The 288,358-nt window shown below is 42.8% G+C and overlaps 4 protein-coding genes, 1 long non-coding RNA gene and 2 other non-coding genes across 21 annotated transcripts in view; 2 read left to right on the top strand and 5 right to left on the bottom strand.

Moving 5' to 3' along the window:
* Mtmr14 (myotubularin related protein 14) overlaps positions 1-6,787 on the bottom strand; it is a 42,768-nt gene extending 35,981 nt beyond the window's left edge. For 4 of the 6 annotated variants that reach the window (XM_032905958.1, XM_032905959.1, XM_032905957.1 and 1 more), the window contains exons 1-2: positions 6,510-6,787; positions 4,189-4,337 (exon numbers count right to left, since the gene is read on the bottom strand). In XM_032905958.1, the coding sequence (XP_032761849.1) occupies positions 4,189-4,337; positions 6,510-6,665 (305 nt within the window). In that variant the 5' untranslated portion in view covers positions 6,666-6,787. The other 2 variants (XM_032905962.1, XM_032905961.1) reach the window with 2 other exon arrangements.
* Positions 6,788-41,040: 34,253 nt separating this feature from the next.
* Positions 41,041-66,015, top strand: Lhfpl4 (LHFPL tetraspan subfamily member 4). The gene is made up of 4 exons (XM_032905965.1): positions 41,041-41,168; positions 42,058-42,544; positions 59,655-59,891; positions 64,004-66,015. Exons 2-4 carry the CDS (start codon positions 42,139-42,141, stop codon positions 64,102-64,104), a joined length of 744 nt encoding a protein of 247 aa, XP_032761856.1. The 5' UTR covers positions 41,041-41,168; positions 42,058-42,138; the 3' UTR covers positions 64,105-66,015.
* Positions 66,016-70,373: 4,358 nt separating this feature from the next.
* LOC116904648 lies at positions 70,374-70,482 on the bottom strand. Its single transcript, XR_004388351.1, has one exon. It is a non-coding gene; the product is annotated as a U6 spliceosomal RNA (small nuclear RNA).
* A 15,137-nt stretch (positions 70,483-85,619) lies between these two features.
* On the bottom strand, positions 85,620-164,240 carry Setd5 (SET domain containing 5). Of its 8 annotated transcripts, none has more exons than XM_032905969.1 (24): positions 163,902-164,239; positions 131,678-131,864; positions 130,656-130,880; positions 127,101-127,293; positions 126,727-126,832; positions 126,192-126,343; positions 125,796-125,854; positions 125,292-125,470; positions 122,086-122,328; positions 121,479-121,627; positions 121,033-121,150; positions 120,258-120,367; positions 119,533-119,779; positions 118,865-118,948; positions 117,524-117,781; positions 116,007-116,327; positions 115,358-115,600; positions 109,136-109,265; positions 98,894-99,141; positions 94,369-94,839; positions 90,621-90,919; positions 89,179-89,312; positions 88,677-88,765; positions 85,620-88,212 (listed from the first exon to the last, which is right to left on the bottom strand). In XM_032905969.1, the coding sequence occupies exons 4-24, from the start codon at positions 127,190-127,192 to the stop codon at positions 87,604-87,606; spliced, it is 4,341 nt and encodes a 1,446-aa protein (XP_032761860.1). In that variant the 5' UTR covers positions 127,193-127,293; positions 130,656-130,880; positions 131,678-131,864; positions 163,902-164,239; the 3' UTR covers positions 85,620-87,603. The 8 variants fall into 8 exon arrangements, with proteins under 8 accessions (XP_032761860.1, XP_032761857.1, XP_032761864.1 ...); XM_032905966.1 differs by having other exon boundaries at positions 126,192-126,400; XM_032905973.1 differs by lacking the exons at positions 127,101-127,293; positions 130,656-130,880 and adding an exon at positions 126,047-126,087.
* A 600-nt stretch (positions 164,241-164,840) lies between these two features.
* On the top strand, positions 164,841-170,911 carry LOC116903428. The gene is made up of 2 exons (XR_004388276.1): positions 164,841-166,532; positions 169,866-170,911. It is a non-coding gene; the product is annotated as an uncharacterized LOC116903428 (long non-coding RNA).
* Positions 170,912-171,258: 347 nt separating this feature from the next.
* Positions 171,259-196,564, bottom strand: Thumpd3 (THUMP domain containing 3). 3 transcript variants are annotated; one of them, XM_032905977.1, is made up of 10 exons: positions 196,452-196,541; positions 195,149-195,435; positions 193,511-193,588; positions 184,457-184,933; positions 181,525-181,655; positions 178,339-178,408; positions 175,656-175,771; positions 174,308-174,418; positions 173,838-173,917; positions 171,259-173,503 (listed from the first exon to the last, which is right to left on the bottom strand). In XM_032905977.1, exons 2-10 carry the CDS (start codon positions 195,401-195,403, stop codon positions 173,328-173,330), a joined length of 1,494 nt encoding a protein of 497 aa, XP_032761868.1. In that variant the 5' UTR covers positions 195,404-195,435; positions 196,452-196,541; the 3' UTR covers positions 171,259-173,327. The 3 variants fall into 3 exon arrangements, with proteins under 3 accessions (XP_032761868.1, XP_032761867.1, XP_032761866.1); XM_032905976.1 differs by having other exon boundaries at positions 171,630-173,503; positions 173,794-173,917; positions 196,486-196,564; XM_032905975.1 differs by having other exon boundaries at positions 171,630-173,503; positions 173,794-173,917; positions 196,452-196,540.
* LOC116904821 lies at positions 180,836-180,942 on the bottom strand. Its single transcript, XR_004388472.1, has one exon. It is a non-coding gene; the product is annotated as a U6 spliceosomal RNA (small nuclear RNA).
* Positions 196,565-288,358: the final 91,794 nt, after the last annotated feature.

Below are 288,358 nucleotides of genomic sequence, written 5' to 3' on the forward strand. Positions count from 1 at the left end.
TTTGTTTGCTTGATTTGTTTTTAATTGCTGGGTGTTTGTTTCTTTGGTTTTTCACAACAAGGTCTCTCTGTGTAGCCCTGGCTGTCCTGGAACTCAGTAGACCAGGTTGGCCTCAAACTCAAGAGATCCACCTGCCTCTACCTCTCAAGTGTTGGGATTAAAGGCATGTACTGCCACTGCCGCCTCTGCCACTGCCGCCGCCAGCGCCACCCACCTACCAGGCGTGCTTATTTTTTTTTTAAAGCCTTTAAAAAAGATTCTATTTGTATTGGGAGGAAGGGAGGAGGAGGAGGAATGAACACGGAGGCATACATCATGGTGCGTGGTGGTCAAAGGACAACTGAGGACCTAATGCCTTGTCTGTAAGGACGGATCTCTCATTTTTGCCACCATGCTGCATGATCGAGCTTCTGGTGAATCCTGTCTTCACTCCATCTTGTCACTGGAGCTCTGGGGTTACAGATGTTGAGTGCTCACCCCCACCTCACTTCTTACCATGGGTTCAGGTGGTCAGGACTGCTGTTCACCTGCTCAGACATCTCACCAGCTCTGGATTTTTTTTTTTTTTTTTTTTTTTTTGGTAGTGGTGGGGGGAATTGGGGGGGGGGAGACCATTTCACACTCTGGCCCAGGCTGGCCTGGAACTCACAACAAGCCTGTCTCAGTCTCCGGGGTGAGTTACTAACCCGCCAATACTTTCCCCTTGCTCAGGCTCTTTGAAGACTGCCAGTGCTTAGTTACACCCACCAGGACTTCACCACTGGGACTTCACCTGGGAGATGCTTGGGGTCCACCACACAGAGGCAGCTCAGCAAACATTCAGAGCAAACCCTCTGGCCCTCCTCAACAGAATAGGGGAGGTTTCTTATAAGACCAAGCCACTTTCTGAATTGAGTTACATCCTGTTTAACTCAGTCTAAATCATGTCTCACGAACACTTAGGCATGCAGTCATATTTCTTCCTATCCAACTATACCCAAATTCTTTTCCTTTCAACAAATACTCATTGTCAACTAATGTCACTTCAGTATAATATAATGACCACGCAAGAAGTGAAAACTTACTACTAACTCTAAAGCAGGGCATGCAGACACCTCCCTGAGATTCTAGCTATGTTAAGGCAAGAGGAGTCTGAGTGTAAGGTCAGCCTAAAAAACTCAGCCAAGATCCCCTCTCAAAAAGAAAAAGGGAGAGCCTAGTGGTGGTGGTGCATGCCTTTAATCTCAGCACTTGGGAGGCAGAGGCAGGAAGATCTATTAATTTGAGGCCAACCTTGTCTACAGAGAGTTCTAGGACAGCCAGGGCTGTACAGAAAAACCCTGTCTGGGAAAAAAAAAAGAAAAAAGGAAGCGGGGGAGGGGGGGGAGAGAATATGCACTGCTCTTCATGAGGACGTAAATTCTGCTCCTAACATACATAAGGTAGCATTGTGTTCTTTTCCTGGAGAGTGAGACCCTCATGGACAAGGTAACAGTAAAGAAAAGGCAGACAAGTGGACAGGGGAATCATTCTGCTTACTGGCTCTTTGGTAAAGGGAAATTGCCTCTCTGGGCTTCAACTTTTTTCTCTGCAGAATACAGGTGATACTATATTTTTCATAGGTGACATGCAGGTAAGTTTGTGAAGTCCTAACTCATGACAATCGGAGAGCAATCAATTAATCACTCCTCTTCCCCCTCAACACAGGGTCTCATAGTCCAGGCTTGTATCAGACTTATCCTTGTAGCTAAGAATGATGTAGTCAGTTCTCTCCTGGGATGGCAAGCATGTACCTCAATGGCCAGTTTACAGAGTGCTAAGGACTTAACCCAGGAGCTTCATATATGCTAAAAACAAGTACTCTAGCAATGAGCTATTATCAACCCCTAGAAATTCTTCTCTTTAATGCTAGAATGAATAAACACTAAACATGTTTCTTTCAGGACAAGCAACCAACCATAACTGAGAGCATATTAGAGAGTCCTGAATCTTGGCCCCACCTCTGAGGTAGTGAATCAGATTCTGTAGTAACAAGATCCCTTGGTGGTTCACTCACACGAATGCTATCAGAGGGTAGAGGTTAAGTGCCACACAGCACTCATGAGAATAAAAAGGGGGTATGGGGTTTGGTAAGACATGGTGGACACTTCTAACTACCTCTTGGGTTATGTAAGCAGAAGGTTCATGAGTTCAAGGCCAGCCTTAGTAACATGGATGACAATATTGGTAGCAAGCGACAGAGAGAGAGCAAGTGAGAGATGGCTACAGGCTGACTGACTGACTGTAGCTTACAGGACTATAAAAGGCTAAGTTTCCCTACCATTGGAAGGGAAGTTAGAGAAGAACTAAGGAAGGTAATGAAGCAAAGCCCTTCAGCCCTAGAAATGCCTGGGGAAGATGTGATAGCATTCTGGGATCTTCACAGAAAGTAATCTACTAATTTTTTTCAAGAGATGAGCACTCTTCTAGATATCCCTTCACACATAAGAAATAAAGGCTTCAGTCTTAAACGCCTCTGACCACGCTGTTCATCTACTTATAAACATCTCTCTCCACATCTGGCTATAGAATATAAGGAATCTAAGGAGGTCTGAGAGTGCAGAATGTGGAAACTGCTTTGGAAGGTCCAAGAGGGGATCCTGGAGTCTATCATCTTCTGTTGTGCACACGTGTTACTGATGAAACGCACTACACCCATGCACATTCCACAAGTCCACACTCCTTGGCAAATCAATGCTACACTGAGTTGAGCATGGTGGTTCACATCTGTAATCTCAGCACACAGGAAGCTGAGGTGAGTTGATAAAGCCAGTCAGAACTACAACGTGAAACCTTGTCTCAAAGCAAACAAAAAAACAAAAACAAACCAAATATGAGGAAGCAAGGAAAGGGAAAGAAGAAAAGTGTGAAGGGAATGAGGAGAAAGAAGTAAACAGCAGGGCAAAGAAAGGAAAGAAAAAGCCTATTCAAAAGTCGTCCCTGAGAACTTTGGGGAAACACTGATGCACAGGCCCTCTTGGCAGGAAGCCATGATTCCCCACCAGGGATCAACCATCCTCTAGGTCTGCCTACAGCAGCACTTCTCAACTCTTTCCACACACATGAATTACTTAGGCATCTTATGCTGAGCTTTTGATCCATAGCTCTAAAGCCCAGGAGCCCACACTTCCCCCAATGTCTTGGGAGACAATGGCTTTGCTTTGGGCAGTAGGAGCTTACCCACTACCCTCACTTACAGGACGAAGATTATATAGCAGCTCCTGGAACATCCTAAAGACTGACAGAAAGCAGGGACCTTAAGGGAAGAACTAGGAACAATCACGGGGCCTCAGATTTGTGAATTATTCATGCCAAAGAACCGCAACCTTTACTACCTGATGAGATATTCCTGTATCATGCGTTTCAAGTCTGCCCTGCTATGAACTGTTACTTTATGTGGAGCACTAAAGCCTGGGTCACACGTCAGTGTACATGGTAGCTCTTATTTTTAATTCTTACAACAAACACATCAGGCTTGCATTACCACAATTTATCATCAGGAACTGCACAAGCCACTTTTCTAGAATTTTAATTAGTCCTTGCCAACCTTAATTATGAGGAGGCCAGGAACTACCAAAGAAAAATTAAAGACAAAGAATGAGTGAATAACTTGCCTAGCTTTAGTTACAGAGTCAGAAAATGGACAAGCAGGTTCTGAAGAGATACACATGGGAAACATTCCTAAGCCTGTATTGAAAGCTGGGCATGGTGGCTCAGCCCGTAACTCAGCACACAGGCAGCGGAGGCAGGAGCAGCAGAAGTTAAAGATCATTCATTCTCTGGTCACGCAGTGAGCACATGGCCAACTCAGGCTACAGGCTACCCTACCTCAATAAAATGCAGTCTATCTTGATATGTCATCATTCCTTCTAAGTACACCTACTAAAGACAAACGAGATGGCACTGAAGTCGTTCCGAGAGTGGAAGTATGTCTGTTGACTTAGGTCAACAAAGTCAGACAGACAGCCGGAAGAGCTCCAGGGCTGGGACTCCCCACTTCTCATCTTAAGTTGTACCACTTGGCCAATCAAAGTCAACCCTTAAGTAAATAAAGATGCCAGGAACTAGCCCCACCTGGGGAAAGTGAGCATGCCCTGCCCAGGTTCCTGACCCTGGGGATGAGCCTCTGAGGTCTACCGGACATGCACACTACAGTCACAGGATGCTCACGTGTCTTTCTCTTTCTCAGAACTCTCATACTCCAGGAATACGATGTGGCGGGGGTAGTGGCCGCAGATATCACCATTCACATTTGGAATCACGCTGAAACAGTAGTCACGGCCAAATAGCTCCAGACATCTCTTCTCAATGAGTTCAACCTGCATAGAGAAGGAGACTTGAGCCTGAAAAGAATTCTTGGGTCCTGAGGTCGTGAGCCATTAAGTGGCCCATGATACGAAGAGGCCACTGGGAGTAAGTGACATTATCACTCAAGGCTGGGAGGAGACATGATGCTGGGCCACAGGCTCGTCCATGTTAACTCACATGTGGTAAGCTTCAGACGGTACCTAAACCCAACATCCACGATGCACGTAAGACTGTGTGTAGTCAGTGTGGAAACATTCTACCATCCATGGGATGAAAGACTGTTTGTGGATGTGGTGGTACATACATGTACCCCAGCTGAAGGCAGAAACAGTAGGGTTAAGAATTCACAGCTAGGCTGGGCTACATAGTAAAACCTTGTCCCAAAAACCAAAGCAACAGTAACTCTTGCTCTAGGTTACCACTGTAGCATTAACACATCATGTTCCTTTAACACCAGATGACTTTTTCCTGTTCTACAGCCCCAGACTCGTATTTGAAGGTCCAGTCAGCTGGCAGGATGGCGCACAACTACAATCCTAGTATGTGGGATGTTAAGGCAAGAGGATGAGGAGTTCTAAGCCAGTCTGGAGATATATATATCAAGATCATGTCTCAACAATTCCTACAAAAAGAAGCTCTAGTCAGCAAAATCAGTAAAAGCTGCAGACAGCTGTCTCTTTACATACCATCTGCTTATAAAACTGAAGGCAAGGCTCCCTCTAAAATTAATCCTTTTGTTCACAGTTCAGTGAAAAGCCCACTGGAAGAAAAGCTTATACCCTGTACCACATGAAGGACTTGCAAGGGATCATGAAGCCTGGAGCAGTATTAAGACTGATTGTGGTGAAAGCAAGGTTTAACTTGTAAAACTCTAATCTTCACAGACATTAAGAGGGAAGTGAGATCCATCAAAATCACATACACCTCCCATAACCACTCAAGAGATTCCCCTTGAAGTCAAGCATGGTAGCTCACAGGTGTATGTAGTACTTAGGAGGCTAAGGCAGGAGGATTATTAGTTACAACTCATCCTGGGATAATGACTGTGAGGCCAAGCCAGAGCCACAGACAAAAGACCATGCTTCAAAACACAAGATTGGTGATGTATGTCAGCTGGTAGAATGCTTGCCTGGCATGCATAAAAACCTGTGTTCAGTCTCCAGTACTATATAAACCAAGCATGAGGGTAAACACCTGTAACCCCATCCCCTAGAAGTGGAGACAGGAGGATCAGAAGTGTATGACTGGCCTTGTTTGGATAAGTTAACAAATTTCTGCCTCCCCAGAAATTGTGATTAAAGAGAATCTAAGTCCAGAAATCTTTGTGTTTAACAAGAGCTCCAAATGATGCTAAGGATAATCTGAAAGGTACTTGGTTATCTGGTGTGGTAACACCACATCATTACTGATCTGTCTTAAGTTACCTCAGAGATTAATAGAAGATGCTCCCCTATAGCATGTCCCAGCCCCTAGGTAACCTCTGGGGCAAAGCCAGTTTCATAGCCCAGTATAGGTAAAGCTGTCACACTGGGAAGAGAAAAAGGTAGGGTCTACCAGTGCTGGGGTGAGTATGCTTCACCAGAAGCTTTCTTCTCAGGCCTGGTGATTAGGGCAGAGGGAAATTCCCGGGGTGGGGGGACAATGACAGAGACTTCTTTCTGATAAAAAGGAACAGAAAGGAGTGTGGGTTGTCTTATTGCTCTACAGGAAAGGAAAGGGAAGGGCCTAAGTCATGCTGGCACCTTATATGGAGGTGTCACACTCCGCTGTTCTCTGGGCTCCATAATGCCACATTACTCCAGGCACCTACTCTGATCTTGAGGGGTTTGCCTTTTTTTTTTTTTTTTTTTAACCTGTTGGTAACACCTCCTAGGCTTACGAAGAGTAGTAGTCTTCTCTAGTTCCTATTGTCTAACCTTTGCACCTGGCCCACAACTCCGACCCTTGACCTCCAAACCCCTTGTCTAAAACACCCCCCACCCCCAAACCCACAAAGAGCCTGGGTCCTCCTCTTTGATGTTAAGCTGGATCCTTACTCTCCAAGTCCACATCCTGGATAAGTTCCTCTCCTGTGCCTTCACAAGGAGGTCTCCTTCCAGCTCTCCTCCCATCCCTAATCACAGTCTTCCCTCAGTAACTCAGGCCAGGGACCAGTTCCAGGTCGTTGCACCTCTGGGGCTCACCTTAGAGCCGCTCTTCCCGCCGCTGTCCTTGGCACGGTACTGAGTCCGGGAGAACTCCTCCAGCAGCTCCCAGAGCCCCGGCTCCTGAGGCGGCGGGCTGCCTGAAGAGGCAGTGGAACCCGCCGAGGCGGCGGCGGCGGCCCGAGCACCCGCCATGCACAGCCTCGAGTCCCCTCAGGGCGCCTTCACCCAACCCATGGCACCTGAAGCTTGGACTCCGGCTCTAAAACCTCCTGAACCGACTCAGCCGCCGCCTTCTTCTTCCACTTCCGGCCCCGCCCCACCTCTCCGGATGTTTACTCCTGCCGCGGCCAATCAGAGACTGGAGTTCGTGCCCGGCCCACAAGTCCCCGGCCCACCCCTGACGCGGAGGGATCCAAATGGCCTCACGGCGGGGGCCGCGCTCCGCCCAAGGGGTTTCCCCGGGGGAAGCCGGGCTAAACCACTGCGGCTGCGGGAGGGGGAACGGCAGGAACCATTGGAGCGAGGAGAGAGGAAGGAACCGCCAGAGGCCCGAGTTAGTGCTCACAACCAGAAGAGCTGCAAGAATTAAAACTGCGTTTCAAACAGCACTTTTCTTCCTCTGCTGTTATGGACGTCCCTGCCAGTATAGCGTGGCCCATCATCCTATTTATTGAGGAAGGTGTTTGAAAAAATGCCTTCTTTTTAAAAAAATTTTTAAAAGGATTTTCTAACAGGTGCCAGTAGGCAAACGCTGGAGGATGAAGCATGAGAATCAGGCTTTTGAGACTAGCCTAGACCACACCTTAAAAATTTTTTCAAATGTTTACAAAAATGTAGATAATAGAATAATGTTCTTTCATTTTTCTATTAGCTGCTTTCATCATTAATCAACACATGCTGATCTCCTGCTCAATGTTTCCCTGTCTAGGGAATTATATTTTATTTGTGTATTGGGCTGTTGTTTGTTTTGTTTGTTGTGGGAAATTATTTGTGATATAGCCAAGGCTAGCCTTGAACTCCTGACTCACCTGCCTCCACTTTCCCTGTGTGGAGAATCTCAAATGTCAGTACAAACCCCCTAGAAGGGTTAGTCTCAGAAGATAATGTGTGCTGTCTGCCTCCAAGTATCACTGTTTGGAGAGAAGGGGTCAAGGCCTTCTCAATATTGTATATCTGAGGTAGAATTGCCCACATGGCCATCAGTCAGTTGGTTAAGCTATAACTTATGTTCTAAGAAAACACTCAAAACAAAACTAATGCTATACTAAGTTAGCATTGTATCTTAATTAAATATTCATTTTCTTAGATTTGCAAAGAAATCTAAGCGACACAAACCACAACCCCCGCTGATCGTCAGTCACTCCTCATGTTCAACTAGGTGATCTTTGTCCTGAGTTCTAATACTGTAAATTAGTTTTCCCTTTTGAGCAGGATGGTCAAACAGAATCGAAATATGCATTTTTAATATTGTTTAGTCTAAACTGTGATGATTATTCTTTCTTACCAACTTGGGAAAGGGATCTTCAATTGAGTAATGGCCTCCACCAGACTGGCCTCTGGGCATGTCCGTGGGGCATTTTCTTGATTGCTAATTGATGCAGAGGGAGGTCTCAACTTTGGAGAGGTGGCCTGGGTTGTGGATGAAAGCTGGCTGAGCAAGCCACAGGGAACAAGCTGGTAAGCAGTGTTTCTTTCTCCACGGCCTCTCCTTCAGTTCCTGCCTGCAGGTTCCTGTCTTGCCTGATGGTCCTCAATCATGGGTTGTGACATGACAGTGTGAGCCCGGTAAACATCTTCTCAGGTTGCTTTGTTATTTTATTTTTTTTTTTTTTTATTTTTTTTTTTAAGATTTATTTATTATATATAAGCACACCGTAGCTGTCTAAAAGCATTTTTTTTTTTTTTTTTTTTTTTTTTTGGTTCTTTTTTTTCGGATCTGGGGACCGTACCCAGGGCCTTGCGCTTCCTAGGCAAGCGCCTACCACTGAGCTAAACCCAGCCCCTGCTTTGCTTTTTTATCATAGCGACAAAAGTAGAACACACATAATGTCTTGACGACTTTCCTAGCCGGTCACAATGGACTTTCCTACACCTGTGATTGCGGCCTTCAGAAAGCTGAGGCAAAAGATAAAGGACCAGCTACACTACTAATGTAACACTCACTCTCAAAAAATCTGTTGCTATGAGTTATTTTGTAGATATTTTTGGTAAATACACACCCGTGTGTGTGTGTGTGTGTGTGTGTGCATGTGACTGTGTGCATGACTGTGTGTGTGTGCGTGTGTGCATGCGTGTGTGTGTGTGTGTGTGTGTGTGTGTGTGTGTGTATAATGCTATCTTACCAGCCCTACTAATTGGGCTTTTAAAAAAAAAAAACTACCATCTTCCCTCCCACCCTTATTCCATTCCACAGGGTCTTATGTAGCCCAGGATGGCCCCAAGGTCCCTGTGAAGCTGAGGATCACCCTACACGTCTCTGCCTCTACCTCTTGAGTAGATACAACGTGTACTAACATGCCTAGTTTAGCAGTGCTGGAGAACTTTGCGACTCAAACCTAAGGCTTGAGTAAGATAGGCAAACATTCTACCATCTGAGCTCCACACAGCTCCTCTTTTAATTTTGGTAACAGAATCTCACTATATTACCAAGACTGGCAATAGACTCTGGGGCTCCAAGAATCTTCCTGCCTCGGTCTCTAGGTAAGAATAGAATCTGGCCAAAAATCAAGCTTATCAGGTTGAAATATAGAATACATACTTATGAATACACACCCACTTTAGTTGTGACTGTTGACAAAGTATAAAATCCTCATTCAGAGATGCTGAGCGTTTATGTCACCCCAGAAAGCACCCTAATCCTCTGCCGGTTGGCCTCACTCAGCCCCACCTCCAGAAGGCCACTGATTCGCTTTCTGTCACTAGACGTTCCTATAAATGGAATCAGACAACGTGTCCTCTCCTGCATCTGGCTTCTTGGGCAGAGTTAATTTTGGTTTTAATTTGCATATCCCTGATTAATGAAGCTGATCACCTTTTCCATATTTATTGCTGATTTGAATATTCTCTCTTGGGTGCTTGTAAACATCTTTTGCCCATTTTTCTTTCCTCCTCCCCTCCCCTCTTCATTTTGCTTTCTTTGGGGATCATGGGCATAGACTCGCTATGCATCCCCAGGCTGGCCTGGAATTCACTGTGTAGTCCTGGACAGGAAATGCCTCTCTCTCCAGCATTCAGGAGGTTGAGGCAAGGGCTCGAGACGTAAGGCCTGCCTGGGATACCCAGTGAGTTCCAGGCTAGCATTCAGGTGCCACCATGTCTAATTCCCCACTATTTTCAAAAATTGACTTAAAAGTATTTTTGAAATGGGGTTTCATGTATATGAAACTTGATAATCTTGAACTCCTGGTCTTCTGGCCTCTGCTTCCTGAGAGCTGGGATTGCATGCTCTGTTCTGCAATGCTGGGAGGGAGCCGAGAGCGTCCTGCAAGCTAAGCAAAGACTACACCAACTGAGCTACATCTCAGCCCCTGAAGGTTTGCACTTAGTGTAAATTAGAAGTAAAGGAATTCTCTTTTTCTTTTCTATATCTCTGTCTGTCTGTCTGTCTGTCTATTTATCTATCAGTCTGTCTTTTGACAAGGTGTACTACTATTCCTGTGCCCATGACATTTCCTAATCTCTGTCTATCTCAACTGCTGCAAATTGTAAAAATCTGTCCCAGACCCGGTTCTTTTTATAGCTAGGTCTGAGCAGCTCAACAAGCCCTTTTATTTTAGAGGTGCCTTAATATGAAAGGTTTTACTATAACATGTTTTGAAGAATACCTAATAGATTCAAAGAAACTTACTGAAAAAGCATCCCTTTTGTTGTAAGTCAGGGATGGCCTGTTTTTAAAATGATCACATGTGGACATCAATGTCTTTGCATAGACCCTTTCTTCCCAGTAAGATTCAAACAAGGAAAAGTGCATCGTCTCACATATAGTTCCACCCCTTGAGAGACTGAAGCAGTAGGATTGTCCTCAGTTTGACTCCAGCCTGGGCTACAGAAGAGGATTCTCTTAAAACAAAACTAAATTCAAATAAGTATTTGCTTTCTGGCCTCAGCCTATGGTATCAGGCACCATATTGATACCCAGCAAGAGCCAGCCTAACATTCACAAATTCCTTTTAAGGGATGGATGATAGCAGCTGACAAAGATGCTGTACCTGGAAGCACAGACAAGAATATTATGGCCTTCAAGCCTGGAGCACCTTGCAGTCTTGGCTACATTAACGAATGGTTAATCTCAGGTAGTTCTACTGGTACCCACCCAATGAGAGTGGCCAGCACCTCTGAGACTGCATCTGCTACTCTGCCCTGAAGCCATTCTAAGATTGACAGGTCTTGCCCAAAGGGTTGGAGAACCAGTGACCTTCAGGGCTTACAAGAGGGAGAAACTATAGAAATCTATTGAGGGGGCGCTGTGTCCCTAGGGCTGACAAGAAAGCTAAGGCTGTTTAGAAGTACATCTGACATGGATACCAAAGTTAGAGAGGATCTTTTTTTTTTTTGATTAATAAACCTGTGTCTAGGAAAACGTTATTGATTTCTGTTGTTGTTTTTGAAACATGGTCTTACTCTGTATAGTTCAGGTTGGTCTTAGTCTTGATTCTACTGCCTTAGCTTCTCAAGATCTGGGATTACAGGTAAGCCACCGATGATTTTTCCTCTCAAAAAAATGTTTTAGCACAAAGCTTAAACAAAAGGTAACAATAAAACCCAGGGATGAGTGTGATGTGTGCACCTGTAATACAGGTGTAATACAGGTGGTGTAATACAGGTGTGCACCTGTGATCCCATCACTCAAGACACTGAGGAGGAAGGATTGAGAGTTTCAGGCTAGTTTTAGCTACATAGCAAATTAGTATATGGAAAAATAAAATATCCAAACTGTTCAAACTTGCATTCGAGAGTCTCCCAAATTTCGAACTCCATTTCCAAACATTCTCCTTTTCTTTCAGTTTTGGGTGTTTTTGTTTGCTTTGCTTTGTTGTTTGTTTTGAGACAGTCTCCTGTACTCCAGGTTAGACTCAACTCCCTAAGTAGCCAACAATAGGTAACCTTGAACTTCTGTCCCTTCCACCTTTACCTCCTGAGTGCTGGAGTTCCAGGCCTGCACTATCATGATTTTAAGAGGGGATCAAGCCCAGGGTTCTGTGCATGCAAGGCAGAAACCTGCCAGACGAACCACACTCATTACCTCCTTTTGTTCCCTCCCTTCCTGTGTGAATGTGACTTCTGTGACCTTACTTTGCCATTTCTCTATTCTTTGTAGAGTCCATAAAGCAAATATTTTCTCTAAAGGGGCAGCACATGGGCGAGTGCCCTAGGCCAGGATTAGGCATCCGTTGGCTGTCGTTGAGATGTTGATCTCAAGACTCAGGTGCCCTTAGTCTGATTCAGTCCTTTCCATGCTCGCCACTATTAGCTCACTGTGGCTAATATAAGAGTCAAAAAAAACAAACCCAAAACAGATCCATTTTTCCCATTAATTTAGTTATGTGTGTGCCCTGGTGCATGTGGAAGACAGAGGACAACTTTATTGAAATTGATTTTCTCCTTCCACTATGTGGGTCCTTGGGTCAACCTCAGGACAGCAGGCTTGGTGGCAAGCTGTCCTGGAACTCACTATGTAAACCAGGCTGGCCTCAAACTCACAGAGCTCTTCCTACCTCTGCCTCCCCAGTGCTAAGATTAAAGGCATGGGTCACCACGTGGTGAATGTATTTTTTTAAAAAGTCAAAATGGTTGCAGACTGGTCAACATGATTAGAGATTTTACTGACAGAGGTAAACTGCTACACAGACATCATCTGGGGAACTGAGTTCACCAGAAGGAACAGAGGAAACCAGACTGAATCTGAGACTGTCTTACAAGGTTTGAGAAGTACTAGATTTTCAGTTTGCCTCTTGACATAATCATTCCGATGGACTTTTAAAATTTACAACCACCATGCTACAAACACCCTGGCCAGCAGATCTGCGTGGGGCAAGGGGGAAGAAGTTCAGTTAACATGATTCGGTAGCTGGTGCTGGCTCAAGCTTCTAGAGTCTGACCCCAGGCTGTTAATTTAGGCCTATTTAAGTAGCATAATTTAGGAGAAAACTTCCTGGTGATAATTAACTCGATCTTGTGTGTATAACAGAGTTTAAGACATAACTACATTGAAACTCTTTGTAAACGTCCATGTGACCTCTTCCGTAAAGATGGGTTCTATTGACTGAGAAACAATGCTCAAGATAAGGGTCTAGGGAGAATGACTGAGGTAAACACAAAAGTCTGTGGGAGTCAGGTGTGGCCTGGCCCTGCAGGTGGCACAGAGATCCTGAGGCTGTTAACCACATGCATTTCCGGCCTCCTGGGAAGAAAACAGGTTATATGTGTGTTTTGAAGAGACAACCCTCGGTATTTAACATTCCTAGTTTCCCTAGCACTCAATCTGCAAGCACAAGGATCCAGCGCTCTCTGTACCAGGTGTGGGTCAGATTTAGAATACTAGATTTGCCTCAGTCTCCTCCAACTGCCTCCAAGGTGCCAAGCATTTGAAGTAGCCGCTTCTCGTTATAGGACTCCAAGATCAAGTCCAAGGTGGGATCACTGCTTCCGCGTGGCTGAGCCTGCATTTTCCAAGTTGCCAGTCTATTCTCCACCTGCATCAAACTGTCTCTGTTGTTATCTAACCCTTGTTTATGTTATCTTGTGTGTTTATCGGCTTTTTTCTCAAGAGTTATTTTATTTCCAGTGACGTGTCTGTGTATGTCTCTGTGTGTGTGTGTGTGTGTGTGTGTGTACACATGAGTGTACTGTGCGTGGGGGCCAGCAGAGGGCGCTGGATCCCCCAGAGCTGAGTTACAGGTGGTTGTGCGGCCATGACATCGGTGCTGGGAACCAAACTTAGGTCCTCTGCAAGAGCAGTAAATGCTCTTAACTGCTGAGCCATCATCCTGGTCCAATAGCTGCCATCAATACATCTTACTCCTTGAGAGGTCACAAAATCGTGACATTCTAATCATGTTTGTATATTTATTAGCAGGATTTAACTTTAAAGGCAACACTGGGCAGGGGTAGGAGGAGGCAGTGAGATGGGTCAGTGGTAAAAGTGCTTGCTGGGAGAGCTGGGCTATCAACTACTTAATCCCTGAAACCCAAGCAAAGATGGATGGAGAGGAGAGAACCATCTCCACAAAATTGTTCTCTTACCTCCACACATGAACCGGGGTACATGTATACATGCACACACACACACACACACACACACACACACACTCACCATTGAAAACCCAACTTCTTACCAACTATTTGACCATTCTGAAATATGTAGGATAATTAAAACAAGATAAAAACTTGACATCTCCCCCTTTATTTACCTGGGTTTTGTTTGTTTTTGCAGTATGGTTGCCCAGTCTTATTGTATCTTGTTAGGCCACGTTCAGAGGATATCCCTGGGAGGTCTGCTCTTTGGGTTTTGTTTGTTTGTTTGTTTTTAAGGTAAACAGAGGAAGAGTTGATCTGAGGAAGAAGGCAGGGGAAGAGGGACTAGGAGGAGTGGAGGGGAACCTGTAGTAGGGATGTAATGTGTAAGAGAAGAAGAGTTAAACAATAAATAAATAGGAGCTGGAGAGATGGCTCAGTGGTTAAGAACATCGACTGCTCTTCCAGAGGTCCTGAGTTCATATCCCAGCAACCACATGGTGGCTCACAACCATCTGTAATGAGATCAGATGCCCTCTTCTGGTATGTCTGGAGACAGCTACAGTATATACATACATACATACATACATACATACATACATACACACACACACACACATACATATATATATATGTATATGAATGTCTTTTAAAAAATAGATGAACAGGGTTTGGGGATTTAGCTCAGTGGTAGAACGCTTGCCTAGCAAGTGAAAGGCCCTGGGTTCGGTCCCCAGCTCTGAAAAAAAGAAAAAAGAAAAAAAAAAAGAGACTGTCTTATTTAATGGTCGATGTGGGATGGCCTAGCCCACTGTGGGGAGCCCTTTAATAATATTATATGGAAAGCTGCTACTATAGGAGAAATATATAGTTTAAGTGGAGTTACCCTATAATGGGGGATAATGCCTCCCCCTCATGCCATTGGCTATCAAATAAAATGCCCAGTGCTAAGTATGGGTTTTGAGTTATTTGTCAGTCCCATTGACCCCCTGTAAATTGTGTTTAAATGTAATTTAATAACTTTAATAGTTATTAACATGACCCAGCCAGTCCCCCATTAATCGAGGGAGAGTCCTAAGGATTTTTTTAAAGGTCAGCTTTAGTACAATTACTAAGCAAATTACCCCTAATCTATTTTCTATATGTGAAACTGTTAATTCCTCAGGTGTGCTCCCCAATACTTGCTGTTTGAGTCTCTGCTTGTGTTATTTCTGCCCCACCAGTCTATCCTTCAGGGGCATTTTACTCATGTGCTCCTGGACCATCATGAAGACCTCCTGCTCTGTCTTTCTCCTTCTCCCTCCTCTTTCTTCCTCCTCTTTCTCATTCTCTTCTTTCTTCTCATGATCTCTACCTAGGGACCCCAGCCTGAAGCCCTGCCTACCTCTATTCTCCCCAGTAAATGGCTGTAGCCACTTTTATTCCCCCAATAGCTTTAAATTGGGGAGCAAGGTTTACATAACAAAGGCAGATGTAAGAGAGAACTTGTTCCTCTGGAAGGAACCAGATCTTGGGGTTCCAAATTTGGCATTTGTATACACAGTGCCAGACCAACCCCCAGTGTTATAGGCTATTGCCATTGCTTTCCAGAATTTGCTGGGGCGACCCTATTGTTTAAGACATGCCCTACATCTGAGTCACAAGACATGGTGGAGCCTGTCAAGTCCCACCTGGAAGCTCATTTCTGACCAGGTTTCATAGTTGTGGTGGTTTGAATACAAAATGGCCCATAGGCTCCTAGGGATTGGAACTATTAGGTAATGCTGCCTTGTTGGGGTTGGTGTGGCCTTGTTAGAGGAAGTGTGTCACTGAGGGTGAGCTTCGAGACTTCAAGTGTTCAAGCCAGGCCCGGCGTGACTCTTTCTGCTGCCTGCCAATCCAGATGTAGAGCTCTCAGCTCGTTCTCCACCAGCATGTCTGTCTCTATGTCACCACACTCTCCGTCATGATGACAGTGGACTAAACCTCTGAACCTACTAGTCAGCCTCAGTTAAATGTTTTCCCTTATAAGACTTGTTAAGGTCATTGGTGCAATAGAAACCCTAAACATGGCAATAGCTGGAAAGTTCTATGAATGCTACAGGGAGAAAAAAAGCTGTCCTCAGTCTTACCCAGTTGTGAGTCCTGCAGGCTATAATGACTGGCTTGGCAACATGTACCCACCGGTGCAATAGTGGTGGGAATGTTATGGAAACAACCAATCACTTCCTAATTGGGTTTAAAGCTCACTTTAAGATGGACCTTACATATGGTACCGTTAACCGGACTAAAGACTCTTGTCTGACTAGGTCATAGCCCTGGTGGAGAATTTGGCATAGTAACAAGCTTTCCCCAGTGTTTTATCTTTATAATTATAGATTAGTGTATCTCTCACTCCACATCGTAGAAGCCATTTTTAGAGAGACCCATAACCAGTCAACGTGCAGAGAGTAAAATACCATGGAGCACTTGGCTCTAAATGGGACACCAGGATCACAGTCCCTCTCCACAAGGTTCAGGGATCGTGTTAGAATGAGGAGCGGGAAGACAGCAAGAACCAGAATACATGGCTATCTGCAGCAAAACAGTGTTTTCTGGACATGGAAGTGCAGTTGCACACGTGAACTCACTGTGTCTAGATACAAGACCTGTACAAGATCAAGCCAGCCAAAAATCTCAGCACAGATAGGAGAGGGAATTGTCCTCAAGTCCCATCCCTATCTGATAGCTAATGGGAGAGAGATGCCCAGTTTTCTTCAGGGATGTGGTTCCTGAGAGGCTATCCATGATCCAATGGAAGCTTCCACATTCATGCACCCTGAGCAACTCAATGGGTATTAAATAAAGACAGGGAGGTGTTGCTGGGCAGTGGTGGTGCCCGCCTGTGCACTTGGGAGGCAGAGGCAGGCGGAGCTCTGTGAGTTTAAGGGCAGCTTGGTTTATAGTGCGAGTTCTAGGACAGCCAGGGCTACAAAATAAAATAAAGCGGAGAGCTCATGAGGTTTGGAGGGAGATGTGTGGGGTAGGAGAGAGAGTGGAAGGGTGGAGACAGTGACAGTTTAATCTAAACATGTTATGTGTATATATGAATATTAAGTAAAATAGTTCCTTACAAAAGCAACCAAAACAAAACAGGCACGTCAGGTCTCAAGTGCAGAACTCTCATTGCTTCTGGCCCTGTGGTAGGGCAATGCACTGTGGTGGGAGCACATGGCAGGAACCCTTACCTCCTGAAGGCAGAGTAGAGAGAAGAGACCAGCAGTCCACTGGTCCCTTTAAGGACCTACCCTCGATGATGTATGACCTGAAGCTAACCTTTTCATTGCTTTTCTCTAACCTTTTCATTGCTTCTTCTAGTGCAAGCTGAAGACCAAGCCTTTCACAATTAACCACTGGGGGAAATGTACCCAGGCCACAGCAAATGGGGACATTCAGCTCCCTGAGGAGCTGGGCTGTCTTCTCCCAGGCCTTAGTCCTCCTTGGTGACTCTTCACTCAATCCCATGCTACACATGTCCTATGTCCCTCTCTTGTTTCCTAAGTTCTTTAGTTTATACAGTTTTTGAGATAGAGTCTTCCTGTGTCGCCCTGGCTGGCTTGAAACTTGCCATGTAGACCAGGCTTAAACTCACAGGTATCCACCTGCCTCTGCCTCTGCCTCCCCAGTGCAGGCGTCACCCCCCTGTATCGTAGCCCAGGCTGGCCTTCTACTTAACACAATCCTCCTGTCTCTGTGACCTGTGCAAACCACACAGGGATGTACCATAACACCTAGCATTATTTACATTTTTAAAGAAACAAATAAGTTCATTTATTTATCGACAGTGGTTCATGTATCCCAGGCAACGTCAACATACTATGGAGCTGAGAAGTCCCTGATCCTCCTGTCTCTACCTTCTAAGTCCTTGGTTACAGAAGTCGCCACTCTGTGGGGTTTTTGACTCTTTGCTTCCTTGTTTGGTAGGGTCTTGCTAGACAGTTCAAGCTAGCCCGGAACCTGTGGTCTTCCCACCGCAGCCCCCTGACAGCAGGAATTGCAGGTGTGCTGTCCCGCCCAACTGCTCTGGGTCTCACTTCCCACTTGCTCAGGGTGAAAGGCTCCCAGCACATTACTAAAGCATGTCCCTGACTGAAGGCTGCACTTGGGCCTGCTCTGGAACCCAGATGGACCAACACGGGAGCGGGAGGGAGGAAGTGGAAGGGGACGGATGCTCACGATCCCTTCCACCATGAAACAGCAAGTCCAAGAAACAATGGGCTGAAGCGAGGCCGTGAACTGAAACCTCCGAATTAGTCAGAAGAAAATCTTCCAATTTAAGTTGTTTTCTTGAGCGTTTTGTCCCAAAGACAAATGTCTGACAGTTACCTTGGGTGTAAACAGAGACACAACCCATTGGAAACCACTTAAATGTGCCTGTCTTGGGACAGGAGAGATAGCTTTGGCGAAGAGCACAGGCTTCTCTTACAGACATCCAAGTTTGGTACCCAGCACCATCTGGTAGTTTGCAAATACCAGTGCTGGGGAATCTTAAAACTTCCCATGCAGGTCGCACCTGGCTGTCTCATTTTTTTAATGTTATGCATTGGTTTTTTTGCCTGCTTGTAGACCCCTGGAGGCAGTGTGGGTGCTGGGGGATTTAACTTTGACTTAACCACAGGTCCATCCCTTATTACATTTTTATTTATTTACACTGCCATGTTCAAGTGTGTTTTGCCATAGTAAGGATGTACAGGGCAAAAGATATCTGTCTTCCCACGTATGAATCCAGGGGACGGACCTCACAGCACCTTTACATAATGAACCATCTTGCCAACACTAAACACTTGCTCTTTTTTTTTTTTAAGATAGGGTCTCACACAGCCAAAGATGACAGCTCTTCCTGCCTCTGCTCACAGGGTGCTATGTCATGGGACCTTGATACAGTGCCAGTGAAACATTACTTTGTACAGGCAAGATGCTACTAAAATGAGTCCAATCTTCACGTGGTTGTGTTTGAAGGTGTAGATAAGCATTATGTTTTGGACAGTTAGAATTTGGGTCGTGCATTTTTAAAGAAACAAATATGGTGAGTTCAGTTCAAGGCCAGCCTCAGCTTCTTGAATTTATTTATCGACAGTGGTTCTGATGTATCCCATGTAGCTGAACGCCCTCCCTCCTTTCATGTGTCAAAAGAACAATGTTGTGGAATCACACCTTTTTAGACGGGCTTCAGGGTTTGTCAGGCTTGAGGAGCTCCTCCTGAGAAGGTCCCTCAGGATCCTGAGGACCCCTTTAAAGTCAGTTATTTATGTTTTACCATGTTGTAAGTCCTTGTGTTACAGAAGTAGGATGTCCTGAACTGGAGTTGCAGATGTTGTACACGGGGGGTTTTCGCAAGAACAGCAACTCAACTTTGCCTTCTCTCTTCCTCCTCCTGTTTTTTGTTTAGACTGTAGGGTGGCCTTGCAAAACTAGACAGTCTTAAATCTAGGAAGATTACCATGTAGCCCTGAACAGAAAACAGACTTGTGGTCTGCCTTTGGGGGCTTTTAAAACATTCCCAACTTGATAAGAGGACAACTGAATGCTGGCATTGCTGGTGGTTTCTTAATGAACCGACTAATTAATTAATCAAGCATGTATGGAGGGCTAATATGTATCAAAGGTTTTGGAAGGGCCAGAAGCCTGAGTTATCCAGGGTTGGGAGATCCCCTTGGCTGTTCCTTAACTGAGCAAATGTCCAGGGGGGGAAAATGCTGAGGAAGAGATCCTGATGTGGGAATTTGGGTCTCAACCACAGAAAATTGACCCACTTGCTCTCTTAGGGGTGAAAGGCGTCTTCAATTTAATGTTGCTAAATGGCATTACTAAAGCATGTCCCTGACCTGAAGGAAATTAGGCTGCACAGGTCCTGGGACTGAGATGCTTTGAGAGGAGGCACAGACATCAAGAACCCAGATGATACCAAAAAAACAGACAAACAACAGTAGGAACGGAGGAAAGGAAAGACAGGAAGTAGAAAAGGGCCCGTGCTGGTCTGCCCTGCTTGGATGACCCACATTGAAAGGATCCCTTCCACACATGAAACAGCAAGATCATAAATAAATAAAGAAAGTTTTCCTTCTCTCCAATGGAGTTGGGAAGACAGTCAGCCAAGCTGAACTGACTGAATGAATGAACCTCCGAATTGGATGTGGGAGGCACACCTGTAAACTCCACCTGTAAACTCAGCACCTGGGAGGCCGGGTCAGGAAGATGGCCACATGTTAGAGGCTGGACAGTCTAGAGTTCTGTGAAATGTGGTCAGGACCATAGATGCCCAGATTAAACAGTTTTTTGATTCACATTCCAGAACTGTTTGAAAAGTTATCACCAAATATTCAAATACAAGATTTTTGGTTAGCTTCCAGGCTAGTTACCAAAGCTGAGGAAAAAGACCTCGCCCAAATGTTGGCATTATATGCCACAGCCATCCAGTGCTAGGCTTTGGTTTTGCTGGATTCTCACCCGCTGCCCAGGACTAGGAGATGATCCATCTCAAGGCTGTCCTCCTGCCTCACCTCCTGAGGGAGAGCATTACAGGTTCAAGCTACCACGCTTGGTTCTAAAAGCTTAGTTTCAGTCCTTATCTGTCATTTCTGCACTCTTGAGAGAGTCTTTATCTCTTCCCACAGAGACTGAGAAATGCCCCCTCTCCTTCCCAGTGACTCTTGGAGCTCTACTATAACCAGCTCTCAAGACTTCAGAGAAACTTAGAAAAGATTTCCCTTATTGACATAGAGACTTGACAATAAATATTACAAACATATGGACTGGGGGGTGCAGGATGATAGGGCAGCCTGGATTGGTAAGCAACCAAATTTCTTACATTTTTGACATCACTGTTGAGTCACAGACATATAAGCAGAGAGTCACAAATCTTTGCTGCCCAGGCAGAGGCAAAGAGAGTCAGAGTGCATTACACCCCAAAAGGATAAATATTCCCAGAACTCATCACACCTCAAATGGATAAACATTCCAACAAAGAAATAATGCAAAGCATCATCCTAGGGCTGGGTGAGATGCTGTGCGCCTTAATCCCAGCCCTCGAGAGCCTTGAGCAGAAGGATCAGAAGTCCCTTGTCAGTCGGGGATTAAGACCTTGTCATAAGAAACAAAACAAAAACTGTTCCAGACCTTTGAGGACAATTCTTCTAGAGAAAATGTGCAGCGTCCTGTGGATCTGTGATCCAAGGCAAAATGAACGCCTGAGAGGGGTTCCGTGAAAGTTTTTTGAGTCCACATGGAAATGAACCATTTTTGGACAGATCTAACATATTACAAATATGCATTTTTTTAATCCAAAGTAGGAAAAATTTCAAATCTGAAAGACACAGTGAGTTCAATCCTCCCGCCTCAGATCCTGAGTGCTGGGAATGGGTATGCACCATTCCTGATCATGTCAAACTGTTTAGAAAACACTGTAAAGATGACACAGTTTGCTGCAGATTTTTAGCCATGTATGGCCCCTACACCATCCATAGCTCCAGTTCCAGGGAGTCTGAAGTCGTCTTCTGGCTTCCACAGACACCAGGCACACCTGTGCTATACAGACATCCATTCAGACAAAAACACCTCATTCTTAACTATTTTCTAGGCTGGAGGCAGATTGTCATGTTTATCTCACCTGGAACTGTAGACGAAATGAGGACATTTTAGAAGACTTTAGCTGAGGCTGCAGGCAGTTGCAGCTTAAAGAATATGAGTGGAGGGATGACTGGAAGGGATGGACAAAGGCTTTCAGCAGGTCCAACTCAGGAAACCTGCAACCCCTGATACTCTTATTGCCAACCGGAGAAATGACCAAAGAAAGCTCAGGAATCAGTAAGTATCTCTCAACCATAGCTTTAAATGTCAATAAAGAAATATCTACTAGCTGACCGAATATAAAGTCTAAATCCAGCTGGGCCTGGTGTCTGGAAAGGTCATCCAGATTAAAAATTGAAAAAATTCAAATTAAACCCTACCGTAGACTAAATGGATTTAACGGAGATGTATGAAATATTCCCGGGACTGGCAAGATGGCTCAGTGGGTAACGTGCTGGCTACGTACGCCCGGAGAGCTGAACCTGGTCCCTGGAGGTCCCTGGAGGCTGCAGAAAGGTGGAAAGAGAAAGCAGAAGCCGTTTCCCGACCTCTGCATGGTCCCTGTGGCATACATGCTCCCACATACATAGCACACACACCACAGCAAGATACAGATAGACCAGCAACACGGCTCGGTATATAAAGGCTCTTCCTGTAGAAACCCGGTGACCTGAGTTTGATCATGGGAGCCCACATAAATAAAAATGAGAGAACAGAAATTGCTCTATGATGTCTGCATGTTCTCTCTCTCTCTCTCTCTCTCTCTCTCACACACACACACACATTCTTTCTCTCTCACGCACACTAAATAAATTAATTAAAAATTTAAATTAAAAACATTCTTTCCGGCAAATATAGAATACACATTCTTCTCGGTAGCCCCTGGAACCCTTTCTTAGACAGGAAGCATTCTAGGATATAGCTCGGGTGTGAACAAGTAGAAAAGAATCAAAATCTTTTATTGCATATCAGACCACAGTACAATAAAGCTAGAAATTAATAGTGAGAAACTCCACAAACAAATGGACGTGGAGTAATGCACTCTTAATGGCCATTGGATCATGGAAGAAACAAGTGTGAAGAAATTTAACCCTTTTAATGAGGAACTATTAACTGATTATGGGCTCTGGAGGAGGGGGAGATGGATTTCTTTAAGAGTGTAGCCCCTGCATTAATCCTCAAGAGACCCCAGGGAGGCCCCAGGGAGGTTAGAGGTCTGGTGGGGTGGGGAGTGGGGCGTGGGGCGTGGGGGGTGAGGACATCCTCGTGGAGACAGGGGGCAAGGAGGAGGTATGGGATGTGGAACAGTCAGAGTGTGGACTGGGAGGGGAATAAAATCTGGAGTGTATAGAAAAAGATTAAATAAAAAGAATAAAAAAAAAGAGTAGCCACTGCTAACAGTTTGACCACACTGGTTGTCCCACACCGATGAGTATACAGACAGCACAAATTACCAAAATAAAGTAAAACGAGGACTTGGAGTTGGGAGAGTCGTGGGGGGCCTAGGAAGAATGAGGAGAAGGAGTGGGGAGGAAGTATGATCAAAACACACAGTATGCAGTTCTCAAAGAATTAATACTATTCTTCATGGAAATGGAAGTATGGCGTCCTGAGCCTTGGGCAGCTAAGTTGGTGGTAAGAGGAAGTGATAGCTGGGAGCTCTTCCACTAAAAAGTCCAAAAGAGCTCACAGAACCAGTGTGATGAGACACCTCAAGGTCCTCCACAATCAAGAGCAAGGCACACACCTTAACCCCAGCACTCAGGAGGCAGAGGAAGGAAGAACTCCGTGAGTTCAAAGCCAGACTAGTCTACATTGTGAGTTCCAGAACGGCCGGGCTATGTACAGAGACTCTGTCTCAAAAACAACAAAGCCCCTCCCAACACCCCCTACACCGCCAGAACATTTAGGGGCCATACACACTTTCAGCAGAGTATCAGGACACAAAATCAACATTCGAAAACTAGTAGCTAGGGCTGGCAAGGTGACTCCGTGGTTAGGAGCCTTGGCCGCTATGCTCAGGCCCAGGCTCTGTCCTCAGTACCCACACATTAGCTCACAGCCATCTCTAGCTCCAGTTCTAGAGGATCTGCTGCCCTCATCTGGCCTCCTCAGGAACTGCATGCACGTGAAGCACACGCACGCCTGTACTTATGCACGCCTTCAGGGAAAACGCCTGTACTTATAAAATTAAACAAAAAATAAATAATTTTTTAAACAAAAAAGAAAAAACAATATCTCTTCTTGCCAAGAAAGAAATCAGGGGACGATTAGAAGTTCAAGATCAGCCACAGGACCCAGCCTTAAAAAAAAAAAAAAAAAAGAAAAAAAGAAAAGAAAAGCAAAGCAAAAGGGAACTGGAGTGATATCGTAAGTGGTTAAGAGTACTTACTGGCTGCTCTTCCAGAGGGCCCAGGTTTGGTTCCCAGCACTCACGTGGTAGTGTCTGTAGCCCCAGTTCCAGTCTATTCGATGCCTTCTTCTGGTCTCTGAGAGCACGTAGTACACAGACATATGTGCCTGCAGAGTCTCAAACACAGAAAATAAGAATAAATAAGTCTTAAAAACAAACAGAAGAAAGGGGATAATATTTTTGTTTTAGCTCATCCAGTTCTTATAACTCATTGGTCTGAGTGATTTATAAATAAAAGACATTTATTTCTCATTATGTTGGAAGCCGGAACATGCAAGCCATCAGGAGATCTGGTGGGGGCTTGCTGTCTGGTCTATAGATGGCACCTTGTTGCTTTGTCTTCGTGAGGTAGAAGGGACCAAGGGGCTCCCTCTGGATCATTTACTATAAAACCAGCCCTATTGTTTGTGTGAAGTCCTCACAAGTCAGTCAGTTCCCAAAGGCCTCAACTCTTTATGTGTTTGCAGGACACTGGTCTTACTACATAGCCATGGCTGGAACTCACTGTATAGACCAGGTAGCCTTGAACACACAGATATCTGCCTGCCTCTGCCTCTGCCTCTGCCTCTGCCTCTGCCTCTGCCTCTGCCTCTGCCTCTGCCTCTGCCTCTGCCTCTGCCTCTGCCTCTGCCTCTGCCTCTGCCTCCTGCCTCTGCCTCTGCCTCTGCCTCTGCCTCTGCCTCTGCCTCTGCCTCTGCCTCTGCCTCTGCCTCTGCCTGACATGTTGGTGTTTAAAGGCATATGGAACACACCTGAGTATGTTGAGATTTTTTTTAAAATATCATCATTGTAGGAAAACAGTCAGACTCAAGCAAGATCTATGGAGTTTGTCACAGGGATGCATAGTGGGGTCAGTGTTAGGAATACAAACCGTGTAATTCATCATACCTAATGGAGAAAATGTATGGCTCTCTCAAGACTCTCCATAACAACATCGCTTACAAAGCTCACAGGACGTTAGAAACAGAGGAACACTCCCAACAAGATAACTGTCGTTAGGAAGGAATAAAATCTTACATCTAACCTACTTCTTTGTGGTTATGTACATGCTAGGCACAGTTCTACCAATGCCATCACACTTAATGGCAAAATACTGAAAAATCTGAGCCAGATATGGTGTAATTCTAGCATTTGTGAGGCCAAGGCTATGGGAAATAAGTTTGAGGCTAGCCTGGGCTCTATATCCTGATAGTGTTTCAAAACCAAAGCAAATACCCTGGACAATGCAGACATCTGCTTTCTCCACTCTTACTCAGCATTATAATGGAACATTTAAATCTCTCCCCCAGGGTCAGCATGATGGCTCTGTGGGTAAAGGAGCTTGCTGTATAAGCCTGAGGACCTGAGTTCAATTCCCTGAAGTCACATAAAGTTGGAATGACAGAGTAGGCTCCACAAAGAAGTCCTTTGACTTCTCCACATGTGCTGTGAGAAGCAAGTGCACTTATGTGCACACACACTTCATCCTAGAGCTCCAGGCTGGAGCAGGAGGGTATTGAGTGTGAGGGCTACCTGGGCTGCACAGCAAATCCCTGCCACAAATAAACAAAGGAAATGAAAAAATAATGGTAATAATAGTTTAAAAACCCAACGACTTCTCCAAAACAAACAACAAACACACTCGAACTTGAAATAATATACAAAACCCTACTAGATTTACTAAGTCATTTTACGAGGTCACAGGATACACAGCCAATTTAATACAATGCATTTGGGGTTGGGGATTTAGCTCAGTGGTAGAGCGCTTGCCTAGCAAGCGCAAGGCCCTGGGTTCGGTCCCCAGCTCCGAAAAAAAAAAAATGCATTTATTACACTCAATGCACAATTGGAAATCACCGAGCACAGTGTAGTACCACTTGCAATATTGCAAAACAAAGCCATGGAGCAGATGTGACTGTCATAAACACTGGCAAGGTTGGTGTTTGGAAGAACAAAACACAGATCAGAGAAATCACAGCAGACGAAGACTGTGAGAGATGAGTGTGCTTATGGATTAGAAGACTCGATACTGTTAAGTAAGGCAGGAGCCACCCCTGAATGTGATCTATAGATTAAGCGCAAGCCATTCGGAAATCCACTAGGAATGCTGGGAGAAACCAGTGAGTTGATTTCTCAGAATTATGTAGGGAAGAGAACCAAAACAACTTTAAATTTTCATTACGTTAAAGAGTGTGTGTGTGTGTGTGTGTGTGTGTGTGTGTGTGTGTGTGTGTGTGTGTGTGTACTCATAGCATCCATGGAGAAGTCAGAGGACACCTTCTTGCAGGAGTTCGTTTTTCACCGTATGGGTCCTGGGGATTGCTCTCAGGTTGGCAGACTGTAAGAACCTTTACCCATTCCTCTGGCCCCAAAATGAGTTTTTAAAGAAACAGATTTAGAGAAGCCAGGCTTCCTGATATCAAGTCTCACTGCAGAACCACACTGGTCAAGGGGGAGTGACATCGGGAAAGTATGAATCAAGTTGATCACCACAAGGGAAGCAAGGTGGCTGATGGCCGCATTCCCAGCACAGCAGAGGTGGACCCGGAGAGATCACTACAAGTTTGAGGCCAGCACGCTCTACACATTGAGTTCAGCCAGGCAGGACTACCCATGAGATCTGAAACAAAACAGCAAACGAATTCATCAATGGGACAAAATAGCTTACAGATAAAGATTCAAATATATGAGAAAAATTATGTTGATTTAATTTTGTTGTCTGTGTATTAAGACAGGGGTATCACTGTAAGATCCACACTGGCCTGGAATGGTTGCAGCCCCTAGGTTGGCCTGTAACTGGGGGTAGTAATCCTTCTGTTTTTCTGGAGATTATAGGTGTTAGCCAACACATCCAACTGCGTTTCTTTCTTTTTTTTTTTTCTTTCAGTTTTGTGTGTTTTTGTTACAGTCTTTTTGAAACAGGACCTCATATAGCCCAGGCTATACTCCAACTCTCAATGTAACTGAGAGTCGAGAAACCCCTGATCTTCCCTTTTCACTTCTTAATTGCTGGGATTACAGGTGTGAACCTTTGCGCCTGGCTCAAAAAAGGTTTAAAAAAAATCTTTATTTTGAACTAATTTATATATAATAAAGTTCACGGAAGTAAAATACACAATGGAATGTTTTTACGTTCGCATAGTTGTACAACTGTCCCCAGGTTAGCATACTTCCAACACCCGAAAAAGAAGCCATGTGGCCACCAGCAGGCCACTCCTCTCTCCCACCTCATCCCCAGGTAACCACTCACCCACTTCCTGTCTCTGGAGAGTCTCTCAGCTTGACGCATCATCACGGAAGTGGGGTCCCAGAACGCTGTCTTTTGTGACTGGTTTCTGTCCCTTAGCTCACTGCTCTCACAATCCCTCCATTTCAGAGTGTAGTAACATTTTGCTCCTTTTTATCGTTTGAATATTGTTCTCTTGAGTGACTACATACACTATATTTTACGGGTCTGGTTTCCAGTTGGTGGACATTTATTTTTTCCACTTTAGAAATATCATGAATAGGGGGCTGGAGAGATGGCTCAGTGGTTAAGAGCACTGACTGCTCTTCCAGAGGACCTGAGTTCAATTCCCAGCAACCACATGGTGGCTCACAGCCATCTCTAATGAAATCTGATGCCCTCTTCTGGTGTGTCTGAAGACAGCAACAATGTACTCACATAAATAAAATAAATAAATCTTTTTTTTTTTTTTTTTTCCGGAGCTGGGGACCGAACCCAGGGCCTTGCGCTTCCTAGGCAAGCGCTCTACCACTGAGCTAAATCCCCAACCCTAAATAAATCTTAAAAAAAAAAAGAAATATCATGAATAGTGCTGTATAGATTATTATATGAGTTGGGGTAGACATTTTTTTCTAAGAAAAGTTTCTTTCCTATTTGTGGTCACATGTGCGCGTGCACACCCCCGTCTGTCATGTGTGCCCTACACATTCGAGTCCTGTAGAGGGGAGAAGAGAGCCAGATCCCCGGAAGCTAGGGTTGCAGGTGGTTGTGAGCTGCCCGGTGTGGGTGCTGGAAACCTGACTCGGGTCCCCTTCAGAAGCAGGAAGTGCTCGTTAAGAACAGGGCTGCCTCTTCAGACCCAGGGCTGCCTCTTCAGACCCAGGGATTTATTCACTTTGGAGTCTGGGCCTCACTCTGCTCCCTAGGCTTCCTCAAACTTGAAGTCCTGCCTCTACCCGTCATATGCTGGGATCACAGGTGCATACCACCACACATAGCTTTTTTATTTTTGACAAAGGTATAATGACTATCCAAAAAAAAAAACGATTGTCTTTCTTGTCTTTCTAACAAACTGTCCACAGTCACCACATACGCAAAAGCAAAGGGATGAATATCGAGGGGCTGGGGGAAAGCTCAGTTGGCCGAGTGCTTGTCTGCCATTCCTGAAGCCCTGGGTTCAAGCCCCAGTACCGCATAAACAGGATGGTGGTGCGCTGCTCTAATTCAAGCACACAGGGAGGTGGACACAGGAGGATCAGAATTCAAGATCACTGTGAACTTCATCATAAGAAAAAATTAATCGGGGTTGGGGATTTAGCTCAGTGGTAGAGCGCTTGCCTAGCAAGCCAAGGCCCTGGGTTCGGTCCCCAGCTCCAGAAAAAAAAAAAAAAAAAAAAAAAGAAAAGAAAAAATTAACTCAATGTGTATTATGGAGGCTTAATGTACCGAGTAAAACATAAAATTTCTGGAAGAAAATGTAACATTGATCAGGCAAATTTTTCTTAAATATTGAGTCTGGATGGAAAGACACAAAAAACTGAGGGGACATGAGAGGGAAAAACTGCTCACTCTGGGGTTCTGCCTCACCGACCGAGTGAGATTCGAGAAACTAAAGCACAACTGACAACTCCAGGGTTAATGTCTGCTTTCCTAAGGACATCAACAAGAGTGTTCGAAACAACAGCTGGATTGTGCTTGCTTAGGGTCAGGATGTCTGTGCCCGTGAGCATCCCTAACTCTGGACAGCAAACCTTGAACCTCGAACCTCAGAAAACCACGCCACAACTTCACTAGACAGGAATTCTCTAGGAACAAGTGAGCCAGGTTATCTGCTTTTACCTAAAGCTTAACCTGGTTAGTAGTCAAACCCTGTTGAACAGTAAGTACATCCTTTGAATCCTCTGGTCAAGGTGATATAAAGCCACAAAATCATAAATATAAATATGTATGCATATATGTTAAAGACACAGGATAAAGATTCATTGGTGGGGCTCTGTCTTGAGAAGTCTACACTCATTTCTTGGATGTGTACTGCAATTTTTCTAAGCATGTCTGTCTCTGTCTTTGTGTCTCTGTGTCTCTCTGCCTCTGTGTCTCTGACTGACTCTGTCTCTGACTGTCTCTGTCTCTCTCTGTATCTATCTGTCTGTTTGTTTGTCTGTCTGTTTGTCTGTCTGTCTCTGCTTTCATTTTTCCCTTATCTAGTGAATGCACTGACTGTTTCACTCTGACTCATCCTAAAATTCTTTTGGGCAGCATTGCCAAGGGTCTGGATTACTTGAATGGAGGGCCTTAAGAAGGAAAAATCCCCAAGGCTGTCTGTGGCAAGATTCCTTACCATTACTGACAGATAGTATATACTTAAAAATGTAATCAGTAAAAAAAAATATGTCAAATGGGAATTCATCAAAAGAAAGAACTTTTGCCTTTTTTAAAAGACACTGCTAAGCTATAGAGCAGCTGATGGTTTACACACGCCTGTAATCCCCTACACTCAGGAAACTGAGGCAGGACCTTCAAGGTGGCCTGGGGTGAGACCCTGTCTTATATGACAAATGGGGCCAGCGAGACAGCTCCATGGGTAAAGACACTTGCCACATCAGTCTGATGATCTGAATTCGACCTCTAGGTTCCACAGTGGATGGAAAGAACTGAGTACTAAAGTTAACCTCTGACCTCTATGAGTGTACCCTGGTCCACACAGTCGATGATGATGATGATGATGATGATGGTGGTGGTGATGGTGGTGATGATGGTGGTGGTGGTGGGGGTGGTGATGGTGGTGATGATGGTGGTGGTGGTGGTGGTGATGGTGGTGATGATGGTGGTAATGATGGTGGCAGTGGTGGTGGTGATAGTCAATTAAAGCAAAATGACAAAAAGGAGATTGAAAAGATGAGTCACCAGTTGGGAAGCAATATTTACTACGTAAATGTAACGGAGAGGTTCCAACATTTCACACTAAGGGCATGTTGGTAAAGTAGAGCCCTGAGTTAAAGTTCCAGTGTCCATGCTTAAGAAACCAGGCATGCAGTCAGTCCTGCAGATCCAAAGCTGCAGGATCACCATGACACAGGCAATGGCGAGGTATCACAGAGGAGTCCCGGAGAGGATCCAGTATTGATAGTGTAGCAGAAGCAGAGGCCTTGAACCAGACTAACAATTCATTCCAATGAACATTTGCAAGTAAAGATGTGTGTACTGTGGGACACACTGGGACACATTACAGCTTCCATAGCAAGATTTTGGGGGAGGGGGTTGTAAGTGTGGAGGGCAGATACAAAGGGATGGGGAGATGAGTGGAATTGAGGTGCGTGATGTGAAATTCACAAAAATTTAAAAGTTAAAAGAAAAAAAAAGGGAAAAGAAGCAGGGTAAGGTAATGCGTGTTTGTAAACCCAGCCCTGGGGGTAGACACCCACAGATCCCTGGGGCAGATCCTTGGCTGGCCAGCCTAGACTTCTTGGTGAGTCTCGGGTCCCAGGGAAAGACCGTCTCAATACACAAAGCAGACAACGCATACAGAATGACACTGAAGCTCGACTTATAAGAGAAGGAGAGGGGAGAGAGTTAGGTCAGACATGGTGCTGTAGCTTTAATGCCAGCACTTTAGAGACAGGCAGCTGGATCTTAGTGATTTTTGAGGTCAGCCTGTTTTACATAGTTAGCTCCAGGCTAATCAGTGAGATTTTTGTCTCATAAACAAAAAAACAAAAAAAGGAAAGGAGATTCCATTTCTAAATTGAAACCATAGTAGAATACACACTCAAAACCAAAGTGAAAAAAAAAAAAAAAAAACACCCTTAACTGTGCCTGTAACTCTAGCTCTTGGGATAGTGGAGGCTAAAGAATCAGGGGTTCAAAGTCATCCTCTGCTAAATACAACGCTCAAGACTATTCTGAGCTACATGAAACCTTGTCTCAAAATCCTTCAGAAACCAATCAACCAACCAGCCAGCCAGCCAATCAAACAAGTATCCTCATGTACACACACACACACACACACACACACACACACACACACACACACACACACACACATACACACACAAACCAATGAAGATGTGGAACAACTAGAACTTTCTGTTTCTGGTGGGGATACAAAATTGTATATCGATTGATTGATAGATGGATTGATCAAGACAGGGTCTTGCTATGTAGCCAAAGTTGACCTCAGACTCGTGATATAGCCCAGGCTGGCCTCAAATTCTGTCAATACTCCTATGGTGATGGTCAGATTGTTTACACTAAAAACAGCCCAAATATCCCTCAAACGGAGCATGGAGAAATAAACGAATCCATCCAAACAGTGCATCACTCATCTGCAGTCAAAATGGACCAACCACCCATGCACTCAGCAGTGTTGAACTGCAAGATTCCCAGTGACTCCACAAGGTACAGACTGGCATTTGCTAAGTATGTGACATTGTTTAAAGGGAACAATTAGGGCTGGAGGGATGGCTCAGTGGTTAAGAAAACTTGCTGATCTTCCAGAGGAACTGAGTTCAATCCCCAGCACCCACGTGGTGGCTCACAGCTGTCTGTAACTTTAATCTTAGGGTGTCTGGCACCCTCTTCTGATCTCTGTAGGCTCATGCACACATGTGGTGCTCATAGACACGCTCAGGCACACATATCTACACATAAATATTAAAACAATAATAAAAGGCAAAACTCTAAGAGCCACAGAGACAGTTGAGCAGATGACCTGAGTCCAACCCTCAGTGCCCACATGGTGTAGGCAACAACTGACAGCTGGATGCTGTCCACATATGCAGCACGTCTCTGGCAGCACTACTACAAATAAATAAATGTAGTAAAAAATAAAAGACAAAACACACCAAAGAGGAAAAAAACAAATAAATGGCTGCCTGGGGCTCAAAGTGAGATGAAGATCCAACATGGAAGGGACAGAAGGGAATTCTGGGAGCAGTGGAAATGTTGTCTATGAGAGTGGTTACACAGCTGCATGTTTTTGTCACTACTGAAAGACGTGTGTGTTAAGTACCTAACTCTTAATAAACTTGGATTTAAAATATTGTGCTTAAAGGGCCTTAGATAGAAACACAACTAAAAAAATACACAAACGACCATAACAATGGCATAGTGTGTTCTAAGCTAAAACCCTCTCCACTGTTTCTGTGTAGGTGGAGTAGAGACAGCCTAGTTTATTTTAGCTATTCTGTTAACGATGCATGTTTTAAAATGTAAGGATAAACAAAAAAGGGTAGAGATAAAATAAAGGCATCTCTTGCTCACCACCACCAATCTGCTATAGAAATCGAAACAGAGGGAAGCAGGGTTCTCACTGTCTCTGTTTTTGAGACAGAGTCACATACAATCCAGGCTGGTCTCAAATTTGCTGAAGCTGGTGTTGAATTTCTCATCTTCTTCCCAAGTGCTGGGATGGCAGTTGTGTTTGACCATGGGTGGGGAGTTCCCATTGATTTTGTTATTGTTTTGTTTGAGACAGGTTCTTGCTTTATATCCCAGACTGTTTTGAAACCCCATGACAAACTTTAATCCATATTTTTTTAAAAAGAAAAACAACAAAGTGAAACGCATTGACATCAAAAACCAATTTCCTAAAACACAAACAAAATACAATTCAACATCAGTATCTATGTGACAATTTAAAAAGTGTTTAAGTTTCTTAACTCAAAACAGTTTGGTACTGGCATAGGATGAACACAGATACAAAAGCAAGTAGGCCTTGAAGTTGGGATCCAGGTTGTGTTCCAACCTATGATGTGTAAGATGTTCCTCCTAGGGTTAAAACATTCCACCTTGCAGGAAGCTCCTTGAACTGGAAGCTAAACAACACAAAACAACTTCAGGAAGTCCCTGAAACTGAACAGGTTCACCACACCCCTCTCTGACTGAGTAAGCAATAAAAGCTGATCCCTCTCAGATGAAAGGGAGCTGGGCTGCAAGGAGACTCTTAGTCTGAGCTGCCAATACGACTCAGACAAGCTGGGCTACAATGAAAGCTCTGAACCCCAACAGCTCCCTGGAGGGGCAGAAAACAGCTTAGTTGGCTGGAAGAGGTTTAGACAAACTGAGACATCCCAGAAGGACACTCTCCAAACTGCTAAGGTGTCTGCAGTGTGCTTCCGGTTTCCCAGCTTTCTGAGTTGTCACTAGTGCTGGGGTGGGCTTTGATGATGTGGCTGTCTTTTAGTCATTTTTGCTGCATCAAGTAACCCCTTATCTATATTCCTATAACTAACCCCAATAAAATCCACTGGTTCACTGGGGTGGACTTTGATGGCATCTGTACTTTGGTCAGTAGTGGGCTCACTATCTGGGGTGAGCACATGCGTGTCTTGTGTCTCTCCAGGGAATGTTTTGTCCACAACAAAATGCTAAGTCATTGCTGTAAGTTATTGTCCCATATGTTTAGTTTGTTTTTGAGACAGGGGCTACCATGTATCCTGGATGGCCTGAAACTCACTATGTATACCACGCTGACCTTAACTCATAGAGATTCACCTGCCTCTGCCTCCCTAGTCCTGAGATTAAAAAGGTTGTGCCAACACCTGGCTTCCCATTCCTTTCTGACTTGAGACAAAAAACTTGCTGAGTTACCCAGGCTGGTCTTGAACTTGTGATCCTCTTACCTCAGCCTTAAATAGCCAGTCTGCATGGTATAGCAGGCCTAGTAAATCAGATGACTTGTAACAAGATGCTAAAACCTCTGGAGAAAGGAAAGGCTTAGTTTAAAGTTGTTAGAAAATCTAGATCTCTGAAAAGATTGAAGCCGGGTGGGCCCTCGCTTTATACTATTCTGTTATTTACGTTCATCTTAGCCAGAGGCCAGGAAGCGATTGCTGCTTATTTTTTAGTGAAACTTTAAAAAAAAAAGATTTGTTTTCATTTTTCTTCTCATTTCTTCTTTTTCTGTTAAATGTAAGTACACTGTCACTGTCTTCAGACACACCAGAAGAGGGCATCAGATCCCATTACAGATGGTTGTGAGTCACCATGTGGTTGCTGGGATTTGAACTCAGGATCTCTGGAAGAGCGGTCAGTGCTCTTAACCACAGAGCCATCTCTCCAGCCCTCATTTTATCTTAGACTATCTTATTACTTTATCTAATCTTAAAGTGGTATTTTAGGGGCTTGGGAGATGTATCTCAGGGCCTCACTATGCTCACCACTGTGCTACACCTAGCCAACACTAGACTTGATTTCATCATTTCTGTCTTCTCAACTCTGGTAAAAAGTCTAGGTGATATGAAATCCTGTTTATTTGATTTTAGTTTTTAGTGTGTGTGTGTGTGTGTGTGTGTGTGTGTGTGAGAGAGAGAGAGAGAGAGAGAGAGAGAGAGAGAGAGAGAGAGAGAGAGAGAGAGCTCAGAGGCCAGAAGAGGACATCAGATCCTCTGGAGCTAGAATTACAGGTAAGCTGCCCTCTGTGGGTTCTGGGAACTGAACTTGGATCCTCTGTGTCTTTTTTTTTTTTCCTTTTCTTTTTTTTTCAGAGCTGATGACCGAACCCAGGGCCTTGTGCTCGCTAGGCAAGCGCTCTACCGCTAAGCTAAATCCCCAATGGATCCTCTGTGTCTTAATTAGGATTATTATTGCTGTGATGAAACACCATGACCAAAAGCGACTCCGGGAGGAAAGGGTTTATTTGGCTTACTCTGTGACATCACTGTTCATCAATGTGGTGATATGAATAAGAATCTCCCTCATAGCATACATTTGAAAACTTAGTCACCAGAAGATACCACTATTCAAAAGGATTAGGAGGTGTGGTCTTGTTGGAGGAAGTGTGTCACTGGGGGTCGGGGGAGGGCTTTGAGGTTTCAAAAGCCCATGCCAAACCCAGAGTCTCTCCCTTCCTCTCCCCTTTCCTCTCCTCCTCCCTCTTCCTCTCCTATGGTATGGATCAGGATGTAGCTCTCAGCCATTTCTCCAATGCTTACTTGCATGCTGCCATGCTCTCCCTTATAATGATATTGGACTAATCTCTAAACTGTAATCAAGCCTCCAATGACATGTTTTCTTTTATAAGAGTTGCCTTGGTCATGGTGTCTCTTCAACAATAAAACAGTGACTAAGACAATCATTGAAGGAAATCTGGACAGTAACTCAAGCAGGACAGGAACCTAGAGGCAGGAACTGCTAAAGAGGCCATGGAAGAATGCTGCTTACTAGCTTGCTCTTCTAGGCTTACTCAGTCTGCTTTCTTATAGAACTCAGGACCATAAGCCCAGGGATGGGCTAAGCCTTCCCATATCAATCACTAGTTAATCACTGATTAAGAAAATGTTCTACAGGCTGACACTCAGCCTGGTCTTATGGAGGCATTTTCTCTATTGAGGTTCCCTCTTCTCAGATGACTCTAGCTGTGTCAAGTTGACATAGATCCAGCCAGCACACTCTGTTACAGCAGAATATATTCTTAACCATGGAGCCATCTCTTCTGCCTCTTGTTTATTTTATTTCATAAATGTATGTGATGGTTTGAATGATAATGGCTCCCAGGGATTCATATGGTTTGAATGCTTGGTCTCCAGTTAGTGGAACTGTTTGGGAAGGATTAGGGGGTGTGGCCTTATTGGAGGAGTTGTAGCCTTGTTGGAGAAGGTATGTCAGTAAAGGTGTGCTTTTCTCTTTCTCTCTGCCTGCTGCCTGCAGATGAGCGTGTAAAGCTCTCAGCTACTGCTCCAGCACCATAGCTGTGTGCTTCCTGCCATGGTGATCACTGAAACTTCTAAACTGTAAGCAAACCGACTAAATGCTCCTCATGCTCAGTGAATCGTAAAGACAATGCTATTAGTCAGGGTTCTCCAGAGAAACAGAATTGATGGAATAATTCTCTATATTAAAGGGGGATTTATTAGATTGCCTTACTGTTTGGGTAGTTCATCAATGGCTGCCTTCGCCAGACAGGTTAACATCACAATAGCTGTCAGTCTTTGAGGCTGGATGCCTTAGCATTCCCAATTTGGTATTGACAATGGAGGGTGACTGGAGAGCCACTGGTCTTCAGTTTCTCATAGAAGATTGAAGAAGCTTGGCTCTGATGTCAGTGATGGCGGCAGTGGCAGCAGCAGTGTAGATGAACGCTATATCAATGGAAAAATCAAGTAGGCAAAAAGCAAATGCTTTTCTTCCTCTGACCTCAGCATCTAAGGTTGGCACCATGAGGTGCCTTCCACATTCGGATAGCTCGTCCCACTTCCAGTGATCTGGTCAAGCAAAGTCCTTACAGATTCCAGAGACGTGTCTCTTGGTCAATTCCAGATGCAGGCAAGCTGATCACCAAGACCAGCAATCAAAGATGCCCCACCTCCTGTTTTCCTTCCTCTCTTCTTTATGTTTGTGTGCTTTAAGATAAATTCTCACTATGTGGCTCAGGCTGTCTTCAAACATAGCTATTCTCCTGTCTTAATCTCCCAAGTGCTGGGATCATAGGTGTGCACCACCAGCCAAGGCTGGAATTTTTAAAAACTAATTTATACTGTGGTCTTGGCCAGTCACCTGTTAGGTCTTTTAATTTGCCTGTGTATATTTATTTAATTTTGAGATAAGGTCTCAACGTGTAGTTTCAGAGCCACTATGTAGGCCAAGCTGGCCTTAAACTTACAGAACATTTACCTGCCTCTGCCTTCCAAGTGCTGGGATTAAAGGCTATGCCACTATGCTCACCTAGATTGTGTGTCTTAGCAGAAATCAACTTTCTTGCAGTTTCCTGAGGCCTCTCTGCTTAGCCTTTTTGCTATGTCCTCACGTGCTGGTCTCTTGGTCTAAGTCAGTGGTTTTCAGCCTGTGAATAATGACCCCTTTGCCAAATGACCGTTTCACAGTGGCCACCTAAGACCATCTGCAGGTCAAATATTTATATTACGATTCACAACAATAACACAATTACAGTATGAAGCAGCAATGAAAATAATGTTATGGTTGGGCATCACCACAACATGAGGAACTGCATTAAAGGGTTGAAGCATAAGGAAGGTTGGTCTAAGTTCTGTCTGTGTCCTAACTTTTTTTGTAAGGATGCCAGTCACCAGATGTCCATACCGTGTAACTCATTTTCCCATGTCTCCTCAAGCCCTGTCTGCAACTATAGTTACATGGTCAAGAGTTAGAACTTTAACATAGGGGCAGTGTGACAGAATTCAGCTCATTACGCGATGTCAAGGGCTTATTATAGGCATTAAATGGAACAGTACCAGTAAAGGGTGGGGGACCTGGGTGGTAATAAGTCTAAGTGTGCACTTAGACAGGATACAGAGCTTTCTTGGCTGGGATAGTGACTGGGTGAATCTGGGGACCTTCTGTTCTAGGTACTTCTCCACCCTGGTCCTTGCCTTATGGTCTCTTGACTTGATCTTTTTCTTTCCTCATTCCTTTGTGTGTGTGTGCATGTGTGTGTGCGTGTGTGCGTGTGTGTGTGTGTGTGTGTGCGTGTGCGTGTGCGTGTGCGTGTGTGTGTGTGTGTGGTGTGTATGTGGTATGTGTGTGTGTGTGGTTTGTATGGATTGGCTCGTTACGTAGTTCAAGATAAACCTGACCTCCTGATCTTTCTGCCTTCATCTCCCAAGTGCTAGGGTTAAACGCATGTACCCTGATACTTAGTGGGCACATTCCTGGCTTCTCTGCCTCCTGCTGCTGCTGCTGCTGCTGCTGCTTGCTGTCTGCCTTTGCAACCCCCCCATCCTCCTGCTTGCCCCTCGTGGTAATAAATCTCCTTTATGTTGAGAATTTGGTGTCTGCGTGTGTTCCTCCATTACAGAGGGAACCCAGGGTCTCATGAACACCAGGAAAACACTCCACTGAACCACACCCACAGCCTTATAAACAGTGAGGCTCCTGTCATATTGCTGGTGACGTTATCTTCCTCCTACCCCAGCCTCTGGAGCACTGGCATTGCAGGTACACACCACCATATTCTTTCCATCCTTGTTCTTTCTTGGTCCCCATGAGATGCTCTTCCGTGAAGGGATCTCGCGGTAATTCTCTGCAACTGCTCTAAGTTCGCCCTTTACGATGGGACACATCCTGTCCCGTGCCCTTACAGCTCAGCAAAGTGCATCTCCAAGGCTCCTGCTGTATCTCTTCTTTGGAGATGTCATTTATTATTAAAATTTAATGATAATCACTTGTATTTATAGCCCTTTTCCCATTTACAAAGCTCTTTTCTATCCATTATCTCTTTTAATCCTCCCAGCATCTGTGAGGAGGAGGAAGTGTGTTTTTCTCTACTTTACAAATGAAGAAAATAAGACTCTCAAGAGTAACATCAGAACTTGGTGGGCTGAGGCAGGGGGATTGCTATAGTTGGAGACCTGCCAGGACTGCCTAGTAAAACCCAGACTAACAGCAACAGCAGCAGCAGCAGCAGCAGCAGCAGCAGCAGCAGCAGCAGCAGCAGCAGCAGCAGCAAAAAGTCATGGCATTTGTGAGGCAGGAGGATCCCATCGAGTTCAATACCAACCTGGGAAATGTAGTGTTTATTTTCTGAGCCACACAGATCATATGTGGCAGAATTTGGCCTCACATTCTGGCCTTTTGGTTTTGAGTAGCTCATGTATTAGATATTCTTCTATTAAAAACATCAAACAAAAGCCCACTGAAGCTGGTTAATGCATGCCTGCAATCCCAGCACTTGGAAGGTGGAGGCAGGAGGATCAGAAGTCTGAAGTCATCTTCAGTTACATCTTGAGTTCGATGCCAGCCTGGGTTACAGGAAACCCTGTCTCAGCAAATAATTAAATCAATATATAAGCTCCTGCTATCTCTTTTGGAGGAATGCAGATGAATTATTTAAGACTGTTTAGATTGGAAACAACAACAGAACATAAGAGAAATTGGCTTCAGCACAAACCAAATTTACTGGCTTGCCCCAGGATTAACCTGGGAGCTGGGTGAGAATGACTCTATGGGACCAAAGCACCACTGTCAAAGAAGTGTGGACAGAACTTCACAGAGAGCTCTGCTCTACAGGGAGAAACCACGACCCAGCCCTGCATGAACTCAGGGAACCTTTCGATGTCCTTTGGTTCTGGATGGCTCAGCTTGGCTCAGTGGGCTAGGAGGAGAATAATTAAAGACAAAGTGGGGAACAGAGCAGGGAGTAGCTTGGAAAGCACTCAAACCGGGAGCATCTGCAGCAGGACCCCTCTGTCCTCTCCTTCCTACATCCTCCCTCTCCTCTTGACTCCAGTACCCCTCGTGGAAGTGCCACACTTCAGGGGCCTCATCCCTGCTTATTAGATGGGCGAGTAAGTTCATGACAGGTTGACGGGGCAGTGCTCTCCTTCCATGGCACGTCAGTGTTCTTCCTAGGTTTGTATTCCCATCTGTAAAGTGGGAAGAGAGACTGAAGGAGATTCCTTGCCCTGCCCCTCCCGCTCATGCTTCTAGGACCACAGGATCCTCTGCAGGTGGAAAGGAAGGATCCTTCAAAGAGCGGAAAGAGAAACCAAACTCATGCCTGTACTCTGGCCCTAGGGACGGTGAATCCACATGGACCTGAATCATTCTCTTTCTATATAATTTGGGATTCAAAACACCTCTTTCTTATAAAGACATTAGGGCTAGAGAGATGGCTCAGTGGTTAAACTGCTCTTCCAGAGGTCCTGAGTTCAAATCCCAGCAACCACATGATGGCTCACAACCATCTGTAATGAGAGCTGGTACTCTCTTCTGTTGTGTCTGAAGACAGCTACACTGTATTTATATATAATAAATAAATAAACCTTATAAAGACATTAAACAACAACAACCCCACCCTGTTACCACCGTTTCTTAAAAGTTGAAAATGCTGGTGTGGCATGTAGCTCTGTTAGTAGAAAGCTCTCCTAGTTTGATCTCCAGCACTGCACAGAGCAAGCGTGTTGGTGAACACCTGCGATTTCAGCTCTTGAAAGTGGAAGCAGGAGGATTCCTGCATGTTCAAGGCTAACCTGCTCTAACATAGTGAGTTCCAGGCCAGCTAGAACTACTTAGCAAGGCCCTGTGTGAACGCACTCTCCCCAAAATGAGGCAGACTTTTACAAAATATATAATCAGAAAAAAAAAAACAAAAACCAAAAATAACCCCCCCCGCCCCACAAAGACCAAAAGAACAGTCCCTTATCCTACTGGAAAAAGACATTTAAAAATATCACATGGATTTTAGAATATAGATATGAATTTCAACAAACGCACTTCTGTGTGTGGTCCAGTTTTGGGATCTAGTGTGGGTGCATTGTGTGCACGCATGCGCGCGCGCGCGCACGCGCAAACACACACACCCCTATAAAATGGGGCATACTTTGTCCACTTTACAGATGAGGAAACAGGTCCAGATAGCTCAAGTTCAAGGTTAGTGTTAGTTTGTCTGGGTTTCAAAGGCTAAGAAAAGACATGAGTCAAGCTGCCTCCCAAGAGTGTCCCCGGGGGCGTTCTTTGGCCTAATCACCACCCTTGACTTTGAAGCTTTGTTGTTTAGATCTTTGAGATTTGCAAACATCATGGCTTGCACGGGTTTGGGCACGGGGTGGGGGGCATGTAAAGAGAAAAAAACCAACTTGTCAGCCCCTTTCCCTCCTGTTTTTGGTTCTCAGTCTGGGTCTTGTTCCCTGGCCCGATCTCCTTGTGCTGTGGGCCAAGGAATCCCCAAGGCTGGCGTGGGGTGTTAACAGTTTAGGAGTTTCCCTCTCCCAGGGGGGTGTTGACAGTTTCCTAGGAGACTCTGGAAACCTTCAAAGCCTCTAAGACGCAAAGGCGTGGAAGCAGAATGGAGAGACTGGAGGCATTGTCATAGATGGTAGGTGGTAATCTGGAATCAAGAGATTGAGTTCAACGCCTATCAAATAATACTCGTTTGATCCCTTCCCCCATTTCCACGGGCTTTGTGGGGGAGCTGGAACCCCACAACTCAGGCTGGTGAAAAGGAGTCCCAGTAGTCAGGAGGCCTGAAGTTGGGGCTGAGGTAGGGGCTGTGGCTCTGGCTGAGGGACCTCAGGGTCACCGTGCCTGACTGTACCTCTGGCTGTCAGGACCTGGAGGGTCCCTTCCCCTCCTCCTCCCCCTTCCATTCCCCTCAGTTCTTTACGCCGGCGCGGGAACGCGCCCGAGCCGCGCCGCGCCAGTGCACGGGAGCGCGCGCCTCGGCGCGGGAGCGCGTCCGGGGAGAGCCGGAGCAAGATGGAGGCCGCGCAGAGGACGCCGCCTGGGCCACGGCAACCGCTGTCAGGAGCATCGAGCCCCGGAGCTTGAGCCCTGCCGGTCCCGGATCAGCCGCCCCGACTCGGCCCAGGTTGGTCTTCCCGCATCCCTTCTCCGCGGCCGCAGCCTCAGCGCGCGTCCGGCCTGGGCGCGGGGCAGCCACCCCCAAGCTTTGGCCCTACCCGGGGCCCAAGCCGCTCCCCCGCGCCCCGCACGGCCCCTGCCCACTGCCCGCCCCTCCAGGCCCAGACTGCCCGCTGGCCTCGATCGCCTGTTCCCTTGGCCTGGAAAGCCACTCTTCCCAGCCCTGGCCCGCCAATCCTACACAACCCCCAACCCCCATCAGCCGACATTCAGCACCGGCTTCTAAGGAGCACCCCCAATCCCCGCCACGAGTGTAGACCCTGCAGTGTCAGCCCCCGATTCCACACTAGCCTCATCTTGATTCTAATACTTAACCCTGGGTACCAGCTCCTGTCTCCTGCCTGGCCCTACTGTAACCTTCCTCATGCCCTCAGTACCAGCCCCTGACAACCTCCTCTTCCTTATAGAGAAGCATCTATCCGCGTCGAGATCCCCTTTAGACACCCAGTCCCAGACCCTCTACCCCTAATAACAGCTCCAATATGCCCTTCCCAGTTCCCTCTATTTCGTGTCTGTTAATGCTTCAGTATTGATCTCCATCTTTCATTACATGTCCCCTTCTTAATCCAGCACCAGTTCCCAAGCCCCCTCTTGAACTCCCCCACGAGCACTTTCTGGGACCCCCCTACTTCCAGCTCCCATGTCCTCATCCCAGCCCCCCCAACTTTATCATGACTCCTTCTCAGACCCCCCAATAGGAGGCCTTTAAGTCGCCGCCCCAACACTGTCATGACCCCCTCCTAGCTCCCCAGTCAGCCCCCAGGTCCCCAGCTCCGCCTCAGGCCCCGCCCTTGTGAGTTCCTTGACTCAGGGCTGCTTCTCGCGTGCGTCCCCAGCTCCCGCCCCGCATCCCGGTGGTCAGTCCTGGGCCGGCGGCCCCCTGTCAGCCGCCGCCGCCGGCCCCGCCCCCGGGCACCATGCTGCCCTCGCAGGAGGCCTCCAAGCTCTACCATGAGCACTACATGCGGAACTCGCGGGCTATCGGCGTGCTGTGGGCCATCTTCACCATCTGCTTCGCCATCATCAACGTGGTGGTCTTCATCCAGCCCTACTGGGTAGGCGACAGCGTGAGCACTCCCAAGCCTGGCTACTTCGGCCTCTTCCACTACTGCGTGGGCAGCGGGCTAGCGGGCCGCGAGCTCACCTGCCGGGGTTCTTTCACCGACTTCAGCACCATCCCGTCCAGCGCCTTCAAGGCGGCCGCCTTCTTCGTGTTGCTTTCCATGGTGCTGATTCTCGGCTGCATCACCTGCTTCGCTCTTTTCTTCTTCTGCAACACCGCCACTGTCTACAAGATCTGCGCCTGGATGCAGCTCCTGGCAGGTAGGGGAGGAGTGGGCTCAGGACCCTCAGCAAAGACGCTAGAGATCTTTCTTGGAAGAGTCAGAGCTAGATCCCTCTTCTCTGTGCTGAGACACTCACTTCCTGGCCAGCCCTCAGCAGCTATTGGGGAGAACATTCAACAACATAGAGCCACCTCTTAGGGCAGGGGACAATCCTTAGAATTGGCATTTGGGTCCGTCATCTTGGAAGTGCAGGGTCATCTGATGGATTAGCATTATGCTCGTGTTTTGGGGTGGGGTGGGGTCTCTGTTTGCTGCCTCTGAAGAGGACAATTTTTTTCCTGAGTGAGGGCATACTATAAGTGTGATCAATTCCTGTTATGCTGAGGGAGGGTGTGTGTGTGATGCAGAAATCGGGGACTTGACAGGTTTGTCTTGGACCTTGAGCTCACTGACATTATTGACTCTTTTGAGGTTTAGTTTCTCATCTGTAAAATAATGCAGAGGAGAAACCCTGTCTTGAGAGTGGTGAGGCTAACTGTGGTGTTGGTACTGGGAAGATGTGTGTGGAAAGCTTGCAACATAAGCGTCTGAAAAGAAGGTTTCCATCCTTTCAAATGTACCCCTGACCCTTATTCAGGAAGGGTTCCGTGCCACAGTCAATGGCGATGAGTCCTTAGAAACCTCCAAACGGTGTGGCTGGGATGGTCATCTTCCCCTAAGGCTCAGGGACAGGCCTTTTGGGAATGAGAAATGCTGAGACAGTTTCCCCTGATCCATTACAGCCCTGTGTCCCCACCCACTCTTCGATCGCAGTCACATTTTGAAAACTCAGCAACCTGGGCATTTGCCTAATTGCAGGAAAGGAAGAGAGAGTTAGGCAGGGCAAAGTGAAGCCTGGGGATTGCAGGGTGGAGAAGATGGGTAGAGGATAGGGGAATGTTTAAAGCCTTCCAAGGCTGGGAAAGAAAAGAGAAGGCTTGATAGTGTGCATTAGAGATGCTTTGCAGTAAGCACTTCCGGTCATTCAACAAGTGTTCAGCCTTCCAAAGGGGGCCCCCAAAGGAAAGGTGATTTTCAAGCAATCCCAATGCAGGGAGTCTTGTAGGGGCTTGGCTCTGTGTGCTCACCTGAGCCTCTCCATTGGAAAGAGATCTCCATCTTTTCAAGGAAGAATGACTGTTTTTCTAAAGGGCTGGAAGTCACTCAAGGTCAACACAGTAGTGATCAAACTAAGACTGGTCACTTGGGCTGAAGGCCAGGTGTGGAGTCAAGCCCGGGAAGCTAGTTTGCTTCTTCAAGTGGACTCTTACAAATGTAGGGAGGAATTTCTGTCCTGCCAGGGCATGTCCAAGGTCTGAAGATGGCTGATCGGAAGAAGGTAGTGAATATTCAGATATGGACATTGTTCTTTTCAAAAAGATTTCTTTTTATTTTTAATTATGTGTATATGTGTGGGGTAGTGATAAGGTACTTTCAAAGGCAGTTGAGTGTGGAGGCCAGAAGAGGGCCTTGGATCCTATGGAGCAGGAGTTACAAGTAGTTGTTAGGTGCCTGATATGAGTCCTGGGAACTGTGTTCGGGTCCTCTGTAAGAGCAGCTAGCATTCTTAAGCGTGGAGCGGTCTCTCCAGCCCTCAGATGTGGACTTGTCCTAATGGGACTCTTTAAGAACCATTGAAAAGAACAGAGAAAGAGAAATGGAGTGGGGATATTGTTCCGCGTTTTCCAGTGGTGCGCAGAGGTGACGCCGTGTGTTTCCTTTGTATTCTGTCCTGAAGGCAAGCTGGAAAGATATATGCTCATCTCGAAACCCAACTCATCAACTTTTATTTGGACCATGTGGATGGGGTGCTGACTGCTTGGCCCCCCAAGTCTCTGTAATCCGTGTGAGATTTCATCTTGGGATTTGATGGGCAGTCCAACGGTGCAGTCATTGAAATTCAGCAATCTTGGCGATCACCACCTTTACACTCCACCTTCATTTCCCCCTGTTTCAGAGAGGCAATTGGCCACAGACACGCGAAAGACTTACTCAAAGCCACCCCAGTATCTAGGGAATAAATTCAGTCTATGGTCAGGTTTTGCTGGTGGTTGCTTGTTTGGTTGGTTGGTCGTTTGGTTTTGGCTTCCTGGTTCAAAACCTCTTCCTTTCCTAAGGACTGAAGGAGGCAGTTGGCAGAGGTGATTGCATTTTCCTCAGAGATTTCTGGGTTCTCTAGATAAGTGACTGATACACATTGTTTAACCAAGTGGCATTAGGACACGGGCCAGCTTTGGACTGCAAGGCATGGGTTAAAAATGTCTCAACTTACAGTCTTTTCACTTGTTCATGCCGTTTACTTGGATCTTCATGTGTGCATGTGAGTGTGTGTGTGTGTGAGTGTGTGTGTGTGTGTGTGAGTGTGTGTGCGTGTGAGTGTGTGTGTGTGTGTGTGTGTGTGTGGTGTGTGTGGTGTGTGAGTAAGAGGTGTGTGTGTGGTGTGTGTGTGTGTGTGGTGTGTGTGTGGTGTGTATGTGGTGTGTGTGGTGTGTGTGTGGTGTGTGTGTGAGGTGTGTGTGGTGTGTATGAGTTTGTGTGGTGTGTGTGTGTGGTGTGTGTGGTGTGTGGTGGTGTGTGTGTGGGTGTGTGTGTGGGGAATGTGAGGTGTGTGTGAGGTGTGTGGGTGTGTGTGATGTGTGTGGGTGTGTGAGTGTGTGTGTGGTGTGTGGTGGGTGTGTATGTGGTGTGTGTGTGGTGTGTGTGTGTGTGTGTGTGAGAGGTGTGTGTGGGTGTGTGTGGTGTGTGTGTGTTGGGTGTGTGTGGGTGGTGTGTGTGTGGTGTGTGTGTGTGGGGAATGTGAGGTGTGTGTGGGTGTGGTGTGTGTGTGTGTGCATGTGTGTGGAGTGTGTGTTTGTGAGTGTGTGTGTGTGTGTGGGTTTTGGTGGTGTTATGTGTGTGTTGTGTGTGTGTGTGCTTAGGTGTGGGGAGTGTGTGTGTATGTGTGTGTGTTGTGTGCTCGCGTGTGTGGCGTGTGTGGAGTGTGTGTGCTCATGTGTGTGGAGTGTGTGTGTGTTTATGCTGTGCTGCATGCATGGAAGTCAGAAGACAGCCTGCAGGAGTTGGTTCTCTTTTCCCATCTCATGAGGCAACAGTTGGTTGGGCTTTGCGTTTTACGGTCTGGTGGCAAGTGCTTTTATCCATTGAGCCATCTTGCCGACCTCCCTCATGGTCTTAAATAAGGCTTTTCAGTTTTAATCCCAGTTCTTCTCATCTGGGGCTGAGGGACAGTCAGTTGATTGGGAGTGTATCTTTCAGCCTGTAGGACTCCTGCAAACAACTCTTTGTCTGAGATCACTATGCTCAGAAAATGAGCCATCACCCAAAGTGACAGCCTAGGATCAAATAGGAATTAGAGCACCTGTCACTTGGTTCTTGTTCCTCTGGACTCCCTCACCCCAAACATTTTGAAGAACATCTTCTCATTGGGAAACTACAGATCTCTCTCCCTCTCCCCCCCTCTCCCTCCCTCTCCCCACCTCTCCCTCTCTCCCTCTCTCCCCATCTCTCTGAAACAGGGCCTCACTACTTAGCCAAGACTCTCCTAGAACCAGGCTGGCCTCAAACTCACAGGCACCTGGTGTCATCTAGCCTCTCAAGTTCTTGGATAAAAGGTGTGAGCCACCATGCCTGGCTATGTTTTGTTCTTATTTCTTACCTATTCTGTTATCATCTTGTGTACAATGCTACAATGATGGGTGTCTTAGTCACTGTTCTAATGCTGTGAGAGACACCATGGTCGATGTAACTCTTCTAAAAGAAAGCATTTAATTGAGGGCTTGCTTACAGTTTCAGAGGTTAGTCCATTAGCATCACAGTGGGGAGCATGGTGGCACACATGACAGGTGTGACACTAGAGAATTGAGCACCACATCCTGATCTGTAGGCAGAAAGAGAGAGCCTGGCATGTACTTTTGAAAACTCAAAGCCCACTCCCAACAACACGCTTCCCTCAACAAGGCCGCACTTTCCAATCCTTCTAATCCTTTGAAATAGTATCACTCACCGGACTAAGCATTCAAATACAAGCGCCTATGGGGACCATTCTATTCACACCACCATAATGGGGTACACAGGCTATGCCTGACTGTGTCAGTGTTGCATTAATGAGTGAAAACCCAGACTTCCTCTTGGATTAGTTTGACTAAAGTTGAGTTCTTCACATCCCTCCCTGTCTCTTCTGTCTGTGGTTACTAGTCTCTAGTCTGCCTCTTGTGTGTCTGATCTGTCTGTCACTGTTGCCTGTGTTTGTCCTGTGTCTTGAATCTGTGCCTGTGTGTGTCCCTCACAAAGGGCTTTGCTCTATAGTTATTGAATAGCATGAAAAATATGGTATGGGGAGAATGAGAAATTCTTTATGGAAATCTTAACAGTGTTTTAGAAGGGAAGACCTCAGCTGCTTGAGAATAGCGCTAGATACTGCAAACTGATGTGATCAACCTATATTTACATGTGGCTTCCAACATCCGTGAGATATTTATTGTATAAATGTCAACTGTTGACTGCATTCAGCAAATGATTACCACAACACATACATATGTGTGCATGCATACAATATTCTGGGTAGTAGCATATAAGAGTATACAACTTAAGATTAAATCTATGTATATTAGCCTAGGTTATAACATCTGGTTGCATGGGAAATCCAAGATATAGTAAGATTGGTTAAATTGTTCTTTTTTTGAATAATTTATTTTACATTCCAGATTTTATTCCCCTCCCTGTCCACCCTCCGACTGTTCCACATCCCATACCTCCGCCCCTACTCCCGTTTCCACTAGGATGTCCCCACTCCCTTCCCTCCACCCGACCACACCTCTAAACTGCCTGGGCCCTTTAGTCTCTTGAGGGTGCATCCTCCCTGACCGAACTCAGACCCAGGAGTCCTCTGCTGTGTATGCGTTGGGGGCCTCATCTCAGCTGGTGTAGGCTGCCCGGTTGGTGATCCAGTGTCTGAGAGATCTCGGGGGTCCAGCTTAATTGAGTCTGCTGGTCTTCCTACAGGGTCGCCCTCCTCCTCAGCTCCCTCCAGCTTTTCCCTAATCTAACCAGAGGGGTCAGCAGCTTCTGTTCATTGGTTGGGTGCACGTATCTGCATCTGAGTCTTTCGGCTGCTTACATTGTTCTTTTAAAGGCAGTTTAACCATAAACCAGAGCGCACAGTTGGACAGCAGGTTAAGTACACAGTCTCAAATAATCTCAAGACATATTATTGGCTCAGCTGCAATAAAGTTTTGTCCTTTCGTGGTCCAGAGACACTTTCAGAAAAATGTACAACCACATCTGACACTGAGAATGTTAAGCCTATGACACGCAGTCCTTGCTCTTGGGAAGCTGACTTTCTACTTGGGTCTCGATATTGTCAGCAGCCCTGGAGTGCTGGGAAACAGAGACTCAGCTCAGGCCACCAGAATCAAATGAGATAAGCAGCACTGGGTTTATTGTCTCATGCGATTTGAGAGTCGGGAGTTTCTGACTTCATGGTGGCTCCAGATCTTTAGGTGACCACAGAGGGACCCGCCTCTATCCCTTGGTTGCGCTGGCTCATTTAAAAACCCATTACCTCTTCTTTTTCATTTTCAATTTTATTTATTTTTATTTTATGTGCATTGGTGTTTTGCCTGCGTGTATGTCTGTGTGAAGGAGTCAGAGCCCCCGGATACAGAGTTTGGAGCTGTAATATGGGTGCTGGGAATTGACCCCAGGTCCCCTGGAGGAGCAGCTAATGCTCCTAACCATTGAGCCGTCTCTTCAGCCCCTAGACCACTGCCTCTTAAAGGTGAAAAATAAAGTTACCAGTGGCTCCGACATAGCTTAAGCTTAGCAACGACTGTGGAAAATGAATGCCAACAGCCAATGTGGTGGCACACATCTTAAATCCCAGCACTGGGGAGAGAGATAAAGGCAGTAGGATCTCTGTGAGTTTGAGGCCATCTAGTCTACATAGTGAGTTCTAGGGCAGCCAGAGATACAAAGAGAAACCCTGTCTCAAACATACACACACGCATACACACACACACACACACACACACACACACACACACACACACACACACACAATGATGGCAGCTGAATCCTGTCAGCCCAACTCCTGCCGGGTAGCTGCCTCCTAATGAATCAGGGTGACTTTCTTTGTCCAAGAGCCAAATGTCCCTATCTCTGCAACATGGATCAATAGTGAGAAAGGCGAGTCCCCACAGAGACTGTAAAAGAGGGAGTAAGATGACCACAAACGGGTGTGCCCAACCCCTGGGGACTCTGATATGTTCTGAACTGCAAATGTAGATACGCAGTTGTCAAGGGTGGCTGTGGTTTCTCTGGGGATCAAGACTGGAGATGGTTGGCAGTGCAGGGTGTGGGCGAGCTCAGTCTGAACAGAGGAGCCACCTCTGACCTGTGTGTCGTATCTCTATCGGAGCAACAGATCCGAGACGGACGGATGAGGCCGCAGAGTGCCGGGCAGGGGAGTTTGGACTTGAATGAGTGCTTAGAAGTTACTGGGACTGTTACAACTGCTCAAAAAACCATTAGCTTTGAGTGGTAGCCCAGGACTGTGATCCCAGAACAGGGTCAGCCTCATCTACATAGTGACTTAGAAGCCAATAGGAGCTACACGAGATCTATCTCAAAAAGAAAAAAAAATGTTAGCATATCTAAGACTTCACCGAGGTAGTGACCTGTGTGCTAAAAAGCCGTCTGTCCCAGGTCATAGATGTGCTGGGTCATGGAACCATTATTGTGATTCAGTCCTCCTCCTGAATTCAGAGGACAACTTTATGGAGGATTCTCCTCCTATCCCTTTGTGCCTTCTGGAGACAGCTCAGCTCCCTAGGTTTCTCCCCCAAGTGATCTCCCCCAGCCGTCTCATCTCCCAGTTTCTATGTCTTCACACTGTTGCCCCACCCTTGTGTTGCAGCGACTTGTCCCACCTCACACGTCTAGTCCATAGGGGAAGCTGAGTCTTTGTGTGAGTACTAATGAGTCCAGAACCTTCTAAGGCTCAGCCGGAACAAGGGAGATGAATTCACAGTTGATGGGCGAGAACTGTAAGAGTCAGAAATGGGGCTGAGGATATATACCCGCAGGAAACATAGGAGACCCAAGCCGCAGCCTGGCTTGGGGCTGCGGGAGGAGCTAGCGTGTGGTGGCACAGGCCAGCACCCGACAGACCTGAGGCAAGAGGATGGTGAGTTGGAGGACAATTTGGGGTACACCATGGGACCCTATGTAAACGAAGCAGAAGAGCTGGGAATCTCTCTTCATCCCTGCCCATCTACCACGCACGAGGCCTTGGGCTCAACCCCCTGGTGCCTCAGAGATAATGAAATAGAAGAATGAGCCGATACGTCCCAGCTATGTGGTCTCAGACAAGTGGGTTTGCCTCTAAATCTGGATCCTCGTCTGCTTCCAAGGATGACAGAAAAGGTGGAACAATGGTTTCAAATGTGGCGCCCTGTGTGTGGTCGGCACTTGAGACAGTCTGAGGGAAGCCGTTTGTGAAGGCTTCGCTGCTGAGTTTGAACTCATTGCGATGACCACGAGACTTGAGCAGTCACCAGCCATCAGCAGAAGGGGAAGGCTGTTGGCTTGCCTCACTCCCTTATGAATGAAGGAGGATGCCCAGAGAGAAGGAACAGCTGAATGATCACACAGTGGGAACCTAGGCTTCTCTGTCCCCAGAAGGAAAAGGAGCCTGGCCCTGGTTCAGCCATTCGTGAGTGTGTGCCCGGGCCAGGCTTCACCTGGTGTGCAGAGACTGGCAGGAGAGGCAGAAGCTGAGTGCTAGCTTGTGCCATGCAGAGGCGAGCAGCTTCAAGCTGTGGCTATCACCAGGTCCTAGGCTGTGGGATCCGAGGTCACAGGAGTTGCCGTAACAGGAACTCAAGACATGCACTGGGTCCCTTTCCACCTCCTTTGGCTCAGGTTGCCTTTGGGAATGAATGATTTAATTATTTAGATAGGCTCTTGCTAGGGAGCCCCAGTTATAATTTAGCTCGCAGTGATCCTCCTACCTCAGCCTCTCTAGAGGTGGGAATACAGGTCCACATTATCCCATCTAGATAGGCTTTAGATTTTATTCATACAATTAAATTTAGCTGTTTAGTTACATTGAAAACATATTGATACACAAAATTTAGGAATCTTTAGTTACATTGCTAGCACATCTAGCATATGGGACTCCCTCCTCTCTCTCTCTCTCTCTCTCTCTCTCTCTCTCTCTCCTCCCTCTCCCTCTCCTCCCTCTTTCTCTTCCCTAATTTCCTTCATGCTCATCTCCCTCCCTCTCACACTGATCCTTTACTGAAGGCCTCCTCTGTACATCGCTCTGCTGGGCTCTGGGAATGCTGGGTACCAGACCTTGCTCAGCGTCTTAGAGCTCAAAATGAAAGGGGTCTCCTCCTATGGCACCCACATGAAGTGACTGGGTCACAGAGGTGCTCTAGGGTGCACAGCTAAGGACAGATGCACCTGCAGGCAGAATACTCATATAGGTTACATATGAAAATAAAACAATTCTTTTCGTTTTTAGAAAAGTAGAGTAGACATTCACCCTCTCCCAGCTTCCAACACTTACATGACCAGTGCTTTAGGAGCCTGCAGCCAGAGCTTGAGCTGATGTTGTTGCGATGTCTCCCCAACAGGGGGCGTTATTCTTTAAGAGGCCCTTAGGTATTTAAACTGCTCCGGGATTAGAGTAGTTGATGATGAGGAAGCACGTGGAATGGGAAGTAAGGGGAAGAGATGACAGCAAGAGGCTTTCAGAAAAATAACCCAGCCTTGTCCACTGCACCCCCAGCCCAGCTCTGACTGCTTCTCCCATGCCTAAGTAACACAATGGGAGCCTTGGGCTAGAAAGCTGCACTCAGAATACAGTAGGTGCCTAATAAGTGCCTATTGCTTTGTTGTCTTGGTTTTGGTACTTTTATTTTTGAGATACCATCTTACTATATAGGCCTTCTGAAGTGAACCTCGTGGCAACCCTCCTGTCTTAGCCTTTCAAGTGCTGGGAGTATAGGCACAAGCCACCATCTCCCCACAAGTGTCCCATTGAAAGCATAGGTGAAGGATGGTGTCTAGGTCCTTACTCTACCAGCCAGCTCCTTGGGAGGGAGCAGACACCTGGTGCTGAATTCTGATCAGCATAGTGGTTATGAGTTAGGGATGTTCCCATCGTTTCTGAGTTTCCTTTCATATACGATGAGCAGACTCACAGAGTCTGGGTTGGTTTGTACCAACCCAGGAATTTGCAATGAACAGAAGTTAATTTATTTATTTTGGTTTGTTCAGACAGACTTTTGCTATGTAATCCAGGCTGGCCTCAAACTCATGGATATCCTGTGTCTGCCTCCTGAGTTCTGAGATCATGGACATATTATGTTTGTATATCTTTATTTGTTCGTTTATTTACTTAGATCTCAGGTAGCCCAGGCTGGCCTCAAATTCACTGCATAGCTGAGGGTAGCTTTGAACTCCTGCTTTCCCCTCTTCTCCTCTCCAAGCACTACAGTTACAGGTGTGTGCTACCTTGTCTGGATAACAGGGTTCCCCTCCCCCTTGTTTTCCTGGTGATCATGGCTGTTCTGGTGAAGCCATTTGTGAAAGTGTGTATGTGTACGGTGTTAGAGATTGATCCGGAACCTCACCCATGCTAGGCAAGCATGTTCTACTACTGAGCTATGTGCCCTGCTGGTTAATGGTTCTCGAGGCTGGGCAGTGCAAGGCTGAGGAGCTGGCGATCTGGTAAGGGCTTGCATGCTGCTCGGTCACACTCAGAAGGCGTTACAGGGCTGGGAGCAGAGGGCACTGACTTCTGTGGGGATCTGCTTTTGGGGCAAGGGCCTGAGGCCTCTGAAAGGTGCCCCACCTCTTTCCACATTGCCGATCAATTTTAAAATCCATGAGTCTGGGAAACATGTTTAAACTGTAACGAATAGGAGTTGGAAGGTTGTTGTGGGCACTGGTTTAGGACGTGCTTGTGATTGTTAATAGTTGCTCTGTGACCCGTGGTCGAATCCTTTTGCCACCAAAGCTCTGTGCTAGAGAGGGAGAGGAAGTGAAAGGTTGGAGGAGGAGCTTTCCAATAACCTTCAGGGTCCAGCCTTGAAGCATAGCCCTTACTTACAGGCCTTGGCAATCACTTTTAGGAGTAGGAGTGAGCAGGGCCTGGCATGGGTTTACGAAGCTGGGAGGATGAACTATCTGAAGGCTTCCTAGGAGACAGGAGCTGAAAAACTGAAGTGAAAGCGAATGTCCAGAAGGCGGAAGGGAGAGGAACCCATTTGGGAGACCACTGGGTGTGTCTGTGGGCTGAGGCTAAGGCAGGTGCAAAGCTTTCTTTGTGGGTGGCCAAGCCTCTGAAGTAACATTCACAGAGGATACAAGAGGAGGGCTGTGTTTCTGGCGGAGAAAGATGAACTCCTCTCAGGGAAATGTTGGTTTATGGGGCCCTAGGAGATGCATAAGGGGGAGAATCCAATAATGGCTCCATGTTTGGGTCTGGAGTAAGTCAAAGCTGAAGACCCGAAGTATCATCGCGTGAGTCTCAGTGTGAACAGAATTGCCCAGGGACAAGGTGCGGAAGGAGAGGAACATCTCAGGACACCGACCACCACAGAGCAGGCAGCAGAGAAGCCAGGGAAGGAGGCTAAGTGAGCAATAGCGGGCAGGTAGCAAGTGGGAAGCTGAGGTAGGGGTACAGGAGGCTGTTCGTGAGGGCGGAGGCATCAGCGTTACCTGGGACGCGCCGAGAACACTGGGACTTGTCCGCGTCGGTGCCGTCGGTGCCCGTGTCAGTGATTGGGCCCTGGCCGGTGGATGCCTGGCAAGTGCCCCACCGCTGTGGATCTTCAATCCTGAAAAGCCTGCACTCCATGGAAGTGACCTTCAAAACAAAGAAGGAGGCTGGGCATTTGCCTGTTATCCTTACTACTCTGAGGTCTGAGACAGGAGGATCATGACTTCAAAATGAGGAGAAATAAAGGAAAAGCTGAAGGGAGTCTCTTTTTGGTAGACTTGCCTTATACTGAGGTGTGTGTGTGTGTGTGTGTGTGTGTGTGTGTGTGTGTGTGTGCGTGCGTGTGTGTGTGTGTGTGTGTGTGTGCGTGTGTGTGTGTGTGTGTGTGTGTGCATGTACACACACACAGGTGATAGGTGTCATCTTATTTTTTTATTTATTTTTTTTTTTGTGAGACCAGGTATCTCGTTGGGACTGGGGCTCTCCACTTAGTCTAGGCTAGCTCACCAGAGAGCCTCAGAGTCTCCCCTTCTGTTTCCCCAGCACTGGGACTCCAAGTACATCACTGCCAGACTCTTTAAAAGGTTCTCTTTTTTTGTTCTTTTATTTAAAAAAAAATAAATAGCAAGGGCACAGAGAGGAAAGTGGCAGACAGAGTAGGTATGAGTCTTGCAACCTCAGCAAGCACGCTGGGTGCCAGTGGCCTGAGTGTGCCAATTAAGACCATCATCAGAATGGGTGAAAACAACTGACTCACCTGTGCGCTGTCTGCTGAGAACCCACTTCAGCCCTAAAGAAACACGGGTCAGCAGTGAATATATGAGAACAGGCTTATATCTGCAGTAACAGCGGTGGGGAAGTGGAGGCAGGAGGATTAGGAGTTTAGGGTCCTCCTTGGCTACATAGTGAGTTTGAGGCCAGCCTATGCTACATGAGTGAGACCTTGTTTTAAAACAAGACAATGACCAGAAGAAAAGGAAAGAAGTCCAGCTGCCAGAAAGTCACTCCAAACACAGCCGACTCAGCAGGAGCATCGATCACTCCATCCAATAGCGGCTGGGGCCTAGTGTATTCGCCAGCCACAGGGAACACGTTTTCCTCAAGCTCACACGGAACAGTCACCATAGCAGCCCTCGTTGCGGACTCAGAGTCGTACTGTTACAGCTACAAAGCTAGAAACCACACTGCGTCTGCACTCAGAACAAAACCGACGTAAGCCAGAAGTAGCAGAAAGAGAGACGGAAGACTTGATCACATTCGGATACCAGAGAAATCTCGAATTTTTTTTAAAGATGGGGGAATCTTACTGTACAGTCCAGGCTAGCCTTCTAGAACTTGCTAAATAGACCAGGCTAGCCTGAAACTCACAGATGGCCATTTCTATCAAGGAACATGTAGATCGATACCAACAAACAAATCACAAGAGTATTTGTAATTACATGGAAACACAACAGGATTTGTGAGCAGAAGAGCTAATAGGGAAAGTTGTAGCACTGACTATAAACATTAGAAAAGAAACAAAGATCAGTCCATATTGCAGTGCTGGGGATTGAACCTAGGGACTTGCACTTGCTAAACGGCTCTACTCCTGAGCTTTGTGCATAGTCTCACATTTTGTTGTTGTTGTTTTTGTTCCTTTGCTTGTTTCATGGTTTTTCAAGTTTCTCTGTGTAGCCCTGGCTGTCCTGGAACTCATCCTGTAGATCAGGCTGTCGTCAAACTCAGAGATCCTCCTGCCTCTGCCTCCCCAGTGCTAGGATTAAAGGCATACGCCATTACTGCCCAGCTTAAAAAAATTTTAAGCCACTCATTCAAGCCTCTATATCAATAAACTAGAAACAGGAAATCAAATTGAATTAATGATATTTTAGGGTGTGGAAGTGCTGTGATTCATATGAGTTTCCTTGTAATAGATGTGTTCACACCTGTGTTGTAAAGACAGCTATGCGGTCAACCCATTGTATGTATTTTTCCTGTGCAAATACAGGGGAGAACTATGTACAAAAGCAGGGAGGAAGAGAGTAGGTTAGAGAGGAAAAAATTTCCAGCTTCTCTTGCACCTAGATGTGGCTTCAAGAAAACAGATATAAATAGATTTAGGGGTAAGCACGTTCAAAAGCGGGAACACAGTATTGATATTGGTTACCACTCGCCCACCTTGTAACCTTGAGAAGTAGATACCACAATTTTTAGGATCATAAAACAGAGTTTCAGAGAGGTGAAGGGACTTCCCCAGTGACATACAGTTGAAAGTTTGTTAATAAACAAAAATGGCCAAGTGGTGGTGGCATATGCCTTTTTTTTTAAAGATTTATTCATTTATTATATATAAGTACACTGTAGCTGTCTTCAGACACACCAGAAGAGGGCATCGGATCTCATTACAGATGGTTGTGAGCCACCATGTGGTTGCTGGGAATTGAACTCAGGACCTCTGGAAGAGTAGTCGGGTGCTCTTAACCACTGAGCCATCTCTCCAGCCCTGGCATATGTCTTTAATATAGGCATTTGGGAGGCGGAGGCAGGAGAATCTTTGTGAGTTTGAGGCCAGCCTGGTCTACAGAGCTAATTCCAGGATAGCCAGGGCTGCGTGCGTGCGCGCGCGCGCACGCACACACACACACACACACACACACACACACACACACACATCTTCAGTCTTGAAAAATCAATAAACAAATAGAAATGATTAAAATTAAAAGAAACATTATTACATCTATTAGAACTAGATTTGCATGCAATTGGAAAACCCTAAATAATTATGGTTTAGTAAGCTTAGCTTTTTAGTCTTTCTTTAGGAAGTTTTTTTATTTTTAAAAAAAATGTTTAAATTTAATTTTATATTTTTGAAGATTTATTTTTATTCATGTATGTGTGTGGTGTCCACAGAGACTAGAGGACAGCATCCAATCCATGAAGCCCCTGTGATCTAGTGGGTGGAGGCCAGGGATGAAGCTAAGCATCCAACAGCAGTCTGCAGGCTGAAGGTTGAGAACTCTTGCCACAGGCTTGCCCTGCATCTGCGTATCAGAGTCAGGAGCAGCTGAGGTTCCAACCAGCATCTGACTTCTGAAAGAGGCTCACAGTCCACAGACCTCAGTGACCTCATCCGGCAGGTGTGAGTGCTGAAGCCTGTCTTGTCTGTGGTATGCCATCCCCATACTTGAGACGCTTGGGTGAGGCCGACTTATTCTGGTCCCCTCTCTCCCTCCAGACCCAAGAAAACCCATCTCAGCCTGGCTTTTCTGGAGTGGTTTGGCCTCTGGTTCTCTCCCGTTTCTAGAGAAGTCCCTGAGGCCCCATAGCCATCATCTGGAGCTCTACAGAGCCAAGGAGGTAGGGAGGCTGTCTCAGCAGTCTCCACCTTCCCTGAGGCTTCTGTCTCTGCTCCCAGTCGATTTCCTTTGAGACAGCCCGTCACATACATGACAACCAGTGAGTGACTCGGTTTTTACGCCTCCTTTCATGCTGATGATAGACATCATGCCTGCTTCTGTCTGACGCACTGCTCCTGTGGGCCCAGTATGGGGTCAAGGATCCCAGAAATCTACTTGTGAGATGTTCAAGGGGAGAGGCAGAGACAGAGTCTGCAGACAGGCAGGCAGAGGCAGAGGCAGAGGGGCAGAGGGGCAGAGGGGCAGAGGGGCAGAGGGGCAGAGGGGCAGAGGCAGGCAGAGGGGCAGAGGGGCAGAGAGGCAGAGGGGCAGAGGGGCAGAGGCAGAGGCAGAGGCAGAGGCAGAGAGGCAGAGAGGGCAGAGGCAGAGGCAGAGGCAGAGGGAGAGGCAGAGGCAGAGGCAGAGGGAGAGGCAGAGGCAGAGGGAGAGGCAGAGGGAAGAGAGAGAGAGAGAGAGAGAGGAGAGGGGGAGAGAGAGAGAGAGAGAGAGAGAGAGAGAGAGAGAGAGAGAGAGAGAGAGAGAGAGCGCACTCGAAAGCATAATGAAGACAATCTTACTGAGGTCTCTACCCATGTTGGAAAGGCGGAGGAAGCTAGAGCTCCGGGATACAGGACTGGTTTCCATGGAGATGAGGAAGCACCAGGAGCGAGCGAAAGCAGACTGCAGTGAGGCCAGCCACTCTGGCACCTAGGGAGAGAAGGGCGGGGAAGTAACTGAAGGGATGGTGTGTTTGTCCCCTGCCAGCTCCTAATCCCACTGCTGCCTTTGACGGGAGATGAGGAGACAAATCAAGGGCATCTAGGGAGAAAGACATCCAAGTCTCCTCCTCCTTTCCTCCTCTTACTCCTCCCCTCTCCATGTCAATGACAGAGCGCCTTAAGGTTTAGTCCCATGCTTACCTTTTGCTTTCCACAATACCAAATTTAAATGCCTATGGGTACCTGAAGCTTCCAGGGTTAACCTCTGGCTCCTGTTCACCCCTCCCTGGGTGGGGTGGGGTGGGGGTTCTGCATTTGCTTCTCTATCTGTGCACCAAGGCACCTCTTCAGACTTTAATTCCCTAGCTCTCCGGGCTTGGTTCTGCTGCAAAGCTGGAGATCTCTTTTATGCCGACCATCACAATGGGGGTCCTGTCTCTGAGACAGGAGGCAGCCCTGGTAGAATGAGAGATTGATGGCAGTGCTGTTGGGGACATTACATCAGGCACGGAGGATGGGTGTGGGATGGAATCCAACTTGCAGAACTCTGGAGAGGGAGGAGGGGCTTAGGGAGCATTCTGGTACTGGAGATGGGGGAAGGAGTGTCAAACCCTCCCCCCTCTCCCGTTGTGGGGACTGGATGGGCCACATATAGTGAACAGAACAGAACAACCAAGCTAACGTCACCTACTATCCAGGTTAAGCTCTTGGGTCTGGAGGAGTCAAGGGCCACCCAGCCCAAAAAGCTCTGTGCAAGCTGCAGACCTAATTCTGGAGTGGGACTGGGGTGACCAAGTGTTTTCAGTTGCCTATTGAACCTGGTCCCTCCGATCGGCTTGCTATGGGGTTCTGTGTCACTCATAGACAACCGCGGTTACCAAAGGAATGAGATGATTGGTTCAGACTTGCCCCGCCCCCTCCCAGCCTAAGCTGCTGTTGGGAGAGTTTGGTAGTTTAACACAAGTGAGTAGATTGGATGAAGGAACTATTTTTGCAGGGCCATCCTGACCTGCCCTCTCTACCTTTTCCTATCTCACCTGAAACCTACTGAATTGTTTCCTTATTTGTGTAATTATTATTCTTGTTATGACTAAGGGTTTTATTTTGTTTGCTGTTTTTTTTTTTTTGAGATGGTGTCATGTTGGCTAAATTGGCTTTGTAACTGTGTAGATGAAGATGATCTTGATTTATTGTATTTTATGTGTATACATGTTTTTCCTGAGTGCGTGTATGTGTACCGTGTGTGTGCAGTTCCTACAGAGGCCAGAAGAGGGTGTTAGAACTCCTGGAACTGCTGTAATAGCCAGTTGTGAACTGCCTTGTGGGTGCTGGGAACTGAACCCAGATCCTCTGCAAGGTCAGCAACTGCTTGTTATGACTAGTTTTCTTTCTTTCTTTCTTTCTTTTTTTTCTGGATCTGGGGACCGAGTTATGACTAGTTTTGATATGAACAGTTAACATTACATGGAAGTTACTGTGCAAAACATTTTGAGGCCACCTGACATCTTTACAATAATTTGATAATACTCTTAACCACCCACATTTTACAGATTTGGAAACTGAGGCACAAAGATAAAGGAATTGAGGCTCACAAATCTAGCAGAGAGCTGGGCCAACATTTGAATCCTTAACCCTATACTGCGACCTTTCTCTCGCCTATGTAAGCTCAATGAGACACAGATCCAAGAGACTCCCTGAGCTCTGCTCTAGTGCTCGGCACACAGTAGGCCCTCAGCAAAGATTGAACAAGTTGGCACTTTGCTAAATGTCTCTAAAGCACCATGGCTCCCATTCTAAGAAAGCATAAGCCAGGCACCTCCCATCTCCCAGCCACAACTAGAGGTGGAGAATCTATGGGCTAGCCCTGCTCTCTTCCTCTGTTTGCCTAGCATCTTTGAATGAATGTGAAGTGTCAATGAACCCCTGTTGAATGAATAACAAAATTAAAACCAAAAACCAAAGACAAACTCATAAAAACTGAAGTGATGAGGACAGGGGAAAGTAAGAGGAACCAGAGACTGTCAGGGAGCGTGGCCTGGCATTGATATTTTCATATTCCCTTAAAGGCAGGGGGAATAAAGAGAGATCGAGGGTTCCAGTTTCTGCTTCTTTTGGGTCAACGTCTCTCTCCCAATGCAGTTACCACGCATTCAGATTGCTAGATGGGGCTGGGAGACTTCTCAGGACTCAGCCCCCACCCCACTCTCTCACTTCTAGGGAGTAATAATGCCTTCTCTTTCCTCCCAACTTGACCTCCGTGTGGGTCCGGCTCCCGATGCCCAGCCCTGTGCCTCGTCTTGGGCTGCATGATCTTCCCTGATGGCTGGGATGCTGAGACCATCCGGGACATGTGCGGGGCCAAGACGGGGAAGTACTCCCTGGGGGACTGTTCGGTGCGCTGGGCGTACATTCTGGCCATCATCGGCATCCTCAACGCGCTCATCCTGTCCTTCCTCGCCTTCGTGCTGGGCAACCGGCAGACGGACCTGCTGCAGGAGGAGCTCAAACAGGAGAACAAAGGCAAGTGTGTGGACCAGAGGGCAAGGCCTGCTGCGGGGCAGGGAAAGACTTCTGCAGATGAAATAAAAGGAGTGAAGCAAAAATTACACACAGGGAGCTGGAGCGATAACTTGGCTGTTCAGAGCACTGGCTGCTCTTCCGGAGGACCTGGGCTGATTCTCAACATACACACGAGGTCACAGGACCATCTTTAAGACTAGTTCTAGGGGATTGGACGTCGTCTTCTGGTCTCCCCTGGCACTGTACACACAGTGCACATAAATACACTCAAGCACCCATACACTTAAAATTTTAAAAAATGATTTTAAAAAGTTGTACACAGAGGCCATTAAGATGATTCAACAGTGGAAAGCATGGTACCAAGCTCGGTAATCGGTGATCGGAGTTTGATCCCCAAGACCCACATGGTGGAAGGAGACCCTGGAAAACTGTCCTCTGGCTTACACGTGCACGCACGCACACACGCATGCATGCATACACGCATGCATGCACGCACACACGCCGGGGTGGGAGGGAACAGAGAGACAGAGAGAGACAGAGAGGCTTGCATGCGCTCAGGCATGCACGCATGTGCACTGAGACCCTGAAAATAATTAGCGAACAGAGGCTGAGGTTCAAAGGTTGTGGGTTCTCACCATCCCATGCCCCACACTGTGAAGTGAGGGGATAGAGGTGACTGAGAAACAGCACGCAGAGAGAGAAGAGGCAAGTTCAGAAGTGACAGAGCAGTGTGTTTCTTAAGCTCCAAACCAAGCAGAACTAAGGGATGCATGGCTTTAAACAAAAATTTAAAACATGGAAATGGGACCTTATTCCATACCAGGCTGGCTTGAATTGACAGCGCTCCTCCTGCCTCAGCCTCCTACGTGTTTAGATTACGGGATAGAGCCACCATTCCCAGCACATTTTGTCGTTGTTTAGACAACATCTCACATACTCCGAGCTGGTGCTTAACTCATCAATATAACCAAAGATAATCTTACATTTCCTGTATATTCACACTTTCAAGTACTCAGGTTACCAACCTACACCAAACAACAGGTATATATATATATATATATATATATATATATATATATATATGTATATGTATATATGTATATATATAATTTGTTCTTAAATGATATATAATGCTCCTTTAAATATATAATATATTTACATATATTAAATTTATTTAATATCTACTTAATAATATATTTAAATTTTAACCAATGTATTTAAAATATATTAAAAACAAAGAAACAATGCAGCTGGAGTGAAAGCTCAGTAGTGAAAAGCACTTGTGGTTCTTCTAGAGGACCTAGGTTTGGTACCCAGCATTCAGGTTGAGCATCTCACAACTGCCTGTTGATGCTAGACCCTGGGGAGTCAAAGCCCTCTTCTGGCTTCCACAGGCATCTGTGTGAACATGCTAACACAGAGATACACATGAGTAAAAATCAATAATAATATATTTGAGAAAGAAATGATAAATACAGAAGTTAGGAGGGTGGCCCTCCGGGATGGGGTCTGCAGGGGCGGAATCTAAGGCACGAGACTGGGACTCGTAGCATATGCAAATATCAGCGGCTGCAGCTTTGAATGGTACCATTCACAAATTTATTACGCCCTGCTGTATAGCTGGTGTATTCCATATCACGTATATCAAGTAACAGTAAAATACAACAAAGAGATCATTTAGGGCCAATGACTTAGATAATCAAGATGGATTACAGGAGAGAGCCCCCATTCCCAACACACTTTGTTGGTTTTATCGTTGTTATAAAACCCTGATAACTGAGTTTGAGTTTGATGCCTAGACCCCTTTGTGGAAGGAGAGACCCAAACCCACAGCTGTACTCTGATCTCACACACCCTCACGCTCACACGCAAACATAAACAATACATTTCATTTAATTAAAAAAAACAGGGGTTGGGGATTTAGCTCAGTGGTAGAGCGCTTACCTAGCAAGCGCAAGGCCCTGGGTTCGGTCCCCAGCTCCGAAAAAAAAAAAAAACAATTTCGGTCACACATACCTGCATAATCCCTGTTTTCTCTCGCTGGCTTAGGAGGATTATGAGTTCAAGGCCAGCCTGAGCCACATAACAAGATCCTGTCTCAAAACAATAAGAAACGATTTACACAGAAAGCCCGAATCTCAGTGGTAACTGCGTTTAGCAGATTGGCACCCACACGCGTCATCTCACAGGTCAAATGGCAGATGATTTCATTCTCCTGTTAGGGAAGGTCTGAGGTTTCCTGATGTCGCTACAGTGAACGTCTTTCTTCTGCCTCCACACGCACATTCACAAGTTTATTTTGTTGGGAGGCTTCAGAAATAAAATATAATGACAGTGTCACATAATCTCCAAAGAGCTGAGGCCAAGCAGAGTCTCCTGACCCTGATGCCGGCCTACCCTTAGTGCTGAGAGAGGCATCATAGTGGATGTTTGTGCTGTATGGGCACACAGTGTCTCAGAGCAGTGGTTTCCATGGTTCAATCTGTTTAGCTTGTCCATTCCTTATAGTCATCTCTTAGGGTCTCTGTTCACCACACAATGGGCTTTAGTCCTAACATACGTAGCTGTGTATCTACTCGTCTGGCCAGAGACCTCAGTGTTGTCTTGAAGTCTTGGATGGTGAGCACAGATTAGAGTGGAAGAGAGTTAAGCCTAGAAATCACATGACCTCGAGTTTCAGTTTCCCATACTTCATAAAACCAGGGTGACGAGAATAGATGTCTCCCAGGGCTGTCACATTGAGGAGAAAGTTTGTGTACGCAAAGCGGCCAGAAGGGGCTGGCCCTTGGGGGATGCTCGAAGCTGTCAGTTCTCACAGGCCTCTGCAGGCAGGCATTATCTACAGATGATAAAAGGGAGGGCAGGGGAAGGTGCTCAGATGGAGGGAGAGCTTGCTCCAAGTTCTCTAAGTAGTGAAGTTAGGGATTGAATGCAGGTTCGAGTCCAGAATCAGGGTTCTACTCCACAGTCACACTACCTATCTCACAGTCCATCGAGGCCAGAGGTTTTCTGCCCCCTTTTATTACAGTCCTGGGACATTCCTCTGCTAATCTGACCTTAAAAGCTCCTACAGATCCCTCCCACCCTGTAGGTTCTTTGGTCTAGGTTTGAGGTCAGGACCTACCCCCTGGTGGCAACTTCCAGAAGTGCAAGGCTAAGCCTATGCAGGTTCTCTGCTGCTACTCTGGCAATGGGTGGGTAAAACTCTCAGTGGATGGGGTCATTCAGTGTCTTTCTCCTGTTTCCAGGTGGTTTCCTCACAAGTTCATCTACTTTAAAGACATGGCTCTGCTGTGTAGATAGGATACACTGGAACTCACTATGTAGCCCAGGCTGTCTCCAAACCTGTGACAAGCTTTCTGCCTCACGTAGCCTCTTGAATGTTAAGATTAAGATGGGAGCCAATTGGGGTTGGGGATTTAGCTCAGCGGTAGAGCGCTTGCCTAGCGAGCGCAAGGCCCTGGGTTCGGTCCCCAGCTCCGAAAAAAAACAAAAACAAAAACAAAAACAACAACAACAAAAAAGATGGGAGCCAATTTCCCCAGCTCACTGTTAAAATGATACGGGGGTGGGAGTACCATACCTGTAAGCTTGGTACTCTGAAGGCAAAGGCAGGAGAACCAGGAGATCAGGGCTGGCCTCCGCTATCTTGTAAGTTCAAAGCCAGTCTAGGTTACAAGAGACTTAAAAACAACCCCTCTGTGCCCCGCCCCCCCAAACCTACCCACACTAGTCTGGGACTCCAGCCATCTGCAGTCTTAACTGCTGTATGACGGTGGACAAGCCAAAGTACAAGCTAAACTAAGCCACTAGCATTTGCTGTGTGCCAAGTACTTATATGGCATCTCCTTTGACCCTTCAGAACGGCCCTGTGAAGTGGGAGATCGTCTTTAATTTACATGTGACAGCTCACAGGTTACATGGTGTGCTCAAGGCTGACCTGCCAGCTAACGACTTGGTTGTAGTCACTTCCTGTCCATTTCTGTCTCGGGGAGTGGCTGAGGGGGCAGCTGTGACCTCAGAGGCTCTAACGTGTTCTCTCTCTCTCTCTCTCTCTCTCTCTCTCTCTCTCTCTCTCTCTCTCTCCTTCCTTCCCTCCCTTCCTCCCACAGATTTTGTGGGCACTACAGTAAGTTCCGTGCTGCGGCCAGGAGGTGATGTCTCCGGTTGGGGAGTCCTACCATGCCCTGTTGCTCACACACAGGGACCCTGAAAGCCCGGGTTGTAGTTCCGGAGTTGGCCTGACCTCAGCATATCCTGTCTGCTGCCCTCTCATTCCTGCGTTCACGCTCCAGACCCACATCTTGAACCGACTGCACACGGACCTCCGGGCTCTGAAGAGAGGCAGGGGCTGGGTGGCAGCCTGGCAGAAGGCAGAGGCCCTTGAGATCCGGAGAGAGCCCGATTCTGGCCCTGCCTCCGTTGGACCTAGTGGAGCCTGGGTCGCCCTATCTGGTCCCGCGGTTTCCTTCCCTCCTGTGTAGACTAGCTGGAGGTCCCCGAGGAGACCCAGGGAAAGGAGGCTCTGCAGTGCAAGCTCCTTGGACCCCTTCAATCTGGAGGACTGGCTGCCGCGTCCTTGCCTGTCAGTCCTCATCTCCTAAAGAGACTTACTCAAGACACTGCCCCAGGAGGGCCAGACTCTTTCCTACTTTATTTTTATTTGCTGATGATGGTCCCACCACATCTGCCACAAAGCTCCAGGTGCCACCAGCCCCCCAATGGGGCCTCCTCTGCCTCCCTCCTTCAAGTCTGCACCCAGCTCTCAAAGGAATCTGAGCCGTGCTGAGGGAGAAAAGATAGGGTCTTCCTTCCCGCTGCTGGTAGTCCCTCATCACCTCAGAGTCTGAGGGGGAGACACGGGCTCTGAAGGCTGTGGGAGGAGGCAGCGGCTGGAGTTTGCCAACATCCCAGCCTGGGCTTGGCCTGGCCTCTTCCCTACAGGGATATCTCCTCAAGCCTGGCCTGTTTTGTACAGCATAGACTTCTCAGGCCCATTGTCAGGGTTGGTGGCTGTGGAGAGGGGGCACAGAGGTGGGGACTTAGGGGATAGCCCTCTCCTTCTCATGCTTCCTACACCCTGGACATCTGCCAAGGGCAGAGACTGTCTTGCGTCTTTGATACTTTTCTGCCTAACTTGAACTTGCAGATCACCTCTGAACAGGGTACCCTTGTCCCCACCCCAGGCCCTGTTACCCTGTCCCTGCCTCTTTCTCCTCTTTGCCCACTTCTCGCCTTGCGATAAGCCCAGGGTCTGCAACCTCATGGGCAGTGCTTGGAGCTGGTGTGGTGTGTGTGTGGTGTGTGTGTGTGTGTGTGTGTGTGTGTGTGTGTGTGTGTGTGTGTGTGACTGTGTGCATGACTGTGTGCGTGTGTGTGCGTGTGTGTGTGTATACATGTGTTAGGGAAGGGCAGATGAGAAGATAGATCTCTCTTCCTCTCCCGCTGTGGGGGGCTACTCCCTCCCCCTTAGCAGAGAGAAAATGAGGGAGATTCCAGGTGGTTTTTTTTTGTTGATGTTATTGTTGTTGTTTTTTTTATTTTGTTGTTGTAGTTTTTGACCCTCCTTGGTTACCTTATGGATCTGGTGGCAGAGCCATCTAATCATAGACAAGCCTTCAGTCCCCAGTGGAGGGGTGGCAGACTAGCTTCATCGCACACAACGTCTCCTAGGACACGGCCTGCTGCCTGGTCCTTGTGTCGAGGAATGTGTGCCTCATATAGGCTGTACAGGAGGCTTCTCACTTCCGTGTGTTACGTGGGCCTCAGCCAGAGTGGAAGAGTGGCTAGTCCATGAGCTTGCTGTCCTTGTGTTCATTTTCATAGAACTTGGAGCTGAGCTAGGATTCCTGAGCAAGACCCACGGCCTAAGGTTGCCCCAGCAGGGCCCTAACTGGAATCTGATGTTGGTTCCTGGCAGAATTCCTGACATTTGGAACTTTCCAGGTCCTATCTCCACATTTTCTCCTCTCTCCTCCCAAGCCTTGGCCACTGCCCTTGTATTCCCTAACCCTTGTCCCCACCTGGTCACTTCCTGGAGCCACAGTACTGGAGTCGTCTTCAGCAGGCAGCCAGGAGACTGGGAATGGGCAGGAGGGTAGGGAAACTTGTCTGAAGGAGAAGGGAGCAGGGACTCAGTTCCTCAGCTTCGAACCGGAGGAGAGGGTTCAGGTAGTGACAAAAGGAGCAGGAGTGGGTGAGTGACTGAGAACTGTGCAGGGGCAAAGCCGGAGAAGGAAAGATGAGACAGGAGACATGGAAAGGGAGGGATGGTGGGAAAGAGAGAGAGAGAGAGAGAGAGAGAGAGAGAGAGAGAGAGAGAGAGAGCGAGCAAGCAGTGATGGAGAAGGAGAAATGAAGAACTGGAATGGGGTTTTCATGCATGGGCAGCCTGGGAAGTGGGAAATGGAGGTGTAATTCACACTAAGCAAGAACAAAACAGAGAATAAGGAAGGTAGTGGGGGATGCGAAGAAATGCTGGGGTTTGGGGAGGGCAGCCATGTGTGTGCTTAGAGTCTGTTTTCCTAAGGGCAGCTGCTGCCTAAGGGGTCCCTTGTGCTTTGCCAGATGAGCTAGAATTGACCCCTTGGAGGCAGAGTGGCTGTAAGTCTGTGGCAGCTCTGATCCTTTGGAGAGGACTGTGTGTGTATAAGGGACCGGGCGGGCCAGGCTGTGTTAGAAGGGGGCTAATCAAGATGAGGAGGCAGAGAGACAGGAGTTCCTTTTGGGGAGTCGTCACCCAGTGTTCTTGCTGCCCTCCAGCCAACCAGTTGCTGCCCAGCGGTGCAGTGTGGAGTTTCAGGCTGGTGGGCTGAAGTCTGCAGTCTGCAGGAGCCCTAGGGTAGCGGGGTGGGGCGGGGGGGGAGAAGAGAGGTAGGGATGGGGACCAAAGTGTGCCTGGAAAACTTAGAAGAGTTAGGGATAGAGAAAATGAATGCTTCAGCCAAGAACTCAGGTGACGTTCCAACTGACCTCCTGGCAGATGACATGCTACAGTGAGGGCCAGTGAGCTGGCATTAGTCTTTGGGAAAGGATAGGTTGTGGAGATGAACATCTCCATTTCAGATCATCAACTAAGAGCTTCCTGACTGGGTGTCTGAAAATCCTCAGCCGTTTGTGACTGGATGGGGAGGCTGCTGTCTGCTGTTACTGGATTTCTTTGTTCCTGGTAGAGTAGAGGAAGCAGTTATAACTTCTGTGGGGTCCAGCCTCTGCTCCAGAGCACTGTTTAGATTAGTCCTAGGGGCTGTGGGAAGTAGAATGCGGCCCCCCCCCAAGGACCAGAGCTATGGAGAAAAGCCGCCCCGAGGGCAGGAGGATGTGGGGGAAGATTACATTCTTCTGGGGCCTGCAAGAGCCAAGATGGTGGCTTGCAGATGGGGCTGTAGGATAAGGACAGGAAGCTTCTACAAGTTGAGTCCCTCTTGAGCACAGAGGGGCTAGTCCTCCTCCAGCCTCTGGTATGAACCGAAAAGGGAAACCCTCTTCCTGGAAAGGGTGGACTCCTGGCACAAGAGGCTTCTCGGGGTCCTTGTCTGGCTCCGAGCTAGCTTTTGGGTGGAACAAGAGGTGAACAGGAGCCTGCAGCCCTCCCAGGACTCTGACTGGTCGTCCTCCAAGGACCTGTGCTGTGTGTTAGGGTAGTTCGGTGTTGTCTGCACCCCACTAGTTCTGTCTGAACGTGTCCTTGATGTTCACTGTCCAATTTGGTAACATTTCTTTTGGTCCCACCCCCTTCTGCTGCTGCTGGATTTGAGCTTCAGTGCAGGTGGAATGATGTTCAAATAAAGACACAATTTATATCACCCGTGCTGGCTGCTGCTCCTGAATCATGACCCAGGGCCTCATGGGTGGGATGCAGTCTAACCCTTCATGTGAATGGCTGTATATTCATGGAGCACTAATGTTCAGTGTGACTTAATGACAGTTTCTGTTACCATGGCATTAAGAAAATAAAACAAAACAAACAAAACAAAACAACAACAACAAACCTTTGGGCCTGGTGCTACATAGAGCTCAGAAGACTGAAGCAGGAGGATTGCAAATTCGTGGCCATACTAGACTACATGAAGAGATGTAGTCTCAAGAAAGAAAACGTGTCTGGGTATTCCCAAAGCATGACTGGCCCATGTTGCGAGCAGGAGCCGGAGTCCTGTCTGCATGTTCACTTACAGCACCATCTTTCCTCAAGCATTCTCACAGCCATGGTATTGGGACTGGAGGGATGGCTCAGCAGTGACAGACAAGGACCTGGGTTCAATTCCCAGCATCTTGGAGCATCTGCAACTCTAGTTCTAGGAGATCTGATAGCCTCCCTCTTCGTCTCCATGGGCACCAGGCATGTATGTAATATCAGCACATACATACATGCAGACAAAATGCCTTTGCACATAAAATACAAAAAAAAAAAAAAAAGGCCAGGCATGGTAGCACAGGCCTTTAATCCCAGTACTTAGGAGGGAGGAGCACGGTCTGTGAGTTTGGCAATAGCCTGGCCTATGTTTCCAGTTCCAGACCAGCCAGGGTTATATAGCGAGATTATGGTGTGAGAGGGAGAGAAAGAATGGGAGAGGGAGAGGGGGAGACCCAATAAATAAATTAATTAATTAAAAAAAAAAGTATCTCATCGCCTGAGGTGGCTGCTGGTGCTCCAGTCCCTTGGTCTATGAGCCATTTGAAGCCGCCTGGAAATGCCACAGAACTGAGTCACCTGGCACATGTGACTGAAAGAGGCTGGAAACATTAACTGTTGCCAACGCAAATGAAACCAGGGTTCTGTGACACGGCAAAAGGAGACACCAGCAGTCTGTGAACACTCTTGGTGACACAGTCTTGATTCCGCATACAGGACACTGACCATGGTCACAGTGCTCCACTCTTTTGTGAGGACTTGGGGCAGCCAGAATACCTCTTTCTAGAATAATACTTACACAAAGGGAAGAAAATCTAAGTCCACACTGAAGAGATGAGAATACCAACATTAACCACATTAAGTGGATGGTAAGGTGATTGGGGAACATGGGCAAGAGGCACAGTGACCAAATATTGCACACAAAGATTTGTCCTAAAAGTGCATCTGGATGTAGAGATGAACTGTCAAAATACACAGGCTGCTGACTTTTTGTCGGTGCTCTTAGGGGAGGGACCTAACATGGCTTCTGGTGGAATGTGTGCATCAGGATGAACGCTTACTGTGTGGGAACAAGAGACAGGCAGGCCACAATGGAAGAGAAACCACTTGAGCGACAGGTGAGTGCATTATATCCCTGGGAGACTGAAAGCAGTGTGGGGAAGGTGAAGCACAAAATGTGAGGTGTGGAAGGGTCAGGGATGAAGCTGGGGGTCAACAAAGGTCCGAAAAAGCTCAGAGTTAAGAGTAATGGAAGATTGCTTAATTATCTGGGGGAAGGTAGACCAGGGTCTACCCTGGCTGGCCTGAAACTTACTGTTTGGACCAGGTTAACTGGGAACCCAGAGGTCTGTTTGCCTCTGTCTCCCGAGTGTAGAAATTAAAGGTGTACATCACCACCTCTGACAGGAATTGTTTGTTTTTTTGAGACATGGTCCTGGTGTGTAGTTCTGGCTTGACTGAACTCAGAGCAATCTTCTGACCCGAGTTGGTGAGTGCTGGGAGCAGAGTCGAATGCCACTGTGTCCGTTACATTTCTCTCACTGTCATACCAGTGTGACCAAGGTAACTTGTAGAAGGAAGAGTTTATTTGAGGCTTCTGGCTCCAGAAGGTTGGAATACATGACGTCAGAGCAGGGCAGCTGGAGGAACCTGGAGCAGTCTCTAAGAGCTTAGAGCTTAGACTGCAAGCGGGACACAACACACTAGGAGTGACATGATTTTTTGGAAATCTTTAAACCCCCACCTCCAGTGACATAATCTGTCATCGAGGCCACAGCTCCTCCAAACAGGGACCAAGTATTCAAATACTGATGACTTAGAGGAGCTTACCCAAACCACCACAGCTGCCATGACATTCACGGAGGCATCTTAAACAGGGCTCACACTGTCAGGAAGATTACTTTGGTGTGGTGATAATGAATGGGGCCAAAGGCAATATTTTGGGAGGCTGGAGAGTTGATTCAGTGGTTAAGAGTACTGGGTGATTCTCCAGAGGACCCAGGTTCAATTCCCAGTACCCACATGGCGACTCATAACTGTCTATAATTCCAAATCCAGGGCATCTGACAAACTCAGACAGACATACATGCAGGCAAAACACAAATACACGTAAAAATAAATACAAATTTGAAAAAATAAAAATAATTAAAAAAAAAAAGGACAGTTTTTGGATTGAGAGATGGCTCTGTGGGTAAAAGTGTCTACTGTTAAGCCCAATGACCTGAGTTGGATCCCTAGGACTCATATAGCACAAGGAGAGAACCAACTCCCAAAGGTTGTAATGTGATCTTCACCTGTGTACCGACCGTGGCTATGCCCTCCCCTAGATATAGATAGATGTAAAAAAATTATAAAATATGGAATGCTTCACAAATTTGTGTGTCATACTTGCACAGATGTCATGCTGCTCTCTACATTGCTTCAAGTTTAGTAGATGTGCAGTCAAAGTTTGGATGACACAATTTAAAGAGGATAAGAGAGAGCTAGACACCTGGGGTTAAGTGAGGTCAAGGCAGTAGATCTGGGAGAGGGAGGGAGTTCATGCTCTGGAGTGGAGCTGAGGACACTTGGCAACTGGTTTTGAGATAAAAGATAACAGTGTCAGTGACATTGAGAAAGACAAGGAGTTTGAAAAAATTTTTTTTGAGGGACTAGAAAGATTTGCTAAGATGTCAGGAGACTTGTCTGATCAGTTGGTATGTGGGAGGCTCTCTTGACAGATCCGGGCCATGGGCAGCAGCACACAGGTCATAGTGGCAACCAGAGGTGTGGACGGGCCTACCCAAGGTGACTGAACAATGTAGAGAGAGCTGTCAGGGGAGGACAGAAGCCGCCTGGTGCAAAGACCGGTCAGAGGAAGAGATGCTCACAGAGAGAACAGAAGCATGCCAACTCATGAAGAACCCCAAGTGTGCTGCTGTGGAAACCAGAGATGAGCAGAGAGGTCCAGCATTAAGGGGCTGGTGACGAGACCACCAGTGAGTTGGTAGAAGCATTGGGGACAGTCAACGAGAGGTTTTTTTCAGGGCAAGAGCAGTTGGTGTTAGAGTGGAGATTATCCATCGCCTGGCAGAGAGGAAGAACTGAGTGCCGCGGGCTCCTTCATGTTCTGCTACATAGACCCATGACCCAGTCAGGGATGAGGACCAGCTTTTTACCAGGAGGATGCAACAGGGTCTCTAAATCTGTGGGTGTTTTCAAAGCTCACAGGGGTGAGGAGGACTGCGAAAGGGGCCAGCTCTGTAGGAGTGGAAGCCAGCCCAGAGTGCAGAGGTGGGAGTTGAGATGTCCTTTTGGTTAGAGTTGGAGCCCTGGCCTGATGAAGTCTATTTTCTTAGTGAAGCAAGAGGCCGGGATGCCAGTGGAGATTAGAAATGGATGCTCAAGTAGCTAAGTCTGAGTCAAGGTCTGGAAGGTGGCCATGGATCTGCCATAGTCCCAACTGACGGGAAGGAAGGCCGAGAAGGGAGCAGGTCTGCCCTGAGATCCGGAGTGGGTGTTAGACAAAGAGGGCCTGGAAAGAGGCTCATGGGAGGGGAAAATGGAGGAACGAAGGGATTAAACTCTCTCTCTCTCTCTCTCTCTTTCTCTCTCTCCTCCCCCCCCCATTTGTGTGTGTATGTGTTGTGTGTGTTGTAAGCTTTTTCAGGACAGGATTTCTGTCCTGTAACAGCCTTGGCAGTCCTGAACTTGCTCTGTAGACCAGGCTAGCCTAGAACTAACAGAGATCTGCCTGCCTCTGCCTCCTGAGTGTCTGGATTAAAGGTGTGCACCATCACCACCCGGGGACTGAGGTTTCTGTGAAACAGAAGGAAGGACAAGAAGATTGTGAGGACAGACCCCAGATGGTCATCGAATATTTCCAGGAAGACTTTGAGAGGAACCTGTAAACAGTTTCCCCCAGTTGGCCTGGAGGGCAAGGCACTACAAAGCAGTCTAAGGATGTGAAGGCTTGCTAGAGAATGAAAAAAAATAAGGTGATGAAAGGGTCTAGAGCAGGGATTCTCAACCTGTGGGTCAAGGACCCCTTTGAGCTAAAGGACTTTTTCACAGGGGTCACGTAAGACCTTTGGAAAGCACAAATATTTACCTTATGATTCATAACAGTAGCAAAATTACAGTTATGAAGTAGCAATAAAAATAATTTATCATGGAGGGGTCACTACAAATGAAATATTGCATTAAAGGGTCACACAGCACTAGGAAGGTTGAGAATCACTACGCTAAAGGAAGTAGTAAAAGACCCAGAGCCTCGGGAGGGAGGGTATTTTAATCTTGTGGACAAGATGCAACTGTCTGGGAAATTTAATGAGAGCCTGGACACAACCAGATGAGAGGGATTAAGTAGTTATTTAAATGGAACGTAAGGATGAGGTGGTGTGTGTCTTGCAATCCTATCTCTTCCCACAAGGGAGGTAGAGGCAGGAGAGTCATGAGTTCAAGGTCATCCTTGGCTAGGAGGAAGGATGAAGGAAGTAAGCCTCACCTACATGAGACCTACCCCTCCCTTCACACACACACACACACACACACACACACACACACACACACACACACACACACACACACACACACACACACACACACACACACACACACACACACACACACACACACACACACACACACACACACACACACACACACACACACACACACACACACACACACACACACACACACACACACACACACACCCACACACACACACCACACACACATGCTCACTCACACACACACACACACACACCACACACACGCACTCCACCCACCTACACACCCCCCACACACACATCCACACATACCCACACACACACACACACCCCACCCACACACACACACCACACACACCACACACACACACACCACACACACACAACACACACACACACACACACACACCACCCACCCACACACACACACACACACACACACACACACGAGCGTGCACACACATACATGCACGCACAGTCTTCAGTGGAACTGAGATCCTAATAAAGCCAATGGGTGAGATGAAGGGGGTAAGGTTTATCTATAAAGGAGAAGGGTGTTCTGAAAACATAGCAGAAAGGCCGTTGAGAGAGTGATACAGGAGAAGTGGCTGCAGGGCAAGAATGGTGTGGGGAGCCAAGATAAAAAGCACACATCCAGGGGATGGGGATTTAGCTCAGTGGTAGAGCACTTGCCTAGCAAGCGCAAGGCCCTGGGTTCGGTCCCCAGCTCCGAAAAAAAGAAAAAAAAAAAAGCACACATTCATTGAGGGAGGCCAATCCTGTGGCGAGACACATGAACTAGGGTAGGTTGATGTTGGCTGCTGGAGCCTTACCGGACAGATTCTGCCTGCAGGATTTACTGTGTGGACTGGAATGTCTTCAAATTCATTCACTCACTCAACAAAGCACTCAATGAACATTCACCCTGGTCAGGCACCTAGGCTATACCACTTGTGTGTTCATCAATCACCTCACACCAATTCCTAGTGCCCTGTCACTGATTAAGCATTACAAACGTACAAGTTAATGAGTTATAATAGACCCTTCAAAACACCATCAAAGAGAATCCCGTTAGACACCCCAGAAAAGGTTGGGTACAGATAACCACCAACTTCTTTGTGCTGTTCAAGAACGGCCTCAGCATTTTCTTCAGAGTGACTGTGGCTTGACTTGTACGGTAATCGCTTCCCCAGTATTTATGTTTCCTGTTTATGCTTCAACCGAAACTCTGAAAAATACAGCTTGTCCCTTTCAGAAATGAACTATCTTCCTCTACTTATGTGAGACCAAGTATCCAAAGTGGTCTTTGCCTGGCTTCCCTCCTGCTGGGTAATTCCTCTTATGTTTCAAAAAATATTGATAACGTGTGTTAATACCTTTGTGAGTTTCTGTGCACAAAATGTATGTAAGAGCACCAAGATGCTGGAAGAGGGCGTCAGATCCCCTGGGGCTGGAGTGACAGGCATTGAGACACCATGTGGGTGCTGGAACTGATTCCGGGTCCTTTGGAAGAGCAGTAAGTGCTCTGAATTGTTGGGCCATTTCTCCAGGCCTGATTTTTACTTTTGTCTGTCTGCTTGGTTGGTTGGTTGCTTGCTTTTTTGAAAAAGCCAGGTATGGCTATGGTGTTCTGGTTGGCCGAGAGCTCTCTGTGCAGATCAGGTAGGTGTATAATTGGCAGTGATTTTACTGCCTTTGCTTAACAACCGCTAAGATGATGGTGTTCAGTAGTATGCGAAGATTCTCTCTCTGGGTAGTTCGTTGGGTTTTCCCTTTTTTTTAAATTTTAGGCACATTGGTACCTGAACATCGATGCTTAGTCAAACTCAAACGTGTCATGTGTTTTACATTTTTTATTCTGTGTGTTTAGGTGTTTGGCTGCATGTATGTTTGTGTACCACGCGTATGTCTGGTGTCCACATAGGCCAGGACTTCAGATCCAGTGGAACTGGAGTTTACAGATGGTTGTGAGCCACAATGTGGTGCTGGGAATCAAACCCGGGTCCTCTGGGAGAGTAGCCAGTGCTCTCAACCATTGAGCCATCCCTCCAACTGCTGATATCGACATTTTAATGACTTCTCGATAGATTTTTTTTGAATCAAAAGATTATATAAATTCTGTTGTCAACATCTGCTGATACTTATTGCTAAGATCTTGAGTTCATCATGGGAATATTTCCATGAAGGAGAGCTTATACATTCTTGTAACTGCTGACATCTTCTGTACCAGTTTCAAAAACCTAAGGCTAGAAGATGATTAGAGATTACTCAGTGGTTAGAAGAGGACTAGAGGATCACTCAGTGGTTAGAAGAGGACTAGAGGGATTGCTCAGTGGTTAGAGGATGACTAGAGGGATGGCTCAGTGGTTAGAAGAGGACTAGAGGAATGGCTCAGTGGTTAGAAGAGGACTAGAGGGATTGCTCAGTGGTTAGAAGAGGACTAGAGGGATTGCTCAGTGGTTGAGAGTCCTCACTCACTACTACCGAAGGACTTGAGTTCAGTTCCTAGCTCCCACATGCCACCTCACAACTGTGGTTCTCAACCTTCCCAATGCTGAGACCCTTTAATAGTTTTTTTATGTTGTGGTGACACGTAATCCTAAAATTATTTCATTGCTACTTCATAACTATAATTTTGCTACTGTTACGAATCATAATGTAAGTATCTGATATGCAGGATATTGAATATATAATCTTCCAAAAGGCTCATGATCCACAGGTTGAGAACCTCTGGTCTACAGTCTAGGCTGGTCTCAAATTTAGTGATCCTCTTGTCTCAAGTGCTGGTGTAAGGAAGGCAGTCTGCCTCAGGATGTCCTGATATTGGTTTTCTGGGATTAAATCTACTAAGTATCTGTTCTAGTTTGCTTTCTGTTGCTGTGTTAAAACACCATGACCAAAGCAATGCAGGGGGAAAGGGTTTATTTCAACTTTTACTTTACAATTCATCACCTGGAGAAGCCAGGCAGGAACAGTAGCAGAGACCACACAGGAGTGCCACCGACTGGCTTACTTAGCTAGTTTCTGACATAGCTTAGGCCAGGGGACCTAGGTATGATATAGCTCTCAGTAGGTGGGCCCTCCTACATCAATCAGTATCTTAGTTAGGGTTTTATTGCTGTGAAGACACACCAAGGCAACTCTTATAAAGGAAAAACATTTTAATTGAGGCTGGCTTATAGTTCTAGAAGTTTAGTTCTTTATTATCATGGAGGGAAATGTTGCAGTGGTGCTAGAGAAGGTATATAGTTCTACATCTTGATCTGAAGGCAGGAGGGTGACTGAAACATTGGGTGTAGTTTGAGCATAGGAGACCTCAAAGTTCGTCCCCACAGTGACACACTTCCTCCAACAATGCCACATCTACTCTCACAAGGTCTTACCTCCTAATAGTGCCATTTCCTACAGGCCAAGCATTCAAGCACATGAATCCATGGGGGGCGGGCATACCTATTCAAATGACCACATTCCATTTCTTGGCCCACATAGGCTTGAAGCCATAACACAATGAAAAATTCATTTAGTCCAACATCAAAAGTTCCATAGACTCAACAATTTTTAAAGTCCAAAGTTCAAAGTCTATTTTAAGATTCATGCAATCTATTATCTGTTAAACAAATCTATTATCTATTAAACAAAAAAGAATAAGGAAATACTGGATCAAAGCAAGACTGAAAACTAGTTGGACAACTCCAAACTCTTCATCCACATCTGATGTCAAAATGTTCCTCAGCTCTCCAACTCCTTTCAGCTTTGTTGACTAAAACACACTTCATCTCGGGCTGGTTCCACTCCAGAGTTTTCCTCAGCAGGTATGCCATGGCTCTGGCATTTCTAACATCTTAGGGTCTCTGAGGCAGCTCAGGTTTAACTTTCACTTCATGCCATGGCCTCTCTAGGCTTCCATGCAGGGACACCCCTGCCATACAACTGGCTTCAGTAACTTTCCTTAGTTTTGCGCTGGCTGAGGCTGGAACATGGCCCCCTTGTTCAATTCCATCTTCACCAGATTTCTGGTTTCCTTCACTGCCAAAGGTTGGGTATTCTGGAACTTCCTCTGTAGACCAGGCTGACCTTGAACTCAACAGATCTGCACTCTGCCTCCTGAGTGCTGGGATTAAAAGTGTGCAGTATCACACCTGCACCTAACCTTTCTTCAATCCTTTGACACAGACTGGAAGTTTAGCTGGGTGGGGCTTGTCCTGGTCGCCACTCCCACATCTTTTCTTTAATCTACTTATCTCTTTGAACACAGGATTTAGCCACATTCTTCCTGATGCCTTTTTCATTATAGTCTTTATAAACATGACTGCTTATAACCACAGGCTGTTTTGAAATCTCTACTGCAAAGGTAAAGCAGCTACATTTTTCAACAAAATATCACAAGAATGATCTCTAGCCAACATAGTAAAATTCTTGTCCTCTGAAACTTGACTCAAGCCACACAGTTCAAATCACCCTCAGCATCATTGTTTTCTGTGTTCCTACTAGGATGGCTGGCTGAGCCTCACTTAAAACATTCAACTGCTTTTCTTCTTTCTTTTCTTCCTTAAAAGGATTTATTTTGTGTATGTGAGAACACTGTTGCTGTCTTCAAACACACCAGAACAGGGCATCAGATCCCATTACACATAGGGTTGTGAGCCACCATGTGGTTGCTGGGAATTGAACTCAGGACCTGTAAAAGAGCAGCCAATGTTCTTGACCACTGAACCACCTCTCCAACTCCTCAGCTGCTTTTTCTTAATTTCTTTCTTTCTTTTTTAAAGATTTATTTATTTATTATATATACAGTATTCTGCCGGAATACAAGCCCATATGCCAGAAGAGGGCACCAAGATCTCATTACAGGTGGTTGTGAGCTACCATGTGGTTGCTGGGAATTGAACTCAGGACCTTTTGAACAATAAGTGCTCTCAACCACTGAGCTATCTCTCCAGCCCTCAATTGCGTTTCTAATCCACAGTCCTGAAGTCTACATCCCTCAAAACGGAGGCATGGTCAAGCCTACCCTGGTATCAAATTGTCTTGTTTTGGGTTTTATTGCCACACCATGGCATGGCAACTCTATAAAGGAAGTATTTTAATTGGGGCTGGCTTATACTTTCAGAGGATTAGTCCATAACGATCATGGCGGGAAACATGATATCATGCAGGCAGATAATAGTGTTAGAGGAGTTGAGAGTTCTACATCCTGATCCAAAGGCAGGAGAAAAAGACAGTGTGCCACACTGGGTGTAGCTTGAGCATAGGAGACTAACAAAGCCCACCCCACAGCAACATACTTCTTTTAACAAGGCCACACCTACTCCAACAAGGCCATACCTCATAATAGCGCCACTCCCTAGGGGCCAAGCATTCAAACAGCTGAGTCATAGACACGGAGGCCATACCCATTCAAACCACCACTATCAGCCATCAAAGAAATGTCCAATAGACCATGCCCACAGGTCAGTCTGATGGTGGCAACTCCTCAGCTAAGGCTCCCTCTTCTCAGGTGACTCTAGTGTGTTAAGTTGACAAAAATTAATCACATATGTATTTTTTCCTAATTTGTAGCTTCAATTATCTTAGGACAGTTCTCTTCAATTGTAGCTTTTGTTGTTCTCGAGTCTCTTTGGTGCTTCTGTTCAAATGCCCAGGACACATACAATGGTATCTGTGCTAGCTATCTTTAGTACTGTCATTTAAACAAGCTTTATTTAAAGCAGTTTTAAATTCGTGGGGAAGATGATGGAAAATGGCCTTCATATTCCTAACCCAATGCAGAGCCATCCCCATCAGAGAGCTTCCTGAACAGATGTGGTGGTTGGAATATGCTTGGCTCAGGGAGTGGCCCTATTAGGAAGTGTGGCAATGTTGGAAGAAGTGTGTCACCGTTGGGGTGGGCTTTGGAGCTCTCATCCTATACTCAGGCTCTACCCATTTTGGAAGAAAGCTTGCTCCTAGCTGCCCTAGGATGCCAGTCTTTCCTGGCTGTCTTCGGATCAAAACGCAGAGCTCTCAGCTCCTTTTCCAGCACTATGTCTGCCTGTAGGCTGCCAGCCTTCCTGCCATGATGATAATGGACTAAACCTCTGAATTGTAAGCCAGCCTTGATTAAATGTTTGTCTTTATAAGGACTACTCAGCTCACGTGTTATGACTGATAAGCCTACACTAACCTTTCATTAGTACATGAAGTCAACAGTTCACGTTAGGACTTCACGTCTTACATCCCATGAATATTGAGAAAGGTGTGACACATATCCACGTGTGCATCAAACAAACAAACAAACAGTTTCACTTCCCCCAAACTACTCTCATCTCTCCCTGTCTCTCAAAACCTCATCTTTTCACTGCCAACGCACCTTTCCCAGAATATCATAGATGGAACCGTACACTGTAGCTTTTCAGATTAGCTTCTTTCACACAGTAAAATCCCAGCCCTTGGGAGCGGAAGCAGGTGGATCTCTGAGTTCAAGGCCAGCCTGCTCTACAGAATGAGTTCCAGGATATCCAGGGCTTTATAGAGAAACCTGTCTTGAAAAACAAACACATTTAAGGATCTTCTCTGCATATGACTTCTAACAGATCATGTCTTCTTCCTTGACCTTGAGGTATGATTAAGAAACTACATATTCTAAACATGTTTTACATACATATACAGTCTGAGAGTTAACACATTCATCACATTTCTTATTTATTTTTGTGGTGAGAACATTCTAGGTTCCCTCTCTAAAACAAATTCCAAGCCTCCATTTGTCTGCTGACCTCTGGCAACCACCCTTCTGCTTCTGACTTTGACTTTTAGACTCCACATGTAAGTGAATCATGCAATGCTTGTCTGTGGCTGGCTTTTTTCACTTAACATGCTGTTCTAATAGGTAGGATTTCCCATTTGAAAGACTGAACATTGCTATGATCCCTTTCCCTTTTGTATAGACCTTCACCTAGCCAACTTTATCTATTATGTTCTTTCTGATGCAAATGGAAATTTTATTTCTTCTGTGGGTTAAGTTACTGTGTAGAAATGTAACTTATGGGCTGGAAAGATGGCTCAGTGGTTAAGAGCACTGACTGTTCTTCCAGAGGTTCTGAGTTCAAATCCCAGCAAATCACAACCATCTATAATGGAATCTGATGCCCTCTTCTGGTGTGCCTGAGGACAGCAACAGTGTACTCATATAAATAAAATAATCTTAAAAGAAAACGTAACTTGTTTTTGTAAGTTGGCTTGTTTTTGTTTAGACAGGGTCTCATGTAGCCCAGGCTTGCCTCAAACTCGCTTTGTAGCTCAGGATCACTGTGAACTGTGGAACCTCCTGCTTCCCTCTCCCAATTTTTGGATCACAGGCTCATATAACTTCACCCAATTTGATTTTGTATCTTATTACTTCATTGTATTTATAAATCTTGACACCAGGCTGGAGAGATGGCTCAGGAGTTAAGAGCACTGACTGCTCTTCCAGAGGTCCTGAATTCAAATCCCAGAAACCACATGAGATCTGATGCCCTGCTCTAGTGTGTCTGAAGACAGCTACAGTGTACTTACATGTAATAAATAAATAAATCTTTAAAAAAGATTAAAAAAAAAAAACAAAAAACCCTGACACCATTTTGTTGAATCTTTAGGGGTTTCTGTATATAAGGTCAAATCACCCTCTCTGCACCAATATGTAGTCCAGGTTGGTCCACAACTCAAGATCCTTCTCCCTTAGCCTTCCAAGTGCTCAGATTATGAGTGTTTTTTGGTGTGTTTATGTTGAACATAACATAAACCCCACTTGATTGGGATGCATTATTATTCTACTAATATACTGAATCCAGCTTGCAAATGCCTCACTTGGTATGGGAAGATGATGCATTTTCCAGGAAATTGACATTATTACAAAGTAAATGCCCTCCAGAAACGAGCCTGTGTTAGCCTCCCTGGGATTTATTTTTATGTTTCTTAGTTATTCTGTATGTGCACAGTGGTACGTCACGGCTTTAGTTTCCAAGTCTCTCAGGATGTATGCTGAACACCTTTCCATACATGTTACTTGCCATGTGCATATACAGTGTCTGTTCTGATCTTTTGCCTGTTTTAGTTTTGTTTTTCGAGACAGGGTTTCTCTGTGTAGACCCAGCTGTCCTGGAACTCACTTCTTAGACCAGGCTGACCTCAAACCCAGTGATCTGCCTGTCTCTGCCTCCCCAAGTGCAGGAAATAAAGGTGTGCACCACCACTGCCTGGCTTATCTTTGCCTGTTTTTAAAGAGGGATGCTTTTTCCCTGTTTGGTTTAGGTTTCTTTGTTCATTTTGGATTAACGGCCCTTTATCAGATAGCTTTTGTAATTCTATTTTCCCATAGTTCCTTGACAATGTCTGCTTCAGAGAACATGTTTTGTGAAGTCCATCTTGACAGTCATTTTTTTCAGGGTTCACATCACTTACTGATTTAAAGCTACCTTTAGATCGGAGAGATGATTCAGTGGGTTTAGGCACTTGCTGCCTACTCTGATGATCTCAGGTCGATCCTGGGGATCCACACGGTGGAAGGAGGGAACCGACTTTTGCCAACTCATCTTCTGACCTCCACATGTGCACAGCGGACATACATGGACATACATGTGTGCACACACACAGCAGAGAGAAATGTGGAAAATAGCCACAGTTATGTAAGGTTTCCCGATCTCCTGTTTCCACCTCCGCAGTGTGAGCTTTGCAGGTGTGCGCCCCCATACCCAGCTCTCCTCTTTTTAGATGGATGCAGTTATCGCAGAACCATTTGGTGAGACGACTGCCTCTTCTTTGCTTTACATCTTTTTAAAGGTCAGACGAGCATACTCGTGATGACTTCTGGCTTCTGTCCTGTTCAGTGATCAATCTGCCAACTGTTTCATACTATCTCATACCAACGAACGCCATCATTTTTATAGGTGATAAAGTTAGGTTGTAGATGGCCAGAAATAACCTGCCGGAGCCTAACTTAGACTGCACTGATTAATCTATAGGATAGAAAAACTGCCATCTCCACCACACTCTGCCGCTCTACCACTGTACACAACACACCTCATCCCACCAGTACCTGAGTTCTTTGATTTCTTTACCTGTATCTTATGATCCCATGGATCTTCTATCTCCTAGTCGGACTTCTACCTACACATTTAATTTTATAAAAGAATGTAATTTAAGTGTATAGGTGATATTCTCCAAGACCTTCAGTGAAGTTCTTGAAGTTACAGATGATACTGGATATCCAGATGCTCCTCAAGTTAGGAGAGCTTAACTTAGGGCTTTAACTTCACAACATTAAACAACTATCCCATTCTTCATTTTCAGACAGCATTAAATTACACTAGGCAGGGGTTGGGGATTTAGCTCAGCGGTAGAGCGCTTGCTTAGCAAGCGCAAGGCCCTGGGTTCGGTCCCCAGCTCTGAAAAAAAGAAAAAAGAAAAAAAAATTACACTAGGCACCTGACACTTAAGGCTAATGTAAACATTCTGAGAAGGGCTATGGTAGGTTAGGGTGACCTATGATGATCATTTGGTTAAGGGTATTAATAACATTTGACTTACACTATTTTCAACTTATATGTATGGGAAATTTCCCTGCATGCTCTTTCTGTGTACTGCAGACTTGAAATACCCACAGAGGCCAGAAGAGGACGTCAGACTGCCTGGGAGTTACAAATGGTTATGTGTCACTGCCCAAGTGCTAAGAATTGAACTGGGGTCCCTTAGAAGAGAAGTGCTCTTAACCTCTGAGCTGTTACTCCTTTTAATAGAAGTTAAGTTTGCTTACACTTGGAGAAAGGAGGCATGATATGACAAGATTTCCTCTCAAATTTGGGGGTACTCTCCTTTTTGGAATGTGTGTAAAGAATTTATAAAATATACAGCCTGAAAATCTGAGTAGTGGGAAAGGCAGCAGCAGGGTGATTTCTAGTAACAGTTTGGGCTCACAGTTTCCACATTTTCCTTGGTAGCAGTAAAATTTCCAAAAAAAAGAGATGGATATTTCTAAATTTTAATTTAAAAATTAGAAATGTGGGTTGGGGATTTAGCTCAGTGGTAGAGCGCTTGCCTAGTGAGCACAAGGTCCTGGGTTCGGTCCCCAGTTCCGAAGAAACAAGAAAAAAACAAAACAAACAAAAAATTAGAAATGTGAATCCTCATTACATGTTACTAAAATGTCCATGATGACCGATGACATGGGCAGTAGGCTAGGCCAGTGTCAGGAATGTGTGGCTCCGCCATGAGACTAGCTTACACCATTAATATTGCTCAGCTTTGGGACTGGAGAGGTGGCTCAGCCAATAAGAGCCCGGGCTGCTCTTGAGGATCAGAGTTCAATTCCAAACACACACATGGTAGCTCACAACTGTCTGTAACTCCAGTTCTAAGTGATCCTGTCCTCTTTTGGTCAGCACACACAGAACAGGGACACACGCTCACACACGCATGCACAGATATTTAAAGCTCAGCTTCAACTTTTACCATGAGAAACAGGGCATCCGGTAACACAGCTGGCACTCGATAACAGCAGATACACCAATTGCCAATAAGAAGTTAACTGTTCTTCCTTCTGATTGTGCATACAGAAGGTAAGCTGTCAATGATTTAGTAAAAACACCTTTCATGTCTGTTAGGAAACACATTTATTCACAACAGAAGACATGAAGCATGCCTCAACATTGCATTTCAGGTCTCATTTTCACCTTCCAGGGTCTGGCCTGATTTTTTCACAAAATTATGATAAATGCTACAATGAACGCTTGTTTTAAAGAGAGAACAATAACTTATTTTCCTCTTCCCTGAGGCAGAATTAAGTGGTGGATTGTGACAGGTTATTTTATATATTCCTTGAACATCCACTCCAAGATACCCTAGGAATCCTTAGCTTCTAAGTACTTTAGAAACAATACGGTTACCATGTTTGAATATCTTACACATCAAAACACAGCTGGTTAGAGGCACTGAGTAAACTTCTGCCAATCAAATCCACTGCCAATTTCCTGCTGTGTAACTGCAATTTACACAGCAGTACCTGATTTCAGGTACTTCTTTATCTCTAGCACTGACAACTTAACAGGTGAGGGTTCTCTAGAGTATCAGGGTTATAGGATGAACCTCTTATAGAAAGAAAGGGAATTTATTAAAATGACTTACGGATAAAGTCCAGCTAACCAACAGAAAGTCCAAGAATCCAGTAGTTGCACACTCCACATGGCTGGATGTCTCAGCAGGTCTTCAGTGTACTCTGGACTCTTGAAGAAGTAGGCTCTAATGTCAGTCAAAGAATGGATCTGCTAGCAAGGCAAGGGCAAGTAGGCAAAGAACAAAGCTACCTTCTTCTATATCCTTACAAGCTTCTGGCAGAATGTGTTGCTCGTATTAAAGATTAAAGGTATGTCTTCCTGCCTTAAGTTCCAGATTGAAGACATGCCAATTAGAAGGTGTTCCTTCCTACCTCAAAGATCTGGATTAGAAGTAGATATTCCTTCTTCAAAATAAAAGCCTCTCACAAGTGTGCCCTCCAATTTTGGATTTAGATAATCCCAGATGTAGCTAGGCTGACAACCAAGACTAGCCATCACTACAGCCACTGCACTGTTCGCTCAGACAGCTGCTATTGTCTGGAAACTGTTTTCTCAGTCTATTACTTTTTCCCTTGACAGGATCAAGACAGTCTTAGCGAGTCACTGTAAGAAAACAACAACCAGTCTAACATACTGGTAGATCATGCCACTTCTCCCCACGGCTGGGAATATGGACCCTCATTTAGGGACCATAGGCTACAATCTACAAACCACATCTGATTTGCCACATACCTGTTTCTAGAAGTGCTGGTCACATACTGTTTACAGTTCCCAAGAGCTGAGTAAGGTAACAAATGCCACGGCTTCCCCCATCTGCTCTAGTCCACCAGTAACTGGACTTCCAGCCAGCCCCTTTGCAGCTCCATCTCAATTAACCTTTCCTGATGGAGCTTACACTTTCTGAAGGAAGTGGCATTACTAGAGTCCCCACTCCCCAGACAGTAAGGTCTCAAGTTTCAGTGTCAACTCCTTGGAGACTTTTCCTGACCTAACAAACAAGCATGGCCCTTTCAACCACAGTGACCTGTCCAGAAAACACTGACTGAGGTGGTTTCTAATGGGGAGAAAGTACATACCTTAAATCACCTAGTTTTTTTGGCTCTGTAGTATGATATTGTGGTTTACAAGTGTGTTGTAGGCCTCACAGATAGCTATCCCAGGACACATGTAGCACGCAGGGGCTTGGACGATCCTAGCTTTGTTAGCACCATCTAATAGCAGTCAGTAGCCAGAATGCTTTCCTTTCTTCTATTTGGCCTAATCACGGTCCTGACCAAGGTCACAGAGCTGCTTCCCAGCCAGTTTCACCTGGTATTATTGGCCTTGATACTTACCATTGAAGACAAGTGTTGTCTCTTTTTCATGCAGACTCAGTGTCAGGGGATTGCTTGTTTGTCCTGGGGTGCTTTTCCGAGGTATTTGGGGGTGCTTCAGTGTCTTGGGCTGCTGAGAGGCAGGTGACAAGTGGTGACAGTTGGCTTATTTAGACTGGGGTGTCCTCCAGTGATATGCACTTAGTTCCAAAGCTGCTGTTGGGGTTTGGAAAGAGTGGGTGCTTCCACCTAATGCTTTTGGTGTCACCATGGTAAAAACAAGTGTAATAAACTCGAAGTGTATATTAAAATTACACACTAGTGTTTCTCTCTCCCCTACACATAAGTTCTAGGAGAGAAAAGACCTTGCTTTGTTCAGACACATTTCCATTTTAATCAGCATGATATCCCTTTACCACGAATAATGGCTGGCATTGCCTTTAAATGAGAAACACCAATGTATAGCTGCTGAGTAAATTACAAACACCAGGACACTATTTCAAGTCAAGTCAGCTTCCAGAGGTGTGTTCTAACAGTGCAGGTTTGCATCAACACTGGCCTGGTGTCAATCACAATGGCCAGAGGAGGGAAGACAAGTCGGGATTTCTGGTCCCATTCTAGGCAGAACTCCACTAACAGCAACCCAGGACAAGGATCCACCCTGTCTTTGTAAAGCAGGGAAAGTGATGTTGCAGAACTGAACAAATACATTCTTAACATTATGATGATTATGGTTAAGAATTTTATTATCAAAATTATTACATCTCTTGTGAAAGTTCAAATGTTACAGCAAGGTGTAAACACTCCACTTGAGGAAGAAGCGATGCTCCTTCCCTTCCAAGAGCCCCCCTCCCCCCACCCTCCCCCCCAGAGGTCTGGTCTTGACAGCACCCTGCCCACACAGAGTGGCTGGGGTCTCTGCACGTGCCAGGCAGGGTGAGGGCCGCCTGCCCGCTGGCCTCTCCCTTTGGCTTTTAGCCAATGGGAGAATGCAAACCCCAGCCCAAATGGAGAGACATTTACATACGTTTTATATAATATACAAAGAAACCGGCATCCCAGGCAACATGATTTCCACTCCCAATGCTCTCCCAGACTGATGGGTTTGTAGGGAAAACAACAAAAGTACTATGCTGAAGGTTCAGCATTAAAAACAAATAAAAACAAATAAAACCAAAACAAAAAAAAAATTCTCCCCTCATTTGAGCAAACACCTGATTTCAATTTTGAAAAGTGAAATTTTGTAACAGTCACACACAAAGAGAGAAGACTGTGCATATGATAGTTGTAGGTCAGGGCAGAAAAGAAGGAGATGAAAGAATCTAGGGAATGGGAAGAAAACAATTAGAGGTAAGGAGGGAGACTCACAGTATATCTTGTCCAAAAGAAGTACGGTCCACTGCAGCACCAGGGATCACACTGTCATACACTCACTACCCTACCATGGTTATAGCTGAATACAAAATTAGATAAATAAAAACACGCCAGGTATTACAGTAAACAAGTGAAAGAAATAAGCTGGCAACCATATGGAATTTAAAAAGATTGTGTACCCCACCTGGGCTGGCTTCAGGGCTCCTCCAGGGGTGTACAACAGGCACAATGCACTGATGGGGAGAAGCCAGTCTGCTCTTTGTCTCTCATACAGAACAGTGTTAGGGGTATGGGTGACTTGTTAACTCTCTCACCTGCCCACTGTCATATAAGCATCCCCCATAGAAACGTGGGGCAGGCCCCACACACAATCACAGCCCTGTCGGTGCCACTCCGCAACCCTATCTGTCCCATTCTTACCCTGCAGTCATGAGTGCATGCTTTTCAGTCATGGAGGCCACCCTGCTCTTAGGACAGCAACTCCTGATTAACTGGGAATAGGAAAATTAAAATCCAAAGATTACCCAGACCACTGGATGCTTCCTAAAGTGGCCTGCCTCACTTCTCTACTTACTTCACAGGGTAATCACTAAGCTGTGAAACAACTTGGAAAGGAGGAGTGGATGGTAACAGCTGGAGCCCAGTCCATCCCAAATCTGCTCCCAAATACCCAGGAGCTCCTCCTCTCAGAGAGCCAGGCAAGCCTCAGTCAGAGTAGGCACCCAGCATTCCTCACCCTGCCCATTTCCTGGTGGCTATAAGACAAAGGTAGGGCACACTCCAGGTGGATACACCTTGACCATGCATCTGTTTTAGGAATGGTTGTCTCACAGTGGACATTTACATACCTACCTTTTTTTTTTCTTAAGTGCATAAAACCCTAACACTACTCGGATGGCTTGGGGCTTTAAGATTGGCTCTTCCCACTTTTTTCTTTTGAAAAGAAAAAAAAAATTATTATTTTTTTATTGAAAAAGATGTCCTTACTGCACAAGTGACTACAGGCTACAGGCAAGGATGGGAGACATAGGCTTCAACACAAGTCATTGCACTTAGAACCGTCGTTACTAACCGAAACACCATCTGCTTGTTAACAATGTACCCTTAACAGCAGGGAGAAACTTCTTCATAGTCTCTGCTTCAGACAAGATTTACATCTTTCTCCAAGGCCAGAGGCCAGTCATGACCACAAGTCTCATTTCTTGCTGACCAGACCCATTCCTCTGGCACCTTGTACCCCTCTTCCCCAGCAATATGCTCGGCCTTGATTCCAGAGGCAGCTGGAAGGAAGCAGCTATGGGCCCATTAAGTTCAGTTTGCCCATATCCAGAAGCCCTAGGAAAGTCCTGTCTGAGTCTTGACTCCTGACCCTTGCAATGGCTGGAGTCGGTACTGGTGTACACCCCCACTCCCACGATGTGGGTAGTGCTGTGAACTGGAAACCGCAGATACCCTGGAGGCCTGGTAGGCAGCTGACTGCCCAGCACTGGGCAGACTGATAGTCCGTAAGTCTGATGGCAATGACGACCTAGAGTTCTGAGGAAAGGAGGTGGAACTCAGAGTTCCTGTGCTGGACTGAGAAACCGAGTCTGAGGTCGGTGAGTCTGAGGGGCCCTGTGGGGTAGGGCTAGCAGCACTCGAAGAACAACTCCTCCTTGGAAGATTGCTGCCAGTGCTGTTTCCAGAATGCGGCTGGCTGCTGTAATACCCTGGAGTCCCCGTAAATGGGGCCAACGAGTCTGTAGACACAGGGTGGGCAGGGCTGGGGTAGGACGTGGAAGAGAGGGATGATTCCGAAGAACCATGAGAGGGAGGGTTTCCAGGTCTCAGTGCAGTAGTTCGATAACTGTATCCTGGAGATTGGGTGGGATGTCCTCTAAAGGGGGACGAACTCTGCTGAAGGAGGCTTTGTGATTCTGTCCTCGGACTGTCACACTGCAGGAGCTTAACAGAGTTGGGAGGAAAGCATAAGGAGGTTAATTCTTGTCCCTTCAATAACTTGAAGTGCTCGTAACATTCTACTTTGACTCTGAACATTAGCATGTATGTACTGTAACAGTAACATGGAGGACAGAGGATAACCAGTAGGAAAACATTCTTTCCTTCCACTGTGTGGGTTCTGGGGATTAAACTCAGGTCATCAGGCTTGATAGCAACTGCCTTTACTCACTGAGCCATCTCATTAGCCTGCTCCTCCCCCAAACATTTTAATGGGTGCCAGAAGCAGTACCAAATGGCAGTCTCTGATTAACGCATTTGCTTTACTGAGATCCCTGAGGTAAGCAGATGACTCACAGGGCTGCACTACGCACATGTTAGCAGCTGACAGTGTTATCACGACTAGGCAACACAGCATCTAAACTCCACAGGCACTTCTCTCTCTAGAGCCCAGAAGTTTCTTGACTTACCTGGTAGCTATATCTGGATGGGCTGTAAACAGTTGCTCCTTTAGAGAGTGCTGAGCTTAATGGCTCTGGGCCTTCTCCATCTGCAGAGTCTGGAAGGCATTATAAGAGTTAACTTGACTTCTTAGAATACATAGGAAATATATATCATTCAGTCAAATCATCAATACATGCTGATCTCTGTGAAAAAATGAGCGCAGCATGCCAGAAGGGCAAAGTAAGTGGTTAATTATGCGCTAAATTTTAAATGCCTCATCTTATTCTCGTCTCCTTCTTTCTCTTCATCCTTCATGAAGGTGGAGCTCCGCAACATTGGAGATGAGAGTTACAGAAAAGTATCCCTTGGGAAGAGAGCAGACAAAGAGCAAGCAATGCTAGATCTTGTGTATACTGTAGCCCAAAGAGTAACACTGAACTGGAAGCTAGCATAAAGCAGAACCCAAGTATGTCAGAAACTGATTCACTTTATCCCAACATTTGCTGTGAACTGCAGACCTTCACTCACCTGACTCTTTCTCTGTGATGTTGCTCTCCCACGTGGGAGATGGCTCTCCCTTTTGGGCAACTCTCACACTGCTTCGAAGAACCTTAGGGATGCTACCTCCTTCTCGGAGTCGTTCAACTGATGTAGGAACCATCCTGCAAAGGTACCAGAGTGTAAGTTTAAGCCACGGCAATAGAGGGCCAAGAGTCTGAAACAAATAACCATGATAAACATGGTGCAGCACAGACTCTTAAACCATCCTCACATTATTTTCTTCAGGACCTACTGAAAACAAGGCATTACCTCTGCTTCAAACTAGGTAATGTGTACAAGGAGGGGCAGTGAGAAAGCAATCTGGGAAAAGTAGAATAAAGATATTAACTTCTTTTAAACTCTCTTTGAATGTGAAATTCTTCCTCTGAAGATTTTTAGACTTTAGGATTTTTATATATGAGCCTACAATGGCCATTCTTTTTTTTTTTTTCCCCCCCGGAGCTGGGGACCGAACCCAGGGCCTTGCGCCTCCTAGGCAAGCGCTCTACCACTGAGCCAAATCCCCAACCCCCTAGGATTTTTAGAGATTAATAAATATAATACTTTGGGACCTGTGTCTTCTTCCCCAGGGTCACTGTAAGATCCCATGCTCGAGGATCCCTGGAGCTTACTGGCTCTGGATTAATCAATGAGCTCCAGGTTCAGTGAGAGATCCTGTCTCATAAAATAAGGTGGGCTTGAGGCTCCAAATGTATAGTTATCCCACCTCTGAAAAAAGAACAGAATGAGTGCTGTACCCCTAGCTGTGATACATATGTATAATCCTAGCACTCAGAAAGCAGAGGCAGGTGGATCAAAGAGTTCAAGGCCAGTTTGGGCTACAGAGACCTTGCTTCAAAAATTACAAAAGAAAAAACAAAGCAAAACCATCTCATTCAATCCTGAGAATTTGTCATGAATAGTGCTGATTTTTCCTATCTTCTAAACTAGACAAGTCTTTTCAGAGCATCTTGCTGCTCTGTATATACTAGCAGCATGGGACAGTTCCTTTTGAATTAGAGGAGCCTAGACTTGGCAAGATGGCTCAGTGGTAAAGGTCAAGTCTAAAGATCCGAGTTCAATCTCCAGAACCAACATAGTGGCAGGGAAGAACTGATTCCTTTGAGTGTTCTCAACCTCCATATGCATGTATGAGTGACCAAGGGCGGGGTGATGGTGGTGAGGCTAATTTGACTGGACTGTTTACTTACCTTTCATCTAAATTAAACAGCATATGGACACTCAAAACTTCACAGTTCAGTAAGACTCTGAAGGGTGAGAATGTGGTTTATACTAACTAGCTGAACAGGACAGATTGCCTGCCTGTCTCAGATAAGTGCTCCAGAAGTTTTAGGTAAAACTGGAAATGAATGTATAACTTCCTACCTGAATTTAATTATAAATTAAATTATAATTAAATATAAACTTACCATCTACTGCTGATGTTTTCTTGAGGTCTGCAGTGAGAGGAAGAAGTGCCCCTGGAATCTGATGGGCTTACCGCCTCCAAATGTGATGTAGAGGAATGAGACGGGGAAAACTTTTTGTGAGGGGATGAGGGGGTTCGGGCTGAGGATCCCTGCACACCATGGGCACCAGTGTCAGAAACAGAGTTACTGCTGCCTTGCCCAGCTCCTGAAGACTTGCTTTTGCTCTGTGAAGAGTCACTTCCCCCACCAGAATTCTCCTTAGCTTCTTGCTTCCTTTTGCGGTACTCTAGCAAGGACACCTAGATGGGAAAAACAAACAGTATCATTAGTGACTGGCTTACGACCAAAAGAAAAGATGGAGTCCAGGGTAAAGCAGTAGCAAGACATGCAAACAAAGCAGGCATTAACTATGACAACCTTTAATGTATTTTAAAACTCTCTGTCTGCGCATGCTGAATGCAGGTGCCTGAGTTGGAATACTCCCAGAGTTAGAGCTACAGGCAACTGTGAACCATCTGACGTGGGTATTGGGAACTGAACTCTGATCCTCTGTATCAGCAGTATGTCCTCTTAATTACTGAGGGGTCTTTCCAGTCCATATAGAACAACCTTTTTCAGGTATAAAAGGGATCTGAGCAGTGCTACAGACTTAAGCCAATCAGAAAGTAGTGAGGACAAAAGAATATTCTAAACATTATTTTTGAACAACGGTGCTCAAACAGAGTATATCATTTACTTTCTTCAGAGAAACTTGTGAGATTACTATGGGGGCATCTATAAGAAGTAGGGAAGAAAAACAGAATGCTTTTGTATCCTGTAAAAAAGTTCTTGTCCTTAGAAACACACTCCATCAAGAACAAACAAAAATAAACCATAATAAACAAGGTTCCACCAAGAAGAAAAAGCCAGTATTTCAGGGTTCTTCATAATATTCAAATTTTGAAGACATACAATGGGATTTAAGACTATCTGTATTACCCATAAGGGAATAGAGGTATTAAAGAACTAAAGAAAGAAGAAATTATTTTTGTTGATATACTTCAGCAACGCGTCTATAACCTGGAAATTTTTTCCCAATCCTCAAACCACCTTCTAATATATACTAATTTTTTTCCTGCTATCACAAAAGACCCTTTTCCTATCCATTCACTACTGTATTCTATTGCCAATTAAACCTATTGTAGAACCATGTTTTTTGGTTAATCTGTAGATTATATTATTCATTCCTTTTTGTGAGACAGGATCTTATTAGCTCAGGCAGGCATTGGACTTAGGATCTTCCTACCCCAGTCTCCCAGGTCCTGATATCACAGGTATATGATATCAGATATCTGCTTTAGCTAAAATTAGTTTTAATTAAAATTTAATTAAAAAACAAAACCCACTTATTAATTATTATATGTAGGTCAAAGGACAACCTGGGGAAATGGTGCTTCCCTCTTACTGTGTGTCTTTGGGATCAAACTCAGATTTCTCAGGCTTGAGAGTATGACCTTATTCACCCACATGTCTGTGCTTCCAGAGGGGGAAGAGGACATGGGCTGCCCCAGAGCTGGAGTTTTTGGTGTTTGTGAGCTGCCACACATAGGTGTTAGGCCATGGCAGAGCAGTACGTGCTCTTACATGCAGAGCATCTCTCCAGACATCCAGTCCTTAGCTTTTTTTTTGTTAACATTTAGTACAAAAATCTGGCATATCACAGGTGCCCAAATATTTTAGAAATATTTCAGAAACAAATTCTAACTTCAACAAATAAAACCAGAAATGAAAATTGTATTTGTCATGTTATGTATTTTCAGTTAGTAACTGTTCTCTTAATCACTGAGGGGTCTTTCCAGTTACTTTTCACATGTAAGGTTTTGAGCCCCCATCATCATCCCTATTGTGTGATAGTGTTTCCTTTCCTATCCAAGGTGCTTTTAATTTGTGCCTAAGTGTAAAATATCACAAAAACAGCAGTAAATAATTTTGTGTGTGCATTTTTACATATAATCTTGGAGAACTTAATAAACTTGGATAATGAACATTGTGCAATTGAAATAAAGTCACAAGCCTCTATTTCAATGAGTATATAGCTAGTTTCTCTGTGAAACTGTCAATACACAGTATACTCAGCCTTGGTAAGTCCTAACAATAAATACATCCAAGTCACTATGAATTGAACCCAAAATAGTCCCCAAACAATAATATGTAAGGGATGGGGGGGGGAGTAGAGGGAAGCAGCTGTTAGGTTTTGTGATTTTTAGAAGAGGCATTAGAAGAGGCATTACTTATAAGCCTCAGGCCATGACAAGCTCTCTAAGGCCTGATCTACCCCACTGCTCTCTGCACCTGCTTCCTGGTTCTCCCTGACATTCTAGCTGTAGTCAACTGTCAGTACCCATCTGCATCCCAGTGCAGTGTCACAGACTGACTGTACAGTAACATCTTCCTCTAGATCTGTTGGCTGATTCCTACTCACTGTTTGCAATGTGGTTAAACCTGCCTGCCACCTCTCAATTTCTTTCCCTCATATAAGCTAAATAAAAGACTTCCTGTTCATTCTTTAAACTATCCTTGTTAAGATGTGAACAACTCCTTTGGAGCAACTACCACTATTGTAATTCAGAATTTACTAATGGTATTTTCTAGTGATTCTGCTCTATTAGAGGCAATCTAATCTAGCATTTAATATTAACAACTAGATTGTGTAACCTGGAATTAGAATCAGGATAGTACCCTTGCTCCTTTGTTTATTTGCTGTTGTTCAACAAGTTATTTAACTAGCTTTAGTTTTCTCATGTGTAAGATGGGAAATCCCCTAATTGTACAACCACTGTGATTACAAAATTAATTACTGAAACAAAACATGGGTTCTTATGTGGCTTGTGTTGGCAGGCACCCATGAAGGCCAGAGAGGGTATCAGATGCCCTGGAGCTGGAGTTACAAGCAGTGGTAAACCACCTCACAGGTGCTGGAAACTCAACTTGAGTCTTTTGGAAGAACAGTACATGCTCTTAACTGCTGACCCAGCTCTTTAGCATCTGGCATAGAACTTCTCAATCCTCCTGTCTCAACTTCACAAATGGGTGCGGGGACTACAGATGTGAAGAACTACATCTGTCTGAGAAAATACATCTGATGGTCTTAAAGCTATGTCCAAACTGAGTTCTATGATTAACACAGCTTTCAGTATTCTTCCAGTGTGCTAGCCTTTCAGTTGCATACAACAGTTACGTAAAATTTGCTGTGTTTAAAAAGCCTGGGATGGCTTTAGTTTTCTGATCCCACTTGAACCTCCAGAATGCTAGGTTCATAGACATGTGCCCTAGGCCAGGTTGGATATTTGCTGTACTTATATTTGGGATGCTGGAGATGGAGACGGAGGTCTTACTCATGCTACACAAGTACTCTTTACTGACTACGCTTCAGTCCTGTTGGCTACTCACAACACTTACCAGTTATACTAATAGAGTCTATTCAATTGATAAAGGCTGTGGCTGCCAAGACCGATGACTTGAGTTCAATCCCAGGACCCACATGGTGGAAGCAAAGAATTGATTCCCACAAGTAATCTTCTGACTTCTATATATCTGCCTTTGGCATGGTCATGCCCCCCACTGCCATGAACCAAAGAAGTAAATGTAATTAAATAAAACTAATTTTCACAGGTCATAGCAAAGAGTAGGACAAGTGTTATGCACTGGGGTTTAGAAAGTTCTGAATTATCTGACTAATATTCTTTAAAAGAATAACATGAATACTTACCTTTTTCCTTTGTGGTGGGTTCTGAGGAGCAGATGGGACTCCTTCACAGGTCCTTTCACCACCAGGTGACATGGATCCCCGAGAGAGGTCTTTCATAAAGCCATGTTCATATCTGCTAGAAAAGCCTTCTGCAGGGGAACAATATCCTCCATCTAAATGTAAAGGCTTCCGGTCCCCCACCAAGGGAGACCCTCTATACAGTCCATCTGCTCGAGGCATAGCGTTCAAAGGGGAGTAGGCGTACATCAAATTGAACTCTGTCCTAAACGCCTGGTCTGAGTTTCTCAGCAAGGTCTGAGGACCATCTCCACTCCTGCTTGGGAAGCCAGCCTCGGAGGTGGGAGCAACGGAGGGATGAGAAGCCAGGTCAGGATGACTGCAGTTGAGCAGAGAGGGCCTATCACCACAGCTGTGAGTGCTGGAGTCTGGGTATCCCACTTTTGTCAAATCTAGGTCTTTTCGGTGACAAAGCTGAAAGAATAAAAATCAACAGAGATATGGGACGTGGTAGAAAGAAAAAGGGCATCAGGCAACTGTGCAAATATGGCTACTCTGTTCAGCCTCCATCAGGCTACTGGTCATCTGACAGCATACTTGGGGGCTCGTAGTGTAGCTAGGGGCATATCTTGAGTGCCAAGCATAAACGCTACAGAAAGGACTTAAGTTGCTGGCTTCTGATGTTTTATATTATTAAATTAGTGTCAATGGAAGGTGTGAGGGAAGATGGAGAAAAGCAGGAGGTAGTTGAACAGCAAAGCATTCTCGGTAGTAGTAGCATTAAAGGTTGCAACCAATCCATTTCTCATTCACTTTTACCTTGAATTATATTTCTCATGGAACTTTCTGTCCAATTCTTTCTGTCCTCTGCTATCTATCAATCTATCAAAGAACTGCTAAAGCCTACTGCTGAAAACCATGGCAAAGGCTGAAATGCACCAGTGATAATAAAGCCCACCTACTACTGCTTATCCATATCACTTAACACCAAGATTTCCTCTACTAACCAGACCAATTGCCTAAAAAGACAGTACCAGAAATCCAAGTATAATGTCAAGTATCAAAGCCTTTCTATATTAAATCTTTAGCAACCAAGGACAGAGCAATCTTTCCCAACAATAGACTCACAATACACAGGAAATCAACAGTAAACTAGTGGAATACAATCTTTTCAGTTCCATGATGATCTATAGAATATCCTACTAACTGAGAACTTGGTGATTCGTCAGGGAGTAGGGCCCTTATTATTTTAGATAGTGGGAATAAAGGTCAGTTAATTTCTAAAAGGTAGTATAGAGATTACAGGAAAAAAGCTCCATGTAGATTTAAAGGGTTAATAATTAATTACACTTGTCTAAAGCTTATAATAAAAGGTAACACTAAAATTTTGGATCTTTAAGGTAGGAGGGAGGAAATTACGGAAATTGATATCCTAAGAGGTACAAAAACTATAACCCAGTTTCTGTAGAAGAGAAGGCTTGCAACCTAGAGTTATAGGTTTAAGCTTCCTTACATATTTACACCCAACAAGGCACTCCAGAAGAAATGAAGGAAAGCCAAAGAGAGTTTGATTCCCTGAAGAATCTGCTCCTCTATCCCAAAGTCCAAACAGCTGGTCATATACAGAGCTGTCAGGTGAACCCCAATAATAAATGGCTAACATGATACTGAGACAGTGCCTACTAAAGTCCAGTTTCCTTGTTAGCAGGCAGATGTTATTCATTATGTTCTCTCATGCACACAGAATCTACATCCTTTGAAGATTCTCTTCTTTAATGAAAACTCTTCAGCCATTCCTTCCCCCAAATGATAACAAAAACAACCCCACAACATATACACAGATACTCAATTTCCCATGGTCCTGTTTTACATAAGATTTATTCCACTTGCTATGAATGAGTGGCAGCCCTCCAGCCCAGTACACCCATTCACTCAGATTCCCAGTCTCCACCACCCCCCGCCCCAATTCAGGAGCGGTCTCACGCACTCTCTCAGCTTGCATGTATGACTGAGATAGTATGGTAACTAGCTCAGGTGATAGGGACTTAGGCCTAAGTGCAGGGGAACCCTCAGGGGAAGATTACATTCTAGGATAGAAAAGCATCTTGTTATTTATCTTCTTTGAGTCAAGGAGCAAAATAGAAAGCAAAGGCAAGCAAGGCTGTTAGCCACACGTTTTAGGGAGGGGGTTGGGAGTGAGGGTGGTTAAGACTGCATAGGGTAAACATTTAACTGCAGAAAGCATATCCACAGACATAGTGATTAGCTAAATGCTTCTTGGTGTCCTGGAAAGGACTTAAGGAAAACTGGTTATGAAGTTTCATGCTGTAAGTTGAACACCTCAAGAAGAACTCAGCAAAGAGGTGAAATGTTAGTGTTAAACTTTTTTATATTTTAGAGGGCTTACAGTGTTTCTTACGGTGGGTGCATACCCTACTCCTTATTCTTCCTCACCTCATACTCCCTCTGATTATAGTCTTTCTTCATTCTCTTACTAGTTTCAGGCCTATCTAGAGGTATACCTGGGAACTAAGAGGAGAGAGATGGCCAGTTCCTCTCAAGTGACAGTTATTCACCTGCACACATCTAGCAGAGTTAAAATCTATTGTACTTTAGGAATCACAAAACAAACGAACAAAATAACCCCACAGCCTCCCACCCCACCACCATGCATATGTTTATTTCTTCTGTGATTTACACAGGACAGGACATTTAGCTGAGGCAATACCTCTCTAACACATGGGAACTGGAGAGTGAGCTCTTGATAAGATGGTGTGAAGGGCAACAAGAAAGTGATGATACCAGCTATGACAAGGACTCAGGGTACCAGGCACCAGGGAAAGGGAGGGCTCTCAATGTACAGACTATCAACAATTGTGGCCCAGAAAGCAAACATGGGTGGGCTATGTTATGATAGGATATATGGAGCTGTTTCAGCAAAACAAGGTTTGGACAGTAATGTTTTTCAATGGGGAGTGCTGGGTATACAAAACACTGAGCTCCTGTTTTCCATCTTCTAGATTCTTTCCCCTCATTGTCTTTGACTGTGTACTTCATCCCCTCAGTTCGAGTTTTTTCCTCTCCATTTGAAGCTGGTTTTACTTTTGACACTTTTTGATATTTCACTGTCACTTTATTTTTCAAAACATTTTTTTGAAATACTATTATTTACTTTAGGTGTATAGGCTGTCTACCTGCCTGTATGCTTGTGTATCACATGCACACAATGCCAGGAAAGGTCAGAAGAGGGCATTAAATCCCCAGAGACGGGAGTAACAGATAGCTGTGAGGAACCATGTGGGTGTTCTGAGAATTAAAAATTGGGTCCTCTGGAACAACAAACAGTGCTCTTTGACCCACTCAAGTCTGGTGCTGGCTATGGAACTCTGGTACTCTGCAAGAGCAGCATAAGCTCTTGACTATTCAGCTATCTTTAGCCCCTTGTTTTCATGTGTAGAAATTACATTCAGGCTTGGCAAGCAGTGCCTTTACTGCTGAGTTAGCCTGCCTCCTGGTATTTTAACATTATGCTTAGACTGAGAGTCACTAAACCCATGTTCTCTATCTTAAAATATCTTTTATTTACATGCCATTTATAGTTTTTAATAAAGAATCAAAAAGGACACAGAAATATGATAATTTACCTAGAAAAACCAAATGTAACCAGGATGACATTTTTCCACTCAAAGGTTTGCTCTTCAGTAAGTTAATACTGGACTGAGTTAGAAGTAGAGCAGCACATTTTTCTGCTTTTCAGGTGCTGCTAGTGCCTTTAGAACCCAGGTGTTGTTAATCCTTACACAGTCATAAAAGTCTTAAGAGAAGTGTGATCTGTTAGATATTCAACTTTATCAAAGTGAAAGTCAGAGGTTTAGTGGGTAGATCAGGTCCTCTTCCCCCACAAATATGCATTTAGTTAAAGCAACATGCAAACGAGTTTTAAAAACACATGCATTAAATTCACACCTGCTACTCGAACTTAAATATCGAAGTGGCTAAGTATAACAATTTTAGAAACAGCTAATACATATATTTCTAATGTAATCCAAACATTTAATGTGTGTTACCAGTCTCTAGTCTACCTCAGTCCTAATACATTATAACAGGGAGGGGGAAAAATCACCTGGAGTAGGAAAACAAAATGAGGAGCAGCAGCTGATGTGAGCCCACTGTGCAGTCTGAGCTCCCAGGCTTGTGAAATCAAGTGGTACCACAGGCACCCGAACACCTCTTTTGACCAACACAAATAATAAAGATAAAGATCCTGTATGCTTACTACCTATGATTGTGAGTGAAGGACAAAATGCAAAAAGAAAGCTGAAGAGAGCAGTATTGCTGCTGTTCTGGCAAGAACAGGGGCTGCCAAGACAAGAGGTTACCAGCTATCAGCCCACAGTGATTCTAGGTTAATGGGTTTTCATAGAGATGAAGGCAGACAGTTACAAACACCTGAAATGATATATTTGAAATGAAGAGGCATAAACAATGATTTTCATATCAATCACCCCAACAACAAAACCCCAATCACCTCAAACTGCAGAGGAGTGTTGGAACGACTAGCAGTAGTAAGAGATGTGATTGGTGAGAACATGAGGCTGTATCCATTTCGACACTCCTCTTCTCCTGGGTGAGTCTGGCCAGGTGTGGTCAGCTGGGGACTCTTTGAGCCTGAGCTGGGTGGGGGTGGTGTAACTGGAGACAGAGGCCGAAGCAACTTGGTGATATTCTGCTCCATCAGATAGCGAGACTTCCATTTCTTTAATGGGCTCAGTAAGTCTGTGAAACACAAAGCTTGAATGAGAGTTGAATCATATTGTACCGGAAGGCTAGGTAGCAAAGGCACTAACCTCTAACCTGCAATGGATCCTACACCTCACCCCTTTACATAATCTCTGCTAATTAAGTCAAAAGTCTAAATATACTTTTTTGGGGGTGGGAGTAGGCGTGGGGTTTTTGAGATAGGGTTTTGCTGTGTAGCCCTGGCTGTCCCGTAACTTGCTTTGTAGATCAGACTGGCCTCTAACTCAGAGATCCGCCAGCCTTTGCCTGGATTATAGGCATTTGTCGCTACTGTCTGGCTGCCTAAACAAACTTCTAAGCACTACCATGAATATAACTTATGAAACATTTCGTGTCCCAGAGAACCTCCACGTGAATACAGACAATTTTAATGGTCAATGCCAATGTCAATCTTTTGGAGTGAAATATAAGTTTTCTTCCACTGCATTTTAGAGAATCTTAAACTTGTGCTATGTTGTTAAACCCACTCTCTATTTACTTCTACACTATCACCTGCAAGGTTGCCATACTTATATTGTCTTTTCATATTTATGGATGTACTCTTGCAGCAGTTCTTACAGCAAGCACACCTGAGTAGGTGACACACATGATCTGGCATCCTTATCTAACTCCCAGTGTTCAAGTGCTGAACAAACACTAGGAGCTAGAAAAGAAAATGCTTTCTATTAAAAACTTTCCAACTATTTAAAAAAAAAAGTCCTTCTGATTAGGCTGACTGTATTCTTAGGTCCATTTAAAAAAGCAAGTTACTAAACTAAGTGACCATATTTTATGTACTGTCATTTTTTTAAGTGGACCTTCAAGATAAAACAAACCTAAGAGGAAAAAATATATTTTTGACTAAAAGTGAGCAGTTACAGTTAAAAAGATCATTTACTTAGTAGTATGTACTATATATGTATTACATGGCAAAGTTATCTATGTAAGGCTCATTACATATTCTCTTTTCAAAGAGCTTTGAGAAAACATGCAGAATGTTTAATATAGGCTTCTTATTGGTATGATTAAGCTTGATTATAACCCTACCACTTTTGAGGCAGAGACAAGATTATCTCAAATTCTAGACCAGCCTGAGATACATAGAGAGACCCTGCCTAAAAAAAAAAAAAAAAAAAAAAGTGGCTCAAGTAGTTACAAGGAAGAGGCCTTTTGAGATGCTCTGACAAGTAAAGGTGCTTGCTATGCAATCCTGGAGCCCACATGAAGGTAGAAGAAGATAACTGACTTCCAAAAGTTGTCTTCTGAAGTCTACATGCATAGCATGGCCCCTCAGGAATGATGATGAACACATAAATATCCTTCAAAGTAGGTAAAGTGAGATACAGTGTCAAAGGACTGTAGTGCTGTAGTGCTAGGGTGGCTGAAATAGAAGGACTGCTCAAGACCAAGAGCTGAAGGCAAGCCTGGGCCTGAACAACACTATGATTCCATTTCTTAGAAAATAAAACAAGAACATCACTGTTTAGGTGATGCTTACTAGGCCTTGTATGGTGTGCTTGCTATAAAAATCCAGCATCTGTTACTATCATCACCCTGAACAAAGATGAAGACTGATGCATATAGAGACACTAAGCACATGGTAGCACCTAGTCCATGGTCCCAGCCTCATATGGTGCCAGGGATCAAATTTGGGACATTCTATACCTTAGACAAGCACTTTTATCAATAGACTTTCATCTCTAGTCATTCTGTAAACAGTCTTAATAAGAGAATGTTAAATTGTAGCACCATGGCTTGGTGGAAACACTGATAATCATGATGAGGGATATGCTTGAGAAGATTCCTCTGGTGACAGTGTCAGTATATAACTACAAGTGCAAAACTACTGGGAGTTAGGAAAGTAGCCAATACAGAGGTGTGAGGTACTGAGTATGCTTAAATGGATAGAATTTTTTGTTTCTTAAGATTTTTCATTTCCCTATATTAAAAGAATACTTTTCCTCTTGGTCTTTATAGTATGTGTTGTTTTATCCTTTTTTAAACATGTTTAGGTACAAAAAAAAAAAAAAAAAACAAAACAAAAAACCAAACACCAAAACCATAAGCATGTAATTCAAGACTAATCTGCACAATAATTTTTAAGCATTTCTAAGGACTTCAAACCCAACCTTTAAGAACTCTGTACTGAGGGTTCAACAATGTAACTGCTAAATACATATTATGATGAGGATTACTGTAGGAAAATCAGGGGAAACCACTACACAAATGAATGTGATATATATTTGATGATACCCGACAAACATTTAAGATGCTACACTCAACAAGCCCAATGACTGCCTAAATTTGTAGGTCAGCAGTCTTTGCTATTTGTTTTCCTTTTTGTTGTATAGTTGTCAAATATGTATTAACACACACACACACACACACACACACACACACACACACACACACACACACACACACACTCACACACTCTCTCTCTATTTTTTATTTTTTTTTCTTTCTTCTTTTTTTCGGAGCTGGGGACCGAACCCAGGGCCTTGCACTTGAAGCGCTCTACCACTGAGCTAAATCCCCAACCCCTCTCTCTCTATTTTTTAAAACCCTGCTTCAACACTTCCCAAGATTATGCGAACATCTATGCATTTAAAGCCATACTACCCATTAATTAAAATGATTTTCCACAAACTTCTGTTAGTGAATAAAATTTTCTAAGTCTCTTTCTTTGGTGGTAGCATGTTTTAAAAATAGGGTCTTACTATTGTAAACGGAACTGACCTGAAGTGGCTGTGTAATTCAGACTGGCTTCAAACTAGTATCCTGTCTTTGCCTTCGGAAAGTTGAACTCATGCCTGATTTATGAATACCCTTTAAAAATGGGTATGTGACATTAATTTCACCAAAATTTAACCTGTGTTGTATCATTAAGTATTTTCCCTTACTGCAACTGTTAAGTCTAACTATGACAAAAAACTGTTCTCTACTTATTTGTTTTGTTTTTTTTTTTTTTTTTTGGTTGTTGTTTTCTTTTTTTGGGAGCTGGGGACCGAACCCAGGGCCTTGTGCTTGCTAGGCAAGCTCTACCACTGAGCTAAATCCCCAACCTACTTATTTGTTTTGTTATTTGTTAGGACAACTACAGGGCTTTCAGTGTCTTTTTTTTTTTTTAAAGAATGACTTGAAGGTGGGAGTTAAACAAGCTTGAGAACGTTGAGTTTGAATCACCAATACTCATATATGAAAGGCCAGATATAGCTGCATTTTTGCCTATAACTCTAGTGCCTGGGGTGGGCGATTGCTGGGTGCCAACCTAATGGAGGTTCAGTGAGACAGTGTTTCAAAAGAACAGCATGAAGAACAAAGCACCTGATCGTTTCCTCTGATCTGTGTGCACTCACACACCCACATTTATATATGCTCACTACCTCTGTATTTAGTGTGACTGATTTGCAATGTCCAGCTTACACTGTATCAGTATGCTGGTCTTTAGAGTTATAAAAATAAAGATGTAGGGGTTGGGGATTTGGCTCAGTGGTAGAGCGTTTACCTAGGAAGCACAAGGTCCTGGATTCAGTCCCCAGCCCCGGGGGGGGGGGGGAAGATGTGGACAGTAAAAAAATATAAATTGACCTTTTCAGTTTTTTCTTTCTGTAAAGTGGCTTTTCTAAGTGTTTCTCTGTGTAGCCTCGGTTATCCTGGAACTCACTTTGTAGACCAGGCTGGCTGCTGCCTCCCAAGTCCTAGGATTAAAAACCTGCACTACCACTGTTGGCTAGTTTGTTTTTAAAATTTACTGAGGCTGGAGAGATGGCAGTGGTTAAGAGCATTGTCTACTGTTACAGAAGAACCAGGTTCAGGTGCCAGCACCCACATGGCAGTCCAGAGTCAACTATAACTCCAGTTTTAGGAAATCTAATGCTCTTCTGAACAACATGGGTACCAAGAAAACACGTGGTACACATACATATGTATAGACAAAACACTCATATATAAAAATTGAATCTAAATTTTTTTTTATTGTTTTAATTTTTTTTAGTTGAATTAATCTAACTACAATTTTGCATTTCTATCCTTGAACTATGAAAATACTACCTACTGGTCTATCACTTTTAAGTTTATCAGTTAATTCCTATTTAGTTTTTAAAAGTATTTTTTTGTGTGTGCATGCATATGGATACATACAGGCTAAGTCATGTACTTGGAAGTCAAAGAACAACTTGGGGAGTTGATTTTCTCCTTCACCATGTGGGTCTCAAGGATTGAGCCCAGGGTGTAAGGCGTGGCAGCAGGCTCCCACTCACTTTTTTTTTTTTTTTGAGGGCTCACAATATAAAGCCCAGTCTGGTCTGTAAATCAGTGTTTGTATTTTGTGTTTGAGACAGGTCTCTAACTATGGCAATTCTCCTGCCAGTCTCCCAAGTTTTGGGACTGTATATACAAAGCACCAATACTATCTTCTTTGAGGGTTGAAGAGAGGGACAACCATACATGCTGGGTAAGCACTCTAACACTTAGCTATGTATCTTCTCTAATTTATACTTAAGGAAAAAAATGTGTGCATGTGCATGGCCATAGGATAACTTTTTGGAGTCGGTGCACTTCTTGTTGGAACAGGGCCTCTACTGCACAGTATATTCCAAGCTTGGCTTGCCCTATGTTCTTCTGGCATATTCACCTGTCTCCACAAACTCATCTTGCCACAGCAGTTCTCAGATTAGTTGCACTTCACTGCATCCTGCTTTTTACATGATTCTGGAATCTGAATTCAGGTCCTCAGGCTTCAGTAGCAAGCACTTTCACTCACTGAGCCATCGCCCTGATCCCCTAAATTATACTTAAACTCTTAAGGAAGAAGTACATACAATTAACTTTAGGGCATTGATTTCTACTCCACCTTTCCAGTAGCAAATACCAACTAGCCTTTTTCCTTTGAAAATCTTTTGCAATTGAACAACTCTAATCTTCCTTCACTGATTTAAAATGAATCACATTTTCCCCATTAGACTATTATTACACTTTTTTTTTTTGGTCCTTGTATATTTTAGTAAAATTCTACTGAGCTACAATGCCCTCTCCTAGCTTATTCCTCTTAGTTTTTAAAGATACAAGCCTTGTTTCTGAAAGTTATTCTATTTGCTGTACAATATGTAACCAACATTAACACATACACTTTTTGGTGAGACAGGGTCTTGCAATGCTGCCTAGGTTGACCTCAAACTTGTATTTTTCTTTCTCAGTCTCTCTAGTACTAGATTGTAGGCACACACTACATCTACCAATGTTGATATTTTGTCTTTTTAAAAACCTCTAAAATCAGAACTTTGTTGATATAATTGGGGGAGAGCACCCTCATGATTTCTTTCAGTTATTTAAGCTTTGATACCTTGCCCATATCTGAGAAACTTAAGGTTTCCAGTGTTCTCCACTTTTTATTACTATAGTAAATAGGACATATTTCTTCATTTGTCCATCTTAATGTTGTAATAAAATGTTTACATACTGGTCCCAGCCAATTTTCTCAGCTTTTCTAGGAATCTAACTGTATTAACTGCATATGATAACAGCCACCCCTCTTTACTAGTACTTATACCTCCTTTGCCTTTGGAAGAGAGAAATATGCTTATAGCTAAAAATTCTAGAATGTCAAAATAATAAAACAACTTGATAATTCACATATATATTTTAAAATTTGGTCGTGTGTACATGTGGGCAAATCTATGTGTGTGTAGGAGTGTATAGCTACATGTGGAAGCCAGAGGACATTAGATGTCTTCTGCTACTGCTTACACTTTGTACCTAAAACTCTCCTACTGATATGAACCTCACTGTTTTGGCTAGCCAGCAAGCTCTGGAAATCTACCTGTTTCTGCTCCCCAAATGTGGTAATTATAGGAATACGCATCCATGCCTGGTTTTTTATATGGATTCTAGGAATTTAATCTGTTCAAACATAAGAAACATAAGGCTTACATAGAAAGTATTCTTACGCACTGAGCCATCTTCGTAGCTTTGATAGATTCCTTCTGTACCCCTCTGAGACAGGGTTTCTATGTGTAGCCCTGGCTGTTCAAGAACTTGTTCTGGAACCCAGGTTGGCCTCTTTCTAGAGATCTGCCTGCCTCTGTCCTGTATGCTATGATTGAAGGCATATATGACCAAGCAAAGCTTGAGAGCTCATCTTAAAGATTAGTTTTTATAATGAATATAGCTGCAAATGTCTTAAGATAAATTCATTAAAAAATTATAAACATTTTATCATCAAATTCATGAGTGGCTATGTTACACTGCTCTCTCCATTTCAAATGTTAAAAAACAATTATCAAGCCGACTTTTCTGAGAGAATTGGTCACATATATTATCCTTTAGTTTCCTTGAAGTTTCAAGAAGATAAGTAAATCTAATTTACTCTCCTTTTTTGTGGTCTTAAATCAGTTTGATAAAACAAAGGTAAACTATTTAAAAAATTGTAGACCCAGAGATCAAACCAAGGGTTTTTCTCATGGTTGGCAAGTATTATCATTGAGCAACAACCTCAAATCAATAATGCAAATTAAAAGGGCCTATGAGATGACTCAGAAAGTGAAGACTTGCTGCAAAGGCTTAAGTTCAATCCTCAAGACCAACAAGTTCTGCCAGTTATCCTCTAAAACCTGCATGATTATCAAGTATATAAGTACGTGGGGAAGCACGTGTGTGCATGCACACACGTACACCAAGTCAGGGTAAACTATCAAGATCGTGTATATGAAACACAGATCAAATAACAATTTCTTATTACTCTTTCATCAGTTGGAGTTCTGGCTTTTAAAAAAAAGTCTATATAATTTGCAACTATTAGTAATTATAAATATTTTTGCACCTAAATATTTGGTTTCTATATCTTGTATAACATCTAGAATTAGTGAGCTCAGGATTATATTTTTAAAGCACATGATGACTCTGAATAGACAGTTGGAATATTGTTATATCGTTTTTTACTGAAAATGTTTTTCTTACTATATTAACTCAAACACAGCATGATCAGAGAAACAAGAGTTAATATTATTTGAATTAAGGTATTGGGTGGTGGCACATGCAGTCAGGAGAGTGAGGCAGGAAAAAGGCAAGCTTGAAGCCTGCCAGGATTACATAGTGAAACCCTACCTCAAAATATAAATACAAAACACACCCAAAATCACCAACCACCAAAACATAAAGAAATCTAAAAATTGTAAGAAAAAGTATTTGAGTTCACTTAGAATTTGCATCGGCAAAAACCCAATTACTTTACAATCTCCCAAGTAATTGAAAACTTTTCTTTTTAGAGCGATATAGCATGTCCCTATTTCAAAGCCTAGTCTAGCTGTTCTGTTCCATATTCTCATATGCCATGATAATTTAGCCACTAGTCCCACAGGAAACCTAAGGGTATATTTTCAGCAATGTACTTTATTATTCTCTTCCAAGTTTTATTTTAAAATTTTAGATAAACTTAGAATCAAAATTTTAAAGATGGCTCTAGGAAACCATAGGAAAGAATATGGATGTATACCAGTCATTCTTTCTATTACTGAACACAGAATTTCCTTTATGCTCAAACTTGCAAAGTACTTCTCAGTATCATAGTTTGTATCATGTATCCAAGTATGGCTATTCCCAGGTAGTTTCTTTGCTTTGTTAAATTTGAGGATGACAAAAACCTGTCTTCATTCATTTTCTTAACTATTTCTTAAGTATTTAAGGGGTATTTACTTCTTTTTTTTAAAGATTTATTTATTTATTATATATAAGTACACTGTAGTTGTCTTCAGACACACCAGAAGAGGGCATCGGATCTCTTTACAGATGGTTGTTGTGAGCCACCATGTGGTTGCTGGGAATTGAACTCAGGACCTCTGGAAGAGTAGTCGGGTACTCTTAACCGCTGAGCCACCTCTCCAGCCCGGGGTATTTACTTCTAACCAAGGATTTTATTTAACTGTTAGTTTTGAAATTTTCAGTTGATTATTAAGGTATTTCTAGGGATATATGCATGTTATTTACAAACGAACATCCCATCTCTTTGTCGTGACTTCTTATTTTTATTCAATTTTAGCTTTTAACAACCTTTGACATTTTCTTTTGAGATAGTCTTACTATACATTCCAGGCTGGCCTGAAAGCCAAGATTTTTCATCAGTCTTGATTACTGGTATTACACATTAAGTGCAATTACACCAGTGTAAGAATTTAACATTTTTAATCTAGGTGGTTCATTTGTGACAAGAAAGAGTATTTTATGAAGAATGACAGCAGTAATTAAGATTATGGATCTGCTATTGAACTAAGCACTTTGTAAAAATTATTTATTAGCCTTATGAAGCAGGCATTCTTATTGTCATTTTACAGATGAAATTCAGAGACATTTAGTAACATCACATAGTTTAAGGGAAGGAACTAGTCCTCAAATAAAGGTCTACTTGATTTTTTCCTACTGTATCAACATATCTCCTTTCTTCATCAACTTTCCTCCGTATTCTTGTAAACAAAACTTCTGAATCGCAACAAACTAATTCCCTATAATTCACACATTTATTTTAGTTGTGTGATGACTACTGATTGATTTCTTTATGTAATGCTTTTCTTCAGTTTATAGTGATGCTTAAGGGCAAGGTGTTTTCGGACAATGTTTCTCACTGCTTGCTAGAGAGAATAGAAATGTCATAAAGGTTGATGACTAACAGTGCTAGTTTAATTCCATTGAGGGTATGCAGTAATAAAGACAACTTCTGAGTGTGTGATAGCCAGGACATGTAGTCTGTTCTCCAAGGTCAACTACATACATGTGCAACACACCCACCAGCTAGAGGAAGGCACACATAATAGTCCAATTCAGCTACTCTAGTTACACTCTAAAAGCTGTCAGTAAGTTGACACAAAGGAAAGCTTCCTCAAAATTTTTATTAAACTAAACCTGAATGAATGTCTTATTAGGTGAACAGATTAAAATCGAGATGAAAGTAGAATTGTAATATAAAGCAATTACTTACAAAATTCTTTTAAATCCAACTTCATAATAATTACTCAGCAAGTCAACAAATGATGTTTTAAAAAACAAAAACAAAAACCTATAATCCTCTTACCACACAATGCAAAAAACCAAAGCAAAATGCTGAGGTATTACGTTAGCTGTAGCCTTAATGTGAGGTTTAGTAACTAATCTGTATAGGTAAATTTTTTATTGTTTCCTATTGAGACAGGGTCTTGCTTTTTACCCCACGCTGGCCTTGGACTTGAGCAATTCTTTTGTCTTATTTTGTCTTCCAAGTACTAGTATTCAAAATATCACCACACCTAGCTATAGCATTTCTGGATTACACAATATTCAGAAAATTGATCTGATTTTGAGTACCAGGGAGGATGTTTGATATCAGCCTAGATTAAACAGAAAAACACTGTCTAATAAGCAAACAAACAAATAGGAGATCATTAAGTCAATATACCAATGCTTTCAGCTACAAGCCTGCAATAGAACACTATAGAAGACAATGGATCAGATCCCTTTTTTTCAAAGTCATTTGGCTCATATCCTTATGATTTAAAGACATGTTTGAAATCTCAGAAGTTTTATAGTTCTGGTAGGCAAGTTCTTTTGAAAAAACAAAATAACAATTTCTCAATGATGCCATTATTTCCAGCCCCTTTAGTCCCACCCAACAAACCACTTAAAATTTCCATTTGCTCCCCCTGAACATTAGTGTTCCACCACTTTCTACTGTCTCCCCTTATAAATACAAATAAATATTTCCTAAACTTACTACGTTAAACGTATCTAACCTTTTTTATAACCATTTCTGTTGTTATCTGTATACTGTCTAGATCCTTCTTTGTCGTCCTGGGAAAACTGATCCCTGACTCGAGATCTTTCTCTTCCTCTGTAAAGACAGATGTAAATTAACTATTTAGAGAAAACACTATTTCTTTTTATATTAGAGAACCAACACTGAAAATTTTACTGTGAACCTCAAATGATGACTGTTCATGTCAAGTTTAGAAAAGGATCACATACATACCTGCATTATCTTTACAGATACTAGAAGAATTACTATTCTCATTACTTTGGTATAGGTGCTGTGTTCTAGTCTCTTGGGGCACAGATGATGTCTGAGTCATCCCTTCTTCCAGAGCTTGCTTTATCCAGCGCTATGAGGGGTGGGGAGGGAAGAGAAGAAAAGAAACCCAGAGAATTTTCAATAACCATTTAAAAGACACCTATTTTCAGTGTACTAACCATATCGTTACACATTAATTGGTGAGAAATACAATACAAATACATTCACACAGTTTCATAGTGGTTCTGGACAGGGAGGATCCTCTCCATGCAACCAAGGTGGGCTTTGGTTGCTCTTTCCTTTCTCTTAAATGAAGATTAATTTTGAAATAGTGTCATGTAACGTAGGCTGGCCTCAAACTTCCTAAGTAGCTAAAGATGACCTTTAACTCATGATGCTTCGGCTCCACCTTCTGTGCTAAGATTATAGGCTTCTACCACAATACTAAGTTTATGCATGTGGTAATAGGGATTGGATCAAGGGAGACACTCTACACCAAGTTACAGTCCCCACAATCAAGTCAGTTTTTTCTACTAGGCAAAACTCTCACAGCTGTGGGTTCCTATCAACCAATAAAAAAAAGTATTTATTCAACTTTCTACACTGCCTAGGATAGTATAATTGCTGAAGATAGGCTGGTACTTTAATGATAATCTGTATATGAGCTTCTTTGCCCCCTGACCAGTTTGTACAAATAATGCCCCAGTAACTACAAATCACTGAGGAGGGAAGGGAAAAAAAAGTTCTGAATAAAAAAGTGGAAGAAGTTTTTAAAGAATTCTTTCCACTTACTTTTTTTAGTAGCTAATATGTAAACTAGATGAATGAGAAATAAAAAATTAAAGTCAGAAGAAAGCTTACAAAAACTATGGGGTAGGATTAGGTATTCTGTGGGTAAGGAAATTTATTCTGTGATTTTGTCTTTTTAATATACACAGTTGTAAGTTGCTCACCATTCTGTGGCTCTCCTGTCCTGACATAAGACAGATCCAATTTTGATAAACATTAATTTCAGCCAGACTGTCTCCAAATAGGAAAAGGTGAACTAGTATAATTTTATACCTTTAGAGAACATAACATAGGTCAGTAAATATTCTCCTCAACAGAGTAGTTATAGAAGATCTGTGGATAGTGGTTGATTAGAACCTGGGAAAACTCCAAGGAAACTTTACTATAAAAAATTCTCTATCATGTAAATATCTTTGTGGTTTACTAAGTTCACGAAAAAAGTAAACAGAGGTAAGTGGATACACACACACACACACACACACACACACACACACACACACACACACACACACACACACACGTATTCAGAATCACTTGAATCACATTAATATTCTAGGACATGGCAAGATGTCTAAAAAGCCAAGACCAAGAGTGATATGTTCTTTATAGAGTCCCAACACACAGGTTATCAGAAGCACAGACCCTTAAGATGCACAGGAATATACAAATATTAAATTTTATATTATATAGTTTATTTTAAATTTATTTTTCGATTCAGAGCAGACAGGAACTCAAATCTGAGATCCCTATGTTTTCCTCAAGAAAAGGAAAAGAAAAAAGAAAAAAAAAAAGAGAAAATGTTACTAAAAAATATTTTCAGTGTAAGAAAGCCATATGAGTTTATATTCTAGATCTTAAAGACTAGGAAAAAAGGGAGCTTATATAAAACTAGATGAGACACTGAGAAGTAAGATGTCACCAGTCTTGTCTCTAAGGCTAAACAAAGCCAAATCAAGTAACCCTTTGTCAGTGTCCTCTTGATTTTTTATAATATTTAGGATTTATAAAAATGGAACATTTTCTTCCTATGGATAAAAGATTACTTTCAAATTTTTATTCTATTCTGTTCACCTATGAAAATTCTATCTAGAATAACTAAAGTCTGAAAACAATTCTGTTTTCTGTAAAATATACTGAAGTGGAAAGGAGGTCCAAAGACAGGTAAGACATGTTTGAAAAGGGGAGAGAACAGTGAAATAACAAAGTTTTGGAATGTAAAGACCTAGTTTGAAACCTGCTTTCCCAATTACTAGAGATGCCTTACTTTGGGCAATTTTCTGAACCCATTTCTGGTCCTGAGACTAAAAGACTAGGTTTAAACACTATAGCCAATAATCTCAAATATGCAAAGAAACCTTGTAGCATAGCACTGTAAAACTTTCTCAATGATTCAAGTGGCTCTGAATATATTTACCCACTCACTAATTTTTTACAGTATGTTTATGTTTAAAGAACAAATGATAACAATCTTTCAAAGGTAAATAAAACAATGTACACCATGGTAATTTTCTAAGGAATCTTGGATACCAAATGGTCTTCACATATGTCCAAATGACTTTATACAGAAAAAGGACACTGAAGGCTCACGTTTATTACAAAAGAAACACAATGAAGACAAAAAGAAAGTGTGTATATACTTTCCTACCTACCTGTTTGTCTGTCTGCCTATCTCAAACTTAACTGAATGTAGACAATCCTTAGATTAATAAATGTCCTCGCAAATGAATAATCTGGGTACAAACATACAGATACGAACTTGTCCTATACTGCTTTTAACTTGTGAAGTATTTAAAGGTATTATGAAACAGTAGGTCTATTAGAAAGAATATATATTATTCTCTGGAGAGATGGCTCAGTGGTTTAGAGTGCAGTTGCTCTTGCAGGGGACCTAGGTTTAGTTACTAACACTCACACAGAGGACACCTGAAACTCCAACTCAACTCTGGCCCCTGGAATTTACCAGGCATGCATTGTGGCACACTTACATATATTCAGGGAAAATACCTACACACAAGAAAAAATTGATTCAGATTTCTAGCTTAAAAACAAAGCTTAGCCTGCCCAGAAAAAGGTTGTTGTATAATATAATGTTTTTTTTCTCCTAAGAAATATTAAAAAAGCAATTTAAACTGAATTCCAATGTAAATAACGGTAAGGTGATCTTATGAGGCTGCCCTCAAACTTCTGATCCTTCTACCCCCACCTCTCCCAAGGGCAGGACAAGAAATCTGCACCATAGCCACTCTGAGTTTTATGAGGTGGACCCCCACCACCACTGGGAATGGTATGGAAATACTCTTCCAACTGAGCCATATCACTGGTCATAACGAATAATTTCAAGATTAATTTTAATGAAGCAGCCTTGCTACGATAGTCTTTTTCTAAAAACAGTGAGTTATACAGAGCTGAAGCTATAGCTTATTGGTAAAGTGCTTGTCCAGCTTGTAGAAAAACCATGGCTGGATATTTAACCCTGCTTTAAAAAAAAGAAAATGGTGTGGGAGATAACTAAGGATGAGATTGGTCAGTCTTGAAGAATGCAATATGGAATTCAGTTAAATTCAATTTCTTTCTGTTTGTTGCCAATGGAGACACTACAAATATAACTGCCAAGTGTGTGGTTTATGGCTTTAATCCCAGCATCCAAGAAACAGAGGCAGGCAGATCTCCATGGAGTCTGAAATCAGTTTATTTTACATATATTTATAGACAAGCCAGGATTATTTTGATACTTTAAAAGTAAACAAGCAAAATACAAAACATAGCCAGGTAACAGGAACTCAAAGACAAAAGAACAGTAGGTAAAACGTTTGTTGCAAAGCCTGATAACCTCAATTTGATATAAAGGGGGAGACAATGGACTCCAGACTTACTCTCTGACATCCCTATGAGAACCACCTCCCTATACATAGTAATGAAACAGCAAAAACAAAAGCTCAAACAAAAAGATTTTCTATGTAAGTTATACTTTTAAACAAGTCTGTTTGCTTGGATATCTGCTAGTTGGAAAAGCAAAAAAGGAACAAAAAGATTGAAATCCTGCATAATTACCAATAAGGCATTTCAAAAGTTAGTTTAACCCTAAAAGTTAGTGTGTGCGCTCTTTGTGTGTGTGCTTGGTTCTTCATGCAGGTCAGAAGAACCCATCAAATCTCCTGGAACTGGGATTACATACAGGCAGTTGTGAACCACCATGTGGGTGCTAGGAACCAAACCTGGGTCTTCTGCCAGAGCAGTAAGTGTTCTATCTAAAGTAATGAGGCATCTCTCCAAAGCCCCTACTAACTCTTCTTAGACACAAAGACACAAGAATACATTTTTACAATCTGATAAAAGTAGATTTTACTACCTTCATAAAAATGCTTTACTGACTATCTACATCCCAATATTCTTTTTCCATTCTTTCTTATTCCTCTCCCATTCACTCTAATCTTCCTTTTTTTTTTTGTGATGAGCATGACTGTACTTATTTATTTTAAACTTAATAAGCAGAGTTTCTATTAGGGTTGTTTACAGGAGTGTCTGACCAGTGAAGAATATAATAAACTGAGTCTATAGCCTTAGGGAAAGACAGGGTCCTTCTTTTCTAATTTTCAACACTCCTCATAAAAGCAGTTAGGATTCTTCCATTACTTAAAAAAAAATTACATTTTAAGAAATCATTATTTTGTGGAGGACTGCATATTTCATGTTTGTGTGGATGATAAAGGACAATTATATGAACAGGTCTTCTCCTTCCACTTTTACATGGGTTCTAGGATGAAATTCAGGGAGCTAGGCTTGTATGACAAGTATTTGTCATTTAGCCATCATATCAGCTTTCTATTTTACTCCTCCTGAAGAACTAAACAGTGTTTAGCTAGTCTGTAGGTAGACTGGGTCTGTTCTGCCATTCTAGATTTAGGGAGTTCTATCACGTTCCATAGCCAGTAAATCATGTTTTGTTTGGATTTTGCAGCCTACGCTGTCAGCACAATACCCTTGCCTTGGCACATGTGACTACTATACCTGGTTATCATGGGTAATAGTGTTTTTGTACAACAAACCATTTTCCTTTCCCGATAAACTCTTTGAGACCTAAGAGTGGTATAATAAATGAATTCCCTAGAGACCCAACTCCCCTTCGTTACCTAGACAAAATTCCTACAGTGATCAGATTTTTCAAAAACTTCGTATTGTTGTTACTTATGCCACCAAGTTACTTGATGTTACCGTATCATCCAACATTCCTTTGATAAGGACCTTGTAGTCAAATTTCTCAGAAAAATCTTCTACTGGGAGTTTTTCCCATACAAACTGAGTGGGTGAATTACTTTGTAGGATGTGCCATTTAGGCTTCTGCGTTTCCCTCATGCAGATTCCTGTTTTCTTGCTCCCTTCCATACCCCATGCCATTCTGCTGATCCTTCATATTCCTGTCCCCAAGAAATAACTTATGTTCTTGGGGAAAGAAAAAAAAATCTTTTAAGTTTGGAGGAACTAGGGAAGCTCAAATAAGCTAAGGCAACATCCTCGTGTGTGACGGCAGCAGAGAGCATGGCAGACACTGAGGGGGCAGCCTGAATCCAGATCTGAGGATTAGAGAAAAGGGTGTTCTAGGGAAAAAGAACTGTGCCCTGTGTTTCTAAAATCACTAAAAAGCACTACAGGCTTAAAGAACAATCAATTTCCCAAACACCCTTGGAACATATGTACAAATGTGGGAATTAATAAAGTACATTCTCCAAAACAACTACCAAACACTACTGGTGCTAGACTCAAAACAATAATAATTGAGTCCCAGAAAGGCAGGGAATGAGAGTCTAACCCATTGTTATGAACCAAGTAACAGCAATTATAAGGTGATTTTTTTTTTTTGGTCTAAACTCCTTTAAGAAGTAATAGTAATTGATTACTTAGTTTCAACCACAATCTTATCCATTTTTACGATTATCACCGTTCTCTAAATATTTGGGGCCCATCATCATACAATAGTCACAAATAGCCATGCTTTTAGTATCATAAAAGCACATGCAAAAGACATCCCCCCCATCGATTGCCTTGTGCTCTCAGTCAGTTAGTAACTTGAAAAGCTTCTAGGTATGGCCAGGTAAACAGTCACAAGTTTGAGCACCACAAATGCAGTATACATTCCAACTTGACCATAGTGGCTCCTGTAGAGTCTACTTCCATGTTTAACAACACAATACAAACTCACAAAGTTATCTAGAGATGCATGAATATCTAGACAATTATGTAAAATTTAACTATAAGCATCCTATAGTAATAAACACTTCCATCGTGGGCAGGTGCAGGTACACACACACACACACACACACACACACACACACACACACACACACACACACACACAGAGACAGAGACAGATAGACAGAGTGACAGACAAACACATACCTTCTTACAGGAGCTGAATGTGCCATCAGGCAGAAGGGGCCTTCGACGCCTCTCAGGCATAAAGGGTGAGCCGAAGCGAATGTAGTGTTTGGGGGTCGTACAAATTAATGGGGAATGAATAAGACCCGGTAGCATGTTCAGGGTTGTTGCCAATACAGTTGGGTCAGTGGTGATACGCAAAGGACACTCGACAGGGCATTCTTGCTTCTCTGCCTTGTCATTTAACCATTCTGTAACTAGATACTAAAGGTTTAAAAAACAAAACAAAACAAAACAAAACCCATTAATTATCACTGCATTTGTAACAGCTGCCAGAAGCAGTAGTGTAGTCCACAAATCAAACCCCAACTAAAAATTAGAGGAGATACAGCAACCATAGTGAAGATGAGTTGAGCATTCAGAGTGTTAGGGTATCTTTCCTTTATCTTTCCCATGCTCACGACAGAAAGAATACTTTATCAGTGATTTAAGTTCTGTCTAAAATCAAGTGAACAAAAAGTAAGTAATATGGTTTCAGCTTTTAGTATAAACAACTTTTATCTAGAAATGTTTAATCTCATAATTCTAAGATTACTTCTTCTCTGGGGATTACAGGCTCTCTTGCTTTACCATGATATCCTTACCATATGAAATTTATATTGTCACTTACCTTTTTGGTTTTGGGGTATTTAGATGCAGCACGGTTGACATGGGATCCAGTAACTGATACCACAGTTGGGTCAGACCCTGTTAACGGTCTGCTCTCTCCTGAACTGTCTATATTTCCAGCTTCAGGAAGAGTTACTGAGTTGTTACTTCCTCCTTCCTCCAAGGCAGCTTGTGCGAGCTCTGCCTGTTGTGCGTTGGCCTGCTTCTGACGTTTTAGTCTTTGGGCTGAACTGGTCCGGTACCGAGAAATTCTACTCTTCGGTCGGGGTCTAGAAGGCTTAGCTGGAGGTGGTTTGGGGACTGGCTTTTCTGCAGCTACATCCTGTAACAATATCAAGGCCAAATGTTTACTAGAGACTTCTCTTCTACTTTAAAGACAGATCTCCCAGGCTGGCCTCTAGCTTACAATCCTCTTGCCTTAGCTTGCTGAGTTCTAGGATTAGACAAGATACCTCTCGCCCAACATCAGAAATGTCTTGCCTGTTTCTTACTTTTCTATCAATTTAAAGCATTCTAAATGATAATGGTGAGGGAATTTTCAATTAATCCTCGAGGCTGGAAAGATGAATCACCAATTAACACCACTCCACAAACTCCTCTAACCAGTTTTAGTTTTAGATGGGGATCAATCCCATCTTCTGGCCTCAGTGGGTAACAGGCACATACATAGTTCACATACATACATGTAGCGGTTCACACATAAATATAAAAATAAATAAATATGAACTGGGCACTGTGTTGCATATCTTTAACCTCAGTACTCAGGAGGCAGAGGCACATAGACCTCTGTGAATGTAAGGCCAGTCTGGTCTATAAAGTCAAGTTTCAGGCCAAGCGGGGATATATACAAAGACCCTGTCACAAAACAAAATTATTTTTAAAAAAATATAATGTGTAAGTGCAAAATTTTATAAACTTTATTACCTAAATAGACCAAAGATAAACAGCTGGCTTAGTTAACTTCTAATAGACATCTATAAAATAAAAATAGCTCAAAAGTCAGTTAAAGCTAGGTACCTATTATTAAGGTTCTTAGGGAAGACAATTCTTGTTTCTTTTCTACACCCAGAGGTTCTACGTTAAACTCTAGTCATTGCTAGGTCAGGGAAGAAACAGATAATCTTATCCTGAGAAGCCCCTGGAAGGTTAGGCATGTACCTGAGCTATTCAGAGATTCTGTGAGAGAAACCCAAAGATTTGCTTTCTCCCCTTAGGAATGGAGACTGAACTAGGCAAAGTCTTTATGTTCAGTATGCATTCTCCCAAACCAACGGATTCCATGAACTTATAACAGTGCTTATCTAGGAGACACTTAGGTGCTAAGGGACTTTGTCATTCAAATGTTGACTTCACCTGTCTCTTTGTGTCCCACAAATCAGCTGCTGAGATCAAAATAGCTTATTCTGATACAAAGCAATGTTGAAAATACTAACGTCTACCATTCCACAAAAAAAAAAAAAAAAAAAAAAAGACAACTGACATTAGAGAACACAAGACTTTTAGAGTTTTTCCTCTTACCCCAGCATGGGAAGACCGCCGAGTATTCACACCAGTGCTCTGTGGGATGCTTGGGATGGCAATGTTTGTAACAGGGTTGTTAACTTCAGACTCGGGGGCTGTAGTTTTTGTCTCTTCTCCAACTACTATCTCTGAACTGCTAGTAGTAATCTCTACGTCTGAGTTGCTCTGCTCTACAGGTTGATCCCGCCGTTTCTTTCTCTTCTCTAAAGTTTCAAAAGCATGCATGATGGCTTCAACCTTCCTATCTTCCCGAGTCTAGGCGGAAGAAGTATTAAAGACAACAACAAAAAAAGCATCAACCAGAAGCTATTTCAGAAGTAACATTAGTGGGGTTTACAAGAACTTATTCGAAGTATTTTTAAGACAGCATATAAACTTTAAGACAGCACTAAACTTTAAGACAAAAATTTTAAAATTGTTTAAAATATAGAAAATGGTTGTAAAAGAAAGTAAATTAAAAAACTAAATATTTAAAAATAGGTGAGCTACACATGTTTTAGTGAATACAGTAACTATAACCAATTTCTGTCCTACTTTCAGAGTTGGAAAGCAGAGTAATTTGTCATTAAACTTCTTGTAAGCACAATTAAGAAATGTCTTTAAACAATCTAACAAAAAAATTAACTATGGTTTGGATATGGAATGTGCCTCAAAGGCTTATGTCCAGTTAAAGGCTCAGAATTCAAGTGGTAAGAGCTACTGGGAGGCTGTGGAGACCCCAGGAAGTGCACCTTATTGGAGGAAGCAAGTCCCTGGATGTCATGGAGAGTGCATTCCAGCTTTGGCCCCCTTGACTTTTTTTCCTCTCAGCTTCCCAGTAGCAAAGACATAAGCAAGTTTTCTTTGCAGTGGACTCCTACTTGCTCCCATACTTCTACTTGCTCCCAAAACAATGAAGCCAACAGACTTGGATCTGTGAAACCTGAGCACAGGCAAACTTGGCCTCCTTTAAGTTGCTTTTCTTAGGCATTTCTGTAACAGGGATAGAGGGCTTACAATGCTGATACTCTCCCTATTCTCCCAGTAATTTGGGACCGAACCCAAGACCTGGTGCATGCTGTACAACTATGCTATCAGCAACTCCGCCTGATTTTTAGTTTTTAGATATAAAAACACAAAGCAAGAAAACTAATCCAACAAACTTTGGACTTCATCAGCAAGTTTTAGGAAAATGCAACTGTTAGAGAAGGAAATATCTTAAAGTCACTAACAGATAGTTATCATAAACTACTGTATGCATGCCTACATGTAGAAAAATAAAAACTATAATGAGACCTACTTTGTGGTGAAATCTCAGAGTTAGAAAAAGTACAGAAACAGCTACTGGGTGGTACTTACCCTTCTGCTATGAGCTGAGTTCTCCTGGTCGTCTGTGGCCTCTTCTTTTTCTTCTTCCGGTTTTTCTTCTGGATTGTCAACTTCCTTTAAGACATAAACACTATTAGATCATATTCAAACTCTAAGCAGCAGCAATCTACTTTATTCTGGCATTACTACCTCCCCATTCCTTTCTATGCTCTACGCTGGGAATTAAACCCAGACCCTTATACATACTAAGCAAGTGGTCTATGAGTGAAAGGATGCTTTAGTTTTGTTTGTATGTTTCTTGAGATAGGGACTTATATTGCCTAAGCTAGCCTCAAATTCATAATCACCCAGTCTCAGCCTTCCAGATGCCAGGATTATGTATGTGCATCACCATACCAGGCTCTAAAAGAATGTTTTTTGATATTATTACTTTTCTTTCTGAATTAGGTCTCATGTTTTTCTTTTTTCTTTTTGTTCATTCATTCCTTCCTTCCTATCAAAATTCGTCTTTCAGCACAGGTTAGAACTCTTAGAACTCACAGAGATCCACCTGCCTCCGTCTCTTGAATGCTGGAGTACTGTGCTACTATACCCTGGCTTTGTTCATGGTGATGTATGTAATAGCAGTGAATGTTTTAGCACAGCTCTCTAATACAACACATGGGATCAGACTATCCTGACTTGGCCAGGGAGATTACCTCATGCTCACTGGATACAGTTACTTTTTCAGGAACTTCTTGTGGTTGTGGGTCATGATTCTCTTCTGGAACCTCATTTTGCTGCTCCATCTCCAGCTCTTTCCGCCGTGCTTTTCTACGTCTGGTCTCTGCTCCAATGGTGGGAAAGCTAGGAGGTGGGAGTGGCAATTCTGCAGCATTGGGATTTCTTTTCTGTATGGGGCAATTCCGGTTTCCCTTGTGACAAGCACAGTCCACTTTGTAATTACTGTGCCAAAGAAACAACCAAAAGTATGTCAGTATTCTTGAAAACAGAATATTATGGCATATTAACTATATACTTTATTGAAACACTGGTATAAGTTTCTCTGATGTTATTGACTAAATTAGAATTGGTATGATAATTTCAAAAAAATATCCAGTTTTTCTGTATATCTCTACCTATAGCCTATGCACAGAATTAGAAAGAAAACAAACCACACTAAATCAGTTCTCCCTACTACTTTTATTTTTCTTTCGGAGACAGGGTCTAGTTGGCCTGGAATGCCCTATGTAGACCAAAAGTGACCTCAAACTCACACAAATCCACATGCTTCTGCCTCCTATGTGCTAGAATTACATAGATTCTAGGTAAAAAAATATAGATTGAAGCCAAAAAAAGAAAAAAAAAAGTGGGTGGGGCAAGAATTGGAAACAAATTAAAATCTTAATAAGGCCATCATGCTGGTAAAAATCTGAGGTCTTACCAATTACTATATTCATAATCAAATGCAATGGTGACTTCAGCATCCTTGGTGATAGCAGATACAGCATAGATACACAGGTGAATCATCCCATCTGCAATCATGTGTCTCACCTGTATGAACAAGACATTATGTTTGTCTTCAAAACCAAATTCAAGTTTTCCATAAATGGGAAAAGTGTGACCCCAGTAATTTCTGCCTCTTTTGAATAGTCTGCTATTTTATTACCTCTATCATTTCATGATAGCGCACTGATGAACAATTTAAACTTCTTCGAAACATTAAAATCTAATGATATCAGAAATCAGGGTGAAACTATTATTTTTTATCTTAAAGGTATATGCATTCTTCAAAAGAATTAAAAATTCCTTAGCCTGCAAATCTTACTGCACTCACTGTGAATACACCGACTAATGAATTTTAGAAATGTTCACAACTCTTTCCCACAACAGCAAAGATAAATAGCTTAGCTGGACTTAACAACTAGTACTACAAGTAATTTTTATTTTATTCCAGTCCAACTGATAGACTTCCTATTTAGTCTGTTTTACTTAATAGATATTAACTTGCTGTTTTTCATTTCTGTCCTCTTTAAAGAAAATCTATTTCTTGTCTTTATCCCATCTCCATATAGCACCACACTTCTGTTTTTTCATCTCTGCATTTAATACAACTATTAGCTACAGACCTTCATCTGGGTGGAGTTTTCAGATTGTTTCTTCAGTATATGTGTCCTTTGATGGTTCCATTGAAAGGGAAGTTGTTAAAGATAGCTTACCTCTGCATTTGGTGTACAAGATCTTCTGATGAACCGAGCATCATTACCGAAAGTACGAGCATCGACACACATCTCTACACCATTGAATTTTGAGTAGAAGAGCACAAAGGGATATGGTCTAGGGATATAATTAAAATTCCTGTAATTCTCAACACACACAAAAGAACCACCCCATGACTACAAATGTGATACATATGCTGACTCAATAAGGAACAGTCATTTGTAATACCTAAGCTAGCAAACACCAGACTTGTCTGCTTTTCATTAATGAATAAGCACAACACAAGGAATACTGGGCATGGAAAGGAGACATCACCAGTGTATAAACTATGTGTTCTGCAGATTTATTTGCCCTTTTGTACCAACAGCAAACAGACATGAGTTTATGAATGACTCGGCAGCCAGAACCATGCAAGCCCTCAATGCTCAATGAATGATGTTCTTACTTTTTGAAGAAATGCCCATTGACCTCAAATTGTTGTCGTAACATGACTTTCCCACGATATTCTATTATAAGAGTGTCCAAAGCCAAATCTCTTGCAGCCCTCAGGATTTTCCGGTGCTTTTGAACACGGGTGACTCTTCCCAGCTGTAACTGAATAAAAACAGAGTGTTAACATTAAAGAATAGCAAGAGCAGTGTGGTAAACATTTACAGTGTTTCATAAGTGTTGGAAAAGATACCAACATTTTCTTTCAGGTTTTATCAGTGTGTTATGAAGCTTGGAGATCATTTTGACATAAGCTGAAGTTTCCAAAAAACACGGTCTAACTCGGGACCCCAGAGAAGGCAGACTAAAGAGGAACTTAAGATGTCAGTGGAGCTGTGTCTACATTATGCATTTATAGCTTTCTCTAAATCTTTACAATTCTTCATTTCTCAAACATGTTCCTAGACTTGTTACTTGTTACTATAACTTGATTTTGGTCAAAGGTGATCCAGGAAGGTAGTTAATTTTTTATTTGGTAAGGAATAATAATTTTGTCCCATTCTGGTTCTTTGGGTATTAAAGTAATTTTAATCTCTTAGTGCCTTTAATGCTTTAGTTCTTACCTGCATTTGGGAACCAATTACTGTATTATTACAGGCCAGTTCAGTTTTATTAATAGTGTCTAAAATAGCAGGTTTGCCCACAAATTCCTTGTTTGAATGGAGATGTTGTTCAAGGGCATTCTGTACATCCGCACTGTACTGATTAGTGAAAGCTTCTTCATATTGATCAGTCCATAGTCTTATCCGATTTTCCCAGCCCTCAGTGGTATTTTCATCTAAATTCTGTGCTTCAGAGGGAGAATTCTGTAGAGAACAATGATCAACTGAATTAGTAAGAGATCACTCATGATCACGGGAGGCAGCATAAACAAGATTCTTATTTTTACTTGAACAGTTGGTTTAGTGTGAGAGCAATGGACTAAAATCAGGGGTTTTGGCTTCCATTATCAATAAACTGTGAGGTCTTGGACACTGTCAAATAAGAAAAATCATCTGCCTGTTTATAAAGTGAGAAAATAATTTAGTCAGTCTCTTCATCGACTACTAGTTTCATGACCATTTTCAGTAATAAAACCAATCTATCAAGATTGACATCAAACTCCTTGGGGGGAATCATAAAAAGACAAAAAGAATTTTAAGTTGTCATAGCACATAAAATTTCAAAATAGACTAATATTCATCCGTGTTGTATAGCAGAACAAATGATTTGTCTTTGTATTAATTAGGAGAACGAGTCACCTATTATTTCTAATAGCAATACCTAGTTCACAGTCTTATCACCCACAGGGAAAGTCACCATTTGGAATCATTATCAAATAGACTGAATAATGTTCCATCATTCTATGTAAATTGCCACAGAATTACTTATCCAAATGTACTGAAGAAATACTGGTTTATTTTTACCTGTTCACTCACCTTGCTGGCCCAAAACACTGGCTAAGAGTTGTGTCTTGTAGGAAAGCTCTTCATTTTGAGATTAAAAATCCAAATGCTATTTTCTATATATTCCTATAGCTACTATCTCTATCGTTATGAAAGTTCTCCTTCAATCTGATGACAAAATTTATAACCCAACTTAAAAATTTTAAGATAATTAAAGCCCTTTTTTCCGATTTAAATTTTAAGGTTCCTACAAGGCTGTGTTGAAATTGTAAGCAAAATGAAAGTGTATATAAACGTCTCTGAGAGAAACAGATGGCTTTCTAAAGGTTTTGAAAGTTGAGCTAGTTACAGTATTAGTTGATAGCAGAAAAACAAACAAACAAACAAAACAAAGAGGGCCTTACAGTTGAGGTCTACAGTTAGGCCCCAAATTCTATGAAAGGTCCTTCTTGGTAAATAAAATGAAATGAAATAAGCAGCTAAAATACATGTGGCAACTTCTAGATCTATCTCATTAAAGAACCTCCACATAAGAGATCAGACTTTCAAATTTCAGGTAATGTCACTTGACACTAATGACAACATCAACTGGTGCTCCAACTAAATACAAAGTAATTCTAATAAGTTGATCCTAACTCAAGGATGTAACAGCCCACTTAAGAGATTTAGGGATATGAATACTTAAAAGAACCAAACTATAATTCAAATTCAAACTGAAGCTCTTAAATCTTAAAACTTTTAGGAGGTACGTCGTGAACTTATTCATGGCAGAACAAAAGAAGATACAAGAAAGGACAACCAAAGAACCTTTCCTTTATTAAACCAACCAGTACAACAAAACCCAGCCAGTATCTAAAAAGTACAATAGTTTTCCAAACATATACACAGATACACACACATACAAACACATCCACAAGGCACTCCAATCCTACTATTTGATAAGCAGCACTACATAAATCTCCACCAAGAAAAGCCAAAAAATGCCAAGAAAAATAGTGCTTTTTCAAGAAGACTACCACACATTAACAACACCAATTTCCTACTAAAGAGTTATCCTTTCAATTGGTGAGTCAAAGTCAAAGTTGTCAAGGAGAGTTTACAAGGGAGCCTGGCTCATCACCAGAAAATTCTCACTCCAGAGGTTGAGTCCAATCACTGGAATAAAATACACTAGCCTCATTTTGTTTTAAAAAACTGTGACTTACCCTCCACACCACCACAATGAAACAGAAATGTGAAAATACTTCATAAAATAGACAAGAACGTCCACTCTGGAGAAAAGCTTTGAGAAAACTGAATGGCAACATTACAACCTTGTGAAAAGCAGACTCCAAGATTTCCAGACCATCAATTTCAGAAAGAAGCCAACCAAAATGCAAGATCAAATGTAAAATGCAGCATCAGGAAAGGTTACCCCTTACCTTCATCCGCAAGGACTTCTGGGATCCCTCTTGAAATGCCTATCCCAAAGAGGAACACAAGTAGAACAAAACAAAACTTGGTACCAAGAATGACAGTCATACCCATGTGACTAAAACTAAGGCACTAACCAGTATTCTATGTTGCCTCATTTTCTGTGAAACTCATACAACGGTATACCTCAAACGAGTCAAGAAATAGGCACAGTTCAAAGGCTCATGAACACCAACATGAATTCCAATACTTTTATGGAACTAGACAATTAATAGGTAAGAACATGCACTACTTATATACTATACAAACTGCTGACACTGAGCAGAAAGTTATTACAATCCTTAAATTGCAGATTATCAGTTTTGAAATTAAGAAGGAAACAAAGACCAATCCCCTTTATAAAGGGTGAGCAAGTGACCTAGCAGCAACCAAGTTACTGTGATGGGGAAGAAAGGAAAGACAAATGTTTCTTCTAGAGACCCTTTATCTAAGAGTACAGAAAAGTGACCAAGACAATAAGGAAACCTAGACCATTCAAGATAAATTTCCTCATGTTTTGTAGTTGTTTTGTCTAGATACAGGACAATCAATCAGCCCAATGACATGGGTCACCCATGTAACCAAGACAAGATTGCTTTGTGGCAAAGAAGTAGGGAGATGCTGGAAAGATAGTGGAAGCCTAGATTTGAGGTTGCATCTCATGCGATTGTACCAGGAAGGGCTGGCATTCCATACCTGGGATGGTGGTTGAAGTAGAAGAAACTGAGCCTGTGGTGATGGTTACGTAGATTAGAAGAGAGTTTGATCTGTTTGTACATAATATTGATCAGCTGATTTTTTGAAAGTAGAAAAAAAAGTGGCCAAACACTGGCATCAAATTTCTTCAAAGAATTTTAGTGTATTTGTGCTCGAATCAAATGTTTGAGCTATTTCAGAATACTTCCATTCAAGGTTTGTTTTATACTGCATACCTTGATCTTCTTCGTCTTTGGTGCTGCACGACCCTTTTCTGGACTCTTTTTCCGCTTCTTGGGTTTGGTTCTTCTAACAGTTAAGGTGATGCTTGTAGGTGTGTGCTGTGTTGCTGTGTACAACACAGTGGAAGGAGAAAGCTCCTCATCCCAGCTTTCTGTTGCACTGCTATCCCCACCTGAACAAAGATGATTACACAGTTAAGGCACTAACATCACCTTCTACACATGTCTTACATCTGGTAAGTCATTAATTCTACGTAGATCCCTAGACCCCACCTTTTTCTGAAAACAAAGAATTGTTGTTGTTGGCATGAAGTATATAAGATTTATTCTATTCTGTATTCCATCTATTTTCCCCCCTTCAAATTAGTCTCCACATTCTGCTGTCTTTAAATGGGTAACTTAACAAAAATAAATAAATAAATAAATAAATAAATAAATAAATAAATAAATAAATAAAATTTACAGTCAAAATGTGGGTTTAACCCACCTTCTGCTCACCTGATATGTTGTCCTGCTTCCGCCGATGAAGTCTAATAACCTTCCCCCTGCTCATTCCCCTAAAGAGGGAAAATAAACTTAAAGTAGTCCTTCCAGCAGCATGCAGCATATCACATCATACATGGGAGAAGTGTCTCTGCAGATACTACCCCTCCCTCCCACCTACCAAATGTTTCCAGGACATTAAATTTCATATCAAATTCAATAGCTTTAACATCAATCTCTCATTCCTTGTTGTCAGCAATTCTCACCTAGTGCAGAGAATTCGAGCCAAGGAGCACTAAGGAATCATCTACATTAACAAACACAAGAAAGAATACTTTGAGCTTTTCCCTACTGATAAGAAACCCTAATCCCAGCAACCCAGGTTTGAATTTAGATGAAACAGGATCTTACCTGCACTTGTCACAGTTGAGAAGAAAGCCATCCTGAGAAAGACCACAAGGACACCAGGTAGGAACAGTCTCTCCTTCAGAGTTCGGGCTGTCTCCACAGCGTTCCTCTACGGGCGACGGCAGGCCATTCAGGTCAGAACGAGGGATGATCGTCTGGACAGGGGGAGAAGCAGGAGGTGTCGGAGGAGGAGGGGCTCCGTAATTATGATCCTGAAAATAAGATTTTTTAAATCAACAGTGTCCAAACACTGGCCCCTCTCTCCCCTAAAGTATGGTACATATGGAAAGAAAGAAGAAAGTAGTACCCTTCGTTTTTTGGCTTCAACCAGGAAAGTGATAAAACAAAATGCCAAGGTCAACTGGGACATAAAAACAAGAACAATGATGCAGGGCTAGACGTCCGCTGGAGGCAGGGAAGTGCAAAAGGGGCAACTTCGTCATGCTGCATATAAACATTTCAAGAAAGTCACAATGTATAAGAATGGATTACACTCCAGGAAGATCACTGCTCTGGAGAGAAACAAGTGCATACTCACAGCATAAGGCAGTCCTCGACACCCATGCCTCTGAGTGGTCCCATAATTATGAGTGGAATACACGCTCTTCTCATTAACTGCTGGACTAGCCTCCACAGATTCAGGGCTGCACAAAGGCGAAAAGCAATGCATGATAGCATAACACCTACTCTTCTCTTAAACTAGCAGTTCACTTCCCATTCTAATCCCTTCTCTTTCCACAACCACCAGCCACTAGAATAAGAACTTAGTGAAAATCTGTTTAACATAACTAAGCCTATAAATAATAGTGTTATTGAATGTGGATTTGTGTGTAACATGAAGCCAGTATAGGCAGATGTCTCAAGGCAGGCACCTGGGATACAAGGTGTCCCTAATGACAAACACAAACGTACCAGCAGAGCGGGGAGTTTCCCCTAGAGAAGCCACTCTGGGCTGGTTTAGACTCAGAACTATTCTTCTTAATTGGATCTCTTAATACTTCCATGAAACCTCACATGACATTTGCAGTGAGTGAGATGATGAAAGTGCCTTCTGCACTGCCCCAGGGACCAGGCCCTCTTCCATTCACTACCAAGACAGGATACCCTGAAGAAAGTACAGGCAAAAACAATGGCATCTTATATTTATCACACCTCTCATCTTGATGAACCCCCAAATACCTTTTCACATATTAGAATTTCTCATCCACCAAGGACATGCAAGCATATTCAAGGACACAATTGTTAACAGCTGCATGATAATAACATAGAACTTCAAAATAAAACTGGATTTGGGAGTTAAATTTGTTTCATACTAGAAACTAACTGTGATTACCATTATGAATCATCTATAATTTGGGTCTATATGTATTAATTCATGTAATATCTGTAATTATCAAACATGGTCACCCCCTTTTTATAGAGGGAAGTGAAGCTGAGGTGGTGAGATTACATGATTTTTCTAAGTATGTATGCTTATAGAGTCAGGATTTAAAACAAAGACATCTTCTGACTCAAAGCCTCCTCCTTTCCCATTATGCACTGCTTGAAAACAAGGTTAACACTCTATCTGTATACTGTATTTGAGGCCTTTAGGCCCAGGAACTCTCTCTTTTTATTTTTATATTCAAGGTCATAAATTTAACATCAGTTTTACTTGGTTAAAGAAAAAGGCATCCATAGCCAAGGATGAAATAGGTTTTTTCCTTGTTTCTTTACTTCAACTTTTGTTATCTGGTTCAGTTTTATGGACTTTTGAAGAATACATAAGGAATGTAATTGTATGACTTGGCAGAAGTGAGAATGTTTTATCTGTAAGGTACATCAATCAGAAAAAAGATTCACCCATTAGCAACACCAATGGTCAGTGTTAACACAACTCTATAGAGATCACAGGGTTTTAGCGAATCAAATAATTCAGTTTGCTCCAAATAACCACCTTCCTGCTTCAAGATACACAAAACACACAACAGCAAGCAGGAGTACACCGTGCAGTTCAATGTAGCACATGAACGGTAAGTGAGGGGTGAAAGAACACTGAGATGTGTATTGAACTCACCTAGTTTTATGGTCCACAACTGTGAGAAGGGGTCTTATTAATAACAGCAAAGGTCATTTCTAGGTGAGGAACTCAGACAGAGGAGAGTGTTCTCTGTTAGTGAGGTGCATGCACTTTAGTAATTGACAGGGTCTTCAAAATGGGAATTGGCAGTGGGGGTGGCTGGAAGGGGAATATATCAAGAATGCAGGTCAGTATTCTTGAGAAAAGGATGATCTGAACATGGGTCACTGAGGTAATTGGCTGAGTATTAGGAAACAGGTAGGGTTTCCTAAAATGAAACCAAAGGCAGACAAGCATTAATAAAATGAAGGTAGAATTTAGTTTTTATGATGGACAGTTAAAAGAAAATAATGGATTTATACACTGTTATTGACTATGTATGTTACTAGGTAAGTAATTCAAAGGGCTGTACATAGTTTTATGTAGGGGATTTTATACCATTAAACACATGGGGTGAAATAAGAAAGTTGTTTATTAGAAATGAAGTTTTTTTGTGGGACAGAAAAAATAAAGGTTGCATGAAATAAAAGATGGCCATGGAGATGGAACTATGCTGATTATATCTTACCCATCTCCAAACTGGGTAAATATGAACATATGCACTTCATGTGCAAGTCTAGGGAATAAAAATAAAACGTACATTGTGGGGTTAACAGGCCATCCTACTGCTCAGTAGTATGCAGTCAAGTTCAAGCACAGCCATTTAAAATATTGTTATGCACACCTAATCTAAAATTTAAACATATTTTTAATGAGGAACTTTACAATGTCTACATGAGTTAGAAATTATACATTGATTTTTATGTGTATTTTAAAACACTGATTAAAATTTTACAGTATAGGATATGGGGAGGTAGTTTATCCAGTCTGTTTGAGGACCTGGGTTCAAGCCTCAGGACCGCAAAAAAACAACAAACAAAAAAGGAAGTATTAGGACTGCATGTCTTTATTAGACAACCATTTTATGCAAATGATTATATCCTTCTTTTGACTAAAATGATTTAAGAGTTGGGCATACATAGAGAAATGTGGCTCATAATAGATATATCCCATCAATTATGTGCAACGAACAATACTCAGCCTGACATTATAAGGTCATCTCTTCGAAAATAACTGGTATTTGGTCATACAAGAGATGCGAAGATCTTTTTGTGGTTATTGTTATATCTACAAGTTTTCCTACAAGTAACTTTGTGCATGTATATAATTGTAAAATGTAAACAATCAAGAGTTAAAAATTTTATGAGGCAAGGTATAGGTTCTTCCTTGGTTAGATATGTTGCCCTGAATACCACATTTCATCTTTAGAGTTCTTGGAACAACGGTTAGGCATGATGAAGGACAAATATCATTAATAATTAGTAACAGACTAGCATATAAGCTAAATGATTGACCCTTTGTAAAACTAATCAACAAGAAATGTGAAATTGGTTGTTGAGCATAGTTATGAGAATTTTGTCTGGAGATACTGAATGAGAACCCTTAGAAAGTTCAAGGACACAGCATTGCAGTCATAGTACAGGCTAGACTACGTTCATTCTTGAATTGCTCCTTGATTCCCCAGACCATATGTGCAGTTACTGTTATACTTGGAGGAAATTATCTGTTTAAAAATAACTGCTTTAGATCTTTTCCTTACCTACCAATTCCAAACGTACTCATTTAACCTCTTTACTTCTTATAAATAATAATGCTGTCTACTTATACATCATTTGTTAACACTGTAGTAGTTTATGACTTTATAAAGACCTATAACCACTATACAATTGAGCTGGCTATCCAATAACACAGCAAGAGTTTTAAGCACTTTATTTTAGAGAAAAATTACACAATTGGAAGTCTCAGCTAATAGTATTTAACTAAATCTTGTTGGCATGCAAAAATCATAACCAAAACCAAACCACAAAAAACAAAAAAAAAACAAAAAACAAAAAAACAAAAAACAAAACAAAAAAAAACCCAACAAAAAAACAAAAAAAGAAAACCAAAAAGCCAAAACCAAAACAAAACCCCCCAAATGACAGCAACAAAGTAACAACAACAACAAAAAATCCTCTACAATAAAGAAAGACAACTAGTCATTCCTATACCCTCCCTCCTCCCATTGTTTTATGGGAATAAGCTTGAAAATGACTTTCAATTCCAGACTACCCCAGAATACCATATATTACTTCCCAGGGTAGTTTCATGTCTTCCTCTTTAAGGAACACAATAAAAGTCAACAGTAGGTAGCTTTATAAAGAGAGATACATGCTCTTTAATAATATCCTCAGTTTTAAGGAAACCACTATAAACAAGGGACGCCATTCAACCCAGAATTCTGGAACAGTCGCTTTGCTTTGCTGAAGGGGAAAGAATTCCCAGGGACTGAAAATGGCAAGAGAAACGGGAATTAGAGCAACACCCACCTCACTCAAGAAGTGGCTGTGGGATCAAGAGTCTGAACTGGACCTGAACATATTCAAAACACCAGGATTTTTCCAGCCCAGACCCTAATCCCTGGTACTGCCTGGAATAGACTTGGCTTCTGGGGGTGTGCTGCCCCCTAGGCCCCTTGGGTCTCTTTCGCTGGACTTTCACATCCTGGTGTAGTGCCACTTCGTCTTGAAAGGTAGGGGGCTTCCACTTCCTTTCTGTAAGCAAGGAAGATTGGGTACAAGGGAGGTAAAAGGACAAGAGGGGGGAATCTGTGAGCGGGGGCAATCTTGGACAACTTAAAAGAGAAGGGATACAAAAGGCTAAAAAATTTTAAACCGAGTAATATATAAAATTGTATAATGAAGGCCTACCTTCATTGTCATTTGGCATTTAAATTCTTCAAAGAACTGAGTCTATTTAAGGGATTGGGCCTTTCGACAAATTCTGAATTCCTAATGCTGCTCTTAGCTGAAAAAACAAATTTGGTACCACTGACTTTGAAGGTCCTCTTTCTAGGCAACGAATATTGTAAAAATAGATGATACAGCTCTCCACGTCTTCTACCCCAGAGTGAGCTGGTTAAAAGCAGCCTGCCCATATAAAGTTTCAGCCCCTTTACTCTAGAATAATGGCAAGTACATAGGAAGAGGCCTTCAAAGAAAATCAGTCTGAAAGAAAACCTATCTCTTTTCATCAGAATAATTAACTCTTTAGAAGGAGGTGGTAACACCCACTTCATTTCAATCTTCCCCGCCCATAAAACAAAGGAAAATGTAATCACTGCTTTGCAACTTTGATTCTATTTACCCAGAAATCCCTCCTTAAAAGCTCCTTTCCTCCCCCTTCTAATTCCTTTGTCCCTCCAACTGGGGGTGGGGGGAGGGCAAGCCTAATGTTTTCTGAAGTGGGATAGGTTTTAAGAAAATATTACATATAGCTTATGACCTGCCCGGAAGAAATCCATCCTCACACAAGCTTGCAGCAATCCTATTATCTAGGAAATAGCACTTACTCTGATCCAGCAGCCATATCTGAGTACGATGTATCTGGTGTGGTGACTCCCAGAGGGATTGCAATGCTCATGACGTCCAAGACAGCAGAGGGTAGGAATCACGGGGTCCAATTAATGGAGACTGACCACTCAAAGAGTGGGGGTGAACTGCAGAGCCTCAGCCAGCATGTTACGGACATGAGGAATCCTGCCACAGAAAATGAAAATATCCACTGACCAGAGAATTTTTTAAATTTATCTTAAATGCTGTTAAGGTGTTTTGTACTGTTAGAATAACAATTTTTGTGTTTGTGGTATCTCTGCACAGTGTGTATGCTTTGCACATGAAAAACCACAAGAGGATTCTGGCTGTCTTCCTCTAAGGCTCTCAAATCTTATTCCCTTGAGACAGGGTCTCTCACTGAACTGCAAAATCACCATTTTGGCTGGGTTAGCAGGCTGGCCAGTAAGCTTGTAGGATCCACTTGTAGTATCTATGCCCATCAGTACTGGTTAGAGGTATGTGAAGCCACTGCCTCCTGTCTTCTTACATGGATGTTAGAGATTTGAATTCAGGTCCTCATAGTTGTACAAGTACTATTTATACTGTAAGCCATCTCTTTAGCTCCCTTAATAAAGTTAAAAAAAATTAAATCTAGGCTTACTATGTATTCTAATTTAACTAATGTTCTACAAAGGAGGTTAGTAAAAAGTTACACTTACTTTTAAATTTCTATTTTCATTATTCTTTTTTCTGCCAAAGTGAAAACAATAGTCTGTGACTGGCTCACTAAAAACCACATGATCCTCACTCTATCTGTTCAGCAGATATACTTTTCCAGTAGTCTACGATATACCAAACAAATTTTTTAAGATTTAGGATGGTTATCAGAAGTATCCTAGAACTACTATTCTGTAATAGTTTCATTTAAACTCCTTCCAGGCAACCAATAAGCATAGTTGAATCAACACTCAGTTATTCCTTTTAATGTAAACCTGGTAGAAGATATCAATTGTTATACTCTGACTTGTTGTTAAAAATCTGTTTTATTTGCATGCTATACATTTTAAATGTACACAGTGCCCACAGGGGCCAGAAGAGGGCACTCAGAATGGAGTTTCAGACAGTTTTAAGCCGGTATGTGGGTGCTAGGTATTGAAACCAAGGTCCTGTAGATGAACAGCCACTGTTTTTAATTTAATGCTGAGCCATTTCTCCAGCCCCTCTCTGACTTCTTTTAAATAGTCTTAACTATTAACTAGTCTTAGAGATCATGTAATTATCTAAAACTCATAATTGTGCAGCAATATACACTGATAGATATGAATAAAAACAGAAATGAGAGGCTGGAGAGATGGTTCAGTGGAGAGCACTGGTTGCTCTTTCACAGGCCCAGAGTTCAATTCCCAGCAACCACATGGTGGCTTGTAGCAATCTATATAATGGAATCTGAAGCTGCCTTCTTTTCTTTTTTCCTTCTTTTTTCTTTTTTTCAGAGCTGGGGACCGAACCCAGGGCCTTGCACTTGCTAGTTAAGCGCTCTACCACTGAGCTAAATCCCCAACCCCTGAAGCCTTCTTCTGACATGCAGATAATACATGCAGATAGAGCAGCCATACATAAAATAAACAAATCTTTAAGAAAAAACATAAAAGAGGGGGTGGAGAGAGGAAGCTAAGCATGTGTGGGTATAGAGGACATACAGAAATTTGTACCTCCTGCTCAATTTTGTTGTGACTTAATGACTTTAAAAGAATGTACATGTGTGCTTTTTCTCTCTGAAAGGTAACTAAAATACTAAAGAACATTGCATGACAAAGATTATTTTGGATAAAAAAGCAGTGAATATACTTTGATTTGGTAGCCATAAACTGGCATTATTTAGGAAGAAAAAAAACCAGTGAGTAGTAAATATGGGGAAAAAGCAGATTAAGACATTAGGAGGTGGGAGGGTGGGGAGGGGAACACCCATAAGGAAGGGGAGGGGGGAGGGGGATGTTTGCCCGGAAACCAGGAAAGGGAATAACACTCGAAATGTATATAAGAAATATTCAAGTTAATTAAAAAAAAAAAAAAAAGACATTAGGAGGTAAAAAAGCAGTATCTGCATGATTCACATTAGTGGTTTCATATTAATGTAAAAAGAGCCACTAAAATTTATGTGTTTAGAAGTCAATAAAGGCAAAGGTCTAGACTAAAAAGGCTCTGGTAATTGATTTATTAATTTATTCAACAGTAGAAAGTCATCGGTCAGGCGGTGGTGGTGGTGACATAAGCCTTTGATCCAAGCACACAGGGGGAGAGGCAGGGGGATCTCTTGAGTTCAAGGCTAGCCTGGTGCACATGGTAAGCTCCCAGGACAGCCAGAGCTACCCAGAGAAACCCTGTCTCTAAAACCCAAAACAGAAAGAAGTCAAATAATTACCAATACTATTAAAAAATAGTTAAATAAAACAAAAAGTAGATGATTCCTAAATCAATTTAGGAATTAATGAAAAATTTAAACTTACTGATGAGACATGAATTTCATTTTGATAAATGACACATTAATGTGGCAAAAGAAAACTAATTCTGAATGGTCAATTAGTCCAAAATTAAGACCACATAAAGGTATTACTTCTGCACCATTAGTTGAGAAAGCTACCACAGCAATAAATGAAAGCAGTTTTCTGTAGGACCTGGGCCTCTTCAAACAGGGTATGGCAAAATACCTGTTCTCATCAACTCAGGGTGACACTGTTAAGACTAAAAACTAAAATGAAGTCAACTTTCCTATCAACTTGACATAATTTATGATCAGTGTGACTGCTGTACTTGCTGTCATTGAACCAACTTGCAAATAAATATCCATCCCCTCTTAAGTAGCTAAACAAGAATTCTCAAAGAACACCCAAACAATTGGGTAAATGACAAAAAATCTGCAAGTGGCAAAGCAAAGAGAACACCTTACATATAAACCCAAAGAGCACATAGAAGGGCACTCCCTCTAATTTTAGTTAGACAATTTGCATTAAGAAAAGTCTGAAAGTTGTTTGACCTGATAAACACCGGAATCTATCAGATAACTTATGACTAATCAAAAGAATTCAAATCATGGGTTCTATGTCAGAAAAGGCCTTAAAATTATTCAACATTATTAATAATTTTTTTGCTATTGCCACCACTAACATATATTCATAAAAATAATTATTACCCATCTAACTATCATCTACAGACATACATACCTGAGCCTGATAGTTAATTTTTTCTCTCTGATAGTAACTTGAAAAACGATACATTAAAAGGCAAAGATGAAAAGGTTACTTCAGGTAGTATCTCCTCTCAAAAATGAATAAATTATTTCTATATTACCTTATGAAATCCTAACACAATAGCTAGGCACACACCCAGTAATCCCAGCATTCAATAGACCAAGGCAGAAGGCTCAAGAAAGGCAAGCCTGGACTATACAGTGAGACGTTGTCTCAAATGCAGTGGTGAGATATTACACCAGCCATCTGAACAGTTGATACACAGCTTTAAGAAACATTAAGAAATTGGCCTATTAATTTTTCTTCATAAATTCTTTTCCCTCTTATCAAGTGTACTGCTGCTACTATTCTGATAAAGGCGATTTTAATAGGCCAACTTGATCATGTTGCCCTAAATCATAATAATGGAGTTTCTTTTTTTAATGTCTATTTTTGATGGTTTTAACTTAATGTACATTTGTACACCAGAAAAGGACATCAGCTCCTATGAGGCTGTAGTTATAGATGATTGTGGGTGCTAGGAATTAAACTTAGGACTTTTGGAAGAACAGCCAGGGCTCTTAACTGCTAGGTTATCCTCCAGCCCTATGACAAGGTTTCCTAATTCAAATTCTGATAATAACAAAATTCTTTTTATACAGTTCCTTCATTGAAAAAATGATGTGAAAATGTAGCTATTTAAATGATAAAGAACCTTTACTACATTATCTATATACAATCTTTTATTATATCTTATGTAAGAAAACATTTAGTTGGGTTTAATCAAGCTTATAGCTAGAGTAGCTATTAATTTAGTCTCCTAACTTGGAGATGTGTAAGAACTGTGTCTAGACAAAAATAATTTCAAAATATAATTTACTCCATTACTTAAATTCTTTTCACCAGAACACAAACCATGGCAGGGATTGAAAAAAAAAAAAAAAAAAAAAAAAGACTTTTTTTTTTTTTTTTACCCCAAAGCTGTAGTTCCAAGGCTAAATACTATGCCTGACGTATCAAGAAGGATCAAGAAATGTTTACTGAGTAAACTCATCATGGTAACCAAATTCAACATTTACTAAAATTCAAAATACAACAAATGAAAAGGATTTGGGTCTGTCACCTTTGAGATCTCCCCAATTATATGCCAGTAGCTCTGAAATTCGAGAAAAGTCTGAGACACAACTTAATATATGAAGAAATATTGATATGCTCAAAAAGTGGAATGTTATAGATTAATAATTTTATTTCTGTATTGCCTTGTTAATCACCCTACTTTCCATTTAGAACTAAGCTTACCCCTTTAACGTGCATGCACCATTGCACACAAAATAACTAAGAGCAGGAAGAAAATAGCCTTGGTTTCCAAGTTGATGAGATACTGCCCTTCTCTTCCCTTCAATCAAAACTGTTTCCCGGGGGATTCCCAAGTTTTTCTGTCTTTCCTTGGGGGTTCTTTACCCACCAATTACAACCTCAGTAACTTTTAGGGTTTTTTTTTTTTTTGGGAAATCGCTATAGCCTTGGCTCGCCTTCCCAAGTGCGATAATAATAGGCATACACCATTACTTTGGACAAAAGGGTCTAGAAAGACACTAAATTATAACTCCTTCCTTTTCCCTCATTTCATTCCTGATAAAAAGTGGGGGCCAGGGGATCAGTTCTACCTGTGGTCAATTCCATCAACTTACTATATCCCCAAAAAGGAAGGAAAATAGGTAACCTATTAGATTTGGGGGTAAGAAGAGGAAGAAAGGAAGAGATAGGTAATCAGTATTTCTTAAATTCATGTTTTCTTCACAAAGTCAAATATAGTACTGACCAAAATGAGCTTTCAATAACCAAAATAATAACAGGTCATAAACATGGACAGAGAGCTGTTCACGAGTCACCAATTGTTAGAGGGCATGCCCTTTACATTTATGTTTTTTGTGTGTATGTGTTTCTCATTTTGAAAAATCTAGAAGGGCTGGAGAGATGGCTCGGCGGTTAAGAGCACCTGACTGCTCTTCCAGAGGTCCTGAGTTCAATTCCCAGCAACCACATGGTGGCTCACAACCATCTGTAAAGAGATCCGATGCCCTCTTCTGGTGTGTCTGAAGACAGCTACAGTGTACTTGTATATAATAAATGAATAAATCTTTTAAAAAAAAAAAAAGAAAAAGAAAAATCTAGAAAACAAAGTAGTCTTTAGAAAAATACTCTCAAAAGTACACTCAAAATTTTGAAAAAAGATTTGAAGGTAACAGTAAAAGGAAGAAATAAAATAAGTCTTCAGCAGCAGCAAGTAAGAGAAAAGACAGGCAAAATAAAAGTATAGTTTCACTCCCCGATCAATTAACAATCCACCAGATCTACAGAATACTGAATCCACAAACAAACCCAGCCTGTCTTCCAATACTAAGTACTCTTTTGAGAGTTACCAGTTATTTGTAGTTTCTGGACTTTTAAGAGATTTCAGAAGAAATGTTATCAGACAGGTGAGGCGGAAGCAGCTGGGAGACAAGAGTCCAATAAACAGCCAATCCAATGAAAGAAACACACAAGTCTGCTTTAGCAATCCTGTGAAGAGGACTGGCAGGAAGAAGACTGCCGCTTTAGAAAGAGAACCAGGCCTCATACGCTTCAGACAGTCTTTGTACTGAGGCTGTGGACCTTGGCCACTCTCCCAGAGATGATGCAATCCTGACGAACAAGATCTGCTGCCAGACAAGAGATTGTTAGCAGCCTTTGCAGACAGCAACTCCGCCAAGAAGCAATCTCTGAGCAGCTCCCCATAAACCACCAGAATGTCAAATTTCTTCAATTTCAGTCTCTGATAAAATAAAAGGAATATTCCTACCACATACATCCCAAGCAAGCCCCTTTGTTAGAATGCCCTGTCTTACCTTGCTTTTCATTTAACTATGTTTATAATAACCACCACTCATAATTACATTTAAAATGAAACACCAAAAATATTTTTACTTTTAACAGAATTCTCTAGACATATTAACAATAAAACCTTTACAGTAAAAATTTACACTTATCTTCCTCAGTTTCCTATGAAAAACCAGGGACACCAAAGTCTCTTGCATAAAAACTGCCATGAAATCTGATCCACAATTATGAGTCACAAAACTAAAGATACATATTTAGGCTAATCTAGGGCCAGAGAGGTAAATTTTGTATTTCTGAAATTACATGGAACTCAGTACATAAAATGATGTCATCTAGTAGATAAAAAAGAAAACCTACTACTGCTTAGGTCAAGATAAAAGTTAAACAATGTATCTTTACAATGCCTCCTTTTCTAAGGGGCAGTATGACTTCAGATCTTACTAGAGTTAATGATTATAATCTTCCTTAGGTATTAGGTTTTTCATATATCAGACTGTTCTTACCTTGTTAAAAACCTTATGTTAGTGAACTCCAACAAGAAGCCTCAAACCAAATTTCTTTTTAAAACCACCACCCTTAAACTAGGACGTAACTCAAAACTCAGGTATCCTATACATTTTTACCTGAAAACATTATGCTCAATCCTGTATTTACATGATTACATAATGAAAATTAACATGTACAGCACAACTCTGAAAATTCTTTAGTAAATAAGTTAATGAGTAATTTAACTGAGCTAAGAGAGAAAATTTGTTCAAACAGAGACTAGGGGTGAAATCTGGTAGGATGCTTTGGTACCACCCAGCCCTAGCCTTGCACAAACTTGGCATAGCGTTACAGGGCTATAATCCCAGGGCTTTGGTGGTAGAATTATCAGAAGTTCTAGGTTATGCTGGGTTACATATAGAAAATTTTGGGCAAATCTGGGATATGTGAGTCTTAGCTTAAAAAAAATTACCTTCAGAAAAATTGCAAAGGGGTTGGGAAAAAATAGTAATTTTATGATTTGATCTTTCAATCTGCTTATCTAAAATACTGTACATGTAAGTTGAATCTTTTTTTAAATCATTTTTCTTATGACTATAAAATTTAAAATGGGGGGTTTAAAGGGTGGGACTGGGAGGAGAGAGGGGAGTAAAAGTAAATAAATGAAAAACATTTTTTTAATAGACTGGGAACTATTATGAGGTCTTTAAAATGTAGCTTCACTCTCCCATCAATTAACAATCCACCAGATCTAAAAAATACTGGATCCACTGACAAACCCAGCTTGTCCTCAACAACTTCTACACACACACACACACACACACACACACACACACACACACACACACACACACACACCCCAAAATGCAAGTTTTTTTTTTTACCAATAACCAGTTTTCTGCAGAACTCATGTACCATCTGAATTATATATGTATCCATTTCTAGCCAATACCCAACTATCCCAAGGGAAAAACCCAGCAATACCATACATAACATACTACTTTTTTTTTTTTTTACCATGGGAGAAAAGGATACTAGGAAAAATGATTACATAAGGAGCTAGAACTTTTGTGATATAGCCCATAATTTAGTTCAATGACTTCAGAAACACCGTATTACACAAATGACTTCTAAAGTTATCAAAATAAAATACTCATTTTCTTTATTCCTGCTTCAAATTTCTGTGAATCCTGAATGGTCCCGACTAGCTTGAGATGCTCAAGCCAGGCCCAGTGCCTCATTATTTCTTCCTGCTGCCTATAAAGGCGGATGAAGAAGTTTCACCTCCTTCTCCAGCACTATGTCTGTTTATAGACTGCCATGCTTCCTGCCATGATAATGGACTAAACCTCTGAACTGTTAGCCAGTCCCAACTAAATGCCTTCCTGTCATTTATATAATGTCTCAAGTAGGTCCAACAGAAAGAAGATTGCCCTGCTCCTGATAACTACAAGATACACACGGAGAAGAATCTGCAGCAGGATGTTTACGAAGCTTTTAGAATTAGGTAAGAATCTATAAAGAAAGAAGTGCTATCACTAATAACCTGGATGTGGCTAAAAATAGCTTTCACTTTTCCCAAACACCCAAAAAACGAAGGAAGAGGAAATGTGAAAAACATGACAAAGAAGTAAACAACTCCACAATAAAACCCAAACCGAAAAAACCCAAAAGGTACAGGTTGGGTGTGATGGTAAAAACTTCTAATCTCAGTCCTTGAAAGGAAATCTCTGTGAGTTCCAGGTCAACCTGGGCACACAACGAGATCCTGTCTCAAAACAAAAACTAACAAACCAAACAGTAACAGGGAGAGAAAGGATAAATATTACATTAGTATTTAAGAATATTCAGAGATCTTGTAAAAAGTCCACCTAATTTAGACAATAGTATGTTGGGTTTAACTCTGAAGATAGGGAATACAGGCAAAAGATCCAGGAATTGTAGAAAAAGAGAGAAACAAATTGGCATAAACTGAAATATGTGACTTAACAATTCAAGCCAAGATAAAATTTCCTTTTCATCTAACTCTTCTTTACCCTCTGGTTTCTTTAACTAAATTTACATTATCTCCAGGGGATTCTGGATCTGGTATAGTCAATGTCTGTAAAGCTTTGCTTACTATGAAGCAATTTAAGACCAATTAAAAAGAAATTCCTGGGGTTGGGGATTTAGCTCAGTGGTTGAGCGCTTGCCTAGGAAGCATAAGGCCCTGGGTTCGGTTCCCAGCTCAAAAAAAAAAGAAAAAAAAAAAAAAAAAAAAAAAAAAAATTCCTATTTATAATGGCTATGATAAAGGTCAAGCTGCATGTGGCAGTAGGAGAGGGTAGGAAAAGAAGAAAGAAGTTGGGTTAAGACCATATACCATGACAACAGATCTAAATAATGACCTTAAATTAGTAAGATTTTAAGAATCAGTATTTTATTCATTCTTTGGCATAAGGAAAAAAAATTAATAGAAAAAGGTCTGAAGGCCTAAATTACGGAAAAATAACTTCTCAAATACTGGAAACTTTGGTTTTGGGATTCAAGAATACTTTGATCTGGGTGTCAAATATGACCCAATTATTAGGATCTATGGACTTCTATGTGGTACTGGGTAGGCCAGGTTTCAGCAGGGCAGTCAAAAAAGACTGCATTGGGGACACAGAATCAGCAAAGACCAAGTCACATGCAGTCACATGCTGGTTCCAGCAGAAGTAAAATAAGATTATCCTGCTTGACAAATAAATTTTTTTCAGATAGCTAATAAAATCTTCTGAAAGAAACGGGGGAGGGGGCATGTTAAAGGAAAATGTAAGGCTTCTAATAACCGAATAGGGATCTTTTCCTCAAGGAATTTAGATTCTATATGCAAGACTTCTGAGCCGAGCATGGTGGTACATGCCTTTAATATGAGGAGTCAGGAGGTAGAATCAGGTAAAAATCTCTGAGTTTGAGATCAGTCTGGTCTATACATCAGAGTTCCAAGTTAGCCAAAAGTTATATAGTAGGACCCCATTAAATCTCAATGCAGGCCAACTAGAATCGTCTACACAGTTGAGGATGGGATCGTCCTGCCTGGCAAATACATTTTATTAAAAAAGCCAATAAAATTTTCTCAGAAAAATGAAAAAAAAATCAACCAAACCCAAAACAAACAAACAAACAAAAAAAAATCAAGACTTCTGAGGTTCTGTCCTACTGTGCTCTTACAATCAGACGATACTTAAGCATTCTTTCTTACCAGAAATGTACTTTAATAGGCAGGAGAATCTCACACTTATGCTCTCCTCTTTCTAACAAATTCAGACCTTTTAGATTTTCAAACTCTGAAAGTTTACATTTTCTAAATAGTTATTTACACATACCATGAAGCATACATCATGAACACATGCTCAGATGTGCAATTATGAGTATGCAGATCAGAGGACAACTGACACCTGAAGTTATCATTATCAGTCCTTGATTTAGGTAGGGTCTCCTGTTCACTGCTGTGTATACATGCTGACAGGACTACATACTTCTGGTGATTCTCCTCTCTCTGCCTCTCTTATTATGGGCTGGGATAACAGACTGAACTGTGTCCAGGTTTGCATGGGTTTGCTCAAAATCAGTCCTCATGCTTGTAAGGCAAGTACCTTAAACCACTTAGACACTGCCAAGACTCTATCACTTTCAAAAAGATTAACTTACGGGACTAAGTACAGCTGAGTGGTTGAGTGCTTGCCTACCATTTAATAAGCTCTGGGCTGTATGATTAACAATGAAATGCGGGAAATTTACTCACAAAAGTCACACATATAGCAGTAGAGTTCAAAGAAAATTAAGATTTTAATGTATAGCTTTTATTAAACTAATTACTTTGGATAGCAATATCTAAATGAAAAGTGTGTTTTATTTACCAGCACTACACAAGTTCAGAATAAGACTCCCAGCTTTTTTGTATTATGCAGATTTACCTTGAGTTTTGTATTATGCAGATTCCCCACTTTTCCCTTTATTTATCATTGACAACAATCACTAATATAAACACAAAAGCTATCTGAAGGTGTGTTTTCCATCTTAGGTACTTGACAGGCTGATTTCAAACTCCAATCCACCTGCCTCTACCTCCTGCATGCTAATATAGGCGTGTACCAAAACACCCAGAGTTTTATATGGTGGTAGGAATCAAAGCTAAGGCTTTGTACATGGTAGATACGCACTGTTACTAACTAGCTGCATTATCAGCCTGGCCTGAGGCTGCTGCTTTTCTCCTCCCTCCTTCCCTCTTTCTTCTCCTCTTCCCCCTCCTCCTTTTTGAGACACGGTCTCGCTATGTAGTCCTGGCTGGCCTAGAACTACTCAAACTCAGAGATCCTGCACATCCTCCACCCAAATGCTGGATTTAAGGTGTGGAATCATCTCCTTACCTGGTCCCTGAAGATGTTTCTTATCTCTTTAGGTAATATTTGTTTACCCATGTGACAAGCATTACATGCTCACAGCCACATACAAGACAAAAACCAAACCAAACCACACCAAACCAAAAAAACCTCTTGACTATGTTTCTTTCTATAATAACTGAGTCAAATTCTGAAAAGAAAGTAACATTCCCGACTGCCTAAAAGCCAATCCACTACAATTTTTTCTTACCCTAATAAAGGTAAGTATGACAGAAAAATTTCTCAAAACGAAGAAACGAGCTCGACCATGTATGTTCTGTTCCTGATGAAGTAGCTAAGGGCATTAACACCAAAGAAACCTTAAGCATAATACTCTGACGTGTACAAAAGGCTTTCCCACTGCAGTTGTCTGGCTCTATCAGTAAAGACCCTTATAATTAACCCTTATAATTACAAAGATGCTTATAAAAAAGCATACAAACATAATCTATGTGTGATGGGCACATGGTTGTAATCCCAGAACATGAAGAGGCAAAGGTAGATGATTTTTTTTCTAAGTTTAAGTTAGTCTACATGAGCTATAAAGTGATACTATATCTCAGAAAAATCCAACATTAGAAGAGCATAAAAAACAAAAAACCAGAAGTAAAATTCTCGTGCATCCTCTTAAAAGAGAAAAGAAATAGCCTGACTGGTTTTGTAAACTGGTTTTTATATTTAACAGGACCTATCTTTTTTTTTTTTTTTTTTTTTTTGGGTTCTTTTTTTGGAGCTGGGGATCGAACCCAGGGCCTTGCGCTTCCTAGGCAAGCGCTCTACCACTGAGCTAAATCCCCAACCCCAGGACCTATCTTTGTATCCATATGTACTTCTTCAATGATACGGTAGCACTCTTCTATTGATTCATTATAATTTAAACGGTTCTTCTGCAGGCAGATGCTCACTGTTGCTTGTTTTTGGAACTCTGCAGTGCTGCACTGAACACCCATTCATGTACTTACTGAGAACTTTGTTTACACTATACACACAAGTCTTTGGGACAAACTGTTCTAAGGAGAACTGCTAAGATAGTATGAACATATTTCATAGTCTTAATGAACCATCCTCCAGAAAAGTAAAGTGATTTTACATTCCCACATACATTGGAGTTGACTAATAGGGTAAGATGGCTAAATGTTATTTAACCCCAGAATTATCTTATAGTAAGTTGTACCTTACTTAATTGGCAATACGAGAAGGCCTACATATTCTAACAACAAAGTTCATGGAGGGAGTCAAGATCATTACTTTTTTTGCAAGGTTCAGATGAATAAAAAGCTTATGTAAGTCACCAACCAGTAGACCACTGAGTAATGTTCAGGTGTGAGTTGCGCAAGTGCTTATTTAAAATGTTTTAATGGATGAATTATCTTAAATCACTTTAAATTATCTCATGAGTTTCTTTATTCATTACTAGGAATATAAATTTCTCATATGAAAGAACAAACATCATTTTTTAAAAAAGATTTATTTTATTTATTATATATAAGTACACTGTGGCTGTCTTCAGACACATCAGAAGAGGGCATCAGATCTCATTATAGATGGTTGTGAGCCACCACAGGGTTGCTGGGATTTGAACTCAGAACCTTTGGAAGAACAGTCAATGCTCTTAACCAATGAGCCATCTCTCTAGCCCGAACAAACATCTTTCTTATAAACTGTTTGTGTCACATAAAAATAGGTAAAATATAGGAAAACAATCCTTCCAAACCAAGGAGACAAAAATGCATGTGGTGTTCTGTAAACTATCTCCAGAAAGATAAGAACTAGGTACATCACATCACTGGTGATCAGCTGCTCTTGTTTTTACTTAGTGGTTGGTCTCTTTGAGTACTTGGGGACTTTTGGGTGGTGACAGACTTCAAACAGAGACTCACCTACTCCACAGTAAAAAAAAAAAAAACAACAACTCAGTAACAGTAGCTGAGTGTCAGAATAAAAACATTTAACTGTTTTAGACTATTCCTATTTTAAATGTAAAGCCAGCATAACTTTTAAGTCCAGTTATCAGAAAGCAGGCCATAAATACTACCAATGAAAACAATACTACATCACCCATTACCCAAGTAAACCTCATAACTGTAGACAATGAAACTAAACTTAGAATACTTGGTTATTTAAAGAGTCACAGTATTGGAGAGTAATAGCTACCTAAAAAAAAAAAGATAAACATTGGGGAAAACTTTGCCTTAGCAAAAACTAACTTATATTATCCACACCATATTACTGACAAAAATGCAGTCTTTGGGATGGAGAATATACCTCTTTCTCTAGAAGCCCATGAGAATAAATGGGATTAGCTAGCTAGTAGTTTGGTCTGAGATCCAGGACCTTTGACAGTTCCTATCACAGCATCAAACATATTTAATTATAGGCAGCAAATATTTTTACAGAAGACCTTGAAATGAAAAACTTTGACGTAGATACTATTTTTGATCTAGTTTCAGAAAACAGTTCACTCACTCTATTTGGAACAAAATGTCTCAATGATTACTTGAAAATTTAGCTTCAGGACACTGATAAAATAATACTTTTGCTGAATTCCTATATGAAACATAACTATGACCACATACCATGTTAACATTTTTTTGTAGTTAATTGTATTGTATCCTGAATCATTTGTTGTTTTTCTGGCCATAGCCTAAAACAAGGATTGAATTCACTGAATGGAGTAAAACAAAGTATTTTAGAATTTCCAAGCATCAGCTATTTTCTTTTTTCACTAAAATACCTTCTATTTTTTTTTAATATTTCTTCAGCAAAATATTTCAAAATGAGTGTTTTGCCACTGGTTTGCAATTGATGTAAAGGTGACCCTTAACTCTTGGTGGCCCTGCCATCATCACCTCCCAAGCGTAGGATCTATACCACAGCACAGGATAAAACTTCATTTTAAACAATTCCATGTCCCAGGGACAGTGAGTAAAGACTGGTTAAAGACATTTGGTAAGAAGTATGATGATGACTAGAGTTTAATTCCCAGGACCCATATGGTGGAAAAGAACCAATCCCAGTAAGTTGTCTTCAGATCTTCACACAGGAGCTCGATTCATACGCACAGAGCACATGCACACATTCACCAACCCCATAACAACAAAGTCCATGCTCCAGACTTCAATAGTTCTCTTATAAACCAACATTAACAACTAAAATGCAGAAGATTCCAGTTTTGTGAGGATAAAACCAAAACCAAACAAGCAAAACCCCAAAAACTTTGAAAGTGCAAAAACTGACTAGTGTGGTGGTACATGCCTTTGGTATCAAAAATCAGAAGTCAGAGGCAATTAGATACCCTTGAGTTTGAGGCTGGCCTGGTCTAAATAGAGTTCCAGGAATACATAGAGAGAGCTTGTATCAAACAAACACAAATGCAAAAATTAATACTACTAGTTAGAAAAACACTCTAGAACTAAACTCTGGAAAACTAGCAATATTGATTAAGATCCTTTATTTTCTGTTCTTATAGACTACTAGCAATGTATATCTTGGTTAATTACCACTTGCCACTAATAGTGATAAAATTAATAGGACTCTTCTATAAATTAAGGATTTCTTATTTTCAAGATTGCTTTTCAAATTACAAACTCCAACTCTTAGAAGAAACAAACACTGGTTCTCCATTTGCTTTAGTACTGATGATATTCAAACTTTAGCTAATTCCTGGATATTTGTTAACTAGCTTGTTTCTCTACCAGCTTTCAACCATAATATATTTTGCGTGTACACACACACACACACACACACACACACACACACACACTCTCTCTCTCTCTCTCTCTCTCTCTCTTACTTGAGTATATACTCTGACAAATTCCTGCTGATCTTGCTTTAGTAAACTGTTCAAAAGAGACAATACATTGGTCCTTATTTTGGCTACCAACTTGTACATTCTAAATACACTCACAAAACAGAAAAGGCAAAGATAAATGTTAAGAGGTTGTGACCATTCCTTATGCTTCTAAATTTCAAATTTGGAACTCTTTTGTGACTTTCAAACCTGTTACTCTTTTCTAAAAAGTTATTTTTAAAAAAAGCTTAAAGAGCAAATGGAGTGTTATACAAATAAAATCAAACTAGCTCCAGTGCCTATTAGTAAAGTTATTTGAGTTCTCAAAAATGAGAACTGAATTTACAAATCATTTCTTTGCTCCCTAGGTGGGCTTCCTAATAGTTTGCTACCCTTTTCAGACCTAAAAATGAGCTGGATCTGGTATATGTTTGCTCTCTTGAGAAACAAATTCTAGGGTACCTGTAGTTCTAAAAATATTTTAAGGAGTGGTCACTGATATTCCTAAGAACCCGATAAAGACCATAAATTTTTTTCCCTCAAAATAAAACCAAAATATGATCTAAAGTATACAGAAGCTCAAGTTTTTGCTCTATATACCCTTTTCTGAACTGCAACTAGCCTGGAATAAAGGCGGCTTGAAAGTGACCTATAGTGTATAGATATTCGGAAGAAGCTTTGTCTCCCATTACTGAGGAAATAAGAATTTGCAATCACTATAATAAGGGATAAGTCTCAATAACTTCCCACTCATTTCCTCTGACAAAGCAGCCTGAAGGAAAAATCAAAATGTATCCAAACAACAAATGAAAGAAAGTGCAGTCAAAGGTCCCAGAAATCGGGAGAATGACATGGTATAATGAAAAGATCTTGAAATCAACAGATTTGATATACCGTATATTATTTACCTGTGTGGACATCATTCTAATGAAATCTGCTTATAATCCTCCTCAGTGCATGGTTCTAAGAATTTAGCACCTTACACATTTTGGTATATAGCTTTCCAATACAAAAAGAACTAGAATAGGGGCCTAGATGAAAACAAACAAGGAACTCTTTTTCTTCTAAGGCAACCATCTTTCCATGAAGGTGAGGAACAGACAGTTTTGTTCCATGTCACTAATGATGCTAATGCTTTAGTAATACACAGGCATATTTAAGTACCAGGTCAGTTTTCTTTCATGAGTCTTCAATATTTGGCATTGATCTGATATATTTATGAGATGCTTCACCAAAAATTCAGCCAATTCAAAGATCTAGTCTATACTTACTGAACATGTTATTAACAATCAACAAATTTACTTCCTCAATCTTCTAGTCCAGAAGGCTTTCCAAACTTTGTAAACTTTTTTAATACTTTAAAAATTGTGATATATTTCTGTTTGGTCTATAAAGGAAGTTCCAGGACAGCCAAGACCACATCCCATTTCAAAACCAAAAGAAAACCAGAAAAACAAACAAAACCCCCCTAATCTATCTATATTCTTTTATTGAGCTACTCCATTTTGTTGACTGGATGTCAATATGTGATGGTCGGGAGAGATGAACTTGGCTCATAGTACATATAGTAAACAACAGAAAGAAACCAAAACATCTGGTTCTGTTTGTTTCATTTTAAGATTGGACCTTATTCTGAAGCCCAGGCTGGCCTCCAACTCTAAATAGTCTTCCTGTCTTACCTACACCAAGTACTCAGATTATAGGCATACCTGCTGGTTCTGCTACGTAGTCTGCTTGACCAGGTCCCACTCTATAAATACTTTTACTTAAGTTTAAAATGTTTTATGAGGAAGACTTTTAAACAGGCACAAAACTAAAATAATTTTAGTCCACCTAGTCATTATCCAGTTCTAACAAATCCTACAATTAATTTTCATTCCAAAGTAAATCCCAGATAACCTATCAGTTCATAAACAATATTTCAGTACACACCTCTATACCCCTCCCTCCCTCCCCCCTCCATCCCCCTACCAGAAGAGGGCATCAGATCCCATTACAGATGGTTATGAGCCACCATGTGGTTGCTGGGAATTGAACTCAGGACCTCTGGAAGACTGAGCCATCTCTCCAGCCCTCAGCTTATACTTTTAGAAGAAAAAGTTGCTGAAGACCTTTTTGCTTGAGGGAGGACTTTAGTTTGCCATTTTGTCCTTTCCTACAATTCGTATATCTAAAATACTGTCATCTAGTAATTTTAGTATTCTTCAACCTCAAAATATTAAAAATACTAAATTCATGAATAAAACCTGTCATTTTTTTTTATCTGTAAGTACTTTCAGCATAGTACCCTAAAACTACTTTGAAGACTTTAACTTCAAAGGTTCAGTTGTCCTTAAAGCTTTTTTTCTATTAAAATAAAAAAAAGGATCTTATTTATCACTGCAGGGGGTAGATACATATCATATCACAGATGTGGATGTCAGAGGACACCTTTTCTTTTTTAAGATTTATGTATGTATTTTAGTGCTCTGTCTTCATGAACACCAGAAGAGAACATCAGATTCCACTACAGATGGTTGTGAGCTACCAAGTGGTTGCTGGGAATTGAACTCATGAGCTCTGGAAGAACAGACAGTGTTCTTTACTGCTGAGCCATCTCCCTAGACCCCAGAGGAACATCTTTTGGGATCTGGTGCTCATCTTTCAACTTTAAATGAGATCTAGAGACTGAATTCTAGTTAGGTATGCACGGCAAGAATTTTTAACCTGCTGATTACATTTCTGAAGTAAACACTGGCATATTTATAAAATGAGAGACCTGCCTAGTGTGATGACGAAAGCACATAATCACACTAAGAGTTGGAGGTAGTCAGATTCACAAATTCAAGGTTAAAGAAGAGTGACTGGGGGTATAAGTTCTGTGGTAAAACAACTGCTAAGTACAGGAAAAGCCTTAGGTGTGAATTCCATCCAAACCTGCCAGAAGCTTCAAATTTCAGCTAAGTACCAACTACTCCTTTTTTTTTTTTAAACAATTAGTTATTTTCAGATAATCAATGGAATAATAAAAAACAGGCATTATTTACAACATACGAACTTAATCCTAAGTAAGGTTTGATTTGCAGTTTAAAAACTAATCAGATACTCATAGCAGTTACTGATTATTCTGTACCAGCAAGTTTTTCTATACTCTATTTACTTGTAACATTTATAATAACAACTCTATGAGGAAGGTACTATTTCTATTAGGGCAAATTAAACTTGCCAAGACACTTGAATTAAAAAATTAGAATCTGCCTGGGCAGTGGTAATGCACACCTTTAATCCCAGCTCTTGGGAGGCAGAGGCAGGTGGATCTCTGAGTTCCAGGATAGCCAGGGCTACACAGAGAAATCCTGTCTTGAAAACCAAACAAACAAACAAACAAACAAACAAACAAACAAGATCTGGGTCTGAAGAGATGGCTTAGCAGTTAATAAAGACTGCATACTACTCTTACAAAAGAATTAAGTTCAATTCCTAGCACAAATGTTGGGCTGCTCACAAATGCCTATAATTCCACCCTAGAAGATCCTGAACCTTCTTCTTGCCTTCAAGTACCTCAACTTTTTATTTTACTTCATTAACTTGTGCACACACATTAATAGGAGTACAACAGTAACATGAATCAAGGTCTATCCAATTTCAGAGCTCCCATCTCTTTTTGTGGGTGTTAAAGGAGGAACTCAAAAGTACCTATTTCTTTTCTTTTTAATTTAAATTTATATTCGCAAATATACCTGTATATTCAGCATAGTCATCTCACGCCCTTCTTATTTCCCTTTTAGAACCTTCACATTCCTGTAATCACTATTTCCTCACCAATTCACCTGTTGTGATTTGGTATTGTAATAATGTTAGTCTACTTATTACAACTTGATAGTGCTGAAATGTGAAACCATAACTCTTAGGATATCACAGTTAGCAAGAATAAAACATTTAACTGATTTTAAAACATCTGAATTCATCTGAAATTGAAGTGAAGTAAAAAGGTACATTTTTCTAAACATTCAAGAAATGTCTGAGGAGCTAGTACAGCAGTGTCCACCAGAAACAAACATGATTTAGCATTTCAACAAACATTTTTAGAAAAAAAAAAAAAAAGATTCCTACCCCCAAATAAGTTATACTAAATCAAGAAATTCTGGTTTCACAATATCAACCAACTGGACACCCCAGAGCTCCCAGGGACTAAACCACCAACCAAAGAGTACACATAGAGCGACCCATGGCTCCATCTGCATAGTTAGCAAAGGATGGACTAGTTGGGCTAATGGGAGGAGAGGCCCTTGGTCCTGTGATGGCTCGATGCCCCAGTGTAGGGGAATGCCAGGGCAAGAAGGCAGGAGGGAGTGGGTGATGGGTGTGCACTCTCATGGAGGCAAGAGGTGGGGGTATTGGATAGGGGGTTTCCGGAGGGGAAACTGGCAAGGGGGATAACGTTTGAAATGTAGATAACGAAAATATCCAATTTAAAAAAAAAAAGAAATTCTGATTTCTAAGAAACTCTATGTCACTGCCTTTATGGCATAAAACTATTCGTTACTGAAAAATCTAAAATGAGATAGTTTTTAATAAACTCACTTCTTAGATACTTAAAACAGAAGTATTCTGAGAAAATACCATCTTGAAGGCCAGCAAGATGGCTCACATTTGATCTCCAGAATACATATGGCAAAGAAAACTGACTCACCAGTAGATATGCATGCCTCCCCATAAATAAATGTAAATGCAAAAATTACTCTGATGTTTGTAAGAATAGGTGAATTCTTAGTATGTGACAGAAAGAGGACAGGGAAGAAGACCTTAGGGCTAGAAGCAGGATAGGTTTGATCACACTTAGCTTTTAAAGTTTTACATAACTAAAAATTATGTTTTCATCTACTTGCAAAGCAAAGGTAATACCTGAAAATTTTGAAAGTGAAATAAAGTGTCACTGGAAATTGGGAGTTAGGCACAGAAAAAAAGATCAGTTTACTGAATTTGAAATACCAGTGGTTAGGTGTTTTAAAAATAATTCATTTTTAAGTCTTATTTATTTAAAAGATCTAGACAGCATCAATTCAAGAACAATGAACAGTTCTTGTCTCTAAGGATCATTGACCATTAAAACAAACTAAGACTGTGTGGGGCAACCAAAGTAGAAAGGAAGACCAGAGTTCTAGGTAAGCCTGTGTCAAAGACCCTGCCACAAAAGGAAAGGAAAACACCCCCACTCCACACACTGACACAACCCAGAAACTTTGGAATGAAAAATCGTAAAAATGATCCTAAAACGTTGAGTCATACCAGAACACTATAACTAGAAAGTAATGAAACAAGAAAGGAAGCTACTAAGGACGAATTTAAAGGATTTACTTAACAAACAGCTAAAGGCAGTACTGAATGTCAAAAATACTAACAGCAGAACTCGTTACACATTAAACATACTCAAAACCATGAGGCCATAATAGTAATACAAGGGGCACCTTGAGTTTCCCCTTTTCTGACTGTATGTCCATGAGGATATGGATATCCTGTTTTCAGCTTACTGTGAAAATTAAAAGCAGTTTTTGAAAAAATAGCTCTTTTATTTATTAAGATACTAAAGAGAAAACCTCATTTCAAGCTGGGTGCTGCTTATGAGAGCCCTTAATACCAGCACTTAGGAGGCAGAGGCAGGCAGTAAATTAGGTGCCAACCTAGTCTACAGAGTAAGTTTCAGGACAGCCAGGGCTACACAGAGAAACCCTGTCTCAAAAAAACCAAACAAACAGGCATGTCAACAATACTCCTTATTTTAAAAAATCTTATTAGTGGTCTAGAGAGGTAGAGGTTAAGAGCACTGGCTGTTCTTCCAGAGGTTCTGAGTTCAATTCCCAGCAACAACAAGGTGGCTCATAACCATCTATAATGAGATTTGATGCCCTCTTCTGACCTGCAGGCATAATTCTGTATACATAACAATTTTTTAAAAATCTTACTAGTAATTAAAAATTTTAAGGATTTATCTTTTATATGTATAGGTGTGCATGCCCAGGGAAGCTAAATGAAGGCACTTGTGAGCTACCTGCATTAAGTGCCTGAAACTGAACTCTTACTCTGGAAGAGCAGCACATGCTCTGGATCACAAGCCATCTCTCCAGAATTATTCTGGTTTTAACTTCAAGTATTAAATCTTAGTGGAGAGAACTACTCAAGCACTAATTCTTTGGGAACTCAGTTTTTTAACACCTTAAAGTTTGAGGATAGTAGTTCTAGGCCACAAATATCAACAGCTGCTTAATATTAAATTAGGCAAATACCATGAAACTCAACAAAGTACACGCTACCATTATAAAGTATGCCTGCAATCTACTTCATCACTAATTCATATGAAATATAGATATAAGGACTTCTCACAGTAAAATGTGTATTAATGACAACCTAGCTTTTAAAATCCAGAAATTAGAAACTCTACAAAACCCCATTAAAAAAAATATACACAAGACACCAAAGAGAAGGAAGTAAAACCTATAGACTCAAACTCAAGTGTAATATAGTGTCCTTTCCTTAAAAAGCTATTTCTGTACGGGGTGTTCTTCTCGTATATATGTGTGAGAACCACAGGCGTGCTTGGTAACTGTGGAAGCCAGAAGGGGGATTCCCCTGGAACCAGACCCCCTGGAACTGGATTTACAGAGGGTTGTGAGCTACCTTTTGGATGCCGAGACCCCAACCCAGGCCCCTCTATAAAAGCAGCAAGTGCTTTTAACTACTGAGCCATTTCTCTAGTCCCATTATGGCCCTTATCTTAACCAAGTGAATGAAAAGGTTCCGCTGAAGAATTTAGGGCCCAGTGTATGCTAGGCACACATTCTACCATCAAGCTACACCACCAATCCCCAAACAGGCCATTATTGTTGATGCTGTTGCTGCTTTGGGGCAGGGTCTCACTGCATTAGCCTGGAACTCACTTTGTAGACCAGGTGCCTTGAACTCAGAGTGCTGAGTGCCTCTGCCTCCAAGTGTTATGATTAGGCTTTAACCTATATAGGGTATTTTAAACTAACAATTCAAGCCAAAGGAAATACATTTTTCCTACTCTGCTCTTTTTAGAATTTTCATAATAAAGTTTTAAAAATTAATCTAATCTCTAGCTACTTCTTGCCATTCTACTAATGAAAGGAAAATACATTCTAAAAATTGCTTACAGGGTAGAATAAGAGACCAACAGACAAATTCTAGGACAGAATCAGAACTCTACAAAAACTGGTTTGCTAGGTGGGGACTAAGGATTTCCTCCACAGGTTGGAGATCTGGCTCAGCGGTTAAGAGCACTGACTGCTTTTCCAGAGGTCCTGAGTTCAAATCCCAGCCACCGCATGGTGGCTCCCAACCATCTGTAATGAGATCTGATATCCTCTTCTGGTGTACCTGACAGCTACAGTATACTTACATATAATAAATAAATCTTTAAAAAAAAAAAAGGATTTCCTCCACAGTTGATGGTTTGTTCTACGGAAACTAAGATGTAGCATGGTCCCTCCTCATAAAAGATTAAGAAAAATTATTTTAGGTCTAGGGTGCAGTGATAGAACACCTGCCTTTCCCCTCATTATTCTCAAAAAAGATAATCAGCTGAGGTGCTAGACAGACCAGAGTTCAATTCCTAGAACTCACATGGTGGCTTACAACCATCTGTAAATTCGACAACCTTGTCTGGCCTCTACAGGTTATCATGCATAAACATGGTGCACAAACATAGATGCAGGCAAGACACCCATAATTAGAAAATAGTAGAATTTAAAATAATAAGTTGAATTCTTCGCACAATTATCTGCAACAGAAATGCATTACTATTATTACAATTTAGGCAAAACTAACTCATTCCACCAAAAAATTATTTTTCACCTCTCTTGTTTAACACATTGCCACTTTGTATAAGACTTATTTTTAAATTATATGCATATGAAAGTGGTTCCCTTGGAGGCCAGAAGAGGTCATCAGCTCTCCTAAAGTTTGAGTGTATTAGGAACCAAACTTGAATCCTTTATACAGTGGTTCTCAACATGTGGGTTGTGACTCCCTCAGGTCCCCTAAGACCATCGGAAAACATGGATATTTATGATTCCTAATAGTAGCAAAATTACATGTATGAAGTAGCACTGAAAATAATTTTATGGTTGGAAGGTCACCACATAAGAAACTGTACTAAAGAGTTGTAGCATTAGGACCTTACTGTAGAGAACCACTCCTGCAGAAGATCAAGAAATGCTCTTAATCCTGAGCTGTCCAGCTCTCACACTGCTGTTTTATAAAGTAGGGTATGCCTACTTCTTGTTGCTTTGTATATTATGCAAATTTCCAGCCATTCCTTTTCATACTAACAGTTCATAATACATTATAAGAGGAAAGTTAGACCAACCCAGAGACATATTTCTCAAAAAAGGCTAGATTTCTACTCAAATCATGAACCGATCCATTAAGACTAGCAATATTGTAAAGCCTAATGACCTAAGCATCAAGTATATGAGTGAAATAAAAACACTTGGTTCAGGTCACTTAAGTCCAAGATCCCAAAGTAAAAGTACCTTGGAGTTAGCTTTCTTATTTACTTGTTCTGTTATATAGCAACACTAATTTCTGAGCAAAATACCTGATGTCAGCAGTTCACTTGTTTTGATTCTTTGGTACTTCTGCTTATTTATTGTACAGTCAATAAAGTGATTGTTTAACTTGTGAAGATTTTGTTTTAAAGATGTTTTTAAACATAGACACTCTTTCAATAAAAGTAGCCCAAACACAAGCATCCTAACAATTTCATATATTTTTAGCTTCATCTTAAAATGTTCTTTGACATAACCAACCTGTCCTTGTTTTGTACTTTTACTGGGTTATGAATTCAAGTTCTATTTGGTATAAATAAAAGTAAATTTGCTTGAAAGAACAGAACTATTTTAAAAGACTTCAATTTTAGACTTGCTCCTACTTTTTCAGATCTGTTCTTTAAAAAAAAAAAAAAAAAAAAAAAAATCTAGCTAACATTTTCCAGGCTGTGGGCACAGAAAAACACACCTATCTCCATGGCTGAGACAATAGAATTTACGTGTTCATATAGCAATTTAATATTACACTTACCATGTAGTCAATATCACTGCCTCAAAAACCTATCTTTGTTCTGTGTTAGGGGGTTAAATACTTTTCTTCAGAATAAAATTTAAGTTGTTTTAAGTACCCTTCTAGGCTCATATATAGCACTTGACAATACATGCAAGGTCCTGGGTTCAAATCTCAAAAACCACCAAAAGCACTCTTTTGATTCTATCTCAAATGTCACAATAACCACATTTATTTTTAAAATAAATAAAACTATCTCCCCTTTAAAAACAAGTCAATTCTCAACAGTTCACAGTAAAAAAAAAAAAAGTACTACAAATAAATGCAGAGGAAAACTAACTGCTAATATATCCTTCAAGGTTCTTTTTCATAAGTAAAACCTTGCTTGGATATCAAGAGTGTTCAGGGTTGGGGATTTAGCTCAGTGGTAGAGCGCTTGCCTAGGAAGGCAAGGCCCTGGGTTGGTCCCCAAAAAAAAAAAAAAAAAAAAAAAAAAAAGTTCCAGTTGATTGTTAACTGTTGGTTGCATCACACTCCTTCACAGAAGCCATGAAGACACAAAACTGTATGCTATAGCTGGTGATAGGAAATAGTATTTTTCAGTATGGGATAAAAATCAGAATAAGAATTAAATTAAAAAAAAAAGCTATGCACATTGCAAGAGAAAACAACTTTCTAATACAAATCAACAACAAATGTAAACATAAAATAATGAAATCCCTATGGACTGACACTAGCACAATCCTTGAAAACCCTAACCAGACCACAATGTCTAAGAATTACAAAGTTTTCACTCTTACTACAACAGCAGCACACATGCACCAGATGAATTATTGGGGGTCCAAGTCTCCACATTTCAGGAGTGAAGGAGAAAATTTGAGCACCAGAATAGAACAAAAATGATAAAAATTAAAATTTGCTTTTTGAGTAGTTTGGAAAAGGCTTAAAAGAATTCAGGTATGAAATATTTAAACAGCTATTTAATAATTATGTTAAAGAGGTCAACACAGACATGCACGCGCACGCGCACGCGCACACACACGCACACACACACACACACACACACACACACACACACAAAGGTTTAATGTTAATCTCCAATATAAACTACAAATACAAAATGGATTTCACCTTATGACACAATGGCATCTGGTAGTGGTAAATAAGTATAAATAGTCAATGAAATATGCTTTAAAATCTTTCTGTAAGCTAAGAATCTGAAACAGAGTACCAAGAGAGGAAGACATAAGTTATTTGTCATTAGACTTTTAAGTATTAGCTTTAGAACATATAAACAAATCCACAGCCTACCGTAATATATAAACTACAGTAGCTCATTCAATTCCCCCCTTTGTCCTAGTTTCTTTTTTGCTGGGAAGAGGCGTAGTGAGATAATAATAGCAGGAAGTAAGGTGGAGCCGCAGCAAGATGAGGTGTTGTGTGTGCTTTACCTCCAATGCTGGCCTACTGCTACCTCGGTCTTACAAAAATGAAATTAGCTATTTGGAAAGCCCCAAGTATAAATATTACTGGAATTAAGATATAGTCTCCTACTTTCTCACTTTTGTCAGGGTTTGTTTTAGGTCTCTAGTTTGATTCAGTCAACAGATGCAATAAAAACCGCATTTTAAGAGACTTCTAATATTTTGCTAACACTAGCAATAGATATTTAGTAGAGAGACTGAGGCTAGAAGAACTAGCTTCCTTTTAGTCCTCACAAATCTATGGAAATAATCTATGGTAACAGACTGTGAAAAGAAGAAAAGACCATCTAAATTTCTATAGTAATGTATAATATACCTCACTAGAGTTCATATTAATGTTGTTGCTATTTTGCTGATGAGAAACTTTTCCCAGCAGTGATAGTAACACAAATTTACTTTCTTGTTTGGGTGTGCGTGCACACGGGTATGCATGTTCTCGTCAGAGGACAACCTCATTTTATTTTTTAGGCATTCTTGCCCCACAACTCTTAGACAGGGCCTAAATTGGCCAAGTAGGCCAGGCTGACTGGTGTGGTGAGTAAGCCCTAGAGACCTGGTGTCTCTGCCTTCCCCCGGGCTGGAATTACAAGCATCCATTACCCATCACACACAATTTTTCATGGGTTTGGAAGACTGAACTCAAGTGTTCTTTTTACAAATACCTGACCAACTGAGCCTTCTACCAAACTCTTAATTTTCTTTTTTCAGATCAAAATATTCTGTGTATTGTAACTGCCAAGACTGCCATACTTAAATAAAATGTTACATGGGCAACATGCTATATTTCTTTTTACAAAGACAGAGAAAAACAAAACAAAACCAACAACACTACTTGATCAATGTACATTATATACAGTATTCTGGTTATGTTAGTTGCAACAATGTCTTCTTTGCTAATCCATAAAGAGAACAGTATTCTAGTTCTCTATTCCTTCAAACAACAGATATGCTCTTGGAAGAACAGTTCAAGGATTTCTAAAAGTTAAACTCTATTTAGACAAACCATTTGTGGAAATGAGCTGTCATATACTACTTTATAAGGAAGAATCTTTTGTAATCTAAATAACTACTGTCTAATTTGTGAATGTAATTTTTAAGAAGAACTAGTATACATGTAACATTTGACATTTACTTTAAAAGTAGCTGAAATGATTCAGGACAGACTCTTAACATTCTAATGACACCTTCAACAGGAACCTAATTTTGGCAGTTTCTCTCATGGTTTTGCCTATAAGAGAGATACAACTTACACACTTCTAACACCATAATTTTCATTAAGTAATGAGCTAAATGCAATTACCTTTTGCTGAGATCTAAGCCCAAACTAATAGGATTGAGCCTAAAATAAAAGATGAGGACAAGTAGTAATCTCCAGAGCATATCAGATTCTGCAAAAGTAGGAGAAAGACTAAAACAATAAGGTATCTGTGTGTGTGTGTGGGGGGGTGGTTTTTGGAAGTTTTCTGTTTGTTTTTTGATACAACAGTCTTATTCTATAGCTTGGCTGGCATCAATCTTTGGCTCAGCCTCTTGACTCAGTTTCCTGAGTACAGAACATACGGATGGGAGCTAAAAGGCCCAGTTATAAAAATCCCTTTTCAGTATACATTTTACCCGATAATGATCAAACATTTAAATGTTGAACTGTGTTTTTCCTCTTACTAAAATAAAACCAAAGTTATAGCATGCAATTATCGCACAAAGGAAAACAGTACACCTTGTCAAATCCAAACCCAACTAAACATACTGCATATACTGAAATACAAATTTAATTCATACAGAATAGGTCATTCCAATCTTTATTATAATCTGCCTAGCAGATCCTCTAGACCTGGTCCTCTAAGGAGGCAACTTACATGTAGAAGGACAGGGAACATAGGACTCACTTTAATCCATACAGGATCTCCCCCCTCCCCTTGGAAGATAGAATAGGTTCTTTCAGATTTCTAGTATGTACGAAATTTGGGCTTAAAAGTATATGCTTGGCATAAATTCAAGGCTTAAGTGCTAACTAAAAACAGTTTATTTAATTGTAAACCAAAGTGAATAATCTCCTGGGGGGGGATCTCCTTTTGCCTTTCCTACCTCTGGCCCCTCCCCCACGAACACTGCTTCCCTGCTGTGCAAAGAGCCCTTTGTCCTGCCCCGCACTTATCTAGCTGTTTGGCCATATTGACAGGCCTACTGGAGGCATAATAAGGGAGTCAGTCTGACATAAGCAGCTGGCGATTTCAAACAAAAATCTTCCCTTTCTACCCACACCAAATCCTGCAGCAGAGAGGTCTGTGGCTCCTCCCATACTTCCACCTAGTTCTCAAATAGAGCAACAAGGAACTTGCATTTCTCCCTTGATTCTCTAATATAAATAAAAAACTTCCCTAGCCAGAATTCTTATAGCCACTGGTTTTTTTTTTTGTTGTTGTTGTTATTGTTGTTTTGTGTTGTAATTCCCAACGTTAAGGCTAAAAGGTTTCCTCATCTCTGGGTGTATACATGTATGATTATCACTTCAATGTACCATGAAAACTCTGGGAAGCCTCATACTACAAGACAGAAAAGATAGGGAAGTGGCAGGCAGAGACATCCACCCAGCCACCCAGCCACCCACACCCAAACAAAACTGATCAATATTCTTAGGGTTTTGAAAATTTCACTTTCCTGATAACATATCAAAGATATTTACATTAAGGTATTTTCCTAGATATTCTGAAAAAAAAAAAAAAAGAAAAGAAAAAGAAAAAGAAACAGTAAGAGAAGGAAGGGGTTTGAAAACCCTTACTCGTAAGAAAAACATACAGACTGTACTTAATTTCACTCTTTGGTGTACCTCACAGCTCTCTTCTTCGATTACTGAGTAAGAACTCATCCAAGGGGTGCTTTCTTCTTTTCTTTTCTTTTTTTTTTTTGGAGCTGGGGACCGAACCCAGGGCCTTGAGCTTGCTAGGCAAGCGCTCTACCACTGAGCTAAATCCTCAACCCCACAAGGGGTGCTTTCTAACAGAATCAACTCTCAGGGTTACTGGCATCTCTAACCAGTTTATAACAATATAGAATAGGGCAATTTCGCTAAGATTACATGACTTAAAGTATACACAGATAAGTGAAAGAAAGGGTATTCCCTCTACCTTTTGCAACTTCCCTGAATCCAGCCACTAGAGTAACGAATCATAATACCAAGTGAAGGTCATGCCTTCACTAGATGGGTTAGAATCTCTGGGGTCCAGAGTACTACTAACCTCTTATAAGTGTATTACTCTTCTAAGTCTACCTGAAAGGATACCTTAAATCAAATTATAAATGACTACCAGTTGAACTATTATATACACATATAATAAGTTCACCACTAGCCAGGCCTCCTAATTTCAAATTAAACTGACAAATCACTAGAGTTTAGCCAAAATTGTAATAAAATTTTATTTTACTTACATTACTGACTGCTATTGCCTTATGTTTCAAAGTTCCACCTTCGTCAAAAGGGTCAGAATAATTTCAGAAAGTATGCAGGCTCCTAGATACTAAACAGTATCAAAAGATGTAGACATTTTTAAGCATGCCAGTTCAAGTAATCCTTCTAAGAAAAAAGCCTCTTGATCTTCCAGAAATTATTATGACTACAATCAATTCCAAAAAACAGGAAGTAAAAGTAGTTATTACTTTCTAAGGAAACTTGTATGACCTATGGGATACAGCTCCTTATCCAAGTAACAGTAGTATTACTACAACCATCTTAATCACTAAGAGAGTTTTCTTTTAATGAACTTGTTTTTAGCACTGGAAAAACAATATGACCCACATATGTGAATGTAAAATACTCTCCATTTTTTTCCTTCATTCTTTGCTACAAATGCTAGAGCCATTACTACAAATGATAGATGTTTATGAGATCTAAATACATCTGTACAAAATTGAACCAACAGAATCCTGAAGGAAAAGGTATTAGTTGTAGTAATAATCTTAGGGAAGAAAAAAAAACCTATGATTTCATGTGTTGAACATAGCTGGGTGATGGTGCACTTTCAAATATTCCTCGCCAGACAAACTACTTAAAAAGACTTAATCAACGATCACTGTGGTTCTGCTCCGATAGGGGCAGAGTGGACGTGGGGTAATTGAAGCTTAGAACAGACTCTTGCTGCCTTCTTAGTATCCTGAACTAAACTTATTCAATTTCTGAATATTCTTTCTGTGTTTCTGATGGATTATTGCCAAAACACATCTTTGTTCAGTGTAAAGTCTATATTCCAACACATACACGATTAATCCAGTTTATAAGTCAAATATCAGTGTATCTAATCTGAAGAGGTCTACAGAAAAATTTAGAAATTAAGAACAAAACAAGCATTAATTCAAAGGCAGCTCTTTTTAGTTTAGGCATCCAATTATAGTAAGATGTTTAGTAGAACATCTATCTATTCATGAAGGTAAATATGGCCTAATATGGAGGGCCAAATACAAATCTGAAATGACTCACGCAATTAAAAGATGGAGGAAAACAAGTCAGTTGCATTGGAAAAACAAAACAAAGATCCTCCTCACCCTATTCTTGTTCTCACAAAAATCTTTAATTACTATTTTAGTCTTTTAAAGAGGTTAAAAAGATCAAAAACTAATGAACTTTAAGTCCTGTGAAGGATAAAACCTTAGATAGTAACAAAAAGCTGCCAACCCCTCCCTAAACAAAAAACCCCAAGTCTTTAACTTTGATCCAGTTTTCAGATGCTGATATCCATAAATGGATACAGTTATGAATTGCTAATTCTGGTCTCTTCACTAGCAAAAAGCAAACCAGCTCAGCAGTGCCATTTCCCAGGAAAGCAAGCAAGGTTTCTTTCCAGTCCTGAGCAGCCATCGCTTAGTGCAGTTCCCTGCAGCCAACAGCATTAATGGACGCTGCACTGCTGTCCTTCCCTGGAGACAGCAGCCAGCACTACTCAAGCTTCTCACGTAGCAACCAGAGCTCCAGAGCCAGCAGCTGCCGCCGCCTTGTATACTCACTCCTGTGATCCAACACAGGAGCAACCTTTTCTTTACCCCCCCCCCACTTCTTAACACATTTCTTTTTTTCTTTTTGGACAAGTGCTCCATGCTGGAAGGGTTGGAATTATGCTTTTAGAAAAAAAACAATCCTAAGGTCAGTGTTTCAAATTGAGATCTTTGATTAGGAAAAAAAAAAAAAAATCAACGTATACCAAATTCCAAATATTCGTTTTAATTAAACCAGCAATTTGGGAGTAAGCATTAAGTTTTAGTTTTTAAAAGGCCAATTTCCCAAACATTCAGCAATCAAATTTAAATTTACAGCTAGGAACAAGAGCCTTAGGTCGTGTCCTACCAAAGAACATAATTTAATATTCTACACATGACAATCTGAATAACCTTAAAGCCTCTAATCCCATAACAGGCCACAAATTTTGGCCAGAGAACTAATGATCCTCTTGAGAAAACTGGAAGAAATCCAAGGAAAAGAAATTCCTGTGTCCTCCAAGCTCAGAAATCTCTAATTATGTCAGTATTCTCTGCTTTAGTCCTAGGTCAGATTGCACACATCTAAAATTACCTCTTATAGTTTTCCTCCTAGCGACCTAAACCATTATTAATATAAAATTAACCATCAAAACACTTTCCTCTCAATATGCTGCACACAAACCTCCTCCTGGAACCTCCTCCATCTGGATCCTCCCCAATCAAAAGTATAGGTATATAACATATACCCAAGGAAGTAATGTAAACATGACCTTGGTCACAAATATGTCATCTAAAAACAATTTAGTCAAGATATGGAGGAAATTAGAGAACCTGAATCTTTTTAAGTATTCTGAGCACAGGAACAATTGGCAAAAGGAATTTAGGTATAGACAAAACCCAGAGCCCAGAGCTCTGGGCAAGAAATGAGTTGCTGGTGAACACGTTACACAAGTAACATGAGAAAGCAGAAAATGCAGGTCATACACGCACCCCTGACCCAGACCAGCAGGGCGGGCTGCTGCAGCATCAGTATATAGGAGAAAGATCCTTATTCCTAAGAATGAAGAAGGCAAAGGCGCCCTATAGAATAAATTAGCACAGAAGGGGCTTTCCCAGCAGTTGAAACTTTCCTTTAGAGCGATTCACCTACTAAAACCAGGGCTTTTGCCCACCACCATTCACCTAGGTCTTGGCTTGCACGCATAGAGGAAGAGGATTCATTAGGGGCACATGCCCCCCCCCTTCTTTAAAGTCGTTCTTAAAAGATCGCTCTCCACGCCCTAGGCAGGAAAAACGACAAAATCTGGCTCAATTCCAGGCTAGAACCCTACAAATTCAACAGGGATATCGCAAAGATACTGGGGGATACGCCACAGGGAGTCCAAGAATGTGAGGTGGGGGTGGCGAAGGTAATGTCTTTGGTGTGGGAAAAGCAGCAGCCATCTGAGATAGGGACTGGAAAACCAAAGGGAAGGCGTTCAGGAAGATTATGGAGGGGAGGACTTGGGCCCCCACGAGCGATCAGAGTTGTCACAAGGCCGCAAGAACAGGGGTGGAGGTGGGGGCTCAGGGACAGAAAAAAAAGTATGTGTATTTTGAGAGCAGGATTGAGAGGCCTCTCGTGAAAAGGATATAAACGTGAAGTAGGCAGTACCCAGAAAAAGAGGAGACTAGAGTAGGGGGAGGGGAAGAGTCCTGACCCAGGGAAGACATTAAAAAGGTAGTGGGGTCGACTAGATTAAGGGGAGCCTTTCTCCCTGGGCAAGAGGGGTGCAGTGGTGTGTAAAGGTAGCCGAGAAGATGAAAAGGGCAAGCATCTTCCTGCTACCAGCCTGGGGAGGCCCAGGCCCACGACACCGAGGAGAGGGAACGCTGGGAGACTGAGGTGACCCTTCTTCCCCCGGGGCCCGGTCGTGTGGTTCGGTGTCTCTTTTCTGTTGGACCCTTACCTTGACCCAGGCGCTGCCGGGGCCTGGGCCCGGGCTGCGGCGCACGGCACTCCCGGGAGGCAGCGAGACTCGAGTTAGGCCCAACGCGGCGCCACGGCGTTTCCTGGCCGGGAATGGCCCGTACCCGTGAGGTGGGGGTGGGGGGCAGAAAAGGCGGAGCGAGCCCAAGGCGGGGAGGGGGAGGGCCAGGGGCGGAGGGGGGCCGGCACTACTGTGTTGGCGGACTGGCGGGACTAGGGCTGCGTGAGTCTCTGAGCGCAGGCGGGCGGCGGCCGCCCCTCCCCCGGCGGCGGCAGCGGCGGCAGCGGCGGCAGCTCACTCAGCCCGCTGCCCGAGCGGAAACGCCACTGACCGCACGGGGATTCCCAGTGCCGGCGCCAGGGGCACGCGGGACACGCCCCCTCCCGCCGCGCCATTGGCCTCTCCGCCCACCGCCCCACACTTATTGGCCAGCTCGCCGCCAATCAGCGGAGGCTGCCGGGGCCGCCTAAAGAAGAGGCTGTGCTCTGGGGCTCCGGCTCCTCAGAGAGCCTCGGCTAGGTAGGGGATCGGGACTCTGGCGGGAGGGTGGCTTGGCGCGTTTGCGGGGACGGGTGGCCTCGGTAGGCACTCCAAGGACGGTGGAGCCGCTTTGTGGGACAGCTGGGTTCGATTCGTTAACCCTGGAAGGGGCAAGCGGGTGGTAGTTAGGAATCCGGCCGCCCTGCAGCAACCGGAGGGGGAGGGAGAAGGGAGCGGAAAAGTCTCCACCGGACGCGGCCATGGCTCCCACGGGGGGCGGGGAAGCGCTTCCGGTCGATGTCTCATCGCTGATTGGCTGCTTTTCCTCCCGCCGCGTGTGAAAACACAAATGGCGTGTTTTGGTTGGAGTGAGGCGCCTGTCAATTAACGGCTGCCGGACTGCGCAGCCGCTGGCTTCCTCGCTGTGCCCACTGGGTGGGGCGGGAGGTGGGGTGAGGCGAGCTGGACGTGCGGGCGCGGTCGGCCTCTGGCGGGGCGGGGGAGGGGAGGGTCAGCGAAAGTGGCTGGCGCGTGAGCGGCCTCCCACCCTCCCCTTCCTCTGGGGGAGTCGTTTTACCCGCCGCCGGCCTGGCCTCGTCATCTGATTGGCTCTCGGGGCTCAGAAAACTGGCCTTTGCAATTGGCCCGCGTTCATGCAAGTTCAGTCCCTAAGCTGGCTGGCGGGGGCGGCAGGGAGGCGCTCACAGGTTCCGGCCCTCCCCCCAGGCCCCGCGCCGCAGAGTCTGGCCCCGCGCCCCTGCGCAACGTGGCAGGAAGCGCGCGCTGGGGGCGGGGACGGGCGGTCGGTCTGAGCGGCGGGCGGGTGCAAGCGGGATTCCTCCTTGAGTTGTGGCACTGAGGAACGTGCTGAACAAGACCTACATTGCACTCCAGGGAGTGGATGAAGGAGTTGGGGCTCAGTCGGGTTGTTTTGGAGGCAGGAAGCACTACTTGCTCTCCAAAAGTCGGTTTGAGTTATCATTAAGGGAGCTGCAGTGGAGTAGGCGGAGAAAAGGCCGCACCCTTCTCAGGAGGGGGAGGGGAGTGTTGCAATACCTTTCTGGGAGTTCTCTGCTGCCTCCTGTCTTCTGAGGACCGCCCTGGGCCTGGAAGATTCCCTTCCCCCTTCCCTCGTGATCTGCAACTCGAGTCTTTCTGGAAGATGGGCGGGAGTCTTCTGGGCAGGCTTAAAGGCTAACCTGGTGTGTGGGGCGTTGTCCTGCAGAGGAATTGAACAGGTGTAAAATTGGAGGGGCAAGACTTCCCACAGATTTTCGATTGTGTTTTTAAGTATTGTAATAGGGGCAAATAAGGGAAATAGGAGACTAGGCACTCACCTGGGGGTTTTATGCAGCAAAACTACAGGTTATTATTGCTTGTGATCCGCCCTGGAGAATTTTTCACCGAGGTAGATTAAAGACATGCCCACCCAAATTTTAATATTCTTCCACTTGCGATCCTTGCTACAGTATGAAATTACAGTATCGTGAATTAGAATATATAAGCAGAATTTTAAGCATTTTAAAAGAGCCCAGTACTTCATGTCTGTCTCTCCCACTTCTGCAGCCCTATCAAAGGGTATTTTAGCACACTCATTTTAGCCCCATTTTCATTTGTTGTACTGGCTTATCCAATCCCTAGACAGAGCACTGGCATTCCCTCTCTCCTGATCTTAGAAGTCCGATGACTCATGAAACCAGACAGATTAGTTTCATACACCACAAATCGAGGCTGTAGCTGGGGCCTTAACATTGCAGTTCTTTTATTCCTCAGTACACTTTGTTAATTCTTTGCCTTGATCTTGACTTCAGTTTCTATCACCACCCCCTCAGGTGGTGTTCCACACTTGGGCCTATTCACAGTTCAGAGAGCTTTACAACAATAGATGCATTGAGAATCCAACCTAAAGTTCAGCTTTTTACTCCCATGAATGCCTCTTTCCTTTTTCTCCATTTATAAACTGAGCCATTTCCTGTTAATGGTTTACAGATGAATATCTCCTCCCCCAATATCACCTGATGTATCTTACATTTTGCCAGGCTTAGATTGTCTTAAAAGGTACATAAATTAACATGTGAAATTTATTCCTTAATGCTTCAGTGGATTTCATGAGTGCAGTACAGAAGACTGGTAATGGGCTAATAACTTTTATTTCATTATTTCTCATATACTCACTTAACTCTTGAGCTACATGGAATTGATTCCTGCTTACTAAAATCATTATACTCCTCTATAAAAGGTAGTACCTTCTGGAATGCAGAATATATAAACTCTTAAGGTTTGGTTGTTTATCTTTCCTGACCTAAGGTCCAGTGAGCCTGTATTTTTTTCTATTTAAGCGGTGCTTTCTCTTGGACTGGCTTGACTCATGTTCATGTTATTGCTGATTTAAATGTGATTTTGCTAAGTATCTTCAGGACATAATTTTGCTTGACTTGTTGCCAGACACAAGTAAAATGGAGTAAGCAGCAAAAATGTATTTGTGAAGCTTGGTTTTTAGGGTGGTTCGCGCGTGTGTGCTATCCAGTAGAATTTACTGCAGTAATGGGATACTTTCTGTTTGTATTGTTCCAACATGGTAGCCAATAATCAAATTACTCTTTAAGCACTGGAAATGTTACCAAGGAACCAATTTTTATTTGAAGTGTAACTGTGGACAGAGGAGCCATAGCTGCAGACTTAAAAAAGCAATAAATAAAAATTGAACCTCTGGTAGACTATTTGTTTAAGCTGTTTGTTTTACTTAATTTTTGTTCTTCATCTATACTAAGCGGAAAGCTTGTTTTCCATTACTAAACATGGAAGCAAGAACTGATTAACTTGGATTTCAAAAATTTAGGGCCAGAGTTTAGCCAGCCAGTGGTGGTGCATGCCTTTAATCCTTTATGCCTTTTAATTTCAGCACTCTGGAGGCAGACACAGGCAGATCTCTGAGTTTGAGCCCAGCCTGGTCTACAGATGGAGTTCTATCTAGGACAGCCAGTGATACCCAGAGAAACCCTGCTATAAGAAAACAGAAAACTTAGGGAGCTGAGATTTCATAGAACTATAATTGAGGCAATTCCTACGAGCCACCATGGAATTTTGCTAAATCTGCCTATCTTTCTGAGGTCTGGGTATTCTTTTTTTTTTCTGTCTCTGCTGCTGGTCAAGTTAATTGACTCTTTTGACACTTTGCCTTTCTTTAAAGCCTCCTTCCCACCATGTGGTCTCCTGTTTGCCACATGTCTAACTTCCCATGGCTTAAATGGCATGGCTTTTTTGCCTTCTAAGGGCAGCTGCTGAGATTTGCAGCCTGATTTCCTGGGTGGGGTTGGGAATTCAAACTCTAAAATTGTCCTTTAAAAAATGTTTTTAAATGAGTTGTATAATAAAACAATAGTTATGAAGTGTGAGGTGGGACTAATGTTAAATGAGCCCCTCCCCTATAAAAGCTATTAAGCTATAAAAGCTATTTGTTTTCTATTTAACATTTTTTAAAAGTATGGTATGTTTAGGACCATATGTTTAGATTTTTAGTATACAGAGACTGTTGCATTGTTTAATCCGATTTTCTAGTCTCAAACCCGGGGAATCCAAATTCTGGGCAGCCAAGGCCAGGTTTAAAAATTCTGTCTTTTCATGTTAATTTACTGTGAATATAAAAATGATTAGTGAGGCAGGGTCTCACTAATCTCTGACTAACCTGCAACTAGATATGTAGATTAAAGTTCTGCCTGCTTTTGTCTCCTGAGTGCTGAGGTTAGAAGTGTTGACTAGTAGTAACTCAGCCTGAACTGTTTTTTTCTTCCCTCTTAAACAACCAAACAATAACAAACCCAGAGTGAAAGGGAAAAACAAAATGTAGTAATACTTTTGGAACTTGCAGGTCAGATTCTTCTAAGGGGGCTTGGGTGATAATTGGTAAAATGTTTGTGTTTCAAGCAATGAAAACTTGAATGAAATCACCACAACCCACATTTTAATAAAGCCAGGCCTGTTAGAGCATGTTTGAGGAATTCCTAGGACTTGCTGTCCACACAAGCCTAGGTACCTAACAGGCTTCAGGCGAGTGAGAACATATCTCAAAAAACAAGGCAGACAACTAAGAAACTACAGTTAAGATTGCCTGTCTTTAAACTGCATACACACAGGGATTTTTAAAATTACAAAAAATATTTCATTCAGGTTTCTTCCATCAAATTAGGACACGGATTTCTCCAGTGAATAAGCAGAGTTGGAAACTAAACAAATGTTGGTCTTGTGATTTGTGAAATTAAGTTTTCGGGTTTTTTATTTTATTTTCTTTTTTTTCCGGAGCTGGGGGCCAAACCCAGGGCCTTGCGCTTGCTAGGCAAGTGCTCTACCACTGAGCTAAATCCCCAACCCCCAAGTTTTCGTTTTCAAGTGATAGTTGAAGCCCAAGAGATACAGAACAAAGCTCTACTGTAAGGTCTGGTTTATACTCAGTTGTACTTCCTTGGGTTTCCCTGCACTAACCATTGCAACTATCCTGATCCTGTGCTGGGCTTGCCTTTTGCTGATGTTGTTTAAATAAACTTAGTTTCCTGCCATGTGATTTTTATATACTTATGACAAAAATGTGTTATATATGTTAAACATTTGAACTTAGTGTAAAAGTTATGTGTTTGTGGGTTTTGTTTTTAATTTTCAAAATTTGAGCTAGATAAGGCATTTTTACATGTCTTATGTTTGGTAGAACTGTGTAATTATGGTTTGCAACTGTTGGTCTAGAATGACAGTTGGGCACAAGGGCAAGACTATTTGACCTAGCAGCCCTAACTATAGAGCACTTTGCCTGTGTCACAAGTCTAGTAGGAGTCAAACATTTGACCTTGAAGTTGAGATACTTTGTTAGCCTATTGTATGCTAGTTTATGTATTGGAGGACATACTTATCCAGAGGATATCCTTGGCTATTTTTGACTAGGTTAAGGAACTGATTCTGATTAACACTGTTAGTGAGCATCAAGTGCTCTTTAGGCTCGGATTGGAGTTGTGTTTTTCAGATATTGTAGACTCATTTTCCTTACCTTTCTCAAGAAAAAGTAAAAGCTGGCCTTTTTAAAAAAAAAAAAGAACTAACGGAGGCTGTTGGTACCAGTGGCACTTAAGCAACTTCCCATGGATATACTAGCAGATTGAGGGCCAGGGATAGAAATTGGCTAACTTACCAGCTTTATGCTACCTTCTTCTGGTTTAAAAATACTGTTTTAGGAATACAGAGTGTACTGTAAGGTTGGTGGAACTTAAGTGGAGTAACTACTAGATTTCTCTGAGAGGATAATTAAAAATTTTGACCAATTGTTGAGCCCCTGAGAATGGTCTCAGAACATCACTTCCCAAGCAACTTCCTCTTAATGCCCTCAACCCTACACCATTTGGTCTCACTTGAATGTTGTCATGGCTCTTAACATCTTAATTAAGAATAGTAATTGTGTAATTATTGTTTTTCTTCCTTTAGATTGTTCCTTGAGGACAGGACAGTGCTTGTTTAAGGCTGTATTCCTGCTGTCTGAGCAGCAACAGGTCTTCGAGATCAACATGATTTTCATAATCCCAAGATGTTGCCTTTTCCATTCTCAGAAGCAAGCAGAGGCACGCTGATACTGTCACTATGTTGAATGCTGCTGTGCGGTTTGGATTTTTCTAAGGTAGTTTAGGTAGGAGGTATGTGTTTTGTATGAATTAAACTCTTTAAGTTACACCTTCCATAATTCATGCAGTGTTATGCAATTGCCATTTTTAAGTCTTGCAGTTTTCTTCGTACATGAGGATAAAGGTGCTTTAGAGTGCTTAAATAGCGTGTCTTTTGCAACATACTATTTATTCATTTTATTTTACACATATGAGAGTTTTGTCTGCATACATGTTTGTGAGCTATATGCATGCCTAGTCCTTGGTGAGATCAGAAGAGGGTGTTGGGTCCCTTGAAACTGTAGTTACAGGGGTTGTGACCCACCATGTGGCTGAAGTGAATTGAACCCAGCTTCTACAAGAGCAAAGAGTGTTCTAAACCCACTGAGCCATCTTTCCAGCTCCAACATACTAACTTCAGATAGTGTTGGGACCAGCAATACTGTGTAGTCATTTTGAAGGGAATCATTCCAATGAGTGCTGGATTGTTTTGAATGCTGTGGAACATTTAAATGTTTCATAAAACAAAACTGTCAGAAGCTTCAAAGTAGAAATTAAAAAGCTGAAGTATTTCAGAAGGGAAACAAGCTACTTGCTGTATTAGTTAGAGAAATACATAATAGCTAAGAAAATTTAAAAACCATATACTTGACATTGCTGAGTATCTGCCAGATGAAAAGAAATGCTCAGAGTGGTTCTGTTGAGCAATATAACAACTTGTTATATTAAAGACTTTCCCACAGATTTAAACTCTAGTCTGTAATTCATGTATGTATGTTACAAATGGATGAAACTTACAAACGTGGCTGGTCTTGTCACTGTGCTTGTATTTATGTGAAAGCTTGGCAATAAACTTATGTCCTAAAATGGTCAGTGTGGAATGACTTTTTAATCTATTGGTGAAAAACGAAGGAGGTGGTACCTTGGCACTGTACATTGCCACTCATTTGTGGTATAAACCAAAGATGGGGGCATGCACATCATGTTTTCAAAAACATCCTTCTGAAAGACTGACAAGTTTGGGTCATCACAGTTGGAATTGGGCATCCCTTTTGTCAGGAAGGGAGGGAGGGAGGCTGGCCTGTTACCTGTGAACTGCTGACAGGTATGATTAAATTCAAACTCAGAGGTAAATTGGGGGAAACTTGTACATTGTTAGTAGTGTAACAATTTCAACTCCAATGATTGATTGGTCATAACGAAAATGAACCTGGGCCAACTTCTGGAAGATGTATATAATAAATAACTCCATGATACATGGATTTCCAGCTGACCAATACCTATTCCCTATCAACTGAATACAGAAGATGAACATCATCTGAGCCTTTTAACCCAGAAATTCAAAATTTCAAAACTCCTAGGTTAGTGTTCTCACTGAGCTACATCCCTGGCCCAGTCTTGAAAACAGGACTACCACCCCCACCCCCAAAATCTTAAATGTGATTGATGCTAGTGTTTCAAATTTTCAGGAATAGGTAAGGATTAGAAGGTTCCAAATTTTGAGAAATGACTTCTCTAGAAAGATGTACATGGTGAGCACTCAATGACTCCTAAAGAGCCTAGAAGACTGATACCGAACACACTGGACTGGGAAGTTTTACTTGAGAAAAGTATGTATTGCTTTTAGTAGGTAACAGAAAGCAGGTAGGAAGAACTTGGTGTCTTAAGTGGCTAACATCTTCACAACTGATAGAGCAAGAATGGAACTTTACCCTGATGCAAAAACAACAAAAAACAACCAAGAAATAAAGGTGACCATGGAGCTCAGGCTGCTCTAGTGGAGGACTTGAACTCATAGCCATCACCCACACCAGGCAGCTCCTAGACTGCCGATTAACTCCAGCTTTAGCCTCCACAGGCGCCTGCGCTGGTACACACACCTACACACAAACAATTTGAAAGTAAGCCTTTCACTTGGCGTGGTATTGCATATCTTTAATTCCCAACACTTGGCAGAGGCCAGCCAATGCTATGTGACAAAACCTTGTCTGGAGGAAAAAATTTGTAGCTTATTTCCTATTGTTTCCATAGCAAAATTTACCAATCAAGAGAAGGAAATGACAGTGTCCACTGTATTTGTAGTATCTTAAGTCTATTTTTTTATATACTTAATAGAATTAGGGCTATGGTGAATTAGAGCACAAACCTGGTATATTAACTTGAGAACTTAGCATAAAAAGTAGTTCATTTGTTCAGTAAATATTAAATGCTTACTTGCAGGAAATTGGTAAATGATAATGAAAACAGACAACCATCATTGTACATCTTGCTTCTGTGATTACCTTGGTTTGAGGTTTAAATGGTTTCTTTTGTCAAAGATGGAAATTTAAGTTTATGTTCAATCAATAATTATTTTTGTCAATCACAAAATTGTCCATGTAAAGTGTAAAAACCTTAAAGCTTTCATAATCCCAGTTCATTCTCCAGTGAGTTGTTCCAAAAAGCCACTGGGTACTGACTATGGTGCCAATGTGGATTCTGTTCTCAAAGAAGTACTGTCAGTGTCCTTTACTCTAAATAGAAACATCACATTGAAAATCTAAGCTGAAAGAAGCCAGACTCCAAAATGACTTTCTGTAAAGCTCAAACAGGGATTGCTTTAGGAGGCACTGTTAATGAACTGATAAGTAATGTAGCTATTTCATTTCCCATAGAACTATCTGAGGGAGAATCAGTACAAGAGAACAACAGAACAATGAGCTAGGCAGGAATAAAAGGGCTTCTAAGTCAGGAGGTCCATCCAACACCCACCTGTTGAGGGCACCAGACCTACATATTGTACACAAACAGGGAGGTGATTTTCTCTCTCGTGTGGTACCTTGGTAAAACATTTCTTGTCCTGAGTAAGCTGTGCAGTTTACATTTTCATTTAAAAATACATAACTTCCCCCAGACCCAAAGACTATAGTCACACAGAGCATCTTTGTCCTCTTCAGGTTGTAATGTATTTATTTTAAGGTAGATGATAAACTGTAGGTCTTCAGGGATGCTCCAGTTTCTGAGATATTTGAGATGATCCATGTAAAGTGAAAAAACTTTAGACCAAGAATTTAGACCAAGAACAGTAGGCTGCACAAGCAATAGAATATGGCCTAAAGTGTTCTGAAACTTAGAAACCAAGCAGTGTAGGCTTCTCAAGAAATACCATTACAATCACCTTGCTAACACTAATGCATTCTACAGTAGTTCAGCAGTGGAAGCTGTAATACTTGGTTACTTTTCTGTTATTTTTCTCCCAAAGCAAGTTCTTTATGCTGACGTTTCCAGTGTTAGGAACTGTTAAGTACTGCTAAATTGTCTTCATTCTTTGCTTTACCAAGGAGGGTCTTTTCCTCCATCTTGATCTGAAGGATGAACAAAGTCTTGAGGAGTGCGTTTTAGAAGATAAACTGCAGCATGAAGGCCCCCGATGTTTACCCAGACTGTATGGACCTTTCGCCACACATGTCCCATTCCAGATAATGCCTGGCACACAAAAAAAGCATAAAAGTCAGTAGGTTACCAGTGTGCTTCTAAAACAACCTGAAATCTTTCCACTTAAGAAATGCTGTGGGTGGGGGCGTAGAAAGTTGACTCAGAAATTAAGAGCACTTGGTGTTTTTGCAGAAGATCTGGGTTCAGTCTCTGGCACATTGTGGCTTACAACTATACTCCAAATCTAGAGGGTCAGCACCCTCTTCTGTTCTTTGAGGGCACCAGGCATGTATTGTGTATAAACAGGAAGATAAGTGATTTTTAACTCTCATGGGTAATACCTTGGTAAAACATTTCTTGTCCTGAGTAAGCAGTACAGCTCTACCTGTCCTTGGTCTACAGACACGGCTCATTTCCCGAAGGCAAGCTGGATAGAGATTCCAATTTCTCTTTTTGGAGCCCATCCTATAAAAGAGGGTCAAGTAAAACCTGTTGCAAAATATATATGGTAGTTTCTTACATGAGGTAAGAACAAAATCTAAGGTATGAAGAAGTCATCTTTTAAAGGCCAGAGCTTTAGTATTCTATGCCAATGAAGGAAACTGTTAGTGTTTATATAGAGAGTTTTCTATCAGAACTTTTTAACACCTTTGACTTATCTCATTGAAGACAAGCCACTGAGTAGAAATCCGTCCCAAGAAGCAAGTGCTCCTCAGCCTACAATGTGGAATAGGATCCCGTAATGGAACAGTGGATGAAATGAATTATGGTATATCTTTCTGATTGAGAAGACAGTACAATAAATAACATGTGAAATCATGCTGTTTGTTTACAAAAGAAAAATCCAATTTCTACCTTTTTCCAAATGGCATGTCTGTTACAATAATATCCACAGAAGCAGTTCGCAGAGGGAGGTTGCAGATATCCCACTGAACAGCATCAATGGGCAAACCCCAAGATGTTTTTCTGTAGAGACAAAGGAAAGATATTTCAATATATTCTCCCAGGCTAATGAGATGTCTCAGCAAATAAAGGCACTGGCCATTCAGCCTGATGACTTGAGTTTGATCCTTGGGGACAGTGGGGTACAAGGAGAGACCTAAATCCTTCAATTGGACTTCTAACCCCTACATTCATGTCCATACACAAATAAATGCAATAAAAGACAGTTAAAGTAACATAGTAAAATGTTAAAGTAATAAAGGAATATGTCCATAACTGAAATAAAGGGTTTTTTAAAAATGATTAAGACTGGTTTTCAAAGGATATATGGTTAAGAAAGCACCAAGGAAAATGAGCTTACATATTAAAAAAAAGTCAAAAAGGCCAGAGAAATGACCCAGCTGGCAAAGGTGTCTGCCCTAAGCCAGACAAATGGAATTTGATTCCTGGGACTCAGAGAAGGAAGGAGAGACCCAATTCCCACAAGACATCCTCTGACTTCCACACCATGACATGTTACCCACACACTTACAGAAATAAACAGCCCAATCCAAAAGCCTTCAGAAGCAAAGGCAATTGGAGGATTTAAACAGGCCATGGCCACTAGTATAAATAACTGGTAATTTAGAAGTTACGGTAACAGTTTTCATGTTTCTTTCAACTCACATTGTTTTAATTAATTAAATCTGCTTTTTAAAGCAGGGTTTCTCGGTGTAGTTCTGCCTGTCCTGAAACTTGCTCTGTAGATCAGACTGGCCTCAGATCCATCTGCCTCTGCCTCTGGAATAAAGGCATGTGCCTTATCTAAATAATAAAATCTATACCATACTGTACGGTTTTGGAAAAGGACACAAAAAATAATGAACAAAAAAGGAGAAATAAGGGCTGGAGAGATAGTTCAGTGGTTAAGAGCACTGACTGCTCTTCCAGAGGACCTGAGTTCAATTCCCAGCAACTACATGGTGACTCACAACCATCTGTAATAGGATCTGATGCCCTCTTCTGGTGTCTGAAGACAGCTACAATGTACTTAATAGATAATAAATAAATAAATCTTTTTTTTTTAAAGGAGAAATAAAATAATTAAGTATGGAAATGGTAATTAAATTAATTACAAATGTTTTTCAATAAGCTATATGGTATCTTCTCACACTGTTCATTTGGCTATGACGATGCCACAAAACACTGTAATGAATGATAATTCCAAGTCAGTATGGAGAAAGACTCAAAGGTGCAATGCAATCTTTGAAGTTAAACTTACCCATCTTTAATCTGGCTCTTAGTCAATAGAGATGAGATGTTATTTGCTGCTCTGTTCACTGCCAGTGGGTTGTTGTCCCCAGCAATATGGTAACAGTGAGACCACTCAGTAGCCCCCTATGAAACAGGAGTGTTGGTTAAACATGTCACAAGAGAAAAGGGGAAGTCACTATGGCCAACTCTCAATAACGTGGCAATCAGTGCCATTCGTTTCCTTGTCAGAAATGACCTCCCTGTTCTTCTGCCTGCTGAACTCTCACCCACTAGAAATGTGGCTCCAATGTTACCCACTATGACATCAATGCCAGCCCTAGAAGCACTTTGTACACCTCTATTGCTGATTTAGACCATTTTAAACTATGTCACCTTTGCCTTCCAGGTAATACAGCAATTCTCTCCAGATAGGTCTAATATTTTATTCTATCCCTACCCAGCAACATATAAGGGACTACATTCCCTTAATTAACATGATTTTTAAAAATTAACCAAACTAGGCAGACCTATGCTGTCTTGGATTATAAGTTTAGCTTTTAAAAGATAACCACCATATCTCTGAAAAGATTTTGTAGTTAAGAAAAAAAAATGTCAGCAGCATATAAATGCCAAGCAGTGGCATATTTGTAAAACAAAGTGACATACAGTTTCTGCCACGATGACTTGCAAGCATGATAAATACAACACTTGATAACTGTATTTTGCCTAGACCCTTGAGGGTGATGACATTCTAGTCTCTAATTCTACAATGAATGCAAACAAAGTTATGTTCAAGTATGCCAGAAACTGGGTGGTCAGGGACACAAAGAACCCACAGAATAAAAGTCTCTCAGGTGATTTGTGCTTGCCAACCCTTTTTAAAATTATTTTAATGTTTAATCCATGGATTTCCTACCTTGGACTATATTTACAGTACTTGTAGATCTTAGTGCATTCCAGGCAGGTGTTAGATACTTTAGTGGGCACATCTATACACAGACCCTGCAAAGTTTCCATCATGTCTCAGCTAAAGTTCCTACATTGGTACTCTTAAGCCTATTTTATGTGGAAATGTCTCAGTCTGGATTTCCATCTTTTTTCTAATCGTCTACTTTGACTGCATGTTTCTTGATCATGAAGATCACTTTACTGCCATTTGGGAGATAAGTCATGATTTAAATGATGGGAAACTATGGTTTTGTTTCTAAATTCTTAACTATGAGATAATCACCTCCTTTTTTTTAAAGATTTATTCATTTTATTATATATAAGTACACTGTAGCCTGTCTTCAGATACAGAAGAGTGGGAATCAGATCTCTTTACAGATGGTTGTAAGCTACCATGTGGTTGCTGGGAATTGATCTCAGGACCTCTGGAAGAGCAGTCGGGTGCTCTCCAGCCCGATAACTCACCTCCTTGCTCAGATCTTAAGCAGTAGTAACTCCCTAGTCATCACTAGTGGAACATTCAAACTATTTGCATTTTCCTCTTGGATTTTAACTTCTGATTAAAGTCAGAGCATAGATTTTCTAATTACACTCTGGATTATTTTTCCCTTTGTGGGTTGCTCATCTTTCCAATTTCTGCTTACTCAACACAATCTGTGGTACTCCTGTGTAGTTTCTTTTCCCTGGCTTTTGGTATAGTCTGGAACATTTCACTGTGTTAAACACAAAACTTGAAGTGACATTACGGTGACTTTTTGCATGGCCCCTTACATAGGTGACATGGTTCAATCTTGAAGGTTCTCTACCTGCAAGATCGCTTCTCCATTGTGTACTGTGGCTCATGCCTGTAATACTAGTTCTTGGGAGAGGCTCAGGTAGGAGGACTACCATGAATTCAAGGTAAGCCTGTGCTACATACCAAGACCCTGCCTCAAAAGGGTTAAAAAAAAAAAAAATCTTCCCATTTCTTATTTTGCCTCTATAATGTTTTGTTTTGTTCTTGCTTTGGTGACTGGCTTTCTCTGTGTAGCTCTGGCCCTCCTAGAACTCATAAGAGATCCACCCACCTGCCTCTGCATGCCCAGTACTTTCTATAGTTTTTATTAGTGGTGTAGTAATTCTGAACGGCGTTATTTATGGTTACTGAGTATGTAGCTATGTCCGACTTCCTAAAATAAGGTTTGTCTGTGTTCTAGAGGAGAAGGAGGTAGGTTTTTTTGAGTGTGAGGCCAGCCAGGGCTACATAGAGAAACCCTGTCTCCAAACAAAGAAACATAGAAAGACTTAGAGGTAGTGGGTTTATTTGTTTTTGTTTTATAGTACTGGAGAGCAAGCCCAGGACATCTGTCTGGCATGCTGGGCAGGTGCCCTAGCACTGAGCTGCAATACTGTGGTTCTCCTTCTCATAACTAACCTTGTTCACTCCAGGAACCTCTAATTATGGGGAGGTGAAAACCACCTTCTTCCAGTTTATGATCACTTCAGTTACCCTCTGCTGTTCAATCCAGTGCCTCGTCCATTTGTTACGAGGGGATCAGTTTGTTATTCTCAGCTCCTCTGTGATCCAGAAAACAGATTTCACAATCTAATCATATGGCACTTGGCTGATTGAAATATGTGGTTACAATGCTTTGACAGAAGTTTTGTATGAGAATTTTTTTTTCAAACTTTTGGTTTTTTTCTCATTGGATCCAATTTGCCCACTAGGTCTAGAACATTTTGAATAGATTTTATTTTATGTAAAAATAAAAAGGTGTTATTACCTCTATTGGTATTGCCCCTGTTCCACACATTGGATCCACAATTACATCAGTAGGTTTAGGTTCACAGAGCCTGGAGGGAGAAAACAGTTCAGCACATGTGAAAATCAGCCAAAAATTGAGGCTTCCACAATAGAACTTCCTGAAGGTTAGAATTAAGAGCCTACTAGCATAGGATCAGCACACTGGCATGAAGGATCAGCAGTTCACAGTTTGAAAGTCAGCCTGGGACTGGCACTCAGTAGCAACATTCACCTATGTGTATAAGGCTTTTGGTGGTGAGAGGAAGAGAGATATTGATTGATTTGTTATCGTAGCACTCAGGAAGCTGAGGCAGTAAGATTTTTAGTGGACATCTGCTGACAACCAGACATTCAGTATCCTTTCATTTTTGGATTTAACTTTGGAGCTAAAGTCCTTAACAGAAATAATTGCTTTAACTTTATACACTTGTTATTTCACTGAATGCTTTAAACAATCCTATTACCATTTAACAAACAAAGTGATGGAAAGAAACATTTTTCCTAGGACACAAAATAAGGAGAGTCAAGACCACAGGTCACTGTGAATAGCTTTAAATGTTACTTACCAGTCCTCAGGTCACTAAGTTTCATCTGATCAATCTTTTCTATCCTGTTTGAGACCCTGCACCATGCATGCTAATAATCTTCCTCATAAGACTGATTCTTGGGCAAGCCTGTAATGCCAGCCATTGTTAATAGGCCAGGATTGGACACTTGATTAAATTATGTCACTCAAATCCTTTTAGGAATGTGGAATAAAGAGCAAATAGCTTGGGGTTGTTTGAGCCAGTCATGTGCAGCAGGAAGTACGTGCATCCAAATGACGGGCAGCCACGTGCACAGGTGAATTAAGGAAGAGGGGACTAAGCAAGAACACATAAGCTTCTAGGAGACAGAAAAGCAGTCCTTTGCATTTTCTACCATCCTGTTTCTACACTTCTTAATTTTTAGCCTTTGTGTATATGGATGTATTACCTGCATGTATATCTTCATCACATGTGAGCATGGCCTGTCAAAGACAGAAGAGGGCATCTGATACCTTCAGGCAAGTTATTAACAATTGTGAGCCACCATGTTGGTGCTAGGAATTGAACCCAGGTTCTCTGGAAGAACAGCCATCTCTCTAGCCCCATAGTTTCTACCTTTCTTGAGATGCCTTCAAGGTTTTTTCGTGGATTTGATATAATCTTTGCTCATCTCTCCAACCATCCCAATCCTCAGTTATTATCCCTTCATGTCTATGTGTGCATGTGTATGTACACTTGTGTTTGCCAACATGCATGTGAAGGCCAGAAATCAGGGGCATCCCCCACCCCACCCGTGTTTTGTTTTTTTGAGAGAGGGTCTCTACAGAGCTCCAGATTTCCTGGAACTCATGATGTAGACCAAGCTGGCCTTGAATTCACAGAAATCCCCCTGCCTCCGCTTCCTAAGTGCTGAGACTAAAGGTATGTGCCATCACACCCAGCTGAGCACCTTTCTCAATTGCTCTTTATCTCTTTTCCAAGAAAGTCCTTCACAACCTGGAGTTCACAAATTAAGTTAGAGCGGCTAGCTAGAAAAGGCCAGGAGTCCTCCTGTGTCAGCCTCCTCAGTGCTAAGATCACTGACAATAGTGATGCTGGGAGGTTGGGTTCAGGCTTGTGTGGAAACTGCACTGGGCTATCTCCTCAGCCCAATCATTATTTTTTACTCTATTTAGTTTTTTAATACTAGCACTCAAATAACTTTGTATGCTGGCTCCTATTATCATGGTTGGAGGCAGATAATAAATGTCTGTTCAGTGAATGAAGCTTAGGAGTGTTTCTTTTAAAGTTGTTTGTTACTAACATAATGTGTCCCAGTTGTGAGGAACTATAAAACCACATATGATCACGATAAAAGAGGAAGCAAAAATTGAAAAGGAAGAAATTGTAATGATATAACTCATTAGAACATGCTAGGAACTGTATAGAATAAGATAATCTGTTTATGTTTCTGCATTAAGTCATGAACTAAACTTTTTAATAAATATTTTTATATTTTATTTATATCTATGTGTTAATATGTATAAGTTACATGCATAGGCCAGAAGAGGGTATGGAGCTGGATGGTAATGTCATCCTGATACCCACAGTGAGGTGGTAGGATACTAAATAACCTGGATCATACCCTCCCTACTCCCCCCCCCCAAAAAAAAAGATGGTAATGTGCCAGACATGGGAGCCTAGAATTGCTCTGGTCTTTTTGGAAAACAGCAAGAACTATTAACATCTCTCTAACCCAAAGTCAGTCAGCACTTTTTTTAAAAGTATGTATATGTGCTGGTGCCTACAGAAGACAGAGGTGTTGAATCCACTGGAGCTGAAGTTGCTGGTCATTGTTATCTACCAACCTGAACACTAGGAACCAAACTCAGGTCCTCTGCAAGAGCAGCATGCACTCTTAAACCTCTGAGCCATCTCTCCAGCATGAGTAAACCTTTTCTTTTCTTTTTTGTTCACATGAAACACTTCACAAATCTTTCTGTCACCTTTATACAGGGGCCATGCTAATCTTCTCTGTATTGATTTAGTTTTAGTATATGTGCTGCCAAACTGAGCACGTGAATAATCTTGGGCGTCCCATGTCAAGCCCATTTTGCAGTATTGAAATCTCAAGTGTAGGGGAAGTAAAAGAAACTTATGTGAGAGAGAAAACGCCAAGAACATAGGAATGTCAACAGTGGCAGGCTGCTTGCCCTGCACTTCTATAACATTTAAAACTGTGAGTAAGTGGAGTGTGGTGTAAGTGTGTGATCCCAGCACTCAGGCTACCAAGCTGCATGCCACCACCATCACTCAACACACAAGTTCCATACTCACACATCGCAAGGATCTCATCTGCTTCACTGCAAAAAATAAAGCATAGCAAACTGGCTCCATTGCCTAAAAAAGCACACCCTTTCTCAACAGAAACAGCTCCTCACTAAAGACACACATACACACAACCACCATCACACATTCTAATCAAGAATACTAATAAACCATCCACGTGGGGCTTTCTGGATCAAAAGCTGATAACAGTGAATACTGAATGGTAACTTTTTAATTCTAACCAAATTTTTTTTTTTAATTTTTAGAACTTTTTTTTTAATTCAGAGCAAAGTGTTCATTACAATATGGACAACAAAACCTCCCTCTGTTACCTGAGCATCCCATAGGCAAGAGTTGACCTAAGAGTTGTAGGTCCAAAATGTGTAATATTTCTGCGATGGAGACTCTCCTCTGTCAGTGCAATAGCAACAATGACTTCATTATTGTGGATGTTCAGGAGAACCTACATCCAATTAGAAACAGACGAGAAACTCAAGTCTTCAATCTGTACCTACTAACATGACCTTTAAATAAACAAAAGGGCCTTATATGGCTTTGGTAGTACTACCTCCCAGGTGCTTTAGAGGCAGACGCAGGTGGATCTGTGTGAGTTCAAGGCCAATCTGGTCTACACACTGAGTACCAGGACAGCCAGGACTAGAAAGAAAGACTTTGTCTCAAACAAAACAACAAAATAAATAAAAAGAAAGAGGTGTCTGATCCCTTAGAGCTGGAATTACAGATGATTTCAAGCTACTTACCATATGGCTGCTAGGAATTAACTTGTATCCTCTGAAAGAGCACCCAGTTCTTTTAACTGTGATCCACCTTGCAGCCCATACAAACTTTCTGACTGAGTTATCCTTTCCCTGTTTACTATACAGTATGGAAAATTCATTTATTTATGTATTTACTTATGTTTGTATGTGGCTCTCCCCTGCTTTCTATACACATAGAGCAGAGAACACACACACACGCTGCCTATCAGTAAGTTATCTCCCAGTTTTTATTATATGAACATATTTTGATGGTACGGGTTTAAAATATGTATGTGTAGTTTTTTTCTACCACTCTTTCCCTCCTCAAATACAGGGTTTCTCTGTGTGACCCTGGCTGTCCTGGAACTCACTCTGTAGACTGCGTTGGCCTCAAACTCAAGAGATTTACCTGCCTCTGCCTCCCAAATGCTGGGATTAAAGGGTCTTGTGTGTGTTATTGTTGTTTTGTTTAAGATAGGGTTTCACTGTGCCCTCTGACTGGCCTGGAACTCACTATGTAGACCAGGCTGGCCTTCAAAGTAGAGATCTGCCAGTCTCTGTTTCTGAGTCTGGGATCCAAGGCATGTGCCATCACCCTTGGCCTACATATACTTCTTAAATTACTACTTTTTTTGGGAAAACACTTCACTTTCACAGTGGACTCTTCAATCATACTCTTTATCCAGAATTGACACCATGCCACATTTGCTTTTAATTTGCTTTCCTAGTATTTTTTTTTTCCTCCTTTTTCTTTTTTTGGGAGCTGGGGACTGAACCCAGGGCCTTGCGTTTGCTAGGCAAGCGCTCTACCACTGAGCTAAATCCCCAACCCCCTTCCTAATAGTTTTAAACATCTGATTATGACTACATTTGTCCTAGTTTTCCTAACTCACAGATATTCTAAGAAGATAAAATGTTCCCAAGTCTTCCCCCTAGAATGTCCTCATCATAGCCTTACCAAAGGCAGAGATCAAGAGCTGACACTCCAACATGCAAGGCCCTGCTGTACACATCTTATTCACATGGCCTCGTTTCCTATGAACCCCTCTGAGCCTGGGACACAGATACACCGTTCATATGCCCTGTCACATGAATTTCTGAGTTACAATGTAGCCCAGGCAGTGTGGCTCCAGGGTTTGTCTTCTGTGCTACCTTGCAGACTTCTGGACATGGCTTTCTTTAGGCTCTTTGTTCTCATGGCAGCTGTGTAAGAAAATATGGAATGGGGAACTGTTCTGGTCTGACAATAAAAAGTTACAAAGAAAATGACATGCCCCAGATTTGAGTATCCTAAAAGAAACAAAAATTGACTCCTTGGTAAAAATGTCAACTGTGAAGGACCTACATAAACCACCAGAAATTTCAAGAACTCCAATTACCATTATAAACATAAGTCCCCCAGTAGTCACAAGGATAATCAAGCTATCAGGAGGCATTTGGTTTTAAGAACCCAGCTGACGTTAAAAAGAACAAAGCTGGCTCTAAGTGAGGATTAGCCCTAAAGTCCTGACACAAGGTTCTGAAAATGCTATTCCACTATCTCCAACTAAGATTGAAGTAAGTTAATTTTAGGTAAAGTTGCAATCTAGAAGTCCATATAATGTAGAAAATACTGTAGAAATGAGAAGACTGGGGATATAGCTTAGAAATAGTGCTTGTCCACATGTGCAAGGCTGTGGGTATGAGTCCAGCACTGAAATTTCAAAAACAAAAAAGGACTCACCTTTCTTCTGCTGGACATGGTAATGCCAAAGTCAGAGACACAGAGCACACCTGAGGGGCTGTGCAAGACAGGGTCTCTACATAGCCCTCGCTGTTTTGGAACTCACTACGTAAGCCAGACTTAGCTTGAAAAGGAAGCGATCGTCTGCCTCTGCGTGTTAGAACTAAAGGCGTGTGCCACCACTACTTGAGTTCTGACAGCTTCTATCCACTGAGCACTTACAGTAGCAAACACTAAACAGTTTCATCTGCCTTCCATAGAATAGACTTTAATACGCTATTATTGGCTTGATTTGAAACAGAGGCTCCAAGAGACAATCTCATCCAATTCTAGAGAGTTACTGAGTAAAACTTCCAATCTATACCTATCTACACAGGCCATGCTATCCCTAACATCCTCCTAGCTTTACTGTCACTGTTTAACATTCCCCAAGCTACTACGTTTGTCTGGAAAGTTTACAAATGTATGAGACCTTTTTTTTCTTTTGTGGGTGACTGTGCTTAAGTCAGAAGTTTACGTTGTCTTTCTACCAGTCTACCTTATATTTGGGACAGAGTCTCACTGAACCTGGATCTTGCTGTTTCAGCTGTTCTGCCCAACAAACTCCAGGGCACTGCCTGTCTCTAACTCTCTGACTCTCCTTGCTAGGGTGAACATGCTTTTATATGGACGCTAGGCACCCAAACTCAAGTTTTCACGCTTGCTTAACAAACACTAGCCACTGAGCCATCTCCCCAGCCACATTACAGATCTTTTAAATCATCAATAAAAGCTAATACCCACCTCTACATCAAAGTTGGTCATATCAGCCTTCCACTTAAAGTACTCTTGAATAGCACCTCCAAAATCTCTGGCAGCCTCGTTGGATGTAAAGCAATGATTCTCTCCTGCTCTGTTGCAGGTGACTCTGAACTTCTGCACTTGCGGTTCAGTTTCTTCTCTTAAGCTTTGACCATTTTCATCTTTGCCAGATGCCAAGACATCCCCTATTAAGGTTGATATCTCTTCTTTGATGGCTGGATTTTCATAGTAGTCTAAGATATGTGGATCTGCCACGCCACTGGCAAGCTTCTTCTTACTGTCCTTCTCACCGGCGTTGTCGCCCTGTCCACAGTCAGCCTTCTCTCTGCCTGCACTCTGATTGGCCTTTCTGCGCTTTGCCTTCTTCTTCTTGAAAGTGGTGTTAATTTGCCAGACTTTTAAAGGGTCCGACCATGGGAGCTTTCCAGCCAGTTCTTCAAAGTCTCTTAGAACTTCTTCCTGCAAATGATGGAGAATGAAACCCTTTTGTTTCTCACCATTTTAACAGAACAAGTAAGTGCCTACTTTCTTTGTAGACAACTCTGGTCCTTATGACAGGGATGGTGGGAGAGTACAGAGCAAAGGATAAACAAAATAATACCTGTGATGAAGGAAATTACAGTTTCAATGTAAGTGAGGATATATAAACATTACGTTACTAAAGCAGAATAGAGCAGAGGGCAGATCAGATGCACAGAACTGAGGAACTACGTGTGAGGGGAAACAGGTGGACAGAAGGCAGCAGACAGAAAGAAGATAAATGACTTTTAGATCTTCTGAATTTGGGCAAAAACTGTAAGAAGTCTAAAAATGTCATCTGTCCAGAGTTTAAATAATATGATTATCTCTTTGTTTTGTTTTGTTCGAGACAGGGTCTCTATAGCCCCAGCTTCCTGGAACTCATCTACAGACCAGGCTGGCCTAGAACTCACAAAGATTCAGCTGCCTCTGTCCTGAATGATGGGATTAAAGGTGTGTGCCACCACACCTGGCTCACATGATTATCTTTTTGAACAGTAAATTTGGTGGTGCTGCCCCATGCAGTTCCTCTCTTCCACTTGGACTTTGCTTACAGTACTGAGTGCTGTCTACGGTCACTAGGCTAATGTACTTGCTTACTAGGAAGGCCACTCCTATAAGTACATGGTGAAAAGACCTTAACTCCCTTGACCTTTGCTATAGGCCACACACCTACACCAGCAGAGCCATAGAAAGGGTGGTTAATAGATAGCTGCCAGGCTAGGTTTATTGGCACAGACTTGTAATCCCAGTTTCTAAGGAACCTAAGGCAAGGTTACAGTTCGGGCCTTCCTGAGCTACAGAGTGGGTTCAGGCCCAACTTAGACAACATAGTAACATCATATCTCAAAATAAAAAGTAAGAGAGCAGGGATAGAGCTCAGTGGTTCAGTGTAAGGGGTTCTAAATTTAACTACTAGTACTCCAAGAGTAAACAACAAAGACACAGTTACTGGATAATGTGGTTAAATATTTAAATGTGAAATACGTGGGACTGCTATCCATAGAGCAAGCCAACCAGAGCTATACAATCTATATAAACATCTACAGTACAGATGGTTAAAGACTTAATAATTGAGAAGCCAGGTGTGGTGGTGCACACCTTTACTTCCAAACAGAGCAGACAGATCTCTGTGAGCTTGATTGAGGACAGCCTGGTCTACTAGGCTAGGTGTGGATACAGTGAGACTCTCTTTCAAAACAAAACAAAACCTTTCAGAAATTAAATGTTTCTAAGTCACTTCAGCCACATTTTACCCTCCAATCTAACAGTTAGTATGTTACAATGGGGTAGTTTGAAAATTCACTTTTAAAGTATCTTTTGCCTACATTTCACTGACTGTGCTTTCCTTGGTAAGTAATTCCAAAGCCTATGGCGCCATGAGGCCAGAGAGGAAGTAACGATTCTAACAACTCACTCAGTGGGATAAAAATTGTACTTCAATAAAACAATTAAAAAAAAAAAAAGACAAAGGAAGAAGGAAAAGACCTGTTTATCCCCAGTCAATCCAGGGAGAACTCTTCCTCATGGTCTTACCCTCAGGAGCCTCTTACAAATGGCAGGCCCAAGAAAAACTGCCTCATTTCAAAATTCCAAAGTTCAAAACTTTATCAACATAGAACTTACGAAATAAATGCAGGGGAAGGAAACACCAGCATTTTGAAAGAATACTCACACTGGCCATAGAACACCATTAAAAAATATGATTTAAAGGCAAATCAAACAAAAGACAATGATATCAAAAATATGAGAAAATGTCTGGTTAATACAACCTCATAGCAGACTTAGAAGCAGAAATGAAATGAGGTGAGTCACCAGGACATGGAGTTTACAGAGTTTAAAGAAAATGTAAAATGAATGAATGAATGAATGAATGAAGTTAGGCAGATAGTGTTGTTGGTAACACTATTGTCACACAAGTATGAGGACCGGAGTTCAGTTCCTCAGCACTCATTTTAAAAAGCAGGGATGGTGCTGTGTGCCTCGAAGCCCAGTGCTGTGGCAGGGGAGACAGAAGAGTCCTAAGGTTTTCTTACAGCCAGCCTATGTGACAGTGAGTGCTAGGACACCAAGGGACCCTAGCCTATGTGACAGTGAGCGCTAGGACACCAAGGGACCCTGTCTTACCGGCCAGCCTATGTGACAGTGAGCGCTAGGACACCAAGGGACCCTGTCTTACAGCCAGCCTATGTGACAGTGAGTGCTAGGACACCAAGGGACCCTGTCTTACAGCCAGCCTATGTGACAGTGAGTGCTAGGACACCAAGGGACCCTGTCTTACAGCCAGCCTATGTGACAGTGAGTGCTAGGACACCAAGGGACCCTGTCTTACAGCCAGCCTATGTGACAGTGAGTGCTAGGACGCCAAGGGACCCTGTCTTACAGCCAGCCTATGTGACAGTGAGTGCTAGGACACCAAGGGACCCTGTCTTACCAGCCAGCCTATGTGGGACAGTGAGTGCTAGGGACACCAAGGGACCCCCTATGTGACAGTGAGTGCTAGGGACACCAAGGCCAGCCTATGTGACAGTGAGTGCTAGGACACCAAGGGACCCTAGCCTATGTGACAGTCTTAGGACAGGGACCCAGCCTATGTGACAGTGAGTGCTAGGACACTAAGGGACCCTGTCTTACAGCCAGCCTATGTGACAGTGAGTGCTAGGACGCCAAGGGACCCTAGCCTATGTGACAGTGAGTGCTAGGATACCAAGGGACCCTGTCTTACAGCCAGCCTATGTGACAGTGCGTTCTAGGGCACCTAGGAGACCGCTTCTGAAGGCCAGCCGAGGCGACAGTGAGTGCGAGGGCACCAAGGAACCCTCTAAGAGCCGCCAGCCTATGTGACAGTGAGTGCTAGGACACCAAGGGACCCTAGCCTATGTGACAGTGAGTGCTAGGACACCAAGGGACCCTAGCCTATGTGACAGTGAGTGCTAGGATACCAAGGGACCCTAGCCTATGTGACAGTGAGTGCTAGGATACCAAGGGCCAGCCTATGTGACAGTGAGTGCTAGGACACCAAGGGACCCTAGCCTATGTGACAGTGAGTGCTAGGACACCGAGGGACTTGTCTTACAGCCAGCCTATGTGACAGTGAGTGCTAGGACACCAAGGGACCCTGTCTTACCGGCCAGCCTATGTGACAGTGAGCGCTAGGGACACCAAGGGACCCTGTCTTTTTTACTGCCAGCCTATGTGACAGTGGGAGTGCTAGGATACCAAGGGACCCTAGCCTATGTGACAGTGAGTGCTAGGACACCAAGGGACCCTGTCTTACCGGCCAGCCTATGTGACAGTGAGTGCTAGGACACCAAGAGACCCTATCTTACCGGCCAGCCTATGTGACAGTGAGTGCTAGGACACCAAGAGACCCTATCTTACCGGCCAGCCTATGTGACAGTGAGTGCTAGGACGCCAAGGGACCCTAGCCTATGTGACAGTGAGTGCTAGGACACCAAGAGACCCTATCTTACCGGCCAGCCTATGTGACAGTGAGTGCTAGGACACCAAGGGACCCTGTCTTACAGCCAGCCTATGTGACAGTGAGTGCTAGGACACCAAGAGACCCTATCTTACAGCCAGCCTATGTGACAGTGAGTGCTAGGACACCAAGGGACCCTGTCTTACCGGCCAGCCTATGTGACAGTGAGTGCTAGGACACCAAGGGACCCTGTCTTACCGGCCAGCCTATGTGACAGTGAGTGCTAGGACACCAAGAGACCCTATCTTAAAATAATAAGGTGAAGGGGCTACAAAGTGACTCTGCGATTGAGGCTACTTATTGTTACTGTAGAGGACCCAGTTTTGGACCCCATCACCCACATGGTGGTTTACAATGTCCATAACTTCAGTTCTAGGGAAAACAAGCTTCCTCAGTACACCAGGTACATGAACATACATACACCAGAGGAAATACTCACACACATTTAAACAATTAAAAACGAGAACAAGATGGGGATCTGTGTGCTCGCATACAGTTTTCATAGGAGCCTGCTGAAAAACAGGAAAGGATATGGAAAAAGCAAATAGCGTGGCAATGAGCAAAAGTTTAAAAATTGAAAAGAAACTGGTAAATAAGGAAAATAGTTAACATATACTTATGTACCTAAGACATTTCAAATTTACAACAATTCAAGGTATTTTCCAGAAAACATAACTGGACTGACATGTCCTGATAAGAAATTTCAACAAGGGTTGGGGATTTAGCTCAGTGGTAGAGCGCTTGCCTAGCAAACGCAAGGCCCTGGGTTCGGTCCCCCAGCTCCGAAAAAAAAAAAAAAAAAAAAAAAAATTTCAACAATAAAAGACTCTTGAACTTAAAAGACTTCTAAGAAAGCTGGAGGTTTTCTTGTTGTTTGGTTATCACACACACAAAAAATCAGAAAGCAACAGTAGAGGGAGAAATATTTAGCAAGATGAATTCAAATGAACAGACTATTATGCTCTTTCGAGAAGGGGAGACTAGTTCTTTACATCTGCTAACAGAGCATACAAAGACAACTCATTCCATTAAAAAAAATCACAAGAACCAGCCAGACATAATGGCTCATGCTCACAATCCCAGGAGGATCTCTTCACACTGGAGCCGAGCCTAGGCTACAGAGTAAAACAAGCACACAGCAAAGGCAAGAAGTACATCCTTACCATTTACCATAAGACTAATAAAAACAAAGTGTGGCTTGTGACTATAAGGCAGAAGCAAAGTTACACATCAGCACACACAGGAAAGAGACGCAGTTTAACTTATTGCTTATACTGACAGGTCAAAGGGAAGAAGTTAAAGCTGATAAAGGAAACTTAAAGGGCCAACTCTAAAAAAGTCCATAAAATCAGAAGGTAGAGTGGAAATGCAGAAAAACAATTTCATCTACAATGATAGCAGAAATATAAAAAAATGAAACTAGTAGATTAAGTAGATAATACCAAGTTATATTTATAAAGCTAACAGCTGTAGATATATTGTGTGTATATACACACAATATATTTTATAAACACATATATAAAAGTTATAAACTATTAAAAAGCACAGCACAAGAACCAGATATGTTAGTGCACACCTTTAATCCCAGCATGCAGGGGACAGAGGAGGTAGATTTCAGTGAACTCGAGGCCAGTTTATTCTACACAGTGAATTCTATGACAGCAGGTCTGCATAGGGTCTGCATAGTGAGATCCTGTCTCAAACAAAAAACCTTTAAACCTCCAAAAGAGAGCAGTGCATAGTGTATGAAAATTAGTTATATAAAGAGAAGTTTAAAAGAAAAAGAATGCATGATGGTAATATGAAAAAAACTAAGACCAAACAAACAGGAAACCACCCTGAAAATCTTACAGATCAGTCATACCAATCTGTACAAATGGGATCAAAGATAAACACGACCCTCAAAGGCTGTAGAATGGCTGAGAGCCTTGCTGATCTTGCAGAAGATCTGTGTTTGGTTCCCAGCATCTACATCAGGCAGCTCAAAACCACCTTAACTCCAGTTCCAGGGATCCAATGCCCTCTTCTGGCCTACTTGGGCACTGGCACATACACACATACACACATACACACATAAATAAAAACAGAATAAAATAAATTTAAAATAAGTAAATAAATAAATTTTAAACTAAAACAAGGCTTTATGGTGCTCCTACAAAACTTGACTATCTGGGTTTGATACTTAGGACCCACATGATTAAATAAAAGAACTAATAAGCTGTCCTCTGACTTTTGTACATACACACTACAAACAGACAAACAGATAATGTGATCTACAAAGGTCTGAGGGGTGCAGATATGGCTCAGTTGGTAGAGTGCTTGCTTACACAAACCTCAGTACCTCATACGACACGCCTGGCCGAATATGCCTGCAATTCCAGGACTCAGAAAGTGCAGGCACGAGGACCTGAAGATCAGTGCCATCCTCAGCTAAACAGCAAACCTGAAGTCAGCTAAGGAGGCACTGTTTAAAAAAAACAATTAGACAGGCATAGTGGCCCTCCCTTTAATTCCAGCACTTTCAAGGCTGAGGTAGTTAGATCTCTGAAGTCAAGGCCAGTCTGGTCTACACAGTAAGCTCCAGGATAATGAGGGCTCTGTAGAGAGACCCAGTCTATGAACAAACAACTCCGCCCCAAAACACAGCAAAAAACAAATAAACTTTACCCATTATTTTATATGTTAATTTAATAAGAAACAAAATTAAATTTGTATTTGTATTATACATGTGCATACTTTAAAAAAAATAAAAATGAGATTTCACTGGGGGATTGTGTGCAGTTCACATTCATAACCTGAAGGGCTCAACAATTTTTCATAGTTAAAACATTTCCTTAGCATAGACTTGAAAAATTTATCTTAGACCCCACTCTTGCCTTTGAAACTTTTATCAAAAATGTTGTGTGGGTGTGTGCTATATACACATTTTGGTGTGTATACATTTGTGCAAATGCATGTGCAAGTATGGTAGCCAGAGGCCAAAGTTAGTGTCTTGCCCTGACTGCTTTGCATCTCCCATTTTTTTTTTTTCTTTTTTTTTTTTTTTCCGGTGCTGGGGACTGAACCCAGGGCCTTGTACCACTGAGCTAAATCCCCAACCCCTCCCATTTTTTTTTTAAAGACAGGGTTTCTTTGTGTAGTGCTCCTATCCTAGAACTCACTCTGTAGCCCAGGCTGGCCTCTAACTCAGAGATCCTCCTGCTTCTGTCTCTCAGTGCTGGGATCAAAGGTGAGAGCCACCATTGCCAGGTTGGATTCATTTTGTGAGCCGGGAATTCTGGCTGGGTAATAGTAGTGGCACAGGCCTTTAATCCCAGCACTCAAAGGCAGGTTGCTTTTTGAGGACAGCCCAGTCCACAGGATAGCCAAGGCTACACAGAGAAATCATGTCTCAAACAAACAACAACAATACAAAGAGATGAGACTTCACACTCAACTAGGCTGTCTGTTCTATTCCCTCAGTGAGGAAGCTGCATCTTGTACTGCCCTGCTCAGCTTTTATGCAGATGCTAGGGACGGAACTCCCAGTCCTGGCGCTTCTGCAGCAGATTCCTTACCAACAGTGACTTCCTTCCTCTGCCTTCAAGACCAGTGATTTCTAAGACAACCTTGAAAGGTTAACTCATGAAGACTTGTACTACAGCAAAGTCACCTCTTATTAGAGATCAGAACTGCCTCATCTATACAAACTTTAAGATGAACTGGGGTTAGGGAGCAACACACACCTTTAATCCCAGCACTCAGGAGGCAGAGCTCTGTGAGTTCGATGACAGCCTAGTTTACAGAACAAGTTCCAGGACAGCCAGGGAGCTACACAGAGAAACTACTCTCAAAAACAACAAAAAAATTAAGATGACAAAAATCCAAGAATTTAATAATGTTGGTAATTTAAATGCAAGAGAATTTATGACAGGATGCATAATAACATTTATTCATGCAGAAAACCGACCTTCAAAATTTCCAAATATTCAGTCAAAAGACTGCCTCTAAAATTGTTTTAGGTATCATTCAGTTGGTAGTAACCATGAGAAGTCTCAAGAGTTAAGCCTGGGGATGTAGTTCAGTAGGAATGCTCACTTAGGATACAAAGGTCAAGGGTTCAAACCACCAGGACAGCACTAAAGAAAGAAAATGAGTCTGAAGGATTATAATACTAACGTTTCTAATATTGAAAGTTATTTTTGTAGGCAATACAATTTTTAGTTATCTTCAATGAATATTCTTTTAGAGCTGTTTGAATGTTAGCCTTTTAGTTACTGTCAAAATTTTTTACAAGGATCTAATGAAGAAAGTGTTTTATCATTAAGCCCCTGATCAGTTTGATTCCTTTGTGGATACACTGGCTTGCCAAAATAATCTGGAAAATTAATAAAGAACAGTGAATTAGACAGCATTCCATAGTTCTTTTAAGAAAGATTAGCTCTAAATTAGACATTAATATAACATTGACGGGAAAAGTTTTAAGCACTTGATTCTGGAAACTTGGCCAGAAAGAGATACAGGAAAAAAGCCTGACGTGTTACTGAGGTCTCTTTGCAACCTTCAGGTTAAACAGCAGCTGGATATTTAGGCCTCAGATGATAAATACGGGCTGGAAGCGAAGCTGTTGTCCTAACGACTGAAGGGGATTAAAAGTTGCTTTGTCATCTCTTCAAAACAGGAAGCTAAAACAGGACAAAGCAAACCTGGGAGGGAATGCTACATGTTTCTGTCTTCTGTTCACACGCTGGAAGCAATTCTAGTTTCAAGCCACGTGTACTATAGGTTGAACTAATCTAAGACTTTTTCCCTGTAACTTTGGGTTTTGTTTTTTTTAAAAAATTACTTTTAAAAGCAGCTTCTGCTTTTAAAGAGATTTCTAAATCTCTAAAGAGATTTCTGGATTTGAGTGAAAGATTTACTGTGCTTGGCTCTTGTTTTCCTTTCAACATTGTAAAGAAATAAACCAACAGCAAAGCTAACTGACAGTGCTGACAAGCAGGCAGTGCACTGCAGAGAACAAGCCCTCTGAGAAAGCCTCGCTTGGGATAGCTCACCTTTGTAGCTTTGAACTGGTAATCTTTAAACTCCTCAACAACCACAAACAAGTTATCCACTGATCTCAGACAATGAACCTAAGGAGGAAAAACAAATGTCAGAAACGAACTTCTGAAAATACTTGTGAGTAACACAAGCTACCTACAGTTAAATATTTAAAAGAAAGTAAGTACAAAATGGATTCATTTTTAACTTTCTGAGGCAGGGTCTTGCTATGTTGCTCTGGGTTGCCTCAAACTCATAGCTCCCCTGACTGGGTCTCCCCAGTACTTACAATATAGGAGTAAGCTACCACATCTGGCTAAGTAAAATGGTTTAAAGCAGCACCTCAGGTCCGTATTCATATTTAAGTTTTTCCCATCCCGAGTGTGCCATGTCTTTGGTTACCCATTGATTCCTGCTCTTCCTCAGAGAAAGGGTCACTGAGATAAAAGTATACAGCCCGAAATGTCCTATAGGCGACAACGCTGGTCTGAGGAAGGGAAAGAGGTAAACACAAGTGGGACTTTATCATACTTCTCTGGTTTCTTTTGGTTATATACTGCAGGGACGAAGACCATGGATCTGAAAGCTGGATATACCAGTACATGCCTACAATCCCAGCTTTTTGGAGGTACAGCACCCTCAAGCTGTATGGTGAGATTCAGGCCAACTTGCCTACATCAGACTCTGTTTCAACTCCTACCTCTCCCCCACAAAAGAGAAACCACATACGGTTTAAGTTCTAGTTCTGTGATAGCTGAATTACTACAGGCAAACTACTTTTCTTCTTAAACCTAATGATTGGTGACAACAGTGCCCAATCTTCATAAAACTGCTGAGGGCATCAAGAAAATACTTGCTTACTAACAAATACCACAAGTACTGTGTGGGCACCTACACATTATGTTATATGCTACTAGCTTGGGATACACTAGCAACACAAAAACCTAAAGACTCTCCAGATAATAATCCATGCCCTATGTCACTTGTGTTAATGAGAAATTTGGTAGCTTTTGTCTCAATGGGATGGCAGTTTGCTAACCTTTGCTTCTCACCTGTAATCATGCATAATTACTTTTGATCAAGAATGTCTATGAAGGGGCTGGAGAAATGGCTCAGTGGTGAAAAGCACTGACCGCTCTTTCAGAGAACCCAGGTTCAATTCCCAGCACCTACACTGCAGCTCACAACTGTCTGTAACTCCAGTTCCAGAGGATCTGATACCCTCACATAAACATACGTTCAGGCAAACACCTATGCACATAAAATAAGAAGAAAAATCTTAAAAAACACAACAAAACGAAACCAATGTCTTTGACATGGATGAAAAGGAAAACCTCAGCTTTTATACTTACCCAGACTTCTGCTAAAGTAAATTTACGTACCATAGATATTGGTATATATTTCATTTCAGTAAATACGTCATCAGGAAATGCTGCGATCACTTCTAAACCATAGTAAACTAACACTAAAATGCACTAAACTGAATACACGTGATAAAGACATTATAAACACCAATACAGTCAATTTCACAAAGCAGTACACAATGGAAAATGCAGATACTTTAAGCAGAACAAAGTAAAGGGGGGTCTATAAACCAGAAAAGTAATCATAAAGTAACCAAGTTAAAAGATTAAGTAATGTTCCGTTCAAACCTGAGCCAGACTTTCCACTGCAATATCAAAATATATCTTGCCCCGGTCTTTGCTGATTCTGCAGGATGACTTCAATTTCTCTCTCACTTCATCTGCAGCTGTTTGCTCAAACCCAGTAGGTACAGTGGCTCCAATGGTGACTTGGAGATGGTCAGACTCACTTCTGATGCCACTTTCTATCAAGGGCACCGGCTTCTTGTTCTCATGAAGGTTCATATCCAAGTGCTCTCCGGCAGCTTCTTGAGTGTCAGACATGATGGAAATGTTTCTAAAAGGCCTAACGGTTTCTAAAGGCAATACAGAAAAAAAAAAAAAAAGAAAAAGAAAAAGAATGCAGTCTCTTTTTATATTTCAATGTGCGTACCAGAGTTAAAACTGTCATATAAATAAGGGCACGGATTACAGGCAATGAAACGTGATTAAACAAGCAATATACAGGCCCATCAGGAGAAAAGACAAATCAAGAGTATTTCCACTGCATGCAGTACTTGGCTTAGGGTCATCTGTGTTGGTAAGCACCATCTTACACGTGCTAACATGAAAACAGAAGCTCCTGTATTGTCCTTTCAGCTTAGCAGTTCAGAATGTGAGGCGGTGGTGGTTCAGAGTTATGAGTTCTTGCCTCCCACACTCCCAGGTTCAAATGACCCTAAAGCAAGTTAACCCTGCCTAGTTTTGAACTGGAAACTAAATATAACTCTTTCCCAAAGTTGGAAGGTTTTAATGAGAATAACACAGTAGTTCTGGACTAATGATCAAAACTTTTACTGTATTGGGGTGAGGTATTTATCTCCCCCTCCCCTGTATAGTCATGTGGGCAGTGACTTCCACTATCGAAACAAAGATCTGAAAGCCTACTACATGGCGATGCTGAGATCCAATAATGTGCATTCCGGGGAGATCTTGGAAATATCTGAAGCTAGTAAAACGGTCTTCCTGTATGAATGTGTATGTAGGTCGAAGGGGCTGGATAGGTGTTACCGTGATGGAGGGTCCACACCTCCCACTAGATTTTCAAAAGCGTTGTGACTTAAGCTAACATATTCTCTGTCCCTATGCTGTGCAAAAGACAGGACACAGAGGTTAAGGCGATTACACTGTGTCACTGTTCAACACTGTGAATGGAACTCCTACAGACAGGTAGGAGGGTTGTGCGGACTGGAGGGAAATGTGCTTCTCACTCCCATCCTCGGTGAAGCCAGCGAGAGGCCAGACACTCCATCCTGGCACCGACCTACATAAAGCTGCTGCTGTCCTCCCCTCCGTCCCACCCACCGGGCCACTCCCACCCGCGGCCAGTTACCCGCTGCAAGCACAGACCCTTCCGGTCGCCGCACCTGCGGGCTCAGCGCGCTCAGGGCACGCCGCCGGAAGCCACGTTGTCACCCCGGAAACGGAAATCAGGCCTTGGGGGTCAGGGTGGTCCCGCGCACGGCGTGGGCGAGTGTGCGCGTAAAGTTGTGCGCAGTTGGTTGCACTCTGAACCGGAACAGGAAGAGCGGCCGGCCGGTCCCCTGCCCGGAGGTAACCTCTGCGGAGGACGCTCTCGCAGGGATCACTGCATCATTTGTTGAGTTGTTCCACTTCCTTTGCCTTAAGTAGCGAGCATTTGGATGAGACTGGGACTTGATTCCTTTTTTAAGGCCAGAGAAACCGAGTCTAAAGAGATTCTTTTCTCCCCACACTCATTTTGCACAAAACTTTTTACTTGGAATTTGTTTTTTGAGATGGACGTCTCACTATGCAGCTCTGACTGGCCTGCTCGCCATGTCGACCAGGCTGTCCTGGAAATCACAGATATCCTTTGTTTGACTCGAGAATGCTGGGATTACAGGTGTGTGCCACCATACCCGACTTGATTTCTGAATGGGCTAGCAAGCTGGGCTGTGACTAGAGTACAGCCAGAGCCTAGTCTGTGGTTTTCAAACTGCTTTTTTATGTTGGCAGTTATTACACTATTTCATGTTTTTCCTTGTATTTCGAAGGTTACGTTTCATATATTTTGGTTACATTTACTTCATGTGTGTGGAGGGAGCTTGTGTGCCACACCTGAGGTCAGAGGACAATTGCAGAAGTTGGTTCTCTTCCGCCATGTGGGTTCCAGTGACCCAGCTCAAGTAATCAGGATTGGTAGCAAGTGCCTTTACCATCTAAGACGTCTCACCAGCCCCAAATGTAACATTTTAAAAGAGGCAACTTATAACACAACAAAAAGAGACAGCCGAATTTAAGAGGGAAAAAGCGATGGTGAAGAGATGGCTCAGTGATTAAGGCCTGCTCTTCCATAGAATTAAAGTTTGGTTCCCAGCCCTCACCCACATCAGGCTGCTCACAATGCCTGTAACTTCAGTTCAGGGGATCTGACGTCCGAGTCTGGCTCCAAGGGCACTGCAACACTGCGTGCATGATGCAAACACTCTCTCTCTGCCTCTCCCCTCACCTCACCAAATTTTTTCTTTTAGTTTTAAGTTTCAGTGGTGGCAGCAACTATAGAGGCATGGAGCCACGCTGTCCTTATCAGCAGGGACAATGAGAAAGTTAAAACTAGATCCTTGCCTTGGATGCAGTGAGAAGGCTTGGAACCAGCCAGTATAACACAGTGTTGTAGTTTACTTAAAAAAAAAAAAAAGAGGTCTGACATAGACGGCCCCCTCTATGACTGACCTCCACAAGTGTGCCATGAGAACCTTACCTCCATAAATAGATGTTTGGGGAGAGGGTGGAAGCCAGATGGTGAGGCGTACACCTTTAATCTCAGCTCTTGAGAGGCAGAAGCAGGTGAATCTCTGAGTTTGAGACCAGCCTGGTCTACAGAGTGAGTTCCAGGACAGCCAGGGCTACACAGACAGGAAAAAAAGAAGAAGAAGAAAAAAAAAAAAGCTGGAGAAACGGCTCAGCAGTTAAGAGCACTGACTGCTCTTCCAGAGGTCCTGAGTTCAATTCCCAGCAACCACATGGTGGCTCACAACTATCTGTAATGAGATCTGATGCCCTCTTCCAGCTATCTGGTGACAGTGTACTCAAATACATTAAATAAATAAATCTTTCAAAAAAAAGTCCTGGGTTAAAAAACAAAACAAAAAAAGTAAAGAGCACCTGGAAGCATGGTGTAGGCCTCTCAAAAAAGAGCAAACTTCATTAAAGACAGTGTTAGCATAGGAAGCCTAGGGCATCTCAAATGCAAAAGAAAGCTTTTGCCTTTATTTTTCATAAATGAGATTATAGGATGCTTCAGAAGTACTTAGGATGGGATTACAATCTGTTAAAACCAGAAGCCACTAGGATTCTAAAGGGGATCAGGACATGCCCTTTACTAAATGGAGTTTCTGGTGAGAGTTCTAGGAAATTATAGGTTCAGAGATGGAAAGGGAGAAAGGCCTCAAGCAGTTGCTAATTGTTTTGGAATCTGTGATTCCCAGCTGTTGAGAGGCTCCTTTTGCTTCTCAGGTCCTTGTAATTTCTCCTTTCTGTCCTGCTTCACAAAGAACTTTCATCAGAGCTTTTGGAAAAGGTACACAGAAGACCAATATAAGTACATGAATCAATGGTCTGTATCACCAATCATTAGGAAAATGTAGATTAACACTAACTTGATAATTACTTGAATGGCAAGTTTGAAAAGCAAAAATCACCTCTCATGTTAGAGCAAGGATGTAGAGCAATGAAATCTCGCTGCTGTCAATGCAAAATGCTCCAACCATATTAGGATTCAGTTTATCTTTTCTGAAAAAGGTGTAACATATATTCACCATATTACCCATTCCACCAGCAAGCATATACGCAGAAGTGGAAACGTGTTCAAACAAGTTGTTCACAAACGCAGTGCATATAGCCTCCAACTAGAAACAGCCTAAATATCCACAAGGTGTTTGCACAGCAGGTTAGTACTTAGTCATTAAAAAGTACTGACGAAACTCTTTATTTTGTGGTGCCTGATAGCAAACCCAGTGCTTTGCATGTGCTAGGTAAGCACTCTACCATAAGCTGCTTCCTAAAATGTACTGAAGGACAGCGTGCTACAGCATGGACAAACCTGGGTGACATGTTAACCGAAAGAAGCTGGGTGCAAAAGACCACAGAGAGGCTGGGTGATAGTGACCTTTTCATCCTAGCATGTGAGAGACCATAGGTCTAGTCCCCTGTGACACACACACACACACACACACACACACACACACACACACACAGAGAGAGAGACAGAGACAGAGAGAGAGAGAGAGAGAGAGAGAGAGAGAGAGAGAGAGAGAGAGAGAGAGCACAAACACAAACACACACCGAAAACCCACAGGTTACAATTCCACTTATATTCAGTGTCTAGAAAAAGGTGAATACGGGGAGTGAGGAAGCAGGTTAGTATTGCTTGGGGTTAGAAGGAATTGGAGTGATGGGTAAAGGTTACTGGCTTTTCAAAGGATGTGAATGTTCTGCCGTTAGGTAGTAAAGGTAAGTTACATGCCTTTGTAAATGTACTAAGAAACAATGAATAATACACTTTAATAAAATTGTAAGTTTCATGTGAGTTTTATTTGGGTGGAGGAAGCTCTGGATCTTATGAGAGGTTCAAGTACAGTTTCTTCATCTGCAAAGTCATACTTCCCTCCTAGCATTGCTGGGAGACTTAAGTGAGATTAACACATTGCCAGCCACATGATAAATCAATGGCATTCTTAATAATAATTAAACAGTAGCTGGTGAAATGGCTCAGCATGTGGGGGTCCCACCACCAAACATGATGATCTGAGTTCCAGCCTCTGGACTTCGATGGCGTGGGGAGAAAACCAACTTCCACAGGTTGCCCTCTGACCTCCAGTGCTGATGGAATTATATGTGTGTACACTGCACGCACACGCACACACACACACACACACATACACACACACAATAATGGAAAAAATCAATGTAAATAAGATTATTAAATTCTGGTCAAATATTTATGTGTAAAAGTCTTTTATGTTGTTTATTTTTTTCTAAAAATGTACTCATTTGCTTATTTATTCTTATCTTAGGACTGTAAAAGGCTTTTAATAGGCAGTGAATATGGAGTTCTCTACTCCCCAGTTGTGAGGATAAATGGCCAGGCGGTAGAGATAACTCAGCACAGACCGAGACCTTAACATACTGAAGGATCAAAATACTGAAGAGACATTCTCTGGGCCTCAGTGCCATCGCCTGTATGTCTAGTGTGTGTCTTTACACTGTCTAATAAGATTCCACGAGTCGTATGTCGGGTCTGTCAATTTAGGCAACACTATACTGACCATTTATTATATGTCAGACATTTTTTAGGCCCTAGGTATACAGCAGTGGAGGGCAAGGGAGAGATCCTTAGGTGTCTGAAATATATTCTAATGAAAAAAGACAGCATGATAAACAATATATGGTAATGACATTCTTTGAGAATCAGTATTATGAAAAAAAAAAAACTGTCAGGGTTGGAGTGTTCGAGATAGAGGGGAAAATTCATTGCTACTCCAGCAGGACAAGAAAGGCCTCTTTGATAAGTCACAGAGCAGAGTCTGGAGCTTTCCAGAGCAGGTTCACAGTGTACAGATGGTTTAGGATTAACTAAGAGGCTTCTTAGGCTGAGGAAAACGGAGGAGTCAAATGTAACGAGAAGGGCAATGTTCACAATGCCTTACGGGTAAAAGCACACTGTTCCCGGGCTAGAAAGCTGCCTTTGTGGTGAGGACTACTTGCTGCTATTGTAGAACCAGAGGTCAGTTTCCAACACCAACATCGGATGGTTCACAGTCACTCTCAGCTCCAAGGGACCTGATACAGTCTTCTGGTCTCCAGACACAGCCACATACACACATGCACATACACACATTAAAAAAAATAAAACTCTAAAAATTCACCACTTTGGGACTGGGAGTATAGCTCAGTTGACAAAGTGTTTGCTTTGTTTGCAAACTGGAGTTCATCTCCAGGATGTGGTGATGGTGCAGGCTTGTGATCCTAGCTCTTGGGAGATAGAGATTCAAGGTCATCCTCAGCTACACGACAACTCACACGGAACTATCTGATACCTTGTTTCAAACCCAAAAAAGCAAACAACAAAATCTACCACTCTGGAGCCTATTATGAAAGCAGTAACTAGACCATTTCTGTGGCCCAAGTAAGAGGGGATGATACTCAAACTTTAATTTTAGGGTTGGACATGGTGAGAGGTGTCAAGTTCTGATATATTCAGAAGGAATAGCAGTCATTGCTGATAGACTGGTTGTGGTTTCCAAAAGAAGATAAAAGAGGAAGTGTGTGGCCAGGCCTAACAAATTTGCTGTTTTAGACCAACCACATTCTGCTGATAGGTCCAAATGCTAAGAAACTTACACCAAAACGCCACCCATGAAGCCAACAGCACATTTTATTTCTAGTCTAGCTTATTAGAAAGATGAATATAATTTTAGTTTGTAGCATAAAGAACCCAAATATATGCTGTAAAAATAATGACTAAAATGGATCCTTGGTAGAAAGTGCCTATTTTGAATAAGTTACAGATATGTATAAAAACTGTAGCCTCTAATTTGTAGCTCACAGTAGTGGTTCTATTAAGTTAAAGTTGGGCTGGAGAGATGGCTCAGTGGTTAGGAGCACTGACTGCTCTTCCAGAGGTCCTGAGTTCAATTCCCAGCAACCACATGGTGGCTCATAACCATCTGTAATGGGATCAGATGCCCTCTTCTGGTGTGTCTGAAGACAGCAACATTATACCCACATACATGAAATAAATCTTAAAAGAAAAAAGAAAAAAGAAAAAAGTTAAAAGAAAAAAAGTCAAAGTCATCTCCAAATAAGCAAGTATGCCTTTACATGTTTTACATCTCTCTGTGTGTGCACGTACATGCTTATTCTGTCACACCTGTGGAGGTCAGGGGACAAATGGCAGGGATTCATTCTCCCCCTCCACCCTGTGGGTCCCAGCAAAGGAACTCAGGTAACCAAGGTTAGCAGCCTACCTTTACTCCCTGAGCCATTTCTCTATCCTGCTTAAATTCTGTATAACTCAGATTAGACACAGAGCATCAAGTTTAAAGCTCAAAAGAAGCTGTCCCCAGGAACTTAGAGATCTGATTTACACTAATATCCTCTTGCCGTTTCTTTCCCTTTTCAATTAATTGATTTATTTACTGACAGTACTAGACTTGAGTCCAGGGTCATGTGTGCTATGCTCCGTCACTGAGCCACTTCTCTGCTCCAGGATATTTGGTCACACCGTGACCCCCAAGGTTGTGTTATTTGCTGGGAAAACTTCCTAGTTGTAGTGTGGCTTACCCCTTAGCTTTAATCCCTTTGGCTGCAATACAGACATGCCCTTAGTGCACACCTTTAATCCCAAGGAATGAAAGTAAAGTTTGTTTGTAGAAGTTAGAAGCCATATTTGAAAGTGATATTAATTGGGTGGCAGACAGTGATGAATCAGAGAAAGATCTGACAGAATAGGATATGTCCAACTCTCACAAGAAGAGAGAGGAAAAAGAGGCTACTTAGAGAGCAGCACAGAGAAAGGGGAAGGAGTCAGTTTTACCAGGAGAGTTTTACAGGGACAGGTTGAAGAGAGAACAAACTAGACACAGGTTAAGACTGGATGAGCCAGGCAACAAGAAGGAGCTGGAAGAGTAGAGCAGATTGCCAGAGTTAGTATGAGGCCAAGCAAAGCAATTCAAGAGAGGCTGAGAGGAGTCAGGTTGAATCAGTCAGCTTGGAGAGGCGTTTGAGTCAGAACAGCTGAGTTGAACCAGCCAGTCAAAGATCAGAAAGAACAAGAAAGGGCGGGTTTATTCAGCAGCAAGTCTCAGGGGCTGAAAACATTCTAAGCCTAGATAAGATTGCACAGAGGCTGGAAACTTCCAAGGCTAGGCCTAGGAAAGCAGATGGCGGCAGAAAGCCTCAGAGACAATTTCTTCAGGCAAATAAAAATTACTTTACGCCAGCCTATTCTTTAAATAATGTATTATTATTGTCAAAGAGAGGGAGAGAGAGAGGTCGGGTTTCTCCTTCTGCTTTGTGTAGGTTCCGGGGATTGAACTCATGTTACTAGACTTGCTTGGCAAGCGTTCTGCCCCATAAACCATCTTACTAGCCCCCTTCATCCATTCTATCGTTCTATGATGCTGCTGATGGTGGTGGTGGTGGTGGGTGGTGGTGGTGGTGGTGGTGGTGGTGGTGGTGGTGGTGGTGGTGATGGCGATGAGGTGATGGTAATGATGATGGTGGTGGTGGTGGTGGTGGTGATGATGATGTGGTGGTGGTGATGATGGTGGTGGTGGTGATGATGAAGATGAGGTGATGGTGATGGTGATGGTGGTGGTGGTGGTGGTGGTGGTGGTGGTGATGTGTGTTTACATGTTATGGCTTGTTTGGAGGCCTGAGGATCATTTCGTAGAGTTGGTTCATTTCACCTTTACGTGGATTCCAGGGATCGAACTCAGATTGGGAAACTTCAGTAGCAAGGACTTTAGCTTCCAAGCTATCTCACACCCCAGGTCATTCTTTTTTTTTTTTTTTTTTATTTATTTTTTTTTTTTAATTTAACAGCTTTGTTGCCTGTATTTAGACACACCAGAAGAGGGCATCAGATCCCCTTACAGATGGTTGTGAGCCACCATGTGGTTGCTGGGAATTGAACTCATGACCTCCTGAAGAGCAGTCGGGTGCTCCCAACCGCTGAGCCATCTCTCCAGCCCACCCCAGGTCATTCTTAACGTAAAGCAAGGTGGCAGTTAGAAAACCACACAGTACAGCCCAGTGCGTCCATCTCTCGTGTAGACACACGAATTACTAGCTCTGTGCATTGCCAGGGTTGTTGTTTGGTTGGGTGGTTTTAGTTTAGTTCTGTTTTGTTTTCTGGTTACCTTCATGCTTCCAAACAACGTTTCCTTGCTTATGAATACTGTCCCTTGCTTTTTCGGTATTATTTGGTACTTGTCCATGTTTTCTACGGATTGTGGAGAGGTTCCTAAGTTGACTTTAAGTTTTCCTTTATCCTAGTTTGTCTCTCTCTGTCATTACAGCTACAGCCCCCAAGAATTTATGTCTTAATGTTACATTTAACTTTAAGTGATACATATGTTTGAAACCTTTTTGTTTATTTATTTTTACAGTCTCATTCAGTAGCACTGGTTGGCCTAGAACTCATGGTCTTCCTGCTTCTGCCTCCCAGGTAATGAAATCACAAGTGTGCACTACCACACCCAGCTATGTCCCGTCAACAGTCTATAGCAGTTCTCCGTCCTCTGTGCTGTAAGGTGAGGGCTTTATTAGCATTCTTGGCCTCCGCTCCACATCTCCTCCCTTCTCTGTCCCTCCTAGTCCATTTTGTTAAGAGATCCCGCCTGGCAGGTTGGATTCCTGTGGGGATGTAACTGAAGGAAGGATGTGCCTGCACCTGCTTCTGTCTCAGGGAGCAGCTGAAATTCCATCTCCTCCAAAGCAGCCTTCTGGGAACCTCTCTGGGAAAGGAGAGATGCGGCTACAATCCTATTAACGAAACAACAGCCTAGTAGTCCATGAACCTTCACCTAAAGACCTTTGTCCTGCCGGGCGTTGACAACTAGAGGGAAAACAATCAGCTCTGGCCGTGTGCTGAACAAGCACTGGTTTATTTGCTTTTCCCACGCCCTTTCAAGCCAAAGGCAGTAAAACTTCTTCAGTAATATGACCCCTGTGAGAACTCCGAAAGGAATTAGTGACATCACAGTGGATTTTTCAGAGAAAAGTGTGTGGATTTTCTCAGTTCTTCAGCAATTGCATAAGCAGGTTGATCTGAAAGTCACTTCTTCATTTTAAAGGAACTGTATTTTTACTGCAGTTGATGTATAGAAGAGGGATAAAGAAGGCGACGAGCCAGGCAGTGAAACAGCTCTGCCACCTAGTGGTTCCTCGAGCTGGAACACTTTGGCAATTCAAAGCACGAGGAGGTGAGGGGATTGAACTAGTACAGGAAACAAATGCAGCAAATGACCTAACCTGGAAACTTCTATTTCCTCTTCCAATTGTCCAGTCAGAGATGAAAGAGACTGGCAAAGGAAATGGTGTCGGTAAACATGGATGGCCACCAGGTCTCTAGCACAGAGTAATAGCTAGCTGCAAAGGGGACTCGAGGTGCAACAAAGGAGCAGACACAGGTCAAACTTGTGACAGTCTCTTTGGGAGTTGTCACTGCAGCAGTATTGGGGTCAGAGGCAAAGCTGACTGAGGCAGTGTCCACGGGGACAATGGGACAGTAACGAAGTCATAAGGACTTAGGCCACAGGAGCTCTCAGCACAGTGGTCTAGAGGCTGCAGTACACTGCTTGATTCAAGGCAAATAACTAGGACACTCAGGTTAACAATAGTAGGCAGTCCTTAGGCGTGGCAGTAAGCTCATTCCAAATGCCTCAATAGATTCCCAAATTCAAAGATATTGAGGTTTCTTTATAAAATGGCATAGAACTGACTTGAGGGTATCGGCCTGTATACTTTAAGGCATCCCTACATTGTTTTATAATACAATGTAAATTCTATGTAAGTAGTCTGTACATGGGTAGTAAAGGTGTAATTGAAAAAAAGAATCCTTTCTGGCTGAGTCAATGAATGTAGAACCCATGAGAAAAGAGAGCTAGCTGCATGTGTGTCCAGGCAGGGTCTTATCTCAGCGTTGTTTTAACTGTACATATCGTTATCAATCCCATTATTAAGGTGGTAAAACTGAGGCTAACTAGCCCAGTCATGGAGACAATGAGTCAGAACCAGCATTCAATTACAAACCAAAGTAATTTGCACCCCAGCATCTGAACTCTTAAGTACTTTGTTTTCCCATCTTCTCAGAGGAAAAGGAACGCTGGCTTCTTTCCATCTAACCACTGCCCTCTCCTTTGAAAGACAGCTGTAAAGGGGAACTCCGCGGCAGTGATGGCCACTCCTAGACCTAATGCCTGCGTTTCGGGGGTTATTTAGTCAGCCCAGCCTGGGGTTCCCTTAATCGTACAACACGAGGGGAAATGGCGAATGTCTCATAAGTGGCTGTGAATAGTCACTGAAGTAATATAAAGGTTCTACAAAAATGGCTTCCAACAATCCTGGTATCCCTGCCCTCAACAAGGGGCATTGCCTGGGCTGGGTTTATGGCTCGCTTTGGCCTCTGGACTTGATTTGCTTCTCTAGAATGTGGCAATGTGGCAATATGACATGACCCATTCCAAGTGTGGGTCACGAGAGGCCTGGTAGCTTCTATGTTTACTCTCTGTACTGTTCTTGCTACTTACTATGTGAGGAAGCCAAGCCTAAAGAGTCTGTTTCGGGTCAGGGTCTGGTTTCCTTTAGATCCTCTCCCCTTGTGCTGATTGGGTTTTCGTCAATGTGGAACGACCTAGAGTCTTTTGGGAAGAGGGACCCTCAACTGAGGAATTGCCTCCATCAGACTGGCCTAGAGCCACCTCTTTGGAGTCATTCGCTTGATTAATGATTGATGTTGGAGTGGTTCAGACCACTGTGGGTGGCACTACCCCTGGGCCGGTGGGCCTGGGCTGTATAAGAAAGCAAGCTGAGCAAACCGTGGAGAGCAAACCAATAAGCAGCATCCCTCCATGGCCTCTGCTTCATTTCCTACCTCTAGGTTTCTAACTTGAGTTCCTGTCTTAGCTTCTCTCAGTGATAGACAGTGAGCCTTAAGTTGAAATAGACTGTGTTCTTCCCAAGTCATAGTATTATTACAGCAACTGAAGCAAAACTAGAAGATTTTTTCAATGGTTTTTCTTTCCTATATATTTGTCCCTGTCTTTCTGTTCCTATATATGGTTTTCCTCTTCTCTTCTTACTTTTTATTCTTCACTCTCTTTTCTGTTGCCAGGGATTAGACCAGGGCTTTGTGTATGCTGAGCACACATTCTGCCACTGGACTGTACCTCCTGATGTTCCTATCTCCATTTCTTATTGGGATAACTAAATAAGCTATCCTCACTGAGAGGTAAACTCCATGTAGAACATGTGTAATGACTGCATTGAATTAAACAATGGGTGTAGAGCAATGTTTAACATAGATATGCTCACTAGCTGAAACAATCCAGTACTGGAATAAACCAGTCACATTATCTCTTAAAATGTTTGCTTACTTTTAGCCTACTTTTATTTAATGTTCTTTTCCTCCTCCTCCTCTTCCTCCTCCTCCTCCTCCTCTTCCTCCTCCTTTCTCTCTCTCTCTCTCTCTCTCTCTCTCTCTCTCTCTCTCTCCCTCTCTATCTCTCCCCCCCCCCCGCCCCACCCCATGTCTTGCTATGTAGCACAGCAGCACAGGGTGGCCTCAGATTCATTACATAACCCAGTTTTATCTTTTCTGTGATTTAAGAAAAAAATGCTGAAAATGTATCTGTAAATCATGGTTGCTTGTAATTTTATTGCATATAAAACCATATAAAACTCTGCTGTTTGGAGCCGGAGAGATGGCTCAGTGGTTAAGAGCACTGGCTGCTCTTCCAGAGGACCCAGATTTGATTCCCAGCACCCACGTGGTGGCTCACAACCATCTGTAACTGCATATTTTGGGCGATATGACACCCTCATCTGGCCACGTGTTGCACAGACATACATGCAGATGAAACACCTATACATATAAAAGAAAATACAGCATTAAAACAAACAAAAAACCATTGAGGAGAGGTCTGTTCTGGCGCTTGGGAAAACTTCAGCCAGAGGTTTCCGTGAGTGGAATGGTGGGAAAGCCTGAGAGGGACCTGACCGAACATGTCTGTTAGCGTGTGGGTGTTTCTAGTGTCTGCTGGTGAGTAACTGCTCCTCTTGGCAGTGGAAATGCGAACCGAGTCGGGTAGGATTAATTAGCCAATCTTCTCCTCTTTTTCTAGATTAAAGAGTGGAAATGCACAGATGTGCAGCACAACCATCCTTTCTCAGGCCACTTCTGTTAAGAACCTCTCGAAATGCAAGCTGGGTTGGCTGAACTCATACTTTATATCCTCTCCTAAGCTGTTTGTCAAGGTAATCATATACATTTTAGAAGCATGACTTCCCAGGGCGAGACGGGAAAAGCTGTATTGACCTGCTAGCTGGAGCATATGCACAGTCACCTGTATTTCCGTGCACAGGCACTGAGGTAGGAAGGTCCTGCTTCTCTCTTCTACTAGCCTTTCATCTTCAGAGGCACAGCACTGTGACTGCAGGCCAGTGGCTACAAGATAACTCACCTGAGTACCGAGCAATATTATCACAGTTCTCCACAGCCGACCTCTTAGCTCTGCTAATGTTAAACAGAGCAGCACATGCGTTCTTCTGTCACCTAAGAACTGTGTTGTGGAAGTCAAGGTAGACTAAAGCACAAGTCTCTGACCTTCCCTGTCACCTTCCCGAAAGATTGCTTTCGGCTCCTTCCTTCCCCAAAGCATCTGATCATCTTAGGGGTCAGGCTTCTTTATACATAAACTAACCTAATTTCAGGGAAGAGGTATTTTGAGTCATTTAGACTATTGGACCCTAAACTATACCTGCTGCCTCCATTCTCCCTAGGCTGGCTCAGAACTTGGTAACAACAGAAGACAAGAGAGGAGCCGGCATGGTAGCAAACCTTTACTTAGCTCCAGGACTTCGACCTAGGGGGCAGCGGCAGACAGACCTCTGTGAGTTTGAGGCCAGCCTGGTCTACATATGAGTTCCAGGACAAGCAAGATGGGAGAGAGAGAGAAAGAGAAGGAGGGGGGGAGGGAAGGAGGGAGGGAGGGAGGGAGGGAGAGAGAGAGATAGAGAGAGAGAGAGAGGTGAGCTAAGCAAGAACATCATGGCATTTATGCATGAACAAAATGATCAAAAAGAGGAAAACAAAGTTATTTGAGGAGGAAGAGGAGAAACACCTGTGGAGGAGGCAAAAAGAGTCTTCTGAGGACTGGAAACCCCCACAACCTATGTTCTCACATGTGCAGCGGAGAATTAGCACCATTGCCAAACTTCCTGAGCAATCGAGCATTTAAACACTTGGCAGTACCTCTTCTTTCCCTGCGAACATAAATGCTTAATCACCCTTAATAATTAACAGAGGAAGCTATTAAATACTTAGTCATGTGTGGAAAACGAAAGTCCTTGGTCTTACATGCTGTTTGCTTTAAGAATCAAAATTTGATTATTTTAATTTGAGGGGGGAGAACTAATCCCGGGGACTCATGCATTCGTATAAGCAAACACCACTGAGCTGTATCCCAGCCCTTAAAAACAATTTCTTTTGGGACAGATTTTATTAAGTGGCTGAGACTGGACTGAAAGCCCTCTTTATTCCAGACAGTATTTGAATTTTCAATCATCTTGTCTTAGCTTCCCAAGGAGGGGGGATTATAGACCTGTACCACCAAACTTGGCTATATTTTCACATTAAAAATGTTTTTTATCTACGTGCGTGCGTGCGTGCGTGCGTGCGTGTGTGCGTGCGTGCGTGCGTGCCTGCCTGCCTGCCTGCCTGCCTCTTGTGTGTCCTTTTCAGGGTTACTATTGCTGTGATGGAGCACAATGACCAAAGCAACGTGAGAAAGGGAGGCTTTACTCAGCTTACACTTCTACATCACAATTCATCATCAAAGGAAGTCAGGACTGGGACATAAGCAAGGCAAGAATCTCTTGGTAGGAGCTGATGCAGAGGCCATGGAGGGATTCTACTTACTGTCTTGCTTCTCATGGCTTGCTCAGCCAGCTTTCTTATAGAAGCCAGGACCACCAGTTCTGGGATGGCTGATATCACCCACAATGGCCTGGGCCCTCCCCCATCACTAATTAAGAAAATGCTGCCAGTAGGGCATTTTCTCAGTTGAGGTTCCCTCCTGAATTCAGCTTGTGTCAGGTTGGCATACAGATACCCAGCTCAGGGGGTATATACACACAGGTGTCCAAGGAGGCCAGAGGAGGGCATTGGATAACCTGGACCCGGAGTAACAGGCAGTGGCGAGCTGCCCTATGTGACTGTTGGGAACTGAATTCTGTAATGGGAGACATTGTCTGGATGTCTCTGAATGCCTTATTTCTGAGCCTTCTCTGCTTTTCTGTACTTGAACCTAAAACTTTCTTCCTAGTTTCTGGCAACCGTTGCTCATCACAGTGATCTCCCACAGTGGGAATGTAGTGGGGTCTAACCCTTCTGTCAGAGTGTTGGCCGACAGCTTCAGGGTTTTAAGAAGGTGCAGCATCTCTGGCTTTCCCAATCCCACAGGGAGAAAACATGAATATGATCATGAACTATGCATAAAGATGTTTGTTACAGTATATTTTTCTAAGATTAGGAAATACAGAGACATAATGGTGCTAATCATAAGATGGTACAGTTTAATAATGAAAACAAAGAGACTTACTGACATAGAAATTAATAACAAGACTAATTTTAAAAATAGGACATACAAGAATGTGTGTGATATAATCTTTTCCATCTGAAGAGGTATGCCCATTGAGGGAAAATGGCTGAAATGTGTGTGTGTGTGTGTGTGTGTGTGTGTGTGTGTATGTATATATATATATATGTGTATATATATGTATATATATGTATATATATATGTATATATATGTATATATATATATAGCAAACACCTGTAACAATATTTTTCCAAGATATCTACAGTAGGTGTTTATTACTTCAACAAAAATTTTTTAAAAATGTTTGCATTACTGGGAACAAAAAAAATACCTTGGCAGAAGTTAGAGATGAACAAGGGATGCTGGATTACAGAAGTTCAGGTGAGAAGCACTGTGAGTGAGAAACAAGGATTTGCTGGTGGAGGTGACTCAGAAATTGTGTGGACATACCCAGTACTCCTACCTATGAGATCAGTACTCCTATGAGAACAATAAACATAGGCCACGCCTGCAAGCCGGTGATAAAGTTAGTCTTTCAAAAGATGGGGTATGATTCATTGTCGCCCTTGCAGTGCTTCAAATACGTGTTTAAAGAAACATAGCTATCTTTGATGATTTTGGCTTTCAAGCTTGTTTAACGGAACTGATGGAGGTCCAGGTGATGACCAGAATATGAGGAAGGTGGGACTGAAAGGAAGTAATGAATTCAGTTTGAGAAACACAAGGTGTGAGGGGTTTGTGGGGCCTGTACTAAGCTGTCACTGTCTGGAACCCAGGTGTCTGCTCTGTAGGCACAGAACACAGAATCAGGAGTTTACATAATGGGTGCAAATCATAGTTAAAGCAGATAGGTAAAACTGAGGCGATACCCAGGCTTCTTGGAAGTGCACAGTAAAAGGAGCTGTGCAGGGGATGTTACTGCTGAGTGCTCTGGGCAAGACAGAGGAGGCCACTGAGAAGGCTAAACAGAAGTAGGGAGCTAGGCCACCCTGTAGTCGACTAGTCTGGGTTCAGGGCTCGACAAGACTGACCAGCTGGGCCAACTCTATGTTGCTTTCCTTTCAGCTTATGAGGACACCAGCAGGTTAGCATACAGCAAGCACAGTGACCAGTGCTCAGTTCTCCAGGTGGAGCTGTCACCACGGTCTGGGGTCAGGGAAGCCCCTTTTGTGTCTGATCTCTATTCACTGCCCTTCAGGGTGGGGATCACTCAAGTGTCTAAGTGCTTAGGACGGTGCCTGGTAACGCCACTGGTACATGTGTGGTTTTAAAGATTCCTGCCTTTCCATGTGTGCCTGGCTTGACAATGGCATACCAATAGTGGCCAGAGAGTTGAGAAGGAAAAGGAGGTCACCAGAGGAGAGAGTGAGGGGGAATTGTCCACATAGCAGATGTTGGAGAGGTCAAGTGCCACAAAGATAAAAATCCCCTACTTGGCCACTTAGAGGCTCTTGATAGTTGTATACACAGGGTCCCACCAGGTCCTTTTCATGTATGTGTTGGTGGTGTTTATGTGTGTACAAAATGCATTGGTGCACATTTTGCATGTATGCATAAGCACCTGCACTTGTTCATGGTGAGGCCTGAGAGAGAGGTATCACTCTCATCTTCCACCTTATTCATTGAATTGAAGTCTCTCAGTCAAACCCAGAACTGGCCTATCTGGCTAGTCTTAATAGCCAATTTGCTCTGGGGATCTCTGTCCCCACCTTCCACAACTGCAATTACAGGCAGGCCACTACTCCCTCCTGACAGTCACTTGGGTTCTGGACATCCAAACGCCGGTCCTCACACTTGTAGAGCCAGCACCTAACCATTGAGCTGTCTCCACAGCACTGGTTTTCATTTTTGTAAAAGAGTAACACAGTATTTATCTTAGCTTCTCAACTTTACTTTAAATTTAGATATAGCAAATGCTACTATGGTTAGCAGAATGTTGAGAAAACTCTGATTTAGAGGTCTGAGCAGTTTGGGGGAAAGGACTCCATCCATGTGTGCTCTGTAGGTTGATGAGAAAACTCAGCACACATCTTTTGGGTTCACTGGTGAATTTAAGTTGACATTTGTAGCCATACTTCAATTTATGATTAGCAGAAGGCTTGGTACCCATTCTTCTTTCCTCAAAGGAGTCTCTGAATGGGGAAGGCATGTGTTAGAAGCACTGAGACGGGAGTGATGGCTCTTGGGTATAATTGGGCCAGCAGACTTTCTGCTTGGCGTCTCCTGCTTCCGCCATTTGAAATTCCCCTTGACCACAGGCATAGTGCTCCATTTGCTTCCACTGTCATTCCCAGCTTTCACTGGGCCACTGATTTCCAGACTGCTCATCACTCACTGACCACACTGTCTGCTAGCCTCCTCTACATGCTGATCAGCACACAGCTCATTGGCTACAGCCTGTGTTGGTGGCAGCCTCTTCCCTCAGAAGGCCACTCTCCAATCTCTTTCATGCTCTCAGGCATCTGAGACACACTTTCCCATGGGTATGTGCTTGTAGTTGAGCTCTGAGCTCTAGAGACACAGCTTCCTGCTTTATGCTTTTTTTCCCATAGGAAACATGGGAGGAACAGTAGTCTTACTGGGTTGAGGATAACCAGGCAATGTCCCTTTAAGCATCTACAACGTGCTGCTCTGACTATCTCACTGCTATGACTTAATCATTCGTCTCCCTCCATATGGTGAAGTCCTAATCCGCAATATGACTCTCTCTGAAGATTGTGGTTTTTTTTAAGAAGGTAATTAATGTTAAGTGACAAGAAATGAGGTACTAATTGTGTGGGTCCCTGTCTGTCTGTCTGTCTGTCTATCTATCTATCTATCTATCTATCTATCTATCTATCTATCTATCTATCTATTCACTTGTCCCATGCAAACCAAGAGAGTCTTCACCAAAAACTAATCTCCAGAACTGTGAGAAAATAATTTTCTCTCACTTAAGTCATTTGGTCTATGGTGCTTGGTTATGGCAGCCCATGCTGAGAGAGACATTCATTTGCAAATCTTTTTCATTCATGATGGCCCCCTTGATTCTTCTGACAGCCTAGACTTTTTCTTTTTGAGGAACTTCCCAGTCCATCACCTCAGGTCATATAGTCCAGTTGTGAACTGAACTCGGCACTTCTTTTATAGGACTCATGTCTCATGCATGTCAAGGAATTGGGCTGGGTACCAGTGTTATTGTTCCCACACTTCCCCAGTATATGAGAAACATGTGCTATCTCAAGTCACATGATAGAATCCGGGAGAGGTGAATGGCCCTCGGGTCTACAGGATCACATCCAGTTAACCTTACATGGGTTGAATACAAAGAAAGCTTTGAACCAGGTTTATGAGCACAGGAGTATACTTACTGGGTTTCTGTGAAGCAGAATGAAAGCATTAGGGATGCTTAGACTCTTCTAGAAGGGATGAGGCTGCTCCTTCTTGTCTGTCAAGTTAGCCTCATTTAGGGCTCCACACTGAAGCAACACAGATATCCCTATCTTCTCCCATCTGCCGTTGTTTATTACGATTTTCCGTCTGCTCTGAAGCAAGAGTGGGCAGAGAGGACTGAGGGGGAATCATGTGCTCTTTTAAAGGATGGAACCAGATATTAAATCCATAAACAAAATGGATTGAAGTGGAAAGAGTGAGTCGGAGATGATGACAGCAATGAGTGTCACCCTGGTGGAGGACCACCTTACAGGTGCCAACAGAGTGTTCGGTGATATATGTGGCTGTCCCTCATGGATGCCTCAAATCCAATCAGCATGATTGGATTCTTGAACCGCTGGTGCTTTGCCGCTCTCTGCTGCGCCCCCTTCCATTGTTCTCGCCCATCTAGCCCTTACGGTCATTTATACAGTGCAAGCTGATGACCCGTGGTGAAATTTCCCTTCCCTCTGCTGATAATGACCCTGTCACTCCAGGTTCCTGTTTCAGTGGAGCGTGAAGAGAGCTGGGCTGACTGATTGAGATTGAGCTGGAGTGAAATAGGATTTCACTCAAGGGTCCATTAGCTTTTCAAGATAATGTCTCAGAGAGGGTGAAAACGAGTTCCTCGAGCAGGCTGCTTCTCAGGGTCAGCCTGCAAACCAGCACTTCCTGGGTCAGAGATATTGTATTTGGTCCACACTAGGCTTGAAACATCTAAAATGGGGATTTTTTCCTGCTTTCCTTTAAAATCAAAGGGATCCTGGATCCATACCTGTTCCTGGGACAGTGGCCTAGTGTTGGGTCGCCTGTTGTCCTTTGGTGAGGATGTGGCCACTACCCATGTGCTTGCCCTCATTTTACTGCTGCTCAGGCTCATGTTGGCTGTCACGAACGCTTGCTTGGATCTGTGTGCTTTGTTTGTCAAAAATAAAGAAACCAGCATTTACTGAGTGCTTTCTACACATGAACCATCGTGCCTTGTAATTTGCACAAATTACCTCTAATTCTTTTTAAGAATCCAGCGAGCTTTTTTAGAGGTGGTGGGGGTGTTTTGTTTTGTTTTGTTTTTTTGAGACAGGATTTCTCTGTGTAACCCTGGCTGTCATGGAATTTGCTCTGTAGACGGGACAAGCCTCTAGCTATCAGAGATCTTCCTGCTTCTGCCTCCTGAGTGCTGGGATTAAAGGTGTACACCACCACTGCCCCACCAAATCCAGTGAGATTTAATCTCCATGACTACAGGACCATCTTTTGCCACTGTAAGAGGACACTATGCCTAGTATAAGTGGAGCTACAAGGCAGGAGCTCAGAAGCATGTGTTGCATAAATGCATAAATAATCAAGAAGACATTTTCATAAATAAGGAAGCCAAGGCCCAAAGTAGTTCAACAAGTTGATCAGAATTCAGATGGCTGGTGAGGGAAGCAGGGCACAGCTCGGATTCATAGAAGAGTATGGAGGAGAAGGGGAAAGGCCTGGACCACCATGGCTATGCACACAGAAGGCACACTTACTGAACTGACTGACAGTGATGCCCGGCATGTCCTCATTGGTACATTGAAAAGATTGCAAGGTTTTGTTTTAGTTTATAAATCTCCATCTGAAAGCTGATGATTTTAGGTATCCAGAGCTTCGAGATTCTCCAAAGGGAAGATTATGTTTTACACGCAACAGGAAGAGTGTAATGTTTCTGTCCACAATCAACTTGGGCTGCATACATGGAGTCTGAGGCTCCCTTCACTGGAGGATGATGCTTTCTACTGCCACAGTGCATAGAGATGTATCAGAAACCTTCTTTATACAATCCACAGGAGTCCCCAAGGCTGGCTTAAAAGGCGTAGCCTTTTCAAAGAGAAGGGGGAGTATTCTGGCCGAAGGAGAGAGGGTAAAGGTGACTTAGTTTCCAACTCAGTGCTGATGAGTCCCAAGCTGGCGAGTCATTTTGATGTCTCACAGACAAATATCACAATTCAGAAAACTGCTGTATCCTCAAGTTGCACACCAAAAAAAAGGACATATTTTGTGTGTGTACACGTGTGCAGCTGGGCATGTATTTTGGGGATGTTGGGGTCAAATTCAGGGCCTCCCTCAGATAGGCACACACTCTACCACTAAGCTACACACCTAGCCTAATATGCCATACTTTGTTCCCAAACCATATTTTCTTTTCTTTTTCCCCCGTCTATCTGTGGCTTTTTATTCTTTCATTTCATAAGCGCCAAAGTTTGGGATTTTCTATCATTCTTTTCTCTTTATAAACTATATATTCAAATATATATTCCATCAAATATCTCATCATATTCCTCCTCTCCTCCGTCCCACTCAAGGACAGCCTCTATACTTCAGATACGGCTGGGCTCTGTGTTTCTAGGCTCGTTCCTTTAATATCACTGCATACTACCGTCAGATTCCTCTAAAACATCATGCCTCAACCCACGTCCCGAGTCTGTGTTATCTTCTCATGGCTTGGCATAGCATTTCCCAATGTGTGCTACGCAACACTTCAGCTCTGTGGGAAAGGAATAGGTGTTAAGTGAAAAACAGATTCTGGGATCAAACGCTAATGTTGAGAAAGTTATGAGTCACTTCTTTCCCGAGGGATGATTCATAGCTTTGATATGTTAATGTGCCTTATTACACAGCCTTCCTCAAGACGTGTGCTTTCACGGAGGCCTTTTTGGTAGAGGATTTCACTGGCCTAGATCCTCATGAAAAGTATTTGGGAAATACTGGTCCACCAATTCAAGTCCATACTCCCTGTGATGATTAATTTTACGTGTCAACTTGTCGGGGCCATGGAATGCCTAAATATTTGGTCAGCCATTATTTGGGGTATGTTTCTAGATGGTTCTAGCACTGAAATTGGTACGCTTAGTAAAGCATATCCTTCTGCCTAAATTGAACAAAAAGACTAACAGGCAACTTTACTTGCCTGGCTACCTTTGGGCTGGAATGTTTTTTATTTTTTATTTTTTTCTTTTTTCTCTCTGAACATCTGTTCTTCTTGGGCCTCCAACTCCCCTTACAGATCTCTTATTATTTATTCTTATTGTGCATTTTTTGGTTCAGGTGTGCATGCTAGAGCATGCATGTGGAGGTTTGAGCACAGCTGTGTGGAGTAGATTCTCTCCTTTTGCTTTATACGGATTCCAGAGATTAGACTCAGGTCATGAGTCTTGCCTGGCAAACACTTTACCTGCCGTGCCCTCTCCCTGCCCCTCACCTTGCAGATCCTGAACCTTGGTGATCATGCAAGCTAATTCCTGTGAGTACGTATAAACACATAGACAGTCTCTGATTTATGGGAATTAGGCTTGTGATTGTTTGACCCTAAGATGGGTTTTATCAGGATGTAACTCCCATTGTGCTCCATGGAAGGAAACTGGAAATGAATGAATCTCTGGCTGGGATGAGGCTCAGGGGTAGCCTGTGGAGGCCCTGAGTTAGATCCATAGCACTGGGGCAGGGGGAATGAGGTGGGGAGGTGGGATTCAACCTTTAATTCAAGGCCCAAGCGAAGTCCAGTCGCTGCAGCTTAGAGTCATTTGCAGAGCTATTAAGATCCTGAAGGGTCTGCTGTACTCAGGGTACGTAAGTCAGGTTCTCTGCGAGTGGGGCTCTGGCATGAGTAGTATGTTAAGTTCTCCAGGTGTTTCCAGGACATAAACATGGTTTACAATCAGTGCAGGTTGTCCTGATGCCTGGACCCCATCCTCAGTGTCTACCTCAGTAGATTTGGGGTGGGCCCAAGAATTTGCATTTCTAACAGATCTTGTGCGCTGCTGGTCTTGGGGGGTGTGTGTCTCACCTTGAGAGACTCTGTCCAGAAGGATCAGGGACCCAGGTCCCTAATGTAGACTCTGTGGACTGAGGAAAACCTGGTAGGAGGCACATTAAAGGAGTAGCTGAAAGCATTACTTTGCATAGTAGCTACCAGTTGGGGCCAGGCTTGGCGGCAGGTGCCGTTACCCATTGAGTCAGTTCCACACAATGTTTTCTGCTAAAAATCAGTTAATCTTTTGAAATCAGAGATTTACTTATACATAGGCCTGGGATTGTAGCTCAGTTGGCAGAGTGCCTGTGTACCATGCAAGAAACCTGAGGCTTTATCCCTAGCCTGGCATGAAATGGACGTAGTGGTGCACTCCTGCAATGCCAGCACTCGGGAGGTAAAGGTAGGAGGTTCCAGAGTCCACAGTCATCCATGGCTACAAAGCAAGTTGGAAGTCACCCTTGCCTACATGAGACAGTGTCTCAGTAAATAATAAATAAATAACACCTCCCCCCCCCAAAAAAGGCCTAGGCCTCAGTAAACCTTTCAAATGAAGGTAGTCATATCAGTTAATACAGAAAAACTAATTAACTAGTAAAATGGTGGAAAGTGAAAGAAAAAAATATTGGCTCAGGACCTCCAAGACCAAGTTCTCAGCATAAAGGAGATTTCTTTGTCCCAGAGGAACAGAGGGCAGGGAATCAGAGACAGACACAGGAGATAGAGGACAAGAGAGAACAGGAAGGAAACAGGGGAGAAGGGGAAGGGGTATTTGGCCCCATGGGACAAAGGACTGCCTCTGGATAGAGAGGAGACAGACTAGGCACATAGGAAAATGGCAGTTTATAAAGGTACAAGGAGAAATCTGTGTGAGGATGAGGTGTTTAATTTTAATTGGATATGCTAATTAGGTGAGACAAAGAGGGCTTTTGATTGCTGGACTTCAATACTTCGATAGCTGGACTTTGGTGGTCAGCCTCAGGAGGGAATGGACCTTGGGGGTTAGCTTTAGGAATGTAGTCTTAAAAGTTTTTAGCCAGGCAGAGGGAATGGGGGAGAAGGGCAAGGCGCTTGGGCTGGCCAGAGTCCCTTCAGAAACAGTATAGTAATTTTGATATCAGCTACTAAGTTGCAGGGTAACTTGTCACACAACAATAGCTAGCGGGTAGAATTAGCAGAATCCCCATGGAACTACAATTTTTATGGCAAAAGCCCAGGCTCTAGCAGCTTTGCCAGGCTAAGATCAAGTCATTGGTAATGAGGAGACTCAGCCCAGTACTGCTACCAACAGCCTGAGGAATTTCCCCCTTAGAGACCTCCAATAAACAAAGTCAGATTCTTGACCACATTGAAGAAAAGAATTTCAGGACAAGCCAGTGTGAAGTCAAGATAGCAGAGTTAAAAAACGTGCTTCACGTTTAAAGAGAGTGAGAGACACGTCAGGGTAATGCACATCCACAAGAAATAGGTGTGAGCTATGTGTCTTTACAATGAAATACTATTTATATAATTTGGTGGTTTTCTAAGTTACTTAAAGTTAAGTTCTCTAAGTTACTAAGTTATTTAAAAGATGTAATTTTTAAAAACAATTTAGTTTTATTCTTCTTAAATTATGTGTATAAGTTTGTGCCCATACACGGGTCTGTGCCTAGAGATGCTACTGCACAGAGTCCAGAAGAGGTTGTCAGATCCCCCAGAGACGGAGTTACAGCTGACTTTGAACTGCCACATGTGGGTACTGAACTCAGGTTCTCTCTTCAACACTCAGCCATCTCTCAAGGTCTTTGAAGAATGTAGTTTACAACAAGGTTTAAACATCAACAAAGTTTAAAAATGAAGTAAAAATAGACAAGCTGATTTAATTATTCTTCTTAAAGAATTTTCCTTAGTAAATGAACTGATAAGGTGTTTTGTGAGTTATCTATTGGAACTTAGGAGGAGAGAGTAAGGATAGAACAGTTACATTCATGGTCACAGGCCCTAAGCAAACACTTCTGTTTTCACAGTGTTTATTGGGCTTATGAGGAGTATGGGTAACCCTAAAATAGCTTCTTTCCAGAGTGTGGGTGACCCCCCAAATAGCTTCTTCAGTGAAATGTCCCATCCTAGCCTGGATAAAGAACTCCCAAAGGCTATGTAGATGGTCTTCCCCTTCAGTTAACTGTGCTTTGTAAATATTCTCATTTCTTAGGAGACCACATGCAGGATCAGGGGTAGGGGGTTGGGGAAGGGCAGAAATATATATCACTGGTCAAGTGTGATACCTAGAGGAGGAGTGCCTGGAGCCTTAGTTGAGGGGTCTTGCTGACTGTCAGTCAGTAAGCAGATGAATCACCAGCCTGGCCTTACCCTGGGGACACTGGATGAAAAACATTCAAGCCTTCCCTTTTGCTTGTTCTCTTTTTCTTTTTCTTTTTTTTTAAAAATAGATTCATTCATTTTATTTTGCATGTGTGTGTGTGTGTGTGTGTGTGTGTGTGTGTGTGTGTGTGGCCTGCATGTCTGTTTGTGCACCACAGGCATGCTCGCTGTCTACAGAGGTCAGAGAGGGGGCATCATATCCCTTGGAACTGGAGTGATGATTGGATGTAAAATACCATGTGGGGACTGGAAATCAGAAATAAGTGATCTTAACCACTAAGTCATCTTGTCAGCCCCTCAAAGCATAGTCTATAACCATTATCCCAGTGACTCTGCTTGTCAGGTCAGGTGGAATTACATTCCCATGGTGCCTATGAACAGAGTCTGAGAATCAGAGAGCCAAGGGACATCCTAGAGCTACACAGTAACAGAAGGAACAAGTCACTCTGTGCTTAGTGTGGGGCTTCCTTCCTTCCTTCCTCCCATCTGGGCAGCCAACTGTTAATTTTCCTAGGCCAAGGGGCTTGAGCCATCAAAGCCCAACTCTGCAAGTCAGCGAGTGAGCAGGATGTTTTCAGGAGCGTCTTTGGGCAGGAGAGGCTCAGCAGGTAAAGGTTTTCGCTACGTGAGCCTGGAGACCTGAGTTTGTTCCCACGAACCGACTCCACTGATCACAGAGTTCACCTCTGATCTCCACACATGTGCTCACATACACACATCATGTCCCCCCTGTAATAAATACATAAGTAAATGAATTTTAAGAGAAATAGAGCGGCTGTGAAATGGCTCTGTAGGTAAAGGTCTTTTGATCCCTGGAACCACATGGTGGAAGGACAACTGAGTCCTATGCTTGCTCTCTGATCTCCATATAAATACAGTGGCAAGTATTTACACATACACAATACATATTAATAAATATATACTTAGATATATATTAATTAAATATATTATAATTATACATTACACAAACCATGTATTTGATTATCATATAATTAATATTATATTACACTATGCTAATATTATATAATTATATATTGATCATATTATAAAATGAATACACACACACACACACACACACACACACACACACACACAGACTAGAGGGTAAGCATGGGAGTCAGTTGTTTTCCCACCCTGTGGTCCCAGGGATCAAATCTTTCCAGTTTAGCAGCAAAGACCTTAACCATCTCACAGCTACCCTATTTTTCAAAAATTTATATACTTATTTATATATAATAAATATATATTAACTGGTATATACAATGTATAATAATTATATAGTTGCATATATATATATACATATAATAAAGAAGGGGAACCCTCTGTCCTGTGTATCTCTCTGGGAACGTTCCTCTGACTAGCACGTAGAAAGCCTTAATGAGCCAGTGCTCCTCTGCCATTACCCTCTATTTCCAGAGCATCCCATGCTGCTGCTCTCCTCCCCGGCCCAGGATGGTAATCTCTGATTGACCATCTGATATGGCATCTGTAGCTCTGTCCCAGCGCGTCACATCATCTTCATCTCTTCTGTGTCTTCACTCTTTTAGATCTTGGGTGCTTTATTTCAGAGTGCCTGGGCTTCCCTTTTCTTTCTAGTCTTCAGTCTAGAATGCATCTAGAGTGGCTTCAGTCTAGACTCTAGAGTGGCTGAGTGAATGATTGAATAGAGCTGAAATTCAGTGACATAGTTGCAAGATATATTCAATTACACCAAAGCTTTTCTTTTACCTCTTTTATTTGGCGGTAATTACAGACTCCCGGGACTTCGGAATCTAAATCTACACACGTGTTCTGGTTTGATCGCTACAGTGTTAGTGCCGGGAGGCAGGTGCTGTCATCAATGTCCTTATCTTCATATTTAAATGAGTGCTTGAGAATTCCCTTCCCATCGGAGATCCTGAGGTGGTGACTACAAGTTTTCCATTTTCCATCCAACAGCTGATTGTCCTTCCTGTAGGGCTGGGGGCGGAGCCCAGGGCCTTGTGCACAGGCAAGAGTTCTGTTACTGAGCTATGACCCCAGCCCCTAACAAACAGCTGACGGTTATTTGCTTTTCTTTCTTTCTTCTGACATGTTTTCTCTTTGATGACAGAGCCCAAATCACGCTAAGATCTGGCATGTAATACACATCCAGTAACTGTTGATTTAAATTGAATTTCTGCTTTAGTAACTTAGAAGATATTTATAGGACTACTCTCTGGAAGAATGTTTGAAAATGTTATTTGGAAGTTGTGCATGGGCTGGCAAGGTGACTCAGCAGGAAAAGACACTTGCTGTGCAAGCTTGGTGAACTGAGTTCGATTCCCAGAACCCATGTAAAGGTGTAAGGAGAGAGCTGCCCTTACAAAGTTGTCCTTTGACCTCCACACATGGCTCCCTTTCCCCAGCCACCAATACATAACAAATAGGTTTAAAAGTTGTCTGGAGTGTGGGGTGCGCTCAGTGGCAGAATGCTTGCTCTGCATTCCATCGACATCCCTAAAAAAAAATCCCTAAACAAAGTCCCAGTGGTTATCTAGGATTCTAATCTATTATACTCTGATTGGTGACCAAATTTACCCTTATTCTTTAATCAAAACACATTGGGGGTCAGGGTGGGGAAAGAGATAAAGACAGAGAGAATCAGAGCGAGGTGGAGAGGTCAGGAGTCTGAGAAAAGGAGGTGAGTGAAATCTCTGCACAGGGGACCTTGCCTGAGAGAGGCAGAGGAGTGCAGGCTGCCCAGTGGGGGGCAGCTTTGCTAATGGTGTGGGGCAAGGCAGAACAGAGGGGATTGAGAGTCAGGAAGAGGAGGAACCAGAGGGTGATTGAAACCAACGAGGAAGCAAGACTAGAAATAAGAAAAATGGAGAGACCAAGAGGCTGCTGGGTTGACCAGAGCGGCTGCGGAACCACCTAGTGAGGCCAGGGAAACCAGGATCTCCTCGGTTCAGCCTAGCCACCTCCAGAACATTTGATTGGTGCTTTTATCATCATCTGTGCTTCTCTTTTATAAAAACAAAGGAAAAGTGTTTTTCAGTGAATGATGACTATTTTTAAGGCTGTCACGATCGACACAATGTGCCGATATTCTAAAAACTGACCATAGCTGTCCAGTCACTGACAAGCAAGATTTTTTTCCTTACTGTAGCACCTCCTGATTTTGAGAGGGAACTACTCATGTGGAAGACACGTCTTCTGGAAGGAGCGGTGGGTTCTGAACCGTTTGGAGTGAGCAGGATTGCCTGGTCTAGGGCCATTCATATCTGTTAAGAGTGAGAGCTCCAAGTGTGTGTATGTCATTAGTTACCTTGTCACCCTCTTCAGTCTGATATTTTAATTCAGGTGAGCCTTTGATTAGCGGTTAGTGTCACTTGGATTGTGGCAAGCTAGCAGAACTTGTTTGTTTATGACTATGGTAAGAACATGTCTGGAGCTACGTCAGGAGTGAGAGGCTTTTTTCTTTCATAATTGTGTCTGCTACCCCAGCAGGAAGTATCTTGCCCTTCTTTTTTAATCAGAATAGCTACCCAAGGAATCTGCCAGGAGAAAGGACAGGGAAAGAAGGCTTGTGATCACTCCAGCCCAAGGCAAGGCCAGGCCTGCCAAACTCTCCCTTTTCATTCACCCACCCAGCTTTGCTTCAGTTCTTTCAGAGCTGATTCAGAGTACATTTCATGGTACAGCGATTCAGGGCTTAAACGATTGGCTAGGTCGGGCTGCAGAGGGCAAGTCATAGCCCAGGCCCACCTGTCCCAGCTCTCATAACTTGTTTATGAAAACAGTAGAAAACTAATTCAAATAATGAAATTGATCCATTTGCCTAAAATCATTGCTTCTTGATAACTAGGTTTTGGCATGGTTCCGTGTGCTAGGGAGAGAAGCTGTATATGTTGAACTTTGTAGGAGTTTAGGAACCATGAAAGAAACACTAAGCTATTTATTTGTCTGTCCTTTTTTTTTTTCCTAAGTAGGCAATTCTGTCTCTGTATATTTTGACAAACAACCACTTCACCGTTGGTGCCTTCCATGTGTCACATAAGCACTCTTGTCAATCACGGAATTGGGGCGGGGATGCACATTTAGTTAAACAGATAACACTATTTTTGTAGCATGACTGTGTCCTTTCAATATCGTTTTCCACAGCATCGGTCCTGACATTTGGGCCATTCCCTCTTAAACTTCTATGTATTTTTCAAAACAACCCCTTCCAGCAAGTCCTATCCCTAGCACTGTGTTTTTCTTTCCCACACTGCACTTCTGCTGGTGTAGTCTGAGAGTCAGAGAAGAGTTCTGAAAAAAGTCATGTTCTTGTAATTCTGTTTGACACTGTTTGACTGTTTTAGACTGGAAGAACTGTTGCTCATCAACAGTGAGAAGAACATGGTCTAATTTTTCACAAGTTTTAACCATGCACCACCTTCCTGCTTGCTGGGTCTGGTGAGAGCTTGCATTTTGTTTCTTGCATTGACTCCTGGCCCTCCCATTCTAGCCAGTCCCAGGCTGCTGTCTGGCTGTCTCCTAGGATGGGCTAAGTGCCGCTGTGTCTGGCAGCACCTCAGCCTTGCTCGGATTCACCACACTTGGGTTTAGGTGGTGGGTTTCTGGGTAGCCTCATGCCGAACTTGAGGAGGTCCGTGCATGTGGTTGCAACCCCAAAGGGGCTGGCTGGAGCCTGAGCACAGGAGTGACCTAGCCGTCCATTTTGTTTTCTCTCATGCTGGGGTCGAACTTGGAGTTGTCTGACAGAGCAGGAAACCTCACTGAGCCATTGCTGAGTAAGGTATCCTCTGAGACATGAACTTAGGAGGCATTAGAGCATCAGGCCGGAGGTAGCGGGTCTTGGTTTTTGTCCTTGGAAGAGTCAAAATATGCTTTTATTAATTTTTAATTTTAATTCTGTGACAACAGAAGTCATTATGTGGCTGAATGACAGTTTTCTGCCAGGATTGGCCACGGCCACTCCATTTAACTAGCGGCACTCTTGGGAGACAATAGTTAGCACATTTTGTTTCTTGAGTTGGGTTTTCTTTGAGGCAGGGTCTTGCTGGGTAGTCCTGTCTGGACCTCTAACAATAGTAATCCCCTGTTTCTTCCTCCTAAATGCTGGGATAGCACACAGAAGTGTACCACCATACCCAGCTAAAGTTTAGCATGGGAATTCCAAGGTGGAGGCCGTTAACAAAACAAACTTTAATTTGTGTTGTTTGCAGTACTAAGCTTCCCATCCTGGCCCATCTGACGTTGCCACCATGGGTGGGCCTCCCTGACTCCTGGGTTTACCCTGTGCATTTCAAATGATGGGGGCCATGGTATTTGCTCCTGTTGATTTGCTTGACAGCAGGCAAAGCCTCCTCTGTCCAACCTCCCCACTTTTCCTTTGAAGGACCAATTTTTCATGGTACTTTGTCTTGATTGTTTCATATTGTTCAAATCTGTATTTTTGTATGTAGAGGGAAATAATTTTCTCAATACTAATCACTAATGATACTGTATTGTCATGAAGGAGTTCTTGTTTAATAAATGGACATATAAAAAAAAAAAAAAGAGCGAGAGCTCCAGTAACAGTCTGTCTCCTGCTCCTTGCACCAAGTTCCTTTTGCTTGGGAGTGTGTTATTGAAGAGATGTTTAATTGTAGGTAAATGACCCTTGCCTTCTGTCATAATTGAAACTCCGTCTGCTACAGTTAATACATTTCACAAACCAGTAAGTCTTGAGGGGCAGGAACCCAGTGTGCTGTGAAGACAAAGAGAGGAAATAGTTTTCTCTTCTCTACAAATGGTTCACTTGTAAGCAGAAAGAGCTCTTTTGATACACTTTTTGTTTGTTGTAGTCTCCTTTTTCTCACAGAATCTGTTTGCAGATTGCTCCCTGTTGAGAAGAGTATGTGGAAGGGAGTGGGAGACTGTGTTCCTTCTCTGGGCATGGAATTTGTCTAGATTTGTGTACAATGAACACTGCACAGTCTCACACCACGCCGTGTTACTTTGGTAATCTTGGTAAACCACGGGCATCTCAGTGGCTTGACACCTCGCTCACTCATAAATTCAAGCCGTATCGGCTAGGTTCTGCTGCATATAAATCCCTTCCCAGTTTACTGGCCTCAGTCAACAATCACTTGTCATCGAGTGGTGGAGATGTACTCTGAGAAGTTGTTCGGTATGTGGACATTATCCTGTAGCACATCTGTGTAACTAGCTCCCTGGGCAATGAAACCTCGTGAGGCCACATCATAGGTGTCTTTTGCTGACTGGGACACCATCAAGTGGGGCATGTTTACAGAACTTCCCATTACTTTGTGGGTTCTTCGGGTAGATTTTTCTGCCATTTTTCTGTGGACTCTTGGCTGCGTTCACTTGGAAGGTTGACTGTCATCATTTGGGTTACAAAGGATGACTGAGTGGTTGCCTCTTCAGGGTCTTTCCTTTGGGGGCTTTGTCCCACTGTGGAGGTCTTGGATTTCCAAGGTAGAATTCTGTCTCTCAAAAGTAGAATCCACAAGTCACCTGGGCTTACATAGTGTCCTCTCTCCCACAATCTGTCCGTCAAAGCAGGTCTCGAGGCCAGCTCAGATTTGAGGGATGGGAAATCTACTTGAAAGAAGGGATCCTGGGAGCTGGAGAAATGGTTCAAACCACCCAGAGCTCCAGTTCCAAAGGATCTGATACCCTCTCTGGCCTCTGTGAAGACCAGGCACTCAGATGGTACACATACATTTATTTATTTAGGCAACCATTGATATACATAAAATAAAAACAATAAATAAAATTATAAAGAGAAGGAAGAGGAGGAACCCCAAAGCATCATGGCCAGCTTGTTCTATCTACCATATAACTAGGTAACTAAGAGAGAGTTATTATTAGGATTTATGGGACTGGAGAAGGTGACCATCCTGAGATTTGAGGCTTTAATAGCGGCTACCTCTGTCTGTTATCTGTAGGGTACAGTGTATAGAAAGGTCTCCAGGCATTTTTGTACATGTCTATACAATTGTATTCCCTAGTCAACCCACATGGCCTCAAGCCTCATTTCTTCATCTTTTTTCCATTTATTTATTTATTCAGTTCCCATTCGATCTCAGCCTCCCCCTCCTCCCATCGTCTCTTTATCTTTAAGATGAGCTCAGCGATAGCATTTCTCAGACACATCGTGAAGTTTAAGTGAAACCTTCGTATGTGGAAAAACGGTTTGCCTAGTACTTGATATAAGGTAGCCACTCAGATGAACAGTGATTTTTCTTATTATGTAGCTCAGGCTGCCTTAGAACTTATCCCATAGCTCATGCTGGTCTTGAAATCATGGACGTCTATCTGCCTCAGCATCTCCAGTGCTTGGGTTGATTGAACTCAGGTCCTCATGTATGCTAGTCGTGTGCTCCCCCACTCACTGACACGTATCCCTAGCTCAAGTGCCTTTATTTAAAATTCTTCACTCTGTGAGGCTGGGAGATGGCTCAGTGGTTAAGAGCACTGGCTACTCTTCCAGAGGACCTGGGTTCAACTCCCAGCACCCACATGGAGGCTCACAACTGTCTGTAACTCTGGTTCTAGGGGAGCCACTGCTTTCTTCTGGCCTCTTCCAGTACTGTCCACGTGTGTCTAGACACACATGCAGACAAAACACCTACACACACAAAATAAAAACTTCCCTTCGAATGTGTCTTTATAAGTAAGCCACATTCCTTTTAGAAAATTGTTAAATATAGAAAAGCAAAACAAGAAAAATATTTCAAATTGCTCAATGTCTCACTATTCAGCTTTAGTTACTATTAATCTCTTGATAAAATCTATTTATAGTCTAGCCTTTCTCATACATAGGCACACATTAATAAATCTGTAGGGAGGAGAGGTAGATAAGAGGGGGTTATATAGAGTGGAAGTTAGATATAAAATCGGAAGGAAGAAACAGTAATACCCATCGGTTCTTGTCTGTGCATCTTATCCCAGTACAGAGAGAGAGAGCAGAGAGCCTGAAGTCTTAACACCACACCCAATTGCCAAATCGACAATAGTAATTCCCAAATGCTAAATTATGTTCCTCTAATAAATTTATTTTGTCCACTTCCAAGCATCTCCCTGTTATGCTGTGTTTCTCATTTGAACAGGCAGATCATTCTGTGCTTACTGCCTCAAATATCAGAGAAGGAATAAAATAAAACCAAGTGTAGATTTTCCCCCAGCATTTGGTTTCAAAAAACTTGAGGCATTCTGGGGAACATTAAGACATGGACGTGGAAGCTAGGTATGGAACTCTACGGTGGTTATTCTGGCACTGGGGAGGCTGAATGGGGTAAGTAAAGCCAACCTGCATACAAAGAAGCAAACTGGGGTGGTGAGACAGGCTTCGTGAGAAAGGGTGCCGGATACCACGCCAGAAAACCCCAGTGCAGTCCCCAAGACCCCCGTGCGAGAAGAATTGATTCCTGAAGGTTATACTCTGACCTGTGCACACACTGTGGCAAGCACACTCGTGTACACACACACACACATACACGTGAGCACGCACATGCACATACTCACGCACACGCACACCACACGCACACATCGTGGCACAATTTTACCACACACACACACACACACACACACACACACACACACACACACACACACACAGATAGTGACATGGACAATGTGATAGGGTAAGGACCTTGAAGGGGGAGGGGGAGGATTCTCTCTCAGACCAGCAAAGGTTCTACTGTTTGGGGCAGGAAATGAGTAGAGATGGAGATAAGATGACACGGCGTGATGAAAGTAGAGACCCAGACAGTCACAGAGAGCAGGAAGCTGCGCTTTCTTTTCCAGTCAGAGTCCTACGAACACAAAGGACACACCAGCAGATCGGGGGTTCCCGGTGTGGCTTAGTTTCTGCCGTTCTGAAGGTGGTGGGACCTGGGAGAATGGAGCTGATAAACGAGCCAGACTAACGTCTCATGCAACAGCCAACTTTACTCAGAGCACCGGCCAGTTTATACTCTGAGGGTTAAGAGGAGTCACGTGACACCACAAGGGCAAGCCGCGCATGGCAGAAACATGCTTTTCCATAGAGGCAAATATCAGATAACCATGGCCAATTATAAGGAAGAATCTGAAGGAAACTCACTCCTATCTGCTACACATAGGAGGAGCACAAAACTCAGTCCTAAAACAGTTCTGTGTTTTAAAGACGCTGAGGATACCAGACTCTCGCCTTGCTTTCTCACAAGCGCTCAGAATTCTCATACGGCTCCATTCCTGGACTGTGTCCCAACAGCTTAGAAACAAAGGATGCTGGGCTGGAAGGGATCAGGCAGTCTTGGGGGTGAGGCCTGTGCCAGTGGTGATTAATGATGCCTGCCTACGAGCCAGATAAAGTGATCGCAATCTCAACTGACTATTAACAGTGGGTAGACCATAGCAGGGATCAGAATGTACCCCTTCTAGTTTCCGTGGTTTCCCATAAGGTCCAGAGCTTAGAGGTGTTCCTTACCTTGGTGACATGTTTGCTGTCCTGTTCCAATACAGGCTAAAAATGGATTTGCACAACTGCTTTATCCTCCAGTCAAATGTGATTACATCAAACCCAGATGGGATGGAGCGTCATGACCAATGCCTGTATAAAGTGTTAGCTTGTGTCTGTAGCTGGGTACCACAGATGTTGAGCCTTTGACTCAGTGTCATGTCTTGCTTGATACTGAGGCCTGGGGTAGCCCTCTCTGCCTCAAGGCCCTCACTATGTAGTTCCTGCTGACCCAGAAATACACATTCTCAGGCCCTGTCTCAAAATTACTGAATCACAGTCTATCAGAAGGTCCCCAAACATGGCTCAGTGTGAGAACCACCGTTTCACACCATTTTGACTTTCTTATCAACACCCCAGTCTCTCAGACTCAAACACAGTCAAGTCCCCTTTGTACATTTGACATTTGACTGGCTTCTGCTTGGGGCATCTGCACGTTATAAGCCTCTCCCAGGAAGTCAGGTAGCGTGCTTCCCTCCAGAGCTCTCCTTGCAACGATTCCACTTACATTTCGCTCCACTTAGGCTCCAGTTTCTGGAAGGAAACTGGGGGGATGAGAAACAGACCCCTTAGTGAGTAAATTCGGCAAAGGAATTCATGACAAGCTGACATGATCTTAAAGCTTCATATACTTCATCTCCGGGAGTTTGTGAGCCTCGTGTAGCCTGCCTGGCACATTTCCTAGGGAAATGTGTAGCCAAAACCTCTCCTCTGTTTCTGGGTCAGGAAGTGATAGCACACAGATGGAATTTACAATGGGACCAAGCCAGTGGCCCCATCGAGGCTGCTCAGAAAAGGCCTTTTCATGAGCTCATTCAGTTATAATGAGCATTCCCCAGGCTCTCAGAAGGACTACTTCTGGCTGGCCCCTTTTCTTTTTCCTCGACTGCTTTCACTTTTTCATGGAGGACTGCCCCTTAAGGTCCACTGGGATTGGTACGAGCCTTGATTTGGCAGGAGAAAGGGAGAAGGAAGTACATGGTGGCCTACAAAATTGAATTACACCGCCTCCCTGGCCCCTTGCCTCAAAGAATAGACCTTTGTGCTCTGAAAGGCAGGGGAGTCCCAGTTTCTCAGGCTTAAAAAAAGCCAAAACAAAACAAGCTTTCTGCAGCCTTCTCTCTTCCTTAAGACGCTTAGTGGGGAGTAGTGAGAGGCCGAACAATGATGGAATCAAACGTTCTTTATTAAGCTTAGGAATTGCTTGCAAGGCAGGCTTTGAAACAAATGTATCTGATGCATTCCTTCAGAAGAACAAAAGTATCGGTTTGACTTGAAAATCCAACTTCTAAAACTCTGGGAAAAATGACCACACATTAAAAAAAAAAAAAACAAAAACAAAAACAAAAAAACCACACTCCCCCCAACACTCACCGGAAAAACAAAAATAAAAACAAAAAAGCAACAACCAAACCAACCAACCAAGCAACAAACAAAGCAACCAATGCAGCTTTTGGCTGTAGCTGGTGACCCACTTTTGTGAGATATGCCACAGAGTGGAACTGCATTACCAGGGAGGAATTTGACCTTGGGAGTCTGTTGAGATGGCCTTTTGATAATAGACACAATTTAAGCCTTTCATTTCTGTTTTCTTTTCCTTTCTTTGTTGGTCATTATTGAATGACAAAGCATAGTTAGAGGCTTTTTAAAAACAAACAAACAAACAAACAAACAAACAACCCCCCATTTCTCCCTGTTCAACCGTGATTATTGACACAAGACCAGTATAAGATGGGGGCCTATCAACATGCTCTCACCGAGAGGGGAGGGACTTAGGCTGGCCCATCAGGCAGTTCATGGATGCTGGGGGGGTGCAGAGGCATTTTCTTCAGTGGCATAACCACTGGCAAAATGCCCATGCTGCTGTAAACAGTCCCGCATCATCCTGCTGTAACTATGCGAGCCTGATTGTTAACACACTGGGGTTCTGACCCCCCATGGAAGCAGAAGAAGGACTGCAAGCTTTGGGGTACAGGGAAGAGGAAGGGGATCCGTGAGGAGACAAGAGAGGGTGATGAGGGCGAATGTGATCAAAACACATCATGTCCATGTATGAAGGTGTCAGAATGAAACCCACTGTTATGTATAGCTCATGTATGTTAATAAACCCAGAGAGGGGCAGCAAGATGGCTCAGTGGGTAGAGGAGTCGCTAAGCCTGACTCCTGAGTGTGATCCCTGGGTTCCATCTGGTGGAAGGAGAGAGCCTACAAGTTGTCCTCTGACCTCATATGTATATGTACTTTGGCATGACTTCATTACTATTATTGTTGTTGTTGTTATTATTATTATTGTATTACAAGTTATTGATAATGGGATTTATCTTTTAGTTTTTTTAAAAAGGAGTCTCTTGTTTCTCTCAGAAGCAAAGCACTTTGAAGGGACACCATGGTCACCTCAGGAAATAGACCATTCTTTTAGCAACAGGAAGTACAAGCTAAGGAACGCGCATTCCCACTTTCTTCTCAGGCAGGGAGGCTGCTGGCGACCCTGCTCTTCAGTTCATCTCTTGACAGCCAAGACTCGAACCTTAGTGCTCACAGCTGCTTTTAGTCCCCTGCCCAGGCATCTGGCTCAGTAAGGTTTGTTAAATGGGCAGAGGGAGGTCTGGGCACTTGGCTAGATGCATGGGCGTCAAAACTTCAGTCCAGCTAACAGTCCACTTCTCAGAGTAACTTTGGAACACCGTGACTCGTGATCGTTTAATATGACATCAGTAACAAAGATGCCATTGCTGCTCTGATTGGAATAACCCGTCTAAAACTCAAGTTTTATCTGGGACTGAGGAGATGGCTCAGTGGTCAAGAGCACTGGTTGCTTTCAGAGGACCAAGATTCAGGCTCCCAGACCCCGAATAGCAGCTCACAACCATCCTTAACTCTAGTTCCTGGGGATCCAATGACTTCAGACCTCTATGGGCACTGCACACATATGGTGTCCAGACATCTATGGAGGCAAACCATCCATACATGAAATAAAGTTAAATCATTTCAAGAATAAGTGGTGGGACCTTTAGGAAGTGATTAGGTAATGAACGTTCATGAATGGATGAATGTAGGAGTATGTTCAGTCTCCTGTGTCCTCTCTCTATTGTCATGCAATGTCTTCTGTCAAGTTAAGACCCCAGCAGCTTTCATGGGATGAAATCCTTTATCTTGGCCTTTGTAGCCTAGAACCCTGAGGCAAATGAACTTCTATTGTTTATAAGTTACTCAGTCTGTAACATTGTTTCAACATTTTAAAACAGACTGAAATAAAGATCTCCTCTACTGAGGAACCTCCATTACTCACGCACTATAGGGTTTGAGGTATTCTGTAACCCATTCAACAGCCCAACCATTACCCCGCCCCTCTTGGATTCTCCTCCCATACTGGCTTTCCTGCAGTTTCTCCGACATAGTGGGTATCCACTTGACATCCTTAGTAATAGCCATCACATTCACCACCAGACAGAGGGCTTGTGTATGCTAGCCTCTAAGTCAGTAGTAGTTCTCAACCTGTGGCTTGCGCCCCCTTTGGGCCAGTGTCTAATAACCCTTTTACAGGGGTCATATAACAGATATTCTCCTTACCAGATACTTATTACTTATAACTAGCAAAATTACAGTTAATGAAGTAGCAACAAAAATAATTGTATGGTAGGGGTCACCACCACATGAAGAACTGTATTAAAGCAGCATTAGGAAGGTTGAGAAGCAAAGCCTTCGTTTAAAATACTGTTTTCTCCATGAGGTTCTATCAATGATTTCCGTGACGGTTTTTACCCTCCTTGCTCCTCCTGCTCTCCCTTTGCACTTACCCACTTTGAATATGGGTTATAATTGATACATTTTTGTTTAGAATGTATCTCCTCGGTGGCAGGGAATTTTGTCTGTCTTGTTTACTTCTGTACTGTGGTGGTCAGTGCTGTGCCTGGAACACCACTTGGCACATAGAAGGAACTTGAAGGATAATTTAAGGCTACTCACTTGGTAGAGTGCTTGTCTAGTACACACAAAGCTGTGGGTTTGATCCAAGCCCAGATAAACTACAAGTGGACGGGTATACATGTAATCTCAGCACTTTGGAAGTGGAGGCAGAAGGATGAGAATTTCAAAGTCATCTTCAGCTACATAGCTAATTGAAGGCCAGCCTGGGTTACAGGAGATCTTGTCTCAAAACAAAGTTGTTAATGAGTAAATAAATGAATGGAATTATACATGATAAATGGGATGGTCGGAGCACACGGGAGCATGGAGGATAGATGTCTAACCCAGGTATGACAAGTAAGTGACCACAAAAGGGTAGAAAGCTGTTCAAGACTAGTACATTGCCTGGTTGTAGGCGCTCAGGGAGGGAGAACATAGTGTCCTGGCAACTAAAGAGACAGATAGAACCCACAAGGGGATTTATCTTTTTATTTTGTTTGCTTTGTTTTTTCAAGACAGAGTTTCTGTGTGTAGCTCTGGATGTCCTGGAACTCTCTTTGAAGTAAACCAGGCTGGCTTCGAACTCACAGAGATCCTCCTGCCTTTGCCTCACCAATGCTAGGATTGAAGGTGTATGCTATCATGGTTCAGAGGAGATTTATCTTGCTGTAGACCCCTTAAGCAAAATGAGCTTGATCTCTTCCCACAGCTGGGGGTCTGTAGTTTCCTGACCTACAACTCTGGTACTTCAAGTTCTCAGGGCAGACCTGATGGCTGTAGAAATCAGCATCTTTTTTTTTTTTCTTTCTGGGCAAACATTTCTTTTCTGGGCAGCACTGGAGGCAGCCTGGCCCTATGCCCGGTCTGATAACCAGCCCCCAGTTACTTTCCCAGTGTCTGAGCCTTGCTCTTGGCAAATTTCATGCTCCTTGTGGCTCCAGCTGACCATGACCTAGGTGTAATGTCAGACGGTTTGCTTAGCGTCCAGTGACAAAGTTCATGTGTGCTCTACGCATTGGAGAACAGGGGTAGCGGCAACACACATCCATTTTGCTAGCCGCAGTAGAATGTTGCAGCTCTCAGCTCACCCCAGATAGCAGAGAGTTAACAGACAACGCACATGCCTAGTTTACAGCAGGGTAGGTAAGGTCGATATGTGAATGCTCCATCCTTCTTATTCCTCCCCATCCCTCAAATGCCCAAGCATCACCCATGTTAGGAAATACTTCGGAGCAGGGGCAGATGAAACTTTGGCCTGAAAGCCAATCCCTGGGGTCTGTTCTGAGTTTTTGTTAGTTCACTTTTGCTTTTGTTTTTGAAGCAGGGTCTCATTTCATAGCCTGGATTGGCTTGGACATGGCTCTATAGACTTATACTGGCCCCAAACTCACAGAAATCTGTCTCTTCCCTGTGGAGTGTTTAAATTGCAGGTCTGTAAACATCAAGCCCAATTAAGGTTCTTCTATTGAGCTATTAGCTGATTGTCGCAGCCTCAGACCTTGTCACCTTGTACCACACCTAAGCAAAGGTAGGCTGTATCTCGGATTAACGTTTATAGGATCGGCCCTTCCCAGAAACACCAGGAAACAGCTCGCAAGGTGCCACTGCCTTTATGGAATAAGAATGTGTGGTAGTCAGCTTTTCATTTTTGTGACAAAATACCTTAGAAAATCAACTTATAATAAAAGGAGGAAATTTATTTTAGCTTATGGTTTCAGGGGTTTTAATCCTCGTTACTTAGCACATGTTCACCTCACAATAGAGAGAGAGAGAGAGAGAGAGAGAGAGAGAGAGAGAGAGAGAATGGGTCCAGGTTCCAAATATCTCCTTCAAAGGCATGTTCCCAATGACCCCTATTAGGTTTCATTTTTTTAAACATTCCACCATCTCTTGACAACAATATAGACTAGGGACCAAGCCTTCAACATATGGCCTCTGAGGGTTACTTTTATGTCTGCCCCTAACCCAATTACTGTGGCCAATTTCAATACTCAGTGTGGGGGTCTCTGTGACCACCAGGGCTTGCAAAAAAAAAAAAAAAAAAGATCTGAATGAGACAAGAAGCAACAAGATTCCATAGCTGCCTCTGGTTCAAACTTCTGGAATCTAACACCGGACAGTTTAGTTTAGTCATAGTTAAGCACAGCACATTTTTTGGAAAAAAAGTGTCCTGATGATAATTAACTCAATCTCCTGTGTAAAACAAAGCTTAAGCCCTGTTCACAGTGCAACTCTTTACAAAGTCTTACAGTCTCTTCCACAAAGATGGGTTCTATTGACTCAGAAACAATGTTCAAGATAAGGGTCTAGGGAGAATGACTGAGATAAACACAAAAGTCTGTGGGAGTCAGGCGTGGCCTGGCCCTGCAGAAGGCAGAGTTTCCCCAGGCTGTTGTAAAGTCCACGTGACTCCTCCCCTAGCGTTGGGTTCTATTAACTGAGAAACAATGCTCAAGATAAAGGATAGAGGAAGAGTCTGGGGGAGGCAGGTGTGGCCTGGCCAGGCAGATAGCGCAGGTCACAGGACTATTAACGACATTTATTCCCAGCTTGCTGGGCAGAAAGCAGGTGTGCACCTCCCCCCAGGGAGGAGGCAAGCCTGTGTGGTTAACATTCCTGGTCTCTTTGCTGCTTGCTTGGCTGTGAGCACAGGGCCTTGTGCCCCGTATACTCTGAGCCCTTATGCTGACCAGATCCACTCATGAAGTTAGAAGGCCAATAACCCCCAAACAAACTTCTTAATTGAAAGAAGGCGAGCATGAGAAGGAAAAGAGAGATGTGGGTACCAAAAGGAGAAACAATGACTGTTCACTAGGTCGGGCATTGTACTTTCTGCTTTTTTTTTTTTTTTTTTGTTTTTTTTTTTTTTTTTTTTTTTTTTTTTTTTGGAGTTGGGGACGAACCCAGGGCCTTGCGCTTGCTGGGCAAGTGCTCTACCGCTGAGCTAAATCCCCAACCCCTCTGCTTATTTTTAAAAATAAAATTAAACTCAGTCCTGACAACTGCTTTATTTACCCATCTTCACTAACGAAGAACCCATTTATTTCAACCTGTTGGTTATGACAAAAGGAAATCTCTCAGTTTGGCACTACTACTAACTAGCCTAATAATCTTAGAGAAATAATTTGCTTTTTTTTTTTTTTTTTAATCTTTATAACAAAAAGGACTTTTTTGGGTAGTTCCACCTGTTTGCTAAAAGAGACTTAATGAGTAGAGGTTGGTACTCTCTTGTATCTAATGACTGTAATACTGTGAACTAGCACATGACAAGTCCAGAAAATAGTGTTGGCATGGATAAGTAAACATTAAATTGAAGGTTAACTGTGCCTTGGCGTTTATCTCAGTTCCTTCTATATGAGGTGAATGTCATTGCCCTAGTGTCCAGGATTTTCTCTGGAAGCCCAGGTTACTCTGTACAGCAATGTTCATTAGGAAGGTGTCCTAGGGATGCCAGTCAAATGGAGCAGGAAGGGACAACATTTCCAAGGCATCTGAAGTGTGGGAAGCAAAGGAGAAAGGAATGTGAGGCTGATAGGCTATGCAGGGGTGAGGTGATGGGCTATGCAGGGGTGAGGTGATGGGCTATGCAGGGGTGAGGTGATGGGCTATGCAGGGGTGAGGTGATGGGCTATGCAGGGGTGAGGTGATGGGCTATGCAGGGGTGAGGTGATGGGCTATGCAGGGGTGAGGTGATGGGCGGGGGTATGCAGGGGTGAGGTGCAGGGGGTGAGGTGATGGGCTATGCAGGGGGGAGGTGAGGGGGTATGGAGGGGTGAGGTGATGGGCTATGCAGGGGTGAGGTGATGGGCTATGCAGGGGTGAGGTGATGGGCTATGCAGGGGTGAGGTGATGGGCTATGCAGGGGTGAGGTGATGGGCTATGCAGGGGTGAGGTATGGGCTATGCAGGGGTGAGGTGATGGGCTATGCAGGGGTGAGGTGATGGGCTATGGAGGGGTGAGGCGATGGGCTATGGAGGGGTGAGGCGAGGGGCTATGGAGGGGTGAGGCGATGGGCTATGAAGGGGTGAGGTGATGGGCTATGGAGGGGGGTGAGGTGATGGGCTATGCAGGGGTGGGGTGATGGGCTATGGAGGGGGTGAGGTGATGGGCTCTGCAGGAGTGAGGCAATGGGCTATGGAGGTGAGGTGATGGGCTATGCAGGGGTGAGGTGATGGGCTATGCAGGGGTGAGGTGATGGGCTATGGAGGGGTGAGGTGATGGGCTATGCAGGGGTGAGGTGATGGGCTATGCAGGGGTGAGGTGATGGGCTATGCAGGGGTGAGGTGATGGGCTATGGAGGGGTGAGGTGAGGTGATGGGCTATGGAGGGGTGAGGTGATGGGCTATGCAGGGGTGAGGTGATGGGCTATGGAGGGGTGAGGTGATGGGCTCTGCAGGAGTGAGGCAATGGGCTATGCAGGGGTGAGGTGATGGGGATATATCCTGCAGAGACGGTTCAATACTCACTGTTATACAAGAGCTGTTCCAAAAGTCAGTGGTGTAGTTCAACAGCAATGTACTGTTTCTCGTAAGTACTTGGTTTGACTAGGAGATCCTATGGGTATGGCCTAGCAATTCCCATGAGGCTGCTCAGTCCGGACACAAGAATGACTCCCTCTCCACTTGTGTTTTCTCATCCCACTTATCTATACTTCTTAGCCAGCGATTGGCTTTCTAAGGGATGTCTTCAGTGGGGTCAGGTACCAATGAACAAGCACTTATCTGGGCTGTGTTTGCTTTACATTTGGTTATGTTTCATTGACTAAAGTAAAATCTCATGGCCACCCAGAGTCAGGATGGGAGGGGAAGATGTACAAGGATGCAAAGACATCAGTGTTCGCACGGAGCCACCAACGGAGGCTTACAAATCCCCATTGTAGACACACAGGACTGGAGAAGGTGGGCATGATCGATGCATTCCAGGGGATCTGACACCCTCTCCTGGCCTCCACAATCCCTGGGCATGCAAGTGGTACAGAGACATGCTTGCAGGCAGAGCACCCGTACACATAAATAAAATAAAATAAAATAAAATAAAATAAAATAAAATAAAATAGACAGGAGCCAACCCAGACAGGTTTAAAACCTTTTGAGGTTCTGCCACACACACACACACACACACACACACTGTTTATCAGCAATCCCCCAAGTGAGTCTGTGTACAAACACAAGAAGTAGGATGGTGTTGTGACTGAACTTAGAAACCTCCTGGTTGTGAACGTGCAAATTTGTTCAGTCCCACACTGAATGATATTAGGAGTGTTCCCAGTGTTTACAATACTGATAAGCTTTTTGTTGTTCTTATTTCAAATATACCCTTGAAATCTTCTGACGGTCTCTCTTTAGGACCTTTGGCAATCTTAATGAGTAAGTCATCTGTGTTGGGTTCTTTCTGTCTTAGCTGTTTTGGTCATGGATTTGCATTTTGTTTTGGACTCCTAGTAGGAATCCATAAATCCTTCTCAAGCAACAGACAAAAGACTTTTAAAATCTCCTTTCAACCCATTCACTAAATTATCTCTTAAAAAATATCTACTTGTATTATTTTTATGTGTATGCGTATCTGTGTATGGGTTTGTACATGTGAGTTCAGGTGACTTCAGAGTTCAGAAGAGGACGTGGGATCCCCTGTATGGATGATTGACAGCTGCCTGATGTGGGTACTGGGGATGGAACTTGGATTTTATGCAAGATGGGCAAGTGCTCTAAATCACAGAGCCATCTTTTCAGCCCTCAACCCACCTATTAACATAACCTGCATTTGGTTAAGAAACACCTTCAATCCCTACGACATGGGATTGGGAGCCAGTCATATTCCTTGGCTGACTGAGTTGTAAGGAACTGTGGTTACCAGGTTACCACGCCCTCCTTAAAGCAACATCATACCATTAGCATTTCCAGCCCCTGTCCTCTGGCTGGCTTGTGCATTCAGAGGTTAAGCTCTCTCCAGAAGTTAGGAATGACTGGGCTGGGGAAAGGTGAGTAGTGACAAAATCTACCTGTAACCACAAGTGGCTCTGCCACACTGTGTGGCCCGTCTCATATCAGGGCCATTGATTCTGGGCAGAGCAGCACCATGGAAACAGTCACACTTCCTCCTCACTCCTGGTCTTGTTCTGCCTCTGCCCTTGATAGGAAACTTCTCAAAGGGAGGGACTCTCCTGGTGGTTTTGTGTGGTCCAAGTAACCTGCAGTGGTACCTGGGCCAAGATACTACACAGGGAATATCTGTTGAATGAATGAACAAATGAATGACCGATTAGTTGAGTGAGGAAAAGAGTAGGCAGGCACCCTTGTGTAACAGACGGGTAATGTTCGAATGCTCAGGGTAGAGAAAGAGAAGTGACGAGGGATGAAGGGGGAGCCAGAGTTCATCATAAGATAAAATTTGGAGTGAAAAAACCAGGACACAGATCTCAGCGAGGCTACTTGAACAGGTCAGGGCGAACCTTTGAACTTAATTCTTCTTTTACTCAAAAGGAACAGGAGGCGGAGTCAGCCAGAATTTGCTGAGTGCTCACTATGGCCTGTGCTAGGGCTGGGGCATGGCTAGGGAAAGGAGTCTTTTGATACCGTGGGGGTGCACCGCACAGTTCAACTTCAAGGGAGAACTTCTGCAAGGGGTTCAGCTAGCTGTGGCCTCCTGAGCCTGGCTGGGATGCTCATGCCAAGGCCAGTCTCCTCTTGGGCTGTCTCCACAGTGACAGAGTTACACCAGCTGGAAGCTCTCCCTGCCCAGCCTCCTTCCCTCTCTCTCTTCATAGCGTCAGGACATATGGTTTGAGGCTCTCCTCGACACCCCGGCTCCCTCTCCTCGCCATCCCGGCTCCCACTCCTCCACAAGTGTTTTGCCCAGGATGTCTCTTGCATGTTTAATTCTATCTGAACAATATCTTCTAGAAGGTCCAACCTGACAACTCTTTTTTTTTTTTTTTTTTGGTTCTTTTTTTTTGAGCTGGGGGCCGAACCCAGGGCCTTGCGCTTCCCAGGTAAGCGCTCTACCACTGAGCTAAATCCCCAGCCCCCTGACAACTCTTTATTCTTCAGAATCTGAATGCTGGGCAACACAGGATAGCATGTGTTACTTACAGACCTTTAAGGATACAATGAGGTTATGTGGTGAAGGATTGTTGTGGAACTCTGTCCTCAAACATAGCCATCTCCATTGTCATCCGAGCAGCTGTGACTACTGTGGATGCTGCCTTGTAGAAGGAGCAAATGGGGTAGGTCAGTGGCTCTCTCTCCCATGCCTGCCTCTCTGCCAGCTGTGTATAATTCTGCTCCAGCTGCACATGGTCTCAGGACACACTAGAGCAGTGGAAATCCTGCATATCAGATATTTACATTACGATTCATAGCAGTAATGAAATAGTTATGAAGTAGCCATGAAATAATTTAATGCTTGGGGTCAACACAACATGAGGAACTGTATTAAAGGGTTACAGCATTAGGAAGGTTGCGAACCACTGATCTAGAGTATATAGAATGTGAAAGGTGGGGGTGGGGACGGGGAAACGACTCCATCTATACAGCTATGGGGAAATCCATGTGTCAATGCAGCTGCTTTGAGGGTAACCCATGCTTCTGTAAGTAAACCTCATAAACTGGTTGGTTCACCAAAGCAGACCTGGGGAGAATCGTTACTTTGGTCTGTCACTGGGGTTTTGGCCGAATTTGCTTTCTATGGCTGTGGTGAACATTAGGACCAAAGGCAACTTCAGGAAGGGAGGGTTTATTTGGCTTACATGTTCTGATCATAGTCCATCATAGAGAAAAGCCAGGGTAGGGGCAGAAGCCAAAAACCTGGAGGCAAGAACGGAAGAAGAGGCCATGGAGGAGTGCTTCTTATTGGCTTGCTCCCCATGGCTTGTTCAACCTGTTTTCTTAAAGCAACCCAGGACCACCTGGTCAGGGATGGCACCACCCACAGTGGCTGGGCCCTCTCTCATCAACCATCTGTCAAGATGGAGGCACTGTGACAGAGGCAGTTCCTTGGTTGACATTCTCTCTTCCCAGATGACTCAAGCTTATGTCAGTTGACAAACCAAAACAAACAAAACCAAAACCCCGAACCAGCATATATCCTATCTGGGATGTGCAGTCGTGTGAGCATTGTCTCCAGAGGAAAAGTTCACACAATGGGGATTTAGCAGCAGGCTAGCAGGGAGTAAGAGCTCAGTGAAGGGTATCTGTGGCTGTTGTCAGCTCGACTGTCTTAACTGACCTTGTGCCAGGGGCGCTGGTGAAGAGCCGCATCTCTGAGGCGTCAGTGCCATTAGTTTGTTTAGGCTGGTGGCTGCCTCTGAATCTCCATGTCCTTAGATGTCCCTTGAGGAACTAGGAGCTAATCTGTGTGGGAACTGGGAACAAGAGGGAGGTCTGGGGAAAGAAAGACAGAGATGAATTAGAGGCCTGTTCTGAATAAATATCCGCTTAGCGGCCGGGGCTCTGCTCCTTGTTGGCCACTGGTTATCACGTGATCAGGACACGGGTGCTGCTCAGGAGCTGAGACATCAAAAGGGAAGATGGGGCAGATAGTCTGCGAGCAGAGAGAGCCCTCATGAGGGATGCAGATGCTGGTGGTATCACCCTGGGCACCGCCATTGGAGCAAGTCAGCTCTTCTGGCTTCTAGGTGCGTCCATACAGTGTGTCCATCTTACAAGTGCTTAGTCATATCTCTGTTTCCCGCCAAGTGGATCATTTACTAAGCACGGAGACCCCCAACCCTGACCAGGGTGCACCTCTAAACATTGGCACAAAGCTCAGCACCCGGAACCTGGTACCTAAGACAGTACATCTGTCAAAGGGCAGGTTTATTTTAGCTCACAGTTTGGAAGTCTCAGTCTGTGCATGGTTAGTCCCCTTGCTTCTGAACCCGGGGTGAGGTACATCACAGTGGCAGCGCACAGTGTGGAAGAGAACCCTTCACCTCAGGTGCAGATAAACGAAGAGACCAGAGACCCATCATTCACATCGGGTCTTGCCTCCCCTAAAGCTCCCCCCTAGGGCTCCATATCTTGAAGTTCTGCCTCCTTCCAGCAACACCTAGTAACACCAAGGCCCAGGATCCCATCCTTTAACACATGGCTCTTTGAAGGACATTTAAAATCCAAACTGCAGCACGTTGACAGTTTCCTGACTTCTCTCCCCTGCGGTGGTCAAATGGACTTAATAAGTCCTTGTTTATCAAGTGTAATTCCCATTACCTATGTTAGTGTGGACTTTTCAGGTGGGCAGTCTTAGGTGCTGACACAGTGAGTGATGCGGTCTTCTGGTTCCTTCTCTACTCACATGGTTACTTGGGGGAGGGGCTAAATGAAATCATAAGAATAAATCATTCCCAACAAGGTTAATCATGTCATCAGTCGTCAGACAGCATTTGGTAAATGATACATGTTATTTAAGTCATTCAGGATGAGTGAGTTCTCAAGATCTGTACAGCATCACGCCTAGAGTTAGCACAACCCTGCCTGCACATCCTCCCTAATAGGAAAGTCTCAAGTTGTGTGCTTACAGTTAAAAAGTAGTAGTGGGGTGGCAATAACTCATGTCTATAATCCCAGCACTAAGGAGGCAGAGGGAGGAGGATCTCTATGAGTTCGAGGACAGCCAGAGTGAATTCCAGGACAGCTGGAAACCCTGTCTTGAAAAACTAAAATGTATGAACGAATGAACAAACAAACAAACAGCTAGGCATAATTGTGCATGACTTTATTCCCAGCACTCAGGAGACTGAGGCAGGAGGACCTCTTGGGAGTCTGAGGACAGCTTGACCCTCATAGCCAGCCAGAGGTATAGAGTGGGCCCCTGTCTCAAAACAATAACAACAACAACAACAACAACAAAAATCCACCCAAACCATAAGTAAACAAAAGTTAAGGAAAAAATAGAGACAGCGTTGTGACTTATCAGCATGTCCAGAACACACGATCACCGTGTCTAAGATCTATTTTCTGCACTCTTCACAACACATTACCATTTTGAAATAGCGTGGTAAGAGACTGTGTTGGGGAAAGGGGGTTGACAATTGCAGGTATTATTATCACTGCCAGCTTCCGATGTCTTTTTACTGTTTTAAATTCTGAAATTCAGAGAATGGAATCATCTTCCTTGGGTTGCAATGATCTGGTCAGAGCATCCTCTAGGAATGTTCTCAGAACGCCTCACCAGGTGGCGCTCTTTCACCGGGATAGCTTCTTTTCCAACTCCCTCCTACTTCCCAGCATGCAGTGGCCTCTCCCGACCAGGACAGCCCAGCCTTGTAGAGCTAGCTGGGATATTGTGTCTAAGCCTTGTTTCAGACAGGGAGAAATAGCATTTTGATAAAGATGTCTCTGAGCCCAGAGGCCCCCCGTCATCAGGTGTTAGTAGGTGGAGTCCTGGTTTATTCGTTCTGAACCTCATTCGCTTTCCACTGCGTTGCGTCTCTTACCCAGCTCTCTGCAGACTCTTCTTGTTCTTGCTTTGCAGGCTTCGCCTCACACTGGAACCCGGTGGGCAGAGCTAGTGTTTCCCTGCTAGGCGTTTGCTAGTTTCTGCTATTAAGGGTGGAGAAGGTATTTGGGAACAGGAAAAGGATGTAGGCAGACTCTTGTCATTTCTTTTACATCCAGAGTCATTTGGGGCAGTGTATGTGCAGCTAGGGGCGGGGACCCTAGAACCAAACCGTCTTTGTCACAACCCTTCCCCTTCTCACAGCAGGATAACGGGCTGTGAGTAAACTTGTGTCTCATTATTCCATCCGTAAAGTTGGGACAATAAAATATCCCATGGGAGCTGTCCTAGGCGAAGCACTCACTGCGGTTGGAGGCATAGCTATGAGAATGTGAGCATTATGGTTCACGAGCACCCTACCTGGGCAGAGAAACTTCTGGGAGGATGCTGGGCTGCCCATACTGGCCCTCGCCTGTGTATTCTTGCCACAGCATCCTTTTTTGAGACCTGCCTCATATTTCAGTGGAGCTGTGTGATGTGGTGTGTTAACCTAGGCTCTTGTGCTCTTAATGGACCTGCAGTCCAACCCAGGGAAGTAGGCATTAATCGTGTTTCCATCACATGGAGGAGGCTCAGACATGACAAAGCCATATCTCCAGGGTCACTGCCTAGTGACAGGAGTGTGCCTCACAGTCAGGCCTGTCTGATTAAGGTGTAAGATTAAGCCGTTTACTTCTGTATTCTACTGCCTCCTTTTGAAACTGGCAAAAAACAGTAAGCACGAACCCCTCAACAGTGTGGACATCATCCGTACTCAGGGTATTCCTGCAGGGTCCACTTTTCCCAGAACCACCCATCTGTAGGGTGATGGCTCTCACTCCTCTAAATAACATCTGTCTGTCTGCCTGTCTGTCCGTTTGTCTATTAGCAGGATCCTCATCGTAGCACTGGAGGAGCCGGAACTCTATTCGGATCAGGCTGACCTTGAACTCACAGAAATCCATTTTCTTTCTTTCTTTCTTTCTTTCTTTCTTTCTTTCTTTCTTTCTTTCTTTCTTTCTTCCTTTCTTTTTTTTTTTCCGGAGATGAGGACCGAACCCAGGGCCTTGCGCTTGCTAGGCAAGCGCTCTACCACTGAGCTAAATCCCCAACCCCAAAATCCATTTTCTCCTTCTTCCTTGCATGTGCTACCACACCTGGCTAGATTTATTTCTGTTGTTTGAACTATATGCATGAGTCTGTGTTAATATATGCCACCTGTGTTGGGGGTGCTTGAAGAAGGCAGAGAGTGTTGGATCCCCTTGGAGCTGGAGTTTTGCATGCTGGGAGCCTGGTGAGGGTGTTGTTAAGCAAACTTTGATCCTCTGGAAAAGCAGTAAGTGCTCTCAAGCACTGAGCAGTTTCTTACTGCTCTTAACCTGGGGGACAAAGATGTAGATGTCATTCATGCTTTTTTTTTTTGCTCCCCCAAGGTCTCCTGAGTGACAAATACAAGGACTCTTAAATTATATTTAGCCCTACAACCTTCAGGGGTCACCTTCTCCCATCTTGCTTTTTTTTGGTGCAGCCTCAGGCTAGCTCTTCGGGCAGCCAGGCAGCCTGCATCCCAGGCACGTGAGGTCCACCGAGCCATCTGAGATGTAACACAAGCCCTCTGTGACTCAGACCAGACTCTCTGGGATTTTTCCTTTCTGGGCATGTGACAGTCTGTGCAGTCTCAACAGCTTTTAGCAAGGAAAGAAACAGACACCACACTACTGTCACAAAATCATAGATGCCAGGCAGGCCCAGAAAGACCATGCATAGAAAATGGAGAGCTGGCTCAGATGAGGGAAGGGTAGGCAAGAGGAAGGTGGCCAGAATGCATATATGCATCTAACTGTTTCTCATTCTCCATCTGTCTGTCTGTCTGTCTGTCTGTCTGTCTGTCTGTTGCATGTGATGATCTTCTAAACAAAAATTCTCAATCTCATCTCTGTCCAGGCAAAGGCTTGTTGTGAGGAGCTGTACCTGTGCATTGTGTGTGTGAGTATCCTCTTTGTCTGCTACCCACTGATAGTATAACATTCCCCCAGGAGTGCAACAGCCGAATGTCTCTAGATGTTTTGGATGTGGTAGGGGAAAGTTGTTTCCTCACCGCTCTCTTATTGAGCATCACTGTTGTGAAAGCAACCACTTCTTCATCCCCTCCCTGAAATATGTATTAAAAATTTTCTGAGTGCTGGAGAGATGGCTCATAGTTAGCAGAATAGATTGCTCCGGCAGAGGACCCAGCACTCATATTGGACAGCTCACAACTGCTTGCAACTCTAGCTCCACAGATTCAAGGATCTTTTCTGGATTCCACGGTTACCTGCTCCCACGCCTGCACAGACGACACATAAATGCACACATTTATATACAATTAAAGGAAATCTTTTTATTATTATTATTAACTTGAGTATTTCTTATTTACATTTCGAGTGTTATTCCCTTTTCTGGTTTCCGGGCCAACATCCCCCTAGTCCCTCCCCCTCCCCTTCTTTACAGGTGTTCCCCTCCCATTGCCGCCCTCCCCCCAACAATCACGTTCACTGGGGGTTCAGTCTTAGCAGGACCCAGGACTTCCCCTTCCACTGGTGCTCTTACTAGGATATTCATTGCTACCTGTGTGGTTGGAGCACAGGATCAGTCCATGTATAGTCTTTAGGTAGTGGCTTAGTCCCTGGAAGCTCTGGTTGCTTGGCATTGTTGTTCATATGGGGTCTCGAGCCCCTTCAAGCTCTTAAAGGAAATCTTTAAAAAAAGACCTTCGTGTCCCTTGGTGTCCTAGTTAAGGTTTCCATTGCTGTGATACTGGCCCCTTCTTAGGCACTGCTGATCTCTTTGCTCCAGCTAACTGGCATCAACTGTCCCAGTTAAGCCAAAGTCGCACTTGAGTGGTTCTGGGTCTCTTGTTAATCACAGATGATTCTTTGGCCACAGCTGACTAGAACCACCGATTCTAAATTCCGAATATCAAGTGGTCCTGAAAGAGTCTTTGCGTCCCTCTGAAACTTCACAAGCCAGGCTTCCATCCCCCGCACTGCTCTGAGGTTCCTCTTCAAGTTCTCACAACAGCTCAGCAAGCTTTGAGTACTCAATGGCTTTTCTAGTTCAAATTTATGTATGTGAGTACACTGTAGCTGTCTTCAGACACACCAGACGAGGGCATCAGATCCCATTACAGATGGTTGTGAGTCACCATGTGGTTGCTGGGAATTGAACTCAGGACCTCTGGAAGAGCAGTCAGTGCTCTTAACCACTGAGCCATCTCTCCAGCCCTCTAGTTCAAATTTACAATATCCTTCCACAGTCTTTCTCCAAACAACTTGGTCAGGTCTGTCACAGCAATACCCTGCTTCCTGGTACTAATTTCTTTGTTAGGGTTTCTTTTGCTGTGATTAAACACAATAATCAAGCAATCTGGAGAGGAAAGTTTATTTTGCTTACACTTCCATATTAAGACAGTCAGGGCAGGAACTCAAACAGGACAGGAACCAAGACGCAGGAACTGATGCAGAGGCCATGAAGGAAGGCTGCTTACCAGCCCTCTCTTCATGGCTTGCTCAGTATGCTTTCTTACAGCATCCAAGGGCACTATCCCAGGAGTGATATCACCTACAAGGGCTGGCCCTCCCATATTAGTCACTCGTTAAGAGAATGTTTATAGGCTTGCCTACAGCTCAACATTTTCACAGTGGAGGCTCCCACCTGACAGATGACTCAAGCCTGGGTCAAACTGACATAAATTTAGCCAGCACATTTGCTTTGCTGGCTTGTAAATCAGGTATCCACTCATCCTTCAAGGACTCAGAATTCAGCTAGGGAGGCAGGGGTCATACAGGTAGCAAAAGGGAAAACCCTCAACAAAGACAAAAGCTAGGTGCTCAGAAAATCACAGGGACAAATACTCTAATGACTAGGGAGATCCAAAAAGCTTTCCCAGAAAGATACACTGCAGACCTGGTGAATGAAAGAAACTCCAGGCAGAAGGGACACATACAAGGAAAATGTGGAGTGTGACAGGGTAGGGGCAAACGTATTTCAGAATGGCTGTATCCACAGAGCATGCACTAGGAATGACTAGGAGACAGGATGAGAGGCAAGCAGGGCAAGGCGATGATGGGGTGACGATGGCTAACATCACGGAGCGCCTTGTACATGTCAGGTTCTGCCTCACTGCAGATGGAGAAGCTAACACACTAAGTGGTGAGGTAGCATGCCCAGAGCACATAGGACATGCTGATTTTTTGTAAGCCTCATTAAGGAACAGGTCAAAGAGCCAAGGAAGTGAAAGGCTAACTGCAACGTAAGACACCCACACTTACTGTGTAGAACAGCGCCACTGCGTTACCTCACTATTCTGTGCGGTGTCTGGAGCTCAGCTGAGCGATGCCTTTCTTCGTTTAGCTTGTAGTCTCAAGGTGGCAACGGCATGGTTGGGGTGGGATGTCTGGTTCCTGGACGACTCTGTCCATCGCACAGATCTGCCCCTGTAACCACTTCTTAGCCTGTTCTTCCTGGTGGCTTACAAGCTGCCAGGTCTTCTTGATGTCTTGACTCCCAAGTCCTCAGACCTCATTTCCTATGTATTGTGCTGGTCAAAATGGGCAGATTTGTGGAGAGGGGCATTAGGTTGGACTTCTGATGGAGGGAGGGGCAAGTGCACGCAGGGAGGGCAGAAAGGTTTGAGGGTATCTTTGGATACTAGCTTGCACAGTTAAAACTTTTATTCAAGAAGGAGGCTATGGCAGCCTTGTGGAGGATGGATCGAGTTGGATGGTTAGAGACATTGTTCTTGTTCATTTTCTGTTGCTGTGATAGAACATTGACCAAAAGCAACTTGATGACACAAGGCTTGGTGTGGTTGACAGGTCACAGTCCATCACTGAGAGAAGCCAGGGCAAAATTTCAGGGCAGGAACCCAGAGGCAGGAACTGAAGCAGAGGTCTTGGAGGGACACTACTAATTGGATTGCTTTTCCGGCTTGCTTTCTTATACAACTCAGGACCATCTCTTCATTGCCCAAGGTAGGCTGAGCCCCCCAACATCAATTAATAACAAAACAAAGTCCCAGAGTCATGGCCACAGGCAAAGGGAGGCAATTCTCAGGTAAGTTTCCTTCATCCCAGGTGTGTCAAGTTGATAACCAAAATTAGCTGTAGAAACCCTGGAGATTAATTATGAACCACTGTAATGAACTTGGATAATTTCAGTTGAATTGGTCACAAACTTTTCTTTGATTCTGTTATTATGGGAAGATCAAAGGAACAACTCCATGTTTCCTAAAAGGCTTAGAGAACATATGCCGAGTGCCTTCCTCTTTCCCTTTGTGTTTGTCATTTTGGTGAGTTACTGGAAGATGGCTGCCATGGCGACTTGACTCTCTTCTAATGAAGCCTTTTTTTTTTTTTTTTTTTTTAATTTTTGGATACCTTACACTATCACTTCATGTTTTTGGCATAAAACCTGGTTGGCAGCCATAGAGGTTACATCTCATTTCTCTGACAAAATATCTATCAAAAGCAGATTAAGGAAGGAGGGAAGGGTTTGCCCTGGCCTACAATTCCAGGGAATAGTCTGTTATGGTGGGGCAGTCATGGCAGCAGGAATTTAAGGGAGAGTCGATCACATTTGAAGTCAGGATGCAAAGGGAGGTGGATGCTGGTTCTCAGTCCACTTCCTCCTCCCATACAGTCCTGCCTCCCTAGCGTCTGGAATACTGTCACCCTCATTTAAGGTGGATTCTCCCACCATGATTAACCCAGTTTACAAACTCCCTCATAGACATTCCCAGAGATCTGTCTCCAAGGTGATTCTAGATCCTCTGAAGTTGACAATCAATATGAGTCACCAAAGAAGCCCTGGGTGCACAGATAGAGCTTAGGACGTGGGGCTCTTTGCTGGTGGGTTTTTGGTGGACCATCTTGTTGGTTTGTTCTATATTTGTGGTATATATTTACAATGGAGTATTTCTAGCCTGAAGGAAGAATAAAACATTGGTACAGTCTACTGCATAGCTCAACCACAAGGATGTAAAATGAAATGATCCACACACAAAGGGTTTGAGTATGTATTCAGTGTGGTTTCGCTTACATGAGACATCAACAGTAGCAATACACCGAGACGGAAAGTAGCGTGAGAGTTAATATGGACTGGGGGAAGGAAGGAGGAGACTGGCAGTCTGTGCTTCATGGGCACAGATTTTCATTTGGGACCATAAAAGTTCTTGAGAAGGATGCTTGGTGTCCTTTACACGTTATGGGAATGTATATTATGCCAATGAAAAGAACACCTAAATATGGCTTCACGACTTCTCTCTCTCACCACTCTCCATCCCTTTCCCTCCATGTCTCCCTCTCCTGTCCCCTCCCTTCCTTTCTCTGCAGTCTAGGCCAACACTCTATAACTGAGCTATGATCTCAGCCCTAAAATGGCATTTTAGTATTAAGGATAATTTATGTCATAAAATAATAATAATAAAAGAGCAAAAAAGCGTGGGGCTGAAAATATCTAGCTCACTGTGACAGTACCTTCTACTTTCCAGGTCAATGTGAACATATCCCCTTTGAACCTCTCTCTCCCTCTGCTTCTGTTTTCAGGACAAGATTTCTCTGGGCCGCTCTGGCTGTCCTGGAACTCACTAGGAAGCAGGCTAGGTTCGAACTCAGAGATCTGTCTGCCTCTGTCTCCAGAGCATTGAGAGTAAAGGTGTGAGTCACAACTTCTGGTTTCCTTTTTAATCTCTTGATCATAGTCTCTCTTCTCAGGAAGAGAAAGGAATAGAGGTGCATGGTCCCATAAGATATTTTTTTAGTCTTTGCTACATGGATGGGAAGATGCTGGAAAAGTATCAATTTGATTGGATTCCATACGGAAGGAAAAAAAAAGTGAGTTGTGGACAAAATGCATTGGTATATGTGTACAGTATGAAGCATGGCTTGGCTCTGAGGGCACTGAAGGGGACAGAACATAGATGCAGTGAAGTGTAATATATTTGCTGTCATCTTGGCTGGAAACCTAAGTTGCCATAGCAACAGGCTCGAACAGGAACCTGATTACAGGAAGGCCTTCTTAGGTTCAACTTACATTATTTAATTAGGCACAAATGATGGGGCAGATCATCATATGGCACCCAGAAGATCTTCTACTTTGATAAGCTGCATAATTAGTCAAATCTAATAAGTCTTTACAACAAGTAAAGCAACCTCCCAAATCTTGCCTTTTGCATTCCTTACCCTCAGAGTCATCAATAGTCAAAAGAATTTCCTGGGGTTTCTTTGGTGGAGTATTTGAAGCAGAGTTAGTAATAGTATCTCACTAGTGTAGAGCAAGAAGCCACATGAGGAGATTAATGAGAGATAAGAGCTTGCCACTATAGGCATTTAACATTTTCAAGAAGTCTAGTATGTGCAAGGTCATCATATGAAGAAACTTCTGTGCAGAAGTCAAGTTTTAGGACTCTGTCATGGAGTGGGGAGAGCAATTTTGAAATTTCAATTGCAATGCACTATACTGCTAGGGGAGTTTAGAATAAAATGTGGCTAGAAGCCAGCAGGTTTGTGTGGTGGCAGTCACTACTTCTCAGCTTCTGAAAGACAGGAGTGGTGTTAACTGTTTCCTGTTGTTGTTGCTGTGATAAAATGATATGACCACAAACAACTTCTGAAAGAATGAGTTTTTGGCCTAGAATTCCTAAAGAATAAGAATTCACCATAGCAGGGAAACATGAGAGTTAGCTATTGACCTGGCCACAGGAGAAGGAAGCTCAGATCTCATGTCTCTGGGCTCAAGTATGAGGCAGAGAGGGAACTGTGTCAGGGGCCATCTGGGCAAGGCTAAGTAAGGTTGAGGTGGCCTACCTTTTTGCATGGACAAAGATGGGTGAGTTCTGAGAGGCAAGGTTCCAAAGAGACTTCATCTCAGAATTGCTTCTTGTGGGTGATATGCCTTTCCTGTTATTATTAAGTTAATATAATAACCCCTGGGCATTAGCCTACCCTATTGAGCAGATTTCCTGCAAATCAACATAAAGATGAACTTTCATGAATCAATAAAGTTTAGATGAATTAATGATTTTATAGAATTCCTAATTTGATCTTAGGAAGAAAGTTTTAAGAGATAGTTTTAGTTGCTTTGCTAGGAAGATGTAGTAAAATTAGAATAAAAAATAAAATGTGTCCACGCCTCATAATAGGGAGTAAAGGCTACATAATAGGAAATACAATGAGCTTTCATTACACTATAAAGAGATATAGGCTTGGGACAAATTTGTATTTAAAAAAAAAGTTCAGGTCCAAGGATGAAGCCATAGGTGTGCACTATGATAAGACAAGCCATTGTGAAAACTGTTGCTTTGAACTTATAATGAGCTTATAGAATGAAACTTTGAACTTTGAACTTAATATCAACATCCTTTTGTAACTTCCCCTTTGTAACATTTTTATCTATGAAATAATTTTTTAAGACCTTTTGTCCATAAAAAGGCCAGAGAAAAAGTTGTTGGCTTGGGAGGACTTTCCCCCATCCATCCATCCAACCATCCATCCATCCATCCATCCATCCATCCATCCATCCATCCATCCATCTATCTATCCATCTATTCATCCATCCCTCCAAATGTATGGGTCCAGCCATTTTCCACTTCACCTGGTATATATGTGTCTGTGTGAGTGACATCTTTCCTTTCTTTTTCCTCTCTGGTTCAAAAAGAGTTAACGGGCTCCTGACCGACTCACCAGAGAAAGGAGCACTAGCAATAAATCCTTTTACTTATTTCACCCCCTGCTAAACAGTATGTGTGAACTACCAGGCATTAGCACTTATTTAACCACAAGAAATCATGAATTGAGTTTTTAGCACAGAATCCAAGAAAGAGTTAAGAGGCTGGAGGTTATCAGTCTTTAGAGCTGCCATCAAGTGCTGTGTTCCACTTCCACCCTTTCCAGTCCTGCGGGTTCCGGGTAGGACTGGAGGTGGTGTGAGCCTTTAAATTCTGAAAGCCACCCCCAGTGACATCTTCCAGAAAGGCCGCACCTTCAACAGTGCCACCAACTGGAGATCAAGTGTCAAATGCCTGAGCTTATGGCGGAAATTTCTTTATTAGATTCTTTATTCAAACTGACACAGGAGTTCTAACAGAACTGTAGAAAAAGCCGTCCCTTTGAGGAAGGCAGATTGGATTCATTAAGATCTTAGTGTCATCTGAAGCCTTAGTTTGTCCATTAAGTTGGGCTCATTTTAGCTGTTCTCCTTTACCATCCTTCGTGCCAGGCAAATTGTCAACTGGAATTATATCCTGGTCAGTCTCCCCAGGCAAATGGTTCTTTTCAAGTCTGTACCAATCCTGGAAGACCCGCGGTTTTTGTTGACTGGAGCTTTACTCTTCTATCTACAATGAAGGGCTGTTTTAATTGAGTTGTTTTTTCCCCCTGGATACAAATGTTGTATAATCAAACATATAATTTAAATCATTAGTTTTTTTTTTTTGCCTATGTAATTTTTTTTGGCAGTTACTAATTCTAAAGCTCAAAGTGAGACATGACACAATTTAAAAGCAAAGGTCAGATATGGCCCCCTTGTGCTCTTTCGGGACAACAGTAGAAGACATGACAGAGACAATGAGTGATTAATCACCGCAGGAGTGATATATATCAGGTGGTCCCAATTTGAGCACCTTAGGCTCCCAAGGGTCTCAGAGAGCAGTGATGGGAGGGAGGGAAGGGGATCTATATGCTATTTCCAGTCTTCAAAAAGGACTAACCCCAGCAGCCTTTATTTACCAGAGATGACATGCTCGGGCTAATTAAACCAAAACATCAGGTTTCTTTGCTTAGGGCTAGAATTAGATCAACTCAGTATAGAAACACCAGTTACCCCGTGCTGACTGGGGTTCTGATTGGCAGTATTTGATAAATAAAACATGAGAAAGTGAATTCATTATCAGTTAATAAATGCATTTTGTTCGATAGAAAGTGTTTCAAAGCATAGTCTTTGTGAAGTGAAGAGAAATAAGATGTTTTATTTTGGTGGAACCACTGGGAATCAATGAGAGGGGTGTTCTTTCTAGATGAGAAGATTAAGGAGAGCAGAGAGCAAAGGAGGCTCATGGGGAGCAAAGAAGATGAGCCTTGCCTAAGCAGGGTTTGGGGCACAGATAGGATTTATTTATTCAATGGCTTTCACAGAGTGCTCTGGACCAACAGCACCAGTTCCTTCTGGGACCTTGCTAAAAATGCAGACTCTCAGGCTTTGCCTACACATCAGCCACTCTGGGGACAAGGCACAGCCATCTGGATTTGGAGGCTTTGGAGGGGGTAAATCTTATGCTCACACAGACTTCTACCATTGTATCCCAAGTCTGAGAATCTACCAAAAAAGTTGGTCATGCTTAGAGGTACCTGGTCAGTTGAAAATCTAAGTGGAAAGAATGAGTTTCTCTCCTAAACTCCCATCTGCTAACATCTCCGACTTAGTCCAATTCTAACAGGTCTGTAAGAAGAAACACCTTGTCTTTCTCTGTGTGAATGTTTTTGAACAATGAGAACAGACTTCATTCAATTTCAGAGGCTCAGTCAGCAACAGAATTGAGCCTGAGTGTGATCGCTTCTCTCCCTTCACATTCATTTTCGCAGATGACTTATTTTTTGCCAAGTGATACTAGTCTTCCATTTATGGGGTGGGGTATTCCCTTTGAAAGATATTCCCTTTGAAAACCATATTTATGCTACTCAGGCTATGGGAAAGAGGTGAACGGGCTGGCGAGACAACTTAGCCAGTCGTTTACTGCACAAACCTGATGGCTGAGTTTGATCCCAGAGACTCCAATGTTAAGGTGGAAGGAAAGAACACACTTGGCAAAGTTGTCCTCTGACATCCATGCACATGACATGATACAAGCACACCCAGAATCATGTTATACATACACGCACAAATAACAAATACAATCTGAAAAAGATAAAGAATCGTATCGGAAGTTCATGAAAATGAGAAATATAAGGAATGCACAAATGATTAAAACATGAGATATATTGAAGATAGTCAATGTTTGTATGCACAGGTGTATGTGCATATGTGTCTTTACATGTGTATGTACATTTCTATGTATGTGTGTATTGCAAGCATGTATGTCTATGTGTGTATTTCCATGTGTATAATGTGTGCTTATGTGCATATTTGGTATTGATGCTTGATTGAGTAGATCTGTTCCTCTTTCCTTTTTTTGCATTTTTTATTGGTTATTTTATTTATTTACATTTCAAGTGCTATCGTTTTTTCCTGCTTTCCCCTCTGGAAATCCTCTATCCCAACCTCCCTCCCCACTGCTTCAATGAAGGTGCTTACCCACCACCCACCCACCCCCCCTACCTCACCACCCTAGCATTCCCCAACACTGCAGCATCTAGCCTCCACAGGACCAAGGGCCTCTCCACCCATTGATGCCAGATAAGGCCATCCTCTGCTATATATCCAGCTGGAGCCATGGCTCCTCCATGTCTACTCTTTGGTTGGTGGTTTAGTCCCTGGGAGCTCTGGAGGGAGCTCTGGTTGGTTGATATTGTTGTTCTTCCTGTGGGGTTGCAAACCCCTTCAGCTCCTTCAGTCCTTTCTCTAACTCCTCCATTGGGGTCTCCATACTCAGTCCAATGGTTGGCTGTGAGTATCTGCATCTGTAGTGATCAGGCTCTAGCAAAGTCTCTCAGGAAACAGCTATATCAGACTCTTGTTAGCATGCACTTCTTGGCATCAGCAATAGTGTCTGGGTTTGGTGTCTACATATGGGATGGATCCCCAGGTAGGACAGTCTCTGGATAGCCTTCCCTTCAGTCTCTGCTCCACTCCTGCTGCTGTACTTCCTTCAGACAGGAGCAAGTCTGGGTTAAAATTTTGGAGATGGGTGTGTGGCCCCATCCCTCATCCAGGGGCCGTGCCTAACTTCTGGATATGGTCTACAGGTTCTCTCTCCCCTTTGTCATCCTCATTGGGTCCCGGGAACCTCTTGCTTTCCTGGCATCTGGGACTTTCTAGTGGCTACCCCTAGTTCCCTGTCTCCCATTGCTACTTACCTCTGTTCAATTTCTTGACCCTCTGAACTTCTCCCCATCTCCTCCATTGCTGATCCTGTCCCCCTTTTCCCTTCCCTCTTCCCTCTTCCTCCCAAGTACCTCCCACCCTCCACCTCCTGTGATTACTTTGTTCCTCCTTTTAAGTAGGACTCAAGCATCCTCAATTTGAACTTCCTTCTTCTTGAGTTTCATATGGTCTGTGAGTTGTATCGTGGATATCCTGAATTTTTTGCCTAATATTTTCTTATCAGTGAGTACATACCATGTGCGTTCTTTTGTGTCTGGGTTACCTCACTCAGGATGATATTTTCTAGGTCTATCCATTTGCCTGAAAATTTCATGAAGTCATTATTTTTAACAGCCGAGTACTCCATTGTTTAAATGTACCACATTTTCTGTATCCATTCTTCTGATGAGGGACATCTGGCTTGTTTCCAGCCTCTGGCTATTATAAATAAGGCTGCTGTGAACATAGTGGAACATGTGTCCTTATTATATTTTGGAACATCTTTTGGGTATATGCCCAGGAGTGGTATAGCTGGGTCCTCAGATAGCACTATGTCCAGTTTTCTGAGGAACCTCCAGACTGATTTCCAGAGAGGTTGTACCAGCTTGCAATCCCACCAGCAATGGAGGAGTCTTCCTTTTTCTCCACATCCTCGCCAGCATCTGCTGTCACCTGAGTTTTTGATCTTAGCCATTTTGACTGATGTGAGGTGTAAACTCAGGGTCATTTTGATTTGCATTTCTGTGATGACTAAGGATTTTGAACATTTTCTTTAGGTACTTCTTGGCCACTGGAGATCCCTCAGTTGAGAATTCTTTGTTTAGCTCTGTACCCCATTTTTAATAGGGTTATTTGGCTTTTGGGAGTCTAACCTTTTGAGTTTTTTTGTATGTTTTGGATATTAGCCCTTTATCAGATGTAGGATTGGTAAAGATCTTTTCCCAATCTGTTGGTTTCTGTTTTGTCCTATTGACAGTGTCTTTTGTCTTACAGAAGCTTTGCAGTTTTATGAGGTCCCATTTGTCAATTCTTGATCTTAGAGCATAAGCCATTGGTGTTCTGTTCAGGAAAATTTCCCCAATGCCCATGTGTTCGAGACTCTTCCCCACTTTCTCTTTTATTAGATTCAGTGTATCTGGTTTGATGTGGAAGTTCTTGATCCACTTGGACCTGAGCTTTGTATAACGAGATAAGAATGGATCAATTTACTTTCTTCTACACGATGACCTTGAGTTGAACCAACAGCATTTGTTGAAAATGCTGTCTTTTCCCCATTGGATGGTTTTAGCTTCTTTGTAAAAGATCAAGTGACCACAGGCGTGTGGTTTCATTTCTGGGTCTTTAATTCTATTCTATTGATCTACCTGCCTGTCTCTGTACCAATACCATGCAGTTTTTTTTTCTTTTTAAACACTATTGCTCTGTAGTACAGTTTGAGTGCAGGGATGGTGATTCCCCCAGAAGTTCTTTTATTGTTGAGAGTAGTTTTCCCTATACTTTTTTTAAAAAAATTCCAAATGAATTTGAGAATTGCTCTTTTTAACTCTCTGAAGAACTGAATTGGAATTTTGATGGGGATTGCACTGAATCTGTAGATTGCTTTCAGCAAGATGGCCATTTTTGCAATATTAATCCTGCCAATCTATGAGCATGGGAGATCTTTCCATCTTCTGAGATTTTCTTTGATTTCTTTCTTCAGGAACTTGAAGTTCTTCTCATACAGATCTTTCACTTGCTTGGTTAGAGTCACCCCAAGGTATTTTATGTTATTTGTGACTATTGTGAATGATGTTGTTTCCCTAATTTCTTTCTCAGCCTGTTTAATCCTTTGAGTAGAGGAAGACTACTGATTTGTTTAAGTTACTTTTATATCCAGCCACTTTGCTGAAGCTGTTTATCAGGTTTAGAAGTTCTCTGGTGGAATTTTTGGGATCAACTTAAGTATACTATCATATCATCTGCAAATAGTGATATTTTGACTTTTTCCTTTCCAATTTGTATCCCTTTGACCTCCTTTTGTTGTCTAATTGCTCTGGCTAGAACTTCGAGTACTATATTGAATAGATAGGGAGAGAGTGGGCAGCCTTGTCTAGTCCCTGATTTTAATGGGATTGCTTCAACTTTCTCTCCATTTAGTTTGATATTGGCTGCTATTTTGCTGTATATTGCTTTTACTATGTTTAGGTATGGGCTTTGAATTCCTGATCTTTCTAAAACTTTTGACATGAAGGGTTGTTGAATTTTGACAAATGCTTTTTTAGCATCTAATGAAATGATCACGTGGGATTTTTTCTTTAAATTTGTTTATGTGGTGGATTATGTTGATGGATTTCTGTATATTGAACCATCCCTGCATTCCTGGGATGAAGCCTACTTGATCATGATGGATGATCATTTTGATGTGTTCTTGGATTCGCTTTGTGAGAATTTTATTAAGTATTTTTGCATTGATAATCATAAAGGAAATTGGTCTGAAGTTCTCTTTCTGTGTTGGGTCTTTGTGTCATTTAGGTATAAATGTAGTTGTGGCTTCATAGAAGGAATTGGGTAGTGTTCCTTCTGTTTCTATTTTGTGGAATAGTTTGAAGAGTACTGGTATTAGGTCTTCTTTGAAGGTCTGTGTTGTGATTTGCCCTGAAGTTATCTGTATTTTGATGCTAATTCCACTGACCCAAGGACAGCTACCTAGTCACGGACTCAGAAGTCAGATGACTTCACCAGAACCACCTCCTCATTGAATTTGTAAAGTACAGGTGAGGGGCAGGTACAGGATGGAAGGAAGCCTGTCATTGGAGGAGAAGGAAGGATGGGCAGAAGAGAAGTTTGAAGGAGGAGGAGGAGACGAGTAGAGAAAGGAAGAGACAGGACAGGAGATGGAGAGAGGGGAGAAGCCATGGCAGGTGATGTTAAGATTCTGCTCTGTGTATTTACAGGTTGTTATTAATGTTTTCAAGGGATGGATGGTACCGGGCTTTGTATGTTTAAGTGGGCAATTATATCTTATCAATTGGGTCAAAGATTATTGTGTTGTGTGTTCTTTTATGTAAGGGTTTGAGTGTAGGAAAGTGTGCGGCTGGGATGTTTTTCTGCCAAGATATCTAGCAGATATCTTGGGGCACCGAGGTGTAGACCCAGCGGGTAAAAGACCAACATTACCGTTTTATTTTCATATTTTACAACAACAGGTCTGATAGAATTCTGCACTAAAACCATCTGGACCTGGGTTTTTTTTGGTTGTGAGACTTTTAATGACTGCTTCTATTTCTTTAGGTGTTATAGGACTGTTTTAATGGTTTATCTGATCCTGATTTAACTTTGGTATCTATTATCTGTCTAGAAAATTGTCCACTTCATCCAAATTTTCAAGTTTTGTTGAGTATAGATAGGTTTTTGTAGTAGGATCTGATGATTTCTTTTGAATCTTTTCAGTTTCTGTTGTTAGGTCTCCCTTTTCATTTCTGATTTTGTTAATTTGGACACTGCCTCTATGTCCTCTGGTTAGTCTGGCTAAGGGTTTATCTATTTTGTTGATTTTCTCAAAGAACCAACTCCTGGTTTTGTTTATTATTTGTATAGTTCTTTTTGTTTCTCCTTGGTTGACTTCATCCTTGAGTTTGATTATTTCCTGCTATCTACTCCTCTTGGGTGTATTTGCTTCTTTTTGTTCTAGAACATTCAGATGTGCTATCAAGCTGCTAGTTTATGCTCTCTCCAATTTCTTTATGGAGGGACTCAGAGCCATGAGTTTTCCTCTTAGCACTGCTTTCATTGTGTCCCATAAGTTTGGGTATGTTGTGCCTTCATTTTCATTCAATTCCAAAAAGTCTTTAATTTCTTTTCTTATTTCTTCCCTGACCAGATTATCATTAAGTAGAGCGTTGTTCAGCTTACATGTGGATGTGGGCTTTCTGTGGTTTTTGTTGTTGTTGAAGATCAGCTTTAGTCTGCGGTGATCTGATAGGATGCATGGGATTATTTCAATTTGTTTGTATCGTTGAGTCTTGTTTTGTGACTGATTATATGGTCAATTTTGAAGAAGATGCCATGAGGTGTTGAGAAGGTATATTGTTTTGTTTTAGGATGAAATGTTCTATAGATATTTATTAAATCCATTTGGTTCATAACTTCTGCTAGTTTTACTTTGTCTCTGTTTAGTTTCTGTTTCTATGATTTGTCCATTGATGAGAGTGGGGTGTTGAAGTTTTCCAGACTTATTGTGTGAGGTTCAATGTGTGCTTTGAGCTTTAAAGTTTTGAGTTTGAGTTTAAAAAAAAAATTATTTTATATGAATGTGGGTCCCTTGCATTTGGAGCATAGATGTTCAGAATTGAGAGTTCATCTTGGTGATTTTTCCCGTGCTCTGTATGAAGTGTTCTTCCTTATCTTTTTAAATAACTTTTGGTTGAAAGTAGATTTTATTCGATATTAGAATGGCTACTCCATTTTGTTTCTTGGGGCCATTTGCTTGGAAAATTTTTTTTCCAGACTTATTCTGAGGTAGCATCTGTCTTTGTCACAGAGGTGTGTTTCCTGTATGCAGCAAAATGCTGGATCCTATTTAAGTATCCAGCCTGTTAAGTCTATGTATTTTTACTGGGAAATTGATTCTATTGATGTTGAGAGATATTAGGGACCAATGATTGTTGTTTCCTGTTATTTTTGTTGTTAGCAGTGTTGGTGTTGTTTGTTGTTTGTGTGGCTATCTTTTTTTAGGTTAATTGAAAGAAGATTAATTCCTTGCTTTTTCTAGGATGTAATTTTCCTCCTTGTGTTAGAGTTTTCCATTATTATCCTTTGTAGGGCTGGATTTTCAGAAAGATATTGTGTAAATTTGTTTTTGTCATGGAATATCTTGGTTTGTCCATCTATGTTAATTGAGAGTTTTGCTGAATATAGTAGCCTGGGCTGGCATTTGTGTTCTCTTAGAATTTGTATGACATTTGCCCAAGATCTCTGGTTTTTAAAGTCTCTGTTGAGAAGTCTGGTGTAATTCTGATAGGTTTGCCTTTATATGTTACTTGATTTTTTCCCTTACTACTTTTAATAGTCTTTCTTTGTTTTGTTTATTTGGTGTTTTGATTATTATGTGACAGGAGTAATTTCTTTGTGGTCCAATCTATTTGGGTTTCTGTAGGCTTTTTGTATTTGTATGGGCATTTCTTTTTTTTTAGGTTAGGGAAGTTTTCTTCTATAATTTTTTTTCTTCTGTAATTTTGTTGAAGATAGTTTTCTGGCCCTTGAGTTGGGAATCTTTGCTCTCTTCTATACCTATTATCCTTAGGTTTGATCTTCTCATTGTGTCCTGGATTTCCTGGATGTTTTGGGTTAGGAGCTTTCCCATTTTGCATTTTCTTTGACTATTGTGTCAGTGTTTTCTATGCTATCTTCTGCACCTGAGATTCTTTCTTCTCTCTCTTGTATTCTGTTGGTGATGCTTGCATTTATGACTCCTGATCTCTTTCCTAGGTTATCTATAGGGTTGTCTCCCTTTAAGATTTTTTTATGATTTCTTTATTGTTACTATTTCCCTTTTTAGATCTTGGATGACTTTGCTCAATTCCCTCACCTGTTTGGTTGTGTTTTCTTGTAATTCTTTAGGGGGACTTATGTGTTTCCTCTTTAAGGGTTTCTACCTGTTTACCTGTGTTATCCTGTGTTTCTTTAAGAGAGTTATTTATCTCCTTCTTAAAGTCCTCTATCATCATCATTAGATGTGATTTTAAAGAATTTACTCGGGGTTGGGGATTTAGCTCAGTGGTAGAGCACTTGCCTAGCAAGTGCAAGGCCCTGGGTTCGGTCCCCAGCTCCGAAAAAAAGAATAAAAAAAAAAAAAGAATTTACTTTACAGGTGTATTGTGGAATTTTGCTTTACAGGTGTATTGTGGTATTGAGGACTTATGGTGGGAGAACTAGATTTTGGTGATGCCATGTGGCCTTGCTTTCTGTTGCTTATGTTCTTGTGCTTGCCTCTCATCATCTGGTTATCCCTGGTATTAGCTGGTCTTGCTGTCTCTGACTGTAGCTTGTTCCTCCTGTGAGCCTGTGATCCTGTAAGTTTGTGATCTTAGGTGTGTTAGCACTCCTGGAAGACCAGTTATCTCCAGGTAGGTTGGGGTATGGAGACCTGTGGCCCAGGGTTAGCTCCCAAGTACAGATGGAAACTGGAAGGATCCTGTCCCTGGTTGCTCTGCAGTTCCTGTGTCCTGTGGACTCTGGGTGGGTCCCACTTGGGCCTGGTATTGGAGCAGTAGTGGTAGTCTCACTTGTGATCTCAGGTGTGTCAGCATTCCTCAGAGACTCACTCTGTCCTGCTGGGATTGGGGTGTGGAGAGCTGTGGCACAGGGTTAGCTCCTGGTTGTGATGGAAACTGGAAGGATCATGTCTCCTCTTTCCTTTTTTTTTTTTTTTTTTTTTTTTTTTTTTTTACTTATTTTTTCAGAAAAGGCTGCAGAGACATTCAATTGCAGGAAGTGTCAGAGTGAGGAAGGAAGATACCCACACAGCAAAAGTGCTCCAGTGGCAACCCACAACCAACTTGTGGGAGCAAAACTCAGTATGACAGAATCTTGCACACAGTACTTTGCCAGAACTTTGTGGTTCTACATTTCCTTTGGTGCAAATCCACTTAGATATAGCGAGAGCTGGAATTCAGGCATTTTTGCTGTCCTGACAAAAATAAGGGAACCTCCCTAGGGAGGTGACAATTGACAGCAATGTCCCTAGCTCTCCACATTCAGATGGATACTTCACGTGTTCAGTTGCCTTGGAGTCAGGAAGTCCCAAAATGAACTGGTTCACATACACACACAGATGTGCTACAGACAGGGTCGCTCAGGGGGCAATTGCTCTGCATTCCTCTCTTCTCTATTTTAAAGTTAAGATCTGAATAAAATAATGGTGATACATCCTCTAAGGCAGTGCCTGTCTAACTTCTTAAAATTCAGTACAGAAAACACAGCTTAGAATCTTGTGCACATGCATACACACACAGACATACACACATGCACACACACAGGAGTACATGTATACACATGTATACACATGCACACACATTTGCACATGCACACACACACTTTCCTACCCTAACAAGGCTTTATGCAGCTTTCCTCATCCTTTAGGTTTTTGACTTTAATCTAATTCATCAAAATCCCCAACCCACTAATGGTTTCAACTGTTTGGAAAGCTTCACCCTGACTTATAGGTTCTAAGTTATTGTGCATAGAGTTTGCCTGCAAGCTGGTTAAAATTCAAATTCCTGCATTCTGGAAATTTTTCTTCTCTCTATTTCTCTCTCTGGGGATACTAGTTTGGTGGGGGCTGTGGCTTGGATCTGCAAGTTTTGATAGGTGACTTAGAGGATTTAGATGTAGGTAGAGCTTGGACCACATCCCGAGAAACACTATTTAAAGCGGAAACTTCAGATGGAGAGGTGATTCAGGGGTTAAGATACTTTCTGTGCAAACATGAGGATTGGGGTTTAGATCGCCCAAACCCACATAAACACTGGGTAGGCATGATAGCCACCTATAATTCCAGCTTTCAAAGGCAGAGACAGAGCAAGCTGTTTCACAGACTATCTGTATCGTGAGCTCTGAGTTTGATTGAGAGATCCTGCCTCAATGAATAAGGAGGAAGAAAGAAAGGGGACGATTCCTGACTTCATCCTTGAGCTTTCACATGCACATAAAAAAATGCACATACACATGCAAAGATACCCATGTACAAACATACACAACATACACATCACGTGACAAACAGAAAGAGAAAAGGAATCATAGTAGAATTCTAAAATGTTGATGTGAACAACTACCGAGTCATTGTCCTAATTTCGAAGTTTCTTTGTTGTTCACTGAATAAAAAAAGTTCAAACGCAGAACAGCAGACAGTGCTCCTCCCAGCACTGTCCCCGCTGAGCTGTTCAGTGTGTTCACAGCTTAGAGGTATAGTTCCAGTCTCACCGCCCTCCCTTTGTCCTGTTGTGTATAGTAAAACCATGTCAATCCCTTTATTATTCACCGGGTAGATGCTTTTGTGTGAATTCGTGTTCTGGCAACGTGCCACAAGAGGTTCCTTCACCAATCTTCCTGCTGCAAGCAACTAAACAGGCCGCTCACATTTAACAGCCGTGCTTAGGAGCCCGAGAGATGGCTCAGCAGTTCGGAGCACTGGCTGCTCAAGCACCTTTGGACCCTAACACCCATGTAACGAGCCTGTAACCTCAGCACCGAGCGTGGGTAGGGACAGGAGGATTGCTAGGCCTTGAGAGCTGCCAGCCCAGCTGAGGTAATGAGAGCTCCAGATTTAGTAGCAGCTCTGCCTCAGAAGAGAAGACTGTCTACAGAGGAAGATGCCGGACTCCTCCCTTTGTCCTCTGCATGTGCACACGTGTGCACACCTGCACACACATATGTGCATCCCCCTTCTCTTTCAAAAACAAAAACCAAGCAATCACCCTGTCTTAAAAATATATCTGAGCTGGGCAATGGTGGTGCACGCCTTTCATCCCGGCACTCGAGAGGTAGAGGGAGGTGGAGCTCTGAGTTCAAGGCCAGCCTGGTTGACAGAGTGAGTTCCAGGACAGCCAGGGCTACACAGAGAAACCCTGTTGAGAAAAACCAAAAGAGAGTAGATAGATAGATAGATAGATAGATAGATAGATAGATAGATAGACAGACAGACAGACAGACAGATAGACCTGAGCCAGCAAATTAAGGAGTCCTCCAAAGTATAAAAGTAAGAAAACTAGTGCTCAAAGCTGACTTTTGCCTCTTAGACACTTTCTGAACTTGCTGAGCTTTGACCTCTGATTTTTCATGGCTTCAGATGTGGGGGACAGTAGACCTTTAAAACTTTTGCTCTGTTCAAGTGAAGGACGTAGCATAACATGTCCCATATGGCCATGCTTTGGGTGGAAGGTGATTCACTGTAAGGGTGACCGAGAATCCTGTCTCCTGAAAGGAGAAAACAGCTGCCTATCTTAAACAGTTAAAAGTCCCACAAAGACACGTTTAAGAATCAGAACTGTAAGCACAGGTCAAATCTCTCGATAACCCAAGACCTGAACTAATACCAGGTGCTGTTAGGTGGGGTCTCGGTCCACAGGAGCTCAACAGAACAAATCCACTGGTCTCCTAGAGTCTTATAGGAGTTTGTCATGATAGAGGTTTAAGAAATGTTAGCGCATGATGAAAGAGAATAGTAGTACATAATAAATCAAGACCACAGGACTGCTGGGGCCATAGAATAAGACTCACAGAGATGGTAAGTTGTCGACTTGTCAGTCACAGAATATAAGAGATAAAGTTAAAAGTAAAAAGACTGAAAATGACAAGTTTGATTCTTAAAAAAGAATTTCTAGGAATGGAATATGGATTCAACAGTTAATTAGATGTAGCTGAGGGAAGAATTGGTAATTTTGGGGGAATTCTGAAAAAATTAGAATATTAGTCAGAGAGATAAAGAGATAGAAAACACAAAAGAGTTTGGGAGATGGAGAAGGGCAGAATGAACAGGTGTAATATGTGCAGAAATGCTGGCTGAGAAACTTTCAATGTTAGCAAAAATACTTTTCTACACATGTACTCAGGAAGCCCAGTAAATCTCAAGCAAGAAAAACAAAAAGAAATCCATACCTGTCCATATCACAAGCAAAACAAAAGAACAGGGAAAGACAGAGACCTTTAAGAATGGTGACAACCCTCCCAATGCCTTTGTGTCAGCTATAATAAAAGCAATTAAGAATCTTAAACATGCAGAGGAAAAATAAAGCTTAGGATTATGCAATAAAGTATTTTTCAGAAGGAGGAGGAAATGAGGGTATTAATAGGCAAAGTCTGAGAGAGTTCATAACCAGTGAAATTCTGATTAAAAAGAAATGGCTGTGTGCAGGTGCCCATGGTGGCCAGAAGAGGGCGTCAGCTCCCCTGGAACTGCAGTTACAGGTCCTTGAGAGCTGCCTGTGCTGAGAACTTAGCTACAGTCCTCTGGAAGAGCAGCAAGTGCCGGGTCACCTTTCCAGTTCCCCATCAGTGACATCTGGACCTTGTGTAGAAGAAGGGTCTGCAGTGGAAGGAATGAGCGTCAGTGCGTGCACAGAGAAAAAACCTCCAGAAGGCAAGGCCTGTGCTTTGAGGGGCGGCAAACTAAGAACTGAAAGACAGGAAAACAATAATTTGGAATTTGGGAGAGGAAATAATTAAAACTCAGAAATTTTAGACTTTATTCTTTATTCTTATTGTTATTATTATTATCATTTTGTTTATTTTTTCAAATTTCTCTCTGTAGCCCTGGCTATCCTGGAACTTGCTCTGTAGACCAGGCTGGCCACAAACTCAAATAGGTCTGCCTGCCTCTGCCTGCCAAGTGCTGCTATTAACAGCTTGCACCACCACTGCCCAGCCTCACTTATTTTTATTTTTATCTTTATGGCATTTATTTATTTATTTATTTATTTATTTATTTTTGAGGGTCTCATGTAGCCCACAGTAAGCTTAAGTTGAATATGTAGCTAAGGCCTTGAATTCCTGACCCGCTGCTTCCACTGCCAGGATAACAAGTGCAGAGCACCTCACCCAAACGATCTTTTCTGCGTCTTTGTTGTTGTTGTTTTAAAGACTTACATTTATTTTATGTGCGGTGGAAAATACCAATGTGTTTGCCTGCATGTATGACTGTGAAGGTACCAGATCCCCTGGAATTGGAGTTACAGACAGTTGTGAGCAGACATGTGGGTGCTGGGAATTGAACTCCGGTCCATTGGAAGAGCAGCTGGCGCTCTTAACCACGGAGCTATCTCTCCAGTCCCATCTTCTCAGCTTTGTGAGGTGGAAGAGGACTAAGATACTGATTCATTTTAAATATTATGTGTGTGTGTGTGTGTGTGTGTGTGTGTGTGTGTGTCCGTTCGACCATTGTTAAGGTGCTAAGGTGCTGTGTGGTGGTGAGAGAACTATTTTTTTATCCATCTCTCGGCTTATGGCTGAGGCCCTCTGAAAAGACAGACTGTACCAAGAACAAGAGCAAACAAGCTTACTTAAAATAAGTGTCATCGGACACAAGAGTCTTGACTCGTGAGACAGCTAAACCTGTGTGTTTTAGGGTTGGGTTTGAAGAGCAGTGGAAGATAAGAGTTGGAATCTATGAGTTTGGCTGAGGGATGAGTCATGCCCGGAGGGACATGATCTGAGGTGAGGTGGGAAGTGAGCCAGGCTCCTTCCTTCGGCTTCCCTGGGTCTCTGCACCATCAGAGAAAAAGATGTCCCTTTGCTTCTGGTTGGAGGGTATATGTATTATTTATTTCTCTCAGGTACAGCTCTCCTCAGAAGGTGAGAGAACTCTCACACACTGACCTGGGGTTAACTATATTCATTCTACTACATTCTAGAACACTAGGGCTTCTGCTCCTTTCTCTAGCTTTCTTTTTGACCCCCATTATTTAACATTTCTCTATTCCTCTTCTCTGCCAGACCCTGGTTTAATCTCTGCGCAGCCTTCGTTTTTGCTTTCCCTTACTGTTTAGTACTGGGGATTGAACCCGAGACTTTGGAGTCTAAGCAAGCCCGTTACCACTGAGCTGTGTTCCCTGCCCATCTCAGACCAACGTCTTAGCTTTCACATCTGAGTGAGAACATGGCACTTGTGCTTCTGTGTCTGGCTGGTTTAACTTAACAGCAGTGTTCTCCGGGCCCATCTTGTTAACGGCTGACATTTGTTCCTTAGGTCTGAGTAAGACTCAGTTGTGTAGCCTCTTACAGTTTTCCTGCCCATTCATCTGTTGATGGACACCCAGGTTGACTTCCTGGCTTTTGTGAATAGCATTGCAATAAATAAAAGTGGAAGTGTAAATATCTCCTTGACACCCCAATTTCCTTTCTTTGGGAAGTAATGCTGGTTGATACCAGGGTTCCATTTTACTGAGAAGCGAGCCCAGGCCTTAACGTGTGGCGAGCTCACTCTAACACTGAGCTCCCTTGCAGCTCCTATTAGTAGGTTTTTTTTTTTCTTCTTCTTCTGTTTTCTTTCTTTCTTTTTTTAATCTCCATACTCGTTTCCCTCGTGGCTTACAGCTTGCATTTACTAACATGCCTTCCCCTTTCTCTGCATCCTCACCAGCGTTTGTGTTGGCCTTTGATAATGGCCTTTCAATATGTCATGAGATGGTGGTTTTGAATGGCCTTTCCTTCATCTCTGTTCTTAGCCCGTTCTGCCTGAGGAATTTTTATGTGACCCTGGATATACAGGTTTATAGAATGGGTAAAAGAATCAAACACTCATAAATCATGAAGAAGTTTATTTTAAAACAATTCTTTGGTATATGTAGCATTTCACCACTTTCGAAAGACGAAAGCAAGTTTGCATACTAATGAGGTGGATGTGTTTATTTGTGTATAGGACATTAGATCTCGGCTGAACATTTGATGCTGGAGGACAAAGGGCATCTTCAACATTCTTCAGAGTTGATTGATTCTCTGATCTTATAATCACTGATGCTGAGAACGCAGCTTTGCAGAGATTCACAGTACAAAACGACACGAGCACGCTTAAGGCCATTTAGAAATTGTTAGAAATTCCGCTCCAATCCCCATATAAAGTTCACTGAACCATTTTTTTCCCCCTGAAGCTTGAGACAGAAATGCAAACTAACTAATCTAGCTGGACATGGTGGCGCATGTGTCTAATCCCAGAGACTAAGGAGGAAGAAGACAGAGGAATCTCTTCCAGGCCAACCTGGTTCACAGGGAGCCAGAGGTCTAGACCAGTTAGGGCAACATTGTGAGACTTTCTTTCAAAAAACCCAAACAAGACAGAAGTAAAGAAATAAACGCAAACATTGTAACAATTCAGAGTCAGACTAATTTGATACCCAGGTGTTTGCCATGGCGGTCACTGGAGTCACGTGGTACGAGGGGAGCCATACTGTGTGAAGTGTCCATGCTTTATTCAAAACCAAGGCTGCAGCAAAGCAGTATACTGCAGCCTGGACAAGAACTTCCAGAAACCTTGGGTTCCTTATATGTTCGGTTTTGAATTAATTGTGTTTATCCTCTGTTCAGAAAGCTTTTGCTACTGGCAAATTTTTCTTGACCTCATATTTGATTGGTTACATGACCCTATTTTACTGTATTGGCTTTTTAAAAATTTAATTTTATTTTGTGTGTATGTAAATGTCCCTGGCTGTCTTTTTGTGCACCACATGCATGCAGGGTGTTGGAGTCCATGCGTTGCCCCACAAACCATACGAACACCGATCTCAGTCAGACAGGGTTGGTTTAATGAACACACACCCTAGTACTGATCTATCAGGGACTGTAGCTTAGAATCTGGGGCTGAGGCACAGGATAAACATCTTTCTCTTTCAGTTCGTAATGGCTAAAATCCCAAAAACTGCCACGAGCGCATACGCAGGTGCAGAAAGTGCAGGTCCGTTCTGACTCAAGCCATTTTAGACACAGTTCACATTGACCTTTAACTTGATGGGTCCTACATGAAGCGCTGTGGAATTCCTTAAGATTAACGGACCTCAGAACATACAGGAATGATCCTGCTCTGAGTCGAGTCATCTCTCAGTGTCGGTGACTGGCAGGCATGTTACAGCAACAATATGAAATAGTCGGCGGGCATCGAACAAGATGGCCACAGTTCTGCCGCTGCTGCTGGCGGTGGGTAGACCTCAACACAGGGACGTGCAGAGGTCTGAAGAGCACGTCAGACTGGAACTAGAGTTACAGCTGACCGTGAGCTGCCGTGCGGGTGCTTTGAACCAAACCCTCGTCCTCTGCAAGAGCAGTAAGCATTCTTTCCAGCACCTACTGGGTAGGCGTTCGGAAAGTTGCTGTCCCTGCAGCAGAAAGCAGCAGTAGCCTGGGACCGTGGCGCAGTCACCCTGTTATCTGTCCCCCGGGGATTGAGTCTCGTAACCCCTCCCCCACCCAATCTGTGGCTGCTCAAAGTGAATGGTATGACATTTGCACCTGACTCCAAATCTAGATCCGTATACATCCTAACACAAGGCAAATGCTTTGTAAACAGTCGCTCTGCTGTGTCTGGGGACCAGGGACACAGAAAAAGCCTGTGTCCATTCAGTGCAGATGTAAGGTTTTTTTTCCTTTCAAATATTTTCCATCCCCTGTGGGGCGAATCCATGGGTATGGGACCCCTGAAATGAGGGCTGCAGCCAGTCCATTCTCCTTTCCCAAACACATGATAAAATCAAACCAAGGCAAATGCAAACCTGCTTCATTTGCGTGTCTTTGATCAGGCGGTACAAATAATTAATTCAATTAATGTCAGCCTTCGTGGGCACACATTGTTTCAATATTTCATTTCATTAAGTGGGAAGTACCCATAAAGAGCCTTGTAGCATACTGAAGTGCTCTCTCTCTCTCTCTCTCTCTCTCTCTCTCTCTCTCTCTCTCTCTCTCTCTCTCTGTGTGTGTGTGTGTGCATCTGGTGAGGTGTGATCTGAACTAAAAAGCAGTTAAATGCAAATTCAATTATTTTAAAAATAAATACAATTTTTATAAGAAAAACAAGTGCCATAAAACTGTAAGGTAAAGAAAAACTTGATATTGTTTGGTGCACACCTCTTTGCTGATTCTGTGGAGTTATTTCATGACTCTGTAAAGTTGCAGCAATGCAAAATAATGGTGCTGGCTGGGATGTAGCTCAGTGCTTGACTAGCAGGCATGGAGCCCTGGGTTACATCCCCAGCATCATACAAACTAGGAATGGTGGCACATGCCACCTGTAACCTCAGCAACCTGCGGCTGGGGCCAGAAGAATCAGGATGTTCAAAGTTATCCATGGCTACACAGGAGAGTTTGACACTAACCTGAAATACGTGAGACCTGGACTCAAAACTAAAACAAAGTAATCTTACTTATAGCTATGCAAGTGAATTCTGTCTAGTAGAAGGCTATCTTTCCCATCCAGGGAAGAAAGCCAGCTTTCTACCCATTTGTACTTTCCTTTGAACATTCTTTTATTCCTTATACAGTCATTCCTTTTAAAATTCCATTTAGAGTGTATGTGTATGTGTGTATGTGTATGTGTGTGTGGAGGTCAAAGGACAACTTGCTGGAGTCAGTTCTCTCTCCACTATGTGGGTTCTGGGGATCAAATTCAGGTAATCAGGCTTGTTGGCAAGCACCTGTACTCTCTGAGCCTCTTCATTAGCCCAAAGTCTGCCTTCTCAACTTGTTCTTGGAGCCTGCTAACACATCTGCTTGGTTAACTCCTTAATATGTGTTTGCTTTATATTATGAGAAACAATAGTAAATACTTTTTTTTTAAAGATTTATTTATTTCATGTATGTGTGTACACTGTAGCTGTCTTCAGACACACCAGAAAAGGGCATCAGATCCCATTACAGATGGTTGTGAGCCACCATCTGGTTGCTGGGAATTGAACTTAGGACCTCTGGAAGAGCAGTCAGTGCTCTTAACCGCTGAGCCATCTCTCCAGCCCCGTAAATACTTTTTTTAAGAATTAATTTTAGGGGTTGGGGATTTATCATGGGTGTCTGCAAGGCCCTGGGTTGTCCCCAGCCCCGGAAAAAAAAAAAAAAAAAAAAAAAAAAAAAAGAATTAATTTGTATATATGGGTGTCTGCATGTGTGTTGGGAACTGCCTGAGTGCTTGGTACCCATAGAAGCCAGTAGAAAGTGTAGGATCCCCTAGAACTGGAGTTACAGATGGTTGTGAGCCACCACGTGGGTGCTGGGAGTTGAACCTGGGTCCTCTAGAACAGCAGGCAGTGCTCTTAACCAACAAGATCCAACACCCCAGTAGTAAATCATTTTACCCGTAAAAGCTATCCATTGATTTTAGCATTTGTAGGTTTAGCATTTGGGAGAGAATTTCCAAGCAACAGTTAACATGGACCTGGTAAGGGAAGCAGCTGACAGTGTTTGTTACAGAGATCCCGTTACAGTGATCAAGTGGAAATTAGACTATGTGCCTCCAGTGAGCTCCACGTCATCCCAACCTTTAAAGACCCATCTCATACAATTGGTGATTGACTAGCAAATATGATACCGGATAGTGAAACGCAACACTCTTGGGATGACTGGCTTAGTTCAGGGAGCAAATGAATGAATGCGCTGTTGCAAACGATGCAGAAGCAAAATATAAGTCCACAGGAAGTGGCCAATAGATAGGTAAGGTAATCAAGTTTGAAAGGTTCACTGAGGATGTAGCTCCATGGAAGGGTTCATCTTTAGGGTGCACAAGGCCCTGGGTTCCACCCCAGCACCATAAAGTCGGACAAATCCCAAAGTCCACTGAAAGGGTTTTCAATTGCATACGGAACCTTAAGAAACTCCTTCTGTGGATGTGTGGGCACGGGAGTGTGCGTGTCCCCCGCCCCTCGCACACAGGTGGAAGTTAGAAAAGAACTTTCCAGAGTCCATGTCTCCTTTTACCTCACGTTCTAGGGATCAAACTCAGGCTGTCCGGCTTGCCCGGCACGTGCTTTCACACAAGGAGCCATCTTGCCGGCCTCACACTGAGCTTTGATGTGATGACAAAGGCTGTTTTGTTTTCTTCCACAGCCCGTGGCTTTAAACATGAGTCCACGTGACCACAACCAAGCGTCCTAATCTCTGTGGGTCTCAGTTTCCTAAGCTGAGAAACAAGCGAGGTTAGATATCTTTTTTTCTCAACCATGGGCCAGGTCTCCAGCACATTCCTTTGCCCTAGGGGTTCCCAGAGGCGTGATCCACAAGAGCCTTGTCAAGATGCCTGGTTTTATGATTTTTTTTCCCAAGCTGTATTCTGAGTGCCGATCCCTCAGATCCTGACGTTTGGACAGCTTTGAGGCTGGGGAGTGACTAAGAAGAGGGTGAGGCGGCTGGCTCATTCTCTCTGAGAGGCAAGCTGGAGATCCAGTAGTGAATTCATCTTGCCACCCGGTGGAAGTGGAATCTGAAACACAAAGCTTCAAATGCTGGTAGATTCTTTTTTAAACCCCAATTCTGAAATTGCTTTCAGCCACTATTACCTTTGCTTTTGGAGCAGAAGCCAGGCTATTGTGCTGGAAATAATCCTTGTCTTACTGGAGTGCCTTGTGTTGCCATAGTTACTATTTGGGATCTGTGCACCTAAAATTTCAAGTATTTATCAGGTGAAAAGAATTTCCTGCTCTTTCTCTCTCTCTCTCTCTCTCTCTCTCTCTCTCTCTCTCTCTCTCTCTCTCTCTGTGTGTGTGTGTGTGTGTGTGTGTGTGTGTGTGTGTGCGGGACTGTCATATAAAGACCTGGAGAGAAACAGTTAACTCTCCAGCAGTGAAAAACCGGGTTTGGCTATGGCCTTGAAAAATGGAGTTATCAGCATCCCGCTGAGGCCCCACCATCGCTGCGGATGATGGATGAAAACACAGGTTGTCATTGCCAGTTGTGCAGCTCAGGAAATTGCATGAGGCAGCTGGTTATTTATGATGGAGCTATGCAGAACTGGTCAGCAGGTTTCTCCAGCGCTGTGCCCGTGGTAACTTTCTTCACAGCGCTGAAGGTTGGGGCAGAAGTCTTCGAGGAGGTGGGTCCCAGAGGGTGTGTGAGGCTTGATAGCACAGTAGCTGTAGCAGCAGCAACACTGGAGGGAGGAAACTTGGCCACTCAGCATTTGTGAATAACAAGATGGATAACCCACCCGAGACCCGTGTGTTTGTGCTGCCTGTTTGCCTGGTTGCTTTGCAGGCTCCGGGTTGGCCCACAGTGGTGCCCAGAAATAGTCTCCTCTGCCTGGTCTCCATGAGCTAGACTGGGTTTTTTTTTGTGTGGCTGTCTCCTAGGAGCCCAAAGCTATGCCACATGGCTGGAAGCTGTGTTTACAAGCTTTTCATCTGTCTTTCTTAACTTGTGGTTGCTATGGTTTCCTCAGCCTGCTGGGCCTGGCCCTTGAAGAGGGACAAGCTGTCCACTCAACCGAAAGCCGGAGGCACCAGCTTCATCAGCACAGTCCTTTTGGATATGTCCTCAATTATGTCAAACCACCTTTCCATCCCGAGTCCCAGACTTCTCTCCCCTAACAAGGCGACCTTGGTCTTGGCCCCAGGACTATTCCTGTGTGCTGTCTGTCACTGTCCTGCCTCCAGCATGTTTGGCTCGGATGGATGTTCACGTTGCTTCCCACTGCCCTGACTTCTCAGTAGCTTAGATTTGCTTTGCAGAAATCTATGCAACTCTCTCACCACCTTTACCTAATTATATCCAGGGTCCGTTCACACCTGGGAGGGCCTCTTGAACCCCCTAGACATCCTTTGCTGCAGGTCCAGCTTTCATTTATTCATTTCGGGTGACAGCACCTTGTGGTTTCCAGGTCCACCTTCCCCAACACATCCAGTACAGGGGGTCTGCAGGGGCTCACCCCATCTCTTATTCCAAGGGTTAGCCAGTTAGGATATTTTTGTTCTCCAGTTCTCACGATGGCCCAGAGATAGACACATGAAGTCAAGTCACAAAGAACTGACTCCCGGGAGTGTTCCTTGTGAAGTCTCTCGCTCTCTGGTTTTCTAGTGGGGTCACGTGTAACCCCCATACGCAGCAGGTAGGGAGGGCTGCTATCTACAGAACACAACAGCATGGAGACTGCTGGGAGCTTAGCAAAGCAGAGACTCCACGTGTGCTTTCACTAGAGTCCAGGCTCCGGGACTGAAGAAACCCCCTTCTTAACGCAAATGACTGCTTGACAGGACTCTAGCCATCCCGAGAATGGTACACTTGGTTCATGCAGGCCTTGCCCTTCTCCCTGGATCCCTCTGCCTTGCTAAAAACCATTAGGTTACACTCCAAAAGCTAACCCCCCACAGTCTATTCCCTTATATGGCCAACGTCTCTTCCTGAGACTGACTACCAAGGTCCAGCCATCAAAAGCCACCTTTGATTCATCTAATTAGCCTGCCCAATTAAAGTGAAACAGCTCATCCTAGCACAGGGCTTCCCCCTTTTACCTTTATAAACTGCCATTTGCCTATGGGCCACATCTGTCTCCTCTCTCTCCAGAGGCAGGCCTTTGTTCCTCCAGGCAGTCCTTTGTCCCCTTCTGGTACAAATGCCCCGCCCCCATTCCTTCCCCTTTCTCCCCTCTCCTTTGTTCCATCCCCTTCTCCCTCTTCCTTTACCTCCCATCTCTGTCTCTTATTCCTGCCCTCTGTTTCCCCGGGGCAAATAAATCTCGTTTGTGCTGAGAACTTAGTCTGGGGTGTCCTGAACCCATACTTTCCCTGCATTGTTTGAATTTGTTTCCTGTGACTGGCATTTGAAAGAGTCTGACCTGACTCCATTATGAAGACACCAGACTTCCGGAACTGAATGAGCCTCCTACCCAGCATGCTCAGCTGCTCTAATCTGAGCCTATTTCCCTGGGTTGCAGTGGCAGTGTGTCTCCACTATGCCATCTTTAAAGGGCACTCATAGGTGTTGATAACTCTACTGACCTCTGGCACCTTCTTACAGCGCCTGCACTCTGCCAGTTCTGCTCTCTCACCATGGGCTCGCAGCACAGCGCTCTTGTTATAACCATGGCATTAGCATCTTCCTTCTGGGATGAAGTCACTGAGCATTGACTGCATCTGCACATAGCTTTTGAGTTACAAAGCAGGGAGGTCTACTCCAGGTCTGGCTTAATATTCATTTTGTTTCACCACATGACTTCCTAGGTATGCTTCAAAGAGTTAGTAATTGCCCCAGCTGGAGGTCGCTTTTGCCTAGCTTTTCCACATAAGGAAGCCTGGTCCACTGCATACCTTGGAGATAATTGGCCTTGGCAGAAACTTCATACAACAGAGAAAGCTTGGGTCTGCTGGACAAACAGACCCTAAATTAAACCTTGCACAGTTTGGGTCATTTAGGCTGATGAATACCTCAAGTCCCCAGATGTCATCCCATGGATAGTTTATAAACACCAAGGATTTCTTACTGTTATGGAAGTCTGGTGGATTATCTGTCTGATGGTGGGCACAGGACACACACACACACACACACATGTGTGCACACAGGTGCAAGTATATATAAAGACATATGTATGTATGTTATACACATAAACATAACATGTATATATGAATATATACACACGTTTTATATTATATATTATATTTCCATGGTCCTAAGATGATGGAAGATACAAGGCAGTTCTCTGTGGTCTCACTCTAAGATACAATTAATTTATTCTTTGAGAATTTCATAAATGTATATGTATATGTATATGTATATGTGTATATGTATTAGTTTGCTTTCTGTTGCTGTGTTAAAACACCATGACCAAAAGCAACTTGGGGAGAGAAGGGTTTATTTGACTTACATGGCCCAGTCACAGTTCATTTCTGAGGGAAGGCAGGGCAGAAACTTAAGATCGGGACTTGGAGGCAGGAACTGAAGCAGAGGCCATGAGGGACGGAGTGCTGTTAACTGTCTCTCTCCCTGTGCTTTGTTCAGCCTGCGTCTACCACTCAGCCAGGGGAGTCACCGCCCTCAGTGGGCTGAGCTATCCCACACTGATCATTAATCAAGAAATTGCCCCGTAGACTAGGACTTGCTTACAGATAATCTGCTGGAGGCGTTTTCTCAACTGAGGCTCTTTTCAGAGAACTCTCGCTCATGTCACGTTAACAAAAACTCACCAGGACAATAGAAAACGTATCTTGATCATATTCAACCCAAATGTCCCTTTTCATTTCTCTTTTTTTTTTCCCCCGGGGCTGGGGATCAAACCCAGGACCTTGCGCTTCCTAGGCAAGCGCTCTACCACTGAGCCAAATCCCCAACCCCTCCTTTTCATTTCTCAAATACTTTTTCTTCCCCTTCCATCTCATGCCCCTCATCCCTTCCCTTCCTTTCTTTTTCTTTCTTTCTGATCCACTGATTCCAGCAAGTGCTGCCTGCACATCATATGCATGGGTGTAGGGCAACCTACCGGTGATTGCACCCCTGAAGAAGGGGTGTGGCCTTGCGATGGGAGTTCTGATTGGCTTGTCATGTGCAGGCTGTGTGTAGGTAAACACAGCTTCAGCAAGTTCATGAGTGCAATAACCTTACTTTCAGAAGACAGCATTTCACAAGCCCTTCTCCCTTCTCCAGCCTTTCCATTCTTTTCACCCCTTCTTCCTTGCGGTTCCCTGAGCCCAGGAAGGGGGTAGGACTGAGCACTCAATGGGCACTTCCTTCGAGCACTTTGCCTAGTCAGGTCACAGGGTTGGCTACAGCACACTGGGACAAAGAAGCCTCTCTGATTAGTTAGGCGACACGCCCATCTAGTAAAATAGCAGCGGACATCTGTGTTCTCGATAATAAAGACACTAATCCTGTATTGAAGGATTAGTCGCCTCCTGAAAGACTCCACCTCCGAGTATTCTTAGGGCTCGCAAGTCAAACGCACGAAAGGGGTAGGAGAGACAAAGGCTCAGGGTGGGCAGGCTGATCACTTTGTTGGAGAACAGTACTCACCTTGGGAGGTTTCTGTGAGAACTAAATGAGGAGATGAATGAGTTGTAATATAGGCATGCGTGTTACAATAGTAACAACTCATGGGATCTAAGCACTGATGGTATTAACTCAGCCTCTGGCCTGTGAGTCTGCTACTGTTGTTTTCACACGGGAAAAGGGAGACACGTTAATGAAGTGACTGAGGTCGATGTCTTGTGGGTAGCAGTGTAGTATTCCTCCCAAACATGCTGGCTACAAGCTGGCACTCACAGTACAGTGGAATGGAGGTAGCAGGAGACTGGTTCTCTGTCTCTCCCATAGTATCTAGTGATCAGGGGAGAATGGAAACAGTAGAATGGAGAATCCATTCCACGAGTGCAGATCCTCAGGGATGGAGGCCATGCCAGAGAAACTCAGAGGCTCCTGTGGACCAGAGTTCAGCGGATGGGGTGTGGGTGTGGGCTGAATGCTGACACAGGAGGTTACAGAGACACAGGCAGCTCGGAAATTAGATCTGCATGCAAGGGAAAGCAAACTAGGGAATGCCTCAGTAATGCACAGGGTGTCTTAATCAACCCACAGCTTACTGTGGTTTCTGCTAAACCAAGAACCCATTACAGAGTAGCTGACTTGGCAGGAGAAGGAGCTGGGATTAGGAGGAACTATAGCTCTGGCAGGTGTAATATCTTGACACTGATTAATGTTTGATGGTGATGATCTTGGTTGATTCATCCATTCAACACATTTTTATAAACCGTATGGAAGAAAAGCTTATTTTCATAGCAATAGGTTCTTCCCTCCCTTAACCCCTTGTCTCACTTTGATTTCTGTTGCTGTGATAAGACACCATGACCAAAAGCAACTCGGAGAGGAAGTGATTTGTTTCAATTTACAATTTATAGTTCATAATGGAGGGAAATCAGGGCAGGAACAAAAGGCAGAAACCTGGAGGCAGGAACCAAAGCCAGGGCCTCAGAAGATTGCTGTTTAATTAGCTTGTGTGAGAGCCAAAGTTATGACTTACATTTTAATTACTGAGCCTAAGAGATTCATAAGACAAAGATGCCTCTAAGCTGTAAGCCTCTTTTGCCCAGCACAGAGACCCCCTGAGAAGCCAGAGGCTGTTGTTCATTAGGCTAATAAGCCACATGTTTTCACTTCAGTAAACGAGCTTGGTTAACCCAACCTCATCGGAAGCACTTGATCACATGTAGGCAGGAAGCATGCAGGAAGGAAGTATGGCAGGATATATGCTTGCCCTTGATTGGACCTGGGTAGGAAATGCATAGCCTTATGGGCTTGCCTTTATAAGCTTCTGCACAATGTCACTTACTACCATTTTCTGGGAACCCTGGAATGGCCCTGGCCAGAGTCCACCGTTCTCAACCAGTATTTAATTAAAGCTTGCTTCAAAATTTGGCTAAAAAATTGAGGTAGTGATCTTATTTTTACCTGGTTGACACTTGCTTTCCTACCCTCTTTCTTATTTTTAATACAATCCAGGATCACCTGCTGTCTTACTTAGGATTTTACTGCTGTGAACAGACATTATGACCAAGGCATCTCGTAAAGGAACATTTAGTTAGGGCTGGTTTACAGGTTCAGAGTTTCACTCCATTATCATCCAGGCAGGAGCATGACAGCATCCAGGCAGGCATGGTACAGGTGGAGCTGAGAGTTCTTCATCTTCATCTGAAGGCTGTTAGGAGAAGACTGGCTCCCAGACAGCCAGGATGAGGGTCTTAAAGCTCATGTCCACAGTGACACACCTACTCCAACAAGGGCACAATTACCCCAGCAAGGCCACACCTCCTAATAGTGCCACTCCTTAGGCCAAGCATATACAAACCATCACATTACACTCCCTGGCCCCCATAGGCTTGTTCAAACACATAAACTTATGGGGGCCATACCTAGCCATAACATAATAAAAAAGTACATTTAGTCCAACTTCCAAATCTATCTTCCCCATAATCTATAGCAGTCCCAACAACGTTAAAATTCCAAAGTTCAAAGTCTTCTGAGATTCATCCAATCACTTAACTGTAATCCCTAAAGCAAGACAGGAAACCAGCTGGGCAAACTCCAAACTCTGAATCTCCATGTCTGATGTCAAAGCAGCCTTCAGATCTCCACTCTTTTTTCATCTTTGTTGATTCCAACAAACTTCTTTCTCCTGGTCTGGTTCCATTCCTTGTTAGCAGCTTTCCTCAGTAGATATCTCATGGTTCTGCCATCTTGAACATCTTAGGGTCTCCAAGGCAATTTCAATGTTACAGCTTCTTGTTTCAATGTGTGGGATCCACGTATGATCTTCTGGGCTCCTCTAAAGGGCCTGGGCCACATCTCCAGCTCTGCCCTCTAGGCATCTAGAGCACTTTAGGCTCTGGTTGACTCCACTCCACTGCTGCTGCTATTCTTGGTGATCATTTTATGGTACTGGCATCTCCAGTATATTGGGGTCTTCCACTACAACTAGGCTTCACCAATAGCCTGTTAGAGGCTCTCTTCATGGTGCTAAGCCACTCCTTTGAATGACCCCTTCAGTCCTGGGCCATCAACTGCAACTGAAGCTGCACTTTCACCATTGGCCTTTTCTTACCTCTCACAGTGCCAAGCCTCAGCTGCTCTCCATGACTCCTTTATGCCTTCAAAACCAGTACCAACTGGGTAATTCTTCCACATTACCAAGTCCAGCTGCATCACAATGTTCTACTTTGGCTATCTCTGGAACATAGCTTCTTTGTGTTCTCAGAAAGTACTTCCCAGAAGACTTAACTTTGGTGATGCTGGTCTCTTTTTAATTGACACTAATTTCTTGGCTCCAGCTACACAGGATCAGTTGTCCCAGTGGTCCCATCTATTCTTGACTCTAAAGCCAGAACCTTGTGGTCAAAGTTGCTTAGTTCTGTTGCTTGCTGCAACTGGAACATCCTCCCACCCCTTCATTCTATTACCAACTTTTTGTTTTCCATCTCCCTTATGGCCTAAGCTTGACTTTCCTGGAACTTGCTCTGTAGATTGACCTTGAACTCAGAGATCTGCATGGCTTTGTCTTCTGGGATTAAATATATGTACCATCACGCCTGGACTTAAGCTTTTCTTCATCTAGAATTTGCTCTGTCCTAGGCTGGCCTAGAACTTAGAGATCTGCTTATTGTCTCTAGGGACTAAAGATGTATAGCACCATGCCTGGGCCTAAATTTACCTGGGTAGGATCTTGCCCCAAAGTCCCACTCCCTTAAACTGTTATTTCCTAGAACATAGTATTCAGTGCCATTCTATTTCCTGGTGCTTCTTTAACGCTTGAACTATGTATTTTGTATTTTTTCTTTCTCAGCTTGCTCCTTTTCAGTAAAACATTCTTCATAAGAGTGAACTTTAGTAACCACACTACAAAATTTATACCAGACTGCTTTGAGACTTCCCTTTTCAAAACAATTAATTCAAATCTCTTCACCTTAGTCTCAGGCAGACTCTTCAGACAATGGCAAAAAGCAGTCACATCCTTTACCAAAATACAACAAAAACAATGCCATGTACTAAAATTCTTCAACATGTAATCCTTTTGGGCCAGGTCTGCCCAGTTCATATCACTCTTAGCAACAAAGTCTTCCATATTCCTACTAGGGTCGCCCATTAGGCCCCACTTAAAGGATTTCACTGCTTTCAAACATTCTTTCAAACAAAAGCATGGTCAGGCCTATCACAGCAATACCCCACTCCTGGTACCAACTTCTGTTTTAAGATTTTACTGCTGTGAGCAAACACCATGACAACAGCACCTCTTAAAGGAACAACATTTTATTGGGGCTATCTTACAAGTTCAGAGTTTCAGACCATTATCATCAAGGTGGGAGCATTCAAGGCAGGAATGGTGCAAGAGGAGCTGAGAGTTCTACATCTTCATCTAAAGGCCGCTAGGAGAAGACTGGCTCCCAGGCAGCTAGAACAAGGATCTTAAAGCCCATGCCCACCTACTTCAACAAGGCCACAACTACTCCAACAAGGCCACAACTCCTAATAGTGCCATTCCTTGGGCCAAGCATATACAAACCATCACTCCTGACCAGAAGTGATACTACCTATAGTAGGCTTGGTCTGCCCACATCAATTACTAATCAAGAAAATGCCCTACAGGTCAATCTGAGGGAGGCATTTTCTCTACTGAGGTTCTTCCTGGATAACTCTAACTTTCATCAAGTTGACAACAAAACCAAACAAATGATGATTAGTTGTCCCAATAACAACAACAAAAGAAAGCAAACAAATGACAACAACAAAAACAAAACAAAACAATGGCAACAGCACAACAACAAAAAACAAAAACCAACCAAGACTTCACTCTCCTTTCAGGAAAACCAGGTTGGTGTGCAAATGTCTGGATTAACTGCTTAAGGTGGGAAGAATGGTGTCCTAAGCATTCAGTCTGAAGGAAGATAAAGTTGAGCCCTGCTCAACTCACAAGGCTCTTATTTGGAGGAAGGGGTTGAACTCCAAGGCCAACAACTGAGTAGTGGAAGGCCTTGCAGGAAAAGAGAGACACAAGGAAAATTTTACAAAATTTTTGCCATCTGACACATAAGATAAGCATTCTCTCCTTCATCCCCAAGTTTATCCCAGCTCCTGTGGTGTGGAGATTGACCTCTTTCAAAGATGAATGGGAATGCAAACTTTCTTTCTGAGCACAAAGTTGCATTCCAGGGTCTTGGCATGTGGGATTCACATGTATTTGGAGCTTCAATTTAGTCAGAACTCCCTAGAGAAACAGAACCAAGGGGACAAACACAAACACATACACAAACATGCACATGCACATATCAGATCTTACTATTGAGCTTTAAAATAGTAACAGCAACCAAATCACAGCTATGCCACTTAGAGTCAGGTGCTCCTTGAGGACGTGTACTTCAGTCATCTCATCTCACTGTGGAGGCAACAAGAGTACATCAACTCTGCAACAAGAGAGAGGCCAAGCTTCAAAAGGTGGAGTAAATGTCCTTCTGAACCCTTTTAATCTGGGCTTCTACTATAAGGTGTCCCCATTGTCAGGGAAGACCTTCCTACACCAACAAAGTCAATCAGAACAGTTCTTCAGTGAGGCTCTCTATTCAGGTGATTCTAAATTGTGGCAAGTTGACAACAGAGCAACCATAATAAGGTCCTGTTGTGTACCAAGTACTCTTCATGTCCCAAGACTATAAAGAGTTTTTTTTCTTTTGTAGAGCAGGTAAGAATAGAAAACCTTTGTTTTAGATGGGTGAACAGAATATTTGTTCTCTCCCTCATCCTACAATTCCTCCTTCTGAAAGGGCTTCATGTAGCCCAGGCTAGCCCCAAACTTGCTATGTAGCTAAGTATTGCTATAGGGAACCTACCAGAGATGAGTTTATAGCTAACTGAAAAGTCTTTATTTCATCTAGCTGGAAAAACAGTCAGGTATGCAGGACTGAAGTGTAGCACTGAGTGTTCAGAGAACAGAATTTTTTAAGGCGAGAAACCACACATCTTGGCTGGTATCTTGCTTGGCAGCTGCAGGGGCTTCAAGCAAGCAAGCAAGCAAGCAAGCAAGCAAGCAAGCAAGCAAGCAAGCAATTTAACAGAAGCTAAGCAAGCAGTTAGCTGTAAGGGGTTATACAGAAGCAGGCAATTTTACAGAAGCTAAAATAAGTTAGCTGGAGCATTTTGACCTTGGGTTCCTATAATAGAGTTGGCTAATTTCCCATCCAAGAGATTAAACCTGAAATGGCCTCAGAAAGAATATGAGATAGAGGAATATCTGCACTGTTTTGTCCTGTCTTAGTATGAGTATGTATGTATGTATGTATGTATGTATGTATGTATGTATGTGTTATAGATGTGTGCTATGTGTTGTGTATTTATGTGCAAGTCTCATAGACCGGATATGAACTTCTGATTCTCCTGCCTCCACCTTCTGAAAACTGGGATTACAGGTATGTACCACTGTGCCTGGTTTGTGTGGTGCCAAGATTTGAGTCTCAGGGTTTGAAGTTGGTAAGAATTCTACCAACTGAACTATATTCCCAGCCCTGGACAGAGTTATTCTGAAAGGATATTAAGAAGTGGTCACCTGCATATAGGAAGACAGATAAACCCAACAGAACAGAATGAAGGACCCAGGAATATCCCCTCACTGTATGGTTAAATGATATTCAACAAGGGGCCAAGACACCATTTGGTGGGGAAAAGATGGTCTTTCCAAGAAACAATTTTGGGAAAAATGGGTATATAGATACAAAAGAATGAAATCATGTCTTTGTATTTCTTTTACCTTAGACAAAAATTAGCTCAAAACAGATCAGAGTCCCAGATGTAAGAGAACATAAGGGAGTCAGTTGTGGTGGAACACACGTGATTTCAGCACTCAGGAGACGGGAGCAGGAGGACTGTGAGTTCCACAGCAGCCTGGGACAGACAGTAAACTCCTTATCCATCAGGATGACCTAGTGGAACCCTGTCTCACCATAGAAATATATGAAGGAAACCCTTGACATCTGGTCAGTTGGTTTGATAATTAACTTTGGCAATGACGCTAAGAACAGAGACAAAAATAACAGTGGGACAGGCAAATTACATGACTTGACATGAACTACATCCCATGCTTTAGGAGACAGTGCTTATCAATGCAGTGCCTAACAGAGGGCTAGTAACCAGGCTATAAAAAGTCTCTATGGCCCAGCAGTAACAAATCAAACTTGCTGTGGTTTGGGTCTTAAGTGTCCTCAAGGGTCCATGTTGGTTCCCAGCTGGGAGGTGGTGAAACTGTAAGGGGAGGACCTAGTGTGAGGTCTTTGGGGGAACTTGTGGAACTTTGTCTTCTTCCTTTGATTTTCTTCCCTGTGGCCATTGGGTGAGCCAATCAGCATTCTATAGGCCCAAAGAGACAGAACCAAACAATGATGAGCAGACCCTCTAAACCCTCTACAACTGTGAGACATACCTATCTGTTTCTCTCGTTTGGTTGATTAGCTTAGGTGCTGTTATAGTGTTGGAGACGTCTGTAATACACAACTAGATTAAAAGGAAGATGAACAAAGGGTGGCTGACCATTGTTAGAACGCACAGTGCTTTTGAATCCAGTTCCTAGTATCCACATCTGGCCACTTACAACCACAGCTGTAGCTCCAGAGCGTCTGAGATTCCTTTTTTGCCTCAGGCAACTGCATTCAGGAATACACAGACACAGATGCAGATGTGCCTGCTTACACACACACACACACACACAAACACACAGACACACAGACACACACACACAGACACACACACACACACCACATGATAAGAGAGAAGTAAGAATAAAAATAGATCTTGAAAATTTTAAATAATTTTCTTTTCGTTTTGTTTTGTTTTAGGGTCTCCTAAACTTGCTGTGTAGCTCAGGCTAAATTCAAACACCTAATTTACCTGCCTCATACTCTGAAGCACTGAAATTACAGGGTCTCCTGGCACACCCAACACACCGCAGGAGGATCTCTGTGAGTTCACCTGCCATTAAGATGGCCAAACTGCAGAACTCAGTCAAACCTTTGATGCAAATGTCAGAAATATCATAAAAAAAAATAGAGATATTGTAGGGTGCATATTTGTTCATTTGTTGTGTGTGTGTGTGTTTACATGGGTGAAGAAGGTTTATGTGTTTACATGAGGTCAGAAGAGGGTGTTGGATCCCCTGACTGTGTATGTATGGAGGCCTGAAGTCAAACTGTGGTGTGATTCCTCAAGCTATCCACCTGGTGTTTTAGAGACAGGGTCTCTCATTGGCCTGGAACTCACTAATTAGGATAGACTTGCTGGCCACTGAGTCCCAGGGAGCTGGGCTATTTGTTCAGAGCCGGGATTAGAATCAAATGCCACCATGCCTTGCTTCTTAAAATGATAAGGTCTGGGGATTCAAACTCAGGTCCTCATGCCGTGCCCAAGTTCTTTACTGACTCAGCCATCTCCCCAGCCGATTTTAAAAACATTTTTCTGGGGGGGGGGATTGTTTTTAGCTCCAAGTGTGGTGGTTCTAAAATTTGCCATTAATACTAGTGCTTGAGAGACAGAGGCAGGAGTTTCTCTGTGAGTTCAAAACCATCCTGGTTTAAGCAATCAATTCAGGGCCGGCCAGCTTACACAGTAAGACCTTGCTTCAAACAACTTTTTGTTTCGACCAGCACAGGAAGTAACAGGCCTCAGTGCGGCATCTTCATGAGCTCATTACACTTTCTCTATCACTTGTCCCCTCTCTCATTGTCCCTGTTGTTGGCCTCCCCTCCCCTCCTCACTTCCTGCCTCCCTCTGGCTTGTTCCTTTCTTCAGAAACTCCCTTTTTTGCTTTCTTATTATATGTATCCCATTACCCTCTTTCCCCCTCCCAAAGACATCTTTCTAACTCTCTTATGATCCTTTTGTAGTTTCATGACCTACAAACACACTCATGCACACATACACACGTGCATACATACACATGCACCCACACATGCACAAACGTACACGCAGGCATGCACACTTGCAAACAGACACGTGTACACACACATGTGCACACACATACACACACATGCACACATGACCTTTTCTTCCTTGAGCTTGTCTTATTCTCTTTCCCGTAATGATTTTCCTGCAGATGTCATGACTTCAGTTTTCTTTCAGCTGTATGCCACTCCACTGATGGGTATCTGGTCAGCCTCCACGTCCTGGCTGTTGTGAGTGGCGCAGCAGTAGTCACAGATGTACCAGCATCCTCGGGCTCTTTCCACCCAGGAGTGGCACAGCTGAGTCACCTGGTGGTTCAGTTTTCAGGTTTTTGAGGATCCTCCATGCAGATTTCCATGTCGGCTGTACAAGTTTACATTCCCACCAGCAATGAGTAAGGGCTCTTCTTCACTTCAGATTCTTGCCAGCATTTAATGTCATTTATTTTATTGTTGTTACTTTCTTATGCCATTTGTCTAGGATGAGAGGGAATCCCAAAACAGCTTTATTTATTTTTACATATTTTCAAAATACTTACTTTTATTTTATGTGAATGGTTGCTTTACCTGCATATATATCTGTGCAACGTGTGCTTGCCTGGTGCCAGTGGCGGTCAGAAGAATGTGTTAGGTCACCTGGGGATGGAATTATGGACAGTTGTGGATCACCATGTGGGTGCTAGAACTTGAACCCAGATCCTCTAGAACAGTAACCAGGGCCTACGACTGCCACCTGCCATGTCTCCATCTCCCTAGCCCCTCGTATCAGTTTTGATGCACATTTCTCTGTTTTTGTGGGGTAATAAATTTATTTCAAGAGTTAGTGACACCATAGATAGACTGACATTAGTGTGGTGGAGACCACAGAGAGGTTAGGCCCATATCGGAGTTTGGGTATCAGCAAGTGGATAGATCAGCAAGTGTTCTTAGCCTCTGAGCCCTTACTTCAGTTCCAAAGGATAAATATTTAGAAGTCAGATTCACACTCTATGCATTAATCAGAATAACAATAATAGATTCTCTCTCCAGGACTTATAATCCACCTGGTCATCCGTTCTTGGGCCAGAATCCAATACTAGGCATGAATTTCCTCTTTTTTTTTTTTTTAAGATGTATTTATTTTATATATGAGAGTACAATGTCACTGTCTTCAGACACACCGGAAGAGGGCATCAGATCTCATTACAGATGGCACCATGACATCATGTGGTTGCTGGGAATTGAACTCAGGACCTCTGGAAGAGCAGACAGGGCTCTTAGCCACTGAACAATCTTTCCTGCACATTTCTCTTATTTATTAAATTAATTTGTGTGTGTGTGTGTCTGTGTGTGCGTGTGTGTCTGTGTGTGTGTGTGTCTGTGTGCGTGTGTGTGTCTGTGTGTATGTGTGTGTGTGCATCTGTGTGCGTGTGTGTGTGCATGTGTGTGTGTGTGTATCTGTGTGCATGTGTGTGTGTAACCACATGCATGTTGCAGTCAAAGGGCAATGAAGAATTTGTTTCTCTCCTTCTGCCGTGTTGGCCCCAAGGCTCAAACTGATGCTGTACGGCTTGTTCTTACTTGCTGAGCTATCTTGCCTGCCCTAGTCCATTTATTGATTGATTCAGGGTGTTTAATTTTTAAGTTGTAGACATTAGTTATTAACATTAAATTTATATGGTAAGGCCATGTCTGATACATGGCTGGCAAGGGTTTTCTCCCTCCATAGCTGCGTGACCCTCGTGATTTGTTCCCTCGCTGTGTGAAGGTTTTGTCTTAGTTCATATGATGCTACTTGCAATTCTTGTGACCATTTCCTGTGGTTTTAGAGTCCTTTGCAGAAAGTTTTTGTGTATGTCTTCACTTGAAAGTGTTTTTCCATAACGGTTTGAGTTTCAGGTCTCATATGAAGGTCTTTGATCTATTTCAAACTGATTTATTATGCATTGCAGATTGCTTTTGATAATGTATTGGCATTTTCCACAGTGGTAATTTTGCAGTCCATGAACATAGGGGATCTTCCATCTTCTAGGGACTTTGAGTCTTTCTTCAATGTCTTAAAGTTTTCATTGCAGAAGTTGATTTATTCTCAGGATTGAGTTTTTTTTTTTCCCCAAACAATTGTGAATGGGACTCCCTGGTTTCTTTGTGGTTAGTTTATATGAGTATGTAAAAACCCGATGGTTTGTTGTCCTGCTTCTTTGCTGAAAGAGTTTATCAAATCTTTTATTCTTATTTTCTGGTGAAATCTTATAGTTCTCCTAACTGTAGGCTCATGCCATTTGAAAATGGGGATACTTTTCCAGGGTTCCAATGGCTTGGTTTTCAGCATATGGTACTTGTATGACGGTAGGGATAGTCTGACTTCTCGAATGAATTATATTGCCTTTCTTTCTTTCTTTCTTTCTTTCTTTCTTTCTTTCTTTCTTTCTTTCTTTCTTTCATCTGAGTACTCTAGGCAAGACTTCAAGCACTGTGTTGGACAAGAGTGGAGGGCAGAGGTATGGGGAGAAGACTCAGTGGTTAAGAACACTTGTCACTGTTGTTGTAAAAATATAAAAAATAAAAAA

This window comes from Rattus rattus, chromosome 6 (genome assembly GCF_011064425.1).
Source record: "Rattus rattus isolate New Zealand chromosome 6, Rrattus_CSIRO_v1, whole genome shotgun sequence".
Taxonomy (NCBI): Eukaryota; Metazoa; Chordata; class Mammalia; order Rodentia; family Muridae; genus Rattus; species Rattus rattus.

What these genes read in the sequence shown, in the direction of transcription:
- Lhfpl4 (XM_032905965.1), top strand. Translation starts at nt 42,139, where the DNA reads ATGCTGCCCTCGCAGGAGGCCTCCAAGCTCTACCATGAGCACTACATG. An exon ending in CTGGATGCAGCTCCTGGCAG is followed by an intron (nt 42,545 to 59,654) that starts GTAGGGGAGGAG and finishes CCCGATGCCCAG; the next exon opens with CCCTGTGCCTCGTCTTGGGC. An exon ending in GCTCAAACAGGAGAACAAAG is followed by an intron (nt 59,892 to 64,003) that starts GCAAGTGTGTGG and finishes TTCCTCCCACAG; the next exon opens with ATTTTGTGGGCACTACAGTA.
- Setd5 (XM_032905967.1), bottom strand. Translation starts at nt 127,192, where the DNA reads ATGGAAGTATTAAGAGATCCAATTAAGAAGAATAGTTCTGAGTCTAAA. An exon ending in GTCGAGGACTGCCTTATGCT is followed by an intron (nt 126,401 to 126,726) that starts GTGAGTATGCAC and finishes TCTTATTTTCAG; the next exon opens with GATCATAATTACGGAGCCCC. An exon ending in ACTCAGCTCATAGCAGAAGG is followed by an intron (nt 117,782 to 118,864) that starts GTAAGTACCACC and finishes TCTTCCGCCTAG; the next exon opens with ACTCGGGAAGATAGGAAGGT.
- Thumpd3 (XM_032905976.1), bottom strand. Translation starts at nt 195,403, where the DNA reads ATGTCTGACACTCAAGAAGCTGCCGGAGAGCACTTGGATATGAACCTT. An exon ending in CAGTGGAAAGTCTGGCTCAG is followed by an intron (nt 193,589 to 195,148) that starts GTTTGAACGGAA and finishes TTTCCTCCTTAG; the next exon opens with GTTCATTGTCTGAGATCAGT. An exon ending in GACATGCCATTTGGAAAAAG is followed by an intron (nt 173,918 to 174,307) that starts GTAGAAATTGGA and finishes CCTCTTTTATAG; the next exon opens with GATGGGCTCCAAAAAGAGAA.